The 218,613-nt window shown below is 41.4% G+C and overlaps 1 protein-coding gene across 1 annotated transcript; it reads left to right on the forward strand.

The window, feature by feature from the left end:
• Positions 1-32,444: 32,444 nt before the first annotated feature.
• Positions 32,445-217,684, forward strand: AK5 (adenylate kinase 5; the record flags this gene model as incomplete). The annotated part of the gene is made up of 11 exons (XM_082688564.1): positions 32,445-32,614; positions 32,866-32,998; positions 33,190-33,381; positions 106,268-106,358; positions 114,916-114,992; positions 155,560-155,602; positions 160,966-161,010; positions 185,560-185,723; positions 186,793-186,909; positions 198,787-198,975; positions 216,321-217,684. The coding sequence occupies 11 exons, from the start codon at positions 32,445-32,447 to the stop codon at positions 216,387-216,389; spliced, it is 1,290 nt and encodes a 429-aa protein (XP_082544690.1). The 3' UTR covers positions 216,390-217,684.
• Positions 217,685-218,613: the final 929 nt, after the last annotated feature.

Below are 218,613 nucleotides of genomic sequence, written 5' to 3' on the forward strand. Positions count from 1 at the left end.
GAAATGGATTTTCTAATGTAGAAGGAATGCGTGTGTGTATGTGTAATATTAAATCTATTCTAGATTTTTAAAAATATAATATTAAAAAGTGTTCCCGTAAATTTATGATCCCTTTTTTCCCCATTTGTCCACATCTCACCAATACTTAATTTCAAGTCTTTTTATTTTAGGTTATCTGATGGATTAAAAATGTACATGCTTTGGTATTGCTATTTTATTTTGCGTTTTCTTAACCCCTAATGAACTGAAATGTTTTTTAAATGTGTTTGTTGGCTAGCTGTATCTCCTTTTTTGAGAACTGCCAAAATATAACCTTGGCATCTTTTTTCTGATGGATTGTTGAGTTTTTATTATTGATTTGGACATTCTAGATACTAATCTTTTGCTGTGTATTTTGATTATATTTTTTTCCATTTATATTTTTTCCAAATAATGACAGAGAAACATACAGAATCATGTCCTATCTTTTGCCCTACAGAAGTTTTAAATTCTAATATGGTAAATTTATCAGCATTTTCTTGACTTTTACACTTAGACCTTAAGAAAACATTCCCTGCAGTGTCAAATATTCCATATTTTTATATTTATTTTTAATTTTGCTTTGAAGGTTTAGGTATTTCTTCTCTCTGCATTAATTGTTATGCATAGTGTGAGGTAGAGATAGAATTTTTATTGTCTCTTTATATTTTTTGACATCAATTATCATGGTTTCGTCTAAAGAACTCTTGTTATATCCTAATGCCTGAAAGACAGTCTCTTCCCCTTCTTTTTCTTTTCAGTTGGCTTGGCCTATAAATGTACTCTTCTTTATGAACTTTAGAATCAGTTTGTCAGAAACCTAAAAAAAAAAAAACTGTTGAGATTTTATTTTAATTTCAATATAGATCATATTATATATAGGTTAATTTTCAGAGAACTGACTTCTTCCCATCCATGAACACAGTCCTATCATTTCATTTACTCAGGTCTTGGTTTATGTTCTTCAGTAAGTTAAGTTTTATAGTATTCCGTAAAAAAGACTTGTATGCTTTTTGTTGGTTCTGTTCCTGGTTTGCTGCTGTTATAGATAAGCCCCTTCTTTCCTAACCAATTCTCAATTGATCTTTGTGGAATTTTTGTGTTGGTGAGTGTGTCTGTCTGTCTTTCCCCTCGGTAGGCGCTTGTTCTCTCCTCAGGGCAGAGCTATCTCATTCATGCTATAAACTTCCTTCCATTCTTCTTATTTTCCCATCATTCCCACTCTCATGGACCCCCCCTCCCACCTGCCCTGCTACCTTAACATATTTCTTTATTACACTGGGTTCTTGTAAGTGTATTTTTGTTCTGAAGTGGAAAACAGGTACTAGTGTCATGAATATCCAGAAAAGGAACGACTCAGGTGACTGCTTCAAAAGTGATCTTGAGTTCAATCTCTCAGACCCTCGCTGATATCAGTGGAGTTGATTATAATGTCAATGGGATACAGTAGGTTCTGATTCTCATTTACTGTGTGATTTTGACTGATTTACCAACTCTCTTGAGGCTTCAGTATTTTTCTTTGGAGAATGAAGACGATAAGAACACACAGGGTTATTGTAAAGATTAAATACGATCGCGTATTTGTTCTTAGCACAATGTGTGGCTAATAGTGACCACTTAACAAAAAGATGTGGTTATTATGATTAGACATATTAAGGATAAGTTCTCCATAGATTTGTACAGCAAAAGAGCCCTCACGGACTCTCCCTTCTTGTTTGTCAGAGCTTTGAAGGAGAAAGGATCGTCCGGTTCCTTCTAGGGGAACTTTCACATTGATTGATGCAGCCCTCAGAGGCCCCCTGTAGGTGTTAAAGCAGCCTGTAACCACTCTGCTTTTATTTTATGTTCTGAGGTTCCTCACAAAACTCTGTTGAAAGAAATTTTTCTTGTGCTAAAAATGGCTAGAACCACTTCAGTAATCTGTCAGCTAGAGTCCAAGGACATTCTACACTGTGGGGCAGAAGCACTTGGAAGCCCACTGATTTAATAGTGGTGTTCTCGCATCTTGGCATTCTATATTTCAGCAAAACCAGTGTTCCCTCCCCACCCCCATTCTGTGTACCCTCTTTTGATTTCACCCATTTTTCCTGCTGGTTTCTCCTTTCTTGGGAGTGGTCCCACAGAGATGCCTCCTTTCCTTTCCTAGTTAGCCTTGTGCATCCATATCCATGGGATTTTCATGTGAGTAGTGTTTTGGTGCCTCTGGCTGCTTTGTTGGGGACCTGTACAGAATTCCTTTGATGATAATGCTGGTTTATTTCTTCCAAGTAATATGTATATATTGCTTCTGTGATCCAAATGTCCCAAAGACCTAGACATTTACTTTCTATTTTATTTATTGACTCCATTTGGTGTTCAGCTAGCCTGATTTTTCCATTGTTCCTATATTTCTTATTTTGTTTCTGGTGTAAGCAAGTATATTATTTCTAGAAACTTGCATTTGAATATACATATTTTATAATTGATTCGTATTGTGTTATTACTTTACTCCCCAACCTTACCTGTTGTTATTCCACGTTACAGTTAAGGACACTGAAGCTCTGATAAGTCAAGTAATTCGCCTAGCAGGCAGACAGAGCTGGGATTCCCAAGGAGGAGATACAGATGTTCTAGACCACTAGCTTTCTGGAAACTTGAGGTCACAAATACAGGCTGAATGTGGGCATCAGGCAATTTTTTAAATGTGTGCTAAATTCTAAAATTAAGAGATTTCACATTAAAAAGCAGATTTCTACCTTGTCTTGCAATGGTAGCAAAGTAGGGGCTCCCAGTTTATGCTGATGTCATTAGACAGGTGATGTCTTGTTCACAGCCATCCCCCACTCCCACCCCAGCTGGTATCTCACTGTTCCAGCACCAATCTGGCTTTACAAGGCACTAGAGTCCGTGCCCTACAGTGTCCCTTGTCCTTCCCTTGTCTTAGCTGTGTCTGATTTTAATTATTGGTTTATCGCACACACACAAAAATACATCACAAAGCTACATACACCCTATTCTGTAGGTGAGGCAACTGTCTGACATAGTTCATCATCTTGAGCCATCCTTCTGGAGGGCCCACAGCCTATGAAAAGAATCATGGCCAAGGGGATGAAATATGACTTGATTTGTGACACTCGAGAGACCATCTGGGGAGCAACTTCAGTAATTACGTAACACAAATTCAGACCTGTTTAAATCAGCAGTTCGCCATGGTTTGTTTTCTGGGTTGTGTGATCTGTGGTTTTGAGTTGAGGTCCTGATACTTAGTAAGAGCAGGCACTAAGCATTCTTACTTGTTTGTAGAGGAGTGGTAAAGCAGGGAAGGTTATGGAGAGAGGACTTGACAGCCCCTGCAAGCCAAGACACCTTAGCTTTCACCAGCACTTGGGAGCCTTTGTTTAAAAAAAAAAAAACAATGGACCCAAGATGATTCCTGTGATCCTGCCACACTTACTCATGTGCATTCTTCCAGGCTTCTTGAGTGAGGGATTTGTGCTTCCGAGGGTTGAGCCCATGAGTGCACACGACCCTTATGAATTCCGCCTGTCATGCACTGTGGGATCAGAGAGGGTGAAACCGGCTGGAGCAGGTGTATATAACTACGTGGAAAAAAAATTTTTTTTCTAGTTGTGATTTCCTCTAGGATTTATAATTTAGCCTCAACTTTGCCATCTAAAAGGAACCTAAAAATAGAGTTAAATTCTGAATTTGAATGAGTGAAATTGGATATATGAAACATTCTCAACTAGATAAATAGAGTTAAAAAAAAAAAAGCCAACAAACCAAACACTTAGAGATAAAAGGAAAGCCATCCTCAAAGGGCTATCATCCTCCTTGCATAGTGAATTGATTTGACAGACATAATTTGATTTGCTGTTCCTAAGGGGGACAAATTTGATTTGCTCCTAAGGGGGAGTGATTTAATTTTAATCACACAAATTTTTTCTAAGCATTAGCACTTTTGTGCAAAATATTAAAGGAAATGTGGTCGTTTTCCCCTGGAACTAATGACCTAGAAGTTTGCTTCTGATTATTTAATAATTAGGTTTTGAAATTGAGAATATATTATTAGATGATTATTTTTTGTTTATTTTTATTTTGATGAGCTGTGACTACAAGACTAATCAAGGTTAAAAGGCTGCTGAGGTTTTTATAACTGCATTGTATAAAGAGAAATGACAATTTCTGGGTTTCTTAGGAAGATAATATTCGAAGTTCTCTTTGACTTCGCCTTGTAAATTAGGTACTGTTACTACATAAGACATCATCCAAAATTTATTTATTGGCTTAAAATGACAATACTTAAATTTCATATGTTTCTGTGGATCAGGAAATCAAGAACCACTCAAGATCTCTCATGACATGGTGTTTAAATAGTGGTCAGAGTTAGGCTTCTTTATTCAGACGTCTGATGGTTGGTTTGGGAAGACTCAGACAGCTGGGGCTGGAACAGCTGAGTTCCTCAGGCCTCTCTTTCTTTCTCACTATGTGGAGGTCCCAGGTTGGCCGTACCTTACAGCAGCTCAGGGCTCCAAAAGCACGTTAACGCAGGAGAGCCAGAAGGAAGCCTGATTGCCTTTTCTAACTCAGCTTCAAAAGCCATACATCCCTTCTGTGCAAAACAGAAAAGAGGAGAGGGGCATAAGAATCCACGGATTTTTTTTTTTTTTTAAACAAGGAGAGTGTCATTTAAAAAAAAAAAAAAAAACTTGACATATTTTAAACCACCATACCATGACACTTGGTAAAGAAAGACTGGCTCATTCTTCACTTTGTTCATCTCTGTCTCTTTTCATTTCCTCTCCTCCTAGCCTTTTCATGCCGGGTCCTCCCATCCACCTGCTTGCACTTCTAGAGCCCTCACTCTTCCAAGCTTCCTTGTCCTTAGTGCCTCCACAACGAGTCTGTCTTGTATCCTGTGGCCAGATTAATTTGTCCAAAAGACCACTGCCATTAATTTATTCTTTAGGTTGAAAGTTTTTAATGCCAGTTACTTTTTGTCTCCCGAGGGTTTGTATCAGGATCAGGTACATGCCTTGTTTAAAAATGCAGATTGTTCTGGTCCCTTCCCAGAATTACTGAATTAAAATGTCCTGTACATCGAACCCAAGGATGCTCAAGTTAAGAAGTTAAATACCTCTATCAAAACTGATTCTTAAGCAAACTAAAGTGCACACTTCAACTTGGTATTTAACTGCACACAACAAAGGTTCTCAGCCATAGTGTGCTGCATCTTTATGGAGCAAGGGGGCTGTTGCCAACAATATCAAAGTACTAATATTGGAACCCATGCAGTTACTCCAATAACGTCATCTTCACTCGTCTTCACCCTTACTTTCTTGAGTGAGAGAGAAATTCCTCAGAATGGGAGCAGTTTCACATAAGAGGTTTTCTCAATATTAATGTCACAAGGCTCTCGTGTCCCCGTGCAGATTCCCTGTACAATCTCATCTGAGCCAGATTTGGTTTGTGTTCCCACCATCCCTTGAATACATTTCACCCTTGCTCCCTTGTTATTTGTTTCTCCTTGATAGTCATTTTTCACTGCTTGTCAAATCTTACCCCCTTCTGCACAATTTCCCTGAGGCTCTCCAAGCCTCGGAGATTTCTCTTTACTCTCAGCTTATTCAGCAAAATCAGTAACTGTCTTTAAGATTTATATGGCACTTATTATATAGTCCCTTAAATTTTTAACTGTTGGCTCATCAGCTTGCTGTGTTGGTCAGCTTCCAGCAAGAAAGAGGTATCGTGCTCAGATAGGCTACACGGAAGAGTGCTTGGTACAGGAACTACTGAACAGGTGTGCGTAAGACCTGAAGAAAGTGCAAAGGATAGTTCAATATCATGATGTTAGTAAAAGTGGGATCTGTTACCCTCCCTAGGCCTGTAGATTCCAAAAAGGAGCAGCAGTAGTTTGAATCCAGACAAAGAAACAGACATATGAATAAAGCCTCCTCATCGGAGCCTTGACCTTCGTTGAGGAGAGGTAGCCAGCCTCTGATGAGCCCCACAGGATGAGAGCCAAGGGAATAAATATCCAGACTTTCCCCTCCCCCCTTCATCTGATCTTCTGATGTTCTCCAGTCAGAACCAACTGGAAGCTGGAGGGCAAGGGACCTCATTGAATTGTTCCAGAAGAGCAATCACCCAGGACACAGCTTGGGGAGAGAGTGGTGGAAGGTGAGCTACAGGGGCCTAAAGAAGATACACAGCACAAATACAGATGTGTTAAAGTGGGGAGTCTTGCAACTACTTTGGTCTTTCTCACAGCCCTACAATGCACTATGTACAGTAGTTGTGCAGTAACTGTAACTCATTTTTTTATGCCACCATGCATTGGTTTCATTTCCCCGGAGTGCTTGATAAGGAGGAGTGACAAAAGGCTTTCCCAATGTTAACATTTTGCATTTTTTGCACAGTGATTCACTCAAACATAAACTACTGTATTTTCTTAATTTCCAGGCCCAGTTCCCTTAATGTCTTTAATAGAAAAGGCCAGTTCCTTGAGAAAATGCAGATACACTTATAATTTGAGTCTCCTAAGTAATTACCAAAAATATAAATTCAAATTAAGCTAGCTGTCATTTATTTTGGAAGCCCAAGATACTATTCTCAGATCCTACCAATTTAGCCTCACTGACGATAAGCACATTACATTCTGTGAAGAGTAAATATGTGCACAGGGGTGCCTTGTGTTATGTGAAAATAAAGTCGGGGATGCTGGATTTCTTTTTTTTTTTTTTTAAGATTTTGTTTATTTATTTGAGAGAGAGACAGTGAGAGAGAGCATGAGAGGGGAGAAAGTCAGAGGGAGAAGCAGACTGTCCAAGGAGCAGGGAGCCCGATATGGGACTCGATCCCAGGACTCCAGGATCATGACCCGAGCTGAAGGCAGTTGCCTAACCAACTGAACCACCCAGGTGCCCCAGAGATGCTGGATTTCTAAAATGAATAAACAGGATAATTATTTACACTGAAAAGGAATCCTACTTTTTCAGAAAGATTCAGCTGGGATTTCCATTATTTGGGTAGAAACAAACATACTTTATTTTTATGAGAGATGCTTTCTAAAAATAATGACATAGCCAGGTTGAAAATAAAGGGCAGAAAAAGATATACTATGCAAATATGGAACATAAGAAAGCTGGAGTTGATTGTTATTAGATAAAGTAGACTTCAGGACAACAAGTATTACCAAAGACCAAGAAGAACATTTCCTAGTGATAAGAATGTCAGTTCATCAGAACAACATAAAAAGTTTTAAATCTGTATATACCTAATAAATTTTCAAAATGTCTGAATCAAACAATTGACAGAAGCAAAGAAAGGAATAAACAAACCTATACTCCTAGTTGGAAGTCTTAATCCTTTCTCAATCTTTGAAATAAAAACTAGGCAAAATATCTGTTAAGGACCAACACCTGAAAAATAATAAGCATATCTAGAACACAGTATCCAACAACTGCACAGTACACATTGTTTTCAAGTGCACATCAGACTTTCACGAAGATAAACCATATAGTAGGCCATACCACAAGTCTTAATAAATTGTAAAAGCTTGAAATCCTATAGAGTTTGTTCTTTGGCAACAATGACCAAAAAAGCATTTGACAACTGTCAATATCAATTCATTAAAAAACTCAGCAAATTTACAATATAAAGTGAATTCTTTTAATCTGATATGAAAACCTATGGCTAATATGATTCTTAATGATGAGACATTGAGTGCTTTCTGCCTAAGACTTGGAACTACAGAGGTGTCCATTCTTACCACTTCTATTGGAGACTATACTGGATGTTCTAATACAGTAAGATAAGAAACATCAATAAAAGGCAAACATATGGAAAGGAAGAAGTAAAACTGTCCTTGTGGGTAACATGATTGTTTACAAAAAAAAAATCCTAACTAATAAGTTCAAACTAATAAATCTAGAATAGTCATAGAATATAGGTCAATGTTCAAATCAAATTTAGTTCTATATATTAGCATAGTCACAGAATATAGGGTCAATGTCCAAATCAAATTTAGTTCTATATATTAGCAACAAATTCCTATGTATTATGAAACCTATTTTAGTTCTATATATTAGCAACAAATTCTTATGTATTATGTATTATGAAAATATAGGGTAAGCTACCTCTGGTTTGTTGTTTAATTTCACTCCCCATGATAATTCCTTATTAAAATATAAAAATATTGACTTAGAAGGGTAACATCTTTTTATATAGCATTCTTTGAGTACATAGTCATTGGTACTTGTCTAATATGAGGATGGGACAGAAGGTAAAATGCTTATGTTTACATTGGAAAAGTGGTACTGACTAATGTTCTACTGTGTTTGGTACCTCTTGATTATTGCATTTAATCTGGTGTAGTCCTCACTTCTTTCTTTTTTTTCCCATGAGTCATGGCCAGAAAATAGCTTCCCATTCATGCTTGAAATAATGTCCTCCATAAGGACATAGATTCATAGAAGCACAAATTTTGAAGGGTACTTTCTCCTGAATATAATAACTGATGGTCTCTGCCTTTGGGGGTGGCTGAGTCATTACAGAGACAAACAAAACCAGGCAAAATCAGCATTTTCTCACTCAACTGACAGCAAAAGTACAGCTTCAGCTACATGAAAAATTTCTTGGGATTTGTTTTTAAAAACTACCTTTGAATCAAAAAAGTTTGGTAGCTACTGATCTCATTTTATAAATGAAAAAACTGAAGCCCAGAGAAGTTAAGTGAATGGCTAGATTTCACAAATCTAGTTAATGGGAGAGCAGGAGTAAGGAGCAAAAAGCCCTGAGCTAGAATAAGCAGGCCACACTTCTATATCCAGTGCTCTTTCCACCCAACTGTGTTGTCTTCCTGAACACTAAAATAGGATGAGTCTAGTCCCAAAAGATTGGGATTGATCATCTAACCAAACCTTTCTGTAGTTAAAGCCAAAAGACGTTTTTAACAGTAGATAGCATATAAAAATGAATTTTTATTTTCCCAAATGGTTCATTTGAAAGAGAAACACATCCAGTTTAAAAGCTCTGTTATATTTACTTCAAAATCAGTCTTCATAGTCACCTCCTCATAACTATTCTCCAAGCATGTCTTAGAATTTTATAAATAATATACTATTTGGTTCTTCTCTACTGAGTAATAAATGTATTTGTATTTAAGAAAATAATTTTGGGGATGCCTGGGTGGCTCAGTTGTTTGAATGTCTGACTCTTGGGTTCAGCTCAGGTAGTGATCTCAGGGTCATGAAATTGAGCCCTACTTTGGGCTCCACACGAGGAGTGTGCTAGTTCCTCTCAATCTACCCTTCCCCCTGCTGGTGCACTTGCCCTCTCACTCCCACTTTCTCTCTCTCTGATAAATAGATAAATATAATCTTGAAAAAAGGAGAAAATAATTTTGGATTATATATAAGGAAATTCTTTAAAGTACCAGTTGTTAAGCATTAGAATGAATTATTAGAGCCAACCATTGATTTTTTTCTTGTTTAGAAATTTTTAGTTGTTTTTTTTAAGGTTTTTTTTTTTAAACTTTTTTTTTTAATTGATTTGAGAGAGAACAAGAGAGTACATGAGTGGAGAGAAGGGCAGAGGGAGAAGCAGACTTCCTGTTGAGTGAGGAGCCTGATGCAGGGCTCCATCCCAGGACACCGAGATCACGACTTAAGGTGAAGTTAGATGCTTAGCTGAGTGAGCCACCCAGGTGCCCCAGGAATTCTTTAAGACTATTTTTGTGCACATTAAATACTCAGTATTTACCGAATGAACGAGTCAACAATGAATGAATAATAAAATAGATGATGTTTTAAAATCTCTGGTGGACCTTTCCATATCTATGATTCTTTGCTTTCTATTAAAATTTAATAATGAGCCTTCTGAAAATTCATTCAACTATGCTTTACTTGAACTACCAAATATTCTAATAAATATCTTTAGGCAGTGTGTATGTATGTATATACGTGTATGTATTTTAATATATACACAGTTAGAGATAGAAAAAAAGAAAGAAAGAAACACACACACACACACAGAGGAGAGAAATATTTGGAAAGTTTTTCCAGCTCAGATTTGTTTCTGCCCAAATCACTCATACATTTCAAAGCACTAAATTAATAACCTAAAAATATCCTGTTAGAATGATTATACTTCAGTGCTCTGGCTCCCTGTTCAAGCAGAAAGGTCAAGGTGAAGGCAGCTGCTCCTGCGGCTCAAAGAGACTCAAAAGTCGGGCTCCATGGCACCAGCACAATTTGAAAAGACCCAGTCTTGCAATAGCTATGTCTTCTAGAGCCTTGGAAAATTACCCATTTACTAATTACCCATTTGCCATTTAAAACATTGAGTAGGGGGCACCTGGGTGGCTCAGTGGGTTAAAGCCTCTGCTTTTGGCTTGGGTCATGATCCCAGGGTCCTTGGATGGAGCCCCACATTGGGCTCTCTGCTCAGCCGGGAGCCTGTTTCCCTCTCTCTCTCTGCCTGCCTCTCTGTCTACTTGTGATCTCTCTCTCTGTCAAATAAATAAATAAATAAAATCTTTAAAAAATAAAAATAATAAAAAATAAAAAGTAAAACACTGAGTAGAACATTAAAAGTGGACATCAATGATTTGGGGAAATAACTTTATTGATTTTAGTAAAAAAAAAAACCTCTTCTGTGCACTGCTACTTAGCACTGAAAATCCATTTGAGTCTGAGTGTGTGTGTGTGTGTGTGTGTGTCTGTGTGTCTGTGTGTGTTATGGCTATCGAATGAAACTGACAATAAATTTTCCCCTATGGCTTATGGAGCCGCCTTGCTAATGCGTATAACCCAGTAGTGATGAAAAGACTTCAGTGTGCGCAAGGCATTCAAAGATAATGGCTCCCTGGCCTACTACGTTGAGAACTGATTTTGGAGCTGAGTCCAGAGCGCTGTGATCTTTAGCAATAATGATTCTCTGAATATCCTAGATGGAAAACCTCTCCAGGATGGGCCATATTTGTACTATACAGACTAAAGTTTTTAACACTTTGACTTTCCATTCAAGATGTTCTAGAACTGGGGCACCTGGGTGGCTCAGTGGGTTAAGCCTCTGCTTTCGGCTCAGGTTGTGATCCCAGAGTCCTGGGATCAAGCCTTGCTTCAGGCTTTCTGCTCAGTGGGGAGCCTGCTTCCCTCTCTCTCTCTGCCTGCCTCTCTGCCTACTTGTGATCTCTCTCTCTGTCAAATAAATAAATAAAATCTTTTAAAAAAATGTTCTAGAACCCTGAATCCACATATTACACCTTTACAGAAAAAAACACAAAACCTTTATCCTCGTCATAGAAGTGGGGTTATAGTTAAAGGAGGATGGGGTGGGTGGAGGTGCCTGCGAGACTATTCCTGATTGCCAGAAAGAGTCCTGGTTTCACATATTCTGCTGGTCACTTCATTAGGTAGTCTCTCGGCTTAGTTTGCTACCCTGGATGTGATGATAGCTATCAGACCATCAACTTCTAAAATGAACCTTGAGTTCATCCCATTGTTAGAGCAGTTTGTAACTGGAGGCCAGATTGTGAGCTACTTTTTGAGGTACAAGATGCGATTATTACACTTCTGATGCTTGGTAGCACTCAACTAAGTGAATGAGTGGGTAATGGAAGAATAATTTGATTATATCAGCAGGGCTTTTCATAGACCCAGTTTTGCCTACCAGAACATAGACTTAGATAAAACTTCTTTATTCCTTCCTCTCCCTAAGTGCTTTTTCTAGTAAAATAAGAGTCCTGGAAAGTTTCTAGGGAAAGAAAACATCCCATGTATTCATGGAATATTCACATGGGCCACAAGTTTCCAGAACTTCAGGCCCTCTTCTATGCCTCTGCTGTGTGGCTTCCATTTTGGAACTTTAATCCAATACAACGGAATTTCCATACATACTTTCACTGTGTTGAAATAACATTTTCTGTGCCTGTTTCCACTTTATATTGGGATATCCTTGTGGATAAGGAATGTGTCTTGTCCATTTTGTGTCTCTTTAATGAGTGTGGCAGTTGGCTTATAGTAGATGATTAATTAATCTATGTTGAACTGAAGTAGGTACCTGTAAATAACCCAGTATTGTTAGAACTCTATCAGAAAATTTTCAGAAAAGAAAGTAATGAAATGATAGTGATTTAGTTTAACCACTTGTAGGCATTATTAAAATAATTAATAATTACTTGTGAAAAGAATGAAAGGATCTTCCTTAGTGGTTCTCATACTTAGAATGTTCAAGTAAATCTTGAGAACAAGGTGTTCTACAGATATGCTCTCAAATCCTAGCTGGAATTTGTTTGGATCTTACTTAGTTTCTCAGATGTTATCTGAAAATATGAGTTTATAGTATTTTTCTTCATTATTCATGTGACTGAGATAAGGTAGGCTTATATCTCTTCTGGGAGAGAAATAGTAATATTCAGTGAATAGAGTAGGATACCATCACTCTTACTCCAGCCACTAATAACATAATAGTCTTTTCTGAATTTCCTCAGAGACAGTCCTTGTGTTTGAATGCATACTAAGCAATCAATGTAGGTAAGTGTGAAACAGAATTGTATCAGGCATGTGTCTTCTTTTGAGGTGTTAGCTTCTTTCAGCCACACAAATCAAAATAGCTTACACCTAAGAAAATGATACCAGTTTTTCTTTTAGAATGACACTGAAGTTTTGAAAAAAGTATTTCCATCTAAACTTCAGATGGGAATCTCTCAAAATGGCATTTCGTGGTGAGTTATCAACCTATTTTCCATTCAGTAAGTCAGTGTATGGGGTATTAATAGAACTATCACGTAACCTTACCTATTTTATATTCCCATATAGCAGTTAACATTTAATATACCCTTGAATTTCATTTTCCTGCAGGAAATGCTTTAAAAAGATTTGGAAATGTGCTTCTTGCTATTAGAATTTATAAACCACTTTTCTAATACTTCTTTTGAATAGTGGCAGTGTCTCAAAGCATAAAATTCTGTTGTCTAAAATATGTAGGTCCGAGAGAAACTGCACTGTTCTTTTTTTTTTTTTTTTAAGATTTTATTTATTTATTTGACACACACACAGAGAGAGAGAGAGAGAGAGAGAGAGATCACAAGTAGGCAGAGAGGCAGGCAGAGAGATGCGGAATGTTCTTGCTTTTTTAAGTCATATTTTATATTACTTGATGCAAATAGAAATATATCCTATATTTAGCTTCAGTAATTTTTTTTGGAAAACTGATTGCTAAGCAGCAGATCAAATAAGGATTTGGACCACATGATATTTAGGAGTTCATTCCCATCTTCTTTGAATTTAGAACATAGTAGACAGTATGTCAGGTTTGCGCCCACATATCAATGACAGGACTGCGTGGGTAACCAATTATTCCCATTGTCGATATTGAGGACTTAAATGTCAAATGTTTGTAAAGAAGCAAGGTTGAGAGAGGGGACAGTTTAGAAGTTGGCTTAATCATAAACATTAGCAATATGCTGAGATTTAACACTTCTTCAAGGTCTGTCCCCATGATTTTCTTGTCTGGGTCTGGAAACATCACCTAACCATTTGCTTCTTGACAGACACTGTTTTCTGTGGTCCCATCAGTCATGTGGCACATGCACTCCTAATGCAGAGACCACACACTGACCACTATGAATCGGGCAGGCCTGGCTCATCCCCCAGGTGTATAAAGAGCTGATGTATTTTTTAACTCTGCCCATTTGCCTTCCTCCCTCACTCCTGTCCCGTCTTGTTTTATTTCAGACTGCTTGCCTAATGCTGGCACTAATAGTTCCCCCCACTTTCTAAATGGTCAATAAGACTGAGCACCTCTATAAAGAGAACATTAAAAATAATGATCCTGTTCGGGGAGCCTGGGTGCCTCAGTCGGTTAAGCGTCTGCCTTCGGCTCAGGTCATGATCCCAGGGTCCTGGAATCAAGCCCTGGGGTGAGCTCCCTGCTCAGTGGAAAGCCTGTGGCTCCCCCTGCTCTCTCTTTCTCTCTCTCTCTGACAAATAAATAAATAAAATCTTTAAAAAGAAAAAGGATAATGATCACGTTTTACACTGTATTTACTTGACCTCTTTATTTGTAAGGGACACTTCATGGTAGACAGTGCAGCTCCATTAGCTCTTGCTTGCCTCCAGTCTAATATCTGCTTGCCCCCAGTCCGCCCTGCACTACCACTGGCATTCATTCTAAGGCATGAAATAAAATATAGTGCTCCCATGTTCATAAGATACAACCCCAACTGCTTAGCGTAAAAGTCAAAGCCAGCCCAGCTAGTCTCAGCCTACTTTTCCAGAACTTCAACTTTGCCTTGTCAAAGGCTCTGAATATATATTAGAAGAATGAATTAAACAGATGAAGAAGTAGATACCCACATAATAAAATCACTGGTGAGGAGAAGACATCTTGGAAAAAATAGTGCTGTAAATTTATATTCATTTCCATATTGTCAACTGGTAGATATTAAATAAAACCTTAATCTTTTCCTCTTCATGAAGTTCCTTCATCTTGGCAGCCTAAGGTATCCCAATTGCTTTATCGAAATAAAGATTTGTACCATAAAAACCAAACCACAGAAAGGTACTTTTTGTGAACTGTTGGTATCTTCCTAAACAATTCATGATATACTCTGTTCAGCAGGTGCAATTAATGTGATTTGTGGCAACTTGTGGAAAAAAATTTAGAGTAACCTAGATCACTACTTAATTAAAGTCATAGAAATGAATGCATTTGTATGAAATAAGCACAGGGTAGAATATAGCTTTTCAACAAGAAATGCCCAAACTGTCAAAATAACATTTCACGTGCTAGTTGTCTCAATATAGACAAGGGTAGAATATAGCTTTTCAACAAGAAATGCCCAAACTGTCAAAATAACATTTCACGTGCTAGTTGTCTCATTACATTAGTTTCTTTCTTTTTTGATCTAATCATATTATCCACTCCAGATTTTTATTGACACTTTAAAGACCCTGGAACTTTAATAAACTCCCATTCGGAACACTCTTTTCTTTTTCTTTTTTAAGTTTTTAAAATTAACATATACTGTATTATTTGTTTCAGGGGTACAGGTCTGTGATTCATCAGTCTTATACAATTCACAGCACTCAACATAGCACATATCCTCCCCAGTGTCCATCACCCCAGCCCCCCAGCCCTCCCACCCCACTCACCTCCAGCATCCCTCAGTTTGTTTCCTGAGACCAAGAGTCTCAGATTTCATCTTGTTTCATTTTTCTCTCCCTTCCTTTATGATCCTCTGTCTTGTTTCTCAAATTCCTCAAATCAATGAGATCATAGGATAATTGTCCCTCCCTGACTTATTTCGCATAGCATAATACCCTCTAGTTCCATCCACGTCATTGCAAATGGCAAGATTTCAGGGTTTTTTGATGGCTGCATAATATTTCTTTCTGTATCTATATCTCACATCTTCCTTATCCATTCATCTGGGTATGATGGGCATCTGGGCTCTCTCCCTAGTTTGGCTATTGTGGACATTGCTGCTATAAACATTCAGGTGCATGTGCCCCTTTGGATCACTACATTGGTATCTTTGGGGTAAATACCCAGTAGTACAATTGCTAGGCTGTAGAGTAGCTCTATTTTCAACTTTTTGAGGAGCCTCCATACTGTTTTCCAGAGTGGTTGCACCAGCTTGCATTCCCATCAACAGTGTAGGAGGGTTCCCTTTTCTCCGCATCCTCGCCAACACCTCTCATTTCCTGTCGTGTTAATTTTAGCCATTCTGACTGGTGTGAGGTGGTATCACTGTGGTTTTGATTTGTATTTCCCTAATGCCAAGTGATGTTGAGCACTTTTTCATGTGTCTGTTGGCCATTTGGATGTCTTCTTTGCAGAAATGTCTGTTCATGTCTTCTGCCCATTTCTTGATTGGATTATTTGTTCTTTGGGTGTTGGGTTTGATAAATTCTTTATAAATTTTTGGATACTAGCCCTTTATCTGAGATATGTCATTTTGAGCACTCATATCTATATAGGGTTTCTTGTAAAGCAGAGGTTAAACCACAGCTTTCGGGGACCTGCCTGCAGAGAACCTGATTCAGTAGAAGAAAGTGGAACGTGCTGATTTGCATTTCTCACAGGCTTCTAGGAGATTGCCACGCCAGGGCAGCCAGTGCAAATTTTGTTCTTTCAGTCCCAGGTCTGTGAAGTCTCCTTCACGTCACTATCGTAGTTTGCCTCAGTGAAACACATTTCACTCAATTCATGTAATTTTATGTGGTTGTTATAGTGTTGGGAAAGGGGATGGCATTTGTCTTGTAGAAAAAAAGACTTAGGGAGAGTATGTTAACTGACGTCAGGTATCATAAGAATTGTCTTATGGTAGCGGTCCTCCTCTTTATTCTCATATTGGCTTAAACATTGTGCTAATCATATTATGTTGCAATTGTCTCTTTGCTCGACTATCAGACTATGAGCTCCTCAAGGTCAGGAAAAATGTCTTACTCCTTTTTTTTTTTTTTTTAAGATTTTACTTATTTATTTGACAGACAGAGATCAGAAGTAGGCAGAGAGGCAGGCGGAGAGAGAGAGAGGAGGAAGCAGGCTCCCTGCTGAGCAGAGAGCCCCAAGTGGGCCTCAGTCCCAGGATCCTGAGATCATGACCTGAGCTGAAGGCAGAGGCTTTAACCCACTGAGCCACCCAGGTGTCCCCTTACTCCTCTTTCTAATTGGGCCTAATACTTATACTGATCATTGGATGTATTAGAGATGAAAATGTTACTTGGGAAACAACAGACTATCCTCAGTCTGTTAGTTCTCCAGCATGATCTCTAAATCAAAAACATGCAGGGACAGCAATTGACAGCAAGAAAAAAATCTTTCATTATGAAATTTTGTCTCTAAACCCAGTGAGACCCAAGAGTACTTTCTGAACTCCATGGAGAATCCCTTTTATGTAGCCTAGTGCCTGGGACCAAAGCAGGCCAAGAGAACTCCTCCGACCCTAATCCCAAATCTCAGATCATCCCATCATTGTCACAGAAACACAAATCCAGAGAATGCTAATGGAGGAGAAGAGGACAGAATGTAGAGACAGCAAAGCATAAGCTGGGCTGGTTCTTAGAGCAGCCCAACACATGCTTTCTGATAATTAAGTCCAGCAAATCTCTCTAGTTGCATAGAAAAAAGCAAGTTCAAAGAGAAAGGTGAACAGCAGAAAGAGAGGTCGGTTTTACTTCTCCAGCTTCTTGGAAATAAAAGGATCCTAGGTGAGAGAAACCACACCCCTACATAATACTACAGTACTAGTATTATATAGTACCTAGCACTGTGACTCAGTGAAAAGTCTTGATCTGACCAACTTTGGCCCTACTTTTTCTCCTCAAATATGAAGAGAGAGGAATGGAAAATGGAAAATGGAAGAGGAAACTTGAACTTGCTTCTTTTTTTTTTTTTTTTTTAGGGATAAACATTTTCCAACTTTTTGTCCTTTTCTATAAACTCAAGGGTCTTAATGGCTCAGGTCATAGAGTTTATAACCATATAACCATGCAGAGCCCATGCATATTAATTGGGAAAAGAGAGTGGACAAAGCATATGACAGAGCTCATCTGTTGTTAGGATCCCAGTTCATCTCTTCCAGTGTCTAGAATCTTCCACTTGTAAATGTCAAACTTAATTGGAGAATTCCCCTTCAAGACATTGATTGCTTCCATCCTCCTGGGAAGGGAAAAATGCCTGCCTGTTTAGATTATCTTCTGTGTGGGAGGATGATGTTTAAAAGATTCTCATCTTGTGGACTGCATACTTCACATAAAATTTTGGTGTTGCTTTCCTCTTAAGCCATGTGCCTGTCCTTCTCTGTGAATTTGTTTTCTTGGAAAGACCACTCTTTGCTCTCCATCTTTCTCTAGTTATTCCTTCCTCATCTTCATGTCTTGGCTCAATTGTTATTTCCTCATAGGAGCCTTCCAAGACCTCCACGATAAGATTGGATTTCCCTATTATATCTTCTCATAGTAACAACAGCTCAACTTCTATGTCATGGTACTTACCACAGTTACAGTTCTATATTTGTTCGTGAGGTTTTTTTTTTATTACAGTTTGACTTTGCCAATTGGCCATAAGCTCCACCAGGGCAAGAACATACATGATTGGCACTCATTGTTGGTCTTTGGTGCATAGCATAGAATCTAGCATGTAGTAGATACACAGAATATGAGTGTACTATTCTATGAGTTATCACGAACTTGTTCCAGTTGTTGTATATTCTTGTTAATACTTGGTATTGTTGGTCTTTTGTATTTTAGCCATTCTGGTGGATGTGTTGTTTCAATTTGTATTTCCTGGATTATTAATGATGTGGGCTTCTTTTCAGTTCATTTGTCATTTGGATATCCTCTTTTGTAAAAATGACAGTTCAGGTCTTTTACCCATTTTTCTATTGTTTCCTGTTTTTCTTCTTGATTTGTAAAAATACTTTTTTAAAAAAGATTTTATTTATTTATTTCTGAAAGAGAGAGAGAGGGAGGGAGGGAGCATGAGTCATGGGAGGAGGGGCAGAGGGAAAAACAGACTCCCCACTGAGCAGGGAGCTCACCCTGGGGCTCGATCCCAGAACTCTGGATCATGACCTAAGCTAAAAGCAGACACTTAACCGACTGAGTCACCCAAGCACCCTGATTTGTAAGAATAATTTTTGTATTTTCAAAACAAGCCCTTTCTTGATTGTATGTGTTGCAAATATCTTCTCCAACTGACATTTTCATTCTCTTAATAGTGTATTTAATAAAGAAGTGTTTTTTTATGTTAAAGGCATTCAATTATAAAACTCTTTTATGGTTAGGGAATTTTAGGTCCTATTTAAGAAATTCTTATCTACCCTAAGGACTAGAAGATATTTTCTTATATGTTATCTCCTAAAATCTTTTCCATTTTACTTTTCGCATTTAGATCTGAACATCAGTTTGGAATGAGTTTTGCATACTATACCATACAGAGAGTCAAGTATCGTTTCTGTATGAACATCCATCTGTTTTCTATATGAACATCCATTTTCTGTATGAACATCCAACTGTTCAAGTAGCATTCATTGAAAAGACTGTGTTGTCCCTACTCCATTGCAGAGCCACCTTTGTCATAAATCATATGCCCATATATTTGGACAGTGGATCTTTTTCAGAGTTCTGTCTCTGTTTCAGTGGTTTACTTATCTTCCTTAAAACCCAGTACCTCACTGTCTTAATTACTGTGGATTTTTTTTATATCTAATCTCAAATTTATTTGGCTAAGAATAACACGTGAATATGGAATTAGATTAATTATAATAGAAACTTTTCTTTTGTGAGAGAGACTGCAGAGGGGACCAGAATCCATAAACATTGAATAAGGATATCTGTATTCAGTAAAACATAGTAAATATGGTCTTGCAGCAAAATATAAAAGACCCTTGAATTTGACTAAGAATGTTCACCAGGACTCAACCTATGCATACCTATGCATCAAGGAGGTTATTTAATGCCTATGCCACAATACGTTAAAGAGTGCAAGGATGCACTAAAAATAACAAAAGCTATACATCATGAAATATATATTAGCCAACAAATTAGTTTTATAAATTAGTTTACTGTGAATTTTTAATGAATTGAATTGCATTATCTGACAATAAATTTTATCAGTTTAACCTTTTCTTTAAGACTTTCTTGAAGATTGTCTTGGCTATTCTTGGCCCGTTACATTTACAAATAAATTTCAGTCTATTTTAAAATTCCCATGACATACAAAAATCGAACAAAGCTGCTGACATTTAGCGATTACATTAAATCTATATTTCACTTGGGAAGCATTGACATGTTTTATGATGTTAAATGTTCCATTCATGATTATGACATATGCCTAATTTTATTTCTGCCAAGGTCTGTGTAGTATTCTTGTGTCATTTTTCATTAGATTTTTTTTTTCCCACTGGGTGATTCAATGATTTTTGTGTGTGTGTTAAGTAGCATTTTTATTTTTTCAATGAGGTAACATTTCAATTTTCACCATTTTTATATAAACACAGGTTAATAAAACACTACACAAAACAGTAAAATTTCATAGTATTTATAGTTGCATAGTTTTATGCTGACATGTTTGTAAGTATTGTATATATTAACAAATTTCACAATGCATCATTATTCTTAGAAAGAGTCATTAAGACACCTAGAAATCTTTAATGTATGACAGTAAATCACAACTTCTCAACAACAGCAACAAAAAAATAGTAAAGATTTAGAAATAAGTGGAAGTCATTTCGGTGTTTTAGTTTAACATTTTAGATTTGAAACCACAGTATCCACACAGCACACAAGGACCCTGGTACCATATACTCACTAAAGTGAGAGGCGAGCCCTGAAATGCTAAGTAGGGGCAGGTACGGGTATCTTCAGCCACTGCTGATGGAAGAGTTTAAAATACAATGTAAAAGTGTTGAGAAAATGTCATGACTGGCATGTTGGAACTGAGTACTTGTATAGGATGGACTATCTGTCAGTAGGTCTCAAGAAACTGGGAGAAAAGTGTTTCTCTGGCTTCGGGTTCATACTCTTGATACCTTTTCTAAGAAAACATCTCGTGTGCCTTATTGTCCAGATGATCAGGCGTATCTTCTAGAATTCCTTCCTGTAGGCCTCCTTCTTCACTCAGGCTAGTGTGAAGACATCAGCAGGCAGACATTTCTTTCTGGTGGTTCTAGAGTAGGAAGTATTTCCTTGCTGCTCTAGCTCCCTGAGCCTCCCCACAGTCTTTGGCAAATACACTTTGGGTTTTATGGATTTTCTTGGAAAGCCAGCAGTAGCTGGTCAAGTCTTTCTTAAGTAGCAACACACTAAAGCTCAATTAAGCTCAATTAATTCATTTTTTAATTGCTTGTTCCTAATATATAAGAATAAAATTGATTTTTATATAACTGCTTTTATAGGCAGAGAGCATGCTAAATTTGCATATTTATTCTAATGGCTTTTAAATTCTTTTGGCTTTTTTACATGGACAATCATATTGTCTCAAATGACTATTGTATTTCTTTCGTTCCAATCCTATCTTTTATTTCTTTTTCATGTTTTATAGTGCTGTCAAAAATCTCCATTACATTGTTGACTAGAAATGCTTATAATAGGCATCTTTATTTCAACATTTCTCAATTAAGTATGATGCTATAAATTTTGTGTATTTATTCTTTACCAAATTATGGATGTTCTGTTGAATTCCTAGTTTGATGAGTATTTATCGTGAATGAATGTTAAGCTTTACCAAATTTTTCCTCACATTTATTTATTTGTTAAGATGATCTTTTGGGGGCACCTGGGTGGCTCAGTGGGTTAAAGCCTCTGCCTTCGGCTCAGGTCATGATCCCAGGGTCCTGGGATCGGGCCCCACATCGGGCTCTCTGCTTAGTGGGGAGCCTGCTTCCTCCTCTCTCACTCTCTGTCTGCCTCTCTGCCTACTTGTGATCTGTCAAATAAATAAATAAAATCTTTAAAAAATAAATAAATAAATAAATAAATAAATAAAATTAAAAAATTAAAAAAAAAAGATGATCTTTTGATTTTGATTTTTCTCTTCTATTCCATTCATTTGATAAATTACAGTGCTTGATTTTTAAAAGGCAAACTAATTTTTCATGCATGGAATAAACCCATATTGGTCATGAAACACATAATCTTTTTATATCTTGATGAATTCATTTGCTGATATTTTCCTTAGAATTTTTGCATCTATATTCATATATGAGATTGTCCTGTAATTTTTATTTTTTTAATGTCCTTATCGGGCTTTGGACTCAAGTTTATGCTTGCCTAATAGAATGAATTGAGAAGTATTCTATCCTTTTATATTTAGTAGAAGGGTTTCTGTTAGCTTGGTGTCTGGTACAATTCACTAGTAAAGCCATCGGGATTTTGAGTTTTCTTTGTACAATGGTTTTGAATATGGATTTAGTATCTGATTTTATGTTTATTCTTCCATCAGTGTAGGAAAGTTGTGCTTTTCTAGAAATCTGTTCATTTCATATAAATTTTCCAACTTGTTTTCATTAAGTTCTTAATATCCTTTATCATCTTAATCTCTGTAGGATATTTAAGAATTCATTCCCTCCTTCTTATTATCAATATTTATTTTTGCCTTCCCTCTTTTTGTTGATTAGTTTCACCTATGCCCTTAGTTATACTGTTTATTTTCTATTTTTTTCCCCACTTATCTTTATCTTTTTCTTCTTTCTGCTTTTTAGTCAATCTAAAAAGGCCTCATTTTTTTTTTTTACCATTTTGAGATGAATGCTTAGATCGCTAATTTCAAGGTCTTTTTCCCTCAACATGTTCATTTAAGGCAATAAAATATTCCCCATGACTATGCATGTAGCTACATCCCATAAGTTTTGAAATGTCATAATTTATTATCATTTAATTAAAGATATTTTCTACTTACACTGTGGTTTCTTTGACCAAGGATTATGCTAAGGTGTATTGCTTAATTTCTACACACAGAACTTTTTAATTTCCATTTTTGTCATTTATGCAGAGCTTACTTGTACTGTAGTCATTGACGGTAATCTGAGTGAGAGTTTCAATCATTTGAAATTTATTTAAATTTCCTTCATGATTCAGAATATGGTCAACTTTTATAAATTTTCTGTGTGTATTTTAAAAACTTTATATTCAACTTCATGGTTGTATCTATAAAGTTGATTATGTTAAGATCTCCTTTCCCTTACTGATCTTTTTGTCATGGGTTCTATCAGTCACTTGGAAAGACATATTAAAATCTCCAACTATGATTGTGGATTTGTGACTTTCTTTTAATTCTATTTAAGTTCAGCTTTGTGTGCTGAGAGACTATATTATTGGGTCATGCAAATTGAGGTTATTATTTCTTCCTGAATAATTAACAGTTTATTATAATGAAATGATACCCTTCAGCTCCAGTAAGACTTCTCTCCTTAAAGTCTATACTTTGACACTTGTTCAGGGTTGGTTTTTTTTTTTTTTTTCACTTTTATTGAGGTATAATTGACAAACAAAAATTGTACAACTTGATGTTTTGATATATGTGAAACGATCACCACAGTCTAGCTAACTAACTAACATATCTACCACCTCACATAGTTACCATTTTCTTTGTTTTTCTTTTTTGTGGTGAGAACACTTAAAATCTATCCACTTAACAAAGATTCAAGTATATAATACAGTACTGTTAACTGTAGGCACATTGCTATTCTCTAGATCTGTGGAACTTACTCACCTTGCATAACTGACACCTTGTATCCTTTGGCCAACATCTCCTCATTTACCTCTCTCCCCAGCCTCTGACAACCACCATTCTACTCTGCTTTCATGAGGCTGACTATTTTAGATTCTGCATGTAAGTGAGATCATGCAGTATTTGTCTTTCCGTATCTTGCCTATTACACTTAACATAATGTCCTTCAGATTCATCCACGTTGTTACAATGGCAGGATTTCCTACCTTTTTAATTATTAAATAATATTTAATACTTAAATATTTAATATTATATATTAAACAATATTTAATATTAAATTACTAAATAATATCCCACTGTACATATATTCCACATTTTCTCTTTCCATTCATCTGCTGACATTTAGGCTTTTTCCATATCTTGGCTATTGAGAACAATGCTGCAATGATTATGGAAGGGCAGATATCTCCCTGGGATATTTGTTTCCTTTCGCTATATACCTAGAAGTGGTATTTGTGGATTAAGATGTAGTCTGTTTTTAACATTTTTGAGGACTGTCTATACTGTATTTCGTAGTGGCTGTACCGGTTTACGTTCCCACCACCAGGGCACGAGGGTTCCCGTTTCTCCACATCTTGCCAATACTTGCTATCTTTTGTCTTTTTGACAGTAGCCATTCTCACAGGTGTAAGGTGATGTGTCTCTGTGCTTTTGATTTGCATTTCCCTGATGATTAGTGAGGCTAAACCCCTTTTTAGGTAATTATTGCCTGTTTGTATATCTTCTTTTAAGAAATGTTTGTACATTTTGCCCATTATTTTGGTAGAAAATGGATTATTAGGTACATTTTGCCCATTATTTTGGTAGAAAATGGGTTATTAGGAATTTATTTTTTTTTAATTTTTCAACTGAGATGTAATTGACATATCATTAGTTCATTTCAGGTATACAGCACAATGATTCCATGTCTGTGTATGTGAAATGATCACAATAGGTCCAGTTAATATCCATTACCACACATAGTTAAAAAAATTGTTTTTCTCGGGATGAGAACTTGCAATATCCACTCTCCTACCTATTTTCAGGTTTTTTTCCCCCTTTTCTCATCAAATATCAAACCAGGTTTGCTATTTGTATATTTTTACCACCTTTCTATGGTTAATGTTTCCGTAGTGTGTTTTTTCCATCCTTTTACCTTCAGCATTTCTGTATATTTCTATTTTAAATGTATAGTACTTTCATAGCCCACCTTTTACTTGGTCTTTGCTCCTGTGGTCAGCCTCACGCCACTGTAATGCGTGCCCACTCCCCGAGGACGTTTGACTTCTGCTTGGGACTCATACATCCACAGTGTGAAAGTATGGGGAAGGTAATGTGCCTGGGGGCAGCTCTTGAGCAGTAGGAGACAGCGGCTAGTGGACAGAGGCTCCTCACATGTGTCTCTCAGAAGACCCAGCAGCATGGAGGACCCAGTCCTCAGTCACAGTGACTAACTGGGTACTACACCTTCTCCTTGGCTTGCCCCCTCTTCTAAAGTCTCCCCCCAGTCCCCACCACCAGCTTTCCTGTTTATGGCTGCTATCATGCTATTAGACCATATGGCCTGAAAAGCCTAAAATATTCATTATCAGGCCATTTATAGAAAAAATTTGCTAACTCCTGTTCTAGGGATCACAACATGCATCATTAACTTAATGTCTCATAGAATTCAGTATTCCTGCCACTTCCTGAACCAGTTCTTAAAACAGTTGAACTTCATGTACCTGCCTCATGACTAATCTCTATTTTTAAAGACCACAAAATACTTGTAGTGTTCTTTTATATGGTTAATAGTCATTTACTTTTACCCACATATTTACCATTTTATTACTATTCATTCATTCCTCTGGGCCAGTTTTCTATCTTGATTTATTTTTCTTCCACCTAAAGAATACTTTTAAATGTTTCCATTAGTGTAGAGTTACTGAGGACAGATACTCTCAGTTTGTGTTTGAGAATATCTGTATTTACTCTTAATTTTTGAAAGATTTTATTACTGCAAACAGAAAAGTAGGTTGGCAGTTATTTTGTATTGGCCACTTTAAAGATAGCATTTTAAAAATAAAATAAAATTTGCATTTCTTTGAAAAAAAAGATACTGTTTCATTGTTTCTTGGCTTTCATTGTCACTTTTGTGAAAATGCAGCTGTTTATTGTTGCTGTTCTGAAGGTAATCTTTCATTTCTTTTCTTCTGGCAGCTTTAAAGATTTTTTTGTTTTGCTTTGCTTTGGTCTTTTTGTCTGTCTAAACTTGTAACAGTTTTACTATGATATGCTTAGATCTGAGGTTTTCTGTTTATTCTTTTTGGCTTTTATATTGCTGTTTGAATCTGAAACTTGGAATCATTTGTGAGTTTAGAAAATTCTTAGCTGTTATATTGTTTAATACTGCTTCTTCATTTTCTCTTTTCTTCTAGAACTTTCTAAGCATTCTCTCTCATTTGTCTCTTGCTGTTTGATGTACTTTTCCTACCCCTACCCCTGTCTCCCCCTTGTTTCACTCTGGATATTTTATTCTGCTCTTTTAGTTCTCTAGTTCTCTTTGGAGATATGCCTAATTAAATGTTAAATACATTTAATCACCTAATACAATGGGAATTTGGGGGTGATTCTAAACGGATTTAGTCCTGGGAGGCTGGTTCACACACTGATGGTGCAGCGCTGTGGAGTCCAACCAAGAGGGGGCAGCAGTAGTAGTTTCTAGAGCTGCTTCTCCTGGGTGGGACCATATTCTAGTTTTTTTGTCACCCAGCCTTGTAGTCTGTTTAAAGTTCTGCCCAGAAATTATTTCCATGCTAAATGACAGTGAAGTCTAATTATCTATCCTTCTTTTCCCTTTCATGATCTAACCTAGCTTCTGTGAAAATGGTGTGTGTTCAGTAAATGCTTAATGGATGAAAGAAATAATTCATTTTACATTTTCACTGTGGGCAGAATAGGGAAGCAAATTTAAGCCCAATATTAGAAAGAACTTCCTAGTTATTAGAGTCTTCCAAAACAAAAGGAGCTGTCTTATAAGTAGTAAGTACCCATCCCAAGAAATGCTCACAAGAACATTCAAGTTCAAATGTTCAACTTTAAAAATCACTTGTCAAGAGACTGTGGAGATAATTACAGGTTTGATATTAATTTGGGTCAGATAACTTCTCAAGTTTTTTCCAGTCTTTAGTTTCTGTTCCAATTTTTTCTTCTCTCTCTCTCTCTCTCTAGTACTTTGCTTCCTGATTTCTGAATTATGAAATGTAGGCCTTTTGACACACCTTCATAAAGAATAGGCCAGTCAAAAGTCCTAACAGTTAGGAACAGGGAGTATTAAAACAAACTCACTTGGCAGTCTGACACAGTGAGTATGTCTTTGCTTATCAAAGGCAGTTACAGGTTCATTTCAACGGAGTAATCATTCAGATAAGAAACTTTAAGTCGATAGACAGAGGAAGATTGGCATGTCTATGTAATGGCAGGAAAAAAAAGATTTAGTTAATTGATTAAGAGAAATAACATCAGCAGTTTAGAAGCTTACTTCCTTGCAGACAAAGGTGATATCTCAAATTTTCTTCTCGTTTATATATATATTCACTTGTTCATTGAATCAGCAAAGATATTTTGAGAACCTAGGGTAAGAAAAGCTATGTCAAGTGTCCACTTTGCTCTGTGATACTTCTCAACATATCACCACTGAATTTCATGAAAATTTTCTAGGGGCTTCACATCTTTTGGAATGCAGTGGTATCCACTTCTATCTTGGGGGAACAAACATAAATGATTCAAATATTTTTTCCTTTAAAATGAAATACAGTTGGAGAAGATGAGGCCCTAATGACTGGGCATATGTAGGGGTTACTAGGACTCAGATGAGCACACGAATGGCTGTGGGCGCTCTGCTGAGCTGTCAGCCTGTTAGCCCCAGCTGCCACAGTCCTCACTAGTTCTACATTTTAATTGTTTTTTTTTTTTTCTATTTCTAATTATATCTTGTGTCATTTATACCAAAGAAAGATAGCAAGTTAATTGCAAGTAAATCCAGATTCACTTCAAAGTTATCTTTCTCAAACCTGAAGTTGCATTTCATTGATCAAAACTCTTAGATACTCCACATAAGTTTTCTGTAAACTTAAAGCTGCTTTTTTTTAAAAAAGATTTTTTTTTTTTCTTGACAGGCAGAGATCACAAGTAGGCAGAGAGGCAGGAGGGTGGCAGGCGGGGGGCGGGGGCAGGAAGCAGACTGCCTGCTGAGCAAAGAGCCTGATGTGGGGCTTGATCCCAGGACCCCAAGATCATGACTGAGTCAAAGGCAGAGGCTTAACCCACTGAGCCACCTAGGTGCCCCATAAAGCTGCTTTTTAAAAAAGCCTTTTAATTTAAAAAATGCAATCTTATTCAAAGTCTCAAAAGTCTTATGCAAATTTCAGTCTTATATAAATTTCTCCAACCAAGATTTCAAAAGCCAACAGTAAAAACCAAAATATAGTCATGATGATATACATGTCTATCCATTACTTCATTGTGTTATGCAAGGAGAAGCACTTACGTTGTAGCCTGAAGCAAAACACAAAATGTATTAAAGTGAACCATTTCATTTGTTTAAATGCCCAATGGAAGAATTTCAAAAGTCAAAAAGTTTTTATCTGCATTTAATACCTAGTAATTCAGGGTTTTCCTCCCATATTTTGATATACACTGTAACTAAACCAAGAGTAATATAATATTTTATTTGTCAGAAATTGTTTTCTTCCTAATATTATGTATTTATTTAGGGAGAGAGTGAGCAGGGGCTGGGGGCAGGGGGAGTTAGGGCAGGGGAGAGAGAGAGAAAAAAAATCTCAAGCAGTCCCCACACCCAGCACAGAGCCTGACATGGGGCTCGATCTCACAACCTTGATTTCATGACCTGAATTGAAGTCAAGTTGGATGCTTAAATATTTGAGCCACCCAGGCGCCCCCATAATATAATTTGTTTTAAACAAATTTTAAAGATGTAATTTATTATATTGTGGAAGGCTAAATATTGCCAAGAATTTTATTAGACATAAATTTTACAATATAATATTTGATAAAATAAAGGTTTTCACTTCAAATAATACCCTTATTATATATCACACAAAAATTACAAAGTGATTTTCTAAAGTATTAAGCTTTTCAGCTTTTTGGAAAAAAAGAGCTATTTTTTTGAAAAAGCTTCTCAAAAGCTATTTAGAAACTTTGTTTTTGGTTTTAAGTAGGAAATACTAGACTACAAAAATGGAGAGCTTTTCCTTTTTTTTTTTTTTTTCCCATTATTAACATGTAATGTATTATTTGTTTCAGAGGTACAGGTCTGTGATTCATCAGTCTTACACAATTCACAGCACTCACCATAGCACATACCTTCCCCAGTGTCCATCACCCAGCTACCCTGTCCCTTCCACCCCTGTCCCCTCTAGCAACCCTCAGTTTGTTACCTGAGATTGAGTCTCTCGTGGTTTGTCCCTCTCTGTTTCCATCTTGTTTCATTTTTCCTTCCCTTCCCCTATGATCCTCTGTCTTGTTTCTCAAATTCCTCATATCAGTGAGATTATATAATTGTCTTTCTCTGACTGTCTTTCACTCAGCATCATACCCTCTCGTTCCATCCACGTCATTGCAAATGACAAGATTTCATTCTTTTTGATGGCTGCATAATATTCCTCTGTGTGTGTGTGTGTGTGTGTGTGTGTGTGTGTGTGTGTGTGTGTAAAACACATCTTCTTCATCCATTCATCTGTTGATGGACATTTAGGGAGAGCTTTTCCTCTTATTTTGAGAAAACTGAGGCTCTGAAAAAATGAACCATTTGTTCAAAGACCAAAAATTAATAGATGGCAGATTCTAGATTCAAATTCAAGATGATCTGATTCTAAAATTCATTCTCTTACTCGCTAATGCTGATGTATGGCTCAGTGGCAGTAGGAACTGGGGTGAAGAGGAGTCTGAGTGACATTTCAAAGACAAAATCCATAGACAATGCTGATCGCTCAGAAAGATGAAAGATTTGATGAGTGAATGTTCTCTTCTAGCTGAGAGACTTAGGAAAATAGTGTTGCTACTATAAAATACCATAAAAGCATAAAAGTAGAAAAATTAATACAGAAGCAAGATAGAAATTTCATTTAGGGAAAAAGTGTTGAGACTGATTATGGCTTTGGTAAGTCACAGGTGACATGAAGACTTACAGGTAGAGTTGTCATATTAAGCATTTGAAAATACAAGACTTAGATTTTGTTGAAAGTCAGTGCTAAAAATGTAGATTTAGGATCCATCAACTAAGGGCAGTTGTTGAAACCAGAAGAGGTTAAAAAGAATGAGAAGGGTATGAGAATCTGGAGACAAGACCTAAAAACAGTAACATGATCTAAGCTTCAAGGAAGGCTTCCACTTGTGGTCCAAAGGAGGAAAAAAAGGTAAGCCAAGAAAATAAACAAATAAATAAGAAAAAGTTAAATAACGACCAGGACAACTTAGAATCATGAAAACCAAGAAATAATAAACATGGGTCAAATTTATTGAGCACTTACTGTGGATCAAATCTGTGCTGTGAGTTTCACATACACGATCTTATTTAATCTTTATAGTAACTCAAGGAGGCAGGTCTGTATATCTTTATTAACAGATGAAGACATAGAGGCTTTACAAAATTAAGCCAATATGTTGTGTTGTGTATGTTTGACTTTTCTGACCATATGACCTCAAACACCTCATTTCTCAGAGCTATATTAGTATGGTGCTATATGCATGTTTTCTAAATTAATTAATAAATATGTATTTGGAGCACCTGGGTGGCTCAGTGGGTTAAGCTTCTGCCTTTGGCTCAAGTCATGATCTCCGGGTCCTGGGAGCGAGCCCCTCATTGGGCTCTCTGCTCAGCAGGGAGCCTGCTTCCTCCTCTCTCCCTCTGCCTCTCTGCCTACTTGTGATTTCTGTTTGTCAAATAAGTAAATAACATCTTTTTTAAAAAGTATGTATTTATTGGAGTATATGCTCAAATAATTTACTAATGTAAGGATGCAAAATATATTGGAATCATTTATTATTTTTTGAATCATTTCTTTAAACTGCCATACAAAACTACCTTTTTGTCTTGTCCCATCTTCATTAAGAAGCCACATTCACTTTCTATGGCCATGCAGTCTTTTAAATGCAATACTAGTTTTAATTGAGTTAAATGAGAACTGTTTATTTCATAGGTTCTTTTCAAATTATCCCTTGGTATTTTCAAAAATTTGTGAAAGCTTTTGGATTAATTCATTCTTTGTAATTGTGATAGGAACACAGGCCTTAGACAAGACTGATACCAGCTTTTACTTTTCTGACCATATGACCTCAAACACCTCATTTCTCAGAGCCAGGTGTGTTCATGCGTAAACTGGAGATAATACGTACCTTACAGGGTATTGCAAAGTTTAGCAATATCATACAAAAATAACTTAGCGCTGGGCGTGGCACACAGTGAATACTTTAGATTCATATTTATTTATTTATTCATTTATTGGGGCGGGTCAAGGAAGGCCAGAGGGAGGGAGAAAGAGAATCTAGAGCAGACTCTGCACTGAGCCCAGAACCCCATTCAGGGCTCACTCTCAGGACTCCGAGATTATGACCTGAGCTGAAATCAAGAATCAAATGCTTAACCAACTGAGCCAGCCAGGTGCCCATACAAATGATACTTTTAAAAGAACAGCAAAAAGTAATAATAGAAGCAGTACTAATTTACTGTAGAGAATATCTATAGTTCAGTCATCATGTCCCCTCTAAAATCTGGTCACCTGTAACTCTGGCAGATTTTTGCCTATACTGTCCTTCATTTAACCTGAGTACTCGTTCGAACATAGGCAAGAAGTATTTTCCAGAAATACAGAGGCCACTGCAGGTTGGGAATGCCATTTATATGAGCTACAGGCATACTTTAGAGATATTGTGGGTTCAGGTCCAGACCATTGCTATAAAGCAGATACCACAATAACGCAAATCAGGTGAAAATTTTGGTTTCCTGGTACATGTGAAAGTTATGTCTACACTATATACTATAGTCTATTAAGTGTGCAACGACATTATGCCCCCAAAATCTTAATTTTAAAACACTTTATTGCAGGGCTCCTGGGTGTCTTAGTCAGTTAAGTGACTGCCCTTAGCTCAGGTCATCATCCTGGGGTCCTGGGATCAAGCCCCACATTGGTCTCCTCTGATGGATCTGGGCAAAATCAGTTGAAAACTTCTTGGGAAGGATTTGCCATTCTAGACGCTATTAAGAACATCTGTGATTTGTGGAAAGACGTCAAAATATCAACATTAACAGGAGTTCAGGAATAGATTCCAACCCTCATGGATGACTTTGAGGGGTTCAGAACTTCCATGGAGGAAGTGGCTGCAGATGTGATGGAAATAGCAAGAGAACTAGAATTAGAAATTGAGCCTGAATATGTGACTGCATTTCTGCACCTCATGATCAGACTTTAAGGAGTTGATTCCTATGGATGAGCAAAACAGGTGGTTCCTTGCGATGGAATCCACTCCTGGTGGAGTTGTTGTTTAATAGCACATTACCCACAGTAGAACATCTTTCCGAATTGGAGCCGATCTTCTCAAACCCTGCCACTGCTTTACCAACTAAGTTGATGTAACAGTCTAGAGAATTTTTTTTAATTTTTTGACACAGAGAGAACACAAGCAGGCAGAGAGGCAGGCAGAGGGAGAGAGGGAAGCTGACTCCCCACCGAGCAAAGAGCCCAATGTGGGGCCTGATTCCAGGACCCTGAGATCACAACCCGAGGCACCCCTCTAACAGTCTAAATCCTCTGTCATTTCTACAGTCTTCACAGCACCAATTGACTTTGCCCAGATCCATCATAAGAATCACCACCTATGGCAGCTATCGCCTTGCAAAATTTATTTCTTAACTAATAAGACGTGGAAGTTGAAATTCCTATGTGGCCCATGGGCTGCAGGATCAATGTTGTGTTAATAGGCGATGAAAGCAACGTTACTATCACTGTACATTTCCATCAGAGCTCTTAGGTAATCAGGTGCATTGTTAGTGAGCAATAATACTTTGAAAGGCATCTTTTTTCTGAGCAATAGGTCTCAACAGTAGGCTTAAACTACTCAGTAAACAATGTTTTGAAATGATGTGCCACCAACCAGGCTTTGTTGTTCCATTTTTAGAGCATAAGCAGAGCAGATTTAGCATAATTCTTCAGGGCCCTGGAATTTTCAGTATGGTCAATGAGGCGGGCTTCTTAAAGTCACCAGGTGCATTAGCTCCAAACAACGGAGTCAGCCTGTCCTTTGACGCTTTGAAGCCAGGCATTGTCTTCTCTGTACCTGAGAAAGACCTAGATGGCATTCTCTTCCAGGATAAGACTATTTCATCTGTACTGTATTTCGTGTAAGCTCCCTGCATTAATTGTCTTAGCTAAATAATTTGCTGGATAACTTGCTGCAGTTTCTCCCTTGGCACTTGGGTCTTCACCTTGCACATCTAAGTTACAAAGAAGGCTTCTTTCCTTAAACCCCTTGAACCCACCTCTGCTAGCTTCAGACTTTCCTTCCGCTGCTTCCTCATCTCTTAGCCTTCATAGAATTGAAGAAAGTTCGTTAAGGCCTTGCTCTTGATTGGGTTTATGGCTTTGGCTTAAGAGAGTGTTGTAGCTGGTTTGATCTTTTGTCCATAACTTTCTCCATACAAGCAATAAGCCTGCTTGACTTTCACTTTCTAATCCTTTATGGATTCACTGGAGTAGCACTTTCCATTTCCTTCAAGAACTTCAAAGTATGCCTCTATAAGAGCAGTGGCTCCTCTTATTCTTGTTTAGAGCAGTAGCCCTAAAAATATATTGGCAAAGACATAGAGGGCCAAAGATGTGGCACCCTCAACAGAATTAAACGAGAAGAATGCCACTGCCCACACTTGCATTGGTTGGTGTGTTAAATGCTTGTCTACTTGTTTGATGCTCTTCACAGATCTGTACTCCTGACTTGGTGGTGTTCTTGGCTTGTGCTAATCAGAGGCTCAAAGAAAGATTACTGAAGCGCGCAGAGCAACAGGGGCGGCCTGATGACAATCTGAAAGCTACCCAAAGGAGACTAATGAACTTCAAGCAGAACGCTGCTCCGTTGGTCAAATACTTCCAGGAAAAGGGGCTCATCATGACAGTAAGTTAGCTACACTTTTACATGTCTGGTGTAAGAACAATCTTTCAGATTTCAAATTCACCTGTTCTTGTTTAGAAACCATCTTTACTTTAAAAAAAAAAAAAAGTGGCTTTTCTTGGGTTTTAGATCCAACGGGGAAAAAAAATCAGTAATTTTTACCTGCTTTGCCTTGATTAAGTCATTATGATGAAAATACTTCCACTTTAGTTTAATTTTATAAAAAATGATAAATTTTAATCTTGGCTAGAATTCTATAGCCCCCAAAGACAAAAAGCATTTTCAAATAATTATTTGGATCATTTTAAGTAGTACTTGCCCAATTTCTCAACTCTTCTGTCTGTGGAAACCAAGTAAAGTTGATAGACTTAAAAACACATAGTTGACATAGTGTTCTATTAGATTTGCATTTGTAAGTTAGGTTTTATCACAGGGTACCATATAAGGAAATGAGATCCTAATAGCACAAAAAAATTTCCTAAGTGTCTGACTTGCTTAAAGCAGTAATACTGTCTGCAAATGAAGGCATTAATCATTCTGCTCTACTAACCCAATGCTGATATTAATGTTAATGTTTTCATAATTAGTTTGTTTTGTGGTTAATGATACTCAATGTACCAATAAAAGATGGGACTGAATCATTACTTAATACAGTTCTGAGAATACAGGAAGTTAGAGGTGAAGAGTCAGCTAAATTATAATCCCATCACATCAGAAATTCAAGTATTAAAACAGAGGAGACAAAGGTATTGGTCATCTGAAGAAAACTTTTTATGGGAGAACAGCTAACATCAGAGCAGCTCCAATGATAACTGGATGACAGCAGAGCTCAGCACATCCCTCCCCCAGCCCTTGGGTTTTTCTCACCAGACCAGAGATTCTTGTCTGGTGAGGTTACAATGCCCAGTAAACAATCCGATGAAAATAATGCATGCCTTTCTTAATAAAATGCACGTAAGATTTTTTTTTTTTTTAACAAATTTTAAGTAACTCTACCGAAGCTCATCCGCGGGGCCCCTTTGACCTAGCAATTACTGGGTAAAAAATCTCTTCATTAGACTAAGATGCCCTTAGATCTGAGACAGTCAGGACACTTGAATAATAATCTCTTTGCAGCCTTTTTAGCACTCTAAAGAAATATTTATTCGAATGTGCTCTTTGAGTCAAAGTTGTCATGTCAGAGAATTGTAAATCTGATCTGAAAATTGTTCACAGTGCCAGAGTTCATTTTATGGTTTAAAAGAGACATTGAAAATAGGAAAGATTCAAGAAAATCGGCGTGAATGTTTCTCTGGTTATTTTTGTTGGGTTTGTTCCCTGTTTCTCTAGCAAATTACCAGTGCTGACTTCTGCATTGTGTTATGAGAAAAGAAATTTACCCTGCAGACCAAACCCCCAACTGCAAAGTGCAGAGCCAGAGTTTTAATTGATGTTTGCAAGGCTTAAAGGTATTACCAGAGCGTCTCTGATTACTCCCTGCCTGTCACGTTCGTCATCACAAGCAGAGCAGATTTCCCAAATGAATGCAGAGTGGGGATTGTTAATTTACTAATATTTTGCATGGAGGTGAAATGCCATTGCCAGTAATTGAGGGAGTCAATAACAATGTGGATGACAGCCTGTAACCTCACTGCTGAAACCAAATAAGCTTTAGGTTAAACACCTCTAATTATTGGGAGACTTGCCTTGGAAAGTCACCTTTTGAAAAGTGGTGAATGCAAACACAGGCTAGGCTCCGGGGAATAGGATTAGAAAATTTCCATCCGTCAAAGGAGCAAGTACTGCATCCTGAGTCACACCTCCTCCTTCAGAACACGGATCATAGTTCGGTTTTGGAATTAAAATATATTTGGTAATATTTCTGCCTTAAAGATGAGTTAAATAATAAAAAAACAATCATCCTTATTCATCACAAACATATTAAGATTTTAATTTAAAAACTGGGCGTTAATAGATCAAACCCAAATATTTCCTTTTCTCTGTAGTTTTTTTCTGTTGCTTCTACCTGCCCATCTTCATTGATTCATTTATTCATTTAGTAAATATTTATTGAAAATCACTGGGTGCCAGGTGCTAGGGATGCAAAGCTAAATAAGCAAGAGGTAAGGACCTTTATTTTATTCTGTTACAGATTACAAATTCCTAGAACAGTACCTGCCTTGTACATAATGTGCTCCCAGTAAATGAACAAAGTCTGTGGGGAAAGAGATAGTAAACAATGAGTTATTCAATGTGATAACTGTTGCAAAGGAGAATGTACAAGGCATCCTCACATATGTCATACACTGTGTTAGGAATTGAGGGGAACAGGCTCTTCCCACCCACAAGTAAGATTAATCATTCATGCTGGTTTGAGGTTCCTTTAAGACCACAGAGACCACATTCCTCTTTAATCTCGGTGCTTCTCTTCCCGAGTGCTTTGGAGTCTGAAACTCTCACTTGAAATCTCGTGCTCCGGTGCCATTTAATAAATTCATGATGTTCTAGAACTTGGTCTCCGACTATACATTGGAGATGATGTTACCTACCACATAATGTTGTATGGTTGAAATGAAAGAATGTGTGTACCACGGAAGAGACTGGCAATGCAGAGGCCATGTTGAGGGTACACTGTGCAGCCCCACTGCCTGGCTGATTCCAGCTGTGCCACCTACCGACTGCGTGAACCCCTGCAGGCTACTTAGCATCTCTTCTGCCTGATTTGTGAAATGGGTATAAACATTCATCCTGCCTCAGTGTAATTATAAAGAGTAAATTGATATCAGGTATTTAGAACAGTGCCTGAAATGCTGTAAGTGATTGATATTGTTTCGTAAATTCTTGTGTTTCTTCCTCTCTCTTCCCTTCACCCTCCTCCCATCTTTTGGAACCTACAATTACCACTAACAATTCTGTGCTCTTTGAGGGCCCTCTGTTGCCTTTTCTCCCATAGAAAGATTATTGAGAAAACCCAAAATGCAGAATCAGATTTTAAAAGCTTCATGCCGAATTCATTTTTTCAATTTTTCTTTGAAAGTATCTGTTTCCAGTTTTTAAATTGTCCCAGTGTTTGTTTAACTTCTATATTGTCTGTCTAATCAAGCCATATAATGGCCGTGTCTGAATAGTGCGATTAGATTGTACGAAACATCAAGTCATTTTTTTTCTTCTTTTTTTCTTCATCATTGACTCTACCTATTGGCAGATTTCACTCAAGAACAAACCCAGTGCAACTGAAGAGAAAACCTAATCAAAATAGTCAGGAAAATATGCTGTTATCTGAATACTGTATCTTATTGACATGGTTCCCATCACTTGGACCTTTTCATTTTTATTCTTTTATTATACTTACCCATATACAGCCATCTGTGCAAGAACTAATGCTATGAAATCATAAGGCTAGGATAGTAGGGACATCACAGAATCTTCTCAGACAACTTTATATGGTTTTTTAACTTACTGTAGGGTCAGATGTAATTTCTCATCATATCTTTTACAGCTCTGTGCTCTTAATTAAGTTAGGTGCTATGAGTTCTCCAAGTTTGTGAAGAGTTTTGTTTAGAAGTTTGTTTGAGTATTACCGGGAGCAAGAAAGCTGCTTATTTAGTCTTACTGGGTAAGCTCTGTTTCATGACATTTTTAAGCACTGGGGCTTGATGAAACTATAGAGTTCATGAAACATAATTTCCCTTCTATGGGTTTTTCGAAAGTTTCAATAATTATATATATGTGTAATGATAATTTTTTATCTTTATTTTCAAAGTTAAAGAAACTGTTTTAATCATCCTCACTGAGTTGGATGAAACTTACTGAAGGCATAGCATTAATTACCACTAATGGTAACTTGGGTACCAACTTGGGTACCTGGGCGACTCGGCATTAAGCATCTGCCTTTGGCTCAGGTCATGATTCCAGGGTCCTGGGATGGAGCCCCGCATCAGGCTCTCTGCTCTGCGGGAAGCCTGCTTCTCCCTCTCCCACCGCCCCCCCCACTTGTATTCCCTCTCTCACTGTCTCTCTCTATCAAATAAATAAATAAAATCTTAAAAAAAAAAAAAGACAAGTCAAGCTTAAGTTTGATGAACTATTAAAAAAATATACACAGTTTTGTTCATTGAAGGGCCTTCTAAAATGATTGAAAAATAATAAGGTAAGCTATAATGTTTATATTTTTATTTTCCAAAATGCACTGTGCTCTTGATCCAGCCAGAAAACCATGGCATTCACCAGGGAAATTGTTACACACTTGTGTGCATTGAATAAATGCTGCTTAATATAGAAAATAATCATTACCACTGTTTGAAAGACATATTTTTAGCGTGTGCACATACATGCACGCGCACGTGTGCGCACACACAGACACGCACACAAAATTAGGGATGACATGCTTACAAATAAAGTCTCTAGATAAATCTATTTGGCTTTAAGGAAAGCTCCCAACATTTGCCTTTTCTCATTTTGGATTAGGAAATACTTCATTGCTGACTGACTTTGGTGCTGGGGAAACCACTGACAGAGAGAACACATCCTTGTCATAACCACAGTATTGTTAATTCACGAGATACTGTCCCTGAGCCCCCCAGGTCACCCCCCTATGCCCCATATCATTTCCTTCAAATTTGAGAATACCCATATTACATATTTCAGATTCACCACTGAAACTATGTAGTTCCCATCCCACCAGACACTTGTAGCTGAAGGCAAAATAAACAGGAACAGTAAAAGTTAATTTACATAGAACCGAATAATTATTTGTCAATTAACTTAGTTTCCTAGGAGTGGACACCACCATTTAAATCCAAGGACACTTATCTCTAAGCAGCCAGTGCATAGCCATTGGTTAATCATCACCATCTCTACTAGCATTGCTGCCAGGAGGTGGGGGGTGGGGGTGGGAAGGTCAGGGTTGGGGGTGGGTGGAAAATAAATCTAAACAGCACAAACCCTGGGCAAATTCAGCCACTCGCCTAAACACAAGAAAGCCAGTGAAGATGCTTCCTAACAGTTTCCCTGAACAAATCCATTCTCCTAAAATTACTCAGAGGAAGGTTCTGTCATTGCTTCTCAATACTTGAGGTTGATGAATTGGTAAATAGGTAACAGAGTAAAGCTCTGTTTCCTTTAATATTATCACTTATTATATCCTGTTTAAATATTCATTGTCATGTAATGAAAAGGTCCATTAATTCCTTTTGGGTGGGTTTAGTAACTAAGGCAGAATACAGTCAAAGAGCAGTTTTCAAAGTTTAATAAGAAAGGCTATTGGGCGGGTGCCTGGGTGGCTCAGTGGGTTAATCCTCTGCCTTCAGCTCAGGTCATGATCTCGGGGTCCGGGGGTTGAGCCCCACATCGGACTTTCTGCATAGCAGGGGGTCTGCTTCCCCCCCTCTCTCTGCCTGCCTCTCTGCCTGATCTCTCTCTGTTACATGAAGAAATAAAAAATCTTAAAAAAAAAAAAAAGAAAGAAAGTCTTTTGGGTGATGGCGTATATACGTGTGCTGAGTATACAGCCCTCTGAATTGTTTTAAATTCAATTAAAAAAAAAAAAAAGCTAAGTAGACAGTGCCCTCTGGCAAGAAACCTGATACTGTTAGAACCTCAGTAGGAAGATCCCAGAGGAAACATGGGAAATATCCATTTTGATTCGAAGGCAAGACAGCTTATAAGGAGTCACACTGACTAGGCAACAAGCTTTTATAGAATCCTACTGTGTGTAGAGGCAGCAAGACAGAGCTGCCCTAGAAAAACTATTGCTTCTTCTTTGAGGACAGTGGCATCTTTGTGGATTTTTTTGGAATGGATATTTGGATTTTTTAAAAATTAACATATAATGTATTAGTGGTTTCAGAGGTACAGGTCTGTGATTCATCAGTCTTACATAATACCCAGTGCTCAGTACATCATGTGCCCTCCTTAAGGTCCATCACCTTGTTACCCCATCCCTCCCCTTTTGTCCCCTCCAGCAACCCTCACTTTGCTTCCTGAGATTAAGAGTTTCTTATGGTTTGTCTCCCTCTCTCGTTTCATCTTATTTTTACTCTCTTCCCCTATGATCTTCTCTTTTTTTCTTAAATACCACATATCAGTGAGACCATATGGTAATTGTATTTCTCTGATTGACTTATTTCACTTAGTATAATACCCTCTAGTTCCATCTACATCGTTGCAAATGGCAAGATTTCATTTTTGATGGCTGCATAATATTCCTGTCTGTCTGTGTGTACATATATATACCACATATTCTTTATCCTTCCATCTGTCAATGGACATCAGGGCTCTTTCCATAGTTTGGCTATTGTAGACTTGGCTGCTATAAACTTTGGGATTCAGGTGCCCCTTCGGACCACTACATTTGTATCTTTGTGGTAAAAACCCAGTAGTACAATTGCTGGATCATAGGGTAGCTCTATTTTTAGCTTTTTGAGTAACCCCCATGCTGTTTTCCAGAGTAGCTGCACCAGCTTGCATTCCCACCAACAGTGTAGGGGGGTTCCCCTTTCTCCACATCCTCGCCAACATCTGTCATTTCCTGAGTTGTTAATTTTAGCTATTCTGACTGGTGTGAGGTGGTATCTCATTGTGGTTTTGATTTGTATTTCCCTGATGCCAAGTGATGTTGAACACTTTTTCATGTGTCAGATTCTCCCTTCGTGATCCTGTAGCTATTTATCTCTCTTTCTCTCAGCTATCTTTGCAGAAATGTCTGTTCATGTCTTCTGCCCATTTCTTGATTGGATTACTTGTTCTTTAGGTGTTGAGTTTGGTAAGTTCTTTATAGATTTTGGATGCTAGCCCTTTATCTGATATGTCATTTGTGAATATCTTCTCCCATTCTATTGGTTGTCTTTGGTTTTGTCAACTGTTTCCATTGCTGTGTAAAAATGTTTTACCTTGATGAAGTCCCAATAGTTCATTTTTGGCCTTTGGAGATGTGTCTAGCAAGAAGTTGCTGGAGCCAAGTTCAAAAAGGTTGCTGCCTGTGTTCTTGTCTAGGATTTTGATGGATTCCTGTGTCACATTGAGGTCTTTCATCCATTTTGAGTCTAATTTTGTGTATGGTATAAGGAAATGGTCCAGTTTCATTGTTCTGCATGTGGCTATCCAATTTTCCCAACACAATTTGTTGAATGGTGAACCTTTTTCTATTGGACATTCTTTCCTGCTTTGTCAAAGATTAGTTGACCATAGAGTTGAGGGTCCGTTTCTGGGTTCTCTGTTCCGTTCCATTGAACTATGTGTCTGTTTTTGTGCTGGTACCATACTGTCTTGATGATGACAGCTTTGTAATAGAGCTTGAAGTCCAAAATTATGATGCTACCAGTTTTGATTTTTTTTCCAACATTCCGTTGGCTATTTGGGATATTTTCTGATTCCATGAAAATTTTAGGATTATTTGTTTCAGCTCTGTGAAAAAAGTTGACCATTGATGGTTTGAAAGGGATTGCATTGAATGTGTAGATTGCTGTAGGTAGCAGAGACATTTTAACAGTATTTGTTCTTCCAATCCGTGAGCATGGAACATTTTTCCGTTTCTTTGTGTCTTTCTCAATTTCTTTTTTTTTTTTTAAGATTTTATTTATTTATTTGACAGAGAGAGATGACAAACAGGCAGAGAGGCAGGCAGAGAGAGAGGAGGAAGCAGGCTCCCTGCTGAGCAAAGAGCACAATGCGGGGTTCCATCCCAGGACCCTGAGATCATGACCTGAGCCAAAGGCAGCAGCTTAACCCACTGAGCCACCCAGGCGCCCCTCTTTCTCAATTTCTTTCATGAGTTCTATATAGTTTTCTGAGTGCAGATCCTTCCCTCTTTGGTTAGGTTTATTCCTAGGTGTCTTATGGTTTGGGGGTGCACTTGTAAATGGGATTGACTCCTTAATTTCTCTTTCTTCTGTCTCATTATTAGGGTATAAGAATGCAACTGATTTCTGTGCATTGATTTTATATCCTTCCATGTTGCTGAATTTCTGTATGAGTTCTAGCAGTTTTGAATTGGAGTATTTTGTGTTTTCCACAGAGTATCATGTTATCTGCAAGGAGTGAGAGTTTGACTTCTTTGCTGATACAAATGCTTTTATTTATTTTTGTTGTCTGATTGCTAAGGCTAGGACTTCCAGTACTATGTTGAACAGCAGTGGTGATAGTAGACATCCCTGCTGTTTCCTGACCTTAGGGAAAAAGCTCTCAGTTTTTCCCCATTGAGAATGATATTAGCTGTGGGCTTTTCAAAGATGGCTTTTATGTTATTGAGGTATGTGCCTTCTATCCCTACAGTGTGAAGAGTTTTAATCAAGAAAGGATGCTGTACCTTGTCAAATGCTTTTTCTGCATCTAACAAGAATATCATATGGTTCTTGTCCTTTCTTTCTTTCTTTTTTTTTTTTTTTAAAGATTTTATTTTTATTTATTTATTTGACAGAGAGAAATCACAAGTAGATTGAGAGGCAGGCAGAGAGAGAGAGGGAAGCAGGCTCCCTGCTGAGCAGAGAGCCCGATGCGGGACTCGATCCCAGGACCCTGAGATCATGACCTGAGCCGAAGGCAGCGGCTTAACCACTGAGCCACCCAGGCGCCCTTGTCCTTTCTTTTATTTATGTAGTGTATCACATTGATTTGCAGATGTTGCACCAACCTTGCAGCCCAGGAATAAATCCTACTTGGTCATGGTGAATAATCTTTTTAATGTATTGTTGGATCCTATTTGCTAGTATTTTGGTGAGAATCTTTCCATCCATGTTCATCTGGGATATTGGTCCATAATTCTCCCTTTTGGTGGGGTCTTTGTCTGGTGTGGAGATCAAGGTAATGCTGGCCTCATAGCAAGAGTTTGGAAGTTTTCCTTCCATTTCTATTTCTTGAAATAGCTTCAGAAGAATAGGTATTAATTCTTATTTAAATGTTGGGTAAAATTCCCTTTAGAAGGCATCTGGCCCTGGGCTCTTGTTTGTTGGGAGATTTTTGATGACTGCTTGAGTATCCTTGCTGGTTATGGGTTTGTTCAGGTTTTCTCTTTCTTCCTGTCTCAGTACTGGTAGTTGATGCATCTCTAAGAATGCATCCATTTCTTCCAGACTGCCTGATTTGTTGGCATACAGTTTCTCATATATGTTCTTATAATATTTTATAATAGTATTTCTTTTGTGTTGGTTGTAATCTCTCCTCTTTCATTCACTATTTTATTAATTTGGGTCCTTTCTTTTTTCTTTTTGATAAGTCTCATGATTTTATTTATTTGGGTCCCTCTTTCTTTTTGATAAGTCTGGCCGGGGGTTCATTGGTCTTATTAATTCTTTCAAGGAACCAGCTCCTAGTTTCATTGATCTGTTCTACTGTTCTTTTGGTTTCTATTTCAATGATTTCTGTTCTCATCCTTATTATTTTTCTTCCTCTGCTGGTTTTAGGCATTATTTGCTGTTCTTTCTCCAGCTTCTTTAGGTGTAAGGTTAGGTTGTATATTTGAGACCTTTTTTATTTCTTCAGAAAGGCTTGTATTGCTAAGTACTTCCTCTTAGGATCGCTTTTGCTGCATCCCAAAGATTTGAAACAATTGTGTTTTCATTTTCACCTGTTTCCATGAATTTTTAAAAATTCTTCTCTAATTTCCTGGTTGACCCATTCAATCTTTAGTAGGATGCTTTAGGACCCTCCATGTATTTGAGTTCTTTCCAAATTTCCTCTTGTGTTTGCGCTCTAGTTTCAAAGAACTGTGATCTGAAGATAGGCAGGGAATGATCCCAGGCTTTTGGCACCAGCTGAGACCTGATTTGTGACCCAGTATATGATCTATTCTGGAGAATATTCTATGCGCACTTGAGAAGAATGTATATTCTATTGTTTTGGGATGGAATGTTCTGAATATATCTGTGATGTCCATCTGGTCCAGTATGTCATTTAAAGCCTTTATTTCCTTGTTGATCTCCTGCTTAGATGATCTGTTCATTGCAGTGAGGAGGGTATTAAAGTCCCCTGATATTACTGTCTTATTATTGATGCAGTTTTTTTTTTAATTTTGTTATTAATTGGCATATATAGTTGATTGCTCCCTTGTTAGGACCATAAATATTTCCAATTGTTAGACCTTCTTTTTGGATAGACTCTTTAAATATGATAAAGTGTCTTTCCTCATCTCTTATTACAGTCTTTGGTTTAAAATCTAATTTGTCTAATACAAGAATTGCCACTCCTGCTTTCTTTTGTTGTCCATTAGCATAGTAAATGGTTTTCCACCCCCCACTTTAAATCTGGGGGTGTCTTGCAGTCTAAACTGTGTCCTTTGCCAACAGCTTATCAAAGTGTCTTGCTTTTTTATCCAGTCTGATAGTCTGCGTCTTTTGATTGGGTCATTTAGACAGTTTACATTCAGATTCAGAGTAACTACTGAAAGATATGAATTTAGTGTCATTGTGTTATCTGTAAAGTGACTGTTATTTTCTATTTTCTCTGTTCCTTTCTGGTTTATGTTACTTTTGGGCTCTCTTTTTGTTAGAGGATCCCTTTTAATATTTCTTGTAGGACTGGCTTGGTGATCACACATTCTTTTAAGTTTCTGCTTGTACTGGAAGCTTTTTATCACTCTTTCTATTTTGAATGACATCCTAGTTGGATAATAAAGTATTCTTGGCTGCATATTTTTCTCATTTTGTACCCTGAATATATCATGCCAGTTTTTTCTGGCCTGCCAGGTCTCTGTGGATAGGTCTGCTGCCAATCTAATGTTTCTACCCTTGTAGGTTACAGATCTCTTGTCCTGAGCTGCTTTCAGGATGTTCTCTTTGTTTCTGAGATTTGCAAGTTTCACTATTATATGTTGAGGTGTTGACCTATTTTTATTGATTTTGAGGGAGAGTTTTCTGTGCCTCCTGGATTTTGATGCCCAATTCCTTCCCAAATTAGGGCAGTTCTCCACTATAATTTGCTCCAATATACTTCTGCCCCATCTCTCCCTCCTCTTCTTCTGGGATCCCAATTATTCTAATATTTTGTAGTTTATGGTGTCACTTATCTCTAAAATTCTCCCTTGTGATTCAGTAGCTATTATCTCTCTTTCTCTCAGCTGGTTTATTCTTCATTGTTTGGTTTTCTGTATCACTAATTCTCTCTTCTGCCTCATTTATCCTGGCAGTTAGAGCCTCTATTTTTAAAAATTAATTATTTTTATTAACATATAATGTATTATTTGCCCCAGGGGTACAGGTTTGTGAATCAATAGGCTTACACACTTAATAGCACTCACCATATCACATACCCTCCCCAATGTCCATAACCCAACCACCCTCTCTGCAACCCCCCTACCCCCAGGAACCCTCAGTTTGTTTTGTGAGATTAAGAGTCTCTTACGGTTTGTCTCCCTCCTGATCCCACCTTGTTTCATTTTTCCCTTCCCTACCCCTCCACTCTGCCTCTCGAATTCCTCATATCAGGGAGATCATATGATAACTGACTTTCTCTGATTGACTTATTTCGCTTAGCATAATACCCTCTAGTTCCATCCACATCATTGCAAATGGTAAGATTTCCTTTCTTTTGATGGCCACATAGTATTCTATTATATATATATACCACATCTTCTTTATCCATTCATCTGTTGATGGACATCTAGGTTCTTTCCATAGTTTGGCTATTGTGGACATTGTAGAGCCTCCATTTTTTTATCGCATCTCATTGGTAGCTTTTTTTATTTTGACTTTTTATTTTGTCTTCTATGCTTTTTTCAAACCTAACTAGTACTTAATAATCATTATTCTGAACTCTAGCTCTGACATCTTACTTATGTCCATACTGATTAGGTCCCTGGCAGTCAGTACTGCCTCTTGTTCTCTTTTTTAAAGATATTATTTGTTTATTTGACAGACAGAGATCACAAGCAGGCAGAGAGAAAGGAAGGGAAGCAGGCTCCCAGCTGAACAGAGAACCCAATGCGGGGCTCAATCCCAGGACCCTAGGATCATGACCTGAGCTGAAGGCAGAGGCTTTAACTCGCTGAGCCACCCAGGCACCTCTTGTTCTCTTTTTTGAAGTGAGTTTTTCCGTCTCATCATTCTTGCAGAAAGTGGTCACTTTTCTATTTGCAGAGTTGCAACTATTCTTTTATTAGAACTATGAATTGAGTTTGCAGGTGTTCAGAACGATTTGATAGCTATCTTGCTGAATTCCTGGGACCAGATGAAATTAGCGTCTACTTCTCCTCCACTATGTGAGACTCCTCTAGTAGTACATGTTTAATTTACTTATTAACATAGATCTTTGTAATCCTGGTTTTAAAATAACCAGAGCTAAATTTAAAAATGAATCCAATTATTTTCATTTTTTAAAAAATATTTATTTATTCATTTGAGAGAGAGGAGGAGAAGCCTGCTCAAGCCGGGGGAGGGGCAGAGGGAGAGCGAGAATCCCAAGCCCACTCTTCCCTGACACGGGACTCAGTCCCACCACCCTGAGATCATGACCTGAGCCGAAATCAGGAGTCAGACACCCGGCCAACTAAGCCACCCAGATGCCCTCTGATTACTTTCATTACTGTGGGCTCTCAAAAGTAAAATATATGCTATGATACCAGTTTCCTTCTCTGATCTTTTGTATAGAAAGGAAAGTAAAAGCACTGAGAGATAAAGCTATTTGCTCACAAAGAGCAACCCACAGGTAACAAAGCATCGTCCACTGTTCTGGGAGCAAATTGGGTTGCTTCAGAATCAGCCTCATAACAACATGAGGAATAGGCAGGTACCGAATCCAAAGCAGCTTCTGTCATTCCGTCTCCCTAACAAGCAAACATCAACTCACAACTTCTCCACATCTAAAGCTTGCTTAGTATCAGTGCTGTTCACACTCTACAAACAGAATAAACCAAATGACTCAGTGCAAGCCTCTCCTTTCAAAGTGGGAAATTGATGCCGACTATAGGACAAGTCCATTCTCAGCACCCGATGATAAGAGCGCTTACACCAATAAAGGCAATATTCTCATTGTGATGCTTCAGGCGAGTGTTTAGAGGAAAAATGAGGATGAACTTAAAGAATGAACATGCTTCCTTCCCCAAACGAATGTAAATATTTTTGTGTTGACTGTATCATTTCAGACATCCATGAAATAGAGTCCAAAGAGCCCCAACGCATGACTTATAAATCATCTTATGTAGGGCCTGACATGATAACCGTGAAGTAGTATTATCTCAGGAAATCGAGATAATACTCAAGTGAACACATCCAAAAGATTCACATGAAGAAAATTCCAATTCCGGGAACTATGGTAGATAAGTCTATCTAAGATTATTTTAGTTAAGGCTTGTGCTGTTTCTATGGGACTGGCTTTCACGACAGCTTGTTTTTATTTGTGATCTTTTTAAAGTAAAATGAAACTCAGAGATAGTTGATAGCTGAATGTCATGTCATACTAACAGTTTCCTACAAACTCTCATTTCAGCCTTACTTTCCTGACAGGAAAATATACAATACACACATATACATTTTCAGCTGGTCATGTTTCCAGGAGATGCTGTAGTCAGAAAAATACTTTTGACAATAGTGTCAGAGAATATTCCACACTTCTAGAATTAGGTCTTAATTTACTTCAATATGTTATACTGAGACCTATTGGGACATTGTAAGAAAATCATATTTTTGGTAAAGTTCTTAGACTAATTTTTTTTTAATTAAAGACCAAACTAATTGGACTTCATCAGTATCTTTAAAGAGAGATAGCAGTGTAGTTAAATCAGTGACTACAGAGGATGAAGAAGGAGGAGGTGGGGGAAAAGGGACAAAAAAGAAAAGGAAGGACAGGCATGAGAAATTTGCCAGTCAGGAGAATACAAAAAATATATATACATATATTATGAATAGATGGCGTCTTAGAAACAATGGCTAATAATTTCTGAGTGCTAACTATGTGCTTCATAGTATTCAAAGTGTTTCACGTGTTTTAGGTCATCAATCTTCACTAACTGTCCATGAGGCAGGCAGAGGCCCATCTTGTTTCATTGCCCTTCACAGATACTGTGCTTTCTACAACTTAAGGTTTGTGGCCACCCTGCATCAAACAACTTGATCAGTGCCAGTTTTCCAATAGCATTTGCTTACTTTGTGTTTCTGCGTCACATTTTGGTGAATCTTGCAATATTGTAAATATTGTCTCTATTCTTTGTAATGGCGATCTGTGATCTTATGACTCACTGAAAGCTCAGATGATGGTTAACATTTTTTAGCAATGAAGTATTTGTAATGAAGGTATGCATATTGTTATTTAGACATAATGCTATTGCCCCCTTAATGGACAGCTGTTAGTATAAACATAACATTAATACTCACTAGGAAACCAAAAAATCCACTGGGCTGATTTGATTGCAAGTCGGTTATTATTGTGGTGGTCTGGGAGCAAATCTGCAGTATCCCCGAGGTGTGCTTTTATTGTTGTCATGCCCGTTCTTAAGTGAGCACACTGAAGCACACGAAGGTGTAGCTGGCCCAGGATCCCACCAGAGTGGTGCGGCTTTAGCCCCGACCTCGGACAGCCACCCCAGAGGAAGCATCTGTGGTTGCTGTATTGTCCTTTCATTCTATCATTCTAGATGGTAAAGAGGAAAGCCCACTACTGTTTTCTCCAGGCATTTATCATTTGATAAAAACCTCTCTTCAGCTGTAATCTCTTCATTTCTGTTTCTCCAAAACGGATATGTAAGAAAATTAACTCTGTTGGTGTGTTCCATGGAGACGCTGTAAAACAAAACAAAACAAAAAGTAATTTTACTAGGTAACAGATGTAAAATAATTAAGGTAATTCATGAAAGTGATCCATCTGAGCACATATACAAAAAGGAAATTTTACCATGGAAGCCCAAGCCTTGTATTTTTGTTTATCACCATTACACATTATCTTCTTTGCTTGCTGAGTTTTACAAATCAAAGGTAAAGCCAAGGCTGCAGTTTAGCTACAGGCAAAACCCTATCCTTATCTACTTAGAGTCTTATCATTCATCTTATCCATTATGACCGTTCTTTTATAGTCATTCATTCAAACATTTTTATCGAGGGTCTATTGCGTGTCAGACGCAAGCACTTTCCCAAGTACAAGGACCCACATGCACAATGGTAGGGAATCCAAAGATGATGTGGAGATAAACCTGCCTTCTTGGAGTTAGTGTGCAGGCAGTGAGGTAAGCATAAATTGCCTGAGAACAGCACAGGAAGTGGTAAATGCTGCTCAGAGAGGTATAATAAGCCAGAAGGAGTCAGGGACAGGGGAGTGACTTCCTCCTGGAAAGATTAGGAAAAGCTTTACTGGACATATGGGCCCTTGAGGGATGGGTGAGAGTTGGAACCCAGAAATGGGATGGAAGGGCATTTTAAGCGGATGTCAGCAGACGCCAAGGCATGTATGGTATATAATGGAGTTGTGAGAATTAGAACGGGGACAATTGTGCTGGACCAAACTGAAGAAGGCAGTGCAGGCTAAGGAGGAAAGGGTATTCCGTGGGCAGGGCTGGCTTCAAAGACTCTGAGCAAGGGAAGGACCTACCAAGAAATGTAACCTGGTGGTTGTGTGCAAAACACGGAGTGGAGGAAATGTCCGGAAGGGATCTGACAAGGGTAGACGCAGGGATGGTGACTGCATAAGACACAAGGTTTTACTTCTTGGGGCAGGATTGACAACCATCTGGAGCTAACTACAAACATGGGAATAACTGAAAACGTGCTTGATGAAATTAACCGACATCAGTCACTGGCATATGAAACGTAGCATAAATCGTACCGATGTAACTATTTAGATTTCCCATTTGGATAACGTTCGTGGCAGATTTGAAAGGAAATTGGACAGGAAACCAAAAGTTACATATCAAGGACTAGGATGAGCTAAAGTACTATGAAGCAACGTTAAAATCCAAGCAGAGAGGCACCAGGGTCCGTTGAATCACCAATTAGTCTTTCCACAGATAGTTTCAACCTAACTCACCAAGTGAGTAAGTTAACGTAATTAAGTGCAAAATTATGGATATATTTGGAGCCATTTATTTTCATGGCACACAGCCCTACAGATCTTATAGATATGAAGATATAGTACCATTAAAACACTGTATGGTAACAGGTTATTATGAAAAATAAAAAGTTTATGGGTGGGGATGCCTGGGTGGCACAGTTGATTAAGCATCTGACTCTTGGTTTCTGGCTTGGGTCAGGGCGTCGGGGTTGTGAGATCCAGCCCTGTGTTGGGCTCTTTGCTCAGTCTGCTTGGCATTCTCTCTTCCTCTCCCTCTACCCCTCCCACTTATACGCTCTCTATCGTTCAAATAAATAAGTCTTTAAAAAAAAGTTCAGGGGTACCTGGGTGGCCGAGTCAGTTAAGCATCTCACTCTTGATTTTGACTCAGATTATGAGCTCAGGTCGATGAGATCAAGCTCCGCATGGGGCTCTGTGCTCAGTGGGGAGTCTGCTTAAGATTTTCTCCCTCTGCCTTTGCCGCTCCCCCCACTCACACGCCCTTTACCTCCTGTACACACACACACACATACACACACACACACACACACACACACACTCACTCACACACATTTTTCAAAGTTTATATCTGTTAGAGATATGTGTGACTACAATATAGCTGGATAGCTATGGCTTAAGCAAACAGGTTTATCTGATAATGTGTTATAATAAGTAGAGATGGCCGATCCAAGGCTAGTTCAGTGCCTTAATGGTGTCATCAAGGAACCACGCTTCTTCTATCTTTCTGTTCCACCCTCTGTAATGTATTTCCTCATTGTAACAAAATGGCTGCTATTGCTCTAGTCACCAAATCCATATTCTCAATAGGACAAAGGGTTTAGTGCAAGGGCTGGACAGCCTCATCTGTTATACTTTATTAGGAAAGAAAAGCTTTCCAGTAAACCTCTCTCCCTCCTTCACTAACTTGTACTTAGGTGTCATGGCTCAGAATTGGGTCACATGCTTTCTGTTGCTTTCAATGGAAGCTAAGAAATGAATTACTTAACTCCCCAGCCTCTGATATAGAGGAGGGCAAAGGAAAAAGGAATTAAAACAAATACTGAGTAAGCCAACGTAACAATAACTGCTGCAAGGTAAAATATAATAATAAATAATTCCATTTTCTCTGTTTAAAAAGATATGGGACAGAGAAGAGTCAGAGTGTCAATGCACCAAATTAAAAAAAAAAAAAGATATGGGGAAATACATTCGCTAGTAATCTATTCAAAAGGATTAAAGTAGAAAGTGTCTGCACTGAATATTAATGGCGGCTTTTCAGCAAGCTCTTTAAGCATCCCAGGCTCTCCATTCACTTCATATCTAATTCTCACAACAGTCCGTAAAGTTTGGTGGGGGAAACAGGCTCAGAGAGGTTCAGGAACATACTATAAATGCTGGAGCCAGTAAATAAGGGACTTGAGGTTTGAAATAGGCTCTGTCTCACAGAATCTACTCAGTCAGTAACAAGAGACTGAGCCAGACCTGTATCTGAGCAAGGAGTTAACCACCCTCTCAAAACAGTCAGAAAACCTATTGAAGAGGCCATATGAATGTGAATCACAAAATACTCTTGACTGAGAAACTGAATTCTGAGAGAAATAAAGGAACTAACATAGTATATCAAATGCTATGCCAGCTGCTTTAGCAATATTGACCTCTTTTAATCACTCAAGCCTGTCAGGTAAATATGAAAATTATGGGGTGCCTTACGTGTGCCAGGAGTTTTATCTAAGTTATCACTTTTCAGGTAAAGGCAGGAGTTTGCTTTCCTTTCACAGATAAATCCTCTACCTCACAACCTGACTCTTGCCTCACCAATTCCGTGCCTCACAGCGGACACTGCCCTTTCTTCTCCCATCTGCCCTGCTTCACCCCTGGGACTCAGTGCGTGCTCTTGTGTGTTGTTTTCACTGTGACTGACTCCCTCATCTGTCATCCTGCCTGTCACCTCACCAGCGTCTGGATGGCTCATATCCAGGCACAGCCCTGAGCATGGGGCTGCATCTCATTTACCCAGCCCCAGCGGGTGCGGTGGAGATCAATACACAGACATGCCCTTATTCTGAAGGAGCCCACGAGGAGAGGGGAGGAAAGGAGATAGAAGAGTGACCTCAGTGCACTGGAACCAATTCCCTCTGCTTTCTCCGTGGTAAACCTGTGGGGCTGAATGAACATAAAACTCTCCGGGACACAATCTGTGGAGGTTACTCCACGCATTCAAAAAAAGTAATCAAGCATTTGAGGTTACTGAAAGAGAAGTCATAATCATTCCCAACTTCAGGACTGGAAATTGGAATAAGTGGACAGAAAAGACTGAATCAGGAGGCTGACCAGCCAAGGAAGGAGTGGAGAAATAAAAGGAATTTTATCATAACCATCTTAATATCTTGCTGAGTCCCACCTCCTTGATTTAAGGATTTAATTGAGCACAGACTAAAAATAAACTTAAGAATACATTTTTAGGCAATTATTTTGAGATTTATAGCTAATATGAGATACTTAATGAAGACATTGATTTCTGGCTTTCTAACCTCCAATAGGAGGTAATAAAACAACCCTAAACTTAAAGAGAAGGTCTGTAGAGAAGAAATCTGGATGTGTATAAATTGTAGTGTGACTTAGACTATTTTCAGTAACCAGCTTAGTGGGGACTGTGTAGTCAGAACAGTCCCAGATACACAGAGAATACTTAAAAATATTTGTTTAATTAGTGGTGCCTGGGTGGCTCAGTCAGTTAAGCATCTGACTCTTGATGTCAGCTCAGGTCTTTATCTCAGGGTTGTGAGTTCAAGCTCAGTGTTGGCTCCACATTGGGTGTGGAGCCTACTTGAAAACAGATATTTTTTTTTCAAATATATATATATGCAATCAATTAAGGATTACATCCTTATGTATTAAGGATGAAATCCTATATATATATTGGATTTCATCCTTAATCACTGCAATTAATTATATGTATGCAATCAATTAAGGATTATATGCAATCAATTAAGGATTACATCCTTATGTATTAAGGATGAAATCCTATATATATATTGGATTTCATCCTTAATCACTGCAATTAATGCATTGATTAAGGAGTTAGACTGAATAAATTATTTTTAATAAGTTGAGTGTGAATAAGATGTGGTTAAACTTCATTCATTTGGGTTGGATAGGTACTTTCAAGTAGTGTTTTAAACTCAGACTTTCAAAAACTCATGCCTTCCCCTGTGTCTGGCCTTGAACCATTGCTGATTCGCAGGTTATTTGAAGGTGTCAGCAACCATGAGAGATTTCTCAGAAAATACCACAAAGTGTGCTTCAGTTTCTACAATTGCTGTCAAATAAGGAGCAAGGAAGAAAAAGAGAAACAATAGATTTTTTTTTTAAAGCAGCTTGTTTCTTTCATGAAAATTTCATCTGAAAATATCAAGATTGTCATGCAATGTGAGCTATGTTTTCTTCTCTATTCTGAAACTTTTGCTTAAAAATCTGAATACAGACACCACTGTCACTTGACATAGCCTTGATATGTTTATTTTTAGCTCTTCTATCAAGGCTTTAGAGTTCTTATGTTCATGACAAACTAATTTTGACAGAAGTCCAAAAAGATGACTTGGTTCTTACAGTTGAATTCAGCAGTAATTGCAGTGAAACCTTGTCTGTCTCAAGATCTTAAAGCCTCGGGTGAAACCATCTTGGCTGTGTTAGCAATGGTAGATGACTGCAGCTTACTTGTGGGTGCCTGTTCACAGCAATTCAGTCTGAATTCATAAAATGCTGGGATTTAGTACTAACAATATCAGTTCGTTAATTTCCTAGAATTGCATGCATAGGCAATTCCATTACGGCACTGCTTTTCTCCATGTTCTGTCAAATGATAGTTCTACTTTAAATTTGGAAGAGAAGAGAAGAAACACTGGAAACTTCAGCTGGCTCACATTGTCTTCTATTACATGTGTTGGTCACAGACAATATTCTGTTCAGCAAGAGGCTGTTGCCCAAGCTTTCCCCACCCCCAAGTATAATTAATGTACAGTGTTATATTAGCTTCAAGTATACAATATAGTGATTCAACAATTCTATACATGACTCAGCACTCATCATGATAAGTGCACTCTTAATCCTCTGTATCTATTTCACTCATCCTTCCACCCACCCACCCCTCCTGTAACTGTCATTTGTTCTCTAGAGTTCAGAGTCTGGTTTGTTTGTCTCTTTTTCCTTTGATTATTTTTACAAATTTCATATGTGAGTGAAATTATGTGGCATTTATCTCTCTGACTGACTTATTTGACTTACATTATGCCTGCTAGACCCAACCATGTTGTTGCAAATGGCAAGACTTCATTCTTTTTTATGGTTAAATAATATTCCATATGTATATACCCTTCTTCTTTATCTATTCATTTATTGATGGACTCTTGGGCTGCTTCCATATCTTGGTTATTGTAAATAATGCTGCAATAAACATAGGGTGCATGTATTTTTTCAAGTTAGTGTTTTCATTTTCTTTAGGTAAATACCCAATAGTGGTACTACTGGATCATATGATAGTTCTATTTTTTTAATTTTTTGAGGAATCTCCATATTGTTTTCCACAGTGGCTGCACCAGTTTTTATTCCCACCAACAGTGCAAGAGGGTTCCCTTTTCTCCACATCATCACCAACTCTTGTTATATCTCGTATTTTTGATTCGAGCCATTCGTACAAGTGTGAGATAATAGCTCATTGTTGTTTCGATTAGCACTTGCCTGATGAGTACTGATGTTGAGCATCTTTTCACGTGTCTGCTGGCCCTCTATATATACTCTTCGGGAAAACCTCTTTTCACATTGTCTGTCCATTTTTTAATCGGATAATTTGGCTTTTTGGCATTGAGTTGTATACGTTTTTTGTATATTTTGGATATTTACCCCTATTGGATATATTATTTGTAAATATCTTCTTCTGTTCAGTAGGTTGTCTTTTTGTTTCGCTAATGATTTTCTTCACTATGAAAAAGCCTTTTATTTTGGTGTAGTTCCAATAGTTTAACTTTGTTTTTGTTTCTCTTGCCAGAGGAGACTTACCTAGAAAACTGTTGCTATAGCTGTTGTGAAAATGCAAAACATTTTGTTGTCATATTTGTTGTAAAAAAAATTACTGCTTTTGTTTTCTTCTAGAAATTTTATGGTTTAGGTTTGATATTTAGGTCTTTAATATATTTTGAATTTATTTTTGTGTACAGCATAGGAAAGTGGTCTGGTTTCATTCTTTGGCATGTACCTGTCTAGTTTTCCCAATAGCATTTGTTGAAGACACCTTTCCCATTGGATATTCTTGCCTCCTTTGTCATGAATTAATTGACCTAATTACCGTGGGTTTATTTCTGGGATCTCTATTCTGTTCCATTGCTCTATGTGTCTCTTTTTGTACCAGTACCATACTGGTTTTTTTGTTTGTTTGTTTGTTTGTTTGTTTGTTTTTAAAGATTTTATTTATTTGACAGAGAGAAATCACAAGTAGATGGAGAGGCAGGCAGAGAGAGAGAGAGGAGGAAGCAGGCTCCCTGCCAAGCAGAGAGCCCGATGCGGGACTCGATCCCAGGACCCTGAGATCATGACCTGAGCCGAAGGCAGCGGACTAACCCACTGAGCCACCCAGGCGCCCCCATACTGTTTTGATTAACTACAGCTTTGTAGTATATCTTGAAATCTGGGATTGTAATACCTCTAGTTTCATTCTTCTTTTTCAAGATTTCTTTGGCTATTTGGAGTCTTTTGTGGTTCCATAAAATTTTAGAATTATATTTTCTAGTTCTGCTGTTGGTAGTTTGAAAGGGGCCGCATTAAATCTGTAGATTGCTTTGGGTAGAATGGACACTTTAATTATATTGATTGCTCCAGCACATGAGCATGGAATAACTTCCCATTTGTTTGTGTTGTCTTCAGTCTCTTTCATCAGCATTTTATCGTTTTCAAAGTATGTCTTTTACCTGCTTGGTTAAGTTTATCCCTAGGTATTTTATTCTTTTTGGTGCAATTGTAAATGTAGTTGTTTTCTTAATTTCTCTTTCTGCTACTTCATCATTAGTGTATATAAATACCATGGATTTCTGTATCTTAATTTTGTATCTTGCAACTTTACTATAATTTATTTATCAGTTCTCATAGATTTTTGGTGGAGTCTTTATGATTTTCTATATATAGCATCATGTCATCTGCAAATAGTGAAAGTTTTCCTTTTCCTTACCAATGTCAATGCCTTTTACTTCTTTTCCTAGTCTGGTGCTGCAGCTAGGATTTCTAATACTATATTGAGTAAAAGTGGACATCCTTGTCTTGTTTCTGATCTTAGAGGAAAAGCTCACTTTTTACCCCATTGAGGTTGATGTTAGCTGTGGGTTTTTCATATATGTTAAAGTATGTTCCTTCTAAACTTCCTTTGTTGAGGACTTTTATCATGAATGGATGTTGTACTTTGTCAAATGCTTTTTCTGCATCTATTGAGATGATCGTATCGTTTTTATCCCCTCTCTTATTAATTTCATGTATCACTTTGATTGATTTGTGAATACTAAACCACCCTTGCAACCCAGAAATAAATCCCACTTGATTGTGGTGAATTTTTTTTAATGTATTATGGGATTAAGTTCTGTAATACTTTGTTGAGAATTTTTGCTTTGATGTTCGTCAGAGATAATGGCCTATAGTTTTGTGGGGTTTTTTTTTTTTTTAGTGTTTTTGTCTAGTTTTGGTGTCAGGGTAATGCTGGCCTCATAAAATGAATTTGGAGACTTTCCTTCTCTTCTATTTTTTGAAATAGTTTGAGAAGAATAGGTATTAACTCTTCATTAAATGTTTAGTAGAATTCATCTGTGAAGCCATCTCTTCCTCAATTTTTGTGTGTTGAGAATTTTTTCACTGCAGCTAATTGGTCTGTTCAAATTTTCTGTTCCTTCCAGATTCAGTTTTGGAGGATTATATGTTTCTAAGAATTTATCCATTTTGTCTAGATTTTCCAATTTGTTGGCACATAGTTTTTTATAATATTTTCTTTTTTTTTTTTTAAGATTTTTATTTATTTGTTTGCCAGAAGCAGAGGGAGAGAGAGCGAGTGAGCACAGGCAGACAAAGAGGCAGGCAGAGGCAGAGGGAGAAGCAGGCTTCCTGCCGAGCAAGAAGCCCGATGTGGGACTCGATCCCAGAACCCTGGGATCATGATCCGAGCCGAAGGCAGCTGCTTAACCAACTGAGCCACCCAGGCGTCCTTATAATATTTTCTTATAATCCTTTGTAATTGCTTTTTGTCGGTTGTTATTTTTCCTCTTTCATTTTTGATTTTGTTCATTTGAGTCCTCTCCATCTTTTCTTCTTCTTCTTTTTTAATGAGTCTGGCTAAAGGCTTACCAATTTTATTCATCTTCTCAAAGAACCAGTGCCTGGTTTCAGTGATCTGTTCTATCGGGTGTTTGTTTTTCGGGGGTTGTTTTGTTTTGGGTTTTTCTGTAGTTTCTGTTTCATTTATTTCTGTTCTACTCTTTATTATTTCCTTCCTTCTACTGGCTTTGGGTTTTGTTTATACTTTTTCTGGTTCCTTTAAGTGTAAGTTTAGGTTGTATCTTTGAGATTTTTCTTGACTTTTTTTTTTTAATTTATTTTAATGTAGGCTCCATGCCCAATGTGGGGTTTGAACTCATGACCTAAGATCAAGAGTGGCCCTCTCTATCAGCTGAACCAGCCAGGCACCCCTTTTTCTTGCTTCTTGAATTAGACCTGTATTGCTATAAACTTTACTCTTAAGATTTTTTTTTTAATTTATTTAGTCAGAGAGAGAGAGCGAGAGCGAGCACAGGCAGACAGAGTGGCAGGCAGAGTCAGAGGGAGAAGCAGGCTCCCCATGGAGCAAGGAGCCCGATGTGGGACTCGATCCCAGGACGCCGGGATCATGACCTGAGCCGAAGGCAGCTGCTTAACCAACTGAGCCACCCAGGCGTCCCAAACTTTACTCTTAGAATAGCTTTTTCTGCATCCCAAAGATTTTGGACTGTTGTGTTTTCATTTTCATTTGTCTCCATGCATTTTTTATTTCTTCTTTACTTTCTTGGTTGACCCATTCATTGTTTAGTAGCATGTTATTTAACCTCCATGTATCTGTGTTCTTTCCAGATTTTTTCTTGTGGTTGACTTCTGGTTTCATAGCGTTGTGGTCAGAAAAGATGTACGAGATGACTTCCATCTTTTTTAATTTGTTGAAATGCTTTGTTTTCCTTTTAAGTGTTAGATCTCTGTGTTTAAATTTTAAAACTTACATTGAACATCAGATTTTTGTTCTCTTTCTACACTCTCAGAAGGCAACTCAGTATTCTTCAAAGAATGCAAATTTCAGAAATAATGTGCATCTTACTGAAGCAAAATCTCCACAAAAGAAAGTATTTTTACTGATATCTTTACCACCGTATCCCAAACTCTCAAAACATTGTCTGGTGCATAGTAGATGTTCAATAAATATTTGCTGAATGAAACACAGACCTAAGCCAACACCTTAGTCATGTCCTGGATTTGGAGACATAAAGAGAAAAAGTTACATGCCAGACACTTTTATCAAAGGAGAAAAACAGAGCCATTGTTTAAAAGCTAAGTGGTCAGAAGCAAACTGATGATGGTCCTGGGCCATTAATTAGCTCTGGACCTTGCACAAGTTATTGAAACTCTCAGGGCTGAGCTATGACATTTGAAAACTAAATCTCCTAATACTTACCTCCTAGGTAGGCTGTGGATATTGAATGAGAAAAGGTAAGTAAAACATTCAATACAATACTCAGAACAGAGAACATACAACTCAGACTGTTGTTATTATCATTTTGATGATGTTGCCCCTTGTAATTACCAGAATTATTATTAGTCCTAATGCAACCACTTGTGCTATGCTACTTTCTCATCTTGATTCTTTCATTATATCGGATGTATGACAAGAGACAAACCCTTATATTCCTGTGGCATGCTTAACGTCTCAGGAATGTGGCTACAGCATTTCTATGAAACGATGAACAGAAAATTGAACACAACTTAACAGTCCGAATGAAGCCTTGCCAAACCTCACCAGCTATAAAAGCCCTTCAGAAGCTATTTTATAGGCTCTTGGTGTTGATTTTTCTCTCTTCTCTTTTCTTCTTCCAATTTTGCTTTCACTATCTTCATTGATTTCTACCCCCTTTCTATCCTCCCTGAGGATAGTCTCAGTAGACACCAGGAACACTGGGTAGGACTGCCACTTTCATAATGTTGTTCATGGCTAGGTCACTCAGTCTCTCCATGCTAGAGAAAAGGTGCAAGGGGCTCAATGATAAATATGATATTAAGCAAAACATAGTGTGGTGGGCTAGGTCAAAGGCTGGCTTTGAAGTCACAAAGACCAGGGTTTGAATCCTGGCAAGTTTTGTCTCTCTAAGCCAAAGTATCTTCATCTATAAAATGGTGATGGAGTTAATGGACTTGTAAGATTAATTAAAGATTGGAAATAATATGAATAAAGCCCTTCTATTGCATGGCTGGTTAAATAAATAGTCATTAATGTAATCCATAGTCCGTGTCCCAAAACACTTAGAAACAAATCTAATGAAAATATGTGCTAAGTAATAATAATGAGTCATAGCTTGTATTTCTTGAGCACTTCATTGTGCTGAATAACATCATGCAAATATTTGGAAAATGATGTATGCCCAGTGATGAATTCTCTTATATCACGTGCTCAATCGTGTCTAAGGTATACCCATTCAAAGTGATGGATTCCATGGGAAAGCTAAAATCCACTTCTTGAAATCTACTCATTACTTTTCAAAATGACTAAACCAGGAGACACCACCAACAGCTACTTATCTTAATGGAGACATTTTTTTTTTTCCAGAAGAAATGTCAACCACAAATCTGTCTTGGCAGATGCATGCTATGTTATTTTCTATCATTTTACTTCTCAACGTTGGCAAGCAGAGCTGCCTGAAGGATGAGCCGCTTTTTAAGTTTCTATCAAGAGGAAGAGAAATGGAGTCTGTTTACTTCTGTTTTTAATTCTTTTCTGTAAAAATCTTAGGCTGCCTTTTTCAAACAAGTAATATTTATGGAGAGTTTGTGTGTTTGTATCTGTGTGTGTGTGTGTTTGCATGCACGCCTATGCGTGGGTGAGTGTTGGGGTTGAGGGATGCAAAAGACTACAAGAAAAAAAATAAAAGTCATCCATTATTCTGCAACCCAGAAATAACCACTGTTAACATTTTGGGTCTTTTCCATGCAGTGTATTTCTATGATATTTTGACAGCGTGCTAGCTGAATTCATATTGTAGTCTGCTTTAAAGTTTTTTCTAACTCAAAATTATATCTTAAGCATGTTTGCAAGACATCTTTTGGGCAGTTTACCCTCTCAAAGCCTCCTACTAATGACCTAGTATTTCTACTTCAGAGAATTGACATGAAGCTCAAATTAGAAAAGATGTGTGCATCTTTTATAAGTTACTTCTGGAGCCCACAGATGAAATTATTATTTGTTCTCATCTACTGAGTAGTCAAAAGGCCCATATTTATTAAACATCTACAGAGCACCCTGTAGATCACCGTGAGGAGCCAGAAAAGACCCAAGACAATTCTGACCTCTGAGATTTTATATTCTGTTCCCAGAGAAGAAGCAAAAACATGTTGAAAACCTTAGAGAAAAGCAGAGTGAAACTCTTCTTTTGACTAAAGTGGAACTTTGCCTTAAATATTTAAAAAACGTTCTCAGATCTTGAATTCCTTCTATCCTTGGCTCTTTCAATTTTAAAATGAGTCATGCTTCAGATAATTATTTTTTCTTACCTCACACATAATTATAATTTTACTCATAATAATGTAATTTGCCAGTTGAATAGTAAATTTCCAACCCCCCCTTAAAAAAAAGAGGAGATAAAAAGCCTATTTTTATAAACTCCGATAATTTATAATGATTGGTTTAAATTAATATCAGTATTTTTATGGAAGAAAAATAGACTTAAGGGGGGGGGGGAGTTGGAAAAAATAAAAAGAATCATAAAACCAGAGAACTCCTACTAAAGGGTCTGTTAATTTATGGTATAGAAAAAATTGAAACTGTTTCTTTTGCCACAAACAGATAAGGGATATTTTTGCATGATTCTCATGTTACCATGGAAAATTCATATATGTTTGGTTATGTCTGAAAGGTAGAATTAAATGATTTTTTACTTTTTTCTTCTCTTTTTCTACAAATTTTCCTACTATAATGTGTACTCTGCTGATAATCTAAAAAAAGAACAAAAATGATTAAAAACTGCATATGCTTGACGATTAAACATAAGAGTAAGTCAGCCAGTTCAAATAAATAAGAAGTGGGAGAATTCAGCTGAAATAAACACAACAGCAATGCGATACTGACAGGAAACCGATGAAATATTTTCCATAGGAAAAGTACATACTAAGCTTACTTGAACTCGGTGTAAAACCCTCCCCAGATAATCCACTAGCTTTGCTTCACGTTATTTATTTGGTTTCACAGTATGTCAAACAACTGTCAAATCTAGTGGCAGTGTTTTTTTCTCCCTCTGTGAAGTCTGCGGGGAATTAATGGATCAAAAGTCGTCCAAACTAAATAACTTTCAGAACCAGGAATTGAATTAACAGACCAAGGGGTGGATCTTGGGTTAGCTAAGGTTCAGGGAGAAACTGGTAATGGGACCAAGTAGAGTGTAGCAAGAGCTAGAGGAAGATGCAAGAACAGCGTTGGAAAATGGTTAAGTGAAGCTGTCAGCACAGGGAGAAAGAAGTGGATTTTCTTCAGGCTCAGCCCCTAGAAGGCACTAGGTTGTTTGTACTGATCAGAAGTATTAGTAGAAACTATGTATTGTCACAGTAAATAGATTGTAATTGGATAATACCGCCTGAAGAGCAATAGTCTTTTAAAAAATAAAAGATTTTATTTATTTGACAGAGAGAGAGAGATCACAAGTAGGCAAGAGGCAGGCAGAGAGAGAGGGGGAAGCAGTCTCCCCGCTGAGCAGAGAGCCTGATGCGGGACTCGATCCCAGGACCCTGAGATCATGACCTGAGCTGAAGGCAGAGGCTTTAACTCACTGAGCCACCCAGGCACCCCATGAAGAGCAATAGTCTTAAGTAAAAACAACATCTCAAGGCTGGTCGAGGAAGATGAGGCAAGGAGTGGGGAAACAAAGTGACCAAAGATGTGGGTTAAAGGAGAATTGGGTGTCACGGGTGCTAAATTGATAGTGCTCTGGAGGGAGGAGTCAAATGCCCAAAGCTGGTTCAGTGAGAGGTCAGGCAAGATGAGGACTGGAAAAAGCCTCTTTGTTTTAATAGTTGGAAGGTAGTGCATGAAGGGTATCGTCTGCTGCTGGTTAGGTGGATTGAGAGAGAGAGACACCAGATTGGAGTAGGCAGAGGAGTTAGTGGGAGGTGAGAAAACGGAGCTGGGTGGGCAGGTGTCGACAACTCAAGACATTTGACTGTGAAGGAAAGAAAAAAAAAGAAAAAGCAGTAGGTGAGGAGAGAGTTTTTGGTTTGTTTGTGTATTGCTTGCTTTTGGTTTTGTGTCACTGTTTTTGTTTCACGGAAGGGAGACAAACGTGCTTCGGTGCGGATAGAAGGGACACAGCTGAGAAAAGGCAGGCTCTGAATGTATGCATGTCAACAGCCTAATCAAAAAGTCTAGAATAGATCAAAACCAGCAATTCAACTAATTTCTACAAATGGATGTTAAACCCTTAGAGGGCAGAGATTAAAAATGAATAAAAGCTTCTTTTGGGAGCTACCTTTTGACAGAAACTCCATAGAAAGGGTATTCAAGGCAAGAGACAGGAGGGCGTGTAATTAATATCTGTCAAAACAAAGTCTGGAAGAAAAACGAGGAGAAAAACAAGAAAGACCAATGCAAACCACAAGCTAAGATAAACTCTTCCAGCTCGATCTCCTTAACGTTCCCCCAACGTGCCGTTCCAGCTCAGCCTCAAGCGTTTCTCGTCCTGCTGATTGCCTTTCCTCCTCCCTTCTCCCTCTCAGGTCCTCTCCTCTTGTCCCTCCTGAGTTCACCTCTTTTCCCAGACCTTCCCAGCCTGGATCAGTCTCTTCTGTTTCCGAATTCCCTTACTCCTGAAACTTAACACCGGTGCCACACATTTTCACTCTTAACTGTTTCCCGGGAGACAGTGCGGTTTTAGGGGAAGGAGCCAACTTGGGTTTCAAAGTGACCTGGGTCACATCAAGCTTCTGTCAAATTCCTGTAGGACCTGAGCAAGTCCTATAGCTAGTCTGTTCCTCTCTAGTTGGGGAGACCTGTCTCTGAAGGTTACCATCAAAAGTAAATGAATTAGTGTGTATAAAGAAACTGAAGGAGAGTTCAGGCTGTTGATCCAGACCCTGTGTTCTGGATCTCTGAGTTCTGCTGCAGCATCCGGGCAGATTTAGTAATCTATCCGTGGAGCAGTTTCCTCCTCCATTGAAAGGAGTTCCTAACTAGTACCTACTTCTCAGGCAAAGTGTTAAAACAGCACCTGGCATGTAGTAAGTACTGTGTAAATGTTTGCTGTTCCTGTTATTTTCCTTGCAGCCGTGTATTGTTAGAGTAAAAAGTAGTTTACCTACCTGTGATGAATGCTACTCACCCTCTAGCAATTCAACAGTATTTCTCATTTTCAGGTAATTCTACTTGAGCAAACACAATGTTTTAATTTTTGCAAACATTTTTTGGGTTGTTTTGCTTTTTTTCATTATGTGTTCTTAAAAATGGATGGTATCATGTATGTATTAAAGTAGTTCAATACTTTAAAATTCCAAAATGCTAAAAGCTCTGGATCCAATTCCAGCATATGGTGGGTGGGACAGGAGTTTCCCCACAGCCAATAAACAATGCTCCAACACCAGCTGGGTATCCTATAATTCAACTCAATTCTGGCACCATCTCCCCAGAGATAGCATCAGGTTCCACAGGTTAAAGGCTCAGCCCCACAAGGCTGTTCTCTAAATCTTCCACTTCAGGTGTTAGTCCAAAACCCACCTGTGCTTCTGACCCACTGGCTCAAATTGGAGGTTTCAATGTCCTCCACCTTCAGTCTGATTAATTTGCTATAAAGGACCACAGAACTCAGAGAAACATTTATCCACTAGACTACTGGCTTATTGTGAAAGGATGTAACTCAGGAACAGCAAGATGGAAGAAATTCAAGAACAAGTTATGGGCAAAAGATGCAGAGCCTCCATGCCTTCTCTAAGAGCACCTCTCTCCCCAAATCTCCATCTATTCACCAACACAGAAGCTTTCCAAACCCTCTCTCTTCGGATTTTGATGAAGGCTTCATAGGCCAGGCATAATTGATTAAATCATTGGCCATCGATGATTAAACTTCATATCCAGCCCCTTCCCTGGAGACTGAGGGTGGGATTGAAAGTTCCAGACCTCTGGGCATTTGGTTGGTTCCTCTGATGGTCAGCCCTTATCCTGAGGTCCAGGAGTCACCTCATTTACATAGCATATCCTTCTCATCACTTAGGAAAGCCCAAGAGTTTCAGGAGCTCTGTCCCAGAGACAGATGACAACCACATATAGATTTCTTCTCCTCCCCCTCCCCCTTGCCCCCTCCCCCTTGCCCCCTACCCCCCTCCCCATCTTCCTCTCTCCTCCTCCTCCTCCTCCTCCTCCTCCTCCTCCTCCTCCTCTTCTTCTTCTTCTTCTTCAAGTAAGGTCCATGAGTGGACCTGTGGGGTTGAACTCATGTGTGGGGTTGAACTCACAATCCTGAGATCAAGATCTGAGCTGAGATCAACAGTCAGATGCATAACCAACTAAGAAATCCAGGAGACCCCACATAGGTACTTCTTATCATAAATTACAATATCACAGATGCCATTAATTGCCCCTGCTTATAAAATGGAATATCACAACTCATGAGTTGCTAAAAGATCACTATGGCATCAATCTGATTCCTCTTCTTAGCTTGTGCTTCCTTATCCTATACATTAAAAAAAGGGATAATAAATGATTAAAATAATAAAACTATAAATTATGAAAATTACAAGCTTTCTTAAAAGTACCCTAACAGAAAATTTGCTCTAGGCAGGACATTAATAGCCAATGCACAGGAAAAAATGACAAGCAAACAGACACATTATAAAACCTTTTTACTTCACTAGTCATCAGAAAAATCAAATCAATAATAAGCCTCTATTTTTAGGTGTCAGATTAGAAGAGATTACTTAAAGTGTAGTATTCAGTATTGGCTGGTACATAAATTGTTGCCACCTTGAAAAACAATTTGGCAGTATGTATTGAAAGCTTTGGCAATGTGTATGCTTTTTGACACAATAATTTTACTCCTAGAAATCTGTCCTGGTGAAATGAGCATAGATAAGGATAAGTGCTTATGAATAAGAATATTCATCAAAGATATATTCATGTTTTTGGTGATCTCATCCACCTTAGTGTCATAAATACTCTCTACACTGCTTACTCCCAAATTTATATCTCCAAATTCAACCTCTTCCTTGAACTCTGGTCTCCAATATCCAGCTGCCCACTTGAAATCTCCATTTGGGTGTCTAATAGACATCTCAGACTTAACGTGTACGACCTGAACTCCTGCTTCCTGATCCTTCTCCATGAACACATCCCCAGCCTTCCTCTACTTCAGCCTTCTACATTTCAGCTGGTGCCACCTCTATCCTTCAATAGTAATTCAAATGAAAAAGTCAAGTCAAAAACTTGGTGATCTCTGACTCTTGCCGAGTCTTGTACCACACATCCAGCCTGTCAACAAATCTTATTGGCTCTTCCTTCAAAATATATCAAAAGCCCACCTCTCCTCAGAACTCTGCCGCCCTAAAGTAAGCCACATCATGTCTCTGCTGGATTATAAAAATAGCTTCCTACCTGGCCTCCCTGTTTCCAGACTTGTGCCCTACAGACAAATCCCACAGCAACACAAGGAAACTTTTGTTTATTTTTTGGAAAAAAGAGACAGAGTTGGAGAGAGAGAGAGTGAGTGAGCAGTGGGAGGGGCAAAGGGAGAGAGAGAAGCAGACTTTCTACAGAGAGTAGATCCCTGGCCCCGGGGCTCGATCTCATGACCCTGAGATCATGACTTGAGCTTAAATCGAAAGTCTGAGCTGGGAGCCTGGGTGGCTCAGTGGGCTAAAGCCTCTGCCTTCGGCTCAGGTCATGGTCCCGGGGTCCTGGGATCGAGCCCCATATTGGGCTCTCTGCTCGGCAGGGAGCCTGCTTCCTCCTCTGTGCCTGCCTCTCTGCCTACTTGTGATCTCTGTCTGTCAGATAAATAGATAAAATTAAAAAAAAAAAAAAAGAAAAAGTCTGAGCTGAACCAACTGAGCCACACAGGCACCTGCAAGGAAATATTTTAAAAAGTTAATCAGATTATATTGTTCCCTGTTCAAGTCCTTCAGAAGTATCTCATCTCAGAGTAGAAACCAGAGTCACCTTGCCCCACAAGGCCCTGTGTCTGCTGTGGTGTTCTGTTATGTCTCTGCCTTTATCCTTCCTTTCCTCTTTGTTTATTCCACTTCTAGCACTACCCTCCCTGCTGTCCTCAGAGACCTTCAAGCACAGCTCTGACCACAGGGCCTTGCTTTGGCCATTCCAGGGATGCCCCTCCCTGATATCCACATGCTTTGCTGCTTAACCCCTTCAAGTCTTTGCTGAGATGTCATCTTCTCATTGAGGTCTTACTAGACCCACTATTCAGAATTGCAGCTCCCTTCTACCACACTCTCTTCCCCTTTTACCTGCATTAATTTTCTCCAGGAACTTTTACATGTATTACCTTTTTCTATACCATTTAATTTATTCTATTTGTTGTTTTTTCCTCCCATTAGATAGTAAGTCCATGAAGGCAGGGATGAATTTTTGTGTGTGTCTGTTTTATTCACTGCTATATCTCAATGCCTGGAATTGTACATGGTACATGGTAAGTGTTTAGCAAATATTTGTTGAATGAATTAACCAACTCACAAGAGCAAAAAGAAGAAATAAAATCCTACAATAGGAAAACTATTAACTATATCATGGTACTTTTAAACAGTGAAATGTTTATAAATGTTGAGTTATGTTTTAATAACTATACACATGGGGTGCCTGGGTGGCTCAGTGGGTTAAGCCGCTGCCTTTGGCTCAGGTCATGATCTCAAGGTTCTGGGATCAAGTCCCGCATCGGGTTCTCTGCTTAGCAGGGCGCCTCCTTCCCTCTCTCTCTCTCTGTCTGCCTCTCTGCCTTTTTGTGATCTCTGCCTGTAAAATAAATAAATAAATAAAATCTTTAAAAAAATAACTATATACATGTGCAAAATTAAAAACTATCATAACATTTTTTCAGTCTTGAAGGAAATAGAACAAAATCTTTTTAAGATTTTATTTATTTATGATTTATTTATTGTTTGTTTGAGAGAAACACACATACACACACAGAGCAGGGCAGAGGGAGAGGGAAAAGCAGACTCCCTGCTGAGCAGGAGCCTGACGTGGCCTCGGTCAGGCCCCTGGGATCATGATCCAAAATGAAGGCAGATGCTTAACCAACTGAGCCACATAGGCACCCCAAAATATAGCAAAGTCTTAATTCTGGTTATTTCTAGGTGATAATAGTACAAGATATTTTTTACCTTTTATATCACTCTCTTTTATTGCCAAATATTGGATATAAATGTTACTTTTATGAACTTTTTTTCAAAAACCATATGATGAAATTATGATCATTATCTTCACAGTTACCATTTATCAAAAGAGTCAGAGGCTGTATATACAGGTGCTGAGTCTTTTCCGTCTATTTGGAAGGAGACAACATACAGTTTTGGAGTCAGACAGGTTCAAATCCTGCTTAGTCTCTGTAAGCCTCCACTTCTTCCTCCAGGAACTAGACTGACATTACCTCCAGAGAACTTTTCTGCAGATGAAATCTATATAAAACATTTGGCCCAGTACCTTGCACAGTGTAAATCTTCAATAATTTGAAGATTCTACTACTGTTTTTGTTTTGGTTGTCATTATCTCTCATCTGTTTAACAATCTCTAACTGTAATATGGATAAGATAATTTACATGAGTAGAGTGCAGGAATTTGCTTAAGTTCACATAACGAGTGGCAGAGCCAAAATTCCTACTAGAAGGCCCAAGCTCTTTCAACCCCACCGTTCAACCTCCACCCTACAAAGGAAGATTACCAACTTTTATTTTTACTGTGAGTACCAAAAAGTATGGTATCAAGTTATCTGTACTCAGCTGCTTTGTTTTGACACTCTGCTTTGAATGAATGTGTGAATATAAACAATAGGTCTTAGAGTTAAATTATTAGGGAAGAATGTGTGGCTTTAGCTTGTGGACAATTTTCAATTTAAAATCTCTCTACTATTCAGTAAGGTCAAGTCATAATGACAAGGAGCTGTCACTGGACTGAAAAAGCTGGTAAATTATTCAGTGATTTAAAATTGGCCTTTAGCTTATATATTCCCTAAGCAGAACATTTGGTGTTTTTAAAAAATTTCTTGAAAAATTATAATGAATGCATATTAACCTTTACCCATTATTGTTAAATGTCAATGATCTGTCTGTGAGTAGCATCTTTAGAAATGCCAAGATTCTGAGGTTACTTTCTATTGGTCTTTGGTTCCAAAATTAATTATTCTCAAGAGAGAAAATAGACATATAGTATAGAAGGTTCTTTTTTCTTCTGATTGAATTGTGATAATAGCTTAATTGTTGTACAGAGTTTAAATATATGTAATCCTAATTTAACAGTTCAGCTCCATTTAATAACTAAAAGTGTCCTACATGACTCCATGAACCTATACTATTTCCTGTTCAGACCAGGATACCAAATGTTTCTTTTTTTAAAGTAATCTCTACCCAACATGGGGCTTAAACTCATAGCCCCAGGTCAAGAGTCACATACTCCAACTGAGCCAGCCAGGCACCCTTGTTTGCTTCATTGAAATGGTGCCCGTTTCCAACCTCATTCAAAGGCGTGTTTGTTACAGATGAGAAAGATGAGGCTCAGAGAAGTTAAATAACCTTTCTAAAATCACGTCATACATGATAAAACCAGATTTCAAACCAAGATCTAGTTTCAAAAGGTGTTTGCTCTCTAGCACACAGCCTCAGATTTGTTCAAAAGAATATACATTTTGGCCAGATTTGCTTTTTAAAAAGCAATCTAAATTTTGGAGGCAAGATTTTATTGGCAAATTGCTTTTTCCAATGAAAACAGATGCTACTTTTATTTTCTCTCATTTTCTTCTTCAAATAAGTAATACATAAATGTCTTTTATAATGTTATAGGCTCTTCCAAATTATTCAAGTTAATGCAGTCTGCTGTTGTCATCTTAGTCTGTTACCACACATAAAACTGTTGTATCTCCTCCATCAATTAAACATGGGAATTATATTAATTTTGTCCTCTTCCCTCTGTATCATCTGAGGACAAGATGGGGCCATACTGCCTTTTTAATAATATGCATATATGAAAATAGTAAATGTGAATTGTTTAAAATAAGAATCTATCATATTAAAATTACTCGTTTTACAAGAAAATAGTATCTTAGGGCACCTGGGTGCCTCAGTGGGTTAAAGCCGCTGCCTTTGGCTCAGGTCATGGTCTCAGGGTCCTGGGATCGAGTCCCACATCGGGCTCTCTGCTCAGTGGGAAGCCTGCTTCTCTCTCTCTCTCTCTCTCTCTCTCTGCCTGCCTCTCCATCTACTTGTGATCTCTCTCTGTCAAATAAATAAAATCTTAAAAAAAAAAGAAAGAAAATAGTATTTTAGTTCAGAAGTAATCATTACCTTTAAAAAATATTTAACATTTAAGTTACAGTGAGGTAAATTCATCATAAATCATTAAAGGAAAATAGACAAGTTTTGAAGTTTGGAGGACAGCCATGCTTTTCTAAAAACAAAAGTTAAAACAGCCTTTAGCGCTTCTGCCAGCTCATCCCATTTCCAGTGTGGGATTTACTATTGCTGTGAGATAGCAGTTCTATCTGCTGAGAATCAGACCATATAATTTCCCCATATTACTTTTCTTCCCAAAACAGCATCCTAGTCTGTTGAGGGAAACTTTTCTCAGCAGCGTGTTTCGGTCCTCACAGACTGAGGCTGACATGCCGGGCGGGAGCAGGTCACAGTGAGTCTGGGACTGGATTCAGGCAGATGCCTTCGGGGCTCTGCTCCCGCTCCGCTGGTTCTCACCTGCTCACGTCTGTCCCAAGCATCGAGTACACAGCTTTTGTTTCCACATTTCACCTCCAGTCCTGTGGAGAAGTCCAGCAGTGAGGTTGGCTGCTTGATACTTTTTTCCCAGAAGTCATTGAGAGTGATGAAGCCCCAGATCTCAAAGCTGAAAGGAAGCAAATTCTACCTTCCAGCCTCTAACAAATCATCCCCCACAGGGCTTTCTCAAACTCTCAGGCAGCCTCACAGCCCTACAGGCTCTCTCAAAGTAAACTTTCATACCAAGCAGAAGAAATTGCAAACAGACCAGGGAGAATTTGGATGACAATTTACTTTCCACCTTCACATCCGATAACCATAAATAACCTAGTAAGTCTTAATGAATGGGATTTAGAAACTTGAAAGATGGATCAAGATTGTCAGAAAGGACAATGGAATGGGATAAAAATACTGAATGGCATTCCTCCTCTTGGTTATTTTCCCACTTAGTATAGTGTTGTGTACGGATGCCATGGACTATGGACAGAAAGGAGCATTTGACCTCAACTGCGCAAGGTGTGAGATACCAGACCCCAGGTCTGGGCCTCTTCACGTTAGAATGGTGGGACCAACCGGGGCTCCTGGACCCCCTCTTCCAGTTGGGCTTTGCTTCAGAGCAGCCTAGGGCCGTCCTGACCACTGAAATTCTTCTGGGATCATTCTGGCTATCACTATCCTGAAGTTAACAATGACTGCCGTGCTTTGTTCTACAACTCCGTTCTACTGTCTTCCTTTACTGGTTCTGTTTTTTATTTTTATTTTTTCTTTTAATCATCTACAAGTGGCCAGAGGTCACTTTTCATTGCATGTTAATTTCCATCCCATGCTGAAGATGAGAGGGTGCGGGCACAGGGAGATTATAAACATCCTCACAGTCTTTCCATCCACATGTTTTCACACAATTGAGTGAGTGGCTTCTCTCTTGCCATCAGAATACTGCTTGGGCTCTGATTCATAATAATGCGCTTTTATTCGTAACTATAGTTCTCATGAACCAGAGCCCTTCTTGGCAGTGTTTAGAACCTTCCAAGAACATATTTACATGAATGACTTTAGTGGAACAGTCCTGGCTTGACCAGGAGCTGGCTCTTTGTTCTGTATGGATAGGCAAGATGGGGTAGGGGCCCAACCTTATAATAAGCCCTGAACCTAGAAACCTCCAGAAGAAAAGAATATTTTATAGCCCTGGAGTGGTGTTTGGAAAGGGGATTTCAAAGGAGGTCACAAAAGCAGTAAATTTGAGAGTCAATTCAACAGCACTTTAAGGCCTCTTAGTAAGTCCCTTTCTGTCTGGGGTCCCCTGATCGGGGTTATTTTTATTCTCACTATTGCCTATCCCTTAACCATTTAAGCCTCTATTCTAAAGTTTGGTTGAAAAGAAGAAGGGCTTCTCTGGACACTCGTGCCTGGGCAAGCTTGCCCAGAGGGGCGTGCTGGCCTGCAGCTTCTGCTTCTTACGGGCAATAAACCTGTGATTTCTGCTTTCAAAAAAAAAAAAAGAAGAAGAAGAAGAAGGGCTTCTACCGCAGGCAATCCTCTGATGGTAGCTCTGTCCCACCCACATGATATCGGAGCAGCTTACCTTCCTTTGGGGTCAGTTTGCTTTTCCATAAAATAGAGGTAATAACTCCTCCACAGAGTTATAAAGAAGATTTTACTTTATTTTTTAAAAATTAAAGATTTTATTTCTTTGTTTGACAAAGAGAGAGAGAGATCACAAGTAGGCAGAGAGAGAAGGGAAAGCAGGCTCTCTGCCAAGTAGAGAGCCCAATGTGGGGCTCGATCCCAGGACCCTGAGATCATGACCTCAGCTGAAAGCAGAGACTTAACCCACAGAGCCACCCAGGTGCCCCTTATTAAGAAGATTTTAAAAGATATGAAATTTAAGAAACTTTGCATTTAATAAATGTTTGATACATGAAAATCCCCATGATTTCACTGTTCCATGGTTAGTGTACAAACTAGAGAATGATGGAGAGAAAGGGGGCAAAATTTTTAGTTATCAGTTCTGATACATATTAACACTCGTTGGGGATATCTGTCCTGGAAGAAGGAAGAGGGACCAAAGTGACAGAATTGGGTGATTGGATTAGTCATCTCCAGGCTGCTTGACCCTCTCAGAAAGGACCTAGGGAAGGGACACACACACTGCTCCAAGAAAGCATGCCCTTATCTGAACCTTTGGGTCTCTCACATCTGCTTTTGATTTCTTTTATTGTTCCTGTTCCTAATCCTTCCTGATGCAGCATGCACTATTAGCATTCGCTTATCTTTGATAAATCACAAATAATAACCCACTCACTTCATACATTTTTAGTAACTGACACTTACCAGATCTTGAATTCTACCAGTAGATTTTTAAAAAATATGTTTCGTTCGAAATTGTGCAGTGAATTTTAGAAAAGTGCTTTCAAAGATTCTAAGAACAAAAATGGCAAAACGCAGAGAGAAATGCATGCCATTTCCTCTTTCATAGTAGTGGTGGTGAAAATGCCGGGACTTAGCCTGATCAATCATGATAATGCTCCTCTTAGGAGCACTTAAACACCAAAATGTAACTGAAATTAAAATAAAAACTTAAAAATAAACACCCAAATTTAGACATCAAAGGACTTTCTACACCTTTTCTCCCATCTTCTTCTTGGAAGAAAATTATAAAGAAATTTCAGTGCTCTGGGGAATAAAAACAAAAGAGAATCATTCACAAAATTGGGCTTGTGATAAAATCTCTACATTTAATATTCTAAAACAGAAGTATGACATTTTTAATACATTTAACTTACTAATGGCAAAAGGCCAATGTTTTAGAATGAGTTTCTGAACCCCAGTCTCTCTTTGATTAAAAAAAAAATCTACCAAATCACTCTGGATATAAAAGGAATCAGATTTATTCATGCAAGAAGAGTGAAAGAAGATTTGGGAAGGCTCTTTGCCACAAGAATGCCCCTTACATAAAAATCTTTAGCCACAATTTTTAAGCATGCTTACGTTCTTTTTTGTAGGTAAAAAGTAAGTTGTTAAATATGGTGTGTGTGTACCTATAAGATGAAAGAAACTTGTATATGATTGCCCAATTTTTGTTCTTAGAATTTTAGCATGAGTACCTACCAAGTGAAAATGCCACATAAATACCACTTTTTATTTATTTTTTATTATGTTCAGTTAGCCACTATATATAATAATTATATATAATTAGTCCTTGATGCAGTGTTCAACAATTCAATAGTTAAGTATAACACCCAGTGCTCATCATAGCACGTGCCCTTCTCAATACCCATCACCCTGTTACCCCCTCCCTCCACTTCCCTCCCCTCTGAAAGCCCCACATTGTTTCTAGGTGTCCATGGTCTCTCATGGTTCATCTGCCTCTCTGATTTCTCCCCCTTTGGATTTCCCTCCCTTTTCCTATGGTCCTCTGTGCTATTGCTTATGTTCCACATATGAGTGGAGCCATATCATAATTGTCTTTCTCTGTGTGACTTACTTCACTTGGCATTTTAAGGTTGCCATGTATTCCACTGCAGGGTTCTATCTAATTTGCTGCCATTTTTTAAATTCTTTGAAGTTTAGGTTTCTAAGTTTTTAGAAGATATAACAAGATATAAAGATATGATATATAAGATATATCTTATATGTATATATAAGATATATATAAGATATCTTATATAAAGATATATAATATATTATAAAGATATAACAATCTCTTTTGTTTATTCATGTCCACACCTTTAATTATGCTTTCAGAATTGGTTCCGAGAAGTAAAATTTCTGGTTCTTCTTTGAGAAGACTTCTGTCTTATTGGTCAATTTGATATCAACCTAACATGTAGTGACAAGTAATATTTGTTGAGTTGAAGAGTGAATAAATGAGTGAATATATGGTTGTTATTCAAGATTTGTGTACTCTCTGAAGTAAATTTTTAATGTTTTTGGTGAAATAAATATATTCTTTTTTAAAAAAATATTTTATTTATCTATTTATTAAATTAATAAATTAATTTATTAAATTAATAAACTTATTTATTTATTTGACAGAGAGAGAGATCACAAGCAGGCAGAGAGACAGGCAGAGAATGGAGAGGAAGCAGGCTCCCTGCTGAGCAAAGAGCCTGATGTGGGGCTTGATCCCAGGACCCTGAGATATGACCTGAGCCAAAGGCAGAGGCTCAATCCACTGAGCCACCCAGGCCCCCTAAATATATTCTTTATTTTATTTTATTTAAGATTTTATTTATTTGACACAGAGAGAGAAAAATCACAAGTAGGCAGAGCAGCAGGCAGAGAGAGAGGGGAAAGCAGGCTCCCCACTGAGATGAGAGCCGATGTGGGGCTCTATCCCAGGACCCTGAGATCATGACCTGAGCCAAAGGCAGAGGCTCTAACCCACTGAGCCACCCAGGCGCCCCATATTCTTTATTTTAAAAGTAACCTCTAGGGCACCTGGATGACTCAGTTGTTGAGGGTAGTGAAGTCGAGTTCTGAACTGGTCTCTGTGCTGATCATGGAATCTGTTTCAGATTCTCTCTCCCTCTCCATCTGCCCCTCCCGCTTGTGATTGCACTCTGTCTCTCTCTCTCTCTGTCTCTCTCTCTCTCTCTCAAATAAATAAAATATTTTTTAAAGGTTGCCCAAGAAAAAGTATGTCTGAGCCCATAAAATACATATACTGAATAAATGTGTCATTCCTGAGATTTCATTTGAGAACAGTCATTTTCAAACCGAATGAATTCTAACTTGGTGTCTGTAAACACCTGAAATTAGGTTGGTATCTCAATTTCTTTACCAAAGCATGAACCTAAAATACGGAATTTATTTTTAGCCTGTTTGCCTACCATTCTCAGTACTGTTTCACAATAATTCAAAGTGAACATGCAAATCTCTTTTAAAACCCAGACCACTCCAATAAAGCTGTGGGAGCTTTTCCCTGAGCAGTTCCCAACTTTGTTTTCCTAGCCAAACAAAATGGCTTTTGGCTTGCTTTTACTCTTTCTCTTTCACTTTGCTTGATAATAAGGCAACCAATTAATTCTCCAAGTAGTTACCATGAAATCCTCCCTAATAAAAATTTCCTATTGGGTTAAAGTTCTTGTCACATTGAGGCAACATGAGTGTGTATTTTTAAGAACCGAGAGAAGGAAGCCAAAAGGTCAGTCTTAGCAACGCCCCCTCCATGTACACCTTATTCCTGAGACCCATTTTCTATAATAGCAGGTTTGTTTTAAGGAGCTTATATATAACAGACACCTAAAAGTTGTCTTTGAAAAAGCAGTTATACATTATGTTAATGTTCAGTGAATTTATCTGATTCCTCAATTTTATAATATTAGTATGTGCATTCTTCTCAAACTCATAAAATTAATCCCTCTTCCTCCTGACATGGACCTTCTACGACATCAGCCACAAGACCACTACTTATTTATATTACTTTATAATTTATATATATATACTTTATATATTAATTATATACTACTTACTTACTTATATGTGCTTATTGTGTACCAGGCAGTGAGCCGAGGGACTCATGTTTATTATCTCATTTAGTCCTCCCAATAACACTGTACTTTGAGGTATTATTTGCCTCACTTTATAGATGAGGAAACCAAGGCTATAAAAACTTGAAAGCCCTTCGTTGAGGTCATGCAGCTAAATAGCAAGGGCCATGTGCTTCAAGCCAAGTCAGACCATGTGTTCATGCTGCAATGGAACACAGCAGGCGAGATCATTAGCGTCAAGCAGGAAGGCCCACATATTTCATGTGGCCTGTGAACCTTGGTCAGTAGTCAACCTACATGCTGTGCCAAGGCGGGGTAGCAGTTTGAGCTCTATGAGGAAGAATGTTTGCTTTTTTTTTTTTTTTTAAAGATTTTATGTATTTGTGAGAGAGAGAGAGCAAGGAGAGGAGTAGAGGAAGAGGAGCAAGCAGACTTCACACTGAGCACAGAGCCCAGTGTGGGGCTCGATCTCAGGACCCCAAGATCATGACCTGAGCTGGAACAAAGAGTTGGACGCTTAACAGACTGAGCCACCCAGGCGCCCCCAGAAAGTGTGTTTTGGTGGACTACTAATGTCTGTGTAAATACCAGAAAAAGAGGTGACAGCTTGTGTGCTGGGGATCTACCATGCAAGACCTAAAAGAAATAATCATGGAAACAAGTGGAAATAGGAGCTAACAGTGTTAGAGCTGTCCTTCCCTAGAGCGTTGGTGCTGTGGGCCGCGTCTACATTCTCCTCATGTTTTGTTCAATATGAGAAGAAATTATTTTTCCTACAATCCCTGTGGGTCCCCAGTATTTTCATAGACTGAATTTCAGCTCTTCAGGGCTGTTTCCTAGGTTCCTATCTGGGGTATCGCACAGCAGATCAGCCTTAGGGCTGGGAAACTGGATCCCACGGGGCCGCCTTACTGCTGCACTTGCCGCTTTTTCCCCTCTGTGCACGCAACAGAATGCAGCTATTTAGAAAGGCCACAGGAATGGAACAGATCCAAAGTGTTGGTTCCATAAAGAGACAGTGTCATGGAAGAAAAGGACCATGGTTTGAAATTTGCAAGTCTGAGATTGACTCAGTCTGCCGCTCGCTGTTGTGTGTGACCTAATGACTTTGCTTCTGCACCCTGATTTCTCACCTTTGTAAACGGATAAATCATATTAATACCTGTTTCACTAGTTTGCTGTGATGCTCAAATGAGAGAATGTAGGCGCAATTGTATTGTAAGCTCCCAAGAGCTCTGCGTTTTAGTTGTTGGAGGCATGTGTAATAGCTAATGGCCTATTTTACTAAATGTTTCACAGTTTTTTATAAAAACAAACCAGCCATCAGTGAAGGTCATGCTTCAGTGTTGACTACATTCGCTGCAGCCTCAGACTTCTGCTGCCGCATGGGAGAGAGCAGGGACAGGAGTAGAGGAAGAAGGCACCCCTGGTTTATGTCTTGAGCCACCAGTTACTGAGCAATAATTAGGCAACATGACCATGATTTGATTTAGAGTCTACAACCACACGGTTCAGGCTCCATCCTTCTCTCTTCATACTCAGCGCAAATCAGGAGGGAGGGCAAATGTGTAGTTGGAGGCAGGCTTCGATGGGGCTCATTTACATGACTGGGGACGGGAGCCTACCATGGTTATGGCTGAGGCAAAACCACGATAAAAGGTGGAAACTTCATTGCATTGAATGCCAGAAAAAAATCTTGTCTTTTTTCATTTGTTTTAATCTTTTTTTTTAAGATTTTTATTTATTTGTCAGAGAGGGTGGGGGGAGAGAGCAAGCACAGGCAAACAGAATGGCAGGCAGAGGCAGAGGGAGAAGCAGGCTCCCCCCCGAGCAAGGAGCCCAACGTGGGACTCGATCCCAGGACGCTGGGATCATGACCTGAGCCAAAGGCAGCTGCTTAACCAACTGAGCCACCCAGGCGTCCCCCTGTCTTTTTTAAAAAAATTATTATTACTCACTTGATCAGTGTTTTCCTGTGGGTTTCTCTTTGAACTTTTTTTTCCTCTTTGGTTTTCAGGAAGAACCATTGATATTTTAGTGCTGCAGTTACTAGAACGGTGATACAATGCCAACCAAAGTAAAAGGGATCTGGATAAAATGAGCAATACACAGAAGTTTCACTTTCATTAAGCGACACATTCAATAGTGTTGCTCTGGAGTAAAGCTGAAATAAACAACTGCATCCCTCTACTTGAGTGTGCAGCGTAATGTGACCATCAGTTGCTCCAAAAGTATGAAGGATGTTCTCTCCTCATCTTTTATGGGCTCAATTCCTCCTTTCAGACTTTGTGTTGTCATTCTTGGCTTCTTTCTTCATCCACCTCTCTTCTCATACTCTCTATGGGAGCTCCAAATCAATAAATCAGACTCTCTTAGAGCCGGATCGTTTCTACTCGAGTGTCCCATAGACAACAGAACACAACCTGTCCGAGACTGAATTCACAGTTTCTGCCCTTTCCTAACCCTCACTAAAGATGTCTTACCTCACTAAATGTCCGCACCATCTCTAAGGAGCTCAGTGTCAAAAACCTTGATCACTCTTGACCACCCTCTCTCACATAACCCCATGTCCAATCAGTGCTCAAGTCTTCCTAACTTGCAGAGATCTCCTCAGGTTGGCCTTTCCTGTCGCTCCAATTTCATTTAGCATAGCCTCCCCGCCATTTCATCTTACTGGCATTGCTACAATAACTCACTGCTTTCCCTTTTTCCAGCCCAATTCCTTCCAGACAACACCTGCATCTTTCCTGGGTGATATGTGTGATCACGTCACTCAAATGCTTAAAGTCCTGCATTGCTTCTCTATTACCTCTTGAAAACATGAGAATTTCTTAGCATAAATATAGAGCCATTCTACCATATTTCTTTCTGACACTACTGAAATACTAATGGTTCTAAGTGAGGGACACATACACAGAGTGATTTCATAGCTTTGTGCTTTTGTAAAACTGTTACTTTGCATACCTGTTACATTTGGAGAATTCCTTCTCAGGCTCTAAGACTTAACTTAAATGTCACAATCTCTATGAAATCTTCCTCCTTTGCATTCCTATAGCAACTTGTAAATACCTCCATGATAGCACTCATCATGCTGTTTTATGATGCACTTTTTCTAAAAATCATGAAATGGTTTTATTCAACACAACCAAAGAAATAATCAGAGAATTTTTTTTTTAACTAACATGTAATGTATTATTTGTTTCAGGGTACAGGTCTGTGATTCATCAGTTATACACAATTCATAGCACTCACCATACCATATACCCTCCCCAATGTCCATCACCCCGCCACCCCATCCCTCCCACCCCCCTCACCTCCAGCATCCCTCAGTTTGTTTCTTGAGATTAAGTTTCTTATGGTTTGTCTCCCTCTCTGGTTTCATCTTGTTTCATTTTCCCCTCTCTTCCCTTATGATCCTCTGTCTTGTTTCTCAAAGTCCTCACATCAGTGAGATCTTATGATACTTGTCCCTCTCTGATTGACTTATTTCACTTAGCATAATACCCTTCAGTTCCACCCATGTCATTGCAAATGTCAAGATTTGGGGTTTTTAATGACTGCATAGTAAGAATCAGAGCATTCTAAGACAGGTCAATAGAAATCACCCAAATGAGGGCACCTGACTGACTCAGTCAGAAAAGCATGTGACTCTTGATTTGGGGGTTGTGAATTTGAGCCTTAGATTGGGTGTAGAGATTGCATATAAACAAATAAACTTTTTAAAAAAATTGCCCAAACTAAAACACAGTGGGGGGTGGGGAGGGATAAAATAAAAACAAAAACAAAAACAAAACTGAGCATACTAAATGACCTAACATACATGTTATTTGAATCCTGGAATGGGAAGAGAGAAGAAATGGCAGAAGAATTTAAGTTTAGTTTAAATTTAAGAAACAATTTTCCAAAAATTAATGATGGACACCAAACCTCAGGTACAAGAAGCTTAGAAAATAGCAAAGGCTAAGTGCGAAAGCAAACAAAACACCTAAGCATATAATAACCAAGCTTTTACAAACAAGAGACAAAGAGAAAATCTTGAAGACAGAGGAAAAAAGACACATTATATACAGAGAAACAAAGATAAGAATCACAGCACACTTCTTGTCAGAAGACTTGCAAGCCAGAAGACAATAAAGTGCTGACATGAAAAAAGAGTCAACAAAGAACCCTGTTCCCAGCGAAAGTACCTTTCAAAATGAAGAAATTAACACTTCCTCAGACAAATAAAAACCAAAGAATTCGTTGCCAGCAGACCTACAATTCAAGAAATGTCAAAGGAAAACTCTTTTTTTCTTATTTGTAATTGCTCAAAAAGAAAACTAAGGCACAATCAACAGGCATGTGTGTTGTGTTTATAGCATATGTAAAAGTAAAATGTATGACAATGTAAAGAGTAAAATTAAAATTTGTACATTTTATTTGTACAAATTATTTAAATTTGTACAAATAAAATGTACACCCCCTGAAACAAATAATACATTATATGTTAATTTTTAAAATAAATAATAATAAATTGTTTAAAAATTAAAAAAAAGACACACAAATGTATAATGCATGAGCACAAAAGACGAGAGGTAGTATTTGGGAACATACTCTTGTAAAGTCCTTACCCCACATGTGAAGTAGTGTAACTGTTTGACAACGGAACCTGATTAATTAAAGACGTATATTAAAGCAAGGCTAGGTTGATAAAGAAACTGGGAAGCAGTCCTCATTGGAACTGCAGAGAGGGTAGTGAAAAGTCTACAAATCTGAGGAAGCTCTCCAGGGAAGACGCTGGAGCTGTTAAGGCAACAAGGACTAGGGTTGATACAATTGAAGTGTCAGAAGTACTTAGAATCCCTAGGCTGAGGCGAGTTTAGATGCCTTACGACAACAAACTGCTACAGATTTGAACAGAGAAGAGATACAATAAACAATGTTTGAGGTGCATTCTCATTCTAGCTCTTCTGTGTAGAGTGGACATACCTTCACAATTTTGTCTGGCCAAACGCCACAGCACACATAGGAGAGAATATACCACGCTCCTACTTTGTAAAAACCATGTTGCTTCATTTTACTCTCCAGTCCAGCCACCAGGTCACCATTACCCCCCACCCAGTCTTGTGGTCTGAACTTACCACATGCCCCCTGAACTTTGCGGGTCTAGAATGATCCAGTATGAGAAGGACTAGTGAGGAAATAGGAAGGAATAGTGTATTGCAGAGATTCCCTAGCTGGGGGGAGCCCTGGCAGAAAGCTTCAGATGGCTGTTTTCCTCACAGATAAGGCCCCCCCTGCAATGGATGCAGTTGACATAGTCACACCTCCCCCCCCCCCCCCGCTTTCTGGACACTTGTACATTGCGGTTGCCAAGGGCATTCATCGCCATTAGTATCACAGGCCCCAAAAGGCAGAGGCTCCAGGTTTCTTGCTTCCTTTCTCTGCTGACAACAGGTGACAGCGGAATTATTTGTCCTTTGTATTTAGGAGCCTTAAAGATTAGCACCAGAGACTTCAAGGGCTGACACTCTGCATAGACTCAAAGGGCCTCCCCCCAGCCCCGAGTGTACCATTTAGGGCCTTTATTCCTAGGGACCCAAATAATCTTTGTGGTGGCAGTAGGAGAACCTACAAACGTAGTATACTTGAGGGTGGAGGAGTGTGTTCTGTGTCATGAATTTACTGTTTCATTAGTTCCCTTTTAAATTCTATAACTAGGATATTTAGGCTTAAGCAGGGCATATCTGTCTGAAAGTGCAAAGTGAATGGACAAGGTGTCCATGTTGAAATTTGAAAACAATAAATACAGTAGAAACAAGAAATACAGTCAACTTTGTTAGTCCTGTTTGACCTCCGTGTTTCCATTGTATGGTGTTTCTCAGATTTAAGTCGTACATGTCTTGAACCTAAAAAAACATAAATAACTGATCTTGTCCGTGCTTAAAGAATGCATTTCACACAGGCCTTGAAAGCCAATGGAGTCTCAAACATACTTGACTATTCCCTGTGGGAAGACCGGGTTTTCTCTCTGTTTCTGTAGCATGTCAACAGCTTGCAGGGTTCCAAGGAGCTAATAATTATTGATGACAGCACCCTGAAGTTTCCTGCTGAGCTCACAGAGTAAAGAGCTTTTGAGACTGTGGAAAAGGCACACACTGAACAAGCCAGCTGAAACGTGATGGCTGCAAGGGTACTGTGCCTCTTGGCACCCTCCCCCTCAGGGCTGGGATGGCCAAGGGCACTGCCCAGTACATCACACCACAGCCCTTGAAGTGGGAAGGGGAGTTCAGAAAGGGACACGAACCAAGCCTCGCACGCTCAGTGCTTCACTTAGTGATAATAATAGCTCACTTTTCAAAGCACTTGTGGGGCACGGATACCATGCCAAGCACATTCTCTCCCAAGCCACCACATCACTGTCGGCACTACTGCCATCCCTGTTTTTGCAGACTAAAAAGGAGGTTTGGAGAAGGTATGTTAACAACATAAGGTCACACAGCCAGTTAAGCCGAAGAGCCAGGGCTGCAGATCAGTGACTGACTCTGGAGGCCGTGTTCCCAACCCGTTGCACTCTGCCACCTCCCACATGTGTTTATCTGGAGGATGTTCCCTTGGCTCTTCACATCTTTACTATGGACAACACAAGGTGGTAAGCCCTGATGGAAAAGTGTAAGCGAACTTCCTCACTTGAGGTGAGGAGCGAGCATTTACCGAGCACCTCCACTGTACCAGGCACCATGCTTAGTACAAACATCTTTAACCAAAGATGTATTTATTTATTCAAAAGAGAGAGAGAGAGAGAGGCAGGTAGAGGGGCGGGGGAAGCAGGCTCCCTGCAGAGCAGAGAGCCCGATGTGGGGTTCAATCCTGGATCCCTGAGATCATGACCTGAGCCAAAAGGAGAGGCTTTAACCCACTGAGCCACCCAGGAGCCCCATGAACATGGTTAAGATCACCCTCAAGGGATGCCTGGCTGGCTCAGTTGGTTAAACATCTGCCTTAGGCTCAGGTCAGGGTCCTGAGATTAAGCCCTGCATCAGGCTCTGTGCTCAGCAGGGAGTCTGCTTCTTACTCTCCCTCTGCTCCTCCTCCCACTCGTGCTGTCTTTATCTCTCTCTCTCAAATCAATAAATAAAACCTTTAAAAATTTTTAAAAAGACACCATCAAGGAAAGCAGCCACCGTTGGCGTGGATGAGCAGGTAACCGTACTGAGCACCATGTGCTGTCAAGGTAGAGGTGTGCAGCAGACACAAGCCCATAGAAGGTGATCAGGGAAAGTCTCCAGGAGGAGGTGGTCTTGAATCGAGTTATGAACGAAAAGCAGGAAATAGATGAGCAAGGCGTGGAGACCAAGAATCCCCAGCCAGAGAGTGCATGGGGGTAAAAGCAGGGCATGGCTAGGAAACTAGGGATTTATTATGTCTGGAGTTAGACAGAGGGAGGGACGTGGAAGAGATGAGGCTTAACAACCCTAACTCCACTTTTCAACTTAATACTGTTAATGCTTTAAGGTTCTCTTAGAACATGAATAAAGGAAGTTCTCTGTGTCTTAAGCAAGATTCAGTTTAGTCCAGATTCTAGTCATCCATTCATTCCTTTGATGAGTATTTAACTCTGGCCAACTTTGGATAAGATGCCGTGGCTGGCACCAAAGCTTGCAAAGAGTGACCCACAGACTCTTTCAGAGAGGTCACATACAGGAGGCTGAGACAGATCACAGATAGGCAGTTACTAAATATGTCTCTCTGGAGAAACTGATGAACCCCATCTCTGACCTCTGACAGGACTCTTGGCAAAATGGCCTCTTTCCTAAATATGCCTGGTTGACCAAAAAGACTTCTAAGAGAAGCGTTCGGCCTGGAAGAGGGTACAATACAAACAACAGAAAACAATGAACCTGAAATAGACGGACGTGAGAGAAAATATTGATGCCATTATAGTTGTATCTTCTGGGAGATAGGAGAAAATCGTGTCCACATAGAACAGGGACAGGATGCACAAAACAGCATTAATTATTTAACAGAAAATCATGGTATAATATTATTGGCAGATCATAACAAAAAGAGGTGGGAGGTGGTGCAAGTGATAAATTCTAAAATTGAGAACTCAAAAAATAGCAATATGTGTCATTATAATCATAATAGGCTTATAAAACAAATCAATAAATTAATATAAAAATAAATAAATATATTTATTAACATAAATATAAATATAAATAATTTATAATCACAATAAATTTCTTTCCAGAAGAAACAGCTAACATAATGTATTCTGCCTGCAAGAAAAAGGAGACTGTTATTTCTTCATCTTCTTTTTTTTTTTAGGATGTTATTTTTCATTAAGCCTTTCAATAACATACTCTTTTTCTTTCCAACTCTGGGGATGTATTGCTTTGATTTAATTATTTTCAAATTTAAAAAAAGACTTGGAATAGTCATAACCTTGCTTAATGTAATAGCTGTGCTCCTGGCCATATGCTTAGATTAATTTTTATAAATCAATCAATATTAATTATCTCTGAGCCCTTTTAGTAAGCCCAATAATTATTCTAAGCTCTGTGGAGGAATAGAAAGAATTGCAAGACAGTCCTTTCCTTCCATGAGTCTATGGTTTATTTGGGAAAACAGTGTTATAAGGCAGCGTATTCCAAATACTAATAAGAGTAACGACCTGGGATGTCTTAAGACTTCAGAGAGGAGATGATGTGATGTGGGCTCCAGTTCACAGAGAAAAGAGATAAAATTGCACCTTGAGAAGAAGTACATGGCTAAGCGGAGGGGTGGAGGAGACTTTCCCACAGAGATAGCAGGAAGCACAAAGGAGCGAAGGTAAGCAGCTCGGACGTGATTAAAAGATGGCCAGTGTATTAATTTGCTAGGGCTGCCATAACAAAATACCAGAGACAGAGACAGAGCTTAAACACAAATGTATTTTCTCAGAATTCTGGAGCCCAGAAGTCCAAGATGTCAGCCGGTTTGGTTTCTCTTGGCTTACAGCTTGCCAACTTTTTGCTTTGCTCTCACGTAGTCTTCCCTCTGTCTTGTCTGTGTTTTAACCTCCTTTCTTATAAGGACATCAGTCAGTTTGGATGAGAGCCTACACTAATGACCTCGTTTTTACTTAGCCACCTCCTTCAAGGCCATGTCTCCCCACACAGCCACATTCTAAGGTATTGGGGGTTAGGAATTGAACCGATGAATTGCGGGGACACAATTCAGCCCATACCAAGGAGTAAACCAGCTTGATAACAGCACAGGATTTACATTGAAAAAATAAAACAACAACAACAACAACAACAAAAAAAACAGGGGTAGAGTGGAAATCGTTGTAAAATCATTGTCGAGAAGCCATGTCAGCATGGACTTTAGTTCATAGGAAATAATAAGTTCCTGAGTATTTTTTTTTTCTCCAAAGATTTTACTTATTTATTTGACACAGAGAAAAACAGATCAGAAGAAGGCAGAGTAGCTGGCAGAGAGTGAGAAGGGGAAGCAGGCTCCCTGGTGAGCAGACAGCCCGATGTGGGGCTCCATCCCAGGACTCTGAGATCATGACCTGAGCCGAAGGCAGAGTCTTAACCCACTGAGCCACCCAGGTACCCAGTCCCTGAATATTTTTGACTAACATGTAGACAAGATCAGCCTGATGGGAAACAGTATGTGGGATGTTGTGATCGGGAGACCAGGCCAGGGAGTGGTGAAGAGTCAAGCGGTTACTGCAATATTCCAGCCAAGAGAGAATAATTCTAATGTAACAATGGCAATGGTGATGCAGAGGAAGGATATTAGAACATTACAGATGGGAAAACTTCAGATTCACAGTATTTTCACCACCAAGGAACTTAAAAAATTATTTTATCCTAATGGTCGTTGGAAATTTCTAGTATGTCATTACAGCCGATCAGAAACTTTGGTTAGCACAAGCTAATTACTGTTACTTTATTGAGTTGACAAGGGCAAGCACTCACATTCTAGCTGGTTTTCAGAGCGTTCTTGTGAATAAAAGTAAAATTTCCATTAGATTTTCTGAAATACACAATGCTTCGAAGAGACTTACAGATGCTTATCACTGCTTTCTGAAACCCCAGGGAGACTCCCAAGTTGGAAACCACTAAGTGGACCCAGAAAGTCTCCATTTATAGGTGAAGAATCTTAAACAGACACAACCCAAATCACACTTGAAGTTATTAGCAGAAGGGAGCCAGAATGAACTTCCTGCGTCTTGTTCAAAATTAGTTATGTTCTGCTGAGAGCTAACAGGACCTGCTGTCTGACTAGTATCACTTTTAGGGAAAAACTAAGTCACTTAAAAAGCAAATAATGATCCCCTCATTTATCTTTTGCTTAAGACTGAATTTTCCATTATTAAAGAGTTGCTGAAAGAAAGATAAGCCATTATTTCTGGGTTAAAATTGACTGGTTAAAAACACCACCTGGATACTTTTTCTAACATTGATTTCTCAGGTACTTAATGGCTTATTATCCTGCCATTTTAAACAAGAGCAAGCTTACTGTGTCTTGATATAGTCTGACATATTGGCACATTAATAATCACATTTTTTAAAGTTCCATTGTCTAATACACAAATAAATGGGGTCTTAACCCGAGGTTTGACTTCTACTCATTGTATTCCATGACATTTTTTTTTTCTTCCATAACTCTGCAAACAGAATATCACGAGTGTGGGGCATGGGGCATGTTAATTGCTTATTCAGACCAACCTCAGAAGTCTCCGTAGTGACATCCATATTTTATGGTATAAGTCAAGCTGCTAGATTAGCAGATGGTTGTCGTTAAAGGGAAAGAAAAGTAAAACAGCAGGCACAGGTCTGCCCCTGTTGATGTTACATTTAGGGAGCGAATTAATCTTCGTATTCTCTTTTGGATTTCCACTCTAGTCATATGTGCTCTCTCTCTCTGTCGGTAAGCTGTTGCCAGCATTCGGGTAGAGTCTTTGCTGCCGAATCTTTAACATCTCAGTAACCCAAGATCTGTGTAAAATATTCTAGATCTTATCTTCCCTTTTTCACATTAAGCATTCCTCATGTATGGGAAACGAGGATAATTTAGAATGAAATGTGGGAGAAATACTTTTAAAATCTTGTCAGCTGCATAAAACCCAACACTTAAGAGAACTATTACGCAGTATGGAAAACAAAGTGTGGGAAGGATGAGATCTATTTTTTTTTACAAAAGAAGATTGATGACAACCTTGAACTTCCTGCACTTGGCCACAAGGAGAATGTAAAGTGGGGAGGCCTCTTTGGCAGGGCAGCTCTGAGAGCCGCTATTCCAGAGGGCTGGGTGAGTCACAAACCACAGATTAGGGAAGCAAAGATGGGATGTCAGGGACTGTGGGGAAACGTAGAAGAGACCAGCTGGAAGGCTGGATGGAAGGTACGCTTGCTCACAGAATGAGAACTGGAAGATAGGAGGCTTGGTAATAACCAAACCGGTCTGGAAGATAGGAGGCTTGGTAATAACCGCGTCAACAAGGATCTATACAGCTTATCCCACTGATTATAATAACTGACTTCTTTGACTAACCCAAAGCCTGAATCACAAAGGACTGTATTTGGGGGCCCTGAGATGTATTCAAACTAGAGAGCCTAAGGCTGATTTTCACATGTTTCCAGAGGGAGACTAAGGAATTTCTTTGATGAGAAACCCTGTTGGTGAAAGTCAAGACCACATCTTGAGAGAAGAAAATGTGGAGATGAGGAAGGAATAGTAGCATTCAGCTCTAAAACATGTAGAAAATTCTTGTTCTAAATGCCAGGAGAGAAAGCAGATGAATCTATGGCTACCACAGAAAGTTTCTGGGCCTCGCTGATGGGAAAGAAGAAAGGAGAAAAATAGCATCAGAGGGTGCCTTGCACGGCGCACGGCAGAAGTGCCAAATTACGTAAGTACAGGAGAGTGTCAGCCCCAGGTCCTGAGAAGGGAGAAGACTGCAGGGAAAAAGGATAGACGAAATGAATACAGTTTTAGCTCTTACAAGAAACTGCGTGTGTGATTACTAAGGAATTTGAGGAATTGGGGAGGTAAAATAACTGCGAGTTACTACTGTTTTAACAAATTGTTATGACTTCACAACCACGGTTTTCTAAAATTCTTTTTTAAAAGTGTGGCTTGGCAAGGCAAGTGGACCTCAAACATGGATCTTTGTGAATTCAGGAGGGAGAAGACGGCCACAGCTGGATACTTGAGGTCCGATTTAACCTCTGATTCTGTGGTTTGGGGAAGGGTCACCAGCAGTGAAGGATAATTAGGCATTTGGTGGGACACGCAGAATATCAAGCTTATTCTGTTTTTGTCTGACTATCATACCCACTTGGAGTTATGCTTAGTTTCCTTTAAAAAGCTACGTTGATGTAGCATGATCTCAAATACTGTGAGATGCCTATACCAACCGCTCATCTGTAATTATTCATAATTGCAGTAGTGGTTATGGTGTATAAAACACATACATGACGTTTTGCCCAAAACAGGTATTTCATTATATGAAAATTATATTTCGGAAAAAAAGGAAAATTATATTTTGCCAAACTACTGTCCTGGATGGGCTCCTCACCAGCATCAGAAAATGGCTGGTAAAACTGTAATAGTGGACACTCCGGCGAGAGTGTAGAAACCCACTTCAGCTCAGTGTGTGAAGCCAACAGCCTGGGCTCCTGCACAGAAAGACAAACCCAGACCCCGTGTAACGCGTAAAGGGAAAAAAAAAAAGTCAATGGGAGGAAGCACAGAGCCAGGGAGATGATCGAAATCACCAATCCATCCAAAAAAGAAAGCTTGTATTTCAGTTTTGAAAAAACACAGGAAATAAAGATAAATCCAAAAAGGGCTTTTTAAAGTTAAGATTTTTGTTCTATTTACTTTACATCCATTATATAGCACGACTTCCTAGCTTTAAAGGTGAGGAAGTTCTAAAGAAACTAAGATAATAGATGAGTGAAATCTTAATAGGAACACTTTAAAAGTATGCATTCAATCACTCTAGGCAAATAATAGACTATTTTTATTTATGTATGTTAGAGAAGCTCTAGAAATTTGAGGTTAGTCATTATTGATGTATTTACTTGAAAGCCATGTTATTAAAATGTTTACCAGAATGATGTCTTGGGTTGGATCTGTAACAGCAGAGACTCTGAGTGGTCCTTGAGGGAGTGCTCTCCCAAGACACCTGTCATCGAGTGAGGGGGACAGAAGAGAGCAGGGAAAGAAAGCAGAAACAAACAAATGGTTCCAAGAGCAGTCCAGCCCCAGCCTGACTTCACCAGCAGCCCTGGAGGGTGAATTGCATAGAGATGGCCCAGGGGAGCAGCTCTCAACAAACAACAGTCCTGGAGTGTTCTGCTAGCCCCCAACCCTCACACAACAGGGGATGGGCATACCAACCTGGCACATATGTATTTTCTCTTTCAGTCCCTTCTTCATGGAAAAACATCCTCAGGCTATTGACATTGCAATGTCTGTGCATAGCAGGTGTTCAGTTAATAGCTGGTGGTTGAATAAACAAATGGAGAAATGCTACAGAAAAGATATTGACGGGCGTCTGGGTGGCTCAGTCTTTAAGCGTCTGCCTTTGGCTCAGGTCATGATCTCAGGTCCTGGGATTGAGGCCCACATCAGGTTCCCTGCTCAGGTGGGAAGCCTGCTTCTCCCTCTCCCTCTCCCCGTGCTTGTGTTCCCCCTCTGTGTGTCTTTCTCTGTCAAATAAATAAAAAAAAAAAAAAAATGCTGAAGAACAAGATCATAAGAAAGCAATAATTATAATAATAATATCTAGCATGTATAAAACATTTGCCATGTGCAGACACTATGTGTGAATTGTTTTTGTCAGGTAGGAATTTTTATTACCCTGTTTTACACCTACAGAAACAAAATGGATGTGTTTTCCAGGGCCACAATGCTGGTGTGATAATAGAGCCCACGTTCTTAACCTCATTCTACTAAATGCTCAGAAACAAGGAAAGTGAAATAAATAAAATAAATACTGAAAAGCACGGAGCCTGGGTCATCTGTAGCTTCCTAGAGTGTTTTTCCCCCTTTAAAAAAAATGGAATTAATAACTTCATCTCCCTCCCTCCAAAAGGCCAGGAATGTTGACTCCAAGATAATCCTTGAACAAAAATAAAAAATTCTAGGGGTGCCTGGGTGGCTCAGTGGGTTAAGCGTCTGCCTTCGGCTCAGGTCATGATCTCTGGGTCCTCGGATCGAGTCCCGCGTCGGGGTCCCTGCTCAGCAGGGAGCCTGCTTTCCCCTCTCTCTCTGCCTGCCTCTCTGCCTTCTTGTGATCTCTCTCTGTCAAATAAATAAATAAAATCTTTTTTAAAAAATCAGAAATTCTAGAATCCTTGGGTCATGCAGAGTAGTAGAAATATCCACATGATCCGCAGTCTTCTGGTCTCTGCTATATGATAGATTAACCCTTGAGTGTGCACATACATAATTATGCGCTTTAAATTGGTTGTTCATATGGAGACCTGGCTGTAGTTGAAAATTTGCTACGAATCTTATTGGAAGGCATGAGATTAAAATAGATGGTAATTGTTTTTCAGCATTCCTCCAGGGCACAAGTTTTTGAACTCAAAATCTCACAAATCTTTTGGGAAAAAGTCTTTTTAATGCATTTGGGGCCTAATCAGTTGTTTTGCTCCTCAGTGTGATTACTGGTTTGCTCTGTGCAGGACATGAGATGAGGGACTTAAAGTTAAGACACGTCCCTCTGAAATTCCCTGGATATATTGGAGAAAAAACTGTACAAGAACATACTTTAAATGAATACTAATATTATCTTAAAATGAGATAAGTCTCTGGCTACTTATAAATCTTTAAAAATTATGCCTCAAATTTTAAAGAGAGCCTCTATTGATGTGTCCTTCATGCTCACTCACGAGATTAGGCTGAACTCCCTCGACTGTCCCCCAGCTGCGTTCGTGGTGTCCGAGGATATGCAGAACCAGAATCAACAGATTCATAACAGAGGTTCTGCCTCCCCTGACAAGACAGCTAAGTAGGTCATGATTTTATGCCAAAAGGAAATGGCCTTTTGGTGGCCAAAGGACTGTTTCTTCCTCCTCTGCGGAAACCTGTTATGGTGATCTAGGATTAGCGTCATCACTGTCAGCTCTTGTGCCAAATTCATCACTGTGCCTGCCATCCCCTAACCTGCCCTTCAGCCACGAAACAGTGGTGGGATTTCTTCTCAAGTATTTTAAAATTCGGGAAGGCATTTTATGGTACTATAGCTGTCAGCATCTTCCAGGGTAAACACGGAACTCTAGCCTACTTCTTAGGGCCTGATTTTTGTAATCCCTTAAACTTCTTTCTAAGGCAGAGCCGTCGAGATAACTCAGATCACTCATAATGTTTATCCAGTCATTCGTGAGGCACCTCCTCTCAGTGAGTGACTGCATTCGTACAAAAGAGGTGGAGGGAAAGTCAGAGTGCGGCAAGATCGGGGGATTCGTTGCTCTTGTGCTTTTCTTTCCGTTCTATCGATTTATGAGGGTGTTCATAAAATAATTTAAACCAGGGGGGAATTTTTTTAAAAAGCAGAAGCGATGGTAAGACCTACAAAGTTGTCAGGAAGATAGGTAAATCATTCTGGACTTAAAAGAATGTATCCCACTGTAAATGTTTCCAGAAAATGTGATTCTGCCAGACTACCATTCACCATGCCTCCATACAGTAAAAGCAGACGCTTTTGGGGATCTGTGTGCCAAGCTCTACAGCAATAATGGGTCATTGTACTTAACCTTTTGGTGATCCAAAACCACAAGGCAGAGAGAGGCATGATGGTTATCACCGTGTTTTGGACAAGGAAAAAAGCTTGGCAGGTCAGTAACTTCTCCAACGTTACACAATGAATAATGGTAGCACTAGAATGTGAATCCAGACAGCTAGCTCAAAAGTCTCACTCTGCACCCTATCACTTCCCTTGTTATCTGTGGTCAAAGTGAAACAATGAATTATTATTAATTATTTAGAAATTTAATTCTCTAACCAGACACCCCCCCCCAAAAAATAGTGTAGGTCTGTGTGTTTTCTGGTTCATAAACTACTGTCAGATAAAGAAGAGTATATTTATTAGATCTGATGGGGCAGCCATAAACCCAGAAAAGGACATTTTATGAGTCCTAAATAGTTGGGGCTCAGGTGCCCTCTCTCCTATGACACTTTCTTTAATCCCTAATTTCGCCCTTGTTATATATCCTTCTTAATCTTCCTTCCCTCTCTGAGACCAATTAATTCTCCTTTCTCCTCTAATCTCCCAGTGCACATTTCTGTATAGGTTTGTGACAGCCCTTACTCTCTTTGAATCTTAGAGTTCAAGTGAATGCCCCCTCACTGGACAGTGAACTCTTTAAGATCCCTATTTACTGAACACTGAACCTCCAGGGCATGGCAGATAGTAGGTGCACAGTGTTTTTTGTGGTTTTTTTTTTAATGAATGAATTACAAAAATTACCACAAATTCAATAACGTCACTTTTTCACTTACCTTCAATGGAGAGGACATTCATAGGAGCTGAAAATGGAATCCTTTCTATTCTACTATATGATCTAAGGAGCCAAACGTCTTTGCATTCTATACCTACAGCAAACGTTGGGTACTCAACAAATATTTGTTGAGTAGATGAAAACTAACCATGAGAACTTTCCAATGAGCTTGCAAGGGGCCCTGTGGGATTTGATACATTTTCCAAATGTCCTACAAAGTCACATTGTCATTTCGTATAAGTTGACTTAACTGCTTTTGCTTTTGTGTAATCAAAACTGCCTCATTCTGTGAGCCTGGAGGTTGCATTTGAAATTGGTATTAACTGTGTTTTTCTTAGGCTCAGCTTTGTGTCCTGAAACTCCTAACGGATTCTCATTGGCTTTGGTCTCCATTGATATGTCCCACGTGTACCAAGTGGAAAGTTGTCTATAAAATTTTGGAGGAGCCCATTATGTTACAAATACTATGCACTTTTTATACCTTACATAAGGTTACCAATCCCAACCCCCTTTAGGAGGAACCGCCTCATGTCTATGATGGTAGAGATAAAAATAAAAAGAGACGTAGACTCCAGCTTGAGGCAACATGGAAACTGATCAGCTTTTCAGATGCTGTGCTCACTTTGTCTTTGAATGAAGTCAACCTTTATAGAACAGAATTTCTCATAGCTAGTGTCTTTGGGAGACTAAGAAGGGTTTCCTCTCGGGTCTCAGACAAAAAAACAAACAACAACAAAAAAAAGAAAAATGGGGGAGAAGGTAGAGCTAGCATGGGATGAGATACAGCCATATTCTGTAGCTGTACCCTTGACTCGCTCATCTTCCTCCCCGTAGATTCCACATCAACTACTGCCTGAAGGATCTGTCAATGCCATGCTACTCAACAGCATCCGCCCAGTGCTACCCAGGAATCGAATGTGTTGAGTGCACAGTTGGTTGAGTGCTATGTGGCCGATAGAACTCTTTTTCTAGATGAATCCACTTCAAAATTAAAATCTAGATATTGATATGGATGACATGTAACCTCTTTCTCTAAGATCGCTTCCAGTCAGAGGTTAATCATTTTAGCAAAGAAACAAGAGTAACTGTACTTTCAGTTAAGTCAGATAAATGCACATAAGGTCTTAGCATCAGAAGCCTTTATAGGGATGTTTTATCCATTGGCATATTAATTTCTCTCTTCTGTCCATGGACCTAATATAAATCTTATTACAAATCTGATTTCCATTCTCATAATTTTCTTTTTCTCTCTTGCCTCATTTATTTTTTTCTGAAAACTTGGAGCAAAACTGCTTAATTATCCAAAGGGCCCAACGGCTATCAAGTTGTTTAACAATCCTCCATTTGTTTCCACTCTTTAATTACTTTTTACTATCAAGACTGTCACAGCCATCTTGCTAATAAGTTAATTATTCCGAAACAAAGACCAGTTTGGTTTTTTGGGAACTTGGTACACATAGTATTATCACAAAGTACTAGATTTGGGGTTAGTGAGTAAAAGAAAAAATGAGAATGGTTGTTTAAATGGCTCTGCATATGGAAATGACCTTAAAGCTGAAAACAGAGAGGAAAAAAGAAATACGTGTGGGATAACCAAAAACACAGTGTTTGTGCTTCTCAGAGCCAAAATAGCTTAGTTATTAAGAGCACAGTCATTGTAGTAAGACAGACCTGAGCTCATACCTAAGCTCTGATCTTCACCATTTGTATGACCTTAAGTAAGTACTTACCTTCGCCAGCGAACTAGTTCCTGGGGAGAGTGATCTCTAAGGTTGTTCTGGAGGTTAATTGGGATGTTTGCAAAGTGCTTTGCCCGTTGCACCTACTCTATTGAGCATAGAGTAGGTGCTCAATAAATGCTAAGTACTGTCATGCTCAAAAGCTCAGCTGTCACGTCCCTATGTACACAGTCCAGCACACACCTTCTGCATGCACATGTCCAGGGATTTCTGGTAGAGGAAACAGCTACCAGATCCAAAAACCCCAAGAGGACCTCCAAATAATTTCAGGGAACAAGAAGGTACATCACCCAACCCTTCTCAGAAGGCATATCCCAAGTCCTTAAAGCAGGTGTCACCCTGGTCTTCAAAGAAACGATGCCTTTCATCCCTTTCCACTGCTCTCGCTTCTCCTTGGCATATCCTTCCCTTCCCGTCTTCCTTTTGCCTAGTCTCACTTGTTCACTTGACTCCTGGCTCAGGCTCCTCAACTCCCACACTGCCCACTCGCCCAGCTCCACTTCCCAGGGCACCCCATAGTCGCCCCCTCACAGCCCCTCCCACACGGAACTGTCATTGATTATTTCCTTATCATATTCTCAACATAGACCTTGATCTCCACGAGGGCAGAAACTTTAATTATTTCCCCCAAATCACACCAACCTCATGTTCACATCTCCAACAAGGGGAAACATTAACAAGATCCTTCTAAGAGCTATTTTATGATCCACAAAGACTGTTGACTATTCCCGTAAAACGTGTGTCCATAAATGTTAAGTGCAGTCCCAAAGAAATCCTTAAAGAGAAAGACAGCCTCTCAGTACTGGTAACACAGCATGTGTATATGAACTACAAAGGAGTTTGATTTAAGATTTTAACTTCTTTCCCACTTGTAGGTGATATGTTTCATCATAATGTCCTGCCCTCGTATCGCAAGATACATTTCCCTCCGCTTTTCATGGTCTAAGCTGATCTCTTCCATCCCACTTGGCCTCTGCCTGAGTCACCCTCACAATTACGAACTGATATTATTTGGCCGTGGAAGTTAAAGTCAACACCACTGGAGAGAAAATTTGAAAATAAATAAATAAATAAAAGAATGAAGCATCTCAACTAAGAACAAAGGAAATAGAGAAAAATAAGCAAATATAAGGAACCAGAATGAGTCTGATCTTCGCTGGGCCTAAATTAGCCCCAGTCGCACATCTGGTGCTCAGGCAGCACAGCGGTGTTTTCGGGTTCCCAGGGTGCCACTTTAGGGCTCGGCTGCAGGAGACACTTGAGCGCTACAGAGAATGGAGCCTGTAATTAGAAAAGGTACCAACTGTCACACGCGGCTGAAATTTGACTTCTGAGAACTCCTAACCACCTTCTTTAGTTCGGAAGCTTTCTTGGCAGAGGTTTAAATCTCTATCTCACCAACTTGTAGTTTGATAAAACCTCAGACTGTTGGAACGCCTCGAGGAAGAGAGATAGAAGAGCAAATAGAAAGGGGAAATGGGTATTTTAACTTGTTGGATTTTCTGGATAATTCAGTTTGACAAGTGTTCGCTATCTAACTGCTGGGCTCAGAGCCCTGCAAGGTGCAGCAGAGAAAAACTAGCAGCTGTGCTGTGAGTCTTGTCTACGATGAGTGTGTCTTGTCTATTTTCCACTGTATTCTTTTCATCTTTTTTTAATCAAGCATTTCTCGATGTATTTTAGCCCTTATTGGTGCCTTAATAATTACAGAAAGGCTAACATGACCTATTCTCCCCTCCACGCATCGTCAGTGACCAGCACATTCCTGGCACAGTGAGTCTTGATGGAATTGAATTACATCACATGTGCAGGTTAAGAGATTGGACAGGATCCGTGTTCATTCCAAGACATGTCCTAAAACTTTGCTTATTTGACAAAAATCCATTCTAACAACCTATTTCCCGGGCTACTGATCTGTTCCTTAAGTTTTGAGGGAAAGACAATGTTTAATAGTATCATCTTAATAAAGTATTAACTTATATTGGCATGTACTAAATAGGGGTTTGTTTCTTCTAGTTCCATGAAGTGTATATACCTTTTCTGTGCTTTTTACAGCAACTTAATTGTATTTTACTTTTCTTCTAGCTTGAGCTATCCTTGACATATAACATTGTATAAGTTTCAGGTGTCTAATGTGATGATTTGATACATGTATGTGTTGTGACTTGATTCCCACAATAAGGTTAGTTAACACACCCATCATTTCACATAATGACAACGCGTGAATGTGTGTGTGACGAGTACCTTTAAGATCTACTCTCTTAGCAACTTTCACATATATAATACAGTATTGTTAACTGTGGTCACCGGGCTGAATATTAGATCCCCAGAAGGTATTCATCTACTAACTGGAAGCTTGTGCCTTTTGTCTGACATCTCCCCATTTCCCCGGCAGCCACCATTCTCCTTCTCTGTTCCTGTAAGTTTGTCTTTTTTTTTTAGATGTCACATGCAGCAACCTAATTTTTAAAGTGTCTCATCACAGTGCCCACAGGTCAATGAGCAGGACCTTGCCATTTGTTATCCATTCATGATTTGGACATTGGTCCGTCTGCTCTGGGTTCTATCTGAGCCTGCAAAATTTAATAACTAGTGACTGCACCCGCATGCCCTTCAGCTCAAAAATTGTTCCAGACCCAGTTCCCACCACTGACTTGGATCCTTGACCCAAGGATCCTCCTCTCTGATCGGCAACCTTCTGCATGACCAAAGGCCTGGCCTCTCCTGTCTTATTATGGGGGATGTGGACTTGTCCACCACCCCTGATAAGACAGCCAGAACAGGGAGCTTTAGGAAAGCCATCCGGAAAGCTGCCTCTTGGTCAGAGGCAGAGCTGAAGCCGTGGCTGGGCCACGGAGGGGAGTGGCTGAACTAGGCCAGTCCCTAGGCAAGGGTCGATGGGTCCCTGGAGCAGAAGCAGAAGCCGCTTCTCCGATACATCAGACCAGACACAGACCCATAGCAGAAATCTGCTCTCCAGTCCCAAAAAGGATCTTAGAAGGAGAGAAGACTGAGTTGGGATGAAGAGAGACACAGAATCCACACTAGGTAACTTAGGGCAGGGCTATTTGCAGAAAGACATTTTAGAAGGCTTCTAGGGAGGTCATAGCTGGAGTTGAGAGTAGACAAGGAGGGCTGTGGAGCAACAGCTAGTTTCCCTGTGAAATTGGTAGCTTGGAGCTAAAGGCCCCCGGGGAGAGCTCTTTTAGGAGCTAGACTGTCATCTGCCTCTTGTGATCAGCTTTGTCTCTCCTTGCTCCTTCAGTGCTCCTGGCCAGTCTACAGAGAGGGAGGTCCTTCTGCCAACAGCTCCAGCCACCTGGTGGGGTACACCCATCATTCAGACAAATGAAAGCACCAAGTATGGTCTAAAAATAGGGAATAGGATCAAGAATGTTGGAGTATATTACTTCTGGACCTGGCTTGGCTTGACTTCTGCAAATTCTTAGAGGTCTGTCCTAGGAGTCTTCCTAAAAGCCTTGATTTCTTCTGCAAGTGCCCAGCTAGGATTAAGTCTGCCTGTGGAGCTGGGAGCTGATCCTCACAGCCTTGCTGTGTGGTGGCACTCACAGTTTGGTGTAGACAGATGCGGATTCAGATCCTGGTTCTACGGCCTGCATGACCTTGGACAAGTTATATTTAATCTCTCTGGGACCCAGTTCTTGATTCTGGAGATAATGATACCCCTTTTAGGTAACTAAGTGGTGGACATTAAGGAGGGCGCATGACGTAATGAACACTGGGTATTATATGAGACCGATGAATCACTGATCTCTCCCTCTGAAAACTAATAATATACTGTGTTAATTAATTGAATTTATATTTTAAAATGATATTCCTTTTACAATAATATTATAGGGACTGAATGATAAACACGTATAAAAAAAGTTCCAACGGTGAGTGGCATATAGTAGGTGCTCAAAAAATTGAAACTGTGCCTGGTACTTTGTTGATTGGTTGTTGAGCATTGATGCAGATTCTAAAAAAATGATCGCTCAGCCAGTGTAATAAGAATAATCAAAATTCTTAGCCTCCTTTTCCAAGTCTCTACAGCAGGATCAGTCAGTCATTATTACCTTAAGCTTTCAAGGTCAGGAAGAACTTTGTCTTAAAACACATCCTAGATATTGCAACAGTTTTCTCTGGAACCTCTTTATTTTGTTAACTTACTCCCGGCAAAACTTTCCAGATGCTGTCTATGATCTGAATATCCAGTGATATAAGGATTCTATACAAAAAGCTGAGAAGAGTCTTTTACTCAGATATCCACAGCTTTCCAGTGTTCTGTACTCATCACTTTGCATACCAATCATGTCTGTTTTTAGATCTATCTTCTCACGTTTCCCCCTTATTTCATTCTGTTAAGAAATATGTCCTACACATCCCGGTTGAGCAGAGCCATACCACAGGGATTCTGCTCATCAAAATGGGATTGATTTGGCTTTCTCAGACAGAATCTTGTCCCTACCCACCCATCCCACCCCCACCAAACCCATGTAAGTGCTTTCCTTTCAGATTTTGTGATTAATTATGAAGCTTTAGCAACACAGTTCTGCAGAGTAATATAAACTGTCATGACTCCATCACTGATAACTACAAATTTCGCTCCAATTGCCACAGGTCTTTAAATTATTACTATTTTAATGCAAGAGCCAATTTTTGTTGGAGAAAAACAAAGTCACTGTGAAGAGGATGCCAGCCCATCAATCAGACAGAGGGAAGTCTCTGAACATCTAAAAAAGAACATCTGAAGGGCCAGCTATCTGCATGTTGAGGGGTCTCCAGCAGCAGATGACAAAAGCCATTGGTGGAGAATGTGCTTAATTGAAGTCCCTTGCATGAAACCAAGGAGGGGTAAATAATTCAAGACGCCAGCCCGATGCTCCAAGAATGACACTTACGGGGTATACAAAACCGAGACAATATGAATAGCAGGACCCATTTACTTCTTCCCCAAACTTGACCAGGGAACCAGTGGGAGTTAGACCTACACTTCATGAAAGGTGCAATCTGGAAAGAGAAATTGAAATGGTATTCTCCCTTCGAGTCCCTTTAGAGACATTTTGTAAACCTAACATTCCTACCTAGCAGAGCAAGGAATGCAGAAAGCCTTGTCTCCATGGAGAAGATTTGGACAGGCTGCTGCAGCCTGAAAAGCAGAGCCCAAAGGAAACAAAACCAAAGCCTCCCGTCTGCCATTAAAATCCTCATGGGGCGCTGCCTCCCCTCCCCCTACTATAATTTCCTTTCCTAACACAGGTATATTTTGTATGGTTTTGAAAGATGTTCCAACATTTGTTATTCAAATGGAAACATGCGTTGGGAGTGAACTGGTCAGTTTGATAAGCATTTCATTTTGAAGCTGCCAGTTGACCTCCCCAGGCCTCTGACATTAAATGACCTGAAACAGATTATGCAGACCATGTCCTCAGTGAGCCTTTTCCCTCAGAATAAGAAAAGAGTTTTGTTAAGACTGCCAGACAGAGGGGCACCTGGATGGCTCAGTTGGTGAAGCATCAACCTTGGGCTCAGGTAGTGATCTCATGATCTCTGGGTCCTGGGATTGAGCACTATGGTGGGGCTCTCTACTCAGTGGGGAGCCTGCTTCCCCCTCTCCTTCTGCCCCTTCCCCCACTTATGTGCACACACGCTCCCTCTCTCTCAAATAAATAAATAAAATCTTAAAAAAAAAAAAAAAGATTGCCAGACAGATAACAGTCACCGAACAGATCAAGTTGCCCATCTAATCACCGTCTGTCCCAGGAGGCTTGTCTCTGACCTGTGAGATGTAAATGAACTTTCATTCCTAGAGCTTCCATCTCCCTCTGGCCACCGTGCCCCTACAGCATCACCATTTCTCCTTCCGTTGCATTTTGAAATTAGCAGCCCAGGTACTAGCAGTTCAAAACCTTTTTCCTTAAAAAGGAAAAAAGAGAAAGAAAGAAAGAAAGAAAGAAAGAAAGAAAGAAAGAAAGAAAGAAAGAAAGAAATCATCACAACCTGTGTTTCAAAACATGACATGAGTTTCGAGTTTGCAAACCCGAAAGCTGAGGCTGTCTCGGTGAAGCTGACTGGATAGTTCTCTGGTGTGAGGGGGCTGAACTGTGCACCGTAGGATTTATTCCTCAGTCTTTCTGGCCAGCAATGTCTCCCCTGCCTGTTGCGACAACCAAAAATGTCTCCCAACGTTGCCTAATGTTGGGGTGGGGGAGGAAGACGGGGACAGAATTTCTTCCGGTTGAGAACCATTGGTGTATATGATCTGTGCAAAAGCAAGAAAATAAAATGATGATTAAAGAGTCAGTTCTCCTCTTACCATACACACAACCTCTCCAACATTGAATGTTACCATTTTGTAAAACTCTTAGCCACTAAAGTGGCAATTGTTCTGTTATTACCTAATCACAGTGCTCTCCAAGGTCTGTGTGCCACATTATCTGCTAAGAGCATGGAGAGACGAGCCCCAGGCTATCCTGGAGTTGTACAAGTGGGATATTGTCCGGGTTCTCTGCAGTGATCCTGATGCAGAAGTAAACGGGCCTCAGCAGCATTTGCTCAATCCAGGGCTAAATTGGGTTATGTGGGTGTCATTTTCCCTTCTAATAGGTCACGTTCATCATCTAAACGCTTAGGAATTGAAATCTACCCAGCATGTAGTAGTTACTCAGCTAACACCTGTTGAATGTTTCTCTGAATGGTGTTTCACCTATTGCAGTTTGCCTTTTGGCTTGGACAGTCAGGTACTTTCGTCTGTGCTAGAACTAAACATAGCTTTGTTCAAGTCACTCAGAAGATAGAATATCTCCTGGAAATTCTCAAAGTCTCTTGTATTCATTATTCCATAATCCCCAAGCTTTAAAAAAAAAAAAAAAGTGTGTGTGTGTGTGTCTCTAAAGTACAGAAGCAATCAAAGATCTGTAAGATACACTCCCTCAAACTCAGGTCGTCACAGAGAGAGAAAAAAGAAGCACTGCACTTTACGCTAGGCTCTGTGCTGTGTGTTAAATACACACCATCTCCTTAGGCTTTGCAGCAATCCCGCTGTGTGGGTGTTAAGAACAGGAGAAATAAGTTGCTCAAAGCCAGACAGCTGCTACAAGGGGAAGCAGAAATTCAAACCAAGCTCCAGAGGAGTTTTAAGCTGTCTGAGCCCAATCCAAAGCCTCCCCTGACTCGCTTGTGTGCCAGGCCTCAGGAGCTTATTGAACGGAGAGCCCTGCCCACCACTGTACGGCCAGCATTGCTGACAGCCCAGCCTCCACTTCAGCATAGAAGGTGGGGCTTCATCATCCCCACCATGGTGGCGGTCTCTACAGAGATGGCACCCAGCCCCAACCAGACCAGACCTACAGAGGCTCTGGCCTAGCACTTTAGATTCAGATGTTGTGCGGCTCCCCATGGGGGTGCAGAGGAGTGGGGGGGCAGGAAGGCTTCGCAGTGCCTGCCCCAGTGGCTAGCCAGCACAACCAAGAATTAGAGGGTGCTTAACTCCTCAGAGGCAAAACTTGGACCTGTGAAAGGCAGGAAACCAAGAGCACCTGGGTGGCTCAGTCAGTTAAGGGACTGCCTTCAGCTCAGATCATGATCCCAGGGTCTGCTCAGCAGGGAGTCTGCTTCTACCCCCACCCCCACCCCCACATTTTCCCCTCCCCCACTCCTTCCTCTCCCTCTGCCCCTGCCCCTCTCCCTCCCCCTCCAGCGCCCTCTCTCCCCCAACACATGCTCTCTCGCTCTCTCTCAAAAAATAAAAAGAAAGACAGGAAACTAAAAGGAAACAACATATAAATACATCTCCTGTCCCCCCCTCCTGTCAGACTCTTCTGAGATGTAGAGGGTCCATTTAGCCTTTCTAGAGACCAAGCACCAGCTCTACTTCCTTGTGAAGCTACGGCCAGTCCAGTCTGCTTTCCTTTTTCCTTTGCCTTCTCTTTTTTTCCTCACACTTACTGCCCTGGGATTACACACACACACACACACACACACACACACACACCTATGTTTTGCCTTACGTTCTGTTTTCTAGAGATCCCAAGCTAAAATATAAACTTATGCCCTTTTATTTATAAAATAACAGTGCTGCCACTCATAGCTCAAAAGTCCAAGAAAAAAATAAAAACAAAATCCCTCTTTAATACGTTACTCCTTACTGATGACAGCTAATAAATATTTTGAAAGAAATAACATGCATGCATATAAGGAACAGTGCATCAAGATGGCACTCAATGTGTCTTCATTGTCTCCTTCTATCTGCCCTAACCACCAGCTGCTTCTCTTATCTTGCTTTTAGATAAAAAGGATGTGTTAACACTCATTTGAGCAGAAGGCTATATTTGTCCTACTGTGATGGTATCTGTAGGATGGAAAGTGTCAGTCATCCTGAAATCAAGTCCTAGCTCTGCTTACTAGCTGTTTGACTTAAGAAAGTCATAATATCTCTAACTAGATATTTCTTCAGAAATATCTAGAAGGAAAACCATCTGCGTCACCTTTCTCATGGGCTGGTGTGACATGGTGAGAGCACTTTGAAACACCATTCAGATGTGTTTTAACTGTAAGAGGAGATAAGGAAATTACTTTCTAATTTAGGCTTCCAAAATTTCCCTTGCTAAGAATGATGACATGCTTCAGTAAAAAAATATAAAGGAGTAAATCACTTAAATCCTTGTAAACATCTTCAAGACAATAGTTAAGATTAAAAGCTAAAGAATTGAGACTTCTGACCAAGGTGGAATAAAAGAGACTGGGTTTTCCCTCCCATGTGAAACAGACAAAAGAAAAAGAAAAAAATATTTTAAAAAAATTTTTGAAGATACCTTTTATCAATCACTGAAGTGATTCCTTGAGAGAAAGGAAAGAAATGCAGTGTGCCTGAGGATTGCACTTACTGCTGGCGAGTTTCCCAGGGACAGAGCAGGAAGAAGGAAGCCTTGTGGAAACTGCGCAGACAGAGCGGTGAGTCCAAGAGACCAAGGTGACTGGAGGTCAGAGGACAGAGTACCAGAGATGTGAGCAACGCCGAGAGAGCACTCCGGAGATCTGCCGAAGGTTCCCTTCCCGTATCCAGCCAGGTGTTAAGCAGTGCATGCCTATGAGTGAACTACTGAAACTCAGAGAAAACCACCCAAAAGGATTAGCTGGTGCTACATCAGGCTTGGAATAGTGCCTTTTTCTGCCAAGTGGACTGGAGAACCTCTTAATTCACAAGGTACTAGGTAGAGTACTTGGGAGAATCTTGCCCAAACAGAGGGGAATAATTGGCTGTGCACTAAATGCTGTTCTGATCCTGCCCAGTAAATCTTTTTTTTTTTTTTTCCCCAAATTTTTATTTAAATGCCAGTTAGTTAAAATACAATGCAGCACTAGTTTCAGGTGTAGAATTTAGCAATCCATCACTCATATACATCACCTGGTGCTCTTCACAAGCGCTCTCCTTAATCTCCATCACCTGTTTCATCCCTCCCTCAGCCACCACCCACCACCCACCTCCATTCTGGTAACCTTCAGTTTGTTCTCTATAGTTGAGTCTGTTTCTTTGTTTGCCTTCCTTTTTTCCCCCTCAATGTTCATTTGTTTTGTGTTCCTTAAATTCCACAGATGTGTGAAATCATATGGTACTTGTCTTCCTCTGACTGACTTATTTCACTTAGCATAATGCACTTTGGCCTCAGCCACATTGTTGCACATTGCAATATTTCATCCTTTTCTTGGCTGAATAATACATACACACAGAAATATATTATATATAATATATATATATCACATCTTTTTTTCTAAGATTTTATTTATTTATTTGAGAGCACAAACAGGGAGAGGAGTAGAGGCAGACTCCCCACTGAGCAGGAAGCCCAGTGCAGGGCTTGATCCCAAGACCCTGGGATGGTGACATGAACTGAAGGCAGACTCTTAACTGACTGAGCCCCCCAGGCACCCCAATACCACATCTTCCTTATCCATTCATCTGTCGATGGACATTTGGGCCTTTCTCTAATCTGGCTATTGTTGATAATGCTGCCATAAACACTGGAGTGCATGTACCCCTTCAAATCAGTATATTCGTATCCTTCAGGCGAATACCTAGTAGTGCAATTGCTGGGACATATAGTAGCTCTATTTTTAACTTTTTGAGGAATGCCCATACATTCTCCAGAGTGGCTGTACCAGTTTGCATTCCCAGGAACAGTATAAGAGGACTCCCCTTTCTCCACATCCTCACCAATACCTGTTGTTTCCTGTGGTGTTGATTTTAGCCATCCTGACTGGTGTGACGAGGTATCTCATTGCAGTTTTGATTTCTACTTCTCTGATGGTGAGTGATGATGAGCATATTTTAGTGTGTCTGTTAGCCATCTGGATGGCTTTGGATAGTCTTTGGGAAAATGTCTATTCATGTCTTCTGCCCATTTCTTAACTGGATTATTTGGTTTTTGGGTATTGAGTTTGATAAGTTCTTTATACATTTTGGATACTAATCCTTTATCAGATATGTCATTTGATATATGACATATATATGTCATATGATATATTCTGTAGGTTGCCTTTTAGTTTTGTTGATTGCTTCCTTTGCTGTGCAGAAGCTTTTTATTTGGATGAAGTCCCAATAGTTTAATTTGGCTTTTTTTTTTCCCTTTGCCTCCGGAGACATATCTAGTAAGAAGTTGCTACAGTTGATGTCAAAGAGGTTACTGCCTGTGTTGTCCTCCAGTATTTTGATGGTTTCCTGTTTCACATTTATGTCTTTTATTCATTTTGAATTTATTTTTGTATATGGTATAAGAAAGTGGTCCAGTTTCATTCTTTTGCATGTCCGCTATCCAGTTTCCCAACACCATTTTTGAAGACGCTGTTTTTGTTCCATTAGATATCCTTTCCTACTTTGCTGAAGATTAATTGCCTGTCTATTCTGTTTCATTGATCTACATGTCTGTTTTAGTGCCACTCCCATACTGTCTTGATCAGAACAGCTTTGTAATACAGCTTGGAGGCCAGCATTGTGATGCCTCCAGCATTGCTTCGTTTTTTCAAGCTTGCTTTGTCTATTCAGGGTCTTTTGTGATTCCATACAAATTTTAGGCTTGTTCTAGCTGTGAAAATGCTGGTATTTTGATAGGCATTGCATTAAATGTGTAGATTGCTTTAGGTAATATGGACATTTTAACAATGTTTGTTCTTCCAATCCATGAGCATGGAATGTTTTCCATTTCTTTGGGTCTTTAATTGCTTTCCTCAGTGTTTTACAGTTTTCAGAGTACAGATCTTTTACCTCTTTGGTTAGGTTTATTCCCAAGTATCTTATGGCTCTTGATGCAATGTAAATGGGATCAGTTCCTTGATTCTCTTTCTGCGGCTTCATTATTGGCGTATACAAATGCAACAGATTTCTGCACGTTGCTGTTGTATCCTGCAACTTTACTGAATTTGTATATCAGCAATTTTTTGGTCAGCCCAACAAGTCTTAAAACCAAAATCTGAAAGGATCAAGTTGTTTCTAAGTAACAAAACTGCATTCCAGAACAAAGCTCAAGAATATTTATAGGAATACAAAAATATCTAACACCCAACACAGTCAAAACGACAATGTGTGGAATCCAATAAAAACTACCAAACATGCAAAGAAACACCAGATGTTAGAATTAGCCATAGATGTTAAAAGTTATAATTGTAGGGGCGCCTGGGTGGCTCAGTGGGTTAAGCCCCTGCCTTCTGCTCAGGTCCTGATGTCAGGGTCCTGGGATGGAGCCCAGCATCGGTCTCTCTGCTCAGCAGGGAGTCTGCTTCCCCCTGTCTCTGCCTGCCTCTCTGCCTACTTGTGATCTCCCTCTGTCAAATAAATAAATAAAATCTTTTTAAAAAGTTATAATTGTATTTCAGATATTCAAAACCTTAGAGATATAGATTTTATTAAAGATGCAAGTCAAGCATCTAGAGATGAAAACTATAATGTCCGAGCTGAAAGATACCCAGGATGAGATTAACAGTGTATCCATATAGTAAAATACTATTCAGCAATGAAAAGGGCCAAATGACGGATGTGATATTGTTGAATCTCAGAATAACTGGACTGAGTGAACGAATGCAGACAAAAAAGATTGCATGCTGTGTAAATCCTTTTACATGAAATTCTAGAGGATGCAAAATAATCTATAGTTAGAGAAATGTAGGATCAATGATTACCAGGTAGGGGGGCAAGAGGAAGGAATTCACTTCCAAAGGACACAAGGACACTTTTCAGGGTGATAGTTATGTTTGCTGTTTTTATTTTTACGGTGATTTCACAGGTATACAGACATAGATGTCAAAACTTACCAATTTGTACGCTTTAAATACTTATAGTATGTTGATTATAATTCAGCAAAGCTTTAGTTTTTAAAGACTAAAGAGATATGCATGTATTTAAAAAGACACTGCCCAACTCGGGACATAGAGGACTCATAAATAAAACCACATTTTTAAATATTTAAATTTTTGTAAATTTTAAAGAATGGTTTAATGTTTATATCTGTAATTTTTATTACATCTAAGTCTGTAGTGTCTACGGACTGCATCTATTGTATAGTATCTATAGCATCTAGAATAGTAACTAAAACTTGGTTTAAGGGCTATTTCGTTCTTTAGCAGTACACTGGAAAATGTCCCCCTTTCTTTTCCCCCATATTTTCATGGTTCTTTTCATTAAAAATAAAAACCCTAAGAGCTAGGAAGCACAAGGTCAATTTCAATTATCATTTTTTCCAACACTTACTTTACATATTAAGAAAACTCTACACATTTTTCTTAAGCATAAGTGAGTGACTGTACACTTGTTCCCAATACCCTTCTCCGTCTCGGTCTCGGCCGAAAAACTCTCTGAGGGTTTGCTTATGACTCAAGGGCTTTAATTCAGTTCCTGTTGACCTGCTTCATTAGAGACACATTGTTGTGATGCCTGCCCATTCTATTTGGGAATGAACTAATTGATGTCTTCTCTTGTTCCCAACTTGTCTGTCCCAACTGTGCCCAGTTTGACGCTGACCGAGATGAGGATGAGGTGTTCTATGACATCAGCATGGCAGTTGACAGCAAGTTATTTCCAAACAAAGAAGCTGCGGCAGGTAAGTCACTGTGTCCTTCAGGCCACCGTATGGCCTGACCACCTGCCAAGTGTCTGGAGCTTTGTAGTAATATCGGAGCACAGCAATCTGCTGTGAGGCTTTAAGGATGACGCTATCCTCAGAGCTTTATACTTTCTGGTTTAAAAATAAAGGTTCAAAACAAAATAGAAAAGAAGGACTCTCCATCTGGCCCTTATAGTTAATGGGTTTTTATTTTATTTATTTTTTTTTATTTGACAGACAGATATCACAAGTAGGCAGAGAGGCAGGCAGAGAGAGAGAGGAGGAAGCAGGCTCCCTGCTGAGCAGAGAGCTCAATGTGGGGCTCGATCCCAGGACTCTGGGATCATGACCCGAGCTGAAGGCAGAGGCTTTAACCCACTAAGCCACCCAGGCACCACATAGTTAATGTTTTTCCTCCAGTCACTGCACATGTAAATTAGTCCCAGTGTAACATAGGACGTCTGTTACTATAATTGAAAAAAACGAATCTAGCCCATTCTTTGTGCAACAATTAAAAGTTACAGTTCCTCCAGGACTCCTTAAATGTACTAGTGTCTGCCACGCCCCCTTGGGAAAAGCCTCCCCTGTCGGAGAGCAACTCCTATCCCAGCCCACAGCTCCCGTGTTGGCTCTGTGCCTTCTCTTCCTAAGCGCTCACACCTAGAAGTTGGACGTTGTAACAGTGCGGGGCTATCACACTCCCTTCTGTAGGCAGTACTCACCGTTCTGTCCTTGACCCTTTTCTCACTCTCTTTCACTATCTGACTCTCTTCAACTCATTGTTCCTCATGATCTCAACTACCAGCTGCATGCAGTTGACTCTCAAACCTTCATCCCTGTCCTGACCTTTCTTCTCAGTAATGGCGTCAGTGGGTAAGGACCAAAAGAGTTCTGGGCTGTAAGGAAAAAGATTAAACACTTAAAATGTTCAACCATATTTGATTTGAAGCACCCTAAGAGTAGCTTCAAAGAAAGGCAGAATAAAGAGAAAGGCAAGGATGTAGTCTTTCTGGGCAGCCCCACCGAGAACAGATAATAATGTACAGTCACCTGCCTGGTTGTCCGGTGTTAGTTACAATAAGATGGCCTACAGCTGGGAAAGAAGGAATACTGAGAAGCTTGTAGGATCATATAAACCAGAGTCCTGCTGCTCTGGAAGATGCTATAACACCTGGGCTTTGTAGGTCAATCCTTTATTTAGAACATTTACTTAGACATCTACCAACAAATATCTAATTGTTAGGTGTCCTCAGTTTGCCCACACAGTGGAGTAGAGGTGCTGATTTAAGCTAGCCCTTGTATTTTTTTTTCTAATTTTTTAAAATGTTAATTCCAGTATAGTTAACATATACAGTGTGATATTAGTATCAGTGTACAATAAAGGGGTTCAGTAATTCCATACGTGACTCAGTGCTCACCATGGTAAGTATATTCTTAATCCCCTTCACCTCTTTCCCCATCCCCCACCCACCTCCTGTCGAGTCACCTTCAGTTTGTTCTCTGCGGTTAAGGGTCTGTTTCTTGATTTGTCTCTCTTTCTTTCCTTTGTTCATTTGTTTTCTTTCTTAAACTCCACATGTGAGTGAAATCATATGGTATTTGTCTTTCTCTAAGCGACTCATTTCAGTCAGCATTACACCCTCTAGATCCATCCATGTTGCTGCAAATGGCAAGATTTCATTCCCTTTTTATGGCTGTATATATTCCATTGTACATATATCCCACATCTTTTTTATTTTAAACAGACTTTTTTTTTTTTTTTTGAAGATCCCATTCATTTATTTGACAGAGAGAGAGAGACACAGCTAGAGAACGAACACAAGCAGAGGGAGTAAGAGAGGGAGAAGCAAGCTTCCCGCCAAGCAGGGAGCCGAAGTGGGGTTGGATCCAGGATCCTGGGATCATGACCTGAGCCGAAGGCAGACGCTCAACGACTGAGCCACCCAGGCGCCCAGTGTTTTTGTATTCTTTGGGTACTCAGTAGACGAATTACTGGATGATATGGTAGTTCTATTTTCAATTCTTTGAGGAACCTCCATGCTGTTTTCCACAGTGGCTGCGGCCCTTTGCATTCCCACCGACAGTGGGAGGGTTCCTTTTTCTCTATATCCTTAAAGCTGCCTTCTTTAGAACACTTAATCCTCTACTTCATTGCTCTCTAATGGCATTTCTCCAAGGCGGCCTTATCCTGTAGCCACGCAGCAGCGCTAGCCTCGGTGCTCATGGGCAAACTGCGTGCGGACAGGCGCGGTATCCTCAGTGTGCTCCGCACCTGCCCCTTAGCGGAGGTTTCCGGGGACCTCATCTTTCTTCTCTATACCTCCAGACTTTTGAACAGCGGAGTCGGCTCACAGTCTCAGCTCCCACGAGCTCCCCTCCACGCCTCAGAAGCCTGAAAGCGGAGTCCTGCCCCAGCCTTAAAATAAGCCTGGTCTATCTATAACAGCCCTTGGTTGAGGAAGGTGGGGGGGAGCTGTGGTAAACCAGAAACACGCGGTGCTGCCCCTACAGGAGGCAGCCTCTTGGAAGCCCCATGCTATGGTTGCCATTAAGGAACGGGCCAATGGTTGCTGGATCTTTCTCTGTTTCAACAGAAAACAGAGCCTGCATCTGTAGGTGAAATCCTCAGGCTTGTAAATGCTGCTGACTCACCCAGTCAAACAAGCCAGGTTGGTGGCCCCTGCTCTGTGAATTGCCAGCACCCAGGTTTTGTCCCTCAACTTTTCCCTTCTATCTGGTCCCTTTCTGCAGAATCTCAGCCACTCCACAGCTCCCACATCACCTCATGGCTTTCCATTCCTCTTTTAAATTTTTTAAATAAAAACTGAGCATGGGGGCATCTGTGGGTGGCTCAGTGGGTTAAGCCTCTACCTTCGGCTCAGGTCATGATCTCAGGGTCCTGAGAGCCTGCTTCCTCCTCTCTCTCTGCCTGCCTCTCTGCCTACTTGTGATCTCTGTCAAATAAATAAATAAGTAATCTTTAAGAAAAATTTGATCGTGATGATCTGGCATGCATATACATAATGAAATGACTCCTACAGTTAAGCTAAGTAGTATATCTTCTCTTCATCTAGTCACCATTTTTCTGTATTTAATGAGAGCACCAGAAATATATTCTCTTAGCAAATTTCTGGTACTTTTTTGGGGAGGGATTTTATTTGTTTATTTGACAGAGAAAGAGGGAATACAAGCAGGGGGAGTGGGCAGAGGGAGAAAAGGCTTCCTGCCAAGCAGGGAGCCCAACGCGGGGCTTGATTCCAGGACCCTGGGATAATGACCTGAGCTGAAGGCAGCTGCTTAATGACTGAGCCACCCAAGTGCCCCAAATTTCCAGTGCTTAAGACAATGTTATTAACTATAGTCATCAGGCTATACATTACATCCCTAAGAGTTACTCATCCCACGTAATGCAACTTTGTATCCTTTGGCCAACATCTTCCGGTTTCCCCCACCCCCATGCCTTGATAACCATTGCTCTACTCTCTGCTTCAGTGAATTTGTTTTTAGACCCCACCCTATCAGTGAGGTCATGCAGTTTTTCTCTCTTAAGGGAGCCAGGCAAAAATGTCCCTATCCTCACGGCCCATGCCAGTCGTTATTCCTCCAGAACGCCTTGGGAGTACAGTCCCTGTTCTTTATCCCCACTGCACTTGTCAGGGCTTTGCCAGCCTTTGACCTCATCCCTGGTCTCTTACCTCATACCTAGCCTCTCCCATTCATTCGGAATCCTGTTGCTGTCATGGGCTCCTCGTCCAATGCAGCTCTGACTACCCTGCCTCCCCAACAAAACGAAACAAAGCAAAACCTTCAATGACTTCCCTGCAGGCTGAGCCCCAGTGTCCTTAGCATGACAGAAATACCCTTAGCTTTGCTGCAGTGGTCCTTCTCCTGCCCCAGCATCGCCTCCCCCTACCCCCGAAACCCTAACCGGCTTCCTCCAGCTCCAAGAATGTCTCAGGCACTTTCTTGTCTCTGGCCATTTGCACGAGTTACTTGGTTTCCCTGCCCCTGCGTGCATCCTCTCTACTCTCTCACGCCCAGACCCTCCTTCAGCCGGAGAGATCCTATTTTGTATCTTAGTTTAAACGTGATTTTCCTAAGGAGGCTTTCTTAGCCTCCCTCCCAGACTAGATTAGACGCCAGCATAGTTTCCTTACTTTCCTTCAGGGTGTTTATCACAGTTGTGATCATATAATCCGGTATAGGACTGTTTGTTAAAAATCTATTTCCTTTATTAGAGTGCAAGACTTTATGAAGATGGAGTGTGTGTGTGTGTGTGTGTGTGTGTGTGTGTGTGTATGTTTGATACGCAGTGTGAATCTCATTGGAAACACCACCAGAAGCTCCCTTTCACCCAGCTGGTCACCTCAGCTGAGCCACTTGTCTGAGTATGTGGACTCATAACCTCTCCTCCTCTCTTCCGGTCTCTTTGACCTCTCTCTTTTCCTTCCTCCCCCTCCCCTGTCATGGAGTAACTGGAAAATCACTCCTGCCGGCTTGCCGCAAACAGTTCCAACTCCAGATCCCTTGAGGAGCTCACCTTCTAGTCCCAAATACCTTCCAGATATTTTTTCAAAGAAATGCAATGCTCTTCAAAGGAATTCTAATGCAAAATTCAGTAACAATTTCCATGCCTGTTGGAATAAGAGCGGGGCTCTGCGTACCTGACGCCTGAGGCACATAGAATTTCAGGTTTGTGGAATGAATGGAGAAGATCAAGAACTGCAAAAGCAGAATGTCTATGTCCTTTTATTCATTTTTCAGTCACCCAGTATGTATGTATGTATCAAATGCATAGAATTTCTAAGTTTTGTTCTTAAATTTAGAGTTCTAAATTAAATTTAGATGAAATACAACGCCATCTAAAGTTGCTTGCAGTGGAGCCGAAGAGACAGGACAAGGGAGAGCCTGCCTTGGGGCCGGCGGGTGGGGGGCACCAATGATGTGTTAGAGGGGCTTTATCTACAGGTCCCCTTCGCTGCCCAAGAAGCTCTGCCTTGCAGGAGTGCCCCTTGATTTGGGACTCAAAGTGGGAGGAGCACCTTCCTTAAACTTCATATTAAAGATCCACGAGAAGGAGAAAAGTGTGACATTGTCCCAGAAGGCAATATGGTTAGCTTTCCAGTACCTCTGAGGCCAATTTGTATCATCTTCCCACTTAAATTTAGGGAGACAACCTGAAAATAATCTTTCCGAAGATGATCCTACATCTGAAATGGGTGACGCTATGTGCTCCCTGCGGGATTCTATTTCAGCTCTGTATCTACAGAAAGAATATTTTGAAATCTGAAAGAAGTCGAGAAATTCAAAATAGAGGGAAGTGAAAGCTGTACTATCACTTTCACAAAATGCCCTAATTTTGCTGTCCCTTTTGAGTTACGAGATCATTGCAGGTGTTTTATGCATTAAATGGTTCAATGAAAGAAGGCGAAAATGTGTACATATATCTACATTTACCTCCTTCTTCTGTATGTCAAACCTTAGACTATTATTAAAGGTCCCATTTTCAGCAAACCCAGCAACCAATGCTAAAAGAACATGAAAGCTATTCAGTCACTATCTGAGCTGATAATGACAGCCATTGTCTAGTGCTTCCTATGATTTATTAGTACTGTTGCCAGGAGCAACAATGTGTCAAGAAATTCCATCCCTTAATGATACAATAAAATTTCTGCTAAAAGTGTTTTGTTAGGAAAGCCAATCTCTTCTCTGTAAGCACAAGTTCTTTTTAAAAAAGGATTTTTCCCCCCTTAAACAAAGATTTCATTCAACCATCGCTGGAGATAGTTTTCTAACATTCTTGTTCCAGTTTAAATATTAACGTGTAATTATCTGTTAACCGGGTTGTTTAAGAGCTCTTCAAAATTTGTACTTTTTTAAAACAACTGAAAGAACAGTTTCTAATTAAATAAAATAAGTAGGACACGGGAACTAAAAGAGCTGTACATTTAATAAGCCTTTGTGTTCTGATCACATTGCTCGTTCCGCATGAATCACTCCAAATACCCCTGAGACGAGGGTATCGTTTGACTCCAAGTACCTATCACTACTCCTATGAGTCCACAGTGGGTAATATCCATATTATGGAAACAATAAAAGCTTTTATTGATATAGACAGTGATGCTGTCTATATCATCCACCCAGAAAGGAGCATCAGTTGTCCCAGACTGGAGTGGCACTCCTTGATTCCACTTCTGGTTCTCCCATGTTCACAGCCACCTGGTGACATGCTTCATTACCACCCATCCACTGTTACTCATTTTCTGAGAATGTGGAAGAGACGGCAGGCTCCACCACGTCCCGTCCCAGACCGTGTTGAGCGATCATATTCGTAAAGCTATTTGGATTGTCCCTGCCAAAACTTCGGAGTAGGCAGGATACGTTGGGAGCTATGACTTCTGTCTTTGATCTCACTTTCTATAGGACCTAGCCCAAGTTATTTGACTTCTGCAAAGCTCATCTTCTTCTTTTCTAAAATGGGAGGGTGGTATTCTATGAAATACTGGTCCTAAGACTTCCATGATCCTATAATGGAAAAATGCACGTTTACTTCTGACATCTTGAATACCCCACAGTATATAAGTGCAAACTGATCCAAAATGGGCATCAAGACAATCAAATATTTTCGCTCTCAGATACACCTTATAAAATTTCTTATTTAAAAGATAGCAAAAGCACAAAGAAAAATTACATACAATGGCATTACTTTGTAAAACTATACATAAAATTTAAGTTTCCATATGACCCCTCTAGTCTCACTTTGTTAATAGCGTGTGGTGCGTTGTCTTGCCCACTCCTTTCTGGCAACCACCTTATTAGCAATGGACTTGGCAAGGGCTGTTCTCACAGCAGATGTGATGTGATGGAATCACCCACAGCTGTGCTCTGCACACCTATGGCAACTCCACAGTTACTTACTTTTCCAAAATTCTTAATGGGTCAAGTATCTTTGTTCTGAAAAACCTTTTTTATTTTAAGAAAAAAAAAAGATTTTATTTATTTATTTGAGAGAGAGAGTGAGAGAGAGCATGAGAAGGGAGAAAGTCAGAGGGAGGAGCAGACTCCCCGCTGAGGTGGGAGCCTGATGCAGGACTCGATCCCTGGGACACCTGAGCAGAAGGCAGTGGCTTAGCCAACTGAGTCACCCAGGCACCCCTCCACTCTGAAAAATCTAATTGTCCTTTTAAGAAAGGGTAAAGATACACAAAAACAAGGTTGTTACTGCTTAGACAGTATGACAGTGGGCAAGTCCTTAGTTGATTTGATAAACTGTGGGGGTAATCAGGAGTGGAAAAAAAAAATAATAATAACAGGAGAAGAGATGAGAAAAGACTGTGTGGGGACAAACCTTGAAACTCTCTTTGGAAGAAAGGATGAAAGTGGCCTCTCTGGGAGAGCTCTCTATCTGAAAAGCCATGTGAGATGCTTGATGTTTTGAATGTTCATTAAACATCAGTCAATGTGTCTTCTGACCAAGAACTATTTGCAAGGACAGGTCTACAGTGAAATGTGGAGTGGTTTGTTGCTTCACAAGGACACACAACATTTTATGGGCAGCACTGAATTCTGTCTTTCCGGCTAGTTAGGTGATATGTATTTCCTGGGGGGGAAGAGTCATTAAAGAGGGTGATAAATCAGTTGCGCTTCAGGAGCCCCATTATGAAAATTACCAGTTTAAGTTTGAGCCGTGAGGATTAGTGGGTAAGCAAATTAATGTAACCTGTAGTATCTAGGATGGGGGAAACTCCCTATTAATAACTTCAGTTAACCTGACGTTTTTCATCGTCAGAGACTAAGGTGACCCAAAGCCTGGAGGAAAAACCTGTCAGGTTTTCATGGAAGGAGCAAACTCAGCCCCATTTATTTCTGGAACTTCCTTGCTCTTCTCCCACTCCACAATTTGCTCATGGTGTTCTCTCTATCTCCTTTACTGCTACACACCCCTAATCCACTTCCCCTGCTGAACCATCCTTACTCACCCTCAAAATTCAGGCTCATAGATTTACTCCTTGTGATTAGTTCTTACTTACATCAGTACCTCCACTTCTAGTTGGAATTAGAAGCTCTTTTTTTTTTTTTAAGATTTTGTTTAATTATTTGACAGATAGAGATCACAAGTAGCCAGAGAGACAGGCAGAGAGAGAGAGAGAGAGAGAGAGAGCAGGGAAGCAGGCTCTCTGCTGAGCAGAGAGTCTGATGCGGGGCTCAATTCCAGGACCCTGAGATCATGACCTAAGCTGAAGGCAGAGGCTTAAACCACTGAGCCACCCAGGTGCCCCAACTTAGAAGCTCTTTATTTTGGTTTCTGAACCTTACTGTTGACAAATCAGTCTCCTCCACAAGACTGTCTTCTCCTTAAGGCAGGAAACAGTGTCTAGAATATCTATATTTTCTATCTAGAAGCCCAAACATGGTGCCCAACAGAGGAGAAGAGTCTAAAAATGTTTGTGAATTTAATGTAACCATAAGAAGATATGGAAACCTAGTGGGAGATAGTTTTCTATAGAAATATGCACAGACAGCCTTCATCAGGTCATCTTTTCTTTGATCTTAGGTTCGAGTGACCTTGATCCTTCAATGATATTGGACACTGGAGAGACCATTGATACAGGCTCTGACTATGAAGATCAGGTAACTAAAGTCTAAAAATATCTCTCTATTGAAATGTTTTTAATTTTAAACTTTGTGTTTTATGAAAATTAGAATTATAAATCATTTTTGAGGTGTTTACAGGTAACAGTATGTTCCATGATAAATCATACTAACCTACAGCTTCAGCCTCCTGCTCCTTCCCCATAGTTTCAAAACAGCAATTCATTAAGGAAAGGTTTGTGGTTTGAGTTACATGAGAAGGAAGTGAGGTTATGTGAGGTTCTCTAATGCAAGAATTTGCCTGTCTCTCTCAATCCCTTTCCAATCAGGAACTAACAGTATTTGCTGAGTACTAGCTACAGGCTCTGGATTCTGCTTTTCTATTTCTAACCTTTGAAAAAGGACTAATGACCAACAACAACACAGCCAAGAAGTCAAATATGTTTTCTATTTTAATAAAACCAGAGAAATTTATCTGGGTCATTTCCCTCTCAGCAGAAGAACTCTCCCTCCTGCTGTATTTTAATAATCCAAAATAGTTGGAAAATGATCTAACTCTCTAATTAGGCTTTTTGTTTAAAAAGAGGGTAATGTCTGAAACTTCCTTCTACTGCTCATCAGTGCTCCTCTATGATGGCTGAAAGTTGAGTGAACATGAGGGTTTCCCCCCCCATCTACAATGTATATATGCCACGAATATAGCAGATAGATCTAACCAATATCCAAATGTAATGGCTGGCTATGCATTCATATTCATATTCATATTCAGAAGCTATTTTCAAGGGACATCTTGGTGGCTCAGTCAGTTAAGCATCTGCCTTCAGCTCAGGTCATGATCTTGGGTCCTGGGATGGTCCCATGTAGGGTTATGTGCTCAGTTTGAGGAGTCTGCTTCTCCCTCTCCCTCTGCCTCTCTACCCCGCTGGTGCTCTCTCACGTGCACACGCTCTCCCTCCCTCTCTCTCTCTCTCAAATAAATAATAAAATCTTTTTTTAAAAAAAGGAGAGAAGCCATTTTCATGAGCTTTAAGTTCTTTCTTTTATATTAAATAGCAAAGAGAAAATATTGACAAGTAATATAATAGTACTGTGTATTTCTATTTTTAGCATTTATTAACCCTTAATACATACTGAACATTGTGCCAAGTTCCTTAGTTTTATTCTCTCACTAATCCCTTACAACAGCTCTAGGAAATAAGAATTATTATCTTTATTTTATAGATAAGAAAATAAAGACTCAAAGAATAATTTGCCCACAGTTAAAAATAGTTTCACAGTGGGGAAGTGAACTTAGGGCACATTTCCTCACATCTGTGCCATACTGCCTCCTAACAGCCTCCAAGAGCAGGCCACTCAGTGATAGATTTTAGGAGCCTTTTCAGTTGCTCATTCCCAAGACCCTAGCAGAGGCAAATTCCAAACATCACTACTGAAGGGCAGCTCATGATCCAAAATTACAGGCTGCATAAAGACATGAACCATTACCAGATAACCAGCCGATTCAAAAAATGGAAGGTTTCACACCCCAAGAACTAGAGCAAACAAGAAAGTCTGAAAGAAATTCCAATATAGAAATACTTAAAATATTCAAGAAGATAAAAGGAAGATAAACCATGAAACAAGTACAGAAAAGAATGGGAAGGAAGAGGCAAGAAGGAAAATGAAAGAAATAGAAATTCTAGGCACAAAAAGTACTGTCATTGAAATAAAAATTCCATTAACAGGTGGAATAGCAGACTAGACACAGCTGAAGAAACTAAATGACAGAACTGAGGAAATCGCCTTAGAATAAACCAGAAAGCTAAACAGTTGTCAAATGTAAGAAACAATTCAGGAGTCACTGAGGATAGATTGATTGGGCCAACATATTCGAGAAAGGGTTCCAGGAGGAAATAGAGGAGGGATGGAGCAGAGGCTCCCTTTTATTTATTCTTTGATTTATTTTTTTATTTTAACAGATAATAGTTGAGAATTATGCAGAGATGAGAAACAACACAAGTCCCCAGGTTAAAGGAGCACATCCGGTTCTGAGCAGGATAAAAACAACGAAAACAAAACTCTTCCCTATTCTTTTTTTCATTGAGTCATTTAACAAATACTAATTGATCCCCGATGGTATGCCAGATACTGTGTAGGTACTTGAAATGTGTAATTGTAAAAAATAGGCAAGAACCGCTTACATTCTAGTGGAGAAGACAGATACTAAACCATCAACATGATAAATAAGTAAATTCTCTCGAGGTCAGAAGTGGTGAGTCCAACGAGAAAAGGAAAAGTAGAATAAGGTAAGAGGATTAGGAGTGCTGGGGTTGGGATAGTATTAAATAGGATGGCCTCATTGAAGAGGGATGACCTGGTGGGAACTTGGCATATAATGTGAAACTTAGAACACTGAAGATAAAAATAAAATACCAAAGTCAAAAGGCATTACCTATAAAGGAACAGCAATTTTGGTGACAGCAGAGTAAAAAAAGGCAAGAGCTTGTATGTCTCAAGCACCCGTTATAAGCCAAACACTGTGTGTTATGGTTTATGTGCATTACTGCTAATCCTTCCAAAAACTCGAGAAGGTAGCTCCATGTATCCCCAGTTTATAGCAGAGGACACAGAAGCTCACGGAAGTTAAGACGCCTCCCAAGACAGCCCAGCCTGTGAGCTGGGGAGTGAGGAGACAGACTTTGATCAGCTTGGCACCAAAATCTAGTTTCTCCTTTTACCATTCACAGTAAAGCCTTTATCCGGGTCGCTGATGATCTATTGCCAGTTCCAGTTGGCACTTCTCAGTTATCTTTCTAGACCTCTGCTGCATTTTATTCCCCAAACTTTTACCATAAAGTGCTGTGTGGTAAATACCTTAGGCTGTGTGAGCCGTAGGTCCCAGTAGGGATTGTTGAGCAAAGGCAAGCCATAACCCTGTGGAAACAGGCGTACGGCTGGGTGCCAGTAACGCTTTATATATTGATACTGAAAGTTGAAACCCACATCGCTTTCATGGGATTTATCTCAACTATTTAAAAACATAAAACCCATTTTAAACCGAAAGGCTGTACCCAAACGGGCAGTGTGGTGGGTTTGACCTGCAGGCCGTCGTTTGCTGACCCCAGTTGTAAACCATCCTCCCAGCCTCCCATCCCTGACACTCTCCTTTCCCTTAGACTCTCGCCTCTCTAAATTATTTATTCTGCGCTAAATACTGCACATTCATTACCTCATTCTATACTCAATTATAGGAAATAGATATTATTATAATAGTGTTATAGTTTATGAAAATATATTTTGTCATTTATTCTATTATTATCATATCATTTTATTATATTATATAAAATATAATTATTTTATTTATAATATAAATTTTATTGATTTATATTTTTATTATATTTGTGGTATAAATTTTATTTATATATTTCATATAATATATAAAAATATAATTATCTTATATTTTTATATGATTATTTTATCATTATAATTATATAGTTATTATGTTATAATATAATAATATATTATTATTATAGTCCTTTCCAATAAGGAAACTGAGATACAGAGAAATTAAGCAGTTTATTCAAAGCTACACAGCTGGCAAGAGGTAAAAACAGAATTCAGACACAGCCATCTGACTCCAGAGCCAGGACCAGCACAGACAGGCTGGGGTCTGCTGTAGTAACAAATAAAACTCCAAATCTGAGCACTTGCCTTCCAGAGGCTCCTCTATATGAAGCCTCTGGAAGGCAAGGGATCATGGATCTTTTGGAAGATGGACCTGCTCTTAATTACATGTTATGTCCTTATGAATTTGGTAGGTAGCCGCAGTCCCTGGCCCTCCCCACATACAGCGAGGCTGGCAAAAGGAGCTTGCTTAGACATCCAGGAATGCAGGGATGAATTTGGTGAACACTGAGTCAGCCTCAGCCACGTATCTCTTGCCCTGTTCTGTGTTCACTCTCGCGGCGCTCCTCCTACTTGTCAATCTACTAGTTCTTGGTGTCCTTGCTGAACTGCTCTCTGCTGGTCCCTTCTTTAAATGTGAATGTTTCCCGGCATCTGTGGCCCCTTTAGTCCTCACTGAACATGTTCTCCTTTAAAAAGCTCAACCACAGCCACGATCTACTCCACTCAGGGCACCCAGGTGAGTTCCCATTGCGTATGTCTGCCTGCTAAACAGCACTGCTTGGATTTCCCATGTGCCTCTCAAACTCAACACATCCAGACCCAAAATCCCCATCCTCCCCCACAAAATCTGCTTGTCCTTCTGTTTTCCCTATTTCTGTTAATGATACCTTCAGCCTGCCAGCTGCTCAAGCCAGAGACAGGATGTCTTCATAGTCTCCTTCCTTTCTCCCCCACCCTACATCAGTTTGGTCAAGAAGCCAGTCAGTTCTCCTGTATAGAAATCGGTCCTTTCACTCTGGTGCCACTGCCACAGCCCTGGTTGGTTCCCTTAGCCTTCCTCCCTGGGATCACAGAGATAGTCTCCTAACCAGTCTCCCTGCCCCAGCCTCCTCACCCCTCATAATGGTATTGTTGAAAAACAAAGCCAGTCATGGGATCCTGCTTCTTAAACACTTTTTGCGCTCCAGCTACATTAAGGCATCTTCAATTCCCCCAAGTGGATTGTGATTTACACGGTCCCTTTTCTCCGTGTGGAAGCTTCCCCAACCATATCATGCCTATTCCAGATAACCACACTCATGCACCATCAAGGCCATGCTTCTTCTCAAGGAAGCCTTTCTCTTGTTACATGTTCGGTTCACCTTCTCGGGGAGCCCAGGACACTTTATGTTGTAATATTCTCTGGCATTGAAGGGATTGTGTTCTCTTCTAGTTGTCCTCTATGCCTTCCACACAGCCTGACATGCAGCATATCCCCAATAACAGTCCACTTTTAAAAGCCCATAAAATGTCTTCAGTTCTTCTTCTGAATATGTAATTTTTGATAACTTGTTAACTCATGCTAATAACTCTTCTGAGCCTGGGTTTCCTCTTCTAGAAAATGGTGGTGATAACCTCACTTGGAAGTACTGTTGGGAGAGGAACACAGGGTAGGGGACCTTGTACAGAACAAATGCTCCATAAATGTAAACCCTTCTTTCCCCTCCCCCAAACCCAGGTTGGACTGAACTTTTCAGACATCACTGCCTTTCTGTGTTTGACAAAGGCCCCTATGTCCTTAGCTAAAGGAATGCTAATTGAGCACTTCTGCTTTTCATTCTGGCATGTAGGAACATAATCATAATCCGTGTTTCCTAACACATAAAAAGCTGAATAGACTGAAAACTCAACAGTTCTTAGATCTCTCAGAGACTCGTGAGGTCACAAGGCAAACCACTGTACCAGAAATTGGAGAGACAGACAGGCAGAGTCAAAAAAAAAAAAAAAAAAAAAAAATCAAAAGAGTAGAAACCCATAAGCAAGAACCTCACCAGGACCAATGCCAGTGTAGGAAAATCTAACTGTAATTGACAAATTATGGGAGGCTCAGTGTGGGCAGGTATAAAAGTTAAAAACCCCAAGGGGAGCCAATCATAGGGGTCCCCACACTTTCATGAGTTTTATCTCCAGGAGCTCTATCAGGTCCTCAGCGTGAATAGCAAAGAAAAATCATTTAGTGCTTCTGGCCAGGGGGAAAGGGGGGAAAGGAACCATTTTGAAATACATCAGAACCCTCTGTTCTTAATAAGTCCTGCTCCCAGAAGAAACTATTTTATTAGAACCTAACTTGCTGGGATTTTATCAGAACCTACCCTACCTGGGAGAACAAAAATACCTAACTCTGGCCCCCACCCCCTAACTATCCTGTCCCACCTAAAAGGGGGGAAAACCTAAGATACACTGGTGAAGTTCATAGTCCAGGGGCTCACCAAAAGACTAAGACCTAATCATAGGTCTCTCTGTATTTCACAGAATGTTTCCTTTGCCCCCTCACCTTACCACTACATTACTAAAAGTTTATATATTTCAGTTTCTTTTATGTAGTACATCATGTCCACCTTTCAACAAAAAATTACAAGGCATACTAGAAGACAGAAACACATTTGAAAAGCATGAGAACAAGAGTAATAAATGGCAGGTTACTGGACTTGTCAGAACAGGATTTTTTTCTAAAAAGCATGATGAATCATGTTGAGGGCTTAAGTGGAAAAAGCAGACAACATACAAGAATGAATAATATGCAAGGTAATGTAAGCAGAGAGATGGAAATCCTAAGAAATGCCAAAAAGAAATGCCAGAGATCAAAAACACTATAACAGAAATGAAAAATGCCTTTGATAGGCTCATTAGTAAGCTGGACGTGGCTAAGGAAGAAAATCTGAACTTGAGGATATGACAATTAAAACTTCCAAAACCGAAAGGTACAGAGATAGAAGACAGAAAACAAAAACAAACAAACAAAAACCCAGAACATTCAAGAACCATGAGACAATTACAAAAGATGAAATATATAAATATATTCAAACTGCAAAAAAAAAAAAAGATAAAGAAAAGTCTTGAAAAAAGCATGAGAAAAAATACGCCTTACTTATAGAGAAGCAAAGATAAGAAAGACATTCAACTTCTCAGAAAATATGCAAGAAAGAAAGAGAGTAGAGTAAAATACTTAGTGTATAAAGGGAAAAAAATGTTTACACCTGGAATTCTGTATCCTACAAAATTATGTTTCAAAAGTGAAAGAGCAAAACACTTCCTCAAACAAAATTTGAGGGAGTTTGTTGCCAATAGACCTGCCTTGCAAGAAATGTTAAAAGAAATTCTCTAAAGGGAAAGGAAGTGATTTAGATTAGGAATTGGCATCTACATAATAAAGAAAGGAAAAATATTAGAGAATGAATAAATGAAGGTAAAATGAAAACTTTTATTTTTTTAATTCTCAGTTGATCTAACAGATAATAGTTTGTTCAAAATAATAATAGCAATGATGTGTTCAATTATGCATGCTTATGTGTAAGTGAAATGAATACAGCAATGATACAAGGCATGGCAGGAAGAATTAAGAATATTTTGTTATTATAAGCCATTCTCACTGTCCACTTATTTGAAAGTTGACTTGGGTTCTTTTAAATGTATATTGCAAACTCTAGGGCAGCCACTAAAAAGTTTAAAAAGAAGAATAATTGATATTCTAAGAAAGGAGAGAAAATAGAATCATTTAAAATCTCAATTAAATGATTTAAAGCTCAGTTAAAACAATGAAGGCAGAAAAGGATTGGAAGCCAAAAATAGAAACAAAGAAAATGGGCAATAAATAGAAAACAGTAACAAATGTGGAGATATTAATCCAACTGTATCAACAAACACTTTAAATGTCAGTGATCATGGGACATCTGGCTGTCTCAGTCAGAAGAGCATGCAACTCTTTATCTTGGGATCAGGAGCTCAAGCCCCACGTTGGGTGTAAAGATTACTAAAAAAAATAAATGAACAAATAAACAGAAATGTCAGCAATCTAAAAATACTAAGTAAAAGACAGGGATTTTCAGAGTGGTTCAAAAAAATGAGACCCAAATACATGTTGTCTCCAAGAAACCTACTTAAGTATAAAGACACTTGTAAAGTAATGTAAACAGATGGAGAAAAATACACCATGCTACCCCTAACCAAAACAAAACAAGAGCAGCTATATGAATTTCAGACAGAGAAAACTTAAGACCAAAGAAATTTATCAGGGATAAAGAAGAGAGGCATATAACAAGAGAGGCATCAGTATTCAAGAAGACGTAACAATCCTTAATGAATATGCTCTGAACAACCAAGTGGGTCCAGGCTCACTGTTTATCCAAGTCCTTGATCCCACTGCTTCCACCTCTCTAGGACCTTGATCCATTAACGGATATGGCTCCATCTTTCTCAAGGCTCTCATCCTCAAAGTATCTTTCTTTTTCTCTATCTAACAACCCAACATTTCTACTTTGAAGAAAGGAGCAGTCAACAGCACCAAGTGTCATGGGAAGCCCAAGTGGGAGACTATCTTTTTTCTCCATTTTCCCTCAAAACCAAACTGTAAAAACAAAGTCAGTTCCTCTGCTCCATGACTTTACCTCCCAATCTACCCTGGAAACCAGGTTCTGCCTACCCTGTTTCTCTAAGAGACTATCAAAAATCATCTCATTACTGCCAAGTCAGTAAGTCATTTACAATGTATAGAATCCAAAACACTGATGACACTTTCTACTTTCTTAAAACTTTCAGATCCCTTGGCTTATGCCACTTCTATGGCCTCATTTTTTTTTTTTTTTTTTGTCTTCTTCCCTCATTATGGTCTGTGATATGAGAGGAGCCTGGAGAGTGGTCTTTGTAGAGCAGCTATGTGTTTTGACTTGATTCTAAGATCCGTGGGAAGCCTTGAAGAGTTGTTTTGTTTTGTTTATGGCAGGAGTATATGGGGGAGTCTATGTAACATAATTACATTTCTTTTTTTTTTTTTTTAATTGCTCTTGGGGCGCCTGGGTGGCTCAGTTGGGAAGAGTCTGCTTTTGGCCTGGGTCATGATCTCAGGGTAATGGCATCAAGCCCCACATTGGGCTCCCTGCTCAGTGGGCAGCCTGCTTCTCCCTCTGCCTGTCACTCCCCCTACTTGTATGCATTCTCAATCTCTCTCTGTCTCTCTCTGTAAAATGAATAAATAAATAATCTTCTAAAAAAGAATTTAAAAAAGATTGCTCTTGCTGCAATGTGAAGAACACATTGAAGGAAGGCAAGCGTGGCTCTAGGGCGGATTCAGCGGTCCTGAAAAGAGACGACAGGTAGTGCCTTGCACCAAAATGGTGGAAGAGACAGACAGAAAGGGATTTATTTGAGAGGTAATTGTGAGGCAAAATTAACAGAACTTCCTATTAAAATGGATATGGGAGCCAACAGGGAATGAACTTTGGAAAAAATGCTTGGTTTCTAACTTGTACAGCTGGGTAGATGGTAGTGGCATTCACTGAGAAAGAACACTAAGAAAACACCAGTTCTGAAAGGAAAGAGCATGAGTGTAATTTTAGACATGTGAGTTCAAAATGCCTTTATGTATCCAAGTAGAGAATTCAAGTGAACAATTGAATATACAAATCTGGTGCTCAGAGGAAAGATCTGGGCTGGAAATAGATTATTTGTGAGCTTCTGAATATAGGTAGAATGTGAAGCTGCATATGGAGAGGGTACTTAAAGAGAACAGACTTGAGAAGAGAAGAGGGTGTACCACTGAGCAATGAGGACATTTAAGGACCAGGTAGAGAGGAAGATGGGGCAGGAAAAAGATGTCAAAGGAGCTGTTAGAGAGACAGGAGGAAAGTCAGAGGAATGCAGTGTTCCAAAAACCAAACAAAACAGTATTTCAAGAAGCAGAGAGGGTCAAATGTTGATGAGACGATCAAGAGGGAGAATGGAAAATGGCCATTGTGTATAGAAACATGGAGGAAACTGTTGACCTTACAAAGCACTGTTGGGGAAGTTGTTCTTTGTTAGTTTGTAATAGAAGTCAACTGAACATGTTTAAAAGCTCACAGGAAGGATCCACTCGTTAGGGAGAAGGAAAATATACAAGACAGAAGGTTCCTCTGAATGCAGGAGGATTGGGTTCTGAGGTCAGGTGTGTAATGTGGGAAGTTAATATGTTCCTGTCAGATGTCTTGCAGAGGCAGAGCCATCTGTTGAGAGACACTGAGATTTGAAGCAAGTAGAGGTTTGCCTTGTAGAATCCAGTGGAGAGAGAACTAAGGAAACACAGCAGACCTGGCAAGCAGTCAGGGACTCCATTTGACATTTGTGCCTAGAAATTTATCTTGACTGATCTATCCTTCTCCCCTTTTTTTTCTTTCCATTCATTTAGGAAATGCTTATTGGGTACCATATTGGTGCTAGACACTCTTCTAGACACTAATGATACAGAGTGCTGTGGAACTCCCATGGGGCACAGAGAGTTGGAGTTGTACCCAATATGTACTGCAAGCAGAGAGAGCACAGCATCAGCCCTGGTGGGCCCAGGATAAGAAGGAAAGTGGGCAGAAGACAGTCAGGGGGCAAAGTCCAGAAGAACTGGCAGTACCTTTGACTTCTTTAAAAATATAACACTATGTCACAAATATGAGCTAACTCTTTATTAAAAAGAATATTTTATCCTGCAATCCTGGCAATCCTGCAAGGATTTCAAATCCTCCTCCTTCTTCCTTGAGCTCTTCTCTAATAATAAAAGTAAACATTCATTTCTTGCCTGCCCCACTGAACAGCAGGAGCACTTGAGGCTTATACCCCTCCGTCCTAGCACTTGATTATATTTAATCTCGTATTTCATTATAGACTGTCTCCTGTCAGTCCTTGATGGTCTCCTAGGCACAACCGTTATGAAAAAGAACACAGACCTTGGAGGCAGTCAGACCTGGTTTAGAGCCAATGTTGCATGTATAGAGGTCCAAGTTACTTAATCTCTTCAAGCCTGAGTGTCTTCACCTATAAAGATGGACGTAATTCCTTACAGGCTATTTAGATTAAACAAAGGGCACCTGGGTGGCTTAGTTGGTCGAAGGTTCAACTCTTGATTTCCACTCAGGTCATGATCTCTGGGTCATGGATTGAGCCCTGGGCTCATTTTCTGTTTGAGATTCTTTCCCTTTCCCTCTACCTCCCCTTCTACTACTCTCCCCACTCACTCTCTCTCTCTAAAATAATACATAAAATCTTTAAAAGAATAGGTTAAGTGAGAATCTATGGAAGGATGCCTGGCACCGTAAACCATCCTTTTCTTTCTTTCCTTCTCAGAAAGGAGGACCCTATGATGTAATTGTTCTGTGCCTACTCTCCTGTGACAGGGACACCGTCAGAATCAAAATAGACTTTTTAATAATAATAAATAATAATAATAATAATAATAATGTAAAATAGACATACAAACCCTGTTATCTGTTCTGGCTGGGGAATGTGGCATTATGATTTTACTCATTTTGTGTGTGTGTGTGTGTGTGTGTACACTGAATTAACATAGTGATATTTACCTTCTAAATCAAGAACAACTTCATTGAGCCAAAACATGTGTTGGTTTGTATTTGTAAGGCTGGTTCAAACACTGGTATTCCCAAACCAGTATAGTTGAGTAACAAGGCAGTTTTCATAATTTGGGCACTTATTAACTTGTAGCCGCCATGCTGAGTCCTGTTCTAATGTGCAGATCAAGATTTTGTGGCAAGTCCTACAAAGGCCCAGCTGAAGCTAGAAAAAAGAATGGCCAGTTTTCCCTCTCAGCTCTGCAGTAAGTACTTGTTTCTTGGTAGCAAAAACTGTTGGTGGCCCACTGAAATAATAAAAGCAGAGACACTGGAGAGGAACCAAGATCAGAAAGTTGTAAATCTAGCTTTTCCCAAGCACCAACACAGAAATACCTGCTGTGGGTTGCGGCCGCCAGCTCTCCTTGGCTGTCTTCATGGGCCATGGGGAGTTGGAGCTAATTGATTCTGGAAGAAGAAAGACTAATCCTGTTTGTAAATGTCATAAGTTAATCAGAATATATTTCCACTATTCTTGACCCCTGACAGAGTCAGAGATGTCCTTCGTATTTTCAGTGTAGACGTTAAATATTCAACAGCAATATTATATCGCATAGGTTGCCAATTTGGGCTGGAGTTCAATAGATTTCCACACTCTGAAAATGTAAAGTAAATGCCTCATCACTATGCACGTCTAGCGTGCCCCTCACAGGACTATGCGACAAATCTTTGCAGAAGGTAATAAGAACTGATAGAATTCCTCATTTCAAGGCAGTAGAATATGCTCCCGAGGTAAAAACATATGAAAGGCTGATCGGTAGAGACCGATTGCTTTCCTCTTTTCAAAAACCCTATTATTCTTGTCAGACAGGTTTGGTCATTAATCTCACAAGCTCCTGTGACATCCTATTAGCTGGAGTAATCTTGAATACCTTGTCATTTTGAAGGCACAATGAAAATATTTGTGCTAACACAATAGTATCCCTGCCTAATAAAGGGATGGAAATAAGAACTGTGTATGATCTGTCACCTGATGTGCCTTGGAGCCTCAAAAACAGGAAACTGTCATTAGTGGGAAACCAAACAAGCTTCTCGGATTACGGCGTAATTACAGAAGTAGGGGTGGGGAGAGAGAACTCGACCTGAAAAGCAGAGGTTTGCACAGACTTCAATGCAAGTGGCAGGGACCCATGGGATGAGGGTACCCTTTGGTCTTTGGAGTTGGTTACCAAGCAGCAGTATTCATCACCCACTTACTGATGATCTTCCTCTTTCTATGGGGTGTTGGATCACAGTGTATATCCGTATATCAGTTTTCCTAGGGAATCCCTCTTTTGATTTGGGATGGCGGCTGTGGCTCCAGCATGTGAAGACCCCAAGCTTGGAGTCTGAATGGGTCTGAGTTCTGGTTCTGCCACTTCATGGCTTGGTGATGTTGGCACATTGGCTTACTACTCTGAGCCTCAGTTTGCAAATCTATAAAGTGAAGACAATAATGTGAAGATAAAAGAGCTGATTTCTATCAAGGCATTCTATCAAATGGAAAACACTGTAGATGCAGTTTTGCAGACGTGATTATTAACTGTACATTTCTCATATCCTCTTTTGAATGTAGAGAGAAAACACATGAGGGAACAATATTACCACTTAGTTTTTAAAGGACCCCAAGAAAAGACTAAAATAGTAAAAACAAAGAATGTGTTTGGGATTCCAATAACATTCTAGAAGTTTGGGGCAGACTTCCCTAACTTTGAACAGCCCTTGTTGCTATTTTCAGCATAGCTCTTGTCACCTGGATTATGGCTTTCTGTGTACGTGTCTTTCTCCTCTAGTAGATGAAACCCTCGGACACAGACAATGTAGACAATGTCTACTTTATTAAATTCAGTTCTTTGCATAATGCTTGATACAATATAGGAGGGTAATCAGACATACTTTCTCTATGAGGAGAATGAAGAATTTCATAGGGCAGTACAAGGAGGAAATCTGACATTTTTACACGGTGACCAAAGATGGGGGAATAAAACAGATGTATGTGGGGATGATGATGAAAACATTGTTTTTGTTTTGTTTTGTTTTGTTTTGTTAAGATTTTATTTCTTTATTTGACAGACAGAGATCACAAGTAGGCAGAGAGAGAGGAGGAAGCAGGTTCCCTACTGAGCAGAGAGCTGGATGTGGGGCTCGATCCCAGGACCTCAGGATCATGATCCGAGCCGAAGGCAGAGGCTTTAACCTACTGAGCCACCCAGACGCCCCGAAAACATTGTTTTAATCTATGTTTTCGAAGGAGGGTTGCCAGGATGCTGAGAGGTCCAAAAGCAGTCATGCAAGAAGTGGTTGAAGGATCTGGAAATATCTATGCGGAGAAGTGCATTCTCCTAAAAGCACGATGGCTGAGCCAGCTCTTGCTGGTCTATCCAGTCTGTGGTGGGCAGTGCTTGTGATCTTGTGCCCATCTCTCTTCCTGATGCTTTGCGCAGCACCTGAGTGATACTTAGTAGCGAACTGTTCAGTGAAGGAATTCCATTGCCCATAAGGGACTATGTCATTTTAGAAGAGGGAGATAGATTTTACCCTGCAAGAGAGGATTGGGCCCTAGAAATAGCAGTGACAAAGCAGTGGGATTCAGATCAGAGTATAAGGAATTTTCTAACTAGTGTTAGGGTCCAGCTGAATATCTCACTGAGGATATTCAAATTCAGGATAACCATTCCTCATGGATGCTTTTCAAAACTGATCTGTACTGGCATGGAGTAGGGGGAGATTACATGCCTCCTAAGGTCCTTCCTACCTCTGAATCTCTTTGTGTACACATAAGCCAAGGGGTGTGAGTGTGTGTGTGTCTGTGTGTAAAAACATCAACCCCCCCTACTATCATCCCAGAAATATGTAAATATTGTCCCCACTAGCCTGCTCCAGGGCCTGAGGTCCCAGGGAGCTGAAGGGGGAGGGGAAACTTGATGCTGTGTCACTAAAAGGTCTCACTACATTTTCCATCATGAACTTCTTTAATCAAATGTAACCAACCACAGATGAATAAAATTGTCATCATTTTAGAACATTGTTAATTGTGTAGTCCTTTTCAGCTTTAAATTCAGAACAGTAAAAGTCGTGGTATTATCAAATATCAAAAACCATAGGAGTGTTCTTTAAAAACATAACCCCATTAGGAGTGAAACATATTAAGTTCCTGTCAGTCACGGACCCTGAAGCGGGAAGGAATGCCTCATCGTCAGCCAGAGGGGGTGCTGTCCGTTACAACCAGTGGTGCACAGTAGTTAAAACCATAGGCTGAGGAGTCGGACTGCCTGGGTTGGAGTTCTATTTCTGCTAGTTACTCATCGTGCAGCCTTGAATTTCTTTGTGCTAGAGTTTCCTCGCTTTCAAAATAGCGGTTTGGAGAGGGCTAGATAAGATAAAATAACAGTGCATGCAGAACAATAATAATACCTAAAACTAGTAAGTACCTGCTCCAAATCTGACATAATGCTAAGCATTATTCAAGGATCCTAACAACCCCACTTCCGGCCCCAAGTTTCAGTTGAGACAGAGGTATTAAGTGACTTGGCCCAGGTCACCCAGCTAGAGAGTGGCAGAGCAGTCACACCTAGCTCCGAGTCCATTGCCGAAACCCATGCTCCTGACCTCCTCAGCCTCCTTGCTGAGAATGTTGTTTGCCATCCTTGCATCAGTGTGGGGTTTTCAGGGTAGGAACCTGGAGGAGGAAGAGTAATAATAATATAATAATAATAGCTAATAGTTTTGTTATTATTCCCATTTTACAGGTATAGAACTGAAGCCCAAAGAGGTTAAGTAACATGTCAAAAATTCAACCAGGCTGTCAGACATCACTGAGACTAAGTCTTAACCACCACACTATGGTTCTACTTTAGAACAGAGACTTTGGGAAACCAGGAAACCTTATCACTTCCAAAGGAAGACAGGGTGTTGAGGTGAAAAAGAGACAAAAACATTTGAAACATAGTTCTCTTTTTGATGACTTTGTTAGAACTTCCTCCATCACTGGCAGTGGGAATGGGCCCAGAGACGGAGAGATGTGATGGACTTTTGAGGCACACGCCATGTGCTCGTAGGTATGGGGCTTTTTGTGTGCTTGTCTTGTCTTTGATTTTACAAGCTTGATGACTCAGGAAGACCCACATTGATTCTAAGCTGTAAATGCAGCAACACCCCTTTTAAAATCACTTTGCTTTTTAATTAATCTTGTTTGGGGGACACCAGCAGAGAAAACCAATCTAAAACTTCCAGGATTTTTGTTTGTTTGTTTGTTTGTTTTTACTATATATTCATAACCTTGAAGAAAATTCAGAGTCAACAGCTTTTATTAAGTAGCTGCCCTGTGCCAAGAGCTCTCATGATCGGTTTAATCCTTGCCTCAACCCTGGGAGGAAAGTGTCATTATCGCCAAGGTCACAAGACTAATAATGTCTTCATTCCAAGTTCATCTCTTCCCAGTAAGTCACGCTGCTGCCTCAGAATCTATAAGAATGACCCCAGCAACCATCTCCCTGCAAAAAACAAACAAACAAACAAAAAACTAGCTTGTATTTTATCCCAGTATTTGCAATCACAGGAGTCAGTCTCTTCACAGGCTTATAAAATGAGCACAATGTATAAGCAGATGTCTAAGCTTGTAAGAAATGTCAAGTCTGTGATTGCTTCTCTTTCATTTCCTTGTCATTTACTTAAATTTAATAAATTCTTATTTATAAAAGCAAAACTAAATGCTCTGAAAATTTGAGAAAATTACAATAAGTATAAAGAAGAAAGTTAACATTAACATTTGATTAATAGGAATGCAGATATACAATAAAGTCCATAATCAATTTTTTTATTTAATAATAGAGAATTTCCCATGTCATCAAATAATTTATGTAAGCATGTCCTTAATGATGGTATAAAATATAATTTTATAGGTATACTATGTTTATTTTTATCATTCCCTTACTCCAGCATATTTATTTTTCTCTTTTCACTGTTAGAAATAATGTTGCCCTGGCATGTCATTGCACATAGACCTTGCCCCTATCTCTGATTATCACCTAGGAAAGATTCCTAGTAATGAGATTATTAGCCCACAGGGTATAAAAGGTAGAATTATGATATTTCTACTTCTTTCTAATCAGATATATTTCAGTGATAAAGCAAGAATTCTTGAAGAGACAAAAGGATTCTAAAAAGGAAGATTTTCAGATATGGCTGTTCATCTAAGTTATTTGAAATAAGAGCTGTCAAATTGGGTCCAATTTAGTTCTACATGACTCCGGATACAGAACATGCATTAGATGCTAAAAATATCTACAGTCCATTGATCAATAAGGTCTGTAATGCCAGTCACCCCAGGGGGCCAGACTAGTTTAAGGCTCTAGGATGTGCGGCAGAATCCCTTGTCGTTCTTTTCCTTGGAAACAAGTAAAATCCACAGACAGTCCTTTTTTTTCAGCAAGCAGTTACCAACTATCCTTGGGCCCAGCTGTGCGCTGGTGCTTCCACGCTTTCTTCCTTTCTCTAGAAACATCCAAGAGTTCTTGCTGTTTCCCAAACGCCCAGGCTCCCTTAAATACTTACATCTAGTTTCCAGAACATCTCCATTAATTTCCTTATGTTTCATTTGACCTCCCCATTATCTGTAGAGGAAAACGTGTTTTTACAGGAACAAAAGAAATTTGTAGAAGCAAAACTAGGAAAGAAAAGTAAATTGATTCTTCTATATCAGGTAGACTAGAAGCCATAGAGAATGATACAGCAAACAAATACCATTTATCCACTTCCCAGCTTAAGAAATAAAATGTTGCAAATAATTGAAGCCCTCTGTGCACCGCCTCTCCAATCCTCTGGCCCTCCCCAGAGATTACCACTATTCTGCATTCAGTGTTTATCAGTCCACCGTCTTTATATTTCTACTCCATGTGTGGCTATGAGCCTACAATGTAGGTTCTGGGAAAGCAGGTGCTTTGTTCACTGTTCCACTCCACCAGACCTAGAACAGCATCTGGCACATGGTAGGTAGTCAATGAGTATATGCAATATAGATGATGCATTCCTAAGCAGTGTAGTTTTTCATGTTTTTAACCCTTAATAAATTGTCCAATATCATACATATCCTTCTTAGTCCACACCGATAATGCAGCCCAGATTCATTCATGTTTACTGCCATATAGCATCCAAGAGAAGACTATAACGCAATTTCATAATCTGTTCTTCTAAGAATCAACATTTAGGTTCCTTCCGATCTTTCACATTGTAAATTTGGTACGCTGAACATCTGGGAACTACCTCCTTTTCCATTATGTAGGGCTTCTCTATAACAAATAATGGAGAAAGTGGACAGGGTCTGGCCCTTGGCTCTGCTGAATCTCTTCGTCTTCTAAATCTCTACTAGGGTGAATGGGAGTCGAGAAACCAGTTCAGCCCTCTGGCCCTCAGCTTCTTCACAAGTGAATTGAAAGCAGCTGGCCAGCCACTCTTTCAGTGGGTTTGGGCATCTTCAACTTAATTGCACATTTCCAAATTATTCTCACTGAACTGATGCTAAATATTTAAATGTAATCATTATCTACCAAAAGTAATTGGAATTATGCAGTTTTATCACTTCATGCAATTCTATCAGTAAAAACATGCATAAGTACACTCATACTATATTTGAAATATGTGTCAACTCTAAATGAGAAACATTCAGAACACTTTTAGCAACAACGGTACAGTAGTTAGGTAGGGACTAGAGGCCGCCTCCATGTAACACGTCGGTGTTTCTCTAAATCAGTTTGCTTCCACCGCCCTATCCTTGTAGGTAGTGGAAGTTCCATACTCAGTTAGAGTATGGGGAGCCCCTTCTTCCTCTCCTCTGGGTCTTACTAGAGTCTAGGAAGCTTTACTCCGTCCAAAAACTTTGAGGAAAAGGCTTTTTGTCTTCAGTTATTTATGGTCACCATGAGGTTCGTATAGTTTGAGCCTTTGTGACCCACTCAAAAGTGGGCTGCTCCACTCACAGCATCCTTGCTGCTGGGACCGGCTGGACCACAGGGACAGTTGAGAACCCAGCCATCCACCCACCAAATTCTCCCACAGGCTTTGGCATTTCCTAGTACTAATGGCATGAGAGTGAAGCTCGGGTCTCATCCTTCCACACACTATCAACCCCCTCTTTGTGCTGGGGTAGTCTCACTTCTTGTTTGGGGAAGGCAGTATTGGTCTACTCTCTTCTCTTCGAATCTCACCCTAATCACATCATCTCTTGGGCAGCATTCCTCCATCTTTCCACACACACATTCTGTGTGTGTGTATGTGTAAAATGAACCAACAGCACAAAATAAGATGTGGTTACTTTTTCATCACATATCTGGCTAGCTTTATTTCTAGAGATTTTAATCATTTTTATTTTTATCAGCTTTTATTTATTCTGAAGGTGATTGCATTCAAATAATGTATTTAAATTCTGAAGACCAGACAGTAGCTATCTTGTTGACTTTATGTTTTCCAAGGGGACTTAATAGATTTGCTAAAACCAGAAATTAATATTCATCACCAAAAAAAAAAAATATATATGTATATATATAGTCAGGCAAAGTCAAGTTGAATGAGTAGCAGCTGTACCTGCAGCTCTTCACTGGGACAAGTTTTAACTGATTCAGTCTGGCACACAAGTAATTGGACAACATTAAATTTGCACATTTGCTTGAGTATGTCTAGGCTACCATTTAAATGGAGATATACTTTCTCAAGTTTTTGTTTGTTTTCTTTTGTGGAGTTTAATTTACAAACTACGATATTTACCAAGAGTTAAGCTCTCAAGTTTCATCTTCTCTCTGAATAAAGATCTTGAACAAGTTAGTTAATCATGTCCTTTCTTTGGCTCTATGGTAAGAAGCTTTTCCCATGGCCCAAGCACAGATGACCAGCTCCCTCTTGCTGAGCGCACAGTATGAGTCAGGCATTAAGTTAATTCCTTCACATACTGTATCCATACCAAAGCCCCATCTGGCCGGGATTATTAAACCCATTTCATAGATAAGGAAACTGAGACTGAGCGTTACATGACTTGGCCAAGATAAAACACCTAGTGTGTTGCTGAAGTAGGACTTAAACCCAGTCTCTTTGATCCAAAACCAGGGCTCTAAATCTGGAAGTTGTTGCCCTTGCTGGGCATTAGAATCGCCTGGTGAGTTGGTAAACCTGCCCCACCGCCCAAAGTTCTGATTTTCTTGGTCTGGGAGAGAAATGTGGGCAAAACTATGTTTTAAAAACTCTCCCAGTGATTCTTATGTGCAGATGGCCTGAGGGCCACTGCCCCCTGCTACAAAGCCTGGAAGAGATCAGGCCCAAAACTAGGAGAGCAGATCAAAGGCACCAGCAGCAGTGGTTTCCAAGACGTAAGAAAATAGGATCCTTTCAAGTTCGTCTAAACGTGAAGATGTGCCAATTCATGAAGGTGACCGGAAGTCAGAGTGAGTATAATGGACGTGCCTGGGATTTTTGCCAGTTCCAGACGGTTATTCGGCTCAGACTTTGCCCATGGTGGCAGGATTTTTCTGGTGGAGAAACGCTCTCGGGAGGACCCTAACCCAACAAATAATTCGTCAGCCATTGAGGAAGGCAGTGTGAGATCCCACAGTTTTTAGAGAACAGTAAAGAGAAGTTCTCGCCTCTGATCTTGCAGGCGATGGGGAGTCAGCCCCATCCCCCATCCAGCAGTCCCCTCTGAGCAGGGAGAGGTCTCATTCAGCATTTGCTCGAATGGAGACTTGTAAGGAGGTTAAAAAATTGTTCTGGTGCCGGAGAGAAGGGAGTCACCTCGGCCAGGCTGCATTTCTCCATCTCCAGACTTGAGCTGGGGCTTAGAGAGGGAGGAGCATTGGCCGAACAGGGAGTGTGTGTCAGAAACGGAGAACACAGACATGAAGGAGCACAGGCAGAGGCCACAGTTCCAAGTGGGAGGACCAACTGTCCTGGCTTGCCTGCAACTGTTCTGATTTTAAAGTCCAAAGACCCACATGCTGGAAGCCCCTTGGCTCTGGGCAAACAGGGATGGATGCTTGGAAACCCTAGTCCCAAAGAACCATGAGGAATGGGGAAGGAGATGTGTATAGCGCATCAGTGAAGCCAAAAGCCTGGTTTCTGCCTGCCCTGAGCAGCATTTTCTAAAGACCAATAAACTCTGTGTGTGCTTGTTTGAGCCACTTTCCAGTGTCTTAGGTCCAAGTCTTCCTCTCTGTGTATTCCTTTCTTTTCCTGGAGCACATCCTGGAGTAACTTCCTAAAAATGAATTGATGGAAAGTAAAAATTTTTAAGGCTCCCATTACCGAACAGTGTTATTCTTTCCTCATTTTCTGATAGGTTACCCAAGTGTTTACCTGAGAGGGCAATCAATTTTCCTCAAAATGTGGAAAGCACTGGTCTAGAACATATTGTCTTCTACTTAGCCATACTGTAGTCTGCTGTTACTCTGATTTTCCATCCTCTATTATTATGACATGTGTCCTCCCCTCAATTGTCACCTCCCTGGAAATTTTTAAAGATCCTCTATTTATACCTTGTTTTCTGAAGTTTCCCTGTGATGTACCTTGGTGGGAATCTTGGTTTCCTTCCCTGGGCCGGGCATTTGGTGTGACCTTCCAATATGGAGACTCGGGCCCTTCAACCATGGGACATTTCCTAGGGTTTTTTTTTTTCCCTTTGCTCATTTTCTACCCTCTGCTATTTCTATTCCTGACTTTTAGATTCAGCTGTTAGACTTCCTAAATTGATCTTTTCATTCTTTTCTCCCATTTTCTGCCTCTTAGCTTTTCTATTTTCTGCTTTCTGGGAAATTCCTTAACTTCACCTTCCAACTGTTCTACTGATTGAGTTCGGCTATCATGTTTCTAATTTTCAAGAGTCTTTTCTTTTTCTCTAACTGTTCATTTCTCACACCATAAATTTTTTTTTTTACTTTTATGGTTGTAATATCATCTCAGACCATTCTTTTTTTTTTTTTTTAAGATTTTATTTATTTCACAGAGAGAGGTTACAAGTAGGCAGAGAGGCAGGCAGAGAGAGAAGGGAAGGCAGGCGCCCTGCTGAGCAGGGAGCCCGATGTGGGGCTCAATCCCAGGACCCTGAGATCATGACCTGAGCTAAAGGCAGAGGCTTAACACACTGAGCCACCCAGGTGCCCCATCTTAGAGCATTCTATAACATTTAGATTGGTTTCTAAATTTTTTTTGTTTCTTAAATTATTTCCATTTCCTTCAGATGTATTTGTTTGCACCTCTTTCTTTCATATTTAAAGTTCCTGCCCAAGTTTTGAGACCCATGGCCATCTATTTCTATTAAAAATGAGGCAGGCTGAGACGTCTAGGTGGCTCAGTCATTTGAGCATCTGACTTTTGATTTTGGCTCAGGTCATGATCTCAGGGTCATGTGATTGAGCCCAGTGTGTGACTCTGTGCTGGGGGGTGGGGTATACTTGAGATTCTCTCTCTCCCTCTGTCCTTTCCCTGTCCGAGCATGAGCACTCTCTCTCTCTCTCTAAAATAAAGAAATCAATTAAAAAAAAAAAAAAGATCAAGGCAGGCCAGCATGATTAGGCAGTGTATTCATTTCCAGTTGCTGCTCTACAAAATTACTACAAACATATGACTTAAAACAGCACAAACTTACCATCTTACAGTTCTGTAGGTTTGAAGTCCTAAAGTCAAGCTATCAGCAGGGCTACCTTCCTTCTAGAGGCTCTAGGGAGAATCTCTTTCCTTGCCTTTTCTAGCTTCTAGAAGCTGCCCACATTCCTTAGCTTGTGAACCCTTCATCCGTCTTCAAGGCCTGCAGCTAGCCGCTTCCAGCCAATCCGTTCCCCTGTGTCCTCCCTCTCCCTGACGACTGCTTGTTTTTCATGCCTCCCATTCTGACTCTGACTTCCTACCTCTTTAAAAATCCTTACGATTGGGATGCCTGGGTGGCTCAGTGGGTTAAAGCCTCTGCCTTCGGCTCAGGTCATTATCCTGGGACCCTGGGATCGAGCCCTGCATCAGGCTCTCTGCTCAGCTGGGAGCCTGCTTCTCCCTCTCTCTCTGCCTGCCTCTCTGCCTACTTGTGATCTCTGTCAAATAAATAAATAAAATCTTTGAAAAAAAGAATCCTTACGATTACATCGCCCCACCTGATCATCACGAAAATCTGCCCATTCTCAGACCTCTGACATAACTGGCTCTGCAAACTTCCTCTTGCCATAGGTAACATGCTCACAGGTTCTGAGAACCAGGATGTGGATTTATTTGGGGCAGGGTTTTGGAGCATTATTCTGCCTATTATAGGCAGGGACTGAGCACTTCCTTGTCTAGTATGTTCTGCTCCAATGCCAGAATATAGAAATTTTGCTATCATTTTCCAAACAAGTAACTTCTGGTGTCTTGCCAGGGAACAGGATCCTGGCTGTTAGTTTACTCACTGAGCGTGGACTTAGTAGTGCATGTTCCGTCTCATTTTCAGCCTCTGGCCTTCTTTCTAGACCCCAGGACTCAGGTCCTTTGTCTGGAACATGTATTCTATCTCCTTTCTTGAAAGAACCCAAGTAATCTTATTAAAATGACTCTAATTTTATCACTCTCCTTAAAAAGCTCTTAATGCTTCTCACTGTTCTCAAGATTAACTTCAAACTCTTTTCATGGATTACAAGTCCATACGTGGTTAGGCTTCTGCTTGATTCTCTAGCCTGTAAAATTTCTCCAAGTAACCCGTACTCCCCTATCCTGGCAAGATTGGGAGTCAGCCATTGCCTGTTGACTTCACTGAGTGCCCCACCAGCACCTCAGTAGCCTGGAAGAGCCACAGAGACAGACACCAAAACTGTCTCCATTCATTCATTTGACCCAATGGTTCTCAAACTTTAAAGAAAATGAGAATCATCTGGAGCATCAGTAAAACACAGTTCCCGTGCCCCACCATTGCAGTTCGCCATTTAGTGGGTCTGAGGTGAAGTCTGAGAATTGGCATTTCTTACAAATGTCCAGGCGATCTAATGCTTCTGGTCCAGGGACCACATCTCCAGAATTACAGATTTAAAGACTACCTATGGGACGTTGTCTTGTTCACCTCTACATCCCCATAAGCTAGCACAGTACTTGGCATATAGCAGGGCCTTAGTAAATGGTTACTATCGTTATTCTCATTATTGATGCAAGCAGTTGGAAAAGGAAATTTATCTTGAGTTTCTTGAACTAGGGAATAATTAATTAAATATCTGTGCCTTCTGAGCCATGAAAATACATTTTATACTCTTTTAAAGAAATAGAACTTACAATCTTTCATCTGGTACAGCACAGGTACCAAGAGGAAACACTGACGTTCAGAGAAATCTGCAAAGGCTCTAAATCTTACATTCGTACAATAAGCAGAGTGATCACTTTAGGCATAAGGTACATCTCATACCTCAGAAATATGACAGAGTTCTAGACCTTGCCCAAGGATACAATTTCATTAGTAAAAGAGTCATTAAGACAAAAATAGAGAACATTTTCAAATATAGTGGCTGTGTCCAATGCATGCTAATAAACTGATTAACACCTTATAGGATTAAAAAAAAGAAAAGACCTTATAAAATGAGTCACTACACACACAAAATAAGTAAAGGTGTAGAGAAGAGATTATGTCATTGCTAACTACATTGCAAAAGAGGAGCTTTCAAAATAATAGTAAATGTCACAAGAAATAAACAAAGCAAGTGGAAGGAAGAATGGATATTTACATATATGGACCCACTCAGCACTTCAACAGGGATTTGTTGCCAAACTCGGAATAAGATTAAAATTTGTTTGCTCACATGCATTGGTCCCAGTAAAAAGGAAAGAAACATAACATTCTATGTTATTTGGAAATTAAATTACCCATCTTAAAATTGCTCTGCATTTCAGCTTGGTTTAAAATGATCCAGAGAGGTCATCAGAATGTTCTAGGAGCATTATTTGAAGAATAGAAAGTTTTCTTAATAGGAGGACAAACAATAGTCTTTAGAAAAGCATTTCTTACTCTCTACTTTCTAAGAACATTTTCTGTCTTTCCAAGGCCCACACGATCTTATGTTATTCATAAGGACAAGAGAGCAGATGGTCTGTATTACCCACATCATAAACTTTACCATTACAACTTTTGCACAAGAAAACAAGAGCAAACCAAGGAACCCTTTCACTGCCTTGGTCTGGCCCATTGTAGGTGCTTACCAAATATATATTGAATAACTGGATGGGTGCATGGACAGGCAGATAGACAGTCAAATGAATGGATGAGTTGTATATGAGTCCTGAATTTTCTGTTTAAAAAAATTTTTACTTGAGCAATACAGGTTTATTTTAAAGAAGTTATAAAATATAGATTTTAAAAAGAAGAGGACCTATAGCCATATATTCAAATTTAAGCTATTTAACATGTTAATACTTTAATTTTTATTATGAATTTTTGTATATACACATATCCATTTTTATAAAAATAGGGACCACAGTATGCTTACTATTTCGTTACCTATTAACATAATTGTGTGCTGTGAATTTCTTTCAATATTAATAAATATGCTGTGCTCCCTCACCATTTTTAAATAGCTGCAGAAAAAAAGCACAATAATTTGGGAATTTTGTAGTTTTGGTTAGTCTCAATTTCAAAATCATACTCAATAAATACAGTGGCATTTTTCTCTATGCCTTAAAATAATGAAACTGGGTTTGTTGAAAATATTCTTCAGATAGGCTAGGAAGATCATTACTGATTAACCAGAACTCTGTTTTAATGGAGAAAAGTAATTTGTATCAATTCTGGGCAAACCAGAAACTCTGCAATGCTTAAAGTTATCTTAAAATTTATTCTCTTGATTAGTTTAATCATGTCCCTGCTGTCGTTTAGTAGCAAATTTAGTAGCAAATCTTTTTTTTTTTAATGGCATACAAAGAAATTTTTTTAAAGATTTTATTTATTTATTTGACGGACAGAGACCACAAGTAGGCAGAGAGGCAGATAGAGAGGGGGAAGCAGGCTGCCTGTTGAGCAGAGAGCCTGATGTGGGACTCAATCCCAGGACTCTGAGATCATGACCCGAGCCGAAGGCAGAGGCTTAACCCACTGAGCCACCCAGGCGCCCCATAATTCCAATTTTAATGGGATTATGATAAATATGGATTTGTGGGGTGTGTATTAGTGAAACATTTCTAATATGTTATAGGAGAATATTGAAGGGAGGAACCTTCACTCCTGACGTTCGAGGGGGGCTCAATAATTAGCACCCTCCTTTCTATCTGACTTCTAAATAATTGAGAAGTCCTCAAACAATTCCTTTTCTCCTCTGGAGAGCAAGGGAACAGAGCTCAACACAGTGAGTCTGATAATAAATGAGGCTCATATTTGTTAAGTGCTTTTGGAGTTCTACCTGTCATCTCATCTGAGGCAGGAAAATGTCAATATGTCAATTCAACAAGTACATATTGAACATCTGTGTACTAAATGTCAGGCATGATGCCAGATTCTGGGGTGACAGAACTCAATTAGGATTCACTTAGTGCTGGCCTTCAAAGACCTCAGTCTCTTGGGAAAGACAAACATGTTACCAAAACATATCCTCACTAAGTGCCTTAGTGAAGATACTTGTGGTTGCAAGTCACAGAGACCTGTTGAAGCTAGCTTCCACAAAAACGGACCTCTCAAAAATCCAAGGAAGAATGTACCTGGCCATTAGAAAAACGCAGAACTAGGTGCTAAAAGACCATTAAGAATTTCCCTTCATTCTACATCTCTACCCCTCTACGCATCTTCTACTGGCCTCATTTACATGGTGGTAATGTGTTCACCGACTGGTCCAGCCAAAAGAAAGGACAGTATCTCTCAGTGTAAATTCCCAGGAAAGGGTGTTGATTGGCAAGCTTAGTGTAGGTGCACTCCTGATCCAGTCACCTTTGGCCACAGTTATAGTTTAGGGGCAGGATGGGTGCTGGGTAGTGAATCTAACAGATAACTTCCTATGTTGAGAAATGATAGGAGTGTTATGGGTTAATAAGGAGGGAGGCACCTGCTCTGTCTTATGTGAGTAAAGCGCTGTGGAAGATGAAAAGATGAATGAAGTACACAACCACCTCGGAAGTTTAAGGCATAACAGATTCCCCACTGAGCAAGGAGCCTGACACGGGGCTTGATCCCAGGACCCTGAGATTATGACCTGAGCTGAAGGCAGACACTTAACCGACTGAGTCACCCAGGTGCCCCTCCACCTCTAACATAGGACAGAGTAGGGCACGGTGTGCATTATCACAGAGATTCAGTATGATCTATGAGCACGTTGCCAAGGGAGATCCATTCTAGCAGGAGGAAAGAGAAGGACTCGAGTCCAACCTTAAAATGGATCTTTTAGTAAGAGGAGTTTAGGTAGCTAAGCAGGTCGCTCTAAGGAAGGATTATAGGCTGAATATAGAGGTTGGAAAAGGCAGTGCACATGAGGGACAGCATGGGGGGCTTTTAAAGAGAGTAAAGCTGGAGCAGCGGGCTGGCCCGGTCAGGAAGGGCTTTTTCAGCACTGCCGTGATGGAAATTCCTTGTCATCCTTGGAGCAGGAAGACACCATCAGATCGGTATTCTAGAAATATTCTGGGGACTGAGTGGAAACATGGACTCGGTGGGGAGACTGTTTGCAGGGAGGCTCTTAGGAGGATATTTTAATAATTCAGGCAAAGGGAGATGTGGACTGGGGTCAGAGCAGAAGCAAAGGGAATGAGAGGTTGAGGGAGGGCGGATCTGCAGGACCTTTCACCCAATTCCAGGACTCAGTTCTGAAGCCTGAGTCTCGGAGCTCTTGGCCAAGGAGTGGGGGTACTCCTGGAAAGGGGGAGCTGCCTCTCCCATTCTCTCCTCTGCCCCTCTCTGTGCCTCCCCGCCTGCCCCACACACTGTGATTGATGTTTGAATGTTGACCGGCTGGCAAGTCTGAATTCTGATGCAATGTCTAAATCCTCCCTCCCTGTGACATATTTTTCTCATTCATGAAAGCCAAGTGCTGCCACACCAGGGTCCTGTGGAGAGAGAATACTGATAACAGGCCAGGAAAAAAAGCAGCAACTCTAGATTACCTTTTTTTAAAAGCTCACTGCAACTTCAGTAGATGAAAAATGTGTATCTGCAATTCATTGAAGGCAATGAGTAGTCGGTTCTTGAGTTGCCGTGGCAACTGCTCAATTAAGTGAAAAAAAATGAAAAAATAAATGTACTGTAGTTGCTCTTGAGCCTAACATTCTTTGAAGAAAAAAAAAAAGGAAAAAAAAAGAAAGTAATATGTTTGGTGAGTTATTTTCCCCAAGGCTTTCCTAAGACTGCCTTTTCTGCTTTGCCTTTCTAGCAGCACGCCCTGTCCACCCCTCCATGCTAAGCTAAATGCTAGGCTTGCTGTCATCCGTGGTTAGCAACGTGGGCCTTCAGCTTTCACCTCGGAAGGTTCTGTGCTAACATCTGCTTACATATGGCTTCCACCAAAGGCCCCTTGGTTAAATTTCTGTTTTAAGGTGGTAGAGTAGAGCCTGTATTGGGAGAGTATGTGGGAACAGTGGGTGGGTTCCAACACCAGATCCGACCCCAACCTTATCTTATAACCTTAAATAAGAGATGTGACTTTTCTGAAAACATGAAGAATTACCCCTGCCTCGATAGACTAAGAAACAAAGGGTATCATAATTGTAACACCTTACGCTTGCACACTGATAATGCTGTGAAGGAAATACTTTCAGTGGTCTCGTTTTCTCTTGGCCACCACTCTCTGGGGTGGCCTTTGTTCTTCCCACTTTGGACAGACTGACCTTTACAAAAACACTGAGCTGATCTTGTCACTCTCCATCTTACAGCTCTCTATGCTTCTCCTCCCGTTGCTCTTGGGATAAGACCCGAATTCTCACTAGAGCTTCCCGGGGCCTCGCAAGGTGTCTCAGTGTGCCATCCCCCTGCTGCCTTCACCCAGCCTTGCTCTTCTGCCTTTAGCTTCTCCTCCTCTGGGTCTTTGCATCAGTGGAGGGCTCCTCCTGAGACAGCCTTCTCTCTCACCACCACCATTGCCTCTCTTGCTCAGTTGGCCAACCATGATCCACAGCAGAGCTCCTTTTTTTTTTATGATTTTTTGTAAAGATTTTATTTATTTATTAGACAGACAGATCACGAGTAGGCAGAGAGGCAGGCAGAGAGAGAGGAAGGGAAGCAAACTCCCCGCTGAGCAGAGAGCCCGATGCGGGGCTCGATCCCAGGACCCTGGGATCATGACCTGAGCTGAAGGCAGAGGCTTTAACCCCCTGAGCCACCCAGGTACCCCCACGTGAGAGCTCCTATTAAATTTTCCTAGAAACTTGTATTTTATATACATCCATATTTAATATACATTTACTTATATGATCATCTAACTAATATCAATGTCTCTAAATAAACACAAATCTCCTGAGCCCAGGGACTATGTCTAATTCTTGAATTTTAGTACATATTGCAGGAAAGACATGAAGATCCATTGGAGAAAAAGGTTTATTCCAGCCTTTAGAACATTTCCATTGTCCTTTAAAGTTTTATGTCTTGCAACTTTGGGGAAAGAGACCACTGTGAGCTCAAAAGATGGGTCTGAGGAGACCAGTCGTGCCCCTCTCCCCAGGCCAAGTGGCTTCATATCAAAAAGCACAGCCTGTATTCATACCCTGCCCTTTCTCTTCTTCATACCCTGCCCTTTCTCTTCAGACCTCATCCACTCCTCAGAGCAGTAGCATCGTGAAGTAGGAAGGCAGTGGTGGGTCCTGTAATAGGAATCAGGGAAGGAGCAAAAAGGAAGGGCTTGCATGCTGGGGCTGTGTCAGAGTGGGGCTAGAAGACCAGGCCAAGGCCAAGCTGGCATAGCAAGTGCCAGGCTTAGAAGAAGAGTGCATGTGTTGGGGCGCCTGGGTGGCTCAGTGGGTTAAGCCTCTGCCTTCAGCTCAGGTCATGATCCCAGGGTCTTTGGATTGAGCCCCGCATCGGGCTCTCTGCTCAGCAAGGAACTTGCTTCCTTCTCTCCCTCTGCCTGCCTCTCTGCCTACTTGTGATCTCTCTCTCTCTCTCTCTCTCTCTCTCTCTCTCTCTGTCAAATAAATAAATAAAATCTTTAAAAAAGAAGAAGAGGAAGAGCGCTTGTGGGCTTGGAGGAGGAGCTTGGGTAGGGGGTGAGGGAACTCCGACGGAAACCATGCAAGTAGCATTTGCAAGAACCATAAAACTTTCAATTGCACTCTCCCCCATAACTCTCACTCTCTTTTTTTTTCCCTATTCTGAATATTTAATGGAGAAAAAAATGACCTAGCTTCCCCTCAAGGCAGGCAACTACTAGCCCATGATCTTTGTGCAAATTAGAAAAAGAGCCTCCTCCAGGCACCCATTTCCCTAGGGACACACAGGTTACTGGTGAGTAGGTTCAGTTCCTACTCAGCTCCCCAGCCAAGACACAACAATGCACAACTGCAGACCTGTATGTGGAAACCATGCCTCAGAGGCAGGCCGCCTCCAGATTCCAGCAACAGCGAGAGGGCTGCCTTCTCTCAGCAGCAGGAGTGCAGCCCTCCATTTTGAGTGTCCCAGCTTTGAAGAGTTAACTTCTCATCTAGGTTCATCCTTCCTGAGCTGCTTTTATTTCTGCTTTGGCAGTCATTTCTTTCTTCTGTGTGGCATTTTGTACGAGAGACTTTGAGAAGTAGAAAAGAGCAGGCTGGTTTCCTTGGTTTCTGCATCTGTGTGTTTTCTGGTAGTGGGTTGAATGTGTGATTTTCCAATATGATGTCATCGTGCCTTTTAAATTCTCCCAAAGTACTCTTTGCCAAAGGCTCTTCAAAAGGTAGTAAAGTATGTCTCTTTTACCTCCTGTGGAACTTGGTATGAAGAGTTTAAAACAAAGAGGAGATGAAAAGGCTGGCCTCCGAGTCAACACATTGCAGGAGGCACACAGGGAGGTCACTCTAGAAAACAGCCCGTTGGCCATCTTCTGCATTGTCTTGGCAAAATTATAGCAGACAGCCAACAGAAAGGGCAAAGTCACTGGAGGAAAAGGATTTTCAAATATCGTTTCAAAATAAGAGGGGCTGCGTATCAGTGAACCATTGCTGTGAAACAGCCGTGGACTTAGTGGCTTAAACCCACATCCATTTATTATTTCTCTTGAGACAATGGGGCTGGCTAAGCAGGTCCACTGATGGAAGCCGGGCTCACTCACACATCCCTTTTATGGTTCACCTTGGCTAGGCTCTGGTCCCAGTTACTTACCCAAACCAATCTAGATGTCGCTGTGAAGGTATATTGTAGATAAGGTTAACATCTACAACAAGTTGTCCTCCGTAAAAGAGATTATCTTTTTTTAATTGAGATATAGTTGACACATAACACTATATTCACTTTACGTGTACAAGATAATGATTTGATATATGTATATATTGCAGAATGATGACCACAATAAGCCTAGTTAATATCCATCACCACACACCATTACAAATTTTGTGTGCATGTGAAAACTCATAAAATCTTCTCTCTTAAACATCTGGCAAAGAAACAGGTCAGTATTGTTGACTGTGGTCACCATGTTGTACACCACATCCCCAGCACTTGTTTTTCTTAGAACTTTTGCCAGCAACACTTGAGCACCTACTGCATACAGGAGAAAAGAGGGCAACACGCACTTGAAGCACAGGGCTGGAAATTTGATTTAACTGTTTTTGTAGGGGCTGTATACATAGGCAAAAATATGTTCAATACAAAATAATTACTTAACAAATATCTTAGTTTCTATTTGGTAATTCAAAAACCATTTTTGAATTTGCAGGGGAGAAGAAACACCTTGTGGCCACAAACACAATCCAATCCCCAAAACTCTTCATGATTTTGAATTTTCTTATTTAATGGCACATTTAAGGTGATGCTCGGGTTTTGGAATCAGACAGACCTGAATTCAAATCGCAGCTCACACAGTTTTTAGCCCCAACACTCAGGCAGATTTTCACAATCCCTAAAACAGAGCTTCAAATACGTATAAGGAAGATGATAGCAGCTCCTTCACTAGGCTGCTAGTGAACAAACTAAATGAGATCGTGCCCAATAAATGCAGTTGTTATTATTACAACCAATATAATAAAATGATAGAAATATTATTTCAGGGCACTGAAATAATATTTTATTTATTTAATTTTTTAAATAAAAATAATTTTTATTTATAATAATAATATATAATATATATTATATAATAATATGTTATATTATAATATAAATATAATAATATAATATTATATATTATTATATATAATAATTTATAAAAATAATATTTAATATTTCAGTGACTTTTAGAAGGCACTGAAATGCCTTTTTTTTTATAATTGTCTCAAATGCCTGCTTACTTCACCTATTCGTACTTTTCCCTGAATAAAAGCAACTGTGACAGTGCTGAGCCTTATCGCATCAACTTGCTGGGGTGTGGAGAGACTTCCATTCTGCAACTGGGTGAGTCTGAAGGCTCATCTGTGAACTGTCAGACTTGCACACCTCACAGTCTGTCCCCAGAGACTGTCAGTGCAAGTAAGTATCAGCACACAGGCTAACATTAAGCAAACAACCACAACCAATTAAATCAGTAATAATGACGATAAAGTGATCATAATTTATAATGAAAAACAAGAACAGCAGCAAGAAAGCCTCCTCCCCCAAAGCCGTTAAGATGGCTCAGTGGGTTAAGCCTCTGCGTTCGGCTCAGGTCATGATCGCAGGGTCATAGGATCGAGTCCCGTGTCGGGCTCGGCAGGGAGCCTGCTTCCTCCTCTCTCTCTCTCTCTGCCTGCCTCTCTACCTGCTTGTGGTCTCTGTCTGTCAAATAAATAAATAAGATCTTTAAAAAAAAAAAAGAAAAAAAAAAAAGATGGCCAGTGGTAGCACGTGCCACCCTCTATGGGAACACTGAACATTTCTGGGCCTTGTACAGCGGCCAGATTATTGGGATATGAATTGGAGTCCTCCAAGAGCTCTAAAAACACACTGATTTTAGGTTTGTATTCCAAATACTCTTAACCTTTAACAACTCATTTATTGGAATACTGACTGGTAAGTGCCTTTAAGTACGGGCAAAATATAAAATTCTATACACTTGAGCCATTTTTTACCCAAGAAAGGATTTTGCAATCCCGGGTAAGTTCAACAGGATTCGATGAGGTTGCTTGCACCTGCTAGTTACCTAACTAAAATTGGTTTAAACAATGTACAATGTTGCTTTCTCCCTTAACCACATTCTAGAGGTAGATGGTTCCAGAGTCGGACCAGCCGTAGTCATACAGGGCCAGACTGTTTCCCCGTTCCCATCTGCCCCCCTCAGTATGTGAGCAATGCCTCCCTTCAAGCTCTCCAGGTGGCAAGGGCAGCTCCAAACATCTCATTCTTACATGACCATTTGCAAAAATAGAATCATGAGTGAGCCTGATCCCCACACTTGTTCCTTGGGAGGAAATTTGTCCACCGAAGCCCAGAGGACATTGCCTTTCACATCCTGTTGGCCCATTTTGGGTCACAGTCATAGGCCCATAAGGCAGAGGAAAGCAAGGATCTGGCATCTTCAGTGTCCAAGGAAGGAGGTGGCTCTGCCTACAAGAAAGTGGGCTGTTGAGTAGGCATCTAAGAGCATCTGCCAAAGAGGGGTGGGGGGAGAGGGTGGTGGCGGGGGTGGCGGGGCTGGCCCTGGAAGTGTCTGGAACCACCTGTTCCACCTCCACCAACAGGAGCTCTGTTCTTCCTGGTTTTAGATATTAGGCTTCCATATGAGATTCTGTTTGAATTAAAACTTCCATGGATAACAATCACTGACAACCTTTTGTTTCAGCACACGCTCAGATACCTAATAGACTCGGTGAGCCGAAACTGTTGGCTCACCATTACCTTCCCAGGATCTCGAACCATTCCTAGCATACAGGATGAGTTGTGTTAATTCCCTATTGCTGCTCTAACAAAATACCAGAAACTTGGTGGGTAAAGAGAACACACATTGATTATTTTACAATTCTAGAGGTCAGAAACCCGAAGTAGATTTCACTCAGTGTCCCAACAAGATCTCATTCCCCATCAACTCAGGTCCGCACATTGTTTCTAGTGGGAAGAACACCTTTTTTGACCTTCCTCTTTGGTCTAGCCAGGATGTCGTTGTTAGTTCCTCCTTGCTGTATGGCTCCCCAGCCACCATCTAACCCTGTCTCACTCCCCACATGGCCTTACCCTCTAGAACCTCAGGGCGATGGATGTGGACATTCAAGTTGGAGAATCAGGAAAGCGAAAGATGTAGGACAAGGTTGGAGATGGACTCTGGATTTAGGGTTGGTCCTTGGGAAGCTGTGTGTTGCATCTCTCCATAGTGATAATCAGGAAGTGCTTCAGACTGCAGAGAAGGCATTGGGGGTGCTCAGAGAATGAGTGAAGAACTCAGGGCAGAGGGATGGGGGGGTCAGAGTGTCTTTTCAGTCCTCTACTCACTCACTTCACCCCACCTGCCTCCCCCCAGTCTTACATCCTTTTTTTTTTTTTTTTAAGATTTTTATTTGTTTATTTGACAGAGATCACAAGTAGGCAGAGAGGCAGACAGAGAGAGAGGAGGAAGCAGACTCCCTGCTGAGCTGGGTCCTGGGATCATGCCCTGAGCCCAAAGCAGAGGCTTTAACCCACTGAGCCACCCAGGTGCCCCATACGTCCTTTTTCAAGAAAGATGGTGGGAGGGAGGGACAAAGGATGACTCCTCTGGTCAATGTTTTTCTCCCTGGAAAACACAGGAACACACATATAGTAGGTGTTGTTCTAATAATTAACCTGATTTCCCTTTTTGCTGAGAGTAACTCGTAAGAAGAGAATATTCTCATAGCACCTAACAGAGTGTTAGAGACAAGCCAGTGTGCTCTGTAGTTCCCAATGGTCGAAGCTACGCTTTGCCTTTTTATCTCCATTTTATAAGGAATCAGAAAACAAAGAGATAAAGGCCAAATAAGTCTCCTCAGTAAGACCCTAGTCAGACGTGACTTATGGCCAACATTAACTTTAAATGAGAGGAAATCAGAATGGGAGCTTGGCTCCTTCCTTTACACCAGCAGCCTGACCAAGCCCTGCTTAACAACGGTGCTGCAACTGGCCAAGGAAGACAAGATCCAAGTTGTCTCCCAAGATCTTCTAGCAGTGAGGTGAAAACAGGAAGTTGTAGGGAAGACTTTTTCTTTAAAATTTTTATTAGAGACACCAACATTTCAATTTTACACAAAAGAAGAAAGATGCCATTCCTCCTAGAGAACAAGATCTGTAAACCACTATTTAAAGTAGTTCATGTAGAGAACCTGCAATTTAATAAGACTGGGAAAAGGTTAGCCCAGCATCCCCTATATTTTTTTTATCCCTGTTTACTCAATTATACAAGTACTTCCACAGCAAGCAGACCTCTAATTGTGTATACTTGAGTGAAAGAGAAATGAGACTTGCCGTGAAATAAATTCTTGGGTGTAACTAAATTACACACCATTTCCCATACTTTTTTTTTCCCCCAAATTGCACATTACTTTAAATGAAAACATGCTTCCGAAAAGAACTGTAAACACTCCAAACCTTTCTAAAGGGCCAGTCTCCCTTCTTCCCACTGATAAGATGCAGTTACATTTCTATTTGCCAATATCCCCCTGTCAAAGATCCGAGGAATTTCGAAAACTTCATTCACAGCTTCTCAATGAACTTGACAGTTTCACTTTCAAATCCCGTGGTAAGTACCATCCGGCTTCAGCTCCTCTTTTCGCAAATGACTCCCACTTCCTTCCTACTCATGTGCCACCAGGAGCGTTCACTACCCCCACGTGTCTCGGAGCCCCTCTTTAGACTCTGTGCTCCTGCGCTGGGTACACAGACAGGTCATTGCAGTCCTTCCCAGCAGCAGGAGAAGCATCAGAACCCAGGCTTGGGAACCAGGAAAACCCCCTCGCCAGGGCATCCTTCGTGGTCACACAAGCTTGCGGAGCCTTAATTTCCTCATGGGAACAATGGGAAATACCAGACTTGCCCAGGTACCTTCTAGTGTTTTTAGGATCGAATGAGAGTATGCACATTAAAAACACTCTAAATACTAGCAAATAGCAAGTCCAGTAACTGTTTTTAAAATCGTTCACACAAGGTGTTCACTATTTTTGTTTTTAAACAAGAAAGATTCCAAAATTTTCATTTTCAGGTTACCAAATGGGGAGGTAGCCTGAGAATGTTTGGGTTGCTCCCTTTTGGATTATTATTTCTTCCTGTTAAGATTCTGCTTCTCAATGAAGAGGACCCCTTCTGAGAACTGCGGAACATTTCCTGCCTCACACCCATCCCTTCCTGCTGTTGCTTCTTAGAACCAGTGAAGGAGGCATTAGATTAGTTCAAAAACAGACCTAGGAAAATCCTTGTATGCTAGCATTTTATTGTCTGTGATTCTTCCAGAATTTGGGTCATCTGCCCAGTTGAGGTAAGAAAAAATTAGAGAAGACTGCTCCTCACATTCGTTTCAGAAACAAAAGAACCTTTTTGAGATCCATTTTTTGAATCTTGACATTGATATCTGTGCTCAGTGTCAGAGAAAGAAAATAGTCTTTTCTTTGCAGTATTTGTGAATTTTAGGGCAAGAAATTCATCTTAGCTGTGAATTCTGTTGTTAAATAAAGCCTCTTTCTCACAATCCCATTTGAAGCTATACACAGTTTTATACCATGAAACACACACACACACACACTGTTTAATACAAACAAGAACTAGGAGGACACCCCCAAAATGACCTACTACTTCTCCGTCCTTCCCAGGGGAGCTTTCCTTTCACGGTCTCCAAAAGGATTTTCTTTAAAGATTTTATTTATTTGAGAGAGAGAGAGAAAGAGAGAGCTCGCCCATGAAGTGGGGGGTTGGGGGGGGGGGGCACAGGGAAAAGCAGACTCCCGCTGCAAAGGGATCCCAATACAGGGCTCAAACCCAGGATCCAAAGACCATGACCCAAGCCGAAGTCAGATGCTTAACTTACTGAGGCACCCAGGCGCTACCCCCCACCAAGGATTTTTAAACATCAACGCTATCTACCTAAGGACAGACGGTAAGAATATCTGACAACCTGACCTCACCTCTGAAACCAGTGAGAGGATGCTGAGAAGGAAACACCGGTTGGTTTCAGGGCCCGGAGGGCGGCAAGAGGGGGCTCAGGCACACCCATCCCACGGACCACAGAACTGCAGTTATGCCATGCCTCAGACATAGCGTTGCGGCGAGGATCCAGTGTGCTTCTTTCCGCAGAAACACTTCCAGATCTGGAAGGCACAAGTTCAATGTCCACTTCGAGCGTAACCTGATCTGCTTGTGACAATACCACCCTAGACTGGTCCAGCAACCAAGAGCACACACCGTGCTGCGGTCAGTGCAAGCTGCAGGGTATCCTTTCTTAGGATTGAGGAACTTATCTGGGAGGCAATGTTGCCCTATTTTGATCTCTCCCCCCAAATTTCAATTATTCAAGGAATTGGGAATGACGGACGTCCACACCGCAAGGTGGTGATGACAGGTGCGCTGACTGCATGGGGAAACACATGCACACGCCAGCTAGCTACACCTCCTGCCGACCATACTAGAACCTAGCCTTGCAAAGTTCCCTGCCTACACATCCGCTCAGGCAAATAAAGCTGAATGCAACCCGCTTTTGCTTTCCTCGTGGCTCTTGTTTGACTGGAGAATGAGACATCTAGACCAAAAAAAAAAAAAAAATCCATAGCCCAAACCCAGTTTTCCATGAAACAATGAATCCTGTCCTGAGGTTTTAGCCATGACACTTCAACAAGATTCTTGATTTCTTCTCCTCAGGTACCAGTGTGCTCTCATAAATTTAGCACAAGGAGGGGTGGAGACCTGAACTTGGTTTTGTGTGTTGGTGGTTTGGCTGCAGCATGTCCCATCTTTGCCAGCATTTATCACGTCATTGTAAGGCTGTGTCTTGGCTCCATATGTGTGAGTCATAATGGACACTTACATGAAATCTGAGCCAATATTAGTACTATTTCTGTCAGTTGGTTCCAACTTGGTATTCTGCGTTTTGCCCCCTAAACCCCGTTTAAGACAGCAGAGAGCACCTCTGTCTCCTGGCACCCACAAAACCCAACCTCACCATTCAGACTTACAGGCGACAGAAGGCCGTCTAGATGGAGAACAACGAGATGAAAGGTTGTGTGTGCCCCGAGGACGCACCCACAGGCCCTCAGGCTGGAGCCTGGGAGTTCATAGGCTGTGCTTTCTCAAGGGGTGCCTCACTGAAGAGGCAGCTCCCAGCTCCCAGCTCCCAGCTCCCTGCTCAGAAACGCCTTATCAGGTATTTCTCACATAAGCTTGTAGAGCATTTTGCTTCTTACAGAATTGACGTTCTGAATGAGTGCCTTTCACGCAGAACACACTTGGACTAGGAAAGAAAGAGACAACACATAGGGCCTTCAGACTCTGTATGGCTTCTTCTTCACCAAAAGAGAACCAGAAGAGCTGGCCTTTCCTTAGTTGTTTTGGTGTGTGTGTGTGTCTGTGTGTGTGTATGTGCGCGCGTGCACGTACGCACCTGTTTAAGATGCCAGACTGAGTTTATTTACAAAAGATTCACATAGGAATCATGAGGTTTATAGAGCATCATGTGAAAATAACACCCTCCAATCAAACAGCCCATTTATCTGGGCTTTCATGACCGTGAATGCCGTGTGCATGTAAATAAAGCTGGGGCTCATTTGAAGCGTTTGGGCAAACAGATTAGAAGGCTATGAAAAAGAGCAATGGATTAAAAACAGATCAGACACAGGAAGCCAAACAGAGGTGAGACAGGCCCCTTTAAAACACGGTACATGGTTTTATGAATCAGATGAACCTTGATCAGTCTCCTAAAACATGACAGCTAGGTGGAAGAAAGATCTGAGGCAGTTTAGCCTGTAAGATGAGTGAAAGTCTAATCATTCAACAATGATATTAAAAATCGAGGGGGAGGACTCCCTCACATGACCTGGATATGTTTGATAGCTGTTTGACAAGGAACAAGCAGAGCTTGATCTAACAATTCTTTGCCAGCAGAGGCTACTGAGCCACTTTCTACGTAGGCGCATCTTGGGCAAACATCAAACTGCTTTGAACAGGTCCCTGTCTCAGGAGGGCTTCCCTAGAAGCAAAACCTGAAATGAGGATTCTTTAAAAGGAAGTTATTAGGGACTGCTCTTCAGAGAGGGAGAGAGATGCAGGAGAGGGCAGGGGTAGGAGCTGAGCAAGGATGGGATTAGCTTCAGCCTGATCTCCAGGGAACCTTATCCCGGAGTCAACCCCGGCTGAGGGCGGGGCCGGACTTCTGTGAGCCCTTAGCAACACCTGAGGGATGGGTGCACTAGCCAGTTCAGAACAGGACACTAAGAGATTCACGGCGATAGCTAAGCTGATGGGACTAAATCTTTAGGAGCCATGCTGTGTGGTAGGTGATGTGGTTCTCCTCCTGACCCTGGCTTCACTAAAGACATGCTGCAGGGGTGCCCGGGTGGCTCAGTTGTTAAGCATCAGTCTTCCGCTCAGGTCATGGTCCCAGGGTCCTGGGATTGAGCCCTGCATTGGGCTCCCTGCTAAGTGGGAAGCTTGCTTCTCCCTCTCCCTCTCCCACTCCCCCTGCCTGTGTTCCCTCTCTCATTGTCTCTGTCAAATAAATAAAACCTTTATTTAAAAGAAAAAAGACAAGCTGCTATGGCCGTGGTCCCCTCACATGACCTCTGTAACCATCAATTTCCTCATCTATACAATGGGAGAGGGGATGGCAGGGTTGGGTGAGATGATCTCTATAACTCCCAGCTCCGAAATGCAATTATTTCAACAACAGAAGTGGAGGTAGGCTCACTGGAAGGAAGCTAATTAATGTAAATGTGTCCCTGAATGACCACTCCATTAAAAACTCTTCTCTCACCTGGAATCGTTCTGGATCCACAGGCAAATCTAAGAAGACAAGCAGTAAAGTTGCCCTGAAGGCGTATGTTCTAAGAAGGGCTGGCAAGGCTCCGTTTGCAAACAAGTACTCTCAGAGCGGTTACCTCTAGGGAGCATTAATGCAACCAGGCAACCTCATTTAACTGACTCCCACATCAAAGCGAATTAGAAGCAAGAGGCTGGAGTGAAGTGTGAGCCGCAGGCCGTCCCTGCAAAATGGCACCACCTCTATGAAGGGCAGTTGGGCAAAATCTATCTGTTATAAATACATTTGCTCTTTGACCACACAGTCCCTTCTCTGAGAATTCATCCAGCAGGCATATGTGTATGAAATGACCTTTACATGAGCTTATTCGCTGTGCTACTTTTTCCAAAATAATCCAAGATCGGAAACTACTCAGTGGTCCATCAATAAAGGGCGAGTTAAAAACAACAACTGTGGTAGCTTCCATACCATAGAACGCCGTACAACCGAGAATATTCTGGATGAGCACGGAAAGTTCTCCCGGGTACATCAATAACTGAAAAAGCAAGGGGAAGAACAATATTATTCTGGATCAGTGTGTATATTCTGTACACATTCTGAACATATATGCAATGTGTAATAGAAGTTCACTCCTTTCTGTGTACAAAATGGAGGTCACAAGATGATATAATATTCTTTTTTTTAGATCCGAGAGAGAGAGATCATAAGTAGGCAGAGAGGCAGGAGGGAGTGAGGAGGAGGGCTCCCCGCTGAGCAGAGAACCTGACTCGGGGCTTGATCCCAGGACCCTGAGATCATGACCTGAGCCGAAAGCAGAGGCTCAACCCACTGAGCCACCCAGGCGCCCCAAGATGTTATAATTATATTCAAACGCATCCATAGGTATCTGGAAGTTGTTTTTTGTGTATCTGGAAAAAGATGGAAATAAAAAACTTCTATGAGTGGCTACCTATACAGAATTAGGGAGTGGGAATATGGGATGGATGGAGACATAAGTAAAAATCAGAATTCTTATCAAATGTCTTTTTATAAGTTTTCATCCTACATTTTTTCCCCAACTACCATAGGTTCTTCTGTAAAGAAAATGCAGCTGCTGCTTGGTTAAAAAAATAAAATAATTTAAAAGCAGGCATCAATCAAAGCTAGTCCTTCCAATTTCCCTTATTTCATGCTTCAGTTTTCAAGGATTGGCCAGTGGTTAACTATATGATTTACAATGCTGGAAAACACTTCCTATCTGGCACTCCAGAGAAAGCATGCCACGTCCAATGTTACACCACAGAGTTTTTTGTAAAACCACCATGACTACACCCACCAGTGAGCTTTGGGTACTGAAGAGTGTTCTCTTCTTCAAATCAGCTTTTCTGATCACAGATAAGTCATGCACCAGGAAAGTGAGGTGTGACACTAAACTGAGCAGTACAAAAAGAACAGCATGAACCCAGGGTTCAGTCTGGGCTTTGTCCCTCATTGCTATGTGATCGTGGGCAACTTGCTTCTCAAACTCTTAATTTCTTCATCTATAAAAGGCAGATAGGAATAGTGCATCCTTCATAGAGTTGTTTGGAAGGTTAGGTATGTTAATGCATGTTGGCAAGAAATTTAGCATAATACCTATTACTACTGTCATCTAATATTTTGGGTGTTTTTTTTTTTTTTTATGTACAGGGTGATGACCAGTTAAATATATTTGGGGAGGACACCATGGGAGGTGAGTTTCCTTTACTGATCAGACCAGAGTTGTGTTCTAGTAGCTTTGAGTGTATCTTCTTGATTAAACACCAACCGAGAGATAATGAACTACAAACAGCATGTGGCTTTCCTTAGCCAGGCTCCATGATTCAGACTGGAACTCTTTGGATCTTTCCTCCCTTGGTCTATGCAAAGAAACCAAGGGAGACCCTTCCTTAGAGATGCATTTCCTGACTACCCAGAAAACATGACCCTCGACGTGCTCAGCGAAAATAAGATGTTCTGGTAAAATATGTGTGGGAAACACTGAATGTTCAATCCCCTTTGGAAGAGGCACGCATAATGGCATAGCAAGACTCCCACACATCCTGCCATAGAGACAGCTGGCTAACTTTGACATTCTTTAGATTTATTGGAATTCCAAAGTCTTTTTCCTGTACAGTAGTTACTGATCTGCAGTGTGCTGTTGGGATGCAACCCAAGAAACACCCAAAATATCTTGCTTTGTAACAGTTCTCGTGTCAGAAGTCTAGCAACAACTAAAAAGTCCAGCCTTAACTAGTGACACATAGAACTGAAAATAGATAAAATTATGTGAACTTGAGATTGTCCAAAAGAGATAATTTTCCCGATTGCCCTGGGTCATGTACCTTCTAACATTTCCACTTGGTTATAAATGTTGCTGTAATTATGGTTCATGAAAATGTGTTTGTATTGACTGTGAGCACATACAAGTAAGGGAGCTGGCTTTCCAAATAACCCTAGCTCTAATTCTATGCTGATCCATGAGCATGAGCCCTTTGATGATAATGGCTATAGCAGTATGTGAAAATCTCAGTTACCAAATGACATCATGGTGATTCATGGGGAAAGGCACATACACGTGAGCCAAGTACAAATAATCAACCTAGTCCCAACTGGATAAGGATTGACAGATTGCCAACCAGAGCTTCCCTTTTTCCTGATTATAAGATTAACATGCATTCATTGTGGAAATATTTTTAAGGTCGAAAATAAGAGCAGTCTAAAATCTTATGACCTCTAAATAATCATGGTTAACATTCTATATATTTTATTCCATTGTGTTTGTTATATACTTATTTTTACATAGTTGAGAATACATGTGTATATGCAAATGTCATTCTTTTTGTGTATATCATAAGCATATTCTCATGTCATTACAAACTATAATGTTACCTTGTGATGAATACATTGTATAAATGGTTCACCATAGGTACAACTATATCTAATAATAACCACAGACACTTTCCTGGATTGCAAATAGATGAAAAGTTGGTCCACTTTATATAGAATTGTTGAATCACTATATTGTACACCTGAAACTAATATAACCCTGTATGTTAACTATATGGGAATTTTTTTTTTTTTAAATCATTGCTCAGCTTCAAAAAAGGAAGCTGGAAGTCTAGAGAACATGAGATGACCATCTGGTCCACTAGTTAAAAGCACCAATGTATGTGTGCCTTTAATAGAAAGCTCCAGATAACATAGGATTTTTCCAGTTGCTGTAGGCTATTCTGTAAAGAGACTGCAGTATCTCTTTGATTAGAAAGAACAAAATTTTCATCCCTCAGTTTGAAAACCAAATGTTTCCAAAAACCCCAAATTCACATCTTTCCTCTGATTTTAGCTTCCCTGTTCCTTTCCCCTCTTGCTCCCAATCCAATTCTTCTTGTCCCATTCTGTCTCTGGAATTGGGTCTTTCCCTCAGCTAATAGTGGATTCCAGCAAAAAGGTGGCTTTGTGTATAAATGAAGCATCCCAATTCTACTGAAAAGCAAGTTCGAGAACTGTCAGAGGAGCGATCTAGCTTTCAAAAGTACTTATCATCTACATAAAACGTGAAGTGGAAGTCAGAGTCCTATCAGTTCATTTTAAGTGTAAAAATTGCAGTTTTGTCACCAAGATGGGAAATAAAAACCTTGTACTATCTCTCCGTCATTTCATCCATCATTTTAGTCCACTCACCCCCATAGGATGAGCAAAAACAGCTGCTTCCAGAACAGGAAAAGAGCTCCACCTACACTGGGAGCTCAGGGCTGGCTCCACCCAGCCTGCCCCTCCCTCCTGGGTCTCCCCACCAAGGGGGCTGCTCCAGGAACTACCACAGCCCAGGGTCTGAAATGCACAGCTCAGGGGCCTGGGGCTCCAATAAAAGCACCAAGACCTTTGAACTTTAGAGTCTTTACTTTAAAACTTCATGCAGGGGAGCCTGGGTGGCTCAGTGGGTTAAAGCCTCTGCCTTCAGCTCACGTCATGATCCCAGGATCCTGGGATCAAGCCCTGCATCAGGCTCTCTGCTCAGCAGGGAGCCTGCTTTCTCCCCTCTCTACCTGCCTCTCTGCCTACTTGCGATCTCCGTCTGTCAAATAAATGAAATCTTAAAAAAAAAAAAAAAACTTAATGCATATTTTTCATGAAGTGAAAAATCACAATATCCTACATCCTAATATATTACTGTCTACTCGGCGTATATTATAGTTTGCAAAGCATCTCCCTTAGCATAGGGGGTAACAAGAACCATAAAGTGTTCAAAATTGTCATCAGTTTCTCCATCTGCAGTCGCATCTGTCCACTGAGGACAGATCTGGTTTGTTTGTCCAGCATGGCGCTCTAAAAGCTTCTAAAAGCTTAACTCTAGAGGTCAGCTCTTGTCAGCCACAATTCACAACACTCCACGCCCACCCACCTCGCTGGTTTAGAATCTTTGCCCGCCTTCACCTAAGCACATCAAAGAAAGTCTTCTCGAGTTCTTTTTGGAATCGGCCGGCCACCCCCAATCCCACCCCTGTGGGTATGAAATTAAGCAGCTCAGACATGAGCCAGTCCCAGGATCAACTTGAACATGGTGACATCCTCTGAGTCCACTAGAGCCTGCCCTTAGGCTTTTCACCATCATTTGCTCACGATGGCCTCTAGGTTGGAGCCGCACTTCCCTTAGTGGCTTGTGTAGACTCCTTCTATGAACTTCAGTGCATCGTGAACTAACCTCCTTCTTCTGTGCTGTTGGCCTGCCCCCAAAGTCTCTGACCCTGTCCTGGTACAGCTGAGTAGGCAGCCCGATCTCCATACCTAAAGCCCGCAGCCTTAAAGCCGGGGAGAGTTCAAGTGCTCACTAAATTTTTTTTTTTTTTTGAGGTTTGAGGATCCCCTGCTTCCAAGCTCAAACAGTTGACACTTTCACAGAGCCATTCCCAATTCAAGTTTTCAAGTAACCTCACTCTTACTCTTAGAATTTGGGTTTACTTTAGGTATCTTAAACATGCAGGGTGCCTGGGTGACTCAGGCAGTTAAACGTCCGACTCTTGATTTGGCCCAGGTCATGATGTCAGGGTTGTGAGAGGGAGCCCAGTGCTGGGCTCTGCACTGGATATGGAGCCTGCTTGAGGTTCTCTCTCTCCCTCTGCCCCTCCCCCTCCTCAAAAAAAAAAAAAACCTCTTTTAAACACGCAACAATAAATTTGCGTCATAAATTTGGCCAAGTGGGGTGCCTGGGTGGCTCAGTTGGTTGGACGACTGCCTTCGGCTCAGGTCATGATCCTGGAGTCCCGGGATCGAGTCCCACATCGGGCTCCCAGCTCCATGGGGAGTCTGCTTCTCCCTCTGACCTTCTCACTCATGTTCTCTCTCACTGTCTCTCTCTCAAATAAATAAATAAAATCTTTTAAAATAAATAAATAAATAGGTTTGGCCAAGAGAGAAATGGGACCATTTCCTACTGTGGTCCATTCATTTACGGGAACCACAAAATCATAGGTATTTGAACCAAAAGAGACGTTAGAGATCACTACTTGACTTACAACACCTTTACTTTATGAATGGAGAAACTGAAGTCCAAGGAGAGGAAGTCAATAGACTAAAGCTAGTCAGTTGAGATCTGAAGCAAAAGTACAGCTTTACCTACCCATCCTTCATGGCCACCTACTACACCACATGACAGCTGAAACTCTTTTAGGGATCTACACACTCTGGAGGATATTGCACTTTGCCAAAAATTCCTAACCATCCCCTACTTTGAAGTAGTAGTCCCCCTCTTACACTGTTGGTGGGAATGCAAACTGGTGCAGCCACTCTGTAAAACGGCGTGGAGCTTCCTCAAAAAGTTAAAAATAGAACTACCTGATGATCCGGCAATTGCATTAGTAGGTGTTTACCCAGAGGATACAAAAATATGTATTCAAAAGTTGTACATGTGCCCTGATGTTTCTAGCAGCATGATCAACAATAGCCAAATTATGGAACGAACCCAAATGTCCAGCGACTGATGACTGAATGGGGGGTAAATATATATATACATATAATGGAAGATGACTCAGCCATAAAAAGAATGAAATCTTCCCATTTGCAATGACATAGATGAAGCTGGAGAGTGTAATGCTAAGTGAAATATGACTTCACTCATTTGTGGAATTTTAAAAAATAATAATTTTTTTAATTTTTAAAAATTTTTTAAATTTTTTAAAAATTTAAAAAGCAGAACAAACAAACGTAGGTAGGATAAAATAGAGAGGCAAACCAAAAAACAGACTCTTGACTACAGAGAACAAACTGATGGCTACTGGAGGGGAAGTGGGTGGGGGTGGGTGAAATGGGGGGTGGAGATTAAGGAGGGCACTTGCTGTGATGGGCACTGGATGTTGTATGAAAGTGATGAATCACCAATTTCTACACTTGAAATGAATATTACACCGTATGTTATCTAACAGGAATTTAAATAAAAACTTGAAAAAAATAAATAAAGTAGTGGTTCCCAAAACTCAGTCCTTACTCTCCTCATCTTTGTGGTTTTTGCTTCATCTCTGTATGTATATGACCTGTACTAGGAATTATTCACTTAATATTTTTCTCTAAATTGGCTCACAGTTATTACTTAAATACACTTGTTTTAGAAGGAATTTTATATCACTACCTTAAATGGAAAATAGAATTATTTTCTATAAATAGGAACTATAGTTAAGATATTGTCTTCTAGATATCCATTTGTACTTTAAGCCTTCTTTATTAAACGAGATCAGCAGATATTAAGAAAAGAATATAAAATAATGTAAAACTGAGATACTTACGAATATTTTAAATAATTTTAAAAATTATCTTTCTTTGTAATTCATGCTATTTAATGGCCTATCAGTTTTGCCACCTAAAATTGATAGTTTGCATTAAAGTGAAATAGGTTACCTAGGTCTGGGAATAAGGCTGAAATGGTCACTGGTGCCTATTAACTATGACCTATTAACACATTTACTCAACTTGGGCTTCTTACCAAATAAATCTACAAGATTTGGTTTTTACACAACATGAGTAATACCAGGGTTTCAAAAACAGTTTTTCTTGCCAATAACTTAAATTATTCTTACTTTAAAGGTTTCATGGAAGATTTGAGAAAGCGCAAAATTATTTTCATGATTGGTGAGTAACCACCCTCAAGTTTTCTAATGCAACTGCTACTAATACACAACTTGATAGAGAAAAAAGACTGTTCTTTTCTCACTGTGCTTTGAAGTCTTGCTCCTTTTTTGGTTAGGATAATACCCTTGAGGCTGCTGGGTTGTTGCTTTTGTTTATGCAGTTTTATATTGTTTTGGGCATTGTATCTTTATAGAGTAGACAGAGTAGGACTCGAAGGAATGTCAGACTCCTGAGTTTAGCCCTACAATAATAAAATACATTATAATCCCATGGGTATGAAGATGTCCTACATCAAAATATAACACACACCTTTTCTGTTTGAACAATGAGTCAATGCTCCCCAAACCTCACTGCTAAAAATACCAGCAATCACATATTCAAACATATTTCAGTAACCATACCCTGCATTCCTTTTAGCTAATGATAAAAACAATCTCACTCATCTTATGCCTCGTACAATGGAAGCTACTGATAAGTTAAGTCATGGGACAAAATTCACTTGGGGTTCACCTGCTTTTTCTAAGTGCCTACTGTGTTCCAGTTTATCTCATTTAATCTTTCTCTAGTCCTATAGGTTGGTGGTTTATCTTTATGACATATCTGTTAACACAGGTAAGGAAACTGAGACTCAGGAAGGTAAAGGAGTTGGTCCGAGGTCACATAGCTAATGAGCGTGAGAGGCGTATGTCCATTTTTCCCCATGGAGATCAATGGGGCTATTTGAGCAACAGTTATAATTACACAGAAAAGCACAAACTATTGTCAGAGCACCTCCCAAAACTTGATACTTCTCCTTCTAATGATTCAAGTCTGTAGAAAAGTTAATACACCTACCTTTGCACTTTTCAAAAAATGTCTATTCATATTCAGAAATAATGAAAAGGTCCACACCTCCTCAGTGAGTGGGAAAAAGAATGGTTATCAGCACCCAAGAAATAAAATTGGATAAACTTAGAATCTTGCACTCTGAAGCTGGGATGTTGCCTTGGAAATCGCTCACTAAATTTCCCTCTTTGTTAGATGAAGAAACTGAGTCCCAGAGAACTTAAGAGGTTTGATCAAGGTCATTTCCACAGCTGGTGACAGAGGGGAGACCAGGGCTATAGCTCCCCATTCCAGACCTCTCCCCACTCCACCACTCAGTTGTTGGGTTGTTTCCCTGGACTGTCTCCTACATTGAGTCACCCACCCCATACTTACTGAGTATTGGACCTGTGCTGGGCAATGAGCAGGAATCACAGAGTTTCCTTTCTAGATGGAAAGGAGAACTCATGGAATTATTACCACATAGGAAGGAAACAAAGAGCTGAAGTAGAACAACATTGGTTGAGTATCTGGGTAGTTGTGGGTAATCAGAGTGATCAGGCAAAGGTTTCCCCACAGAGGTGACGTTTAGGCAGGAAACTAAAGGAGGAGATGGAGCAACGGGAGAAATTCACTGAGGTGAGAGAAGGAAGAATTCCAGACAAAAAGAATGGTGTGTCTTGAGCAGTGAGAGTTCTGGAGCCCAACCTGAGTACTGTCCCCTGACCTGCTTGCCTCTCATTGACCTTAACCTTGGAAACTGGAGGAACTCTTGTCACACTTTTTATATTCTTTGCAGAAAGTAAATGTACATCATTTCTGCTCCTTAACTGAAGAGACACTGAAGAGAAACAGCAACGAAATTTCCCCTTTCCACATAAAATTTAATCATTCTTCTTGGCATCAAGGCCATACGCAATGACTTATACATTCTGTTCAGCTTTTATCTTAGGGGCCAAATTAGGAAAAGGAGACACTCTTTAAACGTGACATTCAGTATCTAAGGAATGAGCTTTTATTATCACATCGAAATCTTTGTTTTTAATTAGGTGGTCCAAAACAAAGCTTCTAAAAATAGTATAGCATATTTTGTGGTTATTATTTTCTCTAGCAATAATATCATTTCAGATTTACCCAGTTTAGCACTCATAATTAAATTCTGAAATGTATTTTCAAGCATCACTTCTATCTGTCCGCATGTAACTTAAAGCCCTTGGCTCACCTGTTACTAAGACCTGTGCCCTTCACAGAGTCAAACAGCACAATATAAAATCTTTGACATCAGACACAGCTTGAGACCCCCCAGGGGTCCACAGACTACACTCCAAGAACTGTTGTTCTGAATAAAGGTTTTTCTTATATTAACCAAACTCTCCTGTATTTTAACTTACTGGCCAGTTACTATTCTTGTAAAGATTTCCGCCTACTGTTTGGGCAGGAAAAGATGCAAACCCACTGTGATATGAGGAAAAATGATTGTTGTTGTATTTACTGGACTCTGCTTGAAAATTAAGGCCTTAGTGCTATATACTGCCTTGACAGATGGCAGAATGTATTTGGGGGCTGTATTGCAGGTCAATTGGAAGCTCATAAAAATACTCAGGATGTCATAGACACACCCATAGCGGTTTTGATGAGCCCTAATATACAAGAGTCTATCGATTTCAGTGCAACAGGTGTGGTGCTGCCTATATGAGAAGATAGTTGAACTTTTAACATTTCATACTACTGTCTGGACATCTACCAAGACACATGGCATTTTAGTATTAGCCAGAAACTAGATTGTCATCCTCGCTGTTAGTCTGAAGATAAAAAACAATATTCCTAAAGCACTGTCCCCCTGCTTTAAAGACCTTCAAAGCCTCCTCCCCACTGGCCTCTAGGTGCCTTCCCATTTCCCACTCCAACCCCCATGAGTCTGTGGCTCCAGCCATACCTGCCTTATCTTTATCTCTTGAACTTCCCTCGCTTTTGCCAGTCCCGTTGCTTGAAATGTCTCTTCCCCTCGCTGACGATACCCCAAGGTCAGGCTTAGGTTTTAGCTCCCTGTGACGTCTTTTCTAGTGGCCAGCCTTCTGCCTGTGTGCTCTTCCATTGCTCATTTAGATACCCCACAATGACTTAGGAAACAAGTATTTGTTGGCATAATGAGTTCTTTAGGAGGCAGTGTGGTCAGTTTCCATAACAACCAAAGTAGCAGTTGGAATTCTTGGACTGGAACTGACAGGCAGGTTGATGCTGCTAGTAGCCGTTGCTGGCAGGGCAGTTCTCAGGTTAATTATGAGCCTAATCAGACACTCCTGACTCCATTGTAGCTGCTCGCCTCTCCCTGAGAACAGCAATACCAGCTTACTATTCTCCCCAAAGCTGGTGCATTTCTTGCTCATTTCCAAAGTAGTTTGAGTCACGGTTAATAGCACTGACCACCGTCTGAGTGAAAAACTTGTTCAGGGAAGGTGTACTGTCTGGGCCAAAACGAAAGGAGGCAACAACTGATCTAGTTAGCCCTTTGAAAGTGGTGTGAAGGGGTGCCTGGGTGGCTCAGTGGGTTAAGCCTCTGCCTTTGGCTCAGGTCATGATCTCAGGGTCCTGGGATCGAGCCCGCACGCATCGGGCTCTCTGCTCAGCGGGGAACCTGCTTTCCTTCCTCTCTCTGCCTGCCTCTCTGCCTACCTGTGATCTCTGTCTGTCAAATAAATAAGTAAAATCTTTAAAAAAAAAGAAAAAGAAAAAGAAAGAAAGTGGTGTGAATATTACCTCTTTGTTCATGAAGAAGGCAGCTCTGTCACTCTTTCTAGAGAAATACTTTCCACAGGACAGGTGTGAGATCTCATGGGATCAGGCCAGTGATCAAAAGGATTGGAAAAGGTTCTCTGGACTTTGATAGTTCACACACAAGACGTAAGAACTGTGCTGCTGTACAAGACTAGGGCTCAGTCATGGCTGAAAATGGAAAAGTATTTGGATAGTGTAAAAATGTCCTTTAAAGGACCTCATTATGTCCCACTAACAGGCTCCTACAGTTTTCACAACCTCTTCTGGTACATTTCTTTCCTTTCTCTCTCTCTCTCTGTATTTTTTTAATCTCTTGATCATTATCTTGCTCTTATCCAATCTATTTTGGCTTCTTTTTCTCTTCTGTGCTTTTCGTAGCCTGCCTGTGCCCAAAGTGTGACATAACCTGAATTTCCATTAATTCCTTTCCAAAGCTTTGGCTTCAATTTAGAAAATCATCTGACTTTATAGGTGAGGTGTGATACTAATGGCGTTATGGTCAAGACATCATTCTGGGCCTATAGCATTCAGGATGTCAGGGCCACAGATGGCTTTGTGTACCTTAGCAGGAGTACTGATAAACGACTTCTAAGTAGTAAGCTTTGGGAGGCACTTTTACAGTATTTTGTGTTATTCTGTGTATTTTTAACCCAGTGTAAACTAGTCCTATTTATTTACTTAGGGAAAATTGTAGAAATGAGAATTCTTACTTAAAAACTCAATTTTTTTTTAAGATTTTATTTATTTGAGAGAGGAAGAGAGAGAGCACAAGCAGGGGAAGCAGCAGAGAAGAGGGAGAAGCAGACTTCCTGCTGAACAGGGAGCCTGATTTGTGGCTCAAAACCAGGCCCCCAGGATCATGACCCGAGCCCAAGGCAGACATTTAACTGACTGAACCACCCAGGCGCCCCTAAAACTCAATATTTTAATGCCTGCCATTATTTCACTATAGCCCTAATGTCATTTCATTGTTGCTCTTTTGTCAAAGAACTATGAATTAACCTAATATTTAGGGAATATTGACTTGGGGCCCAGATTAAAATTTTTCATGACATCGATGCACATATTTGGTTAAATAAAAAACAAAAGGCAAAGTTTATTTTCATTTGAGGTAGCGGTATTAGAAGCCAACATCCACTGAGCACTGAACACACACTAGACACTGTATAATGTTATCTTATTTAATGCTTGACTCCACCCTATGGGGAAGGTACCATCCCCAGCCTGACTTTTCAGGTAAGATGTTAGAGAGTTAAATAATTTGCTAGGTGGCACCTGCGTGGCTCAGTCATTAAGCATCTGCCTTGGGCTCAGCTCATGATCTCAGGGTCCTGGGATGAGCCCCGCATTGGGCTCTCTGCTCAGCAGGAAGCCTGCTTCTCCCTCTCCTACCTCCCCCCTTATGTTCCCTCTCTCGCTGTCTCTCCCTCTGTCAAATAAATAAAATCTTTAAAAAAAAAAAATCCTTGAAAATAAGTAAATAAATAACTTTCTGAGAAGTGACGGATCTGGGGCTTGAAAGCTTGGATTTTATCACTGGCAACAGATGCTGCCGATTATTGTCCTTGAAGCGACGGGCTTCCTTTATTTCTTTTCAAGAAAATGTCTGCTAGAGACTCAAGTCTGAAAATCCATAGTTTATCTGTTAGTCCATCCGTGAGAAGGTAAAAATGGTGTTCAGTTAGGAAAAGCAACTAGTTAAGCAACTCAAACAATCACATCGTGTTTTTCCTCAAGAAAACCATTAACCTAGATGTGCTAAAGCACTTTGTGCATACTTCACACGAAATACTAAAATGACATATACTTAAGGACTGAGACTGAATAAAACTAATCTTTTATACTGCTTCATCAAGGCCATTCTTAACACTGGCATTTTCTTTTTGTTTTACTGAGAGTTCACTAGATGATACATCTAGTTCAATTGGAGGCAGCTGTCTTGATTCACACTGGTTTTATAACAATTGCTTCTGTACTATTAGTGAAAGGCAATAGTCTCTAAGTGTTGTAATGAAAATAGGGGACCTCCCCCAAAATACAAAAACACAGGACACCTGGGGGACACAGTCCGTTGAGTTATTCCACTCTTGGTTTCAACTCAGGTTACGATCTTGGGGTCATGAGATTGAACCCCACTTTGGGGCTGCTTGAGATTCTCTCTCTCCCTCTCCCACCGTCCCTCCCCTCACTTTTCCTCTCTCTCTCTCTCTCTGTCTCTCTCAAATAAATAATAATTTTTAAAAAGTACAAAAACACTGGGGCGCCTGGGTGGCTCAGTGCATTAAGCCTCTGCCTTCAGCTCAGGTCATGATCTCAGGGTCCTGGGATCAAGCCCCGCATCAAGCTCTCTGCTCAGTGGGGAGCCTGCTTCCTCCCTCTCTCTGCCTGTCTCTCTGCCTACTTGTGATCTCTCTCTGTCAAATAAATAAATAAAATATTTTTTTAAAATACAGAAACACTAATTCAAAGGTATATGCGCACCCTTGTGGTTATTGCAGCAGTATGTACCGTAGCCAGATCATGAAAGCAGCCCAAGTGTCTGTCGGTAGGTGAATGGATAAAGAGGTGGTACACACACACACACACACACACACCATAGAGTATGACTCAGCCATAAAAAAGAATAAAATCTTTCCATTTGCCATGACATGGATGGAACGAGCGAGAATTATGCTAAGCAAAATAAGTCAGTCAGAGAAAGACAAATACCATACGGTTTCACTCTTAATGTGAAATTTAAGAAACAAAAGAATCATGGGGGAAAAAGGGAGAGGCAAGCCAAGAAACAGACTTTTTTTTTTTTTAAGATTTTTATTTATCTATTTGATAGAGAGAGATCACAAGGAGGCAGAGAGGCAGGGGGAAGCAGGCTCCCCGCTGAGCAGAGAGCCCGATGTGGGGCTTGATCCCAGGACCCTGAGATCATGACCTGAGCCGAAGGCAGAAGCCTAAACCACTGAGCCACCCAGGCGCTCCAAGAAACAGACTTTTAACCATGGAGAGCAAACTGATGGTTTGTTGGGTGGGAGATGGGTGAAACAAGTGATGGAGATTCGAGAGAGCACTTGTGTGATGAGCTTGGGGTGTTGAATGGAAGCGTTCAGTCACTATATTGCACACCTGAAACTAATATAATGCTTTATGGTAACTACTGGGATTAAATTTGAAAGAAAAAATAGAGCACCCCACCCTACCCCCAGCATCTGTGACCACACTTTGAGAACCAAGTATGATCAATTAAGGTATAGGGTCTGTTAAGCAGGTGTATGAAACCCTGTACTTGGCATTTGGGAAATCTTGGAGGATTAAGTAGTCCCTTGTGCTTTCTTTCGGCTTGTCCGTCCAAAAACAAATAACCTCACAAATGTGAGCAAGGGGTCAGGGGTAAAACGGTGCAACTACTGAAAACCCCTTTCCCAGGGCTGCTGTGGGCCTGGAAAAGTTCTGAATGTTCCTGTGTAGCCAGTGGTGTGAGGGATGCCTGAAAGGAAAGCCTGGGTGCTAGTCAGAGGTGGGCCAAAATGAATGCTTCAGGAGGACTCACAGGAGACTCCAAAGCAGGGGCCAGCTGCAGGTGGAGGGGACAGGTGTCCGGGATCAGTAGCACCGGAAGAACCAGGACTGGAGGAAGGGTGTAGAGAACCCTTCAGGTGAGAGAACAGCCCTGACATGGAGACTGACCTTTGAGCTTGAATTAGTCCCATCAGGCCGCTGTACCAAACTACCGTAGCCTGAGTGGCTTGTAAACAACAGAAACTCATTTCTCACAGCCTTGGAGGCTGGGAAGTCTAAGATCAAGACACTGACAGATTTGACGTCTGGTGAAGGTCGACATCCTGATTCGTAGACAGCTTCTTTTCCCTGTAACCTCACGTGGTGGAGGGGAGGGAGTGCTTTAAGACCTCTTTTTAAAAGGCACTGATCCTATTCATAGGGCACTCCACCCTCCTGCCCTGATCACCTTCCAAAGCCCCAATCCAGGTACCATCACACCATAACATATGGGTTGGAAGGGGACACCGGCATTCAATCATAGCCGAAAAATGGACTATCATGGTTATCAGAAATTATTGGATGAGACTATGAAAACTCAGACTAGACTTCATTGGGTTTCTACTATAAAATGAAAACGGGAAGCCCATCAGCTAGACTGGGTTCACAGAAAGAAGTATGTTTCCATCTGACTGCCAAACCTGTGGTCTGCCCTAACTGAACATCATCTCTGTCCCAGACATAGACGCATGATTGCCACAGCCCTTTCTCCAGGAAGGCACGAAGTTATTAAGGGCCCTTTTGGCCCTCTTCTGGCCTGACGTCTGTATTTTCAAACTCCAGCCTTTCAGGATGGAAGAGTAAAAGAAGAGAGACATTGGGCCCTTTCCAAGAGAGCCTCAAATGCACTTACAAACCAATGGGATGGCTTTCTAATGTTGGAGAAATGCAAGCCTTGTGTACTGACCGCCAACCTACTTAAACTTTTTCCTGCAAAAAGACTCTAATTAATGTTGAATAGAACAAAACACTTTCTTCATTTAATCAGACCAAATTAATAAACCTATATCGAGGGCTCACTATGCTTAGAGAACTATGAGGTTCATTCAGTACGACACGGAACAGTCCTTGGAACACTGCATGACAGGGCAGAAGTACAGGGGTTTTTTTCCATGTTTTTTTTAAGTTATTTTCTCAAGAAAGGAATGTTGCTGAGTCAATTGAGTCATCCAGAAGGGCACTATTGCTAAAAAGAAAAGCACGCAGGTGACTTTAACCAAGTGAAGGGTTTGGGGAGCTCATCATACTCATTGTACCCACTTCTTGAAATATTTTTGGAAACACCATTAACTTACCAACAGAATCACCTGGTGAAGAGTTACTCAACCTGTTCGCTCATCCAAGGCCGCATCTCCAGGCCTGACTCACTGAAAGCTTCTTTTGCTTGTTCTGAGACCCACTAAGAATGATCAATGCCACAGACTCTAGAAGGACCCAGCACTGAATGTGAAAGAACACCCCAAATCTTATGTTTATATCTAACCTCTGTGTGCCCTTGGGCCAATCCCTTAACCTCTCTGAATTTCTTTTAAAATGGCAAAATAAGGATGCCTGGGTGGCTCAGGCATTAAGTGTCTGCCTTTGGCTAGGGTCATGGTCCCAGGGTCCTGGGATAGAGCCCTACATCAGCCTCCCTGCTTGTTGCAAAGCCTGCTTCTCCCTCTCCAACTCCCCCTGCTTAAGTTTCCTCTCTTCCTGTGTATCTCTCTGTCAAGTAAATAAATAAAGTATTCAAAAATAATAATAATAATACAATTAAAATAAAATGGCAAAATAATATTTGTTTTCTGTCTACCCCAAATTTGAGCCACTAATGAATTGACACATTGCTAACTGTTCTCTCAATTGGAAGCATGTACAACAGAGACGTTGTCCCAAAAAAGTAAAGTTTGAAAGCTATTGAATAACTCCAAGTCCTCATCTTCTACCTCTAAATATTTATTTCAATTACCTAATAATAATATTAAAACTAACATATACTGGTGACTTACTACATTCTAGATACTGGGGTGCCTTTTTACATGCTCTCATATTTATTTCTCACACCAGTCATCAGTACTCATGTTCTTTCCCATTTTATAGATGAAGAGGTAGAGACTCAGAAGATTAGGGAAATTTCCCAAAGCTACACTGTTTAATAAGTGACAGAGTTGGAACTCATACCCCACGTTCCCAGACTTCAATGCCCATGCTCAAATACTATTATAGATATGTAGTAAGGAGAGCTTATGGGAGTAGAGTGGGTGGAGGAGTTTGCTATAATTATGTGAATAAATGTCCCAATTTTCTATTTGACTTTGTTCCTATATAGCTAACTATTGATGTCTGAAAGCAAAGTCAAAATAATAAGACATCAAACGAATATCAGTGAAACAGACCTCTGAGTGCCTCAGCCATGTTCTGCCAATTATTTGCAATTCCATAATAACTTCAAAACAGGGAACAATTTGAAGCCATAAAAGTATCTGAACTGCTCTGAACACCCCCCCCCAAAAGCACATTGATTTTGGAATACACACTGCATCTTTTTACTAAGAAGGCATATCGTGGGTATATTTTTTGTGAGCATAACCAAAAGTATTTCAAAGAACCAGGGGCAACAATGAGCAAGTGTTTGAGAATGTGATTCTGGGTACATCTGAAGGAACCTGGTGCTTCTGAGATTTTCTTTGTGGGTTGAATAGAGCACCTTGACCACATACTGATTTCAAACAATGGCTTAGTTTAGAGGTGGAGGGAAAAAATAGCCTCAGCCAGGGGATATACAGACTTTACATGGCCTGTGTAACTCTCTAATGGTAAAAATATTTTCTCACTGCTATATTAAATTCTCTCATTAACTGTATATTCTTTTGGGTGACTTTCATTAATTCATTTGATATATTTACTGAGTTTCTGCCATCTAAGAGCTAAGTGACAGACTTAATCATATGAAGATGAGAGATCTCAAGGAGCTCTTATTGTAGGGAGGGAGCCAACAACCCCCTCAACGCGGCACGTGTCATGGCAGTGGCACAACGGATGGGAGAAAGACTGAAGCGAGTCGTGGGTGTGGAGAAGGAAGTCAGCTGAGTCCCGAGAAAGAAAAGGAATTGTCCAAGGGCTAAGTGGGAAGGAAGTTGGTGTGAGTCCATGGCAAGGAGAGGGAGCACATGTACGAGCGCCTCAGAGATGTGGGGGTGGCACGTGGTGAGAGGCAGAGCTGGAGACAGACCCAGGGTCCAGGGCAGGGAAGGCTGAGAACACTGGGCTAACAAATACAGACCTCAGCCTGTAGCCACAGCGAGCTGCCAAGCTTTCACTCCGTCACACGCCACCAGATCTGGATTTCAGAAAGCACATTCTGGAAGCAGTGAAAGGGAGCCTAGGCTGCAGCAGGGGGGGCCCAGCCGCAAGGTCAGATGGGGGTCCTGCAGGGGAGCAACAAGGAGGCTGTGGAAGTGGAAGAGAGGAAACCGATCCAAAAGATTTCGGGAAGTAGAATCCATAGGACATAAAGATCCGTTGTGTTCGGGTGAATGAGAGGACTGAGCATGACTCCGAAGTAGCTAGTTTGGATGACCAGATAAACTGAGGTGTCGTTCAAGGAGATAGGACATGTGGAGAAGAAATGACTTTTGAGAGACAGAGAGATGAAGAATTTAGTTATAAACATTTTAAAATCGACATGCTGGGCTCCTGGGTGGCTCAGTGGGTTAAGCGTCTGCCTTCGGCTCAGGTCATGATCCTGGCGTCCAGGGATCGAGTCCCACATCGGGCTCCCTGCTCAGCAGGGAGTCTGCTTCTCCCTCTGACCCTTACCCCTCTCACGCTCTCTCCCTTTCTCTCTCTCTCTCAGTCTCACTCCAATAAATAAATAAATAAATATTTTCAAAAGATTGAGATGCTTATGCTAACAGGTCCATTTGGCCGAGGTCTTTTATTTTTTTTTAATCTAGTACCCATAATAACAAGTCCTGGCTGTAGTCACAGATGTGGAATTCACCAGGATACAACAGCAGTGAAACACGCATGTGCGAGGGATCACCCCAGGTTGCTTTGGGACTGTGAGGCTGCAGGGAAGTTGAGACCTGAAGTCGAGGAAACACCCATGTCAGAGCCCAGGGAGGAGAAGACAGAGAGGGAAGCGGAATATCAAGAGCCAACGGCGTTCTAGAAGGCCAAGGAGGAGAGAGTCTCCGTGTGGGCCAGGTCAAACAGAATGTAATGAGACTTGTCGGCTGAGTCTGGCCACTGCAGAATTACCGGTGCCTTTGGTGAGAGAAGTTTCGGTGGAAGAGAGAGGAGTAAAGCCAGCTTGGTGAGGGGCGCTTGGGAGTAAGGAAATGAGGATGTGTATAGACTAACCTGCAAGAGATTTGGCTCTGAGAGAAAGGAGGTCAAAAGTGGATGTGAGAGAATGGAGCGTATTTATATAAAAAGAGAGGTAGTGATGGAGGGCCTGTGTGGCTCAGTCAGTTAATCGTCTGACTCTTGATTTTGGCTCAAGCTGTGATATCTGGGTTGTGGGATCAAGCCCTGTATTGGGCTCCCTGCTCTGCGGGAAGCCTGCTTCTCCCACCTCCACTCCCCCTGCTTGTGTTTCCCCTCTCGCTGTCTCTCTCTCTCTCTCTTTCGGTCAAATAAATAAACAAAATCTTTAAAAATAATAATAATGAGAGAGAGAGAGAGAGAGGAGGTACAGAATCTAGTTAAGAGCACAACCTACTTGAGTTCACACACTTGCTCCTCTCTGTCCTAGCCAGCTTACCTTGGGCAACGTCCTTACATGCACTCTTCCTCAGTTTTCTCACCTGCAAAGTGAAAGTAATCATTTTATCTGGGTCATAGTGTTGATGTGAAGATGACATGAGTTAACACATGTCACAGTGCTCCTAGTAAGTGTTCAACAAGTATTAGCTATCATTACAACTATCATATGGTGAGTGAGGGGAGACAGCCAATGAGAAAGAGGATACCATGGGGCACCTGGGTGGCTCAGTGGGTTAAGCCTCTGCCTTCAGCTCAGGTCATGATCTTGGGGTCCTGGGATCGAGCCCCGCATTGGGCTCTCTACTCAGCAAGGAGCCTGCTTCCCCCTCTTTCTCTGCCTGCCTCTCTGCCTACTTGTGATCTCTCTCTCTCTGTCAAATGAATAAATAAAATATATTTTTTTTTAAAAAGGAGGATCCCAAGAAAGGGGAGGCTAGAAAGGGATCGGAAGTGAATTAGACAGAGGTAAGGACACCTACAGGATGGGGGAGCCATGACAATTTAAGAGTTTGGGTAAGTTCATCTGTTTCTAGTGTCATTTGTTAAAAGTAAGCACTCCATAAGGGACTGACCAGTTAAGTGGTGTTTTACCTGGAGCATCTGGGGTTGGCTGGGATCAGGGAAGTGGAAGTGAGAAAGTATCTCTTAGACCCTGGGCTTACACCTGCCCTTTGACAGCATTTCCTCTTGTGGACACGTTACTGCAGTTGTTCACAACGCAACACAGATGTTACTGTAGGAAGCCATATTGAGCCTGGAGGAATAAAGCAGAATAACAAACCAGAGATTAAGGCGAAGATAACTGTTTTGTCCTTCTCAAAAGTAACATTCCCAAAGTATTTTCCTCTTGTTTTGCTCTAGACTCTTGAACTAAAAGTCTCAGAGCATTTTTTTAGTTGTAAATGAACCATATTTCAACCAACCATCAGGTGGTCAAGGCCATGAAAGACTTTCTCCTCTTGTAACTGAGTGCAGCTATTTTGTGTTAATAGGACATAGTCCTGTGACCCAGTTGATTTATTTTTTTTTATATTGTCTGGGGCACTGACTCTGAAGGCAGTGTTCCACGCAGCTCCACTCTGCTTTGAGGAATGGCTTCCACCAGAAACTGTATCACCATGTCAGTGCCACACAACTGCCCATCCACACCAGCCAAATGACCCCAGTTTAAAGTGGAAGGAACTTATTTGGTCCAATTACATATTTTCCTGCATGGACCAACTCCTATAGTAAATGTGTGGGAAGCTGGCATGGACAGAGCAGCAAGCAGAACACAGTCTTCTTTTTCTTGGAAATCCTCCACTTGGTCTGGGTGGAGCCATTGAGGCAGGCTCTGAGATGGTCCCTCATTCCAACATTTGTTGAGAAAGGGAGAGAATGTTAAGCAGTGAGAAAATTGGCTGAACCCAATCACCAGTCTCCTAGAATCTACTCCTGGAGACTCCTTATTCCACTGACTGCTTGCTTAAAGGCAGTGATGGCCATTGATTGAGAATGGTTTTTACTAAATCTCCTAGAAGACAAAGACTATGCCCTTTCTTTTTCTTTTTCCCCTTTCTTTCTGCTGCAACCATCAGGATACCTGGCACTCAGTAGGCATTCAATACATATCTTTAGAAAGAATGAATGAATTGATTAAAATGGAAAAGAAACTATAAAGACTTCATTGTCAGAAGTAAATATTTTAAGTTGTCTTCTACCAATAACCTTCTCAGAGACATAATGACAATAGCAGACATTTCAAGTAAAATTACAGGGCTTGGCCTTTTTTTTTTTTTTAAAGATTTTATTTATTTATTCATGCATCTGACAGAATGAAAAAGAGAGAGCACAAGCAGGGGGAGTGGCGGGCAGAGGGAGAGGGAGAAGCAGGCTTCCTGATGAACAAGGAACACAGTGTGGGACTCTATCCCAGGTCCCCGGGATCATGACCTGAGCCAAAGGTAGACACTTAACCAAATGAGCCACCCAGGTACCCCATGGGGCTCGGCCATTTTTAAGAACCAACCATAACTAAGAAACTCTTCTTCTGGTTGTGTCCTGGGAGATCAATGTGGAGTGTTTGTAAAGTCTTTCTGGTCCCTCCCACAGAAACAAAATTCAAAAATTCATGCCTTTGGTAAATTTTGCCAAGTAAAGTAGCATGTGGCTCCTCTATCAGAATCAAGTTCAAGTCCACCACTATGAACTGGCATAGAGGCCAGGAAGCAAAATACAAAACAAATAGCCAATCATTGACCTCGACGGCACTGATTCCAAGTATTACCATCATTCAAAGAAGGGAATGTAGACTAGAGTTGATTTAACGTTAAACTGTCCTTGAAGATAGGAGAACAAGAAAAGGAAGAGATTTATTTTTTTTTTAATGTCCCCATCCTTCAAGGAGCTAATAATGTATTTGATGAGGCAAGAGTTGATGTTTATGAGAACTTTAGACCTAATATAGGACGGTGTAGAGTTAACGGACAAAGGAACTATTTAGTGAGTTTAGCGGGGTTGGGAAGGCAAAAAAAAGTGCAATGATTCAATGATTGGGAGCCCCTTCCTGGGGAGGCTGAGAACCAAGAATGGATGGGATCCCCTAAGCTTGAGAGGGAGCTGAAGAGAGGCGGCTTCCAAGAAGGGAGATTTTAAGTAGGGAACAAATTACAGTAATAGGAATTGTCCCAGGAAGAAGAAGATGGACCAAATCATAGAAGCACTGGATACTGAGAAATAATGTGATGCTGACCAAGGATGAGTCCAGGGCTGGTGATTAGGTAAGGAAGCAGCTAAGGGAAAAACTACCCTTCAGGAGTTTGCTCTACTGTTACTATTTCCCACTCCCTCATTTCTCTTTGGACTCATGCAGCCAAAATCTCTCCTAAAACAGATTGCCAGATTTTTTTAAATTTAAAAACTTCTTCTCTTTTTATAAAAATAATACATCTCCAGGGCAACGGGTGGCTCAATCGGTTAAGAGCCTGCCTTCAGCTCAGGTCACTATCCTAGAATCAAGCCTCCTGTCGGGCTCCTTGCTCAGCAGGAAGTCTGCTTCTCCCTCTTCCTCTGCTCCTCCCCTGCCTCGTGCTCTCTCTCTCTCGCTCGCTCACTCTCTCTCAAAATAAATAAATATAATCTTTAAAGTGGGGCGCTTGGGTGGCTCAGTGGGTTAAAGCCTCTGCCTTCGGCTCAGGTCGTGATCCCAGGGTCTTAGGATCAAGCCCCACACTGGGAAAAAATCTCTGCTTAGCGGGGGGCCTGCTTCCCCCTCTCTCTCTCTCTGCCTGCCTGTCTGCCTACTTGTGATCTCTGTCTGTCAAATCAATAAATAAAATCTTAAAAAAAAAAATCTTCATCCTAGAAAATATGTATCAACCACAACAAATCACCTAAAATCCCAAAGCTTAGAGATGAATACTTAAGATTTTGATTTTAGCCCTCTTCATTTTTTCTATGTATATATTTTTAAATTTACATTTTTCATCAAAATGAGGTTATGCAACCTTAAATCCTACTTTTTATACCTAACAAAATATCTTGTGGGTCTTTCCAAGATCCTGAATATACTATGCCATCGTTTGAGGCTTTGTTGCAATTGAACTGAAACAGAAAAACAGAAAATCACTCAAATCATGAGTGTTTAGCTTGATAAATTTTCCCTAAGTGTCACATTCATCGTACCAACATGCAGATCAAGATATTAAACACGACCAACATTCCAGAAGGTTCCTTGTGCTCCCCTCCTGTTCACTGTCCTTTGCAAGGAATTCCATACATACTTCTAACTTTATATAAATGGAATCATACTGTGTGTATGTTTGTATCTGTCTTCATTCAGTACATCACTTCAGTGACCACACATTATTTCTTTGAATTGCTGTAATTTATTCAGTTTATTCTTATTGTCATGCATTTTTCACCAAATGTTTGCTTTCATTAAAAATTCTTTAATGAATATCTATGTACAAAACAGTGATTTTTTTTCCTTACAATAAATCCACTGACTAAAAAAATTTAAGACTTTTGACTTATATACCAGATTGCCCTTCTGAAAGACTGTACCAATTTTATATTCCCATCATAGCATATAAGACTTCCAATTTCCGTGGTGTGGCCCAAAATTGAACACAAAACCCCAGATGTAATCCAACTACCATCCACCACAAATGTCTCTACCGGTCTTAAATATCCTCACTTCCTTTTACAGCACATAAATAGACTGCAAGTACAAATATCCTCTACGTTCTCTGACAAAGACAAAAATACAGAATGCTGGAAATGACCTTGGAATTTATCTAATCCAACAAGCTTATTTTCAGATGAGACTACAGAAGCCCAAAGAGGAGAAATGTCAGTGCAGACAGATTCCCAGTTAAAACCAAACCAGAAGACCATGTATAGGAAAAAAGCTGCAAAGAAATAAAACAGGGGTGTCTGGGTGGCTTAGATGGTTAAGCATCTGCCTTCTGCTCAGGTCACGATCCCAGAGGCCTGGAATTGAGCCGCATGTCAGGCTCCCAGCTCATAGGGAGTCTGTTTCTTCCTCCCCGCTCTGCCTGCTTCTCCTTCTGCTAGTGTTCTCTCTCTCTCTCTCTAATAAATATGAAATCCTGAATGAAAGAAAGAAGGAAAGAAAGAGAGAAGAAAAGAAAGAAAGAAAACAAAATGTATTTCCAACAGTGACCTTTGGGAAGTAGGATTACGGGAGATTTTTCTTTTTACTTTTCCGAATTATTTAAATCTTCAATAAGGAGCATATATTTCTTTGACAGTAGAGAAAAACTATTTTCTTTCTTTTTTTTAAAGATTTTATTTATTTGTTTCACAGAGAGAGAGAGCGAGCGCAAGCAGAGTGAGCAGCAGGCAGTGGGAGAGGGAGAGAAGCAGACCTCCCACCGAGCAGGGAGTCTGCGCCAGGCTCAATCCCAGGACCCTGGGATCACAACCTGAGCCAAAGGCAGACACCCAGACAACTGAGCCACCCAGGCACTGCTAGAGTATTTTCTTTAAGAGAAGGAAAACATAGAAAAGAGAGGCTAAGTTTGTAAATGGCCTACTATATTCGTTTAATGCGTGCCTAAGATCATAGTGTAGTGGGCCACAAAATAGGAAAAAAGATGGCTCGATAAAACTTTAAGATGAATTTGGAAGAGTTAGAATATTCTAGAATAATAAATTCTCAGAATTTAGAGACCTAGATAGGAAGAGCCTGACTGGGGGTGCCTGGGTAGCTCAGTCAGTTAAATGTTCATCCCTTGATTTCAGCTCAGGTCATGATCTCAGGGCAGGCAGAAGAGCCTGCTTAAGATTCTCTCCCTCACCCTCTACCCTACCCCCTCCCTCTCAAAAAAGGTGGGGGCGGAGGGTGCTGACTGAAGCAACTTTTGGAAGGCTCTAGTCTGTAAACTTGATGAGTCAGGTCTGGAACGGGCTCTGGAGACCTCTGGGTGTAGAAGAAAAAAGACAGGTTTTTTAGTAGTATTTATACTACAATTTGGAAATCCTGCCTCTGCCTCTGTTTAGAGATAGAGTTAGGTTGGAGATGGGGCATGGAGTGGGGGCTGAGGTGGGGGTGGGGTGAGACAGAGATGGGATTGGGGCAGGGATGGGGATGCGATGGGTTTGGGTTGGGTTTGGAGATGGATATGGGACAGAGATGGGCTTAGATGGGGATGTGGTTGGGATGCAGATGCGATTTGGGTGGAAATGCATTTAGGATGGAGAGTGGTTTGTACTAAGAGCTGTAGTCGTTCACAGCATCGTGTGGTGGAAATGTTTAGGAATCCCTGCCTTGGCGCATGCCATTTCCTCTCACCCAGGACCTGAACCTTCCTTGTCTTGTCTCTACCTAAGAATTAAAGTCATGGAACCAATGCTGGTATGTTGTCTTAATGAGACATTTCACACATCTTTCTGCGTGTATGATAGATTCTGTGAATGGCAGAATCATTGACTGTTTATAACAGAGATAAAATCATGTCCCTAAAGTCTCCAGGTTAGTTGCAGGGGGGGGTGGATGGTGCTGATAGGGTTACTGGTTTTAACAAACACAAATACAAGACAGCGAGTTAAATTCGAATTTTAGATAAACAGTGATGGGGTGTAGTGTAAGCATGTCTGATATAATAACTCACTGGATGACAGCTGGCAACCCTATGGGGCCATCATGAAAGTCTGGGTCTTGCTTGACTGAAGGTTGTGCAGGTCTACCTCATTTCCAGAATGGCCATACATGTGAGAGGCTGTAGAGCTTAGGTACCAAGGTACAGGTGTGGTCTTGGACACAGATTTTTCCCTTAACACTTACTTCGGGACGCCTGGGTTGCTCAGTCAGTTAAGCGTCTGCCTTCTGCTCAGGTCACGATTCCAGGGTCCTGGGGTTGGTCTCACATCCGGCTCTCTGCTCAGCGGGGAGCCTGCTTCTCCCTCTGCCTGCCACTCCCTCCTGTTTGTGCTCGCTTTCTCTCTCTGATCGATAAATAAATAAACCTTTAACAACAACAAACAAACAAAAAACAGTTCAAATAGTTATTATAAGGATTAAATGACTCTAAGAGTCATAAACTTAGAGTCATAAACACTCACATAAACATAAACACAGAGAGAGAGAGAAAAAACACTAATTTAATCCAGACTCTTCAATTCACAGACGAGGAAGCCAGCATCCAAAGAGGCAAAATCTCCCAAGGTGTCCCACGATCACGCAACTAGTTCAATGCAGGAATGGCCTAGACCAAAGTCGGCTAACTCCCAATGTCACATACAGGGCTACCTCCCACTCCCTGAAGCTCTCAGATTGTTTACCATCCATTTATTCATTCACTCTGATCTAACAGCTACCGAGCGCCCACTATACACCAGACACTGATACATAAGACGTAGCACCTGTCATCAAGAAGTTCATGGTCACGTGTGAAGCTTTTCCATATACCCTGCAGCTGACCTTGTCACTGGCATATTTTATCCTATTCACCAAATAACCTGAAGCAGCAGTGCATTTCAGAACTCACAGAGAAGTTGTCTTTGAGAATAAAGATCTATTTTTCTTAGTTGTTTCCGGTCAGACAGAGTCAGTTCTCAGCAACAGCCTGCTGAAACTCCGCGTGGTGACACAGCTCATCCCAGATACAGAAAGTTGAAAGTGACTCATAGCCCTGCCGTGGCTGGGGATCATTCCTAGGGCACAGTCAGTTCATGATCCGATGGCATAATACTTTTTCTCTGAAAGGAATCGTTCGGTCACAAAAATCTAAACCTAACCTTGGAACACATTTTCATTTAGGAAGAAAGTAGTATCAGAAGAGGTAGGAATCGTATAGCTCTTTAAACAGCTCTGATGACTCTATAAAAATAAGATAGTCTGCTGTGCAAAAGATATTTGATACCTTCACAAGCTGTAACTGTGAAGATGATCCATCTTCAAAGATGCTAAAAGAGTATCACGATCTAAAAGTGCCGTCCCCTAATTTGCAATTACGGAGGTTGACGCTCAAAGAGGAATGTGACTGGGTCCGTGTCCTTTAACTAGATAGAGATATGAGCTATAAACCCAGAACTTGAGTCATTTGGTCCAATATTCTTTGACATGGAAGGAAAGAGAGTTGTCACTTGCGTGGGGCCACAGGCCTCCTGGACACTGGCCTTACGGAACCGTCGCCTGTGACGGCGTGCCAGGTTCTGTGGGGATACCACCAACAACGAAGCAATCCGCGCGCTCTGCGAGCTTCAGCCTAGCAAAGGAAGGAAGAGAATGTGGGCCAAGTCCATGTCCTGGAAGCCAGCGGAGGAGAAAATTCCAATATTTATCAATGGTATTAAATGCTACTAAAGGGACAAAAATAATAAAGACCCAAAGAAGGTCATTTTAAATTATATGACAGTTACACAATCACTCTTGAACTCTAAAAGATCGACTTCCGAGAGTGGTGAGAGCAGGATGTGGCTTGCAAGAGGACAGGGAGTGCATGAAAGAGAGGGAAGAGCAGACAGGCAAGTTAGGATCCCGAACAAAAATAGGAAAGAAAATGGAAATAACTAGAGGTTGCAGACAATGGTAGAAATATTTCCCTTTGGATTGGAAAACCGCCAGCCTCTTGTTACGCTGAAGAGAGATAAGATGGTGTCAACTGAGAGAAGGTCATTTCATGTGGACTAGAAAGAGGAGCAAGTTTTTGGAGCAGGAAGAAAGAGAAGATCCTTTCAGCATCCATCAAAAATAATTTATTATTGGGAAAGACGGGTGAAATAGGTCATGGGGACCAAGGAGTGCCCTTGTCACGACGAGCACTGGGTGATGTGTAGAAGTGTTGAGTCACTGTCGTGTACACCTGAAACTAACATAACCCTGTATGTTAACTATCCTGAAGTTAAAACAATAAAATAAAATAAAAATAATTCATTCTTTCAGCCACGATTAGGAGGTGTCTCTTCAGACACTGGGTTTGGGCGCCCAAGTGAGCAAAGCATACCCATAGCCTGTGCTTGTGAACCATCAAGTCCAATACAGAACACAGACCTTAAGTCGTTGGTAGACCCATAGAAGGAGGGATTCCTGCTGGGGCGAGGAGTCCCTCCCAGTGTTTATGGACCCGGCTTCTAGGCTTAGCTTTTTGCTGTGATGCTGGATTCAGTGTCCACAGAGGACATTGTAACCTGCTTTGTGCCATTCCTATTTGAAAAATTTAAAGATAAAAGCGGGATAGAAACGTGCATACTTGCATTTGTTTGAATTTGGGGTTCAGCTCATTCTTCTCCTGACATGATTTGTTGGATCTTTTCTCTCTGAGCCCAGAACGTGCTGCCCCACCCCCTAAGGTTTGCCATCCCACTCTGGTGCCGAGCAACGTGCAATAGCTGCTTTGGAGGCAGGCGCTCTCTTGCGGGGCCGGCCAGTGAGGCCAGGAGTTGGCTCCTAAGAGGGGCTTGACTGATGGATCCAGGAGCTGCTTCTGGGAGGGGAGGGCTCCTGGAAATAAAGAGCACACTGCGGCAGAGGGCCCAGATGGGCACGTGGAGGTGATGCCGCTTCATTTCAGCTCCACCTCAAAGAACAGGGACCCCTGGGTTAACAGCTCTCCTTCTGCAGGCCTCCTCCTGTGTAGCACTGTCGGAACCTGGGGGGGCTGGGAGTCGGGGGAGATACCTACTCAGCTGTGACACGAGAGCTCCCGGTACTTCGGTTGCACCATAGAGCATGTCAGTCTTTCCATGGGAAAAAATATAAATTATATTGGAGGTTGAGAAGTAAAGTTTCTCGACATATTTTTTTTCTTTTGACGTGTTGACGACCCCTTCAAAACAGGCTCTCATATCGCACCAGGCGATATGAATGAGATTAGGCGATATTGCATCTAGGGTCGCTCAGGGCTTAGAGCCTTGAGTAATGATCCACCAGAAGTCAGTGAGATGACAGGAAGTGCTGTCATCTTGTCACCAGAGAGCACAGCCCACTTGTTCTGATACGTGGCACCTCAGAAGATTTCTTTCCGTTATAACTAATTATCCAGGAGGGATATCAAGGCCCCATTGTTTTTTATTTAAACAGTCAGAAGGGGGACGCCTGGGTGGCTCAGTGGGTTAAAGCCTCTGCCTTCGGTTCAGGTCATGATCTCAGGGTCCTGGGATTGAGCCCCGCATCAGGTTCTCTGCTCAGCAGGGAGCCTGCTTCCCTCTCTCTCTCTCTTTCTGCCTGGCTCTCTGCCTGCTTGTGGTCTCTTTCTGTCAAATAAATAAATAAAATCTTTTTAAAATTTTAAAAAAATAAAAATTCGTAAGGCCTTAAAGACGTGCAAGTGACATTATATGAAAATCCGTATTTTTGCTTGCAGTTTTTATGCCTTCACCGCAGTGATAAAAATCACTTTGTTCTCCAGTTTGGAGCCATGGGAAGAATCAAGGCATTGTGTAGATTACTTAAAATTCCACTGTGCCTGCACCATTTGGCCAAAGAATGCTGAGAATTTGCAGCTGTTGCTCCACAAAAGGTTCCTAACTGGGGCAGGGGCTGCCGTTGAACACACAGCTGTTGTTAATTTGAGCTGAAGATTTTTAATTGCCTTTGTGTCAAAATTTATTAAATAACATTTCAGAGGAACAAAAACTGTAATAGTCGCATTAGTGGAGTGCTGAAAGAAGAAAGTCATTGGAACGCGGCATTTCTGCCTTGTAAGCCGAGTCTGAAAATACCTTTTCCACATGACTGCTTCCAGCCATCCCAAGAAAAGGGTTTCTAGGTACATCTGGCCACAGAAGCCCTGGAGGCTTCTGCAGGGGCTCAGCCCACCCTTGTCCTTACTCTTTTATCTGGAAGCACTTCTTGCCTGAGTGGCCTTCTCTTGTTCCCGTACTGTCCCTCCGTTTCTGTTATTGTGGGAGATGAGTCCTAGTACTCAGGGCAAGCCTGACACTGGCTGGGGACCGGCTGCTCCTCCTGAGCGGTCTGCATCCTTCTTGGGAGCCTCTGTAATTGCTGTTGTCCTGTTATCTCTGGCCCATCCATGACAATCCTGTGAGGCGACTGAGCCCTCCCCACTTAGCTGACAGCAGCCGCGTGGGTGAGCGGTAGACAGGCACCTTTCTTTCATTATTTGCCAAGGCAGAGGAGACAGCTAAGTTTCCCTCAGGAGGGAAGCTGCTAAGTGTCCTGAGAAAGGGGTTTTGAATATGAAGAGAGACGAACCAGAGAAATGGCAGAATAAGTCATAAATCCTCACTACCATGCTGACGTCCCTGCCATGTTCTCATTTTAATGTTCAGAATTCCCTCTAACAGGGAAAACTTCCGTTTGTCAGGCGCTTAGGAAACACCTACTGTAGGGGCGCCTGGGTGGCTCAGTGGTTAAGCCTCTGCCTTCAGCTCAAGTCACAATCTCAGGGTCTTGGGATCGAGCCCCACATCTGGCTCTCTGTTCAGTGGGAGCCTGCTTCCCTCTCTCTCTCTCTCTCTCTGACTGCTTCTGTGCCTACTTGTGATCTCTGTCTGTCAAATAAATAAATAAAATATTTTTTTTAAAAAAAGGAAACACCTACTGTGTGCCAGGTGCGATACTAGTGAGGGACCTGGAGGCCAAGTGGCAGACAGGCTGAGGGCATCGACGTGCTGTCGGAAACACTCACTCTCACAGAGGGGGACTTCCTGGTGGAAGGGGCAAGCATTTGGTGGAGGCCGAAGAGATGATGAGGATCTCAGTAGTTAGAGGAGGAAGGAACCTGGGAGGGCAAAAGCATGGTGGCTTGGAAAAGTTACATCTTGTTGCAAGGACAGGACGTAGCTGGACATGACAGTGTTGGGCAGAGATAAGACACACACAAAAAAAGAAGGGCTGGAGAGGCTAAACTAGATTCTGGAAGGTTGAAATGCCCCTCTAAGGAGTTTGGATCTTATCCTGTGGGGACTGGAAAGTCACTGAATGCTCTGGAGCTGGGAAGTGTCAGTGCTTTTCAGGCAAATCATCCTGCGAGCAGGTCTGCTGGACTCCAGAGCCTCACCCATTCCCCCGTGCAGAGGTGGAGTGACTCTTGAGGACCTGCTCACCCTACAGGCCAGCCTGGCTATCCGGGAAGACAAGAGGAAATGCCTCTGAGAGCCAGAGTCCAGGCTTCAAGTCCTTGACTGGCTACCTACTAGCCAGGCGACTATGGCAGTTGAGTTAATTCTCTGTGCCTCTGCTTCCCCATCTGTAAAAAGGGGGCAACGGTGCCTGACTCTTAAAATTATTTTAAATTAATACATAAAATGTTTAGAACATTGAGTGGTACAGTAAGCTCCTGATAAAGGTTAGCTATTATTTTCAGGTGTAAAATCTTACAACTTAGCACTGGTTGAACTTGGGGCGGGGGAAGGCAAGAGAGTCAAGGGTGTAATGGCTCATCCAAGAAATACGGCTCATACTCAGAAGTAATAATAATATTCAGAAAACAGCAGGAAAAAAAATCATATTGAGGGACATTCTACAAAATAAATAAAATCTTCGCAAGGGTGGAGGCCACATGAAAAAACTCGTTCTATGTGGAAGGAGACCGGAAGGACCTGACAACTAAAAGCAATGCGTGATTCTGAACTTGACCCATTGGCTTCAAAGGACATGGCTGGGATAAATCCATGGAAATCTGAAGATGTAGTTCTGTAGCAGCACATGCTTGGCTCCTGGTCTGGAGGCAATGAAACTGAAGTGTTCTGTAGTGATGAGGGATCAGGTTGGCCACTTACTCTCAAATATTCCAGAAACTTCTTTGTTGTCTACTGATAACTCTGCTCTGTGCTTGGGATTGTTTAATAATGAAAACAATGTATTTTAAAAATTAATAGCTAGCCTTTGTTGGGCACTCACTGTGTACCCAGCACCGTGGTCAGTGCTTTAAACATGAGTATATTCGGTTCCCCAGGAAACTTCTTTCTTCTCTACCCGTGTCCCTCCCCAGTGCCCTGGAGCAACATGAACTCTGCCCACTACAGTAGTTACCTACTAACTGCTTGTTGGGGTGTATAACGCTTACCCAGCCCCCACCCTGGACAGCCCACTCTTCGGGGGCAGGGAATGTACCCCATTCTCCACGGTATCCACACCTCCCAACACAGCTCCCTGTAAAGCATAAATACCCCATACGAGCTTGGATGGATAAAGTCCATGGGCTTGTTCACCATGGTGACTTGGGATGGGTGTCTGATACAGGACTCCTTTTCTAGGTGGCCCAGGCTCTGGCAAAGGCACACAGTGTGGAAAGCTGGTGGAAAAATACGGATTTACACATCTCTCGACTGGTGACCTCCTGCGTAATGAGCTGTCATCAGAATCTGAAAGAAGCAAACTGATCAGAGACATCATGGAACGTGGCGACCTGGTGCCCTCAGTAAGCAACAGTTGCCTTCCCTGGCAGGGGGCCGGGGAGTGGGGGGATATTTTGGAGTATTGCAGTTAGTCTAAGCCCCCAAAGACCATAGCTACATGATGTCAAAGTCCAGAGGCAGTTGGAGGGTCCACAGCAGAGACCCGTCTGCCAGACCATGTCCCAGCCCAGGTTCTTTCCACTCTGTTGCTCTGCCAGTTCCTTGAGTGTCTGCCTATCTCATATTCCCCCAGTAACTGGTCCCCACGTAGTGTTAAAACTTTCAAACCACAGGTGAGCATGCTGCAACAGAGCCTATAATTAGAGTCCCCTGGAAAATAGAAAATAATATTTTGGCCTTGTCTGGAAAGTATGATAGCATTATCTTGCAATCTGGTATCTTCCTTAGACAGTTTAAGAAGCGAATATCCCTTTTATGCTTCTTTTTTCCTTTCAAGTCACCATCCACCTCTGAGCCGCTGGATGCCATGGGTAGCAAAAAAATATTCATCACTGCCCTGTGAGGGCCCTATTAGGCTCTGTAATTAGGGCTTGTACAGTGCAGACCATATTAGCTACCAAAGCTTTATGCTTCCTCTTCAAATAGCGACAGTCCCTAGCAATTCTCTGAAGTCAGTGGATATCAAATTTTATAAAATATTTACTGGAAAAAATCAACAGAGAAACACATTTTATACCATGTTTTGCCTAGTTTTAAACTGCCATTATGCCTAATTTATGGAGTATTACCATAAGAAATACAGCCACTATATTTCATCTATTCTAAGATGCTATTTTAAGACATCCCAGTAAAATACTAATAAACTATTCCATATATAACTATACCAGCATGAAAAAAAAAAAACGCTATTAAACTGTGACTGATTGTAAGATACGTACTAATTTCATAGACAATAAAATGTGGGGGGAAAGTGAAACTAAGGATGAATGAGATATGATATATTTCTGTCGGCTGTTAATCTTATATGAACCTTTCTCCCTCCCCAAATGGGATGACTAGTGGAGATGGGTGGTAATGCTAGTGTTGTTCTGTGGAAGAGCTCAGATCCTGACCACTGTCTCTCTGCTCCAGGGCATCATTCTGGAGCTCCTGAAGGAGGCCATGTTGGCCAGCCTCAGCGACACCAAGGGCTTCCTGATTGACGGCTATCCCCAAGAAGTGAAGCAAGGGGAAGAGTTCGGACGTAGGGTGAGCCGTTGTTATGGGGATCTTTCCAGAAGGAAAATAAAGGACATCATTGAGGTTGGGGGATAAACTCAAAAGTCTGTCTCTCTCCTAATTACATTAACCGAACTTTCAGTTGCAAATGCAAAACTCAACACAAACGGACCAAAAAGAGGAGAGTGGGGTAGGTGATGGTAGTGGATTTATTGGCTCAAGTAACTAAAATGTCCAGAAGTGGTTCACACTTGGTTGGAACCATGTATTTAAATTTGTTCATCCATTGTGTTGTGCCTTTCTCCATCTCTTGGATTCCGGGCTTATATTTCACCATCCAAGTGATCTCAAAGAGAGTGTTTTTCTTTTCCAATGGGTGTAGCTGATGACCCAAGGTTGTGTTTCATTATCCTGGGTTAGGTCATGACCCCACTGCTGAACCAATCACTGTGGCCAAGGGGAAGATGGGAGGGCATATAATGGAATATCTAGGAATACCTTGATTCATTGGGTAAGACCAGGCTGGGGACGAGAAAGGGAGGAGGGAGCACCATACCTGATGCATGCAGACTGAGGAAGGGAAGGGAAATTGCCCAAGAAAGAATAGGGATGCCCTTAGAAGCCATCAAGGGAAATGATGCTAGACAAGCAGAGTCAAGTGAAGTGTATGCACTGCTCTAGCCTCCCACCATCCAGCTTCCCAAGTCCCTCATCTCCTAGTGAAGCAGGTGGGGCAGGACCACTCACAGGGAAACAGTAGTAAGTAAAAGCCATCATAACTATCCTTTATTCAACCTACTCTTGCCTCACTCTGGTGCTGCTACACAGTGTACATCCATTTACCTCTAAAGTCCAAGATAGCAGGAAACATTTGTCCCCAGTTATTAAACAAAGATTCCAGAGCTCACAAGTATTAATATTTATATAGATACCCCTTTAGACTAGTTTCAGACATTTTCATATTTCATTTCATATATTTTTAATAACCTTTTTTAGGTAGATAGATGAAGTACTTTCTTCATGTTAAAGGTGATGAATTCAGCCCAAAGATACTTGCCCACAGTCATAGGGCTGGTAGGATGAAGAATCGGGGTCCCGTCTCCATCCATCTCTAACACTACAGTGTGGATAACAGTGAATCATGCTTCTGTGTCCCCTGGAGATTAGTCTGACATTCTGAGCCCATTTGATTGAACTTCCTTAGATAGTATCTGAATATTTAAAGGCCAGTTGCTCACCTTCCCCTACATTTCCTGCTAGCAACCAGAGTCAGAGAAAAAATGCACCAGCCTAGTTGGCAGGAGTGGGATGAGTTCACCAGCACTGGCCCTCAGCTCGGGAGCCTCTGGCAACGAGGAGCGAGTAGCAGAGCCTGTGACTAGTGGTTCCAGGCTGTTCCCAGTGGGGGACGCTCACATCCACTATTCCGCTGAGCTTTCCCCCACAAAACAAACCCCTTGAAGAATTCAAACTTCAATATACATCAACCACTTCTTTTCAAACAGTATTCGAAATGTTGTTATTTGAAAGATTGTTACCCTTTCTTTAAAAAAAGGTTTTATTTGGGGCGTCTGGGTGGCTCAGTCATTAAGCGTCTGCCCTCAGCTAAGGTCATGGTCCCAGTGTCCTGGGATCCAGGCCCACATTGGGCTGCTTCCTCCGAGGGAAGCCTGCTTCTCCCTTTCTCACTCCCCCTGCTTGTGTTCCCTCTCGCTGTGCCTGTCTCTGACAAATAAATAAATAAAATCTTTAAATAATAAAATAAAAAAGATTTTATTTATTTATCTGACAGAGAGAGACACAGCGAGAGGGAACACAAGCAGGGGGAGTGGAAAAGGGAGAAGCAGACTCCCCACCAAGCAGGGAGCCTGATGTGGGGCTCCATCCCAGGACCCTGGGATCATGACCCCAGCCAAAGGCAGACACTTAACGACTGAGCCACCCAGGTGCCCTATGTTATCCTTTCTTTAAATATCATGCTAAAATACACATAACATAAAAGTTAACATTGTAACCACTTTTAAGTGTACAGTTCAATAGTGTTAAGTGTATTTGCATTGTTGTGCAACCACTCTCAAGAAGTGAGAAATTCTACACCATTTAAACAACATTAAACAACAACTCCCTGTCTCTCTCCCCTCAGCCCCTACAGCCACCATTCTACTTTCTGCCTCTAAGGATCTGACTATTTTAGGGACCTCTTCTAGGTGGAATCAGCCTAATTTGTTCTTTTGTGGCTGGCCTATTTCACTTAGCATCATGTCCTCAAGGCTCATCCAAGTTGTAGCGCATGTTACAATTTCCTTTTTACAGTTGAGCAATATTTTGGTTATCCATTCACCCATGAACAGTGACTTGGGTTGGCTATCATAAATAAGGCTATGAACATGGACCTACAAATCTCTTCTTCAGGACTCTGCTTTCAACTCCTTTGGGTATATATACAGAAGTGTAATCACTGGACCGTCTGGTAATTCTATCACACACCACCTACCTCAGCCGCTGTGCCATTTTACATTCCCACCAGCAGAGCATGGGGGTTCCAGCTTCTCTACAACCTCACCAAGCCCTGTTATTTTCTGGGGGGTTGCCTAGTCCCTACCTTAACGGGCATGAGGTGATTTCTTATTATGGTTTTGGTTTGCATCTTCTTTTTTTTTTTTAAGATTTTATTTATATATTTGACAGACAGAGATCACAAGTAGGCAGAGAGGCAGGCAGGGAGACAGGAGAAAGCAGACTCCCTGCTGAGCAGAGAGCCCGATTCGGGGCTCGATCCCAGGACCCTGGGATCATGACTTGAGCCGAAGGCAGAGGCTTTAACCCACTGAGCCACCCAGGCATCCCTTGGTTTACATCATCTTAAAGATGAATTATGTTGACCATCTGTTCTTGTTCTTGTTGGCCACTTATGTATCTTCTTCGGAGAAATGTCTAGTCACATTCCTTGCCCATTTTTTAATCAGGTTGTTTGGTTTCTTGTTATTGAGTTGTAGGAGTTATTTATATATTCTGGATATTAACCCCTTATCAGATATATGATTTGTTAATATTTTCTCCCACTCTGTATGCTTCCTTTTGTTCTATTGACTGTGTCTGTTGATGCACAGGGGTGTTTTTTTTTAAGCTTTTATTTTTTTGGCAATCTCCACACCCACGTTGGGGCTTGAATTCACAACCCCAAGATCGAGAGTTGTGTGTTCCACTGACTGAGCCTGACAGGCACCCTGATACACGGATGTGTTTATTTTGATATAGTCTAATTTATCTGTTTTTACTTTTATTCCCTGAGTTTTAATGTCATGTCCAAGAAACCACAGCCAAATCCAATGTCGTGAAGATTTTCTCCTGTTTTCTTTAAGAATTTTATAACTTTAGTTCTTACCTTTCGGTCACTAATTCATTTTGACCAATTTTTGTATATGCTGCATAGTAAAGGTTCAATTTCATTCTTTTGTATGTGGATATCTGGTCTTCCCAATGCTATTTGTTGGAAAGACTGTTTTTTTTTTTTTTCCCAGCTGAATGGTCTTGACATCTTTGTCAAAAATCATTTGACCATCTATGTAAGAGTTTATTTCTGGGCCGTCTATTGTGTTCCATTAGTCTATACGTCTGTCTTTATGCCAGTCCCACATTGTTCATATCATTGTGACTTTGAAATAAGTTTTTGGTTGTTTTTTTTTTTAAGATTTTGTTTATTTGATAGAGAGAGAGAGCACAAGTAGGGAGACAGACAAGCAGGCGGGGGGCGGGGAGCAGGCTCCCTGCTGCGCAGAGACCCCCCTCGATGCAGGATTTGATTCCAGGACCCTGAGATCATGACCTGAGCCAAAGGCAGCAGCTTAACCCACTGAACCACCCAGGCGCCCTGTAATAAGTTTTTAAACCAGGAAGTGTGAGACCTCTAACTTTGTTCTTTTTCCAAGATTGTTTTGCCTATTCAGGAAACCTTGAGATTCCATATGAATTTTAGGATGGGTATTTCTACTTCTGTAAAAAACAAAAACAACAGCAAAAACAAAATAAACAAACAAAAAAACTCCAGTGCCACTGGGACTTTGATAAGGGTTGTTTTAAATCTGTAGATCGCTTTGGGTGATATTGACATCTTAACCATACTGAGTCTTCTATAGATTGTTTTACATTGTAGCTTCTCCTAGTCTTTCAGCCAAGCTGTAGATAAGGCTCCTGGTGATTCAGGCTGAATAATTGAGGAACAGGGAAATTTTTCTACACGACTTCAGAGGCAGGGCCTTGGCAAGGCTGGAGGACGGAGAGAGGATAGAAAGGAGTTGTTGGGGGACGCCTGGGTGGCTCAGTTGGTTAAGCAGCTACCTTCAGCTCGGGTCATGATCCCAGCATCCTGGGATCGAGTCCCACATCAGGCTCCTTGCTTGACAGGGAGCCTGCTTCTCCCTCTGCCTCTGCCTGCCTCTCTGTCTGCCTGTGCTCACTCTCATTCCTCTCTCTCTGACAAATAAATAAATAAAATCTTAAAAAAAAAAAAAAAAAAGGAGTTGTTGGGTCAGGCCTTGACCCTGCAGAGTTCGGCGGCTGTAGAAGCACATCATTCAAATACAGTGGGAGACACCCTGTACCTGCCACAGGCCACGGTGTTCACTGAGGTTCAGGCTTCACCTCTAGGTGATTTCACACTTATTTTGTCTGTGACCTTAAGGTCCGAAGAGCCCCAGGAGGGCCTCCAAGAGAGTCAGGACGGTCATGCACTTACTTGGAGTGCTGGGGGGAAATGTCTTTGAAAAGTCTACTTTGCTAAATTGTTCTTTTGAAGCCCCCAAATGGTCCACTGTGGTAAGGAAGATGCATGGGAAAGACGGGCATCCCCTTTTTTGGTCAACAGCCGTGTGCAAACAGTAACAGAGTTAGAATCCGTATTCTCCTTTGAGGGTTTTTAGAACTAGATCTGCAAGCAAGTCCCCAATTTTAGGCCTGTGGGTTCCAAACTGTTTTGAGCAGTGACATTCACGTACAGCCCCTTTAAAGCGCATGTCACTCATGTGGTCCAGAATCCAAAAAGCTGAATATTGTCCCTGTCGTATACTAGTGTGACGCTGGGCAAGTGCCTCAACTTCAGGCTCTTCCTCTATAAATCGGAGGTAATAATACACCTGCCAAAACCGAATTTGAGGATTTTGTGAACACTGAATGACAGAACATACATAAATGTGTTTTCTAAACTTTATAAGGCTATAAAATATTATCTAGATTAGGGTCACTTTTTTTTTTTTTTTTTTTGAGAGAAAGAGAGAGAGCACTCACGTGCTGGGGATGGGGCAGAGGGAGAGGAAAGAGAGAATCAGAAGTAGACTCCAAGCTCAGCACAGAGCATGGCACGGGGCTTGATCCCATGACCCTGAGATCATGACCTGAGTGGAAATCAAGAGTCAGACTTACCCAACTGAGCTACCCAGGTGCCCCAGAGTCATACTTCACACAAATCTGTAAATCCCTACTCCATCAAACCTTTCCCCTTCACGTAGCATGAGGTAAATGTTTTACATGGCTGGTAGTTTTGTCCCTGGCCTTTGGTATGGATGAATTCAAAAACCTATATGATCTCCCCCCAACTAAAACAGAACCCCCCCCTTACCGTGGGCGCCATTCAGATGGGCATTAGAATTGGCCACGGGGTGCTGGGGTGGTTCAGTTGGTTAAGTCTGGGCTCAGGTCATGATCTCAGTGTCCTGGGATAGAGCCCTGCTCCCAGCTCAGTGGGGAGTCTGCTTCTCCCTCTCCCTTTGCCCCTCCCCTGCTTGTGCTCGCTCTCTTTCTTTCAAATAAATAAATTAAATCTTTTTTTTTTTTTAAATGTGGCAGAGAAGAAACCTAACTGGAACTCAGAGTGAGGAAGAGTCATTAGTGGTGAGCAGGCAGTTCCAACCAAAGCTAAAAATCACGATGTCATCTCAAAAAATACGGGAGTGCCCAGTTTCATTAATGAATTGATGACCTACAGCGAGAGGTCTACATAAACAGTTTTTTACACACTGCTGGGAGGAGTTTGTAGAGGTCAAGCGTGGCATTGACTTGCCCTTGGGTACAGTGACCTTGAAAAATGCTAATGTCCCTTACTTAGGCTGCATGCACGGGAACACACCCAACCTTCCAAAGCTGCTACTTGCTTGAAGCCTGACCAGAAGGACAAAGATGGTACAAATACACAGAATGAGCCGCTGCTCTCTGGTCATTTATGTCTCTGCCGGGACCACATCGTTTGTAGAGTCCCGTCCAAATGACAGGCAGGGAATTAATTCGAAATTTGGCAAAGACAAATACAGACATCTCATTTTCTCCGGAGCTTTAGAGCAATCAGCCAGGCTGGGAGCAGAGTGAGCGTTTCTCCTACGCTAATCAGACCCACAACTGTTTGAAGCCCATACATGCCTGGGAACGGTTTTAACCAGCCTTGCTCTGTCGCAGACCATCTGTTGCCCCAAATCCCCAGTTCGGTCAGGCTGACGTCCTTGCACACCTGTAGTTGAGTCCTCGAAATGCAGCATCGGTAAGGATTTGCCTGCCTGCTGTTCCTGACATCAGAAGACCAAACCCAGGCTGGTGCTCATTGCTCCAGCATGTGCCTGTGTGCGATTTCTCTATTACTGTCCTATCTTCTATTCCCAGAGCTGGTTCTGGCCCCGCTGAATTCATGATCTGTGCCTTCAGTATCCAACATGGTCTAGGGGGAAGAGGGAGGAGGCTCAGTGTGACAGCGTGACAGTGTGTATGTGTGTGTGTGTGCATGCACGTGCGCACACAGGTATGTCAGCATGTGGGTGACCGGGGCAGAAGGAATACGAAGTCGGAGCTTGGGTTTCTTTTTTTTTTTTTTTTAAAGATTTTATTTATTTATTTGACAGACAGAGATCACAAGCAGGCAGAGAGGCAGGCAGAGAGAGAGAGAGAGAGAGGAGGGAGCAGGCTCCCTGCCGAGCAGAGAGCCCGATGCGGGACTCGATCCCAGGACCCTGAGATCATGACCTGAGCCGAAGGCAGCGGCTTAACCCACTGAGCCACCCAGGCGCCCGGAGCTTGGGTTTCTGACCATCATCTCCCATCTCCTGGGAGAACCCCTGGGCCCAGTGACTGGGTCTTAACAGGCCCGTATTCAAAGCTCTGCTGTACAACTCACTGGCAAGTCATTTAACTGTACATATCTCAGTTTCCTCTTCCATAAAATGTAAATCGACAATGGCTACAGCCAAGCCTCTTCGGAAGATTGGCTGGGTCCTTGAAGAGTCCTTGACACATTTATAAGCCTACATACGGTGTTCCATAAATTGTTAAGTCTTTTCCAAAATTATGGATTTTTTTCTGGCTACAGAAAGAAAAACTGTATGGCTATGAGACAGTACAGAAGAGTATAAAACAAAGACACACTAATCACCCAGAGGCAACACCTGTTAACATTGTGACGTATGTGACGTATGTCTGAGTTCTACCCATTTGTATACAGAGAGTGTCATACGGAATGTGTAACTAACAGAGGAATAGCTGTTTTTTTTTTTTTTTTTGAATACCCAAGATATGCCTGGAACTGAACTAGATGCTTTACATATGTCAATTTATTAATCTTTATAATCCAATTCAGCAGCTACTATTGTTTCCGCTTTGTAGAGTTATTATCTTCTGGAGGAGGGGTGAAGTGCTCTCCTGCATTAACCTGTGCCCAACAACAACCAAACTAAACAGATATTAACAGAAATAAAAATGCCTGTGCTTGCTCTTGGCTTTTCCCTCCCAGGAGCCTCTTAGCTGAAATTGTGCCCTTAGCGTGAATGTGCTCATGACATTTTCCTGGGTGTGTGAATGAGGACATTAGTACCCCTCTGTCTGACTACTCTTAACTACCTCACAATACTTCCATCCTCAGAATAAATGATTCTCATTTTCAGAATGAGCTCTTAGCCAAAAAAAAAAAAAAAAATGGAAATAAAGGTGGGGGTCTATGAATCTGGCCAAAGGACTTTCCCGTTGGTGTGTTCTAATTGCTTGGAATTGTGAGGCACCTTGGGGACCACCTGGGATTCCTCATGTGCAATTTTCTGCCCTCTTCATATGTCTTCCAGTTCACTGTAGAACTTTGAGCTGTGTAATGACAGTAAGGTAGCAGTGGGATGATATTATTATTATCAGGGTTGTGTGTTCAAGAATGCTGGAATGACCCAGATACCCCTCTTCTAGGGAGCTCCCCCAAGGGGAGGGACCTCTGGGGTGAGAGCAAATGGGAAATAGGCCTGCCACTTTATTTTTAGCCTCCCAGTGGAGCAAAACCAGGAAGTATGCTGGGGTGTGAGATTAAGGCAAAAAGCATGGGTAGGGCCTCTGACTCTTTCTAAACCCAAATCTGACCAACGGGGGCTTTTATAATTCAAAGGGATGAATATATCGCTAGGCTCACGTTTATGTAGAGCTTAAAATGGGCCAGGCACTTGACATCTATTAATTCATTTCATCCCGGCAATTCTCCTACTGAGGTGGAAACTATTATTATCCTCATTTTAAAGCGAGGAAAATGAGGCACCCAGAGAGAACAAGACAGCTATTTTTCTCAACAAAAGAGAGTTTCTGGGTGTCCTGCCCCTGCCCACTGATAAATATGGCCTAAACCAGTGTCCCGATCAGAAGAAAACGAGAGAGCCAGGGGTCAGAGGAGAGCAGGGTAAACCCCTCCTCCCGCTCCACCTGCTGGAATCACTAAGGCCAAGCCATCATCACAAGGCCGCTGAAGCTGACATGCTCATCCTGGTGGCCGCTCTCAGCTGTGACGGGTGTTCATGCCAGCTTGATCTAAAGAGGCAGTTAGAGCCAGCTTCTGCAAAATGAAATGGTCTCGGACACCACCCACTTCCTTTCCCGCTGTCTTGCCCTCCTCTCCCGGCCCCCGTGTGGCCCACCAGGCGTCTGGCCTGAGCCCCATTCTGAAGGACAAGTCCACGAGGGTGAAGTCACCGGCTTTGGAGCCGCACACAGCTGGCTCAGGAATGTGGCTTTGGACACGTTAACCTCCCTGAGGAGATGATTTCCTCTAACTTGGAAAAGAGATAATACTTCCCAGCAGGGGTTTCCAGGGTTAAAAGGACGGCTGGAGGTAGCGGCCTTAGCTACAGCAATGTTGTTTACTTGCAGGATGCCACCCGCCCCTTAAGGACACTTGTGCTGTAATACCCAAGGCTGTGAAGAACCCCCCTCTGCTGAGGCAGAATTCCAGGGGTACCAGCAGGGTGATGCTGGGAGCAGGGAGTTGTCCCCAAGTGTCCGTGATTCATTCAGACAAGGATGAGTGCCCTTCGCCCACATGATGTTCAAGGCAAACCGCAGGCTAATGAAAAAGAGGCAGAGATGGGACCCAGAGAGCTGCTCCGGAGGACTGTCTAAAGATAGGTGTAGATCCAGGTGCTTTGGAAAATGAGTAAATGATTAAATAGTATTTCATTCAACCATGCAGAAAAGTTTAGGTATGACACCACTAGTGGTCCAGAGCACTTCCAAATGGAATGACTGGCATTGGCGGTTCAGAGGTAGAATTCTCGCCTGCCACATGGAATGACTGCTCCATAGCGTCTTACGTAGGAAGGTCAGGTCAAACCCGTTTGTCTTGAAGGGGCTTTTCAAATTATTATTTTGTGGAGAATTGGCCTGGAGATTTTCTTAGAGTGCAGGACTGATTCAGCAGGTCAGGGAGGGTGCCCGAAACTGCCTTTCTCACTCGCTTCGGAATGACGGCTGTGTCTGCTCCGTGGACCACCCACGCAGCATCCTGTGGAAGACCAAACTGCCTCTCAGTTCTGTATTCACCTTGATGCAGAAATCAGTTACCGCCAGCTCCTGCTCCGATACCCATTATCTCTGTTTGCACCTGCATGTGCCCCTGAATTATCTTTCCTGCCTTCAAGAGTGGCCTCGAAACTCCCGCAATTAGAAAAATCATCTCGGCTTCTCATACAGACCCAACCAGAAACTGTTCCAGGGAGCCCCAGGCGAACTGAACCCTGGGCTGCCGCCCAAGCCCGCCCTCTGCTGGTGACACGAGTCACTGTCTTCTAAACCCAGCTTTTCCTGCTGCTCAAATGCTCATTTTGTTTTCACATTAATACAGGCAGAAAAGTTGCATGACATTTTCCAGAGGTTTATTTCACTCTTCTAGATTTGGAGAATTTTCCCGCCCTGTTCCTTCAAGTACATCCTGTCGAGGGGGTAGATAAATGTTCAGCCAACACTTACTAGCACCTTACTGTTCTGAGGTGCCTAAAAGTCCTCGCCCCCCCCCCCATTTTGTTCCCATCCCTCCCAGGCACTTTGCACAGTGGGGTGGCAAGCCTTCCTTTACTCACAGCCTGACCACTGCAAGATGACCAGAGGGAGCAAGGTTCTTGGTGGTTGTGGTAGGGGAGGAAATACAGACACAGAGACATCAGGAGCCAAAGAACATTTCAGGGAAGGACAGGGAGATTGGGAGACTCGCACTGCTGATCATAGCATCATCATTCATTCACTGAAACATTTCTTAATCACCTACCTACTACCTACAAGACTTGGGACCAGGTAGGAGTTAAGCACTCCTAACCCTGCAAAGAGACTATAGTCTAATAGGAGAATTAAGCCTAATAGCTAACACTTATTGAGTTATCATATGCCAAACAGCATCCTTACATTATTTTATTTAATTTTACTTAATCTTTACAGCAGTCTATGATCATCTTCATTGTACAAATGAGAAAACGAGGGACACCTGACTATCTCAGTTGGTAAAGCCTGTGACTCAATCTCAGGGTCGTAAGCTCAAGCCCCACGTTGGGCATGAAAGTTTAGAAAGAGAGAAAGAGAGAGAAAGAAAGAAAGAGATTAAGGAAGGTAGGGAGGGAGGAAGGAAGGAAAAGAAAATTGGGGTGCAGAGAAGTTGAGTGATACTTTCAGTTATTGATGGAGTCAGATAGCTTAAAATTATAATTTGCTACTTTCTCTAATAGGGTTCTGGGGTTTGATGAGCCTGGCTGACTGGTTCTCCTTTCAGGTCCTTTGTACAGTTGACTTTATACAGTCAGATAGTGGCTAAGGCTGGTGTACGTATCTGGAGCCAGGGTTGGGATGTCAAAATTGGTCAGGAGCTGGCCAGGCACCTCCGTTTGCAAGGCCTCCCTGAGTGGCTAGCTTGGGCTTCCTCATATCTTAGCAGTCAGAATAGCTGACATCTTAGATGACAGCTGACCGGGCCCAAACTGCAAAATTTCTCATGATCTTGCTTCTAAGACCCTACAGCATCATTTCCATTATATTCTATTGGTCCAAGTGGTTACAGGTCAGCTCAGACTCCAGGAGGTAGAGCTCTGGGCTCTGTGTCTCAGCGGGGGAAGAGCTTTGAGTACACCGAGCAAGGAATTGATGAAGACCACCTTAGAGAAAGTCACCACACCTTAAACAGCCTGACTCCAACCTTTGTACATTCAATCGATATGTTCCACGGACCCCGCATCAGACAGACACAGGCACACCGTGCTCCTAGTGGGAACAAAGAAGGAAGTGATTGGCTCTGCCTCAGTGGGTCAGGGAAGTCTTCCCAGAGGAAACACCCATACTCATACACACACACACACACACACACGTCCCCTTAGAACAGAGGACAGATTGTGACTGCCCTAGGTAACATACTGCATGATCTCTATGTGTTGAGGTGACAATGGCCGAGGGCCAGAGGCAGCTCTGAGACAGCATGTGGAAAGCCACCAATCCAGGAAACAGGAGCCATGAAGTCCAGGCTCAACTCTGCCACAGTGTAGTTTGGGGACCTTGAGAGGAACCAGAAGGCCAGGAGAAGAAAGAGCTAGAGGTCTTTCCAGAACATCACCGAGTGGAATTTCTGACCATGTTGTGCTCCCCCACCCCCAGATCGGAGACCCGCACTTGGTGATCTGTATGGACTGCTCGGCAGACACCATGACCAACCGCCTTCTCCAGAGGAGCCAGAGCAGTCCTTGCGCGCAAGACACCAGCACCATCGCCAAGCGCCTTGAAGCCTACTACCGAGCGTCCATCCCTGTGATCGCCTACTATGAGACGAAAACACAGCTACACAAGGTGAAACGTTTCACTTCCCTTCCTCAAAATGAGCCAATAATCTTTTCTTTCTTTCTTTCTTTCTTTCTTTCTTTCTTTCTTTCTTTCTTTCTTTTTAAGAGAAAAGAGGGGAAAAGGGAAATTTCTGTCCAGGGATCTAGGAATTAGAGCTGCAAACAGCTGCAAAGTTTCACCTTTGTATAAATCAAAATTAAAGAGCTGTCATCACACAAACCATAAAAAATTGGTCATAGAGTTTTCACAGATGCCCTTATAGCTGCTGAACACAACTCCTTTCTCCAAAATAGAGGGAGGGCTGGTGGGTGGAAGGGCAGGGATGAGGCCTAGGTTCTGCCTTCTGGACCGCAGCTGAATAGGGTGACCCAAAAGGTCTCTTCTAGGTTTAAAATTCAATGACTTAGAATTTCTAGATTTTTACACAGCTCATAATTGGCACTTGGATTTCAAGCAGCCTACGGGGCCAGGAGAGCAGGGAGTTTGGTGCAACAGTGAAGACACTGGGGGGAAATGGGTCACACCAACCTAACAATCGGAAGGGGTAATCCTTGGTGAATTACCATTCATTTCAACCCCTCCATCCACTCATCTGATAAACACGTATGAAGCCCCTCCTGTCGGCCATCCATTGCCCTACTGGTTTAGATACAGAGCATGGATGCAGTTCCTCCTCCTCGAGCTTCAGGTTTCAGTAGGAGAGATAGACAAGCCTCTGATCACGGTATGGGGTCAGAGTGAGCACAGAGTGAGTTCCAGCGGCCCTTTAACCAGTCTAGGGGGAAAGGAAAAGCATCAAGGAAGGTCACTGGTGGACAACTAAGCTGAGCTTCAAAGAGGGAGTGATGGAAGGGGCACAGGGCACCCCACCCAGAAGGAGCCCCAAGGGAAAAAGCTCAGGAGGAAGCAGGAACTCAGCTTGGCTAGGACATAGTGTGCCAAGAAAAAGAGAAAGAAGAGATGGGGCTGGAGAGGGAAGAATGGACCAGATCAAGATGAACCTGAGTCAGAGGCAAGTAACTGTCCTGGGGTGGGTAGGAAGCAGCAGACACAGTCAGGAAGACAGAGAATGCTCAGTCCATTGAGCTGGCAGCGAGTCGATCTGAGAAGACAAGGCTGAGAGACGACTCCAGGGAGGCAGGGTGCCAAAACACAGTAGAGAGCGCGAACCCCTACTTTCTATAGGTCACAGGAAGTCAGAGGAGGCCTCCATCAATAAATAACCAACTTGTCTCTGAGGCAGCTACGTCATCCATTCCTTGGCAGAAACCAATGGTAATGAGTTCTCATCTTCTACACCTGTTAATGGTCCATTTTGCAGAATCCTAAGAACTTAGCCCTGGGAATAGAAGTCTGAAAGGTGTCCCTTGATGTAATGCAGGGATGTCAAATATGGGGCATGAAAGCCCCCATCCCCAACTTCCCTCTCCGCGACTGCTGATCCATTGATCCCCGGGGCCCTGGGAGTCCTTGTTAGCCCAGCTCTCCAGGCAGCTCCTAGCAACTCACAGGACTAGATCTGCAAGAGGAAACCATGAGCTGTGCTTTGTGTAACATCCGACTGCCCCATAAAACAAACACTTACACTCAACACAAGCAAAAAAAAAAAAAAAAAGTACATTATGTAAGAACGGGGTCTTAAGAATTGAGGGTTGCAGAAGACTTTGTAAGATTAGTGATTTCCACCCTTCGCGCAGTCTGGAACACACAAGAAAATTGTCCAGATAGAAGAGAATTTCTTCCACTTTTGATTTGTAGAAGTGAAAAAAAAAAAAAAAACCCTAAGTCATTCAGAGTTTAACCACCTGCAGAGTCAGAAAAGCCCTTTATCTACCTCTGGTATCATTCCAGCCTGAGTTCTACACACTGACAGGTGATGGGTACATGGATACAGGACCAAGTTCTGGAATCCTCCTGAGAAATATCTAAGTTAATGGAAAATGAAGTTTCCGGTTCCATTTGACTCATCGCGTCTGCTTCCCCTGCATCTTGAGGATGCTGGCAGCCGGGTCTGTGGTGAGGTCACATTTAGGATCCCCTTAACAAATATTTAAGATGCTCCAGCCCTGACTTCAGAGCAGTGTAGCTCCAGCCTGCGGGACTCCCAGGGGACCTCTAGAGGCGCTGCCTCTGCCCAAAGCTGGATGAACGCGCTCTGTCCCCGGCATGGCCTAGGGACAGCAGGGACCCTCAGAGTACTGGGTACAAGGAGGTGAGACTTGTTTGCAGGTGCCCTGTGGGGGTTGCCGTGGCTGGGCCCCAGAAGCGGGGACTGGAGGAGAAGCAGGGGCCGGTGACAGGCAGGCATGTTTTCCACTGGGGAAGGGGAAAGCCTCTGTCCCTTTGTGCTCCCCAGCTTTGGAGCTCCTGCCCCATCTTCTTGCAACAGCTTTACCTCCCCCTGGGTTCTGAGCGACAATTTGCGGCTCGTGCTTGGGATGCTCTTTGGAGGGTCAGCATCTCCTCCCGTCCGGCTGGTGTATGGAGCCCCAGGCAGAGCTGTGTACCATCCAGGAGGGTCCCCGGATCATTTCAGGGGTTTTCTTAAAACTAGGTACGAGTGGTGAAGGCACTCCAAGATGCAGACAAAACAAACCAGTAGCTCAGTGAGATTTACTTAGGAACGAGAGCCCCATCGTGGTCCCGCCAAGAAGCAGATGGCCCTCCACCAGCGCCTCCTTCGGGCCTCCGGTTTGCCCGGGTGCGCCGGGGGTGAATCCATTGGCTAACACCCCTGCCTGGTGACAGGCAGCCCTCTGGCCTGCAGCGAGCCCAAAAAAGGGCCGTGAAACTTCAAACAAAGGTAACAAAGAAGCAGAAGGGAACTGATACAACCACTGCCTCACTCTTTAAGCCCTTATGATGCCATCATTATACAAAACAGAACTTCTTAGAACATACACCGCCGGATAGAGGCGTCTGTGAGACAAATGGATGCCCGGACTTCCCAGCTCTCTCCTCTCCCTCATAAAGGCAGCTTTACTCGGCATCTGAGAAAGAGCTAGGACAGAACTTTTCTTCATTCCGCTCTCTTCCTCCCTCATGCTCTGGGCAGACATCAGTCATCAACTGTGGTGCGGCTTTCCTACCCAGTCTGGACCGCTGCCTCAGAGACTTTCCCGCAGGGGCAGGAACAGGGCCGCACCCAGCTCTCTAGAACCTACCCCTAAAAGGAAGCTTTTTTCCATTTCAGTGAGAGAATTCATTATTTAAAAAACAAAAACCGAAAAAACTGAAATGTAGCATTTCAGGGTAAAAAGCATTGTACTTGGCCAAAGACCCCAACAGAGAAAATTCCGTCTTGGGTACCAGGAAGCCTGAGGCACGGTGCTGTGGAGCTCTGTGAATCTGGATGAGTGATTTCACTGCCTAACCTCACCCTTCTTCAGCCTAATAAGATGGATGGACAGAATAGGACCTCCTGGAATCCTCTAAGCCTCTCACTATGATTCCTAGGAATTCAGAAAATAAATAAATACATGTTTATTATATGTTAATGTTATGTTAATATAATATTAATATTAATTAATTAATATATGTGGTATAATTTTCTAATCATAAAAGTAACATGGACTTATTTTAGTAAATATAGAAAGCTAGGCTCTTACGAAGCCTTATCACCACTCAGAGATACACATTCTGGAGTATTTCCTCCACATCCTGTTGCTGTAAAAAGAATTTTTTTTAAATTTATTTGACAGACAGAGATCACAAGCCGGCAGAGAGGCAGGCAGAGAGAGAGGGGAAGGAAAGCAGTCTCCTCTGCTGAGCAGGGAGCCCAATGTGGGGCTCGATCCCAGGACCCTGGGATCATGACCTGAGCCGAAAGCAGAGGCTTTAACCCACTGAGCCACCCAGGCGTCCTCTGTTGCTGTAAATTTTTAAACCATGACTGTAACCATCAGTATATTGATTAACTAGGCCTCCTTTGTGGTAGATAATAGGCACCAACTTCAGCTGGCCTAACCCAAAACACAAAACTTAACTATAAGGTGATACAACCCACAGCTGAAGCCCAGCAGGCCCAGGCAGGCTGTGGGACCAGGTCCCTCTGGCTTTTCACACATGCCTTCTCTCACTCATCCAGATTTTTCTTTCTCTGGCCCAGAAGCTAGAATACGGCCATCCTGCAAATTCCATATCCACGTGTTACCGCAACAGTTCCAAATTCCAGACAGAAATGTTCTGACTGGCCTTGCTTTGCTCAGGGTCCCTCCCTGGTCCTGTCAACTCTGGCCAGGCAGGTGGGGGCACATGGGACTTTTTCATTTGTTCATGGATATTTTGTTGAGTGTGTACTATACATCAGATACTGTTCTTGGTCCTGGGAACACAGCAATAAACGAGAGACTGAAAGAGAAAAATGTTAGACAAGAAAGTAAAGTAATTGCTAGTAGGATAATCTCTATGAGTAAAACAAAACAGTGAGCTTCTGGTGGGAGCTGTATTTTAGGTGGGTGTTTGGAAAGTCTCTGAAGGGGCATTTGAATTAAAACCCGGCCCATATACACATGGCTTCCTGGTAATTGGGTAGGTAGAATTCCCAGAAGAGAAGGGCTTGTTAGGAGTAGGGAAAAACCCCTGAAATAGCTACCTCGAGTGGCATAAACAGAATTGTATGAGTTAATACTTCAGGCTGCTTTTACAACTACTTTTTAAAAAGACACAAACTAGATAATTCAGGAGTATAGAGATAAGAATCTTCCACCCAAACCACTCATGAACATTTGGGTCTATTTTCCAACATTTGTTTTTCTCCACCTGTTACATACTTTTTGCTCATGGTGTAATCAGCCCAGAAACGCCCCGGGCCATAGATGAAAAGGGCCTGATAACAGACGGTTAACTGTCCCTGGGTTATTTATTAGTCTTAATCAATTAAAAAAGGCGGGGGACAATGACTCCGTAAATACGCATTTCACAGAGGCAGGAAATCAAGTTCCTTGGCAACTCTCTCTGACAAGTCAAGGTTTTTGCTCACCCATTCTGCTGCTGCTGTGTCCCATCTTCGTAAATAGTTTAGCCATTTTTAGTAAGTCCTGAAATAGAGCAACATCCATTGTTGTTCTGGAGAGTCATCCAACCTGGCAGGGACTTTTTGTGACCTGAGGGAGAAAGAATGAGAAAGGCAGCGGCTGGTACCGCCCACAAGGGAGGGGACGCGGAAGGCATGGGAAGGTCAAACTTCATTCTCCACAACCCTTGGTGGACTGGATTCCAAAGTTCGGAATCTAACACAAGTGAAGGAAAGCCCAGATTACCTTTATCCCTTGAATTCTCCATAGTTGAGTCCTTAATTACGATTCTTCTTTCAGTTGACTAAATGAACTCTTTAGTTCATTTTTTTCTGTGAATATCTGAGAATGTTGCTATAGTGGCTTTACACACCAGTGACAGCTTCACTGGATATAACATTTGGGTCATAAGATTTTTCTTTCTTTTTTAAAATATTTTATTTATTTATTTGAGAGAGAGAGAGAGAGCACAAGCAGAGGGAGCAGCAGAGGGAGAGGGAGAAGCAGGCTCCCCTCTGAACAGGAAGTCAGACACGGGGCTCAATCCCAGGACCCTGGGATCATGACCTGAGCCACCAAGGGGCCCAGTCAGAAAGTGTTTCAAACAGCATTCAGAAAACATCACGCCATTGTTTTTCACGCATTGTATTGTGGAGGGAAGGGCAGACACAGATTTGGAAGTCAACTTTTTTCCAGCTGCTATCTTTAAATATATTGGGGCTTGGGTTTTTGTTTGTTTGTTTTTAATTTTTCCATGTCATTCAAAACTTGTGTCCAGATTTCAGTCTGCCTTCACTGCCTTGTATTGGCATAGGCACATTTTTATTTTAAACTTGAGGATTTTCTGTAATAATCCTTTGATTATTTTTGATGTACTTCTATTCCTTGTTTCTCCTCAAAATTCCTCAAAAAACCCTAAAGTTCTTAGATCTCTGTTCCTTCTCTACTAGGTCAATCCCAAAGAAATGCAAATGTGACCCCATGTGTAATTTCAAGTTTCCTATAGCCACATTTTTAAAAAGTCAAAAGAAAACAGGTGACCCTGATTTTATGAAGTCTTTGCAACCCTTGTGTCTTTCACGGACAGCACGTCTCAGTTCAAAATAGGCACATTCTGGGCCTCAAGAGCAACCTGGGGCCATGTCTTCCACCTTGGAGAGCAAAATTCTGTATCTATAACCCGCCCCGTAACTGTCATTTCTGTTCTCTTGACTTTCTAGGAAAAAATCCCAAATGTACCTTTCCGGTTCAATTTTCCACACTATCATTCCTGCTCCTGAGCTACTGACATTGATCTTAGTGCTCAGGTGCCTTTTCCGTTGGCCCCAGCTCAGGTTTTTTTGTCTCACGCTGTTGCCTTCTCACCACACCCGTTCTCACGTCATGACTGTCTGCTCTTACATCACAACAATCACATCTTCTTACGTTTGGTCTCCACTGGCCACGGTATGCAGCCGTTGCCCTTCCTGTGTGTTTGTGAACACACATGTCTTCACCGTGTCTTCCCCCAGCTTCGTATTTGTCACGAGTTATTATTCTGACTTCTCTACACGTCTGCGGCCACCAGGAGAAAGTACATTCTGGAGCGGGAAGCATGATGTCTGTCTTGTTCATGGCTTTATCCCCGGGCACAATGCCTGGCATGAGAAAAAAGAAAGTCCTCAATAAATATTTATTGTTGAGTGTTCGAAACATCATATTTAAAAATTTTCTAGTTCCTCTAGGATATATTATCAGAGCTCTTCTTTCCTTCTGAATCTCTGCAAATGCATGCCTTTTGCCTGTTTCTAGATTGGTTTTTCCCCAGAAACCTCAGTTTGTCTTAAATTTACTCATCCTCTGTTGTAGGATGACAAACAGGCTCCAAAACTTAGTGGCATAAATCAACAGCTGTCACTTGCTTCAGGGGTTTGAAAGAAGCTAGAACTTTCTACCAGAGCACCTATTCGTGGCCTCTCTAGAATGGCTGGCACTTGTCACAGCTCGGTTCCTGGGTTCCCAAGGTGGGGCCCCAGCAGGAGCCTCCAGTGAGTGAGGGTTCCAAAACACCAAGGCAGGAGCTCTGAGGCATCTTCTGGCCAAGCCTGGGCTTGGCGTCACTCCTACCGCATTCTACTCGTTACAAGATTGTCCCTAAGGCTAGCCCAGGTTCAAGGGGAAAAGGGTTCTATTTCGTCTCTCGATGAATGAGGAGCAAGGTCATGTTCAGGAGAGTATGTAGGGTGGGAGATGTTGTTTCAACTCTCTTTGGAAACAATAATCTGCTACGTTCTTAAATTTGGGGGTGGAGTGGAAGGGAATCTCCTGACCCACAAGACATGCAGGCGATCCTTCATGTCACTTGATGTGTGCTCGAGGACCAATGGCACTCGGGACTGGTCCTCTTGGGTCTTGTGCTGGAAGGCAGGCTGAGGTACATCTGGGAGGCTCACACCTAACATGGGATTTTGGGGCTGAGACGTGCTGAGCAGGGACCACCAGCAGACCAAGATGCACTTGACCTGTGTGCCTCTTTCTGCTTCCCCTCCTACGCCAGACCAGTCCTTCTAGTTTGGGACATGTTTCCCATTCTCTCCTTAGTCATTCTTTTGGTAACACAGTCTTAAATGAGATTTAGAGAAGGGTGTCCTGGTGGGGCTTAAGGAGAACAGCTCTTGCCTTTTGAAGTTGTGACCCCACAGCAGAAGGATAGACACCTGCTTTTCTGGTCATTTTCTAAGTCAGGAGCAGATTACGGAATCTAATTCCACTGACAGAAAGTACAATTCATGTTTTCAGAACTCCTGTGACCATTCACCTTTTTCTGGGTCTCCATGGGCATTTTATATATATATTTTTTAAGATTTTATTTATTTATTTGTCAGAGAGAAAGAGGGAGAGAGAGCAAGCACAGGCAGACAGAGAGGCAGGCAGAGGCAGAGGGAGAAGCAGGCTCCCCCCTCCCCCCGAGCAAGGAGCCTGATGCGGAACTCGATCCCAGGACACCGGGATCATGACCTGAGCCGAAGGCAGCTGTTCAACCAACTGAGCCACCCAGGCGTCCCTCCATGGGCATTTTAGTGGGAAACTGGGAGAGGCTTGCCAGATCCCATGTCCCAGGAGGTTGGGGGAGGGGCGTCTCTTCAGATTCTGTGAAGATCAACCAGACTAAGGAGAAAAAAGCATTAGTCGGTGATTCAGTGGCCCCAGGTGTGTTAAAATTGTCAAGTGTTCACATTGGTGGCCAGGATTAGATTTACTTCAAAGGATTTTTTTAATTACCAAAGTAATGAGCGCTTCCTATAATAAGCAAAGAGAAGTGTCTAAGTATGTATATATATAATGTATGTACAGATGCATATATTTATAAATAAGACAACTAGCAAAGCTCCCTCCAACCTTACTTCCCTCAGATAACCAGGGTGAGCAGTTTCCTGTGTATCTTTCCACCTCCCCTCCCTATCCCTCCTCTTCCTCCTCCTTTCCTTGTCTCTCACAGTCTCCTGTCTCACTCTCTCACCCTGACCATCCACACTGTATAGACCATCACCTCCCCCCACGCCGGCCAGGGTGGAAGGTTCTGATTTCATGAAAATCCTACTGTCCTGTACACGTTTCTCTGCAACACCTGGCAGCCAGTACACATCACAGTGATGTTTTCCTGCTACTAGCTATGAGGCACTCTGTAAGGCGAAACATTCTATAGTTTCTCTGGCTGGTTTGTTTCTGGTGTGTTTTGTCCCCTACTAAACAAGTGGACAGTAAATGAGTTATTTAGGCTTTTGTTTCTTCTAAGAGAGATTGTTTTCAGCAGAGGCTTTTTTTAACCCATTCGCCTCCACTTCCCTTTCTCCCCCTGGCACCGAAGGGTTTTTTGAGTCCAGGAAAGCTCTGGGATTTCCCACTTCCCAGCTGCTTGGCCTCTCCTATCCAGGCCCCGCAGCGTAGCTGGCGTCTCAGTTCCGGGAGCAGAGCCTACACGGGTTCGGGCTGGACCTGCCCAGGGTTGAATGCCAGTAACGACAAGGATTTGGAGACCGCGCTCCCTCCTGCCCACCCCGTGTAAAGAAAGGTGCACGCAGGGGCAGGTGACTTCCAGGAGCCCTAATGTTCTGTCTTCCGTCTTGACAAATGATGCATAAATCTTGCATCTGTCTCTGAGAGACAAGAAACTAACTCATTCTTTGTGACTCTGCTTGAACAGTCTCCTCCGCACCCGCCTCCCTCCCTGATTGTCTGGCCTGCGCCTGATCCCCGTGAAGAGCCTTGGATTCTGAGCAGAATTCTTGGCTCCCGGTGTCCTGTGGAAATGAGCTGTGCTCACGGCATGGTGGCATCCTCCCAGAACAGCAGGTAGAAGAGACGGCCAGACCCTGTCCTCTTCTACACACTTTCTTGATTTCCTTCTCTGTGGTTGCTCCTACCACGGGGCAGGTTTTACCTTCGCCCCGCTCAGCCCGTTCCCTTCGCTGGGCTTCGCTTCGACCCACAACGTCTCCAGGGGCCATTGCCAGGGATTCTCCCTGCAGAGAACTGGTGCGGTTTCCTCTAAGGTTCTTGACACATTCAGCAGACATTCACGGGGCGTCTGTAAGGCCCAAGGCATGGTGCTCCATGCCAGGGATTCCAAGAGGAAAAGAGACTCAGGAAAGGCAGCACCACAGCAAGGCAGTGAATACAGCAACAAGTTTTACAGAATGTTCTGGGTCTTTGGGAGAACAGGGCCTGGAAAGGTAGGTAAAGTCTTTAGAGAAAAAGAGGATATTTGGGCAGGTCCTAAGGAGAATACAAGTTCTGACAGGCAGAGGGGAAGGGCACAAAGGCCCTGCACATGAAAGCGCCCAGTAGTGTTAGCAGGAGACTGCGATGCCAAGCAGATGAACAGCAGTATGGGGACACTAGACCAGAAAGCAAGGTTTACGCAAGACTTGAAGGACCTGAATCCATTCCTTCACTCAACAAATTTGCTAGTGCTGCCTGGTCCAGAAATAGAATGTGGGCCACATACAAAGGATTTAACAATTTCCTAGTAGTCGCATTAATAAGAAAAAAGCAGAAAGAAATGAAATGAATTTAATGACATACTTTATTGACCCCAATACATCCCAAGTATTAGCTTTTCAACACCTTGTCAATCAATATACAAATTACGTGATATGTTAAGATATTTTGTAATGTGTTTTCAGTATCTGGTATATAAGCATAACTCAACTCAGATGCTAAATCTGATTTCTGGAGAAATCAGAAAATCTGAAGAAATTCTTCAAAAATCGTAGATTGTATTTGTAGTTCATCAGATTTATGGTTAAGAAGGTAGGTTTTACACACTCAAGTTGTTCCATTATATTTTTGAATTTTCCAGTAACTGAGTCAGGTACCACTTAAGTTAGATTGATCTTTTTTTTCCCCCCAAAGATTTTATTTATAAAATTTATATGACAGAGAGAGGGAGAGCACAAGCAGGGAGAGCAATAGAGGGAAAGGGAGAAGCAGGCTCCCTGAGGAGCAGGAAGCACCATGTAGGGCTTGATCCCAGGACCTTAGCCTGAGCTGAAGTCAGTAATTTAACTGACTGAGCCACCCAGGCACGCCTAAAAGTTAGATTGATTTTAATTACATAACATGAAAGTTTCAGTTCCTCAGTGCTAGCCAGGTGTTCAGGAGGCCCCTCAGACTCCCGCATTGGATAACACAGTTCTAGACTATCCTAGAGAGTCTGACCTAAAAAAATGCTGGTATTTGGGACGCCTGGGTGGCTCAGTTGGTTAAGCAGCTGCCTTCAGCTCAGGTCATGATCCCAGCATCCTGGGATTGAGTCCCACATCCGGCTCCTTGCTCAGCGGGGAGCCTGCTTCTCCCTCTGCCTCTGCCTGCCATTCTGTCTGCCTGTGCTCGCTCTCTCCCCTTCTCTCTCTCTGATAAATAAATAAAATCTTAAAAAAAAAAATGCTGGTATTTTAAATAGGAAAATGACCGATCAGGTAGGTCTTAGAATTTTTTTTTTGATGTCTACGAAAAAGAGCAGTCATTCAAAGTTAAACTGTGGGCAAAATTCGAAGGAAGAGGAAAAGAAGGAAAGATTTTCAATGTAACTTTTTATTTTATTTTATTTTATTTTTAAGATTTTATTTATTTATCAGAGAGAGGGGGGGAGAGGCTGAGCATAGGCAGACAGAGTGGCAGCAGAGGCAGAGGGAGAAGCAGGCTCCTTGCTGAGCAAGGAGCCGGATGTGGGACTCGATCCCAGGACGCTGGGATCATGACCTGAGCCGAAGGCAGCTGCTTAACCAACTGAGCCACCCAGGCGTCCCTCAATGTAACTTTTTAAATGGACAAACCATGCTGGGACTTTGGGGAGTCCTATGTGCGGAGAAGCCGTTCATACGCAGACTATAAATCGTTCTTAAATTGTTACTACTGCTTGTCTTTAAAGCTCTCTAGAGCAAAGGCATCCGAAACCCTCCTTCCTAAGGCCTTGAGGAGGCTTGCTCTGTGGTCTGACCGGATATGAGAAATGGAGTGCTCCCCAGAAGCATCGTTTACATAACCCTAACTTTCCAATACTGCAGGGGCCTCGGGGCCCCAGACAGCGTGCAGGTGCTGCATATTAAGGGCTTGCCCTTGCCGCGTCTGGCAGTGCGGGGTCCTCGGGTGGGGGGCTCCGTCTGGCTCGGGGGAGGAGGAGATTAAAAGAGGAAGAAGGCGGCGCACACGGCAATCATAAACCACTCAGTGGCAGCTTGGAAACGTTTGTCCCAGAAGCCCCATGGCGCCAGGATGTGAAAAACAAAACTAAAACTCAAGCAATGTTTGTAACAGCCTGGGAAATTTCAGGAGAAACGCAACTAGATCCGGGCAGTGTTTGAACCAGCCTACTGTTCTATGGTTTGCAAATTCACAGAACTAGAGGGAATAGACAAAATGTGCATTTCCTCAGGCAACGTAACTGCTTTACTAACTTAGCAATATGTTCTGCGGACTGCCGGGAAATAGTATCACTGACTGCTCTCTTTTGAGAAGTCAGGTGATAACTCCAGAGATTCGTCCGTATTTCCTGTTCACTTGGTCTTAGCTTCTTCTATAGAGGAAAAAAATTACAAATACATACATACATACATACATATATATATATATATATATATATTCTTCCCCCCATCCTATTACTGATCACTTACTGCAGGCTTTTATATCAAGTCTCAGATCCAAAAAGATAGGTTCTTAAAGTCAAAAGCCAATCCACTTACCTAGGTTTCAATTACATTAAATACTTTAAAACCTCATACATGCTGACTTTGCGGAGTCAGAAATGGAGGTCTTGCGGGGAAAGGGACGTTGTGAAGCTTACTTTAACTCTTCACGGGGAAAAAAGAGCTGCTAGAAAATACTACAGCATAAGCATTGATTATGGAGCAAAACCTTCGGGGGATGTCTTATCTTCAAGTGTGCACAATTGCTGAGGAAGCCCCCTTCATAGTCAGGACCCAGAATTCTTATCTGTTCACTAGGATGTTCAACACGAGCAGCTTGATAGCTGGTTTCAATGTGTGAAAATTGTAAGCACTGAGGATAGCTCCTGTAAAACTTAAAATGCACCCAGTAAATTGGCTCTTTCCCATTTCCTTTGAGTTAGAGTAATATATGAAAATATGAAAGTCACTTAACCGTTCCCTTAAAATATTCTCCATGTGGGAATTCGCTGAGGAGGGGGACCAGAGACCTGCCCCATCTGCCACTAATATGGTCATGGACAGTGTAAACAATGAGCCCCGCGTTTAGGGACTCTAAACCTTGTCACCCACCACCACCCCCTACGGGGGAAGCTGAGAGGGGGCAGGGTTCGATAAGCAAGGGCGGTTCCGGAGGACAGGGACAGAAGCAGGTTTGCTGAAAAGGGATGTTTAGGAGGGCAGGCATTCATTCTAAGGCGCATTTTGTACATTCAGGTTAAAGGTAGTAAGGCATTATGGGGCAGTCAAAAGGAAAAGGAATGAAGTATGGATACCCACTAGAACACAGGTGAACCTTGACAACATGGTGCTTAGTGAAAAAAGTCACAAAAAAACATTTACTGTGTGAGTCCTTTTATAGAAAATGTCTGGGAACAGGCAAATCTCATCCTGAGCTATTTTCCAGCCTCCTCTTCTCCTTCCCCCAAACCAAGCAGCATTTGCTCCGTCCTCAACACACGGTCCCGTTCCAGAAGAATCCACGTGCTTCCAGATCCCTATCCCTTTGCACATGCCAGTCTCTCCACAGAGAAGGCGCTCATTCTTCATCCTCTTCAGATGCAGATCTACTCCTGTAGGCCCAGCTTGACTGGCAACACCCAACCGTCCTGATGCCCACCAGTGGGCACCTCACCACCATGAAAATGTGAACCACGATTTGGAATAGCCTAGAGTATCAGAGCTGGAACCAAACCTGGAGGTTACCATGTCTGACATCAGTCCCTTTAGGAATAGAGGAGGAAACTGAGGCATCAAGAGGATGAACAGCTGGTCTGAGTCCTGAAGCTCACAAGAGATAGCACCATGTTATCATCGCTCCTGATACAGCGTCCTTTGCCTTACACTTCAGCCCTCTTGCAATTTTTTGACTAGGCAAATATTTACCAATGATTTTTATGTACCTGTGATTGTATCAACTCATACTTCAGGTAACAGAATCTGTCGGCCTCTTTATGGTCAACAGAGGCTCACCATTCCAGCTTCACTCTTTGCTGCCTCAACCGAATTCAACCATGCAGCCAGTTTGAATGGGTGACTACAGTATCATGTCGTCGACAAGTGCAAGGACTTTGGAGTCAGAGACCTGTTATTTTTTTTTTTTTAAGATTTTATTTATTTGAGAGAGAATGAGTGAGAGCGAGCATGAGAGAGGAGAAGGTCAGAGGGAGAAGCAGACTCCCCAAGGAGCTGGGAGCCCGATGCGGGACTCGATCCCGGAAGTCCAGGATCATGACCTGAGCCAAAGGCAGTTGCTCAACCAACTGAGCCACCCAGGCGCCCCGAGACCTGGGTTTTGACCAGGTCCCTGCCACTTACTTAGCTGTATGACCTTGGGAAGTTTAATTCATCTTTCAGAGCCTCAGTTTTGTCATGTGTGAAATGGGGATGACAGTATCTGTCCTCCAAGATCATTGTCAGAATGACCTGATGGTTGAAAAGCATTTATGGTGGGGAGCAGGGAATGGAATGAGGGAGCAAGTGAGGAGGGGAGGGGCTGAGGAAGGGAGAGAGGGAATGGGAGGGTCAGAGAGGGGATGATGGAGGGCTAGAGAGAGGATGAGAGAGAGAGAGAAGGGAGCTAGCAAGCAAGGGCAGAAGTGGAAAAACATTTTATTAAAAATAAATTTATTTCTTAATTAAAAATAAATAAAAGCACTTATGCTTCGTCATTGGTAAAGTTTATCATTTTAGATGGTGGTGATGACAACTTCCCTCAGGAAACATCCCTGCCCTCCCAACACCCTGGGAGGCGCTCCTTATCCACAAGCTTCTAGACTTACCTCAACACAGTGGCGATTCCTGGTCATTCTTTGTCTCTGTCCTTGAGCTGGAAGCTCCGTCAGAGCAGGATCCTTTTGTCTTGTTCGACCCGGCTTCCCCAGCACAAAATGTATCGTTAGCACCCAGGAAATGTTTGTTGGTTGAAAGGAAAAGGAAGGAGAGGTAAAGCAAGAGGCAAGAGGCAGTGAGGGACACAAACATCCCAGGTGGAAAGCCCTCACTCTCCTGTAAGGATCGGGGATGACACATTTATTGGGGGATGAGTGCTCAATTTTTTTTTAAATTTTTATGTTTTCATTTTTGTGAGATACATCATACACAGTATTGCAAGAGCAGTGCATATGGTCTGAAGAATTATGAAACGAACACCGTGTAATCACATGGGTCCAGAAGCAGGAGGGAATGGCAGCTCCCCTGGTCACCCCAGGTCACCTCTTCCTTCTTCTCTCCAAGAAGTGGTCACTTTCCTGATGTTTATGATAATCATCCTCCAGCTTCTCTCTCTGATTTACCACTCACAAACGGATCTCTAACCAACCCAGTTTCGCGTTGTGTGTTCTTGAATTTGATGTAACTAGAATCGTACTGTATCATTTTCTGAGACTTGCTTCTTTCTCTCGCTGCAACTTGGGGAGATGAACCCCTGCTGCTGACTGTAGCCGTCGTGTTTCTTCCACTGTCCTGTTCCGTCATGTGACTCTGCCCCATTTGTCCATCTACTGCTGAGGGACTTCTGCAGTCCTTCCAGTTTGGGGCTATTGCAAACAACCGTCTATAAACATTGTTGTTATCTATTTTCTGGGATATCTAAATGTGGTGGCGGTTTTGTGGTGGGTGGCGGGGAGGGGGTGGGGGGTGAGTTGAGAATTTATTTTACCTTCAGGATCTGTGAAGTCCCCAGTGTTGTGAAATCGAAAGCACTTTGCACAAAGAAGGTAGACAGGAGGGGAAGAAATCAGGGTTTGTCTGAGTGTGGTCCGAGATGACCCACAGCAAAATCATGTGGGGAATGTGGTAAATATGCAGATTAGGCCCAGCCCAACCCTAGCAAATGAAAACGTGTGGAGATGAAGCCTGAAATAGTAGCACCCTGGCAGGCTTGCTGCCCAGCCCCCGAGTTGGAGGTGGGGTCACCAGGCCTCCTCGTTGTCGTCGAGTGGCTGTCCCAGGTGTGGCAGGACACCCTTCAGCGGCTGGGACAGTGTTGGGAAATTCTGAGTGAGGAAGGGGTAGTAGTGTCTTCATGCCCCGGAAATCAGCTCCCTCCCAGTCTCCCTGCCTGGGCCCCTTGCTGGGGTGTGTCAACAACGCCCAAGGGGCCCGGCTGAGGTCCCAGCTTTCGCTTTCTTCTCTGCAGTCCCACTCCATGCCCCAATCCCGTCTTGCTCCAAATGCTCTCCAACACTCAGAAGTCATAACCCATGTTTCCACAGCCTCAACAATCCCGTACCTCAATAAGGCCCTTTGTTTTGTTTTAAATAGATTGAGTCTTAAATCACAGCCAACCTGAATGTCAAGTACAGAATTCTCAGATACCCTTGTCCCCAGACACAACACAACCTCCCCCACCATCAACATCCTACACAAGCATCCCACGTCACTATCAATGAACATACACCAACACACCATTCTCACCGGACGCCTGGGTTACGTCAGGGTCCACTCTTGGTGTTCACGCTCAATGGGTTTTGACAAATATATGATGATATGTATACACCATTAAGTTGCACCATCATAGAACTCCTTATTCCTCCCCTTCTTTCCTGTCTCACCACAACTCAGTCTGCTTACGGTCTCCACAGTTTTGCCTTTTTCATAAGGTCATATGGTAGGTGGCCTTCTTAGAGAGGCTTCTTTGACTTAGAAATACAAGTTTCCCCCAAGTCTTTTTATAGCTTGTTGACTCATCTGAGGGCTAAACATCCCACTGTCTGGATACCACCGTTCATCCACTCCCCTAATGAAAGCTTAGCTTCTAAGTTTTGGCAATTATGAGTAAATCTTCTATAAACATCCATGTGCAAGTTTTTGTGTGGACATGAATTTTCAGATCTTTTGGGTAAATAATAACATGCACAATTCCTGGGTTCTATGGTGAAGAATGTTTAATTTTATAAGAATTGCCGAAGTGTCTTCAATAGTGGCTGTACCGTCTTGCATTCCCATCAGCAAAAGAATGAGCATTCCTGTCGCACCACACTGTCACCAGCCTCTGGTGGGTTTTGGATTTTGGCTATTCTAATAGGTGCGTAGTGGTAGCTCCCTGATGTTTTAATTTGGACAAACCTAGTTTTTAAACAACTCCTCACTTTTCCTTTGTGGTTCTGGGCTCTATTTTAAAATTTTGCACAGCAAGTTATGAGCAGGTAATTATTATTAGAAATGGTCTTATCTACAAATATATATTTTTTAAGATTTTATTTATTTGACAGAGATCACAAGTAGGCAGAGAGGCAGGCAGAGAGAGAGAGAGGAAAGCAGGTTCCCTGCTGAGCAGGGAGCCTGATGTGGGGCTCGATCCCAGGACCCTGGGATCATGACCTGAGCCGAAGGCAGAGGCTTTAACCCACTAAGCCACCCAGGCGCCCTCTGCAATTATTTCTTAAGACTAACTTTTTAGAGGCACCTGGGTGGCTCAGTCGGTTAAACATCCAAGGTTTGATTTCGGCTCAGGTCATGATCTCAGAGTCCTGAGGCCGAGTCCTGCGTCAGGATCCTTGCTCAGCAGGGAGTCGGTTTCAGATTCTCTCCCTCTCACGTCCCTCTCCCTATGCTCTGTGCTCTCTAATTAAGATCTTTAGAAAAACTAAAAAGGGAAACTAACTTTCTCTTTTCCTTTTAAATATAGGTAAATGCAGAGGGGACGCCAGAAGAAGTTTTTCTTCAACTCTGCACAGCTATTGACTCTGTTTTCTGAAGGCAAAAAAGCATGTACATTAAGGAGAGTGGAAACAGAAAAAAAAAATTAAAAGGTTCATCCCTTAACACAGTATGTTTCAAGTTTAACCTTTTGTGCCCCCGCCCCAACCCTAACATTGCTGTTTGCTTCCCAACTTGACCTGAGAGGTGTCTGGGAATCATGCATGATGTATTCCGTATGATCCACGTGCGATCTTCCTCACTCACACAGCTGTCCGCCCCCCCAGCACGCACACTTCTCTGTCATCTCAGCCACACCTCAGAGCTGCTAGCAGTGCCAGTGTGTGTCAGTGGTGCCCTCAGGACTCGCCAGAGTCTGACCATTTGGTTTCTGTCAGTCAAGCCGGGGGTTAGCGTCCCTCACTCCCCAGCACATTTTCCTTCCTCATCCCGAGACAGACATGTTGTTGCCTGACGAAGGGTCTCCATTTGAGGGACAGTCCTGGGCGTCTCCTCTGTGGCTATTTCCTCAAGTGTCATCCACTAGTAGTAGCTCAGAGCCAGAGAAACTGGGTTGACAACTCCAATTGTTTGATAGTAAGTTTGATTAAATTTGGTAGAAATAATACAATGTGAAATTGTATAGCTTTTCCAAGACCGTAAAACCCAGACTAGTCACCAGTAACATGCGTCCTTTCATTTTTTGGAAATTGGCTACTTGGAAGGCTGTCAGAATGGCTAAGAAAACAAACCTGGTAAACTGTCTAACCTAATCTCTTTTATACCCGGTGGTGCATTTCGGCAACGGTACATTAACACCAATGGCCAAACGTAACTTTAAAGCAGGAGGTGATTTGTGATTTGTTAACTGCATTCACCTAATGTCAGCTTATAGTTCTGACTTCACAGGATCACCTATTTACTTATTGTTACTGCCAAGCAAGTAAGGAACGAAGTAACAGTAACCAAACGGATGTGGGTGGGAGAGGCTGTCAGTACATGATGTGTAACTGATCCCACGGCTACATTCATTTCATGTAGGCCTTTAACAGGGCTGTGCAAACCTTATCATATCCATATGTAAAATTGTGTTTTCCTTGCTTCAAACCAGTGAAGTTTGGGTTCTCCTTTGTGCAATTAGTTGCCAAATCAGAGCTTCTTATATATTCTACTGAAATATTTGCATCTTCCATTCAGTCACTACAAAAGACCATAGTTTCAGTTTGCATGACTTTTTTTTTTTCCCCTTCAGTGGTTGTGCTGATAAGGATCCAATTCTGGGACAGAATTGTATTTTTAAAGTCATTTTTTTTAAATGGATATGTACAAATAAAATAAATGGAACACACAAAACTCTTTTTCTATTTATTTGTAACACATCATTCTGGAAAGCACTTGAAGCCTTATTTCAAACAGAGAAGCAAACACAGTAATAGTTGAGATTTAGGATATGCTCATATGGTTTTAATTTTGGCCATAGATCAGTTCTGAGCTATTACAGAGAGAATTCTCAGTGTACTCATGATACATGGTAATTTTTGTATTTCCTTTTGCTGTAGCAGTCATTCTTAAACAGAAATGTCAGTGTTTGCTAAAGAAGAAATTAAACTTCTTTGGTTACAATTATGCCTCTATTACCAAAAAGGGGCATGTTCCTACAACTCACACAGTTGTCAAATCCTTCATTACTACCCCTAGTTGTCACACTCTCTATAGGGGAGCACAAGGAACATTTCAGCAAATGAGAGAGAGAGGAGGAAAATTATCAGTTATGCCAAAAACACAAAATGACTCTGTAGGGATTAACATTCTTTAAACACATACCACGTACTGGCAAACACAGTCCATGCCTGCAACAGCTCTGACAACTTGAGTCAGGGAAATGAGACAGCCGGGCAGCAGACAGGGCCAGCCATGACTTTTATGGCTATAGCTGGCTGCCGACTTGGGAAATTAAAAAAACAAACAAACAAAAACCCAAACTAGCAGGGGTGAATGACTTTGCCCCTGAAGAGTATCTAGAGATGCAACAGACTGCTAAAACATTTTACCGACGTGGATGGCTTCACTACTTTGAAGTCACAGGATTTTAAAGCAGGAAAGGATCTCAAAGGGGTCTGTCTAGCAAAATACCTTGTGTGTATGTAAATAAGACATTAAAACACGATCTCACTCCTTTACAGTGGTCTACAGTCAAGGCCTCACCTGCTCCAGCCCCCTACCCTGTATCACCCCTTCAACTGTACTCTCCTCTTGCTCACTGGGCTCAAGCTACATTGGCC

Source organism: Mustela nivalis (genome assembly GCF_964662115.1).
Source record: "Mustela nivalis genome assembly, chromosome: 10".
Taxonomy (NCBI): Eukaryota; Metazoa; Chordata; class Mammalia; order Carnivora; family Mustelidae; genus Mustela; species Mustela nivalis.